Consider the following 228,485-nt stretch of genomic DNA (forward strand, 5'->3'; position numbering starts at 1 on the left):
ATTATCTGTACAAGTAATATTAAGGCTCAAAGACATCAGGACTTGCCCGAGATCATACAGCTAGTACTCAGAAAAGATGAGACTAAAACCCAGGTCTTTTTTCCAGAAATCATAGATACAGAGCTAAAAGGGATCTCAGAGTTCATATAGTCCAACACTCTTATTCTACAGATGAAGAAACTGAGGCTCAAAGAAGTAAAAGTGACTTGCCAAGGATCATACCTCTAGGAAGTGGTTAAGGCAGTTCATTTTACAGCTGCCTCTCTAAATAATCCAAATTCTGAATCAAGCATTTGGTTCATACATCTACACACACACACATACACACACACACACACACACACACACACACACAATATTCTCACTCAGACACCCTAGAGGCTGGGAGATGGGGTTTGAATGAGACGCAATCCCAAGACAAACTTGGACTGGTGTGGCAGGGTTTTTTTTTACAAATTTATTTACTTATTTTTAGATTTTGACATTCATTTCCACAAAATTTTGAGTTCCAATTTTTCTCCCCATCTCTCCTCTCCCCCGACTCCATAATACCTTGCATTCTGATTGCCCCTTCCCTCATTGTACCCTCCCTTCTATCACACCCCACCCTTCCCTTATCCTGATCTTCTGTCTTTTCTTGTAGGGCAAGATAAATTTCTCTACCTCATTACCTGTTTTTCTTATTTCTCAGTTATGTGCAATAATAATTCTCAACATTCATTTCTAATACTTTGAATTCCAACTTCTCTCCCTCCTTCCCTTCCCAGCCATCCCCACTGAGAAGGCAAGCAATTCAATACAGGCTATATATGTGTCATTTTGCAAAAGAATTCCATAATAGCCATGTTGGGTAAGACTAACTATATTGCCCTCCATCCTACGCTGTCCCCCTCTTTATTTCTATTCTCTCATTTGACCTTGTTCCTTCCCAAAAGTGTTTACTTCCCTTCTATCATCCCCCTCACCCCACTTGTCTTCTTCTCCCCTACTTTCCTGTAGTGTAAGATAGATTTTCATACCAAATTTAGTGAGCATGTTATTCCCTCCTTAAGTCATATGTGAAGAGAGTAAGCTTCACTTTTCCCCTCTCACCTCCTCCCTTTTCTCCTCCATTGAACAAGATTTTTCTTATCTCTTTTATGAGTGATAGCCTGCCCCATTCCATTTCTCCCTTTCTCCTCCCAGTATTTTCCTCTCTCATCCCTTAATTTTATTTTTTTATGGATATCATCTCTTCTAATTCAACTCAGCCTGTACTCTCTGTCTATGTGTGTGTGTGTGTGTGTGTGTGTGTGTGTGTGTGCATAATCCCTTCACCTACCCAAATACTGAGAAAAGTCTCAAGAGTTACAAATATTATCTTTACATGTAGGAATGTAAACAGTTCAGCTTTAGAAAATCCTTTATGATTTCTCTTTCCTGTTAACCTTTTCATGCTTCTCTTGATTCTTGTGTTTGAAAGTCAAATTTTTTCTTCAGTTCTGGTCTTTTCATCAAGAATACTTGAAAGCCCTCTATATCATTGAATGACCATTTATTCCCTTGAAGTATTATACTCAGTTTTGCTGGGTAGGTGATTCGTGGTTTTAATCCCAGTTCCTTTGACTTCTGGGATATCCTATTCTAAGCCCTTCAATCCCTTAATGTAGAAGCTGCCATATCCTGTGTTATCCTGATTGTATTTCCACAATTCTGGAATTGTTTCTTTCTAGCTGCTTGCAATATTTTCTCCTTGAACTGGGAACTCTGAAATTTGGCTACAATATTCCTAGGAGTTTCTTTTTTCAGGTCTCTGTTTCAAGAGGTGGTGGTGGATTCTTTCAGTATTTATTTTGCCCTCTGGTTCTAAAATGTCAGGGCAGTTCCCTCTTGCCCAGCTGGGAAAACCCTTCCACACTGACCTTTGGAGCTTTCTTTGTCACTCGTGGGTTGAAGGATCTGGGACCCTCACTGCTGGGAATTCTGCCTTGGAGGTCTGTTCAGGTCCTGTTCCTCCCAGTGCTACACAGCCAAGGTCTGGGCTCCACTCCTCCCAGTGTTCCATGAGAGAGATCTTTCCTGTCAGTCTTCCAGGTTACCTTTGGTTGGAAACCTCTTTCACTCTGTTGTTCTGTGGCTTCTGCTGCTCTAGAATTTGTTGAGAGTCATTTTTCACAGGTATTTTGTGGGCTGTGGGGGAAGCGCTAGAGTGTATGCATCTGCACCTGATGTGGCAGTTTAGCACCCTGTAAATTTTCTCCATTTTGGACTCATAATTTCAGGCCCCATGGGAGCCAATCCTGTGCTTCAGAGGTCAAAGCCTGGGTACCAATCTCTGCAGTTTGGTGCTGATTCATGCATTGGTATTGCATCATAGGGGTCTTCCAGGAGACCCAACTCTTGGTGGTGCCTCATTGGAGGAAAAGCAGATTATATGTAACTATGGAGTTAATTTTTCCTATATCTATGAAGATTCAAAGTGAAATACACAGGGAAATTCTAAGCATTATACATCCTCACAAAGGAAGATACCTTAGAGATGATCTAATACAAAACCCCTTATTTCAGAGAAGAGAAAACTGAAACCAAAAAAGGCCTTGGTCCCACAGACAACAGGTCACAGAGCCAGGACTTGGATCCTGATCCTCTAAAACCCAGTCAGGGCTTTCTAGCAATATCACATTGCTCCCCCCTCCCCAGTAAATTAAGCACCAGATTGTTCAAATTCCAATTTTCACAGACCATCAGGAAATACACACCAGATCAGCATTTCATAAGTAATATGATATAGTGGGAGGAAAGTACTGTATTGGGATTATGAGTTCTGACATTAATTGTATGAATGACTTCAAGCAAGGCACTTTTAACTTTCTAGATCTCAATACTGTCATTCCTAAAAAAAATGAGGGAATTGTGATAGTAAAACCAAAAAATAGACAGAAAAACAAAAAAAGTTGAAGAAAGGGATCCTGGATTCAAAGCCTTTCACATTTTCCCTTAATGCTAGTGCTTTCCCTGTGAGATTATCTCCAATTTATCCTATCTCTACCTATCTATCCATCCATCCATCTATCCATCTATCTATCCATCATACATCTATCTATGCATCATCTATCCATCCATCCATTTATCTATCTGTCCTCTATCTATCTATCTCTGTCATCTATATCTATATCTATCTATCTATCTCTATCTTGTTTATGCATAGATGCTTGTGTGTTGTCTCCCCTACACCATTTCAACTATAAGCTCCTTGAGGACAGGGATTGCTTTTTCCCTTCTTTGTACCCCCTGCTCTTAGCACAGTGTCTAACATATAGTAGATAATTAATAAGTGTTTGTTGATTTGACTTGTCACTTACTACCCAAGTAATCTTTGACAACTCCCTTCACCATTCTGGGCTGGAATTTCCTCATCTGTAAAATAAAGGGCTTTTATAGATGAATTCTGAGAGCCTTTTGTGGCAGAGAGGCTGATGTAGCTCAATGAAACTATGAACTATACCATGTAGAGTACAGGTCATTGTAGAGTTCTGTCAATAGGTGATCCATTGAAGAATGAAATGGCATACCGTTCCAGTATCTTTGCCAAGAAAACCCCATGCACAGTATTAAAATGCATGTATTGACATAACATTAAGTACATCACCACAGTTATGCATCAGAGTAGTACTGTAATGGAGAGTGAAATAGTTGGGATTAATAAATCTGACCCTTTCATTTATGTGAGGTGCCACAGGTGGTAAGATACAACAAGGTCCCTTCATCTCTCTCCCTTATAGAGAAGACCATTATCCCTACCACCACCAACTCCAAACTCAAATTGCCACCAAAAGCCAGGTAAGCCCAAGAACCCTGGAAATTTGGAGTGCTCCTCACCAAAGAAACAACCTTGCTACCAGCAAATGTTACCATTTGCTTTTCCTGTTTCATCCTAAGGACTATTGGGCCTTTCCATATGACTCACAGATAAAGCCTCTTTTAATGTATCATCTCCCTCTCTTAAAATATTGGTTCCTTGTTATCAGAGGCTACTGCGGTTTTTTTTAATTTGTATTCTCAGTGTTTAGTGAATTGTTTGGGATTTAATAAACATTGAATAAAAGATTTTTCATTCATTCAGCCTATCATTCGTTTAGGATGATTCTTCAACCACTGAAAATGCTAGCCCTCAAATGAGTGATTTAGGTGCTACATATAGATAGAGCTCCCATTTCCCTTTTCCATCTCTCTCTCTTGTCTTCTTTCTCTTAACTTCAGTGATGTTTTAGAAGACAAAGATGAGATTTAGGGATATGAAATGATGGACATGTAATTAACTACTTGACCTCTGGTCCCTTCCCCAGTCATATGGGCAGCTCTGCTATTCATTCTTACTTCCCTCCTTTTTTTTCCTTTTGCTAGATTCCATGATACTCCCAAGCTCAATTTATTTTCTCATTCTCTTTCCTCCCCCATATAAAGTGTCAGATCATTTTAATGGTCTTTTAAGAGTAGGATCCAAAGGAGGGAACATATGAAAACCTACCACATCACAATATAGCAAAAATTTATGAGCAACAATTCAGCATTCTGTCTTTCAGTGATCAAATCGGAAACTACAGAAAAAGGTGTAAAAATACCATAAGGTACTTAATTGTGAAATATTATACTTCCTGATGCCAGCTGGTGATCAACTGATGAGTAGGAACAAGAGGCCCAATAATCCTTGTAATCTGATCTGAGCATGTGTTACCATAGACGCACTTCTCACCATATGGCCCATTTTCCTTTGCAATGCTCCCTAAACCTCACCAATGCCCTGGGTCATCATGGGACCAAGGGTTAATTTCATGTTGTTAAAATGATTTCCTGTTATGGAAAGGGCTATGGTGTACCAGTCATCAGCTTCCATCCCATTTATTTTTTTCCTTCCTTTGGTTGTGTTGAAATATAAACAGCAATGTATTTGCCATTTATGGATCTTCCTTCTAAACATACCACAACATATTTTATATCTTTCTTCATATCAGTGGTTCTTTTCCTTTATCTGAATTGCCATGCTTACCTCTTTATCTAATTATTGTCATTGTTCCCTTTCCATTTACAGGTTTTCATACCAGTCCAATGTTCTATCCATTTTTAATGTGCAGATATTTTCACTAATAATCTAACTTTCTCTAACTTTTTAAAAGACAACTTTCCTATATTCTGTGCTGTATTTGAGCCAGTGTAGAAAGGTGCCACCTTCCTAAAACATCAACTGGAAATTCATAAAAAAATACCATAAATGTAACTTAAAGTCATAGATATAGAGCTGGAAAGAAAGGTCATTTAGTCCCAAATTGTCATTTTTACACATTAGTAAGTGATGCACAGAGACATTGGGAATGCCCAGGATCACATAGCTAGTAAGAGACAAAGGCAGGGATTTGAATCCTGGTCACCCTAATTTGAAGTCTACCATTTTATTAACTATGCCATGCTGCTTCTCTCATGTCAATTGGCATCAGTAGCCTAGAAAACTCATTTTGTAGAATGTCTGATTTTCCAACCGAGGGCAGCAACTGAAATCAGGAAGAAGTTGGACCCAAATCTAACTTCTGCCAAGTCTCTTAATCTGAATCTCAGTTTCTTCATTTGTAAAACTGAAATCACTAAGCTAGGTAACTTTGGAAAGTTCTCGTAAGGCTCAAATGAGATACCAAAATTCAGATTTATAATTGGAAGAAATCTTTGAAAACATCAAGAACAACCTCATTGTTGTACAGACAAGGAAAGAGAAGCCCTGAGATGTAAGGTGACTTACAAAGTCACATAGGAAATAAATAGGAGATAAGCTTTAAACCCAAGTCCTCCAACTTCAAATGTAGCACACTACTTCCTAATGTACCTTTCAAAAGATTTTAATTATCCATCCATCATGTTCTGTCTTCTAAAATATCACTGAACTAGGCACATATTAAAGGAAAAGAAAGAAAAAGGAAAGAGATATAGAAAGGGCAGACAGAAGCTTTATCTTAGTCACTGAATCAGCCATTTTGAAGCTGGCATCTTTCAGTGGTCAAGGAATCATCCTTAATGAATAAATGAATATGTCATTTCATATGAGAGAAGGAGTAAACTGAAGTGGGGGGGAAGACTGAGTCATCAGAGTAACATGGAAAACAGCATTGGGGGAGGGTAAAAGGAAAGAAAAAAGAAAGAATATATAAATCACATAAGTCACACTATATAAATCATAATTTTCCACATAAATGACAGTTATTATTAGTAAATACGTAACTATGAACCAGCCTTAGTAACATGCAGTAAATTATCAGGAATTTTGTTAAGGAGTCCTTTGGGAATAGGGAATAGCCCTAGAAGATATACTGCAGCCCAGTGCCTGGACACACCCAACCAGTGGCCCAACTGACACCTATCCTAAGTGGTCAGGGAAGAATCAATCCTAGTAAATAATAAAAAGCACTAATAATCCCCACCCTACTCCCACTAAAGTAGGACATGACCTTCTAAGGCTGTGTGTCATTTGAGGCTAAATTCTAATAGGCTAAGAAGGCTTCAAGTTCAGACCCTGTCTGTCATACTCAGTTAAGTTTGGAGAGGCTAGTCCCTAGAATCTGTGCGACCAGAGAGGGATTTTTTTGACCCCAGCAACCCATGAAATCATCTACTAAGGCAAAAAAATTTTGTGAAATGTGCCAGTGGGAGAAGTCTATAGGGATGAATTCATAGTCTTTTAAGCATGGAGGGAGCACTAAGGACCCTTCATAAACTATACTACTATAAACAATTTCTAAAACACGTGGAGAACTATTCTGGTCCCCAAAGCTAAAGACAAAATTTAAATCTTAAAGGAAGCTAAGAATACTTTCATCTCACTACATATGTCACAGTTTCATTACTGTTAATACAGAAAAGTTGTTTGACCTATGAACCTCAGCTGTAATTGCATAGTGGTACATTTACTAAATATTGTACAATTGTTTTGGACTTTTCAAAGAGTTTCTCAGAGCCTAATGCTTAATGATTGATTGATTGATATACTTGATTTCATTTTATCTTCAAGGTAGGTAGAGTTGGTTTCTCTATTTGAGAGATAAGAAAATTGAGACCCAAAAGGCCTCACCTAAGAGGACATATCTGGCTAATAGTGGCGCCAAGCCTAGGTCTGAGATCTGTTGTTCCTAGTCTTATGTATTTTACCTTATGATGCCTTGCTCCATAGTATTTGAGAATATTGGAATATTTTATCCCTGGCCATGGTAGGGCATAGACCATGAACTACAACCATATGTAATAAGGAATTTTGTCATTCAGATAATAATTTTACTGTTGCTTGAAAGCAAAGAAACAAGTGCAGAAATTGTGAGAAGGGTGATGAATTTGCTATTTGGACTAGCAACATGAAAAGCATGGAAAACAAAGTATAATATGCAGTAGTGGAGAAAAAAATGCATTTTCTGGTCTAACTCTAATCAGCTTCTTATTGTATAAGATCACTTTAACTGTGGGTTGGTTCTTCAAAGCAACTGTATATATTCAAGTGTTGGGGTTTTTCAAATTATTTTTTTCTTTGTTAGTTTTCTTCATCCTTTGCTTTTAAGAGCCACTGGCAAAATGACATACATGTGGTGAACACATGGCTATGTATGAAATGATTTCCTTCAAAAAAGACCCTGGGGAAAGGTTTGAGCACTGGCTATTTGAGGGCTTTGGGGATGTTTATGTCAAAGAATATAGGTTAAAAAATGAGATGATCTCACCATCACTCTAAATGAATCAGACCAGTCAGTCACCACATTCATTGTAAGGCATTAGCAATACAAAGTATGTAGAGACTGACCCATGGATTCTAATTGGGGAGGAACCAAAAGCTAAATATATGTTGTTGGATTTTGTTTTTGTCTCTGTATCAGCATGTTGTGCAATCTGTTTCCAGGGAAAGAGCAGTGCTTGTGCTGGATTTCCCCTCCTTGCAAAACCATAGCCTTATAGGTGAAACTGCATTACTAATTAAGCAGCACCTCCCTTTCTGAAATCTTTCAATAGGACCCAAATTGCCTGGGCTCCAGACTTCTGAATTACTTGCCTAATGCATTTTGAAATTGATAGAGATAATTCTCTAGTTAAACTCTTGCTGAAGAGATGGGGGCAATTGACTGCATTCCTCCCCAGCAGACTGCCATAAATAAAGACATGAGTCTATTGTCTGTTAAATGGGTCCTAGATGATAGTAATCCTGCTGTAACAAAACAAAATGGAATTCATTCACTTTCTTGACCACTCCTAGATTGGTTCCAACCATAAAGTGGAAATATCTGTCCTCCACTGATGTTATCCCTACTGTCTCTGGTCTTAATTGAACTCTCATTGTTGGGTCATAGGGATGAATTATAAAGATAAACCATCTGGTCATTACTTTCAGAGTAATTGTACGTGAGAAATGTTATGCCAACTCTGTGTTATGGTAAGAATAAAGCCAACCATATTTGATATATCAGTGGGTTCCTCCTTCAGTCCTTTCCTCATAACATGATTTGATATCACATACCAAAGTTGTGCATGTTTACAGATATCAAAAGAACTTTGGGATTTATCACTATTGTCAACCCTGAATAAGCCATGAAGTCCCAATGTTTGACATCATCTTTTGGATTGGTGAATACTTGGCTCCTCTACCTAACTTTCTCCTTTCTTCACAAATAGATCTCCTGCAAAATTTTTTGCATCCTTGCATCCTATCAGTTCTATACATTTGTATAGTCCCCATACATGGTTTGAAGTGCTTTCTCATAATGGAGCTTTGATCGCTTCAAATTGTACAAAGACTTTTTGGGATATCCTGTAAATATATCATTGAAAATAATGCCATTTAAGAGCTGGAAGAGGTCCTAAAGATAATCTAGTACAACCTTAACCACTCAGAATTGTGAGGAAAGCATTCGACAAACATTAAATACTCAATATTTCACTTGAGTTGTGTCTTCATGGAAGTGACTATTTCTTCCACCAGTGTAGATCGTTGCCTTCTCCTCCTATTTCATATGTTTCTTCAGATTCTCCATAGAGGATCTAATCGATGCATTAGAGGTCTTTCTTGAATTGCTCATATTTTGTGAATACCAGCATGACTGGGACTGTTTATTATTCCCGATTCTTGATAAATGACTGATCCACTTCTTTTACAACTAAACAGAGGTGAATAATTACTGTTATTTAGAAATGAAGAAACTGAGGCCAGATCTGTGAAGTGACTTGCCCAACCAAGACTTGTAATTAGCAAAACTCCAATGAATACCCTGGTCCTTTAATTCCTAGTATGGTAAGTTTTTTCCCCCACCGCACCAGGAATTAGGGTAAATGCTACTTAAGAAGCAAATCCTCTTTATACATTTGGTTATTTTGAATGATTCTTTTATGCTGGTCCTGTGCATCCTTCACAATAAAACAAAGGGAATGTTATTATGGAAGCAAATTGTCTTTAATGTTGGTTATTTTGTATTATTTGTTTTTTTATTAGCGGTCAAAATTAATGCAACAAAATAGAACAAATGTTTAGTTGGAAGCAAATTGTTTTTAATATTGATTATTTTCTATTATTTTTTTTTACTGGCCAGTCAAAAGTACCCAACAAAACAGAGTGAATGCTTCTATGGAAGAAAATTATCTTTAATATGTTTGACTATTTTCTATGATAGGATTATGAAAATGTAAACCTTCTAATGTGGTCTTCTATAACAACTGTATTTTAATTACTCATAACTCCTCATTTACTTAGTCCTTTAAGATCAGTAATACCATCTGAACATGCAATGTACTGCATTTTATTTTGGTATGGGCAAGGCAAAATATGTCTGCAGGTGTGGCTTGATGAAATAGACCCTTTGGACACATGGCCAGTTTGTCATTAGCATATCTGTGATACCCTTTCAGAGATTAGTTTGACTTTCTACATGTGTAGGAATGTATCTGAAGTTAGTTCCTCCATGCTTTCAAATAGTAACCTCCTTCCCCCAAGTAATTCTACTTTTCTCCTATGATCCTATCCTTCTAATGGCTTTTAAGAACCATATGGTTGATGTTCTCCTAACATCTAAAGGACTCTAGTCAAATGGAAACAACTAAGTGTCAAGAATGAATCCCAATAAACGTTATGATGCCTCTTTTCCGTGATTTGATTTGACACATCGCAAAATACTTGAGGGAGAGCTGAGACTAATAGTTCCTGTAGAGTCAGATCTATCAGATTACAGACCAAACAGGCCTCTTTCAAAAGAAACTAAACATGAATCCACAGTACCCAATGACTCTGCTTCACATAATCTCCTGGGGGAAAGGGGGAGATGGCAAACAATGAAGGAAAATATTTACACTGTGGGCAATGTATGTTCTTCCTTTCCCAGAAATTTCTCTACCTTTTGCCAAAGGTCCATATGTCATGTGCCCAAATTTCAGGCTCAGATCTGTCAATTTAAAGGACATCTATGGCAGTCTAAAATGTCCTGACTATCCAAAAGACACTCCCTGCCAAACTGAGGTCAGCCCAGAACAATGATGAGAGCCCTATATTTGGAGCCAGAGAACACAGGCCCAAAATGTGAACTTGGGAAAGTCACTCTAATTCAGTTCAGCAATTCTACAATATATATTGAGTGCTCACTTTGAGTAAAACCTTGGGAATGCAGACAAAAACCAAAGCCCCCACCCTCAAAGATCTGACATTCTGCTCAGAAGGACCTTGCAAACTGAGATTTTACATAAAGACTATTGATGTGCATGTGTTCTATTTGCCAGCTCATCCTGTCTCTCAGCTGATTCAAATGAACTGGTGGGACCTAGTCCATAAAAATGGTAAATCAATGTAGGAAATGAAGACTATTTTATCTAATATCTAATGATATATACACAAGTAAGTAAAGGAATATTAAGCCCCCTTAACCTTAGTTTTTTTATCTGTAAAATAGTAGGGCTTCCTTAAATCAGGGGTTCTTAATTTGGGCCAAGGTGACCATGGATTTCAGGGCATATATGAACTTGAATGGGGAAAAAAAAATCTTTCTTTTCTTTTTTTTTAATACATTAACACATATTTATGGAATAAACCAGGCATTTTTTTTATTTTAAAGCAGATCTTTATTTTCACTAGCCTTCAGTTTTCTTTGTAATCATGTATGTATGTTATGTAATATATGTGTAAATTGTATATTACATTATATATATAACATAATATATGTTTTAATGCATTAAAAACATTATTTTGAGAAGGGTTCCATAAGCTTCACCAGATTACCAATAGATCCATGACATATAAAAATGGCTAAGAAATCTCTGCTTTAGATGTTATCTAAAGTCTCTTTCATTTCTGAATTCTGTAATCTGCCTTACACTGTCCCTAATGAGCACAACCATATGAAATTTAGTTGCCCATAATGTGACTGTGGCTTCTGCATTCTGAAATTCTCTGAAGCTCCTTTCAGAAAACAGCTATTATTGTGTTAATATAGAAAGATTATTGGATGGGGAGTCAGTACCTGTCATATAGTAGGCCCTTAATAAATGTTTTTAACTGACCAACTGACTGACTAGGGTTCTAGTTGTGAACCTGCTACAACTTAAGTTTTATCCAAATGTGTTTTGGGACATCTTTCACTTGTAGAGTGAACTTCAGTTTCCTCATCTGTAAAATGATGAGACTGAACTCAGTACAGATATAAATAGAATAAATATTTTTTAAGCACTTAAACTGATCTAAGTACTGTACTAGCTAAGAGGGAAGATGTAGCAGTTAGATGAGACATGGTCCCTGCCCATTAAAATTTTGTTTAAAAAGCTTACAGTCTATTAGCAACAAAAGACACAGGAGCATAGATTGAAAACTGGAGGGGACCTCAGAGGTCACTGAGTCCAGCTCCTTCATTATACAGATGAGAGAACCAAGAGCCAGAGAGATTAAGTAACTTGCCCATGATCACACAGCTAAAAAGGGCTCAAGGAGGGATTGAAACACAGGTGTTCTAGACTCCAAGTCCAGATCTTATCTGCTAACTATATCACAATGCCTCTGGACAGCAATCAAAAGAAGAAATGTATTCACATGTGTGTTTGCGCATGCGTAATAGATGATCTCTGAAGTCCCATCAACTCAAAAATTCTGTAATTTAAAAATCAAAATGGTGGATGGGTACTTATCCACTCTTTTGTAGTGTGAGAAATGTTCACAGTCTACCTGTTATTACAGACACCAGGTGAACAGACATCATAACATTTATTTCAGTAATCTGGCTGAATTTCCAAGTAACTATTTTCACAATTTTAGGAAACTCAGAGCCCAAGAAATCTCTAACATAGTAGGCATCTTATATGCTATTACACTTACTTAAATCATTCACAAGGATTCCATGAGGCTTTGCAAACAGAAGTTTTTACATATGGACTATTGATTTTTACATGCTCCATTCAGCAGCTCCATCCCATCTTTCAGACTGATTCAAAGGAATCAATGGGACCTAGATCATAAAAATGCTAGCTCTTGAAGTAGGAAATGAAGACTACTTTATCTAATTGAAGCCAAAGGGCAGTCAGGAGGATGAATTATCCCAGCAGCCCAAGTGGCGGGAATATGAAGCAATGCTTTCTAGAGCCTTGGGTCCTTCACAGCTATTGCAGGGCAGAGATGATATAATTCTTCACTGATACTGCCAGGGTCACAGTGCCCTCTAACAACAGGTATGAGAGTTTTTAGGAGGTGATCCAAAAGAAAGAGCCCCACCTCCTGCATCATTTGGCAGAGCAGCTACAAAGCCGCCAAATTCCAAAGCACACATAGCTAAGCACAGGCCAAGTGGCAGTATTTCTTTTTGTAGTTCCTCACTACAGGAAACACCAAGTATACACAACAGACCATAAAATCTACTTTTAGCAAAAATTACAGTGCTTGACATGCTTAAGGCTTTAAGAAATATTTTCCGATTTCTGTAATGATGAGAATCTATACAACTTGCACCTGTAAATCTGAAGCCTGCAATGGAAATAGGCAACCATCCATCTGCATTCCATTCAAAGTTGTAAAACTGTCCTTTGACATACTGGTGAGAAGCCTGATAGCATTGTAGATTAAAACATCCATCCTAACCTGAGAAAATGTGGCAAGGTTGACTTTTAACCCTTTGAAACCAAAGACTTGCTAAGTGATGCTAACAAATTTCAATTCAATACATAACCTCTTTAACATTAAATTCATTAAATGACAAATAACCTACCTTTGCTCCCACCTTACCTTACCTTACCTAATTTTGAGGATAGGATTCAATGTCCTTTTAAGTTCTTTCATCTCTAAATTCACAATCCTTTGAGCCTAAGTAACTTACTGAACACTTCTTAGAGGGTTAAGTCCCAGGAAGATTCAAATTACCTTTTGTTTCCTTGTGCCTTTAAATGAGAAATAATATTGTGGTATGTTTCAAAAACAATTCCTTAGAGATACTGAAGTTCCTAAGGGACCACTGAAGTAGAGATACATCTTCTTTCTTGTTGAAAAGATCCTAGTTATGGTGCTCTACATTGCTAGTTTAGCATTCTTTTAGTCCAAGCCTCTCACTACATAGCTGAGGAAACTGAAGTGAAAATAATTTTTCCCCAACTTACTGGTTGGGTAGAAGGTGGTGACCAATTAATAAGTAGTAGAGCTCACATTGGAACCCTGGTCTTTTGACTTTAGATCCAGTACGTAGTCCACAACCCTAGCAAAACATTTATAGCAAACTTAGCTAATGGAGAATTTCAACTAGCTATCAGGAATAAGGAACTTAAATTTGGTGCAATAGATGGAACATGGTCTGTAGGAATTATTTTTTAACTTTCAAGGATGCACAAAGCAGGTATGGAGATCAAATCACTTTTTAAAGCTAACACTGTTGTTGTCCAATCATTTCAGTCATGTCCAATTCTTTATAACCCCATTTGGGATTTTCTTGGGAAAGATACTAGAGTGTTTTGACATTTCTCCAGCTCATTTTACAGTTGAGGAAACTGAGATAACCAGGATTAAGTGACTTGCCCAGGGTCACACAGCTTGTCAGTGTCTGAAGCCAAATTTGAACTCGGGAAGAAGAGTCGCCCTGACTCCAGGCTTGAGGAGTTATCCACTGTGCCACCTAGCTACCAAAAAGCTAACACCGCTAAGTGGCAAATATTGAAATCCTTCTTCAAAAGTCAGACCAGGTATTCTCACCTCTGTGAAGCCTTTCTTGTTTCTCACAGTTGAAGTTTTCATTAAATGATAATCAGAAATATTAATAATAATAATAGCTACACTTACATAGGGCTTGTAATGTGCCAAGTACTGTGCTAAATGCTTTACCTTTAATATCTCCTTTGATCCTCACAACAACCTTAGAAGGTAGGTACTATTATAAGGATGAAGAAACAGACACAGAGACTTTTCTAGGATCACCCAGCTAGCTAAGTTCTGAGGTATGATTTGAACTCAGATCTTCTTGGTTCCAGGCTCAGGGCTCCATCCATTGTGAACAGGCAAGTTTTCTAAAAAAGAAATCTAAGCTACCAAAGACCACATGAAAAAATGTTCTAGATCACTAATAATTAGACAAATGCAAAATGAAGCAACTCTGAGGTACCACCTCCATCCATCAGATTGGCAAAATTTACAAAAAAGGAAATGATAAATGTTGGAAAGACTTTGTGGGAAATTGCCCAATTGATGTCCTTTTGGTGGAGCTATGGCTTAGTCCAGCCCTTTGGAAGGCAATTTGAAACCATGCCCCCAAAGCTATTAAATTGTGTATTCCATCTGACTTAGTGCTACTCAGCTTATACTCCAGAGAGAACACAGGGAGAAGAAAAAGACCCATATATACAAAAATATTTATAGCTGTCCTTTTTGTGATGGCAAAGGACTGGAAGCTAAGAAGATGATGGATAATCAAATTGTGGCATAGGAATGTCATAAAAAACTATTCCATTGTGAGAAATGATGAAGGAGATGGTTTCAGAGAAATCTGGGAAGATTTGCATGAACTGGCATAGAACGAGGCGAGTAGATCCTGGAAACAATTTATATAATGACAACATTGTAAAAAAAACAACTTGGAAAGACTTAACTCTGATCAATAAAATAACCAACCATGATGTCTGAGGAACAATAATGAAGAGTGCTCCCCACCCTGACGGAGTGGTGATGGACTCAGGATTCAGACTGAGACGTAAATTTTGAACAAATTCAATATGAGTATTTGTTTTGCTTGACTTCATTTTTATTATAAGATCTTGGTTTTTTTCCCTTCTTTTCCAGTTGGGACAGGGAGAAAATAGATACTTGTACACTGAAAAAAATTAATCATTTTTTTAAAAAAGGAAAGTTATTTGGCCTTGATTGGCAAACAATAGTTAATTCATAACTCAGGTAATCATTGATTGTATTTTAAGTAATACTGTGCTTATTTCTGTATCTGAATTTTCTTCCCAACTGGATCACAAACATCTTAAGTGCAAGAACACATATTCTTTTTCTTTTTTGGTCACTCTTCTATGACTAGAAGTGACTTGTACATAGGGAGCTCTTAATAAAAGTATTTTTTATTCTGATTTAATGAGCAGCATGATATCCCCAATTCCTCCCTGCCCCGTCACCAACTTTTTAAAAAAGTCTGTCCCTAGAAAGTTCCATCTGATCCAGCTTTTGTTCCATGTAAGGATTTTCAAAGGATGAAGCCATTTCCAGTAGAGTGAACCATGGTACCACTGTGGCCAAATTACAAGATGGAGTTCTAGGGCAGGCAGTAGTAATTGCTACCCCTGATAACGTATGCTTGGCATATCTAGTCATTTTAATTAGGGATGGTAAAGAGTTGTGAAAGAATCCAGAACCACTTGAAACAGTTGAAAACATGAAAAAAAAATGCTGGTGTGAGTGCAGTTTCTGCATACTTTAGGGATATGGCATTAAGAAAAGGAAATGGCATCAAGAAAAGTAATTCTTACTAAAAAATAATGATCATTCTAAGTTTAAGGCTCTTCTAAGATACATTTAGATCATGAATATCCACCCAAAAATTCTTGATTGTTCTTTAATACTCTGTTCTATTATGGACAGATAAGAGATCAGTCTCCCATTTAGAAGAATTAACCCATTTTAACTAGCTTGGACAGAATTCAGAATTGCTAAACTGTATCCAAATGCATATGGATAGTAGAGGGAAGGCCATAAAAAGGATATTTTTAGATGTTTTAAAACAGTAGTCTCTGAGATGATAAGTACTTCTGTTTTACCAATATTTGTAATATTGCCATCATCAAAAAAAAAGAGGTCAAGTTTTCAAGGCAAGTCCTAAAAAGACTTCTTCATTTCCCTTGGTACCATGCCTCACTCAGATATTTAAGTATACCCCAGGCAAGGTAGACATCTAAAAAGTTCACAGACAACTGCGACTTGGGGAATGGAGAATTGAAAAAGGCAGAAATATACCATTCATTATACAGACATGGATCAATGGTAAGGAAAGCAGCAAATATGACAATAAAATGTTAGAAATCGAAATGATAAAGGAAGGACAATGGGACATCATGGATTTGAATTATTGTCTTTAAGAGGCAGCCAAGTAAAATAGAAAGGGTAGTGAACTTGGAGTCAAAAGAGTTTGAGGTCTGAATCTCACCTATGAGTCATTGGCTATGACCAAGGGCAAGTCACTTAATCTCTCAGAGTTATCTCATCTCGGTTTTCTCATATATAAAATAGGCATCTAAAATTCTCTATAAAATAGCTTCATTACATGTCTCACAGGGTGGTTGTGAGATATCCTTGAGATAATGCACATAGAGCATTATATAAATATCAGCTATCATTTATTATATATATTAAGGATATGATCAGTAAGCATTTATTGTATTCCTAATATGTGTGGAGCTATCTTTTAAGCATTGAGGACACAAAGCAAAAAATATAGGTAGTGTTTAAATATATTTACAGCTGTGAAATTTTGAAATGCCTATAGGTAGGTGGTACAGAGTCTAGACTGCTGAACTTGAAGACAAGAAAACCTGAGTTCAAATCCTACCTCAGACTCTTAGTAGCTTTGGAGCCCTGGGTAAATCACTTACCTTTCTCTAAGTCACTTTTTTCATTAGTATAACATATACAAAGCACTTTGCAAACCTTAATATTCTGTATATATGCTAGCTATTATTATTTTAACAAGGAAAAATATACAATGGTCATTTTTATTTTTAGTTAAATTTTATTTTATAGTTTATTAAAAATATAAATTTATTTTACTTTCAGAAGATAGACCTTCTCTCCCTCACATCTATGTCCATTAAAAAAACAAGAAAAACAAAACCTCTGTTACAAATGGCCATAGTCAAGAAAAACAATATTGTCCATTTCAAAAAACCCTGAGCCCATCACCTCTCTATCTGGAGTGTAGTATCATTTTTCATTACTTCTGTTTGTTGTTACTATATACATCTTTCCCCTGGCTCTGCTCACTTCAAGAGAACAATTTATACAATGGATTACTTGAAAAAATCAACATCAGTCAATTAATTTTACTTTCTCTGAATGTCTTCCAGCCATTCACACTCACCTCTTTCTTCAGGGAAATGTAGTCAGTCAGTGGCAGGGAGCTGTCCATAGCTGAAGGCAATTAGGTGAGAATGAATGACCAAAAACCAGGGATCCAAAGGACACTGGCGTTGTTATCATTTTGATCACATCAAAATAGAAGTAAGTTCTACATGAGTTCAACCTATTTGAATGCTCTTTGGATCTTATCACTACCATAAAGCTTTACTTCTAAATCTTGAAACCAACTCCTGTTAGATGCCTCAGGTGACCGCATTGCCTCAGTCCAGATAACCACTACCCTCTGAGTTCTTCCAAACCCCGGTCTTTCTCCTGATATATAAACCTCCTCATAAGAGATTAGTCCACAGGAAGGAAATATGTATGGAGAGAGAGACAGAGACAAAGAGACAGAAAGAGAGAGAGAGAGAGAGAGAAAGAGAGAGAGAGAGGAGTATGTCTGTGTGTGTGTGTGTGTGTGCCAGAAGAAATATAAGATCTCTGAGTACCTTTTGGATACTTCTCTAACAACTATTATCAGTTTCTTGCTGTTTGGTTGGTTTTATAACTAACTTTTGTCTTTCTACTTCCTTCATTATCAGCAACAAACTTTTTTCTAGCACTTCTTGGTTGTAGCACAGTACGTTACTAACGATACAAAGAATTGAAACACACCGGCATTGGCCTTCAAGGAACCCTCAATCTAGTTTATTTATCCAAACTTTTTCTCTCCTGTGCACAGCACTTTACTAAGAGTAGGCAGTGAATTTTTTAATTTGCTGATTATTCTTGTTGGGGAAAGAGACAATATGCCTATCAAAAAAAAAAAAAGGCAGCTTATGTGGTATCAAATATGTACTATTCATAAAAAAATAGGATAAAAATTCAAAGTGGTAGAGATCACACTGCAAGCTGGGAATCAGCTAAATTTTAATGTAGAATTTAGCCTTAAGTTGGTTCTGTAAAAATGCATATGAGTTAGACAAGGGAAAAGGAGGGTAGGGATCCCAGGAAGGTAGAATACTATGGTCAAAGGCTAGGAGGTGACAATATATACATTCTGTATTACTAGAATAAGTGAGTTTTCTTGGAACAGAGGACTAGACAAGAACAGAGGTTCACAAATTATGAATCAAGGACCTCTGGAGAACCAAGGAGCTATTATAAGGGATTCAAAATATGCATGCCAAGCATGGTCATTTTATATGCATATGACTTAGTATACTAATTAAGCAAGCAGTATCTACATACACTACATGTATTTCACAGTAGACTTTCCAGAAGTCTACAGATGCTACTGTGACAAATATGATACAGACTCATTTAATAACATTGATACATTCATTATTTTTTCCACTTATTTTTTCAACTAATAGACTGATATAGCAAAAGTACAACACATACTAATGGTACAACCTCTGTCCTATGAGTTATCTACAAAATTGTTTATTTTTAATTGCTATTATTACACTTCAAAATGTCGAAACCACTGATGTAGCAAAATAGTGACTGACAGAGTTGCATGGGTAGGGAGACAAGACTGTGGAGAATTTTAGTGCCAGGTTAGGAAATTTAACTCTCTTTTGGAGACAATGGGGAGCCAGTAAAGGTTTTCGAGAGGGGGTTATGTGTGTAAAGTAAGTTTTTAGAAAGACAAACTTGTCTGTGATTCACAAAATGGATTATAGGAGAGAGGGGCAGAGATCCTAAAAGCAGGGAGACCAAACAGAGAATTATTATAGTAGTTCATAGGTAAGGTTATAAGACCTTAGACTAGAGGTGCAGGGGGGTTAGGGGGAATCAGGGAGGGACAATAGGAATGTACTTCCTCGTTACATCAATAGTGTCACCAAGTTTCTCAAATTTGTCATCTATCTTTTATTCTTCCCTCTCCCCTTTACTTCATGCAGTTGGTGACTTGTCCAGGTTCACACAGCCAGTATGTGTTAGAGATGAGACATGAAGCCAGGTCATACTGATTCTGAGGCAACTCTGTCTCCTATACCATGCTACCCTTCCAGACTGGGATTCCAACTCAATTTCAAACATGTTGATCTTGAAGCAATGGCAGTATATACAAGTGGAGATGCGCAGATGACAAAGATTTAGGATTGTTGTGTTTGTCCTTCATTCTCAAAGAGGACTGTGACATCAAGGAGATGTGTTGTAGTTGACTGATCTGAGTGAGGGAGTTCTGTGCAAAATCACCAGCCTCAATTTTTCCTCCAGAGCCATCTGGGTCCAGTGGCCAGATATTCTTCAGGATGACAGGAGATGACCCAGGGTGCCATGAGAGACCCTGGCCCTTTTAGGTTCAGGTCTTTTCAGGTTCTCACTTTGAGTGAGGTAACATCCATTCAGTGAATAGGCCTCTTTAAGAATTGAGTCCAGGAATGGCCTCTTTAATAAAAAAAACAAACTGGGAGGAGAAGGCACTCAGAGTTGCTACTCAGAAGAGAAAGAGTTCCTATTTACATTCACTCTGAGCCAGGAGTTCCCAAAATATAACTGTTAGGTGGCGCTTGGGCAGGGACCTATTGTTGTCTGATCTCTAGATCTGAGTTGTCTCTTCTCTACCAGAGGCCATCATCAAGATTTATGCATTCCTTTGTCTTAACCTAAAGCCTTATTTTACTCTATTACTTATTATTAGCCTTTTTTCAGCTAACACTTAGATCATTTTTGTTTTCATGGACCTGTGTTTTCATCCTTGTAGGGAGTACCATAGAGGAACTTTCGCTACTGAGGCAAATTTACACCTTCTCTGCAGTTTAGTCTTGGAGAGGTGTGTTGAGGTACTGAGGCATTAAATGACCGGCTCAGGGTCACACAGCCAGGAAGTGGCAGAGGATAAGCCTTGAACTTTGACGCCAGCACTCTATCTACTGCGTCAGGTTGTTGAGTAGTTGTCTCCTTATTAGTTCTTTACAAAGAAGAATGCTCTTTGTTTGTATGCTGAGTATGAAAGCCTCATCTACATTTCAAGTGCTCCAGATTGTGGTAGTTTTGAAAACTGTGCATTGCTTTTAGGTCTCTTTCCTTCTTACCTCTTTGGAAGGAGAAGTGGGAAGTGAAAAGAGCTCTGGACTTGGAATCAAGGTTCAGATCCTATCACTAATACTGAGTTAGCTGTATGTGTATCAGCAAGACACTTAATATCTTTGAACTTCAGTTTCCTTATTTGCAAAAGGGGGATAACAGTACTCATAGTATTTACCTGACAAGGATCACTTGAATATCAAATGAGATGATAGGCAATAAAAGGTGTTTTAATCTTTTCAGTATTATTTGTCAGTCATTGGTCTCTATCAGAGATGCATTTAAAGTAACTGTGGTCCTCTTTGTTTTTTTATTTGCTTCCACAAACATTCATTAAATTATAATCAATTTAATTTAACAAAACATTTATCAGACACTTATTATGTGCAGAACACTATTTTAGGTGCCAGGGGAGATACAAGGTTTAGATGCATAGCAATTGTTCTCATGCACACTAGAACTATAAGTTGTAAGTGGTTGGGAAATATGAAATATATCCAAGTAACTATGATACAAAATAATACACTCTAAGTACATGTGGAAAGGCAAATTGGCATAAGGATAGAGAACTGGTCTCAGATTTAGGAAAACCTGGGTTAAAGTCCCATGGGTGATACATAACGGCTGACTGACTCTAGGCAAGGCATACAATCTCCCATTGCTCCAAGCAACCCTCTGAGACTAAAACTCAGAGAGCAGAGAGGTCATTCTACATTGGGAAAAGGAATTTCATCGTTAGTCGTCTAGTCCAATGCCTTTGGTTTAGGATTTACCTAACCCAGTGACAGAACAAGTGTAGTATGTCATCTGGTTCAGAAATGACTTCATACTGAAATGGGACTTGAAGGATTAAATAAAATTTCAATAGATTGGAGGGAGGGAAAGAAAAGAGCACATCTTAGACATAGGGAAGAATGGAAGGATGCTAGAGGTCTCACAGGTAGACTCTATAAATGATAGGTCTTCAGTTGCTAAGGTAAGGTACTATGGATTCTTTTGTAAATGGTCATAATTAAATTAAGCTAAGCTGATGAAAGATAGTTGAGAAATAAATTCATAAAGTCGCAAAGATTTACCTTACTACTTTGAAAAGATGTGTAGTTCACAGAGCAACCTACTGCACTTCACAGTTTATCTACACTCTGAGATGACTGGGGCCCTATTGTTTATTTTCCCTACCACCCAAGTACCCACAGCTAATAATAACACTATTTATAAAATGTCCAATATCAACAGCATGACATTCTAAAAGCCATGGCAAATTTTATTTAGAACACTGAATACTGTACAGGTTTTCAAGTATAGGGACTGTACATAAAAATCTTACCTTAAGGACAGCATGTTGTTAATGAGAATGACTGCTAAAGTAACAGGGACTTTGTGAATGCATCTGTTATGCAGAGTCTCTGTCCAATAAAATTCAGTATAGAAGCGTTAGTTTGGGCTATTGGCCAGGTCATGGAAATAGGCTCTTTTGATAGAGACTTAGATTCACCTGAAGTTTCCAGATCTGGACACCAGTCATCTTTTAAGTGGGAGTGAAGGAGAGGAAATTTTCTGAAATATCCTTCCTCCAGTGATTGATTCTAACTGAACCTAACACTATACAAATATGGCTAAATCATTGAATCATAAATCTAGAAGAGATATCATTTTATAGATGAGGAAATTGAAGCACCAAGTGATTTGTACAAGTTTACAGCAAGTAGTAACATAAAAGGCAGATCTGAAGCCCAATAGAGCCAATACTAATTCCACATTGCCAGAATGGATCTGAAACACAGGACTTGTGTCTTAATGACTCAAGAATGGCTTAGCAGAGGTTTGGGGGGCATTGCCACACAAGCAGGAGGATAATTCCAAGACATTGTTGGCTAATCCTTATCTCCTCTCAAAAACACAAATATATCAATCAACAAACAGATATTAAATACCAACTATAGGTGAAACACTGGGGATGCCAAGGCAAAAATTAAAGACTCCTTGTTTTCAAGAAATTTATAATGACCATAATAGCAAAAACATTAGATTGATCACTATAAAAAAAGAAGTAGATGAAAGAAGCGGTGGGTATACCTCTCTCCCTCCCCTCTTTACATAGGAAACATTCTTGGCAGGGAAAATTTAGATGAATGAAAAGAAGCAAGCTTTTTCACTAAATTTGCATGCCTTTTAAAAATCTCTTGATCAATAATCTTGTAATGACAGGCAGAAAAAAGTATTCAGTAAATCTTAAATAAATGCAAATTATTTTTGTTGTTGTTGTTATATTGGCACCCTGTTTGTATTGCACGTTTTGTAAGCACAAATATCTATGTACTGAAATAATAATGAGAAATGAATAAAATAAAAATAAAATAAATAGTAATACATAATAATCCAGAAAATGCTCTTTAAAAATAAATATCCCTTCCCTGTACACCAACTGCAGGCTTCCCTGTTGGTTTGCTGTTTTTCAATGCCCTCTTTGCCAGGTTTTCCTAAGTTGTTGGGCAGTCCCTTGGTGCTGCCACTACAATAGTCCCCCTACTCCTTCACCAATTAATTTTAGCTAGAAATTGGGTAGTGGGGGAGAGATCACAAATAAATAAATGAACAAATGAATGAATGAATAAAATGAAAAAAATAATGAAAAAATATTGAAAAAATAAGTACTTACTTATCTATGTACTGAAATTATGTACTAAAAAAATAAAAAGAGGAATATCACTTCTTCAGGGAAATGGAGCCTAGAGTTGTCCATTTCAGTGATGATAGGGGATTAATGTATAACTCTTTGAATTGCATAGTCAGCTAACTCAATTTGTTATCTGCTAAATATGTCTTTTAAAATTTGGCCTTGTCACTTCCCCAATTACAGTGACCTTTTTTTCCTGTTTTTAAAGGGATCATTTTCTTTATAGTTTTATGGATGAAAGACTATGGTTTTGAACTGTTTCCCATTTACCTTGTGAAAATGCTTTTATAGGTTTGAATGTGAACCACAAGGCAAGATCTGAAAAGAGTTATTTAAAAAGTTGCATGAGACAGCCTAATTAGTAGTTCCTCTGTGAGGGTTTCAGAAGACAGGTGTTCTCTAAAATGTATGGTGGTGTCATTTATTGGTGGGATTGTTTCTGTATCTCAATGACAATAATGTACTTTTAAGGCACTATCAAGAAGGTGGCCAGTAATAAAGGTTATTTTGAGGAGGATGTTGGTGATGAAAGCAGTACTAATGGACTATGTTTAAAGAAAAAAAAACCCATACCTGGAGTCAACTTGCCATCCTGAGAATTACATTGAATAGGAAGGAAATTGATAGCAAAATAAGTGGTAGAACACCTTATAAGATAGAACCTTATAATCATACAAGCCAATATTAATTTATGATAAGATGTGATAAATTTGCTTTCATTTTAATGTTTTAAGCTTATTCTAATAATCTTTAGGAGTATAATAGAATATGTCATCATTTTTCCTTTGCTTTCTAACATGATATATTGAGACAAAGGACAAAATCCTAGAACGTTCCTATATTTATATGAAGTTTTTCTAAGTCAAACTTAACAAAAAAAAAGTTAATAGCATACCAAAGGTTATAATGAGGAACCTTTGTAAGTGAGCCCAGCGCCTAAGTGACAGGTATATCTCCTCAGATCCACAAATATAATAAGCAGATGTGCAAATGCAGATACATACATATGCACTGATAACCTCAGACACATCTGGGATCTAGAAGACTCTTCATGTCCACTTTGACTTTGGCTTCTGCAGCTGCTGATTTCCCTGTGTTGTCTTCAGGGCAGTTTCCTGTTGCCATCGCTGATGGCCTGCCCGCGCCTGCCTGGTCTTTTCAACTGTCAACACTCCCAAGTCGGCTGCAGTGGTCAAATGGTTGTTAATGAGATATAGCAGCTGGGTAGGGGTGAACCACTGAGATGGATAAAGGAATGCCGCTGGTGCAGGAAGCGATGCCTTTTGAATCTTTTCAGCCGGGTGAAAGCTTTCGAATCAAAGAGGGTATGTTGTATTCATTAATAAACCCAAGTTCCCATACAGCCATATTCAAGTCAGCAGTTTAACTTTGCATCAGACAGGTGAATTTTCACCAGATTTTACCCTGAAAGACAATGAACAAGAAAACAAGGCCTTAGTTGGGGACAAAACAGCACTTCCTCATCTGGGATTCTGACTGGACTGCTAAACCAGGCAAGGGATGATGTATTTCTTTTTTTTTTAATTTGCTGCTTTGTGTCAATGAGCATGTGTATGTGTGTGCGCTTGTGTGTGTGTATCCATGCTCACAACAGCCCATTCTGGGATCTTTTAACCTTAACTTTTTCTTAGCTCCACCCCCCCAAAAAAGGGGGAAAAAAAACCCTTTGGTTTCAAAAATAAAGAATGAAAAAAGTGAAAAATATGAGCAAACTCCAGGCAAGAACAATTCGCCAATATTGTTTATGTTCAAATAGGTCAGAATCTCTCCCCCACTATCCAATTTCTAGTTAAAATTAATTGGTAAAGAGGGAGGGGGATGATTGTAGTGGCAGCACCAAGGGGCTGCCCAACAACTGAGGAAAACCTGGCAAAGAGGGCATTGAAAAGGAACAAATCAACAGGGAGGCCCACAGTTGGTGCAGAGGGAAGGGATATTTATTTTTATTTATTTGTAAAGTGCATTTTCTGGAACACTGAACACATGGGAAATGAAAATAACCAAAAAAAAGGAACAAAACAAATGGGCCAGTGTTTATCTTGGGGCTTGCTGAAAGCAGCCTGGATAGAAGAAGAAATTTTAGAAGGAGGAAAAAGCAAATTGGACCCAATATCCCTGAGATGTGGAGATATAGGCTTCTTATATTCTCATCTTTCTCCATTTTTCCCATGGTCTTGTGGATTAACTGATCATTTTCAAGTATTTCATGAAATACTTTTTTAACTATATCTTTAACTATATCTTTTTTAACTTATCTCAGGCCATGTTTGTATAGCACAAAGTAAAGGTAAGATTTGCTTACCAGTTGGATCTGACCATAGGGTTACAAGATCATCTGTTTAGATACAGGATGACGTTAGAATGTCGTTGAGTCCAACCCTGTCATTTCATAGATGAGGAAACTGAGGCTTGGAATGGTTGAATGACTTGCCCAGGGACACAAAGCTAGTCAGTTTCTGAGGCATGGTTTGATGGTCAAATTTCAAATATAAAGTCAAAGATGCTGCTTGTCCTTCATTTTTAAAGACAACCAAAGCTGAATATACTGGGTAGCTATGTGACCCTAGACAAGTCACTTGACTTCTGTCTGCCCCAATTTCTTCATCTATATAATGAGGACAGTAATATTACCTCCCTCCCAGGGTAGCTGTCAGGGCACAATGATACAAGAGTTTTAAAGTGCTTTGTAACCCACATGGTACTATATAACTCCTAGTTATTATTATTGTCATATATTCACACACACACACACACACACACACACACACACACACACACACACACACATATATATGTATAATGGTTATCTACAGACTAAAGAAACATAACCCTACAATGGGGCTAATTATTCTTCTCTTTCAATTAAATGTTTAATGCATTCATGGCCAAATTGGATTTAGGCTTATCTTTGGGGGTCCTGGTCTTTGGGGGCCAACCTAAATGCCACAGCTGACTTCTGTTCTAGGAGGCCCAGTGATTTGTTTAAAATTGAACTTCTAATCCGTACAGCTCATGATTTGAAATCCTAAAGCAAAGCATGGAACTAAACAGTCAACAAGATACTAAGATAGCAAAAGAGCAACTTCTCCGCTTCCCTTTTAGGGGAACTCATGTGTGTGTGTGTGCGTGTGTGTGTGAAAGAGGACAGAGATGAGAGACAGAGAGAGAAAAGGAGATATATATATTCTCTCGCTGTCTAGTTTTAGAGGGCATGCTGTTGTGTACCCCCAAAGGCAGAAGGGAGAGCTGGGAAGTCAATTACTATTATCACTGTCATCACCATAAATGAAGGCACTTATTGACACGCTGCACTCCATTTAATAATAAGAGGTGTTAAACCCTTAAGGTTCTGAATGCTCTGACTCTACCATGTCTTATGTACTAGACAAAAATGGGCAAGCAGACAGTGTAAGATCTGAGCCCATGCTTTGCTGGGATACAAGATTTATTTAAAGTACAGAGACAGAGTCATTATACCCTTTAAAAGGCCTTCCCAAGACTATGTCAGCACACCAATCCTTTGTTCTGTCAATATAGTCTAGGCAATAATCACAGTATTTAGAGTTGAACTGGGGATAAGTGGATGAGGAATAGGAGAAAAGTTGTCTGGCAGCTGTGAAGGAGGTCCCTGGTTGGAATCTACAGAAAAGTACCCACTCAGACCACAGAGGTGGTTTTGTTGGGGAGATAGAAGATAACAGTAACAATTCACATTTTGTATAGATTTGAATGTCCACGTGAATGAATGAATAAAATAAAATTAAATTAAATTAAATTAAATTTTATTAAGTACTAACCATACGCCAGATATCGATCCAAGCTCTGGTAATACAAATGCAAAAGTGAGACCATCCTTGCCTCATGTAACTTTTATTCTAATAGTAGTATTTATGTATTTTGCTCTTTAAATAAGCCAGATAGGTAACTTCCAAATCTTGTATCTTTGATGGCATGAATCACTAGGATATACCCACCAGAGAGGGCAACTGGCCATTGGCCTATTGGGGTGTGGAATAAGCTTCATTATATAGAAATAATAAGATGCTACTGACATCTTGGGAATTTGCCTAGCTTGTCTGGCAGTCAGTCCTATCCTGGTGGTGTCTGTAATGACTACTACACTCTCATGAACCTGAAGGACAGAGAATTTAGATCTGTAAAAGGCCTTAGTGATTAATCCCTTCCCCCATTTTTCGGATGAAGCCCTGAGAGTTTAAGTAATTTGCCCAAGGTGTGACAGGAAGTAAATAGCAGGTCCAGAATTCAAGCCCAAGTCTTGTTACTTCAGGCCCCACTACACCAAACTGCCAAGAAAGGGCTCCAATAGTCTCTCTCCCTGATGAACTCACATGAGAGACTTCCTTCACATCTGGGTAGCCATTCCTTCTTAGGCTACTTGCATAAACTGCACTATGGTGGATTTCCTTGAGATTTATGCTTTACTAAGAAATGTAAAACTTCTCTCTCACTTCCATACCAGAACAGTTTCCATATTAAAAACCAGAATTCATTCTTCAGAGCACACATGGGATTTGCATATATTTGGCAGTTGAATTTGACTTTACTTCATTTCCTATCTCCTCACTATTCCTCTCCCCACTAGACTTGTGTGTGTGTGTGTGTGTGTGTGTATGTGTGTGTGTGCATGTGTGTGTGTGTGTTTGGTTGAGGAGGTTTTGACTTAAAACTGAAAATATTCTAAGTGACAAGTAAGTAGCCCCTTCTCAAATAAAACCTGCAATAACATGCCTGGATTACATTAAGGAATGCTGGAGGGGATCCCAAAAACCAGTGTTTGAACAGTCAACCTGACAGATTCCGGAGAGACCATTGAAAGGGCTCCAGTTACCGAGCTGACTTAAAGCTAATCAGTGTAATCCGCATGACAGTACATTGTCTGACTGCAGGAACGCGCTGCACCCTCACTGCAGGAGCAGGAAGCTGGGTAACCTATGCAGGCCGTGCCCCAGCCAGCCGGGGAAGAAAGCAATCTCTCAAAAGCCCTGCCGTTGCTTTTGGACAAAGCAGACCGTGAAGTGCCATACAAGGGCTGAGCCAGCCTAGATTTATGGGAGGGAGGCAAAGGATGTAAAATGGAGAGTGAAATCTAGCAGATCAATTAGCTCACATCCAAGTTCCAGGGAGCAGGGCAGTCATGGGTATGGGTTTCAGGCAGGAGAAGAAGAAGGGTCTAGCAAAACGTTTGAACAAACATCCGAACAAAGCATGGGCTTTTCCAGACGATTCATTTCACTGTTCTCAAGTGTACAACCTGAAAAACTAAAGGAGGAAATGGTTATACCTTTGGGTTGGAGTCCTAAGCCTTCCTTCCTGTGGCTTTTGGGCCTGCCCAATTCTAACAGTTCAGTGTAACCCTTGTTAGGTGGCTAAGCTGAGGCACTAAGGATGATAGGGAAAACATAGGATTTAGAGCTGGAAGAGACTTTCAAGATAATCTAGTTCAGGAATTTTTAACCAGGGGCTTATGGAATTATGTTTTGTTTTGTTATGTTTTTGATAACCAGATTGCAATATAATTTGCTTCCTTTATAAACACACACACATATACGCACACACACCTACATATATATGTATATATACAGATTATTTTATGCATTTAAAAATCTTATTCTGAGAAAAGCTTCAACAGAATGCCCAAAGCGTCCATGTTAAATAAAGGTTAAAGAATGCCTGCTTGACCTTCTTATTTTACTCATGAGAAAACTTGCCCAAGATTCTATGTGCAATAATGACAGAACCAGGATTTAAATCCAATCTTCTGACCCCAAATCCAGTCCTTTTTCCACACTACCAAATGTACCCACTGCTTTGCTAGGCTTTCTCCAGCATGAATCTGACTAGACCTCAGGCTCTTCCCATATTTGTTCTGAACCAAATGCTTAGCTGTTTTCTATATCTTCTCCCTCTTCTTTCTCCTCCTCCTTCATGGAGCTTATAATATCTTCCTTTTCCATTCTTTCTCCTTCCTACTCAGGAACATCTTTCTAATGTTTAAAATCCAGAGTTTTTGTTTTGTTTTCAAACTAAAGTCCATGCTTAGGAATTCTTGATAGAAATTACTTGATCAGAAAAAACAGGTCCATGCATCCACTCTCTGCCTCTGCTTCATTTCAGATCAATCTGACCATCAAAATGGAAGGCAAAGCTGTAGGTCAGATAACACACTATGCGCTATACTTGTATATAGTTGTCTCCCATCGATATAGCCAGAGAGTAACAGAAAAGTGTTTGAATTAAATAGCTAGGGAGAAAAAGTAGAAGAGGAAGAGATTGAGAATGAAAGAGAGAATCTGGGTTTTCTCCTGTTTGCATGATACCAGATGGCAAACAATCTGCATTAGCTTAAGTAGCAAGATGGCCCTGTTGGCTATCAGTCTAGGCCCCATTTAGATTACTCTTCCTTATCTCTTGTTCAAAGCTCTACTTCAAAGGAATACTTTCAGCTATTCAAGTGTGCAGCTGGAGTCCTGTAATGCCATGGAGAAACTCAAGGGGAGAGGAAACATGGGAGCGTTCTTTCTTGTGGTGAAAGTTGAGTTGCTGCAAATTAGAGAGAAGAAAAGAGGAAGCAGTGGTGGCTGGCAGACAGAATAACAGTCTTGGGTGCCATGAAACTAATGAGTAAGGAGGAAATAAGGAAATCCCTGAAGAGTATTGGGGATTTAAATCGAATAAAAATAAGCAAAAAACAAAAATAAGCCAAAGATGGTGTGGTACTCTTAAAGCCAAGAACTTCTATTTAGACAAACTGAACCTATAGCTAACTTTGGCAAAATGACAGCCCTTCCTGTAGTGAAAGTTCATTTGGCCCCAGTAATTCTTAGTGAGCAGTTGATCAATTAACAAGTATTTATTAAGTACCTACTATGTGCCAGACACCACTCCAGGATGTGGAGAAACAAAGAATGAAATAAGCTTTCCATTCTAATGCAATGCATTCTCATTATGATGCAGCCTCTACTGGGATGGTAAGACTATAGGTATGGACACCCATCCTGACCAATTTTGTTTGTGCTACTTATATCCATTTTGTTGGCTGCATGTAGACAATATCTAGAAACTACACAATGCCAAGATGTTGGCATCAAGTTGGATATCAAGAATGCTTTAGGTTTAGACCTGGATCTGTATCCTGGCTCTTATACTGTCTTAAATAAGTCCGAGTCTCTAGACTTTATCCCATCATCTCTAAAATGAGGGGCATTGGAGTAAATGGGCCCCAATGTCCCTTCCAGGTCTAAATCCTATAATACTAACACACATCCTTAACCTTTTTTATGTCATGATTCCCTTTGGCAGCATGGCAAGGCCTATGGGCTCGTTCTGTGAGAATGATGCTTTTAAATGCATAAAACATGATATTGTACAAAGGATTACAAAGGATCAAAATATAGTTATCAAAATTAATGGGAAAAAACATTTCACAGACTCCTGGTTAAAGATCCCAGCATTATAAGAAAAATTAATCTTAATAATGACTTATATTTATAAAATATTTTAAAGCTTACAAGGCATTTGGCATTTGAGCCATGAAACAACCATGCAAGGTAGATACCAGAGGTATACAATTATCTCCTAATAATGGAACTAAGGCACAGAGACTTGCTCATGATTAAAGATTTAGAAAGTGTTAGGGTATAAGATTTGAACTCAGGTTTTCCTAACTCTGTAACTAACATTCACTGTGTGCCAAGCACTGTGCTATCTATTGGGGCTACAAATAGATCAGTGAGACGGTTCGCACTCTCAAGGAATTCACTCTCTAAATAGTAAACACAACGCACAATGGAAAGTGCACATTCAGGGAGAGTGGCAAGGCCTGGCAGTCTTAGAACAGATCCATCTAATGTGCCATGATGCCTCCTTCCTATATACCAGGAAGATGAAAAAACAAAAAAAAACAAACAAAAAAAAACCATAATGAGCTCTCTGGGAACAGGGAAATAACCTCCATAAAGTAGAAAATGAAGCATATTTATCATTATTTATTGGACCTTAATAATATGTTAAGAGGTAACATAGAAGATTAGAGAGTAGTCTTTGGAGTTAGGAAGACATGTATTCAAGTCATATCTCTGACGCAGAACATCTCTAACCCTGGGAAAGACTTCTTGTTTCTCAGGCAACTCTCACACTCTAGATTACAGAGCAGATGCTGGTTTCCTTTGTTGAGTGCATCAATTTCCTCCTTGCAAGTTCCTTATATCTCAGAAATCACAATTGCATCTAAAAAAAATCCACCTTTATGTTCAGCCCTAGTGGGGCAGGCACACAAGGCAGGTAGGTGGTGCAGTAGATAGAGAGCTTCAGGCCTGGAGTCAAGAAAGTTCATATTGTTGAGTTCAAATCTAGCCTCAGACATTTACTAGGTATGTGACCTTGGGCAAGTCACTTCATCCTGTTTGCCTCAGTTTCCTTATCTGTAAAATGATCCAAGAAGGAAATGGCAAAGCACTCCAAAATCGTTGCCAAGAAAACCCCAAATGGTGTCATACAGAGTCAGACAAAACTGAAAAATGACTGAACATCAAAAGGTATATGGGATCCAGCTTGAGCCATACCAGGTAAAGTGAAATAGTAGAAAAGGGATATTCTATTTTTCAATGAAGTATTATAATTTATCCTAATATAAATAAATATGATAAATAAAATGATCAATGGGAAGATCTATGACTTCAAGGCACTACATTTTCTAGTGCTGTGACACCCAGGAAGTTCTCTGTAGAAAAATGCCCATCTGTTGGAAGCAGTTTCTTTAATTCCTCCACCTTAGCCTTGTGTTGTGTTCCTCTCAGACCAGTGTCTTTGACAGTGAAGTGATAGATTGTTTTCCAACACACTGTCTTGATGTATCTGATAACCTTTGCCCAGTAATACACACAGCTTGAGGATGATGTCATCATACAAAATGTTTACTTTGCAGGTCAATTTCTAAGAATCCATTCTTTACTTCCACACCCTTTTTTAAACTTGTCTAATGTTTCTAGCCACAGAAGCCATCGGCTTCTCAACAGGCAGATACCAAAAGAGGGGAGGAGACTTTTCCCAGAGTCAACCATAACAGTTTCCCCAAGTCAGGTAACACTTCAGGGAATTCCAACAAAAACCAACACTTTCTTTCAATTTCTACAATCTGATTGGTAAATCAAGATATAGAATGGTTGGGACATAAGAGCTACTGGATAAAAAATTGTGGGGTGTGAATGAATGAATGAAAAGGCATTTGTCAAACATTTACCACATGGCAATCACTGTTACCCACTAGGGATACACATATAAAAGTAAGACAGTCCCTTCTCTCAAGGACTTCACACACTGAAAGCATGAATAGGAGGGTTCAGCTTAAAGGAGTCTAGAAAAGACTAATGGTCCTCAGGGTGCATTGGCAGATCAGAGGGCAATGCTTAGAGGTCTATTCAATCAAGTGGCAGGGCAAATGATAAAGCTTATGAATGGCAAGATTTTGTTTTCTCCATTTAATTTTTGTACTTCTTTTTCCATTCGACCAATTTTCCCAGTTAGGTTTTGGGTTTCCTTTTCCATCTGATCAATTTTCCCAATTAGGTTTTGGGTTTCCTTTTCCATTTGATTAGCTCTTCCTTTTAGGGAATTATTCTCTCCAGTTAATTTTTGAACTTCCTTTTCCATTTCTTCAATTTTCTTTTTCAGGGTGATGTTCTCATCAGTGAATTCTTTTTTTATAGTTTTAAAATCATTGGCCAGTTTTTCTTTTATATCCTTCTTCAGACGTTCCAGGTAATCTAGTTGTGCTTGCGAGAAGTTCATAGTCCCATCTGAGGTTTCAGATGGAAGTACAGTCTCAGCTCTAACCTCTTTGGTGTTTGTGTTTTGGTCCTTATCCCCATAGAAAGATTCTATGGTTTTTTCACTTTTCGTCTGCTTTTTCCGATTCATGATGTTGGCTGAGTGTTGTGGCTTTTGGTTCTTTCAGTCAGAAGGTACAGATCTTTAAGTTGAGCTGATGTGTGTCTGGGCTAAAAGCAGGCTTTTGTTTTTTGTTTCCCCGATCAACCCTGGGGTTAGCTTGTTAGGTGTGTGGGAGGTGTGGTCTGGTCTCAGGATATCTCCTCAGCTGACTTGAGGCAAAGGCAAGGTCAGGGGATGGTGATCCCAGCTTCCCTATTGTCTTCCCTTTTCCCCTGGAGGGCTGGGGCACGCCTAGAAGCTAACGTGTGTTCCCGCCCCTCCTGGGGCTCGTCTCCCGGCTCTGAGGCTTGCCTGGGTCTCAGTGCGAATTTTCTCTGCCCTGGGTCGTCTGTCCCTCCAGATCGCCTCCACCACAGTAGGAAGAATCCCCCTTTGCCACTTTTCCAGCCTCTGGTGTTATGAGACCACCTGCCCCCTTCTGCTGTTCCTGCTGATCCAGGATTAATCTGGGGAAGAATTTTATGGTTCCCTCACGGTCATCAGGGGGGAGGAGAGAGCACTTACTGATCACTCTGCCATCCCAGTTCCTGGAAGTTCAAGTAGTGACCCACCGAAGTCCGTCTTCAGGCTGAAGATTTCAAGGGCTGCTGCGCTGATGTCTGGCACTCAGCGGCTCTCACCGGCTCGGCCTGGCTTATCTCCTGCTCCGCTGGTCTCGCCCGCCACTCTCGGGCTCCTCTGGTCCCCTCCGCCCTGCCGTGATGACCGCGCTGCGCTGTGCGCCGGGGTCTTACCCCCGTGGAACAGATCCCTCCCGTGGACCCTCCGGTCCAGCCTGGGCTCCGAATCCGTCAAAGTCCGTCACCCACTGGATTCTACACCTCCAAAGTCTGGTCAGACTCTCCCCCCAGAGATATCCAGAGGAGTTTTTCCAGGAGCTTAGGTGAGTCGTTGCTTTCACTCCGCCATCTTGGCTCCTCCAAGATTTTGTTTTCAAACAGTTACCACTCACAGATTGGCCCATCTCTTTATAGTGGGAGGTTTAGGAGTCTTCCATCCCATCACAATTCTTAGCAATCAGTTTTGATGTATTGGATGATACAGAATATTTGACTATCTTTTCTTCCCCTCAGGATGATGTAGTTTTTCATCCTCAGAGTAGGTCAAGAGGCAGAAAATGAAAGGAAGAGTCTGGAGTTATCACAGTTACTTCTCATTGCATAGTCAGACAAACTGGATAAGTTGGGTCAAAATCCACTTAACAGTTGAGTTATCCAAATTAACTTTATTTTTATTAGAGAAAACATATAATTGCCTTGAAATGCTTCTGATTCATTTTTGTGCTCAGTGCATAGAGTTTATTGTGAAAGCAGGTAACCTTTTCCTATATATGACCCTGTAATGGACATTGCTTTTGGGAGGGATACCAGGGTTTAATTGATTCCTCTTCTCATGCACCAAATTCTATTGATTGTTTTTAAGCAAGTAATTAATAAGATTCTAGGACAGGCCAAATCTCACTCAATAATTAGAGATAGATTTGCTGAGGAAAGGTTAGAAAGACATGATAAATGCTAACTAATAGTCGGATGTTGGGGCAAGTATAAGTATGCAAATGAATAAAAAATGTTTTCAATAAGCTAAAGACAGAATTCTTAACAATTCAATTGAATTGAATAAGAATTTATTCTCATTGAACCTGAATGTGTAAGGTACTTTTCTAGGTTTTGGGAATGTAAAACCCAACATGAAAAATAATCTCAAAGAAGGAAGGGTGAAAAATGGACACACATATGTAAATAAACACAGTACAAGATATTGAAAGAAGCCCCTTGAGGGACTGGAGGAGGAGCTGATTGTGAAATTTTCGATGTGATTATTTACACTGTAGAAATCAGTAAACATTACAAATTAGGGCTTGATTTATTGTAATGTTGATTGTCTAGACTTAAGAAAGGGATGGGGAAAATATCATTAATGTAAATTAAACTTTAAAGTATGTCCTTCATCCCATTTTTCCCCAGAGACCCTGTTGTTAAACATTTACCAGCATACTCCTGGAAAAGATGAAGTAGCAGCAAATCAGATGGATAAGGAGGAAGGTGGTGGGGAGCTTACCATGGTGGGGGGCAAAGGAGAAAGGGAATAAGCATTTGCACAGTACCTACTATGGGCCAGGCACTGTGCTGAGCACTTTGGTAAATATTAGTCTCATTTGATTCTCCCTACAATCCTATAATTATTTTAATTTTATAGTTGAGGAAACTGAGCAAACAGGTTAACAGGGTCACACAGTAAATGTACGAGGATGGATTTAAAGTCAGGTCTTCCTGATTCTAGACCCAGAGTCACTGAACCACCAACTCCTTCTATCTGCATAAAACAGTGATCTCTCATCTTTTTTAATCACACACTATTCTCAATGAAAGGTTTGATCACAACTCCTATGTGTGTGTTTTATTTTTAAATTGAACATGCAAAATAGATATTAAAAAGGATGAAATAAAGACAAAATAATATTTGATGGAGTGTTGAGTTTACTGCAGAGGAGAGTGACAGGTTTAGGTTTATCATTTTTATAACACGCTCTGGAAATAGACTGTAATCTGGGCCCAGAGTTGAATAGAAGGAGATCCCATTGGATTGCACTGAGAAATCACAGTGTTTTCCAATGTGCTTTGTACAGTATAGGTGCTTAAAACATTTTTGTTGAATTGCTTCTTACTCCAGGTTCATGTCTTTAGCATAATTATTCTCTCAATGAAGCTATATGGCTAATTATGAAACATTAAGACCCTAGAAGAATCAAGGTGGCAAGCAATTCAAAGGTCAATTGAAAGATACGAGATGGGTTAAGTAAGCTGTAGTATATTACCAATGGTGATGACTTACAGGATCACCATCAGTAATGTGCTATATAATGATATATCATCATGACTAGTAATAGTGGTTATCATGTGGTCATAAAACATTACATCAGTAATACATATATATGTATATATATATATATATATAACTAGAAAAAGCAGTAAACTACTCATATAATGAGGAGAAGTAAGTTGGCATAATTGATAGAGTGATGGGCCTGGAATCAGAAGACTTATCTTCCTGAGTTCAAATCTGGCCTCAAACATTAACTGTATGACCCTTGGTGAGTCACTTAACCCTGTTTGCCTCATTTTCCTCATCTGTAAAATGAGTTAGAGAAGGAAATGGCAAACTACTCCAATATTTTCGCCATGAAAACTTCACATGGGGTCATGAAGTCAGCCACAACTGAAACAAGTGAACAACAGGTCATAAAATGAAAGTGAAGCAGAAAGCCTAAGTAATACACTGATATCTGTTAACTATGTAGGAAGCCAAACCTCCTCTTAGTTTCTCTATCCTTCCTCTCATGAAAGATTTTTGGACAGACATAGAAGAAAATCACACAGGACGAGATGGGAATGGATGGGCTGCCATCTACACTGGTAAAAAGAATGAAAATTTGCATGGATCCACAGAATTGACAAAATATTGTTTTGACAGGATCCAGTTGAGAGAGAGAAGTGTTATTGCACCAAAATATTCTGAATAGGTAGAAGGTAATGAAGAGACAGCATAATAGAGTGGTTCCAGAGTTAGAGCCCCTAGGTTCAAATAATTTCTCCAATGATTACTGGCTCTATGTTCTTAAGCAAGTCCCTAGACTCCCCCTAGACCTCAGTTTCTTAATCTGTAAAATGAAAAGTTTTAACCTAATAGCCTCTGAGGTGCATCCAGTTCTAGATCTATGCTCCTAAGGTGTCATTCAATAACTATACAATTGCTTAAGATAACTAAGCAGGAAGGTTGATAACAGCCTAACAGGTATAATAACCCCATTTCATTTTCTTGTAAAAACACTTTACTAAAACCCTTCTACCATGGCTAGTGTAGCCAGATGTCTTTCCAATAGATAACCATTGACTAAACCTCAACCATCATCAATCATGAAGATGGCCAACAACTCAGAGTGGTCATGTTGGTGGGGAGGGAGGGAGTCCTGTTTAGTTGCCACCAATAGACACACTTATAAAAGTAATATTTCTTTTGGCTTCTCAGACTATATTATATTCACTGAAGAGATTTTCTAGTACAGACATGCTCCATTTTAGGAAAACCAGTATGCAAAAGCTCAAATTTTATAAAATAGATCATTTAAAAGGTGAGCACAAAAAAAAGACTATTTGCTTTACGAAAGAATACATTACAGGGTTCCTTCTGAGCCACATGTTCACTGAAAATACAATTTACTCTGCAAAACACCAATTACAAATAACATATTCAGAGTACAACCACTGTATAAGGCAATAAGCACCTTTAATGCAGGTCCTTCATGAATACTCTGGGTTCACAAATCATTCTGCATAATACTCAGACAGTTAAGGAAGAACAGTCTAGTAGCGTCCAAATATTAGATCTTAAAGACATTGAACCACATCCTCTCTCTCTCTCTCTCTCTCTAGACTTTCACAGCAAATCCACTAACCCCTAAACTCTAAGAAAATCAAGTATCTCTGTTCACTTTATTTTTAATGAATATATAAAACATTGACTCTAACCTGTATACAAATTACTTAACAGTAAAAGTTCAATTGTAGTATCCCATCTTCTTTTTTTTTTTTTTATCTAGAGAGAATTTCATTTTCAAGTATCCAAGAATATTAAAACTATTCCAAGTATTTCAAGAGAACTTTTGGCCCATACCACCCAAGTTCAATAGCTAACTGTTGCTGCCACCTATAGGCTCAATCTGAAGGGGAAGAAGATGTGGGCCTTACACCAAAGCCTTGCTGATCCCAAAGCCTGACTCAAGCAATTAAGGCACGTTTCTTTTCAGAGAAACAGAAATAATTAGTATTCATAGCTGTAGTCATAGAATCAGGATATGACTTAAACATTAGATTAGCTTGATCTGCCATGACCCCATAAATGATATAAACCTTTGCAACCTTTCCATTCCTAAAGCTATCTTAATTAGACCTAGTTAATCAGAATAACCAATCCTTCAGTCACATTCAGTTCTGAAAGTCATAAAAGAATGGTGAATATCAAAATAAGTGACATAAAAATATTATCTCCTGACTCTGTTACTGTATCACAAAGGAAAATGCATATTTCAGAAGGAATTCTTATTCTTTTGAAGTTATTAAATGATCTTCATGTTTAAAAAAAGATAGAAAAGGAAGTAAAATATTGGGTCTTCAAAAAAGTTGTTAAAAAAGCATGAAATTCAATTGTGTCCACAATCAAAGAAAAACTTGGTTTGTAAGAATTGACCTTCTAGTATCAATTGGCTTTGTGACCTTGGACAAGTCTTTGACTCTTCTGAAGCCTTGTAAAGTGAGGAGGTGGATTAGATGATCTCTAAGGTTCCTTTTATTCCTTTTATCTTTTTCTGAGCTATTTGACCTTTCCTACTCTCCTTGATTCTCCACACTTCTAGATTTGCACTAGACATGTTTTGGGGAAGGGAAGGAAAACAGGTCAGTGGTCACCCAGGGTGCTTTCCTAGCACACCCACTCCTCCCCAGGGCACTCTATATGTACCAAGATCATTCATTTCTGATCTGTCCCTATTCTTACAGTCCTGAGCAGCTGTTCCTGCTCTTTCAGTGGTGACCAGATCTATGTGAGATTCTCAAGCAACCTTATGATAGTTTCAAAAAGTTTGGAGCTTAGATAAGCTCTTCTACTCTAGATATTTATACAAGGATCATCTGGAATATACATTCCACCTGATTTCAAAAATGTTCTTTGGATTTTTTTATAAGTGCCCATATATTTTCCCAATTCTCAGTCTCTAACAGGAGTAAAACCTGAAATATTAACAGAAGAAGAAACCTTATATAAGGCTAACTAAACAGGAGACTGTATGGGAAAGAGAATTTGGGGTTGAATTTTTCTACTACTGTTTGCAATACTGAAAAGCTGTGTCTTTCCAAGTGCTTTGCTTTCTATGAGCCTCAATTTCCTCATCTACAAAATAGAGATGATAATATATGACTGTGCCATAGAGTGGTTATCAGGCAAGTACTTTACAAAACTTAAGTACTGTGAAAGGATATATTATCATTATTTCTCTCCTCTCACCCCTTCACCCCAGTTGTCTTTCACTGCCCTCCACCCTTCATTTCCTACTCCAGGAGCTTAGACTGCAGAGACATTGAGGGGGTCCGTAGTTATTCTGAACTTATTATACACTACGCATAACAACGCATCTAACTAACAATGCTAATAACAAGAATCCAACTCATAACTCATAATGAAGACTCTTGAAATCTCACAAGGACACCTCCTCTTTCCTAGTCTTTTGGAAGGATTCCATAGTTTCCCCCTTTTTCCCCTCCTTCCTGTTCCTCTAATTCTCAATCCCAAGGCAGAAACAGTCCAAAAGTCCATGAAAAGGGAAAAATAATGAAAACAAATGTTAACTAAACTTTCATAAACCTTGAAAAATGAGCTGTTCTGGTTCATTTCAAGTTTTTGGCAAAGGCTCAGGATCAAATAAAAACCCAAGCTCACACATCCAGCAAGGAGTCAGGTAGGTTGTAAGCAACGTAAAATGAAATGAAGAACTAGATAATTATCCAGATAATTAAGAGAAAATAGGGCTTTTCTGAGTTAATGAGAAATTAAAGGAAAAGCATTTGCAGGGATAGGTGATTTTCTCCTTGCCCCTAATCTGAGTTACCAAAGTAAATCTAACAAGAGTCTTCAAGCAGACAAATGCTACGGAAGTGAACAGTACAATGATTGGATCTTTTTCCTCTCCCATCGAATCTTCCATCCTACTTTGAGTTGTAGTTGTATAACCTATAATTCAGAAACCCACAAGGACCCTGGGCACTCATGATTTGTTCTCATCCTAGAATTTTGGTCCCAAAGGGTCAGCTTCTCTTGCTTTGGCTCTTTGCCCTTGCCTGGATTAACACAAAAAGATTTCCAAATGAAGCTGGACATAGTTCATACCTAGGGTGTCCCAAACGTGGCTGGCAAGGTTACCTCTAGAAGAGATCCTCAAATGTATAATATGTGTGAGTAGCAGGCATAGGACATAAGTTTATATCCTCTCCCACAAAACTGTATAAAATGCAAAGAATTCATCGGTACTCTTGATCAAAGACAGAAAACAAACTATGCTGAGTACTCTGTCATATTCATTGTATTTCACCCTTAGAAGATAAAGGTTATTTGTGTGACTTCTGAAGAGACACTTCTCAGTCATGTCAAACTGTCACTATTTGACCAACTCTAGGCAGGGAACTGTTATCATTAGTCATTACACTATAGGACGACCATCATAGGTCATCATTATCTTCCCCAGTTAGTATGATGGTAAGGAAATCCTCTTCCTTCTGGCCAGTTGGCACCTGACTGAGAAATTCCTGAATTCGCAAAGTAGCTACCAATACAAGAAATATCCATATCTCAGGATTACTTACAAATGGAAATAAAAAAGCGGCAGAAAGCAGACAGAGACTTGAGGTCCCATTTCAGGCCCCCTGCAACAAACACAAGTCCCCACTCCAGATGCTGGTGTTGCTTCTGAGTCAAGGGCTGCTAAATCCCCTTTTCCTACCCATGTTTGAAGTCCAAGGGAGAAAAATTTGTACAAAGAGAGAAGGCTCCAAAGGACAGATGCAGAGCAATTTCAGAAACTCCCTTTATAAACTACAGGAGGAGGTTCTCCCATGAGAATCTACCTCCCTGACAGTTATTTTTCATCTTCCATACAATCCCCCCAGTTGCAGGGAACCAGTCAGGAACTTTCTGTCATGTCAGCCTGGTCCATGTCCCTCAGAACAATAAGAACCAGGGTGTATATATCCACTTACACTGGAGGTGCCCCAATCCAGCAAACCAGGGGCTTCGCTTGATTGTTCCAGTTGTTCATACATTTATCTAGTTACTTAAAGTTGAAAACTCCATACAGGTAGGAATCACGTATTACCTTTCATTTGAATCCCTTATGGCACTAGCACAGTGACTCTCACACAGTAAATAATACTAGCCAGCACTTATTTAAGTACTCAATAAATACTTGTTACATGAATGAATAGAGCCTTTAGATTGTCTTTTTACCATGACTTAAGGAAAGAAAAATACTTTATCTGTACCAAGAAAAGTGACTGCAGTGTTGAAAAAATAATTCACTAATAATTCTATGTGACCTCTGCCACAAATGAATCTCCCCAGAATAAAATGTGGCACCATTAGTGTTTGATTTTTCTTATTTTGGTTAGAATTGACCAGAGGTATGCATTTGGGGAAATGCGTGGTGTTAGTTAAGTCTTAATTAAGTTAAATCTTCATATATTTAATATGTGTTAGAGGTCAGACTGGAACTCAGGTCCTCCAGCTCCAAGATTAGCCTTCCGCCTATTATGCCAGGCCTACCTCTTACTTGTATTTAGAAAAGAACTTGCTCTGTCAGCAGGAAAAACAAATTACCTTATTTAAGTCTTTTCTATTTCTAGTTCTTAGAATTCTGATATAGCTCCTTTTGCAGACAACAGTGACAGGACACACAGAATTATTTCAGACCTTAAAGGAGGTGAAAACAGCAAATTTTTACTGTTTCTCTCCTTTTGGATGCAACTGAGGTTAAGTGATTTAACTAGGGTCACACAGATAGTAATTATCTGAGGTCAGATTGGAATTCAGGTCCTCCTAACTCCAGGACCAGAGCTCTATCCACTGCACAGCCTAGCTTCCCCCAAACCAGCAAATTTTCAAGAAAAATTAAGGCTTAGGTAAACCATTCCTTTATATATTAGGCATCAAACACGTAACCAAGACAACTAGCTGTCAGAGGCTTAGAATCATAACAGGACAGACCTGAAAGACTTTGTGATCAACCGGGAACAGAAACAAACATTTTGGTAATAAATAGATGACAGTGATATAATTAAACTAGCATAAGACAATCACTAGCTTGTGGTGATCTTTTCATCTTCTTTTGCATCTCCAAAAAACTCTAAAAGTACAAAAGATTTATCTATTCATTGGTTGAACAAATATTTAAGAACTTACTATGCACAATAAGAGAGATACAAAGAGAAATAAGATGTAGTTCTCAATCAAGATCCTTACACTTTAGTAAACAGAGATAACGCTTAGGTACCAATAAATGTAAGAATTATAATAAATGCATTGAGGGAGCACAAAGGGCTATGATCATTGTTTGTCTTTCATTCTCAAGATAAGTCGAGGGAAACATAACTCCCACTTCTCATCTTGCTGCCATTCTCTTTGTCAGGGAGACTAACTTTTGTACTGGAAAGGATAGAATAAAAACGTGTAGTCAGTGCTTGTTATCCAAAGTAAAGAGATAATAAGAGCACCTAACTGCCCTTAAGTTCAAGTCATCTGGCCCAGATGAACTATATCCTTGGGTCCTGAAAGATTAGCTGTCGTGATCACTGAACCAGTGATTTCTGAAAGATTGTCGAGAATGGTAGAGATGCTACAGACCTGGAAAGGGAGACTGTTATCCTGATTTTTAAAACAAAAGGAAAGGGAGGAGGATGGAATCTGCAAACAACAGGTTGATGATCTTCATTTCCATTCTTGGGGAATTCGAAGATGTTTTATTAAAGGTATCATTAGTGAATATTTTAAAAAGGAAATGGTAATGTCAAAGAAACAGCATGGCTTCATCAAGATCAAGTCAGGCGAAACTAACCCGATTTAGTCTGCCAAAGATAGGAGGCATAACTAACACACTGAATGACAAAGTCACGATCCACAAAGATTGTGACAGATTAGAAAATTAGATGGAATTTAGTAGAGACAAATGTAAAAATCTTGCACTTGGGTTTAATACGTTGGTTTCACAAATACAAGGTGGGAGTGATATTCACCCCAGAAAGTAGCTGGTCTGACAAGGAATGGGGGGCATTCTCTGGACCATAAGCTTGATATGAGTCAATAGTGAGATATGGCAGCCCCCAAAAGCTAATGTAATTTGGAGTTGTAATAAGAGAATCATAGCTCCTAGGTATAAGGAGCTAATGATCCTTCTGTACCTTGCTCTGATCAAACCACATCTAGAATATTGTGATCTGTTCCAGGCACCACATTTTAGGAAAAATGTCCAGAGGAGGGTAACCAGAGGAGTGAACTGTTTTAAGACCACGTCATGTGAATATCAGTTGAAAGAACTGCAGGTGTTTAGTCTGGAGAAGAGAGGGTATGCATGACGGCTGTTGTCAAGTACTAGAAAGGTATTTATTTGGATGTGGAAGAGGGTTTAGACTTCTTTCATTTGTCTCCAAAAAGTAGAGGCAGGGGCAATGAGTAGAGGTTACCAAGAGGCAGATTTATTTGTGATGTCAGGAAAACTTCCTAAGAGGAAGTAGGCTCTGGAGGTCTTCTAGAAAGCACTCGATCATAGAACCATAGCTCTAAGTCTGGGAGGGACCAGAGAGGTAACATAATCCAACTCCTTTATTTTATACATGAGGAAACTGAAGTCTTGGGAGACTGAATCATTTGTCCAAAGTCAAAGAGGTGGTAACATCAGGTATTTGAACCCAACACCTCTAACATCAGGAGCTCTGGAGAAAGAATGACAAAAACACATTTGTTGGAAAATCTGGAAAATCCTAAATGCAGTCATCACCCTATAGGAAGGAGGCACCAGCGAATTAATGAGTATCTTAGCCAGAGACTTTTGTTGACATTGAAATGAAGTATTATTTCAGGGAAAATTCTATTACTTTTTTTAACTTGAAAGTGGTCATCCCTGTCTTATCTCCCCTCTCCTACTCTCTGCCTCTCTCATACTCATTCTGCCCCATATTTTATTAGTGTCTATAGTAAAAATAGCCATCATCTCTCTAAGAGTTAGAGCTATGAACTTGAACAGGTACCTCCAATCCCCCTCCCCTGTTCTGTTGGTTGAATGACAATGGGGCTGGAAGGAGGTATCCTAAGTGCTCTTGCAAACTTTCCCTGGTTTCACATTTGGACACCTGCCAGTGCCTATTAGCTGTTCTGAGAGTCCAGATGCTGCCTGAAGTGCTGTCAGCTGTGCCTCAGAAGGTCAGGGCAGGGTGAAGACCCTGGTTAGGCTCTCTGAACTTGCACACAACAGCAGTTGTTTAGGGTGGGGGTGGGAGGGCCTAGAACAGCTGACAGATGCTCAAAGTTAAAACCTAATCTTGGTACATTTCTGGCCACTCTTTCTTCCCTCCACCATCTCATTTCCTAGTCTAGCTTAAAGAGTGTGGCTACTATATCTCATGTGTGATAAATTCCCCCTTTATATCTTTGTGGACTTTATTATTTAACAATTTAATTATATTTCAAATATTCTAGGCACCTCTCTTCATTCTCAATAGAAAAGATAATTTAAATACTGACATTTACCTAAAATTCAGCAGCCAATATTTCTTTAGAATTCCTGAGTCATTGAGATCCAAGTATGACTAATGATCTTGCCTTCCTTGTTTATGGAAGCTTGAAGTAATTGTTGAGGGTCACATTATTTCTGAGTTGGAAGGGACCTAAGCCAACCTAGTCCTAAATAAGAATCTCCATTACAGAATACGTGATTGGGAAGGCTTAAAGCTCAGTGGGACAGCGGTAAACATATGAACTCTGAGTTAGAGCACCTGCGTTCAAACCTCTGATATTTATTACTTCTGTGACTTTGGACAATATATTAAAACCACTGGACTTCAGTTTCCTTGTCCATGAAATGATGGGGTTGACATGATGTCTGAGGTCACTCTTAGCTAAAGATCTGTGGTTCTATGACAACTCCTACATTATCAGGTGCATTAATAGGAGGAATGAATGACAAGAATATGGTATAGTAAAAAGAATGTTGAATTTGGAGTCAGAGGATCTGGGTTTAAATCTTGCTTCTGATGCTTGCTATGCTTCCATTTCCTCACCTCTAAAATGAAGGGATTGAACTAAAAGCCTTTTAACTTCCCTTCTTCCCATAGAACCATTATTCAAAACACTCAAAACAAAGTCAAGTGCACGTCATGTCATCATTTCTCTGATGGCATGGTCTTCAGCAATGAAGGACAAACACAAGAACCATGATAATATGAACTCTCTCAGAGCTGCTGCTGCTGCTGCAGCTCTATACAGAGTCTGTTGTACAGGTGAAAGAAACAAGAAAAGGGGCTTCTTTGTTCAGTTTACTGAAATGGTACTCCACCCCAACTCTCAGAGCAAAAGGCTGAAAACTTGGCCTGTTCCTTCACAGTGATGGTGACTTCCTTCATTCATATGAGATGAGGTAGGAGCAGGGGTAGTTCCAATGCACAAGGGATACTATAGATGTGAATTAGCTCCTTCACTCATCACAGGCTTCTCCTTTCTCCATTCTGATGTTCTTAAGCTGAGACACTGATGTCAGATGACTGGAAAAAGGAATAAAATAGCAATGAAAGCCATCTTGTAAGAGATCCTTCATCTCAAGGTAAGTCCAGCAGGTACCAAGGTGGCTCTTGTCAAAAGAAGCTTTATTATGACAGCGTGCTATGAGCTCAACTTATACAACACTTGTCCTCCACTTGTAATGGGGAACAGGTGCCTATGACATATTTTCCCTTCTCTCTGACCCATCTACAACTCCACCCCAAACATCCCAACATTCTGAGCCACAACATAAATGGCAGTTCTGTGATGGTGTCGCATGAGGGGTGAAAGACTCAACATAGAGACTGTCTATTCAAGTAGCCTACATCATCCCTCATTCCTTGCCTGGGATTCCTTCTGCTTGCCTTTGAACTTGGCCATCTCCCCATAGCTTGCACTCTGACCATTTCTCTTCTAGTTGATTCCTAGAGATAGTCATATTTTCAGATTTAGTGATGGGTAGTCACTCCAGGGTTCATAGTTGGAAAATAATTTGGCACTCAGTAGAGTATCGGCAGCTTTCATGACTTTTAAGAGACTGGTGAAGTTTTGATTCAATACTTATAACTCTCTTTAGTGTAGGCATCAATACAGAAAGATGGGGAATACATTGCCAATGACAGATGCAACTATGGGGCAAAATGTGTCAAAAATAAAAGAAAAATAAAGAACAAGATGGAGTCCCATGGCTGATTTCAATAAAGACCTATTCCTTTTCTTGGTCATATGCAAGAGGGTCAGAAAATCTGGGTCATAGGATCATAGATTGAGAGTTGGAAGTGACATTAAATCCTCTAGTTTTACAGATGATGAAAACGAGGCACAGAAAAGTTGAGTGACTTGCCCAGGATCACACAACCAGTGTGTGAGGTAGGCTCTAAATCCAGGTCTCCTTAACTCTCTATTCACAATGACATGCTGCCTCATGTGTGGGGACAAAGCCATAAAGTTTGGGTTACATTGAATCCTTTTATCCCAAGTGGATAATTTGGAAGGTGCCAATAGCATCTTTCTGGGGTTGTTTCCACCCCCAGCTTGAATTCAACATCCCTCAGAAATCTTCCTTTACCTCAACTCATCACTGGTAGGAGCAGCACAGACTTCTTAGCCAGACCACGCCACATCAGCCTCCTTCTTCTTACTTCCTCGCCCAACTCCACTTATAGTAGGTGACATGCTTTTTCTTCTTCCCACCTACCTACAATTTCTTCCTCTTAATCATCAGTCCAATTCTGCCCCCTCATCACCAACCACTGGTAGCACTGCTTTTTTTTAGTACAGTTGAAAAGGGATGGTATCCCAGAATGCACTTCTTCCTACTCAGATTATACCCCCAGGTGAGCCATATGCATGGCTGCCTCCTAAAACATATACGTATACATATGCATATGCCTGAATATAGATACACACACACACATACACACTGCACTAGTGAGGTGCAGTATTATAGAGAGTCATGTACATGAGGCAGAAGAGTAGTTTCAACTTAGGAAACATTACTTAATGAAGTTAATTCTTTTAAGACCTTATTGGGATGGAAATAATAAGTTCAATGTGGTTTCATCATAAGATTAGGGAAATTATTTCATTAGCAACAAGACCACTCTTTTACCCCACCTCTCCCTCAAAAATGAATAGAAAAAAGTGGAAATCTGCACCATTCTTCAAAATTCAGGAATAAAAGAAATTTTCAAAATCTTACTAGAAAGGAAAAGCCCATTATTGGGGCTATAGGCATGTTAAGAGCTCTATTAAAGAAGCTTTAATAATTACGGAGTCCTTTGGGTGAACACAAAATGGGGGCTCATACCTAAGGGTTGAGAGAAGGAGCAAGCATCCCTGGCACGTCTGACAAATTGGTTGGACTTTTCCGTAAGTTGAGAGACCGCTCTGAGGTTCCTACCTAAGCCCCCACTCATTTCACAGAATTAGGGAGATTAAAATGTGATTGCGCAGGATAAACAAAGATGCAGTTCCGATAGCCATTGGTAGAGGTGTCCAGATGAACCTTGATGACCCAGTGTGGATCTCATCAAGCTATAATCTCTCTCAGTTTCCTCACAAAATGGCAAGGAGACACTTTAGGAGCTAGGGCAAAAGTAGAAGCAACTATGAGCCATCTCCAATTTGGGCATAAGTATTTCGGTACTACAAAATGTGTAGGCCTTCCATTTCTACTCTAACTAATAATAAAAACGCTAGCATAGGTTGATAGATATAGAGATAGAGCATTTTGATGGTTGCAAAGTATTTTACAAATATTTACTTATCTGATCTTTATAACAACCTTGAGATGTAGGTGCTATACTTTTATAGATGGAGAAATTGAGTCTGTGGGATGTAAACAACTTGCCTAGGATCACAGAGCTAAGAAGTGTCAAGGATAGATTTAAGCTTAGATATTCCTGACTCCAAACATCACTCTATCTACAATTCCTGGTACAGTGCTTTGCACATATGTAATGGCAATGTAAATGGGAAGATTTTTCCCATTCATTAACAGGCCCATGTGACCTGCTTAAATCACATGGAAGCCTAAGTCACATATGGTGGAAGGAGTGTGCTGAATGGATGGCATAGGAAGGGGTGAAGTAGGAGCAGAACTGAGAGGAAGTTGGTCAGACTAGTCAGAGCTGGGAAGGACAGAGGAAGCAGGCAGCTAGGATTGTGGGAAGGCCTGATAATATGTATAGACTTCTTGGTTACTATGATGGATTTCATTTTCTGGTGTTGAGATTTGGCTTTCCAGTGTTTGAATTAATGTTTTGGTTCTATCTTCTATGTGTAGAGTGTGTTGTATTTTGCTGTTTAGAATTACACAGACATATTCATAGCTGCCTTAGGCACTGTGAATATCTATCACATTGGTTCTACAACACGGTAAGCCATTTTTAATTGAATGATAGATTGAGAACTTCCAACCTTCCAGTTACAGCAAGGTTGTCACAAAAGCAAGTGAGGAAGGAGAGTTTTTAACTTGTACAAGAGAAATAGGAAAGATAGATGGGTGATTTGAAGGGTTTGAGGGTGGAAAAATAATCTCTCTATGTCTGGTTTGAAAACATGCAGGATGATTGTCTACTGATAATATTAATTCACTCTAAAGTTAATGATGAATCACTTTTATATTTCATACTCTCAAATTACCTGTGTTTCATTAATGTAAGTGTTCACTACTGTGTTGATTTCATTGGTTCAACAAGGAGAAACTACAAGTCAAGTTCCTTTGGATGGAACATACAAGAAAGATTATTTCTTACTTTTATGTATTTACTAGCACTCCATCTCTCTTGCTATTTTGGGTCGACTGTGGGTGCCAAGTTGTCTGATAGAACAGATATTTTTGTTTGAATCTCTAAAAAAAATAAAATAGCCCCTAAAAATAACTTTCCTTACCCCATTCAAATGTAACCTAGTGGTTGAGTTTGAGATCTCTTTGGGGAAAAAACAAAACTAACAGCAGTCAAAAACCTCTCCATGGTCCCTTGCTGGTAGGTCAAGTTGTCATAATAGCAAATTAGCCAGGAAGTGGGTTTATTAGCATCCCTGTCCTAAGTAGCACCTTTGAAGAAGAAGCGGTAGCCCCAGACTAGGTGGAAAAAGCACTGCTCTTTAAGCAAGGAAAGTGCCTTACCTATCTGGAGGAAATCAATCATTTCATCAATCAAAAAACATTTATTAAGGGCCTAATACAATCCCAACACTGAGTCAGGCACTTGATATGCAAAAAAAAAAAAAAATGGATTCCCTACTCCACATTTCATATGGGGGAAACAACATGTATGTAGACCTATGTTTATATAAAATAGGATTATATAAAATAAATATAGGAAAAATACAAGGTAACAGGAGAGAGCAAAGACACTTGGAGCTATAGCATCAAGAGAAGTCTCATATAAATAGAGCCTTTTTGCTTTGGGGCCCACTAGAGCTTTCTTCAAGAAACCTAAAATGATTATTGGTCTCTGTATCTATATCAATAAAAATGAAAGGTTTGGATGAGTTGACCTCTAAGGTCTCTTCCAGCTCAAAATCTATGATGTTCACCCTAAGTGGTAGCCAGCCTTTAGCTTACAGAGGCTGATAATGCCCCAGGTGCCATTCCTGGGGAAATAGCCCAATATGGCCAATGTCATTACCCCTGTTCGCTTTGTAGGGTTCCCTCTTGACTTCACAATGTCTCTAACATCCTCCACCATGTGGTAAGGGCTCTGAAGTTTAGCTGCTTCCGTGATTTATACTGTTTATTGCTGTTTTATTGAGGAAAATATTCGAAACCTCAATCATTAAGAATTGATTAATTTCCATCCATCTCATCTTTATCATGTTTCTGTTCTGTGTAGATAATCAGCATAGAGAGGGAAGTAAACAGCTTGGGTCAAAGTAGAGCACAACTGCAGGCAGAATCATCTGATTTAAGGATAAATAAATCAAGAGATCAATGTAAGGAGAGCACGGTTTTTGTTGCTTGTCAGGGATGTGATACAAAAGTCACCAGGACCAGTGGGTCTCTTCTCAGCCTTTCACCTGAGTTCATTTGCATGCAAATCATGGAGCATGAAAGGATGCTATCAAGATAGGATGGTAGCATATGAAACAAATCTTTTCACCAAAGCCCCAGCTAGAAACTTGGCAGTTTTGCTAAATGGAATCCCTGAAATGATTTGAAAAAAAGGATAAAGATCCAGGGATATGATGTGAATTCGAAGGAATTTTGGTTCCTGATTCAGATTGAGGTACCCAGGAAAAAGAGTTCAAAAGACAAATATTAGAATGTATACAGACTTTTCTGTTAAGCTGATTGGGCAGGAGTGTCTCAGATTTTTTGGTTTTTGTTTTGTTTTGTTTGTTTCTGCATATCACAAAGAGCTTGAGACCATCAAGTTAAAGGGCGAGCAGATAACTGATTCTCTCCCGTGGAAGATGACAGTAATCAAACAAGGGAATGGGAGAAAAAATTCAGCTACAGCAGCAGCAGTGGTGTCCAGCAAAGATCAGTTGCTCTGGAAGTGGACTCATTCAGCAGAGATCAGAAGCGACAGTGAAGATTCCAAAAGCAACAGAAGCTCTCAGCAAAGAGAATGAAAGAGCAGAGAACCCCAGCTCAGCCGGAAAAACCATTCAACCAATGACCTCACTGGAGAACCCTGACCAATCTGCAGTGTTGGAAGTATGAGTAGCCTCTGATAGCATGCCCTGAACACCTGTGTTTGTACCCTATATGTGTCTCCTTCCATCCATGTTCCCTTGTGAGACATGTTCCCTGCATATGTCTCCTCCTCAGTGGTGACTTGTAGAAGAGTGCACCTTTGTATGTATAGGGGAAATCTTTCTTCTCACTTATCTTACTTAACTATTTACTAATAATTTTTGTTTTGAATTAATGTGTCTTCTGTTTGGTAACAACTATACTGCAAGAAAGCACTATGATTTTAAGTGGATGCTGACCAGCCTTCACAATGTACCTCGAACCAGACGTAGAATCCAGAAACACCCATATATGAATTGAGCCTCCTCCTATATGATGGAGGATTCAGAGATTGTGCCTTCTTAAATGCAAAGAATGAAGCACAGAACTTACTGAAGACACATAGTGCTCTTTTACTAAATACTATAAAGAACGGTTCGCCAACTGCAAAGAGAATCTTTGCCCTCTAAGAGCTTAAAAGATGTCTTGTGGAATGCTACTGTGCTATAAGAAATGACGAGCTCAATGATCTTAGAAAAACATGGATAGACTTGCATGAAATAATGAATGAAATGAGAATAACTGAGAACATCATATATGGTAACAGCAATATTGTTTTAAGAAGAACTTTGAATAACTAAGTCATTTTGACTATTACAAATATCCATTTCACATCTGCATCCAGAGAAAGAACTGATAACAAATGGAAGTATGTAAAGAATGATTGTGTGTATGTGCATGTTTAATGGTACCCATCTCTAGAGTAGGCGGAGGGGAGGGGAAAAAAGAAAAAAGTTACATGATAACTTTATTACATATTTAAAAGGAATAGAAAATTGTACAGAATAGATTTGTAGTTTCATGAGCAATCCTCTTTTTTTCTATTCTGCTATGCTATGGAAATGCTTATTTTATTAAGTTCAGAATAAAATAAATAATTTTTAAAAATTTTAAATGTCATCTTATACACATATAAGCATAGATGTACTGATGCACATACAATTTTTACTGAAAATGTGGATAGAAATTTATAATTGAAGATGCTTCCAAATGAACATTGTTATAAAACTTTCTCTCTAGTAAACTGAAATGCAAGCCCAGTATCTGCTATTTTAAATATATGATAATACTTTTCCCAAAGTACACTTTTTTGGTGAAGTTCTCATTCAAATGAAATATTAGCTTAAAGCCACATGGATTGTATTTACTAGGACCAACCCCTCTACCCCCAAATCATAGGTTTGTTTGAAAGGAATCTTCCACATAAAACATCCAATTAAAGAGAATTAATTTAATTCCTGTGCTAATTATAATCATCATAGAAATGCTATTTAGGATTGAACTCTTGACTGAATTTGTTTAAATAAATGTGGACAAATCAAGAGTTGGTAACACTTAAAGAATTCTTGTGATATTCTCATCAGGGATCCTGATCACGTCAGTGAACCTGGCTAAACCAAACCTCTCCTTAAAAGGGAAATACTCATATATGTGAAGGTGGCAACCAACCATTAAAGATTCCAAAGGAGAGACAAAAGATCAGAATACCAAACAAGAAAAATTCTTTAATGTAGCGTGCCAAAGAATGCTCCAGGGGAAAGGGGGAAAGGGGGAAACTAGTAGCAATCATAGCTAGCCTTTACATAGCACTTTAAGATTTGCTAAGTATTTTGCAAATATTATCTCATTTTATCCTTATAACAAGTATTATTATTCCCTTTATTATTGTAGGTGAAGAAACTGACATAGCCAGTGATTAAGTGACTTGCTCAGGATCACAAAGGTAGCAAGTGTCTAAGGCCGGCTCCATGTTTGGTACAATACACTTGGTGCCACCCAATGAAATTACTCAATAAAGGGTTTCAATAAATGCTGGATGAGTGAATGGATTACTGGGTAAACAGATGAAAAGAGTGAAGTTGATACCATGTGATGTTACAACAACCAGACAATTCACCACAGCATACGACCTAGAACTGAAAGTGATATTTGCGCTCATCTAATTCAACCCTCTATTTCTTCAATGTGGAAACTGAGGCAAAGATACTTCCTCAAGTACGTCAAGAGAAGGGAATAATACAAATAATAAGTTGCAAAGCCAGAATATCCAGGGTCTCTAACTCTAGACTGTGTGCTCATTCCATTTCCCTATGCAATTTGGAGCAGAAATGGTAGGGAGATGTGGTCATCAGTCAAATTATTGTTATATAGACAAAATCCACCTCCCAAATAGTTATCAGTGGAGGAGGAAGAGATTAAGGAGAAAGAAAAAGGGGAGGGAGAGAGAGGGAGATTGTGAGAGAAATGAATTATGGCCAAGTGGAAGGAAGAGAGGATTTGGTCATCAGAACAACTTTAGCCAGTACAGGAAACCACATTCTGCAATAACTCATTTTCTTTAATACCAGCTGTTTGCTCCATCAAGACAATGTCACTGGTTTTTGAAAAAAGAATATTTCCTGATCCCATATAAAATATTTTACTAGACACAGAGTTGGGGAAACAGGAAGCAAAGTTTACTGATTTTCCAACTTTGGAAAATCCTTATATTATCAGCAAGCATTTATCTTTGTCATTTGCTAAATTCCATAGTTGAAGAATTCAAATAATTCTTCTGTTCAAAATCCACAAGTATAAAATGCAAATAAAATAATGTCATGAGATTTAAGAAATCACAAAGAAAGTATTTATGAGCTATGAAATATATGGGGTTTTTGTTGTTCAAATAAATTAACTTAAAGATTTGTCCTTAGCTTTGTCTTCAAAGTGATCAAATTGTGCAAAGATATGTTATTTCTTTAAAGCATTAGACACAATTATACATTAGAAATCTGTCTGAGTTCACAAGTTGGTTAGGCATCAATCCAGTTTATACATATTATTGGATGTCAGTAAAAGTGTGATGGATGGACATCTAAATAAAAGGCAGTCATCTAGAAGCTACCATTAACCTAAGACCCCAAAGTGACCTACCTGCATTGTTTCCAAGCTGTTTATATTAAGAAAACTAAGGTAATTTTATTCTTTAATGTCAATTACTAGTTATTTTGCATAGTTTAAACAACCTCCAGGGTGGGGGGAAAGTGTAATTGGTATTTTTTCAGGTCAATTTGATACCTTGATACATTGTCTATGTAAATCAGCTTTCATTAGTTTTTTCACAAAACAATTTCGTGAAACAACCAAATTTGTCTATGTTAGATGGTACAAGATGCTACCTTTATATAAGTGTGCAGTAATATTTATCCTTATTGTAGTCAGATCCTGAAGAAATCATTTAGCTTTTGAGTTCAGTCAGAACTTGAAATGAGCTCTAAAGTTACTGAAATCCTGAAAACATAGTACATTATACCAGAGAAATCCTGGTATTATGTGCTACATTTTATGTACAGACCTAAAATTTCCCCAGGGGTGAGAGGGTACATTTAACTATCTCAACTACAGTTTTTATTATGGTATTAGCCTTTTAAAAGAGATGTCCAAGTTCTAATACTAAACAAAAGGTCAGAAATTTCCTTTCAAAGATTAAAGAGAAACTACCGCCTTGCTACAAATTCATTCTGGTGAGAAATCATTGATTATATTGTCACTATAGAATTTGTGTTCCTCAGGGGCAGAGACTGTCTTTTATGTTTTTATTCCATGTTTTACCCAAAAGTAATTGGTACATTTATTGGGCATTTAAGTGCTTAATGATTGATTTATTTATGTCAAAAGGACAACAGACTTTCCAGATTTCTAATAAAGGGAAGAAAGGAATGGGGGAAAGACCTGCAATTGGTATCAAGAGATATAAATTCAAATCCTTGTTTTAATTACTGAATCCTAAGGAGTCTTCTCAGTTCTCATCCTTCTTGCCATCCCTGTGGCATCTGACTATGTTAACAAGCTCCTACTCCTGGATACACTCTCTTGCCATGGTTTTCCTGATACCAATCTCCCCTGGTTCCCCTCCTACGTTTCTGACAGCTTTTTCTCTGTATCCTTTATGGGATCATCCTATTGCCTCCTATGATGGAAGTGAGCTTGGGGTCCTCTTTTGTCTATGCTCTCTCTTACTTAATGACTTTAATACCAGCTCTCAATAGTCATCCATGCTGAGGATTCTCAAATCCATATATCCATCTCTAACTTCTCTCTTGAATTCCATTCCCATGTTCTCCTTACTCATCTCTACATACTGATTTCCCTCAAGTCCTAGCTAAAAATTCACCTTCCTTAGGAAGAGAGGATTTCTTTCTTTCCCAATCCCTCTTAATCCTAGTGCCTTCCCTCTATTATTTCCCATTGATCTTGTATATAATTTGTTTATACACAGTTAACTGCATATTTAGATTGTGAGCTCCTCAAGGATACTTTTCTTTGAATCTCCATTGCTTAGTACAGTACCTGGCACATAGTAGGTGCTTAATAAATGTTTAGTGACTATTATACATCTCCAAATTAATGTTCCTCAAAGTCATCATGTCAAAAACAGAATTCTTTGTCTTTCCTTCTAAACCTATTCATTCTACTATACTTCCAGTTACCTAGGTCCATAACCTTGGAATCATTTCCTTCTCTCTCCTCCCTCATATGCAAACAGTTGCCAGGCAGACTTCATTGCTTCTACCTCCATATCTCTCCTATATATTCTCTTTTCTCTACTCAGATACCCAGGGTTGTTGTGAAGATCTGACAAGGCAATGTATCTACAATGCTACAGTTTTCAACATTATTACCATCTCATTAAGGAATAATGGGGAAAAACACTCTATTAATTCAACAAACACTACTGAAAACCTACTATGTGTAAAGCTTTAGGAATGTAAATATAAAAATGACAAAGTCCATTCCCTGAAGAGCTTACATTTTGCTTTCTACTTCCATTTCTTAACTGTGTAACCATAACAAACCTCTGAAATTTACTATTTTTTTTAAATGAAAGGATTGGACCAAATTGTCTTCATAAGGTCCCTTCTACTTCTAAACAATTCACCTTAATTATTTAGCACTAAAAAAAAATAGTTCAATGGAAAACCGAGAAAGGGGAGCCCAGTCTTTAGAGTAAATAATGTTCCCTGCCTGGTTTCAATCCAATTTGCAGGCTTTTAGGGAGCCATCTTCCAGTCATGAGAGACTGAGGGGCTAGTAGTATATGGTGATGAATTTTATTGTGGTTTGTCTATGGTGGATGGTACATCAGGGAAATCTAGAAAGTGTAACTACTCCCAGAATAACTCTCCCACTTGCTGACTGGGATCTATAATTCTACCTGAGTAGTATTCATTTGGTGGAATGGAATGTCTTGATAGGCTCCTTGAGGAGGGGAGTGAATTTATTTTCAGGCTTTATATCCCCATCATAATTATGCCTAAAATAGAATAGGTACTCAAAAATGTTTCCAATCACCAACTTTTCTTCCTTTTATGATGGGACTTGGGGTTCTATTCACAAAGGAAACTCCTTCTACCAATGCAAATAAGCTCTCTCTGTGTCTCTCTGTCTCTGTCTCTCTGTTTCTGTCTCTCTGTCTCTGTCTTTCTGTCTGTCTCTTTCTCTTTCTGTCTCTGTCTCTCTGTCTGTCTCTCTCTCTGTCTGTCTCTCTCTCTCTGTCTCTCTCTCTCTCTCTCTGTCTCTCTCTCTCTCTCTCTCTGTCTCTCTCTCTCTCTCCCCCCGCCCCTTTCTCCATCTTTCCCTCACTCAAAATTTTACACAGTTTTCTAGGAGCACTGGGAGGTTGGTTGATTTCCCTAGGATGGTACATCCTTGGCACTTAGCACAATGTCTGGCATATAGTAGGTGCTTAATAAATGATGTCTGACTGCCAGAGTCAGTATATCTCAGGAATAATACTTTAACCTACTTCTTTCTATTTCTAAAGTTAGTTCTCTATCCATTATGCCTCACAATAAACACTTATTTAATTGAACTTGAAGTTTGAGAATTTCTATTTAAATTCTAGCTCTGTCACTGTCCTCTGTAAGTATATCATCATATCATCTGCAAAGAGTGATAACTTAGTTTCTTCTTTGCCTATTCTAATTCCTTCAATTTCTTTTTCTTCTCTTATTGCTAAAGTTAACATTTCTAGTGCTATATTGGGTAACAGTGGTGATAATGGACATTCTTCTTTCATCCCTGATCTTATTGGAAATGCATCTAGCTTATCCCCATTGCATATAATGCTTGTTGATGGTTTTAGGTAGATACTGCTTATTATTATATGGAAAGTTCCATTTATTCCTGTGCTTTCCAGTGTTTTCAATAGGAATGGGTGTTGTATTTTGTCAAAAACTTTTTCTGCATCAATTGAGATAATCATATGGTTTCTGTTAGTTTTGTTATTGATATGACCAATAACGCTGATAGTTTTCCTAGTATTGAACCAGTCCTGCATTCCTGGTATAAAACCTACCTGATCATAATGTATTATTCTCATGATAAATTGTTGCATTCTTTTTGCCAATATCTTATGTAAAATTTTTGCATCTATATTCATTACAGAAATTGGTCTATAATTTTCTTTCTCTGTTTTGTCTCTTCCTGGTTTAGGTATCAGAACCATATTTGTATCACAAAAAGAATTTGGTAGAACTCCTTCTTCACCAATTTTCCTAAATGGTCTATATAGTATTGGAATTAACTGTACTTTAAATGTTTGATAGAATTCACTTGTGAATCCATCCAGCCCTGGGCATTTTTTCCTAGGAAGTTCATTGATGGCTTGTTCAATTTCTTTTTCTGAGATGGGGTTGTTTAAGTATTCAACTTCCTCTTCTGTTAATCTGGGCAATTTGTATTTTTTTAAAATACTCATCCATCTCATTTAGATTGTCAAATTTATAGGCATACAGTTGGGCAAAGTAATTTCTAATTGTTGTTTTCATTTCTTCCTCATTGGAAGTCAGTTCACCCTTTTCATTTTTTATATTGGTAATTTGGTTTTCTTCTTTCTTTTTTTAATCAAATTGACCAAAGGTTTATCAGTTTTATTGGTTTTTTTCATAAAACCAATTCTTAGTTTTATTTATTAGTTCAATAATTTTCTTAGTTTCAATTTCATTAATCTCTCCTTTGGTTTTCAGCATTTCTAATTTGGCATGTACTTGGGGACCTTCAATTTGTTCTTTTTTCTAGCTTTTTCAGCTGCATGCCCAATTCATTGATCTCCTCTTTCTCTATTTATTCATGTAGACATTCAAAGGCATAAAACTTCCCCTAAGAACTGCTTTTGCAGCATCCCATAAGTTTTGGTATGTTGTCTCATTATTGTCATTCTCTTGAATGAAGTTATTGATTGTTTCTATGATTTGTTGTTTAATACACTCATTCTTTAGGATTAGATTATTTAGGTTCCAGTTGATCTACCTTTAATATCTTTCATATTTTACCTTTTATTATATATAATTTTTATTGCATTATGATCTGAGAAGGATGCATTGACTCTCTCTGCCTTTATGCACTGGATTGTGAGATTTTTATGCCCTACTACATGTCAATTTTTGTATATGCATGTACCGCTGAGAAAAAGGTATATTCCTTTCTATCCCCATTCAGTTTTTGCCAGAGATCTCTCATATCTACCTTATCCAGAGTTCTATTCACTTCTTCTTCTTCTTCACTTCTTTCCTTCACTTCTTTCTTGTTTATTTTGAGGTTAGATTTATCAAGTTCAGAGAGGGGGACATTGAGGTCCCCCACTAGTATAGTTTTGCTGTCTATTTCTTCCTGCAACTCCCTGAACTTCTCCTCTAAGAATTTGGATGCTATATCACTTGGTGCATATATGTTTAGTAATGATATTGCTTTCTGTCGCTGTCCTGTCATGTGACCACAAGCAAGGAACAACTTCTGTGCCTGAATTTCCACATCTGAAAAATGAGAGCTTTAAACTGGATGATGCTCAAGCTCCTTTTAATTCTAAATCTATGATCCCATTAGCCCTATTAAATATACATTCCTCTGGGAAGAGAAAGGAGAGGAAGTTTGGTATGAAAGTAAGAACATGAGTTCACATCTGAGTTCTACCACACACTAACTGGTGACTTTGGGCAAGTAACTTGAGAACCATTTTGGTTCTCAGTTTGGCTACCTATGAATGAGAAAAATAATATTTGCACTATATATCTAGCAAGGGTATAATAGGGATAAAAATGTGATGAAGAATTAAAGAAAGTGCTTGGTAACTGTAAAAATGTGATAGAAATATAAGCTATTTTTATTTAGTCTCTATGCTGAGTTTTAGAACCTTTCTTTAGAGCAGGTATTGAAAGGAAAAGGAAGGAAGGCCAGAGGGTACAGAATGCCTGGTGGGAAGAAAGATGTACTTCCCAAGAGATAAAGGGCATCAAAAGAGGAGGGGAGATTATGAGAGACATACTTCCCCTACCTCACAATTTTGCCTGGGGGCTGGTCTCACCTGTAATCATCACCTGAAACAGTTAACAGAGGGTTTCAGGTGACAGCTGGTTTCAGTTGGGAATCTGGGGGTGGAAGAAGAGACAAGGGATGATTTTTTTTGTTTTTCTGCAGTACAGGAAGGTGAATTGGTATGCCCTCTCCTTCTCTGCCTCCCACCTCCCTCCTGAACAGGAAAAAAAAATGAATCAGAGACTCCAACTAGCCTTCAAAACAGATGTCTGCTGTAATCCAAAATCATATAGCCTGGAAGATTGCCCTTAAAATTCCCTAAAAACCAACAAGAATTACTATTCATAGTCTAAGTAAATAAGTACAGAATGTCTTTAAAGTAAGTAAATTATGTAACCCTTCATGTAGTCAGAATGTATTCTGGAAAGATTTGGGCAGGGCCCTTTAAGAGTTCAGAGATGACTTTAAAGGGTGCAGAAGGAAACCAATAATTTAATTTGTAAGTGGTCTAATTTTTATAATACCTATTGTTGTCATACTGCCTTCATTTCTAAATATATTTCCTCCTTTTCCCTGCTGAGGAGCTGTCTTATAATAAAAATTTCAAAAGAAAGAAGAAAAAAGTATTCAATAAAACTAGCCATGACACACAAAGATAGTGGAATGTTACTGCTCCCAAGCGATTTTGACTATGAAGGATATACAGGAACGTGGGAAGACTTCAATGAACTGATGTAAAGGGAAGTAAGCAGAACCTGGAAAACAATACATGCAACCACTCTAACAGCAAGTATTACACTGTGGAACATCAGTAACATTAAATACTGAGTAATTATAATGACGTCTTTGACCCTGAAGAAGAAAAGAAAAAACGCATCTCTCTCTCTTTGCAGAGTTTCAGACTCAGAAAATGTATTAGTTTTGCTAAACTACTTCCCCACCCCCATGTTTCTTTCCCTTGTATTCTATTAGATATATTTGGAAATGGAAGATTAGGTAAATACAAAAGCGATCAATCTGTTTTTTAATCTAACTACCATATCCACCGTATCCATTATAATCTCCATCTTTTTGGAATGAAGGGATGGAAGTTCATTTTCGCATCTTAACTCTTCTCCGGGCCATTTGATAATTATAACTATTCTGTGAAACTCATTAATTTTAGAAACTACACCTGATGCTCTTATTGTACTTTACTTTCTGAGATATTGTATGCATTTCCCATTCATGATTCATTATTCATTGCTGTATTCTTGGAGGGCCAGTAAATCCTTCGGTAAGACATGATAGCTACGATATAGTGATAACATCATATTAAAGAATGTTAAGATTAAAAGAGATTTGAAGAGCACAGGATCCTAAAGTTTAAGCTAGCAGGGACTTTAAAGGCTATCTAGTCTTCATTTTACAAATAAAAATACTGAGACCCAGAGAAGAAAAGTATTTTGCCCAAGTTTCATAGATAGAAAGTGTCACCGTTGGAATATAACCCAGATCCAGTCCTTTATTTTACTAACAAAGATAGGGAGATGAAAGAATTTACTTTTTACTTTTTAAAAATTATATATATATGTATATATATATACTTTTTACATCACCTACATTTCATAATGTATCTCTCCATGCCATTCCTTCCCCTTCCTTTCTTCCTCCTCCTTCCACAGAGACATACTTTATATACTTTATGTCAAAGAACACTAAAAAAAGACAGAGAAAAAATAATATTCATCAAAATGAATAAGCAGGTCCAAAGAAATCTGACATTATATGTAGTGCTCCACATATATTCTCGTCCTGTCTCCATCTCTATCATCTTCAAAAGGTGAGCCTTCTCATATTTCTCCTTCGGTGACCATTATAATTTCACACTATTTAATTTGTATCATTTTATTGTTCTTTCAGTTTACATCATGTATATGTTCAGTACTGCTTTCTTCATTTTGTATCAGTTCATATGAGTCTTCTCCTCCTTCCTTGTATTATTTTTTACAGAATAATAATATTTCATTATGTTTGTGCACCACAATTTCTTTTACAATGGCTTCCCCAAATAGTCATACTACTTTCATCTGAAGATCACCATTGAAGGTAGATTTACTCCCATTCACTTCTAAGACAGCTCCAACAGTTAGAAAGTTTTTTGCTGTAGAACTAATCAATCAATAACAATTTACTAAAATATCTACTATATGCTAAGCATTGTACGAGGTGACAGGAACATGTGAACAAAAATAAAATAACCTGTGCCTCAAGGAATTTACATTCTATTGGGAAAAACGTGCAAGTATGTACAAAGATATATTTCAGGTGAGAGGCACTGACAGATGGAAAGGAGGGTTCATGTACAAAGGCTCTCATATAGGAAGAAGGAAGTGTTTGAGCTAAGTTTTGATGTAAACTTGGGATTCCAAGAGGTAGAGATAAGGAGGGATGAGTTCTGGTCAAGGAGGACAGTCTAGTCAAAGTCATGGACACAATCAACAAGTATTTATGAAATATTTATTATATGTTAAGTGCTGGTGATATAAAGAAAGTCTAAATCAGTCCATGCCCTCAAAGGGCTTATATTCAAATGGAGGAGACACATATGAGAAAAAATAGGTACATAAAAGTTATATACAGAGTAGCTGGACAGTATCTTTGAGGGGATGCTTAAACAGATTAAAGAACGGGGGAAAATTCTGTAGAAGATAGCATTTGAGCTATCTTGAAAAAAGCCAGATATATTAAGAGGTATTGATGAAACAAGAGAACATTCCAGGCATGGAGGAGAGCTAGCACAAAGGCTTGGGGAAGGGGAGGTATGTGAAACAAGGTCTTTGATTATTCTCCCACAGCATCTTGATTTTTCATGCAGCTGTGTCTTCGAGTGGCTGAAAGGGAGTAGTATGTATATAATAAGTCTAGAAAAGCAGTCTAGAGTTAGATTGTGAAAGAATTTAAATGCCAAACAGTATTTTATACTAGAGGAAATAAGGAACCACTAGAGATTCCTGAACAAGAGTCACATAAGACGTCACATTCTTTAACAATAGCATTTTGGCAGTTGTATGGAGAATGGATAGGAATGGGGAGCAACTGGAGGCTAGGAGGTCACTTTAAAGAGTTAATGTTATATCATTATTTTATTATAAGTATTGCAAAATATTATAAGAGATAATAAGGGCCTCAACTAGGGTGAGTGGAGAGGAAGTAGAAATTGAGATGTCATATAGGAAGAATCTGGAAAGTGTGAATGAGAAGGTAGAGTCAAGGAAGACTCCATGGTAGTGAACCTAAGAAGGAGGGTGCTATCCTATACAAAAAGAGAAAGGGGAATGAGTTTGGAGGGTACAAAAAAACTAAGTTCCATTTTAGAGAACATCTGTTTTTCTGTACCTTCCATCCATTTCTCATAGTTCTGCCCAATAACCTAGGCCAAAAAAAAAAAAAAAGCACTTAATTCCTCATATATAATTAGACAACCACTTTATCTGACTACACACACACACACACACACACACACACACATACACACACATTCTCAAGGTTACCAGATGATTAATGGCAAAAGTGGAACTAGAACTCAAGTCTCTTGACTCCTAGGTCCATGTTTTTTCCACTAGAGTTAATGTAAAATAAAACATAGCTGGAAAGTAAAACAATTTCAGGAACCTGAGTCTGATGCTTATTAGCTGGGTGACTTTGGGCAAGTTACTTTATCTCATAAAGTGTCATCTGCAAAGTGATCAGAGTAATATTTGCACTAATACCCTTACAGGGTTGTTGTGAAAAGATGATTTTGTAAACCTTAAAACATTATATTAATGTGAGTTATTTTAATTATGTTACAGCTGCCTCTCTGGCTACCTAGACCTCAATATCATAGAAAACATAGACCCAAAGCTCCTAACTTCCAAGATGGTACACAAAGCTAACCAAGCCAATCTGCCACTTAGGTGTCTCTAGACTAGGCATTTTTTCCTTCCAAGAGAGTTTTTCAAACTGCTACCTCTTTGGCAGCCTCCAAATTTCCCCAAGATAAGGTCCCAGCATTGACTACCTCTCATCTCTCAACTTTTCAGTCCTTTCTATATTATTTGCAGGAAATCAAAAGGTAAGCGATGAGGGCTTAAATCAAAAGAATATGTGATAAGGGGAGAAGGCAGATGTTTATTCTGCTTAAGAGTTTTCATTAACAATGAATACAAGTATAGAATAAGAACAAATGTTATCCCTACTTGCCCAACAGGGTTGAACTATCCTCTAATGTCCTCAATTAAGTTACAAAAAATAAAAATAAAGAAAAGAAAAACCCAGGGTACCCTTTCCCAAGGGTTTCTAGGCATTGAGAGGGAGACTGAGTTTCTCCCAAAAAAGGAGAAGCTCCTTGAATACTCTTCTGTTGCAGTTCCCAATTCAGCTCCTTTGAAATTTAATCCACTCTGTTTTTCAATATCTAACCCATTCAAGGAGCTGTTACCCAGTATTCCCTCTGTTCCTTCTTTTTCACTTAGCAGCTCTACCTCTTCTGGTCTCCTTTGGCCTCTCCTGGGGTCTCATTTGGAATGATGTGGCCTTTTAACTGATTGGCTTCTCAGTTCGGTGTTTCTTGTTGTTTCTTGAAAGGTGAGATCAGAAGGGAGATACTTTTCCTGGACTGGGATGAGACAAGTCCAGAGCTAGGTTACCCGATGGAAAATAGTTTACAAGTTTTGTGGGTAGCATGTCTATGGATTCTAAAGACAGTCTATGAAAATTTTCAAAACAATGAGTCAAGGGCAGAGGAAATTCATTCTTTCCAAAATGTAAGGTGAAGGGCAAAATCTCCTTACCTGTTACCATAAGTCTTCTAGTCAGGCAACTAGATGGCTGAGTGGATAGGGCATTGGGACTACAATCAGGAAATTTGTTGTTCAGTTGTGTGCAACTCTTTGTGACCCCAATTGGGGTTTTCTTGGCAAAGATACTGGAGTGTTTTGCCATTTTCTTCTCTAGCTCATTTTACCGATGAGAAAATTGAGGCAAATAGCGTTAAGTGACTTGCCCAGGGTCATACAGCAAGTGTCGGACACTCAATTTGAACTCAAGAAGATGAGTCTTCCTGATTCTTGATCCAGTACTCTATGTGCCACCTACCCAAGTTCAAATCTGGCCATAGCTACTGTGTGACCCTAGGCAAGTCATTTAGCCCCATATATTTCACCTTCCTCATCTTAAGAATGAGCTGGAGAAGGAAATAGAAACTACTGTAATATCTTTGTCAAGAAAACCCAAAATGTGATCATAAAGAGCCAGACATGACTGAAATGACTGAACAACAAAAAACAGATTCAGTAAACAAGCACTTATTAAATGCTCACTATGTCAGCACTGTCCTAAGTACTGAGGATATTAAGAAAGTTTTTACTTTTCAGATTCCCTGTCTTCAATGGACTAACATTATAATGGGGAGAGAGCATGCAAATAACTACGTACATATAAGATATATTAAGTATAAATGGATGGTATTAAGAATGGGGAGCACCAGGAAAGTCAACTTGTAGGGGAGAGGATTTGAGCTGTCTTGAAGGAACCTAGGGAATCCTGGGGGAATTGGTAAGGAGGAAGAACATTTCAGTTATGGGGAACAGCCAATGCAAACGCAGAGTTCTATATGCAAGGAACTGCCGGATTATAGAATATATGTAAAAAGTAAGAAGAATGGAAAGGTAGAAAGGGGCTAGGTTGTGAAAGGCTCTAAACAAAAATAAAAATTACATCTGATACCTCTGAACACCAGAACAAATATTCAAGCATTTAAAATTAATAGGAAACTTAGTTATTGGTAAATTTTATTTCTTAGAATGATTGAGCCTAAATGTTCTTCAGAGATCACAGGAGTATAAATTTAGAGCTGGAATGAATCTTATAAGTCATAAAGTCCAAACCCTTCATTTAAACCAAGCTCCCACAGGGATAAAGTTATTTGCCCAGGATCACATTTCCAGAAAGTATCTAAGGCGAGATTTAAATCAAGGTCTTCATAATTCAAATTCAGCCCTCTCTCTACTATGTCACCCTGGCCCTCTTCACATAAAGTGCAGAAACACTACAAAAGCTCATGAACACCAACAGCAATGGAAAATAAATTGGACCAACCATACACATTAGCAAAAGAAAGCATATGACAAATGAAGGCTGTCTAAACTATGACAAACAGTTGGATGACCAGTCTATTTAGTTAATCCACCAATATGTTTACCTTGGATAGATGGCATGAATGGATAATGAGATGGACCCCAAATTGCACAAAATGATCAGATTGGGCTCAGTGGCATTTGAGAAACTGTACAATTATATACCAGAGCCAGGAGGTGGGGAGGGGAGATGATTAAAATCCAGTTAAGAGACTATTAGATCACTTAGACTACAAGATGTCACTGGAACACTCTCAGTAGAATAAATGTTTATGTCATATATGCTCATGATTATATGCTAAGCATTCTGTTTGCCAGAAGGGCTCATGTTGACTGCATGCACTTATAGCGTGACTATGTACAAGACTTTTGATCTAAGTTATATGTTCATTTCTGGTGTTTATAATAATGTCATTGATGTGTGTTCAAATGTTTGTGTTTCTCATGTAATTTTTACAAGAATTACATTTTTTTTAATTCAGGGGGAAATGTAGTTGGCTTGGAAAAGATCAGGCTGTTATGTATTACTTGGGAACTGGGACAAAGGTCATCATGCATTTCAATTTTCTCTAGCCAGTCTAGGCATTGCTATTGGGATGAAACAGAAAAGCATAATGGGAAGAAATTTAAAATTTTCTCAACAGTCTATTATTTCTAAGGTCCTTTTCTATTTGAGGAAGGAGAGTCCTGGGAATACTTGGGAGTAGAGGGAAGAGGAGGTGAAGGGAACAATTAAAAAGAATTAAATTTGTTTCTGAATGTGTTAGATGACAGTTGAATTGAGGGACTCTGGAGAAATGCTTAAAAAAATATTTAAAGGAAGGGTTCAGAACACAGTCAAACAAGTTCCAAGAAATATAATGGAATGACCTTGAACATAGCCTTAGTTGTTTTACCTTCTAGAGCAGTCAGGCTAAGGAGAGGAGCTCCCAAATCATTGATGGTGAGCAGAGATATAAGTGTCCTCTTAAAGATGGCTAGATAGATGAACACCAGATGGGACAGAGATGAGATTCAAAGCTGGGAGCTCTCATGATCTCCTGGTTCCTTCTCTGCTGTTAATAGTCATGGTTTTGTCTCCCAGTTCTTAAAGAAGCTTTGCTTGACCCTACCAACCTCTCTAAAATCTCCCTCCTATGTCTGTCCTCCCTTTTATACTCAAACTGTAAAAGCTGTCACTGTAACTCAATATCTCCTCTCCCTTTCCTCTCAAGCACTTGTCAGCCCTTGGCAATCTGTATTCTGATTTCATCATTCCACTGAAACTGGTGCTTCCATGGTACCAGTGATCTAATTTTAAAATCTGATGGCCATTTTAGCAACATCTCCTACTCTGCAGGATTTGACCTTGATGATCATCTATTCCTCCTGAATATTCTTTTTTCTCTGGGTTTTTCTGATGTCACTTTCCTCTGGTTCTCTTCCTATAGATCTGCCTATTCCTTCTCAATCTCTCATACTCAATCAACTTTTTTTTCCATCTCCTATATGAAGGTCTACCCCAAGTTTCTGTCCTAAATCTTCTTTTCTACACTTTCTTTTATTGGTGAGTTCATCAACATCCATGGGTTCAAATATCATCTTTGCACAGATGACTCCCAATTAGAATTATACCAAAGTAAAATGAGTTGCCTCCTGAAACAATATTTCCTCCTTCACTAGGAGTCTTCAAAAGTTGGATGGAAGGAATGCTGTAAAGATTTTTGTTTAGGTATTTTTTTGGACTACATAGCTGCGGAGGACCCTTTCACCTCTGAGCCTAAGGAATAAAGAGCTTTATTTGCTCAGATTATATACATGAACAAATCAGAAAACATCTTTGTGAAATGGATACAGTATTAGACCTGAGACAGAAAGACCCAACTTTGAATCCTGTCTCACGTGATCCTAGACAAATTACTTAACTCCTTTCAACCTCAGTTTCCTTATTTGTAGAATGGGGATAATATTAGTACCTCTCTCCCAGATTGTTTTGAGAATTGAATGAGTTAATATTCAATTTTCTCCATCTACCTTCCTTTCTTCTTATTCCTTACTCATCTATATGAATGACCTCTGTGATCCAGTGACACCAGACTCCTTGCTGTTTCTTGAACACAACATACCATCTTTTGACTCTGATATTTTCTCTAGCTATCTTCCATGTGTGGAACTCTCTCCCTCCTCATCTGTTTCTGAACTTCCCCTAAATCTGAGCCAAAATCCCACCTCTGCAAGAAACACTCCTTCTTAATCTCACTGCCTTCTTTCTGAGATTAACACCAATTTATCCTGTCTATAGCTTGTTTGTACATAGTTGCTTACATATCATCTCCCTAATTAAATTGTTAGCTTTTTGAGAGCAGGGACATTTTTATTTGATTTTTTGTTTTGTTTTATTTGCAAAATTGTTTTTGCCTCTCCTTATATCCCTAATTCTTAGCACAGAGTCTGGCACATCATAGGTATTCAATAAATGTATATGTATGTGTACATATAGATATGTATGTTTGTATGTATGTATAGTGCTTTGCAAAACAAATAGCCACACAATTGCTTTTGTTATTATATTAGGCAGAAACTTTTAAACGTTTCCCTCAGAAAGACTCCAACTGGATAACTAGTAAATCTGCCTTTAAAACAAAAAATCCATTGAATTCTAAGAATAATTTGGGATATTATTTTGGGGGGGAAAGGTGGTAAAGTGCCTACCTGTGTACGTAATTCTCTACTGATATAGATCACAATTGTAGCCAGAGGACACTAAGAATAACTTTCTCAAGGTCATGAAGTTAGTACCCATCACAAACAGGGCTTGAACCCAGGTTTCTTGACTCCTAGGCTGGCCTTCAATGACTCTCTCTGTATGTATAATCTTCCTGAAACGTTCTGAAAGAGTGTGTTGACATGAAGCATATTCACATATTTCCATTGAATAGCCCACATGAGATTCTCTCTTGATTAAAAGAACAGTTACAATAAACACCTTCATCTTGTAGGAAACTTCCTCCAAATGTAGCCTCACACTCTAAAATTGGAGAAAATCCTGTGTTTTGTAAATAGCGTCTCTAAAGTCTCCTCTGAAAGTGCTTTCTTCCTGATTCCTTCAATAAGGTTACTATGTGACTTTAAAAAATTCCACTACTCTAGGAAAACTGCTATTTCCCTTTATGTCCAGATTTAGCAGGTTTTTCAAAGCCCTTCTTATTAAGAAAGTTGTGGCTGGAAACATGGATAAGTAGCTGTGGTGATTCCAGAAAGCTATAAATAATTGTGGGTAGGGTATTTTAAAAATTATCCTCTCCTTTATTGTCTCCCAGGGCCCACCTACAATTGGGTATGGGCCTCCCAAAGTAAAGTGGATGGTCCTAAATGATCATAGGTGGGTTTTAAAAAATAAACACGAAATTAGTTTCACACCTACTTAGACAGCTTAGAATTTTAATGTGTGAAGTCTGCCAGGGCTGTACAGACAAATAAGGCTTTGCATTCAAGCTTCCTACAACCAATCAAAAGAGAGGGCTGAGCACTACCCATTTTACAATCAGCGAGCTGATACACACACCACATTCTAGATTTTACTCAGAAATGAATGAAGCATCACTTGACCTAGTTTTACCATTCACACATCAGAATTTTAAATTTTTTTTAAGAAGGTGTTAAACACAACATGAAGGATCTGATTTATACCCAGCAAATCCAGGAAAAGTCAAAGTTAATCCTCAGAGCTGCTGGTGTCTAGGTTTGTTTTCATAGGATGTCTTCTATATAAAACCATGCTCTGTTCAGGAATCTCTGTGATACCTTACCTCAGAGAAAAGGGTGACTGAATTTTTTAATTTATCTCAGGAAAAAAATATTATATTCCTGTAACTTTTGCATATTTTTATATGTCATTTATGATATTATTCATCTTTAATGGATAGCTCTTAATTCTCAGGGACCTTTTTTAAAAAAGTAAAAAGTAGACAGGACCAGTCTAAAGAGGGGAGCTTTCCCAATAACTCAAGGTCACAATTCATGAGGGGTTCTGAAGCATGAGATTACTTACAAAATGGCCAACTCTTTGCCTATTTGTCAACCTCTTCACCCCTACAGCTTTTTCGCAGAAGGAAAGGTGAAGAAAAGGTTTATAATGAAAATTTCTAAAAATGTGGACTAGGTTAAGATATTAGAATTCTTGTTTCCTATCCATCTTAATGTAATCTCCCTGTCTTATAAATCACAGAATGTCAGAGGTGAAAAGTACCTCCATCCCATACTTGACCAACATTCTCCTCTATAACATTAATGAATGAATTGATGAATGAAAAAATATAAACTATGTGCCATACAACCTGCTAAGTACAGGGAGTATAAATAGAAATGCAAAAAACATTCCCCGTCCTTATGGAGCTGATATTCTAATGGGGGAAACAATCCACATAGGGGAATATTGCCAGGGAGGTAAATTTTGAGCTGGAAAGTTACAGGATAATGGAGCTATAAGGTCCACCATCCAGGAACAATTATAAGGTTGATATGACAACAGATTGTGCATGGTTCAAGAACTAAAAAGGAGAAAGGCAAAGAAAAGGCACTCTCCTGGAGGTTAGGAAGTTGGTGCTGAAATTGTGGAGGAAGTCACTGAAGGTGAGGAAGTACAATGAAGTATATCCGCAATATCTACAAGAGGTCATCCAACTATCTTTGGAAGCCCTTTATTAAGAGGCAAATAGAAAGGTACCTCAATGGAACAGAGCAGACATACAATTTACATCAGCAAATAAATATAATAACTTTATATTTGACAAGTGCAAAGACTTAATATTTTGGGATAAGAATTCATTATTTGGTAAAAATTGTTGGGAAAACTGAAAAACAGAATGGCAAAAACTGGGCATAGACCAGTATCTTACACCATTTACCAAGATAATAAGCTCATCATGACCTAGATAAAAAGAGATAATACAAAAAGCTTAAAAGAACATGGAACATATTATTTATCAGACCTATGGATAGGTGAACAATTTACGAATAAACAAGACATAGAGGACAAAGTTAGGTGTAAAAAAGGATAATTTTGATTACATTAAATGAAAAAGCTTTTGTACAAATAAAACAAATGTAACTAAGATTAGGAGGTTTTTTAAAAATTTTCTGACATTATGGAGAAATCTGACTGATATCTACCCATTGCTTCTAATTCTCCCCCTTGAGGTCAAGGAAAACAAATCAGATCCCTCTGTCAGGTCACAGTCCATTAAAACTTGAAGACAGTTGTTAGATTTCTCCTCTAGACTTCTTTTCTCTAGGCTAAGTATCCCTAGATCCTTTTATCATTTCTCAGGATCTTGGCTACCCTCCTCTCAAGGCTTTCCAAATTCTCAATGTCCATCCTAAAATGTGGCACACAGAAGTCCTGCTCTAGATGTGATCTGACAAGGGCAAAGTACAATCAAATTAGGGCCTTCTTTATTCTAGCAATGTGGCTTTCTCAATGCAGATGAGGAAGTAAAGTTTAGACAGGTTTTCATCTATAACAATGTAATATGGGATAAAGTTATATGGCAAACATTCTACTTATCCTTTGAGGCTCAGTTTAAATACCTCTTCCTCTCTGAAGTCTTCTATGATGAGCCTAGTTTCTCCCCTATCCCCTTCAGCTTCTATAACATGTATTATCTGAGCCTCTTATTTAATATTTAAAATTTACATCTCCATGATATTGCTTATCTTTTTTGTCTGTTTTGGTTTGAAATTTTTATTGAGGTCTTTGTCTCTGTATCATGTTCATTTTTAAATATATTCTTTCCCTTCCCCATCCATCCCTTGAAACAAAAAAAAAGAAAGACAGAAAAAAATGTAGTTCAGACAAACCAATCAACAAATTCACCTAATGAGATTAATATATGTGATGTTTCATATTCATAGTTTCCAATCTCTTCAAAAGAAGACAAGATATTCCTTTCCTTTTCATGTATTGACATAATTGATTGATATATTTCCTCCAAATACCTTCTTGAAGACAAGAACAAACTTTTTTCTTTATATTATGTAATGTCTAGAACTGTGCCTTGCATAGAGTGGGCATTTAATAAATATAAATGAGTTGCATTCCATTTTTACCTAGCCTTTAATTACGGGATGTGCATTGCCTCAGACAAACTGAGACCTGGGAAAGATCTTAGCTTAAAAGGCTAAGATCTCCCACTGCCGTCTGGAGTCATCACAGTCATCTTGACCTGTATCTTGCCACTGAACTCTGATGATTGTGGAGGAGTGAGGCTGATGACTTTGCGCAGCTCTGCCTCACTTAAATCCAATTCACTTGCAAATCAAGACATCACCCACCTGATGTCATTGGTCCTCTGCAAGTACAAAAGACAAATAACATAAACGAGCTGGCAAATAATAGATAGATACATAGATGAGTAAATGAATCAATGGATGGATGGTTGAATACATAAGTAAATAAGGAGTTGATGGGTTGTTTTCAGATCTTCCAATATGTAACCTTAGGAAAGTCATTTAACCATTCTATGGGAACAGGTGTTTATGAAGACCTAGACACTGTACGAAGTACCAGGTACTGTACGAAGCACTTTACAAATATTTCCTCACTTGATTCTCACAAAACCCTGTGAGGCAGGCACCACTGGCATCCCATTTTACAGTTGGAAAGCTGAATAATAACAATAACAGCTAACATCTGTATGACGCTATGTGCCAGCTACTCTACTGAGTGCTTTATGGTTATGATCTCATTTGATCCTCACAACAGTCATGGGATATTGGGGCTCTTGTTACCCCTCTTTTACAACTGAGGAAACTAAATCAAACACAGGTGAAGGGGCAGCTAGTATCTGAACTAGATTTGAACTTAGGCCTTCCTGATTCCTGTGCCCTATCCACTATACCATCTGTGTGTGTGTCCTTCATTGCCTAAGAAGGTCATGCTGTCAGAGAAATAATGACATGACTTGCACTTGACTTTGTTTTGAGTGAGGGAGGGCTGTGCAGGTCACCAGCCTCACTTCTCCTCCAGAGCCATCTCAATCCAGTGACCAGATATTCATCAGGATGACTGGGGATGACCCAGGATGAGGCAATTGGAGTTAAGAGACTTGCCCGAGGTCACACAGCTAGGGAGCGTCAAGTGTCTGAGGAGAGATTTGAACTCAGATCCTCCTGACTCCTGCACTGGTGCTCTATCCACTGAACCACCTATCTGCCTCTTAAAGTCTATAGTCTAGGTAGAGCATATGACACATATTGGAGTACTTTTACATATATATGTATGTATACATATATGTAAGTGTGTGTGTAAAAGGGAGAGACTACCCCTCAAACATTCTAACCACACACAGTTCCTCAGCCTACTCACTTCACCTGACCTGTCCCTGTTAATACCCTTGATCTTACCATCACCCACAAATATACCACCTCCATGTTCAAGAATTCTAAAGTCTTAATCTAACCATAATCTATTAACTTTCCACCTCTCCTTCTGCCTTCCTTTTGTCTGCACCATGACCTCTAATCCTTCAATCCCTCAGTTTTCTCCTAGAACATCATGCCCTGAACTAGTCACTCTCTCCCTTTTTCCCCATCTTTTGGTGATCTTTTGGTGAAGTAGTTCATGCCTACACTGTCTTCTCTTAAGTCCCTGACCCCCTTACCATATCTTACCAGAATGCCTCAGCCTTGGATCACTCCCACCATCCACTGCTTTAGTTCCTACACATGCTAAATTATGCCATGGCTCTGATTGGGTCCACTACAAATTTATTTTACACTAGCTCAGCTGAGCCCTCACTGTTGCTAGGTAAAACCTCTATACCTCCCTGTAATCTTAATATAAGGTTAATGGTGAGTGGGTTGTTGTTGTGTTTGTCTTTCATTGCCAAAGAGGATCATGTCGTCAGAGAAATGATGACATGACTTGCACTTGACTTTGTTTTGAGTGAGGGAGGGCTGTGTGCAAGGTCACCAGCCTCACTTCTCCTCCAGAACCATCTGAGTCCAGTGACCTGATATTCCTCAGGATGACTGGAGATGACCCAGGATACACTGGGAGACCTTGGCCAACGTAGGTACTCACTTAGGGTGGGGTAAGGGAAGAGTTAAAGATCTTTTCTGCGCATTAATAGGCATCAGATACCTTTTGTTAATTTCTAATAAGGCCCTGGGTCACACAGGTAGTGCCCTTAGGTCCTGAAAAGTATATATATCAACATATATATCTACATAGATATAGATAGATAGATATAGATATAGATATAGATATAGATATAGATATAGATATAGATATAGACATAGACATAGATATAGATATAGATATAGATATAGATATAGATATAGATATAGATATAGATATAGATATAGATATAGATATAGATATAGATATAGATATAGATATAGATAGATATAGATATTCTGAGGTGAGGTTTTACTTTGGGACTTAGTTTTTGGAAGACGGTTCATGCGCCAGATGAGACTCTGGGCAGCCATTAAGGAGTCCCCAGCTTTGAAAACCCAGATCTTGGTGCTTCTCTCTCTGGTAATGATGTATGTGTTGCCTATGGTCAGACAGTTGGAAGCCCTGTCTGTTGGTCCTGCTTGTATTTTCTCTGTTGGTATACATGTTTGATTAAAGTGTTGGTTGATCCTCTATAGTTGCTTTCCTTTTAGAAAAGCAGATCTAAGAATCTGTGCAGCAGGCCCTCCTGTGCATGCTGGGGTGCTTTCTGCTATGCTCCCTTGTGAATACACTATCCCATTTTCCACAACAGCTCTTCCAAATTTCTTCCTGCCACCCCTCACACTCTCAACTGAGATTCTTGCCTCATATTTTACAGAAAAAAAATCAAGGCCATTCATCATGATCTCCCTCTTCTACCCTTTCCCCCTCTTTCTATTACTCATATACCTTCTGCCACTATTTCCTTTTTCACTCCTGTCTCACATTAAAAGGCCTTAGTCCTTACCAAGGCAAACCCCTCTCCCTGCACCAACGACCTCATTCTATCCCAAGTGCTTCAACAGATTGTCTCCTGTGTCATCTCCACTCTAACACTTATCTTCAACTTTTCCTTGTCTACTGGCTCCTCTATTACCTACAAACATTTCCCGCATCCTGAAAAAGAGAAATACTCACTTCCCCCTTCCATCCATGTGGCTAAATTTTTTGAAAAGACTATCTACAATAGGTACCTCCACTGTCTCTCTAATCTGGTTCCAACTTTATCATTCCACCAACACTGTTCTCTCCAAAGTTACCAATGGTCTCTTAATTGCCAAGTCCAATGGTCTTTTCTCAGTCCTCATTCTTCTCAACCTCTCTGCAGCCTTGACACTGTTGATCACCTATCTTCTCAGTACTCTCTTCTCTCTAGGTTTTCAGGACACTACTCTCCTGGTTCTCCTATTTATCAAACTTCTCCTTTTCAGTCTTTTTTGCTGAATCTTCATCCAGGTCATTTCCTCTGACCATAGGAGTCCCCCAGGGTTTTGTCCTGTATCCTTTTCTCTTCTCCGTCTATACTACTTCATTTGGCAATCTCATCATCTATGATCTCTATGCTGATTATTCTCAAACCTATCTATCCTGCCCTAAACTCTCTGCTGATATTCAGTCTCACAATTTCATCTGCCTTTCAGACATCTCAAAATAGATGTCAAGTAAACATCTTAAACTCAACCTTTCCAAAAACTGAACTCATTATCTTTAACCCTCAACCCCTCCAAGTTACCCTATTTTGTCAAGGACACCAACATCTCCCCAGTCTCCTGCCATCCCCAACTCCTCATTACCTTTTACTACCAACTCCAATCTTTTGCCATGGCCTGTGGATTTCACCTTTGCAATATCTCTTGAAATGCCCTGTGCTCTCCTCTGATACTGCTGCCACCCTGGTTCAAGGCTTCATGACCTCATGTTTGGATTATTACAATAGCTGGCTGGCAGGTCTCCCTGCCTCAAGTCTCTCCCCACTCCAATCCATCCTCCATTCAGTCACCAGTGATTTGCCTAAAGGACAGGTCAGACCAGGTCACCACTTAACCCCTCTTAATCCTAGAGCTTTTTTCTTCTAATTATTTCCTATTTGTCATCTACATAACTCATTTGTACATATTTCCATACTTATTGTCTCCCCCATTAGACTGGGAGCTCCTGGAGGGCAGGAACCATCCTTTGCCTTTTTCTGTATTCTCAGCAAGTCACACAATGCCTGGCACATGCAGGTGGTTAATAAATGTTTATTGAATGACTCACACATACTACTTGGCAATAGAAAAACTTTCAATTAGCTGTAGATCCAGAACTGAGTGTTCATTCAAAAGGCTTAAAGAGATAAAATCTCTCTTTTCTCCAGAGGCAAATAAGGAAAGAACTGCTATATGCCTCCAGGTCGGGGAACAGATTGCAGCAGTAGAAATAGCAGTGCAGTCCTCCTTTCCCTAGCTCTCTTTATCTCCCTATCCTGGCCAGGGAGTGCATTGTATTTCTATTTTCTTTCTGTTTATTCTTTCCTGAATTTAGGTGGATGAGTATCAGAGATGAAATAGACCAGGTTATGATCTTGTGGATTTAGTGTTTATTTGATTATTCATTTTTATTAATAGTTACCCATTACACACATATGTAACTGTGTGTGCATATGTATACTTATATGTATATGTTTACAGACAAGTCAAGAGAGCCATCAAAGGTCCCCTTAGCAACCAGGACTGGTATTTGAAGTAGCCAAGATGAGTGAAGAAATAACTTTGAGGAACTATTTGATTGACCGAGGCCAGAATTAAATCAACCTCGTTTCTAGATCCTGCAAGGAAGTGTCAACTCAGATATCATCTATGTCAGAAGTAAGTTAGAGAGGGTGAATGCTTCGATTGGCAATTAAATTCAATTGGAGCCCACTCTCCACAGGAATTAAGGTAGTAGAAGAGTGCACTTCCAGAGCAAAAGATTGTTGCGCTCCAGGTAAATGTCCTTTTGAAAAAGCCAGTTGCTGTTAATTGTTTAAATGATACTGAGAAAATATTAACTAGTAATAAATAACTGGGAATACAGTGGATGGGGACTCATAAGTGGCATTATTAGAAAACTATCAAGCCCTTTAGAATTATCCCTAGATCACTGAAGGTAGATGTAGCCAAGCTCTGCCCTGCTATTCTGAGTATAGATTAGGAGAATGAGCACAGAGCCTAAATGCTACATATATAGTATGTATGTATGTAATTTTTTTAATGTATATTTTATTTGCATATATAAAATTATATAATACTCTATATACATATATATAAGAAGACAAGATATTCCTGTACATATACATATATGTATGTATGTATAAGATGGGCAATGGGCAATGAATAGAAAGATAACCTTGAAGCCCAGAAGACATGAGTCCAAATCCCATCTCTGTAACATACTAGCTATGTGACCCTAGGCAAGTCATTTATCCTTTCTATTCTAATCAACTCCCTAAGACTCTAAGTTGCAGACAAAGTGATTATCTGTAATAGCAGAAGACGTTTGCTCACCCAGGAATTTCAAATGTCATTGAAATCTCAGTCTTTATCCACATATATGTATATGTACACATGCATATAGGTATCTGTGTGGGGGTATATACATCTATATATATCTGTGTGTTTATCTAAATATGTTGAGAATATATGACATCTATGTAAGTACATGTTCCCATGGATTATCTAAATATGGCTTATGAAAACATCAATAATTATCTCTAGAATTTTACCTTTCCCTCTCCAAGAGAGACTGATTCCTGACTTGAGGGAAGCAGTAGAAGAGTCATAAATTGGGCACTGTTCTCTAGGCCTTGAAAAAGCACTGGACTATAATCATTACCTCCCTGATTCCCTATATGTCATTGGTCTACGGACATGACTCTTTTTTGTAAAGCCATTTCTTACTAACCCTTAACTCATACTCACTAGTTTGACTCCTCACTAAGTAATAGTTACACAAAAAACCATCACAAAGAGTGAAGAGCAAACAAACTCTTATCCAAGCAATTGTAAACATAAATTGGAGAAGTTATGTAGGACAGAATATATTAGTAAATACACAAAAGTGAATGAACTCTTTGGATGAGAGCATGACAATATTTCAGCTCAACCATGACAAAGACTTCTATTTTCACCCTAAAGTCTCTAGGGAGACAAAGCTAGACAATAGGGACATGTTGAGGAGCTGACTTCTCTCATGTCTGAAGCTTGCAAGGTCTTTCTCACATTCTCCATGTGTCTGGAGTTAATTCCAAAAAGAATCTGGCACCATCTGTGTCCTCTCAAAGAATATCTCTCAAAGTGGTGGCTCAAAGAATCTCTGAAGGTAATTTTGCCCTTTGCCTGGGCACACAGAATCTATCAGAATTCTCTCCTCTTTTTGTACACACAGGTTAAAGCCCAGGTTAAACATATACATATGCATATACATGCATGTATAGGAATACATGTATGTAGACACACACATATATATCTATGACTAAAGACATAGATTCATAAAGAAATATGTAATTAATAACCATTAACAAAATGGATAATCAAATAAACAACAAAAAAGGGATAATAGTTTATGCAAACTCCTAGCTTTTAATTAAGTAGAACCAAGTAAATTAACAAAAGACAAGCAGAAACGCTTTTGTTCTATCTTCCTTTCTTGATTGTCTTTCTATTGTATGTTGCTATAATGCTCTCGAAAATGTCTGATCTTCACCAGGATTATAATGTAGAGTTACTGTTTCCCCCAACAATGTATTTTGTAATTAGGGGACATTTGCACTGTTTTAGTGGATGAATGTAATATCTTAAAGCTGTCTTGATTTCCATTTCTCTGACTAACATCTTTTCATATAGTTCTTAACATTTTATATTTCCTGAGGTTTAGTGAAGAGTCCATCACTAAGTTAACCAGAACACAGTGCAAAATGTCCAGAGGCAAAGAGTATCTGAAATTCAGATATTTTTTCAGGGGAAGATAGACCTCTGGGGTTCACTGAGATGTAGTTATTGGATAGAATACTTGATGGAGACATGGAACCAGTAGTATCAAAAAATTTTGTAATCAGAAGCCTTAGGAGTAAACCCAGGGATGGTTTTAGATTTGATTTGGTCTGGTTGGTTTTTCTGAGACTGAGTCCCCCTATCTCACTCAGTCCAGAAGCACAACAGCCACTCTCATACTCAACTACACTCTCGATTGGCACAGGAATTTTGACCTGCTCCATTTCTATTCACTTCTCCTTAGGCAACCTGGATTCCCTACCCCCACTCCCAGGAGTTCACCATATTTGGTGCCAGATGGAGTAGAAACCCAATCGACTTTTACCCTACTGCAGCTCAGAACTCCTGAGAACAAGCTATATACCATCTTCCATCTCCCAGTAGTAGAGATTGAAGGTTTATACCACCACATCTTGCCCAAAGATAAGTTTTAAATATGTTCAAGAAGATCATGAAAGGAAAACAAAGGGAAAATTCCCTTCATAGTCTGTAGCAATTTGAATCTGTAGCAACCTCATCTGTCAAATGGAGATTAATAATAGCACCTCCCTCCCAGGGTTGTTACAAGGATAAAATGAAATATTTATATGTATTTTGCAAACCTTAGAAGGGCTATATAAATTCTAGCTAGGTTTGGAACTTAATCATATGACATTATCCATTATTCATTAACGTTTAATATTCAGTTCAACAGGTATCATTCTCAGAGTTAAACAAGGCCTTAAAGGTCATCTAATCCAAGTTCTCTCTAAATCATAAACTCTATCTACAACATCCCTGAGAAGTGGCCATCCATACTCTCCTTGAAGACCTTCAATGATTTAGAACTCATTAACTCCCAAGTTAGCCCATTCTATTTCTGAATACTTATCATTAGAAAGTTCTTCCTTATAATAAACTAAAATTTTCCTCCCTAAATCTACTCATTGATCTTAGCTCTGCCATGTGAGACCAAGTCAAATGATTCCTCTTCCCTACAACAACTTTCAAACAGATGAAGACATCAATCATATTCTCCATGTACCTTCTTTTTCTAAACCTTCTCATTTCCTCCAACTGATTCTTATGTGATATGATTTAAAAATCCCATCCTGGTTACCTTTCCCTGGATATTCTCTTGATAGTCAGTGTGTCTGGTACCACATAGGCAGAGACTGGGCCAGTCCTAGAGAACTGGACTATGGGGGGTCTCCAGAACCTCCCCTAATACCATTTATTTACCTCTTCATCCCATCTTACTTTTGAATCTGTCCATCGTAGATCTAAAGGATTTCTGCCATCATCACTTTCCCCTAATTCTAATATATTCCATAGTATCCTAAACACTCCCTTCACCAACATCATGTGAACCTCCTATATGTTTCAAAAGGGCATATAGTAGACTACAAAGTCTACAAAGTCAGGGGCACAGTAAAAGGTAAAAATATGACAATTTCACAAGTTGCAAAAATTCTTTTGGTTTAGTTCTGGTCCTTAGCACCAATTATAAAAATTCTGTTCTTTCTTCTCTTGACTGATGACCTATGTGCTCATCTAAAAATTAAGTTACTTCCAATTCTGCTTCTATGAATTTGATTAGATGCTGTCTCTCAGTCATCTTCAATCTGCCTCTTCAGTCCTCAATTACAGGTATAGAAGCTGGTTCTTTCCTCCTATAGTTCCCCAGATCAAGTCATTTTCATAATAACTTAATATCTACTTCCTCTGCCTCTCCCTTACCCATGACTGTCAGCAAAGATCCCCTTCTTTATCCTTTAAGTTACACACCTGGGCATGTCACTGATCCCTGTTCACCTCAGTTTCCTCATCTGTAAAATGAACTGGAGAAGGAAATGGCAAACCACTCCAGTATCTTTGCCAAGAAAATCCCAAATGGAGTCACAAAGAGTTAGACATGACTGAAAGAGCTAGACGTGACATAACTGAACACACCTGTATTTCAGGTACTTTTTGTTTGGCCAATTTGTGCTCTGGCCTCCTATTCTGGCAAAGATTTCAAAAATGTCACCTCATACCTGCTCTGAACAATTTTCAGTCATGTGTTTCCAAACCTGGGTCATGATACTATGAGAAGTCTTAGCCTACATCTGTCCCCTTCCTAGTTGAGAGCCTGATGCCACCAATGAAGGCACTTGGTTGTTCCTCTCTGTGAGCCTCACCCTTGAGTCAGGCTTGGTAGTATGTGGACTGCCAGGAAATGAGGACATCAATAGAAGGATTACCACAAAGGGGGACTTAGTTATGGGAATATTTTGCCTGGATTCAAGCCTACCTGTACCTTATACCTTATGCTAGCATTTCCAAAATTATAGTTCATAGAACCCTGGTTTCCACACATTGTAGATAAGGGCTCCAAGAGAAAATATTGTTACCTGATATATTTTCCTCAAAAGCATTAACTTAAATATGCATAAAAATGCTAAATTCAACAATTTGGTTGGATGTTGAAAATGGTCTTAATTTTCTCTATTTGGCTCCAAAATTTCCCAATACTCCTTTTATCCAGGGGTTTTAGCAAATCCTTTCCCTATCCCTTCATTTGTGTGTTCTATCAAATGTTCTATAGCAAAATAGATTAGGGAAATGCTTCTTGGTATGTATTGATGCTCTAGCATAGTAGTATGCTTCCAGTGCCCTAGGACTGAAAATATGCTACAGACTTCACCCACAGAGTTCTGGGCAATCATAAAGGATAGGAGATTATAGGATAATAGGATGTGTGGGCATTTGTCTTACAGAAAGACATCAGGGGACCTACAGCAGAATGGGCACCTAAGACTCCATTTGGATCCCTTGAAGCCCAGCTGTAAGCAAGCAAAGTAGCATCACTGTAGAACCCTGGGGAGCCATGACAGGAGGAAGAGGAGAAGCAGTGAGAGAATGCTTCCCTGTAAGGTAGACTTATTAGCCAGATTATTTAAAGTTGAGGTAGAACCAGGAAGACCAGAAAGCTTTGCAAACAGAGCCATAGGAGTAAATCCAAAGACTGTTTTTAAGTTTACAGAATATAATGAAAAGTACTGTTGATCCCTCAGGGATATTTTCAACTCCACACAGAAAGCAACAGAGTCTATTCAGTTACCTCTGGATACGAAAAAAACCAACAAATAAAGAGGAAATTATGTCTTCCTTTCTTTCTCTTTTTTTCCCATTGCAATTATGCAAACTCTTTGTTGTAAGCATAATTTACTTATAACAAACTTCACTTTACTTATTCTGTAAATTCATGGAAAAATTAGAAGTGAGAGGAAAGATATTTTATATGATGTACAAGATGGGAAGCAGACCCCAAGTGAATAGGGACAGCTGAGGAAAACAAGCTGCTTCCTTTCCATCTAGCTCCATTTTTTAAAGCAATAGCCACAACAGATGACTATATAAAAAATTCTCTGGGGTATCACCCTAAATATGAAACCATCACGCAGTACTAGAAGTCAGGGATCCAGTGAGAAACACACTTGGGTGTTTCTCTTGCTATCAGTATGGAGACAGATCGTATCCTGGAGGTGCTGGGTTTGGTCTGCTAGGAAAGAGTTCAGATTGGCACTCAATTACACAAAACAGCTCTGTGACTGTTTGGGAGAAAGCTTTCTGTTCTCATAAGTGTTAGAGAACCAAGAACCCAGCCACATGGAATAGGATGGGGAGGGGTTTGGAAAAGAAAATGTGAAGACAAATGGGGATATTTAAAAGCAGAAGAAAAAAAAGTTCTGTTCCCAGAACAGCATTCTTTAACTTAGTCTGGCTATAAATTTTCTCTCTCATTGATTTCCTGCCTTGGAAAGAATCCACTAATGAAAAAAAGTACAGACTGGAAGTGCAACTGTGATTTTTCATTTAGAAAAATGGTAAATCTGGTACCATTCATATCTGTGAAATGCAAGAGGAGGATGTCAGAGCCTCATTTTGTTTTGTTTTCTAAATGACTTAAACAACCTATTAAAAGGACATGGAAATAAATCCAAAATCTTTGTGAAGGTCAAGGAAATGTTCTTTCCTGCCCTCTTTTCCCCTGCTTGCTCCGGCAATGTAACTTACAGCCTTTCAGGCTTCAGATTTATTTGAACAAAGTGGATTCAGTCTAAAGCCTTCAAGCAGTAACTTTGAAGATGCTGCTGACGGTAGGTATGGCCCATATGCTTGCCCAAATGGTGGGCAAGACAGACACAATGGCCCATTAGGGGCTCCATTAAGCTTCTTACTAGTTCAGTCCTTTTCCAGTCATAGACTACTCTTCATGACTCTATTTGGGGTTTTCTTGGCTGAGATATTGGACTGGTTTGCCATTTACTTTTCAGCTGATTTTACAGATGAGGAAACTGAGGCAAACAGGGATAAGTGATTTGCCAGGACCACACAACTACTAAGTGTCTGAGGCCAGATTTGAATTCAAAGAAGATGAGTTTTCCTGATGCCAGACCTGACCCTCTATGCACTACACCACCTAGCTGCCCTACCAATTGATACAGAAGTTTAAATGATCAATATGGCTGATGTGACATATGTCACTTTTGAAGCTATGCAGAAAAACTAATAAAAAGACTATTTTTACACTGACACAATTTATTTGGGCTGAGCATAGAAGTATTCAAACTGAGAGGCTTAAGAGCAGAATTTCATAGTAGGAAAGAGGAAAAAGTCAGTTGGATTGTCAATATCATTCCAGAAATCATTTCTAAAAAAAGTCAATTCACAAATATCAGGAAGAATTGACTGAAAAAAAAGTCTTGTGTTTGTATTCCTAGCACTTATAGTACTTGGCACATAGTAAACACTTAAATGTTTTTCATTCATTCATTCATTCTTTATTCAGACAGGAAAGATAAAAAGTACATGTTGTTTTCTAACAAATATGTTCCTGAATTGTATATTAAGCCAAATTTTGATAAAAACTAATTTGAGAGTTTCTCTGGTGAAAAAATCTATAGGCAGGAAATTAATTTGAAAAATGAAGAAGACTTTTACAATTAAAGTAATTACCTCTAAAAAAAAATTGTTTTTCACATACAGATTTTAGGGCTTGAGACAGAGTAGCTGAGAGTCACTGAGCTCACGCTGCCAGATGTTTTCAGGAGAAACCAGAGGTTGGGAAGCCGAGTAATTCAGACAAAACCAGTTTGTAGTTTGTAGGAGCCTGAAGTCTGTACTAAACCAAAAATTAGGAAGCTGAGGAGTCCCGTCCAGAGGCCAGAAAGTCTACAGTTACCACACTCACTTGTCAGGAATAAGCCAAGAGGTCAGGGAAACAAAGTTAGTTGAGGTTTGAAGAAGCAAATATAAAAACATGTCTCAGGCATCAGAGCAAGCAGAGAAACCAGAGTCTAGGTGTCAGAGAGGCAGGATGAGTCAAGAGCAACAGTTTAAGAAATGGAACTTCTTAAGGGGCCTAGATCATTCCTAATATTCAATCAGCAGCCATGAAAGGCCGCAGAACACAGCCTTGCTTTGAAAAGTCCCTTATTCCTGTTAGCCTTTGCTGACTCCTGCAAAGCAGAGTAATTGTAGCCAGGGCAGAGGACAGTTTCAGTTCCAGGATCCATAGTAATTACCTCAGTTGCATTGTTGTGCAAACTGGCCAACTTCTATCAAATCCTGAGATTCTGTTCATGGTTTCCTAATTCATATTGTTTTCTACTTGTTCCCTTGAACTCTTGATGCCAAATACCTTGATTTCTTTTCTGTTTTTTTTTTCTTCTTTTAAAAATTAAATTTTTATTTACCTCTTTTATCTTAATATTACCTTGTCTTTTCATTATCAGCATACTGTGCATATACAAAAGTATTTATGACAGAGTATTATTTTTATAGAACTTTAAATAATAGAGAATTTACAATATTTATCCAGAAAAAAATCACCTGGAAAACTGCTTCTACCTGGAGGATATTGTTACATATTTTTTAGTAAAAAGATTGACTATTTATTTGAGGGGGAAAATAAAACTTTTATTTTTGAATATATCTCCCACAGAGCCACCCCTTGTAACAAAGAATTCACAAAGAGGGAGGGGTGAGGTGGGGAAAGTAGTTCACCAAAACTAACCAATACATCAATCTAGTCTGACATTAAATGCCATGACCTATGCCTGTAGTCATCTGTCTCTATCTCTGAAAAGAAAGGGGAGGAGATGCATCTTCTCAGCTCTTCTCTGGGACCAAGCTTGGTCATTATAATTACGCAATGTTGTATTTAATTTTATGTTGTTATTCTGTCCATTTGTGTCATGCTAGTCATTAGAGATCTTGTTTTCCTGGTTCTTTTCATTCTTCATCAGTTAGTCTCTTCCTGTACTTCTCTGAATTTGTTCATTTTCACCACCAAAGTTCTCATTTTCCACTAGAACTGCAATATTTTTTGGCCATTCCTCAGTGGACATCTACTTTCTTTCCATTTCATTTTTACCACAAACAACATTATCACAGAAGAGTTCAGGGTTGAAATATATGAATAATTGCCCCTGTTTTCCAGTTTGTTTCTGTGAAAGTAAGCACAATGTATATGATATGTACATGATGTATTCTAAAAATAAGTTATAAAAATAGAACTTATTCTAAAATTTATAACAAAAAGTATGTAATGTTAGTTATATTAATGAGAGTTAAAGATCTTCCCCATCTATTAATGGGCCTGTCCATTGAGAGAAGCTTGATTAGGGAAGATTTGTTTTGTAGGAAGGCCCACACAATTTCTTAATTTCTAATAAGGCACTGATTCTCAAGGGTTATGATGCCCTCTGGCTCTGAAAAGTGTATAAATACTCTGAGGTGAGGTTTTGTTTTGGGGTGTACTCATTGGAAGTGTTTATTCAGCCAGATGAGACTCTAGGCAGCCGCTAAGGAGCCTCTGGCTTTGAAAACCCAGATGTTGGTGCTTCTGTCTCTGGTAACTATGTATGTATGTATTGGTCAGACAATTGGATCTGTATGTTGATCTGTGATGTATGTATTGCTGACAGTTAGAAGCCCTGCCTGTTGGTCTTTATTTCTCTGTTTGTGTTTTCTCTGAAGCTCAGGCTGTTGACTTTTTCCCCTGAACTAAGTGAATGCTGTATGTGCTTGATTAAAGTAGGTTGTTAACCCCTCAAAAGCTACCTTGCCTTTTAGAAAAACAGATCAAAAAGTACAGCAGACCCTCCTGTGTATGCTGGGGTCTTTACTGTTACAAAGTATTGAATTAACTCAGACCAATCAAGGAAAGTCTAATATGATTGAGAAGAAAGCTTATTTGTAATCTGAAAAGGAGATTCTTTGAAAAGATTCTTCTGTATCCAGAAAGATGCTGGATGTTGTTCTTCCTACGCAAGAGGAGAAGGATTGGTAGAGATTTACTATAAATTTCATGCCTGTAACACCAATTCTCTGAGGGGAAAAACTCAGGAAGCAAAGCTTGTCTGTCTTAAGTAGTGCCATTGAAGAGCTTTATTTCCACTTAGCAATTGCCATTTGCTGGAACTTTTTCTGCCATCATAACTTATGGCAAAAATAGATTCATAGAGCCTACAAGATGATGAGATTCAGAACTCAGCCAAGAAGGCACCTTTTGACTTTGAACAGTCACTGAACTCTCTCCAAAGATCTTTCTGCTTGAAAAATAATGCTAGTAGCAGTAGAAAGAGCTCACACTTACATAGCACTTGAATGCTTACAAACACAGTAAGAGTTATCATTAATAGATGATAATAATAGCTAGCATCTATACAGCACTTTAAGGTTTGCAAAACCCTTTTAGATATTTTGACTCATTTGATCCTCATGACTCATACATAATCTCATTGGATTCTTTGAACATTCCTGACATAATTATTTCCATTTTATGGATGAGGAAGCACTTAGGCTAAGTGACTTGTCCAGGTTCACACTGAGGCAGGATTCAAATCAAAGAACATGAATACATGGTGATCCTCTAATGAGAGCTTCACTAAGCCTCCATGGCATGAGGATGAGGCAGCCGGGTCTACCAGGGGCTGATTGGTCAGCCTCTCAATGTTCAATTCAGAGCATAGGTAGATGAGTTTGGTAAGCCAGTTCAAAAGCCAAAAGGGAATGAGAGCCTAATACTGCTCTGTAGCTTTTCACCTGGTTCTGTAATTTGACATGTCTCCCACCTACCAGCCATTCAGAGGACATCAGGACTTACTCATTTTGTCCTCGACCATTGGGCCTGTCAGTGCATATAAAGAGGCCATGATACAGGAAAGAGGCGATAGCATGAGGTCATGTTGGTATTGTCATCTTCTTATTAAGACTCCCAGGCCCTTTCAGTGACATGACTACATTTTTAACCTAGAACAAAAGCTCTGTGGATGTCAACTGTGTAAGCCAATAGTTTAAAGACCAAGGCAAAGCTAGTTATAAGTATTAGAGAACTTCAACATTTAATGGAAGGAGGAAAGCTTCAGGATAAACAAGAAACTGGAGCAGACAATGCAAGGTGAGAAGAGAAATGAAGACAGTTGCAGGACTGCTTAAGAAAGGTGACCTGGGTATAGATATTTCCAACACTGGTAATTCATGTGCACACAATTGGCCAAGAAATACAATCCATAAAGGTTAATGGAACTCAGAGAAACGGAGAAGAGTTCCCTTATTTTAAAATCTATGGCTCCAGTTTGATTCATGGGACTACCAAGTTGGAAAAAAAACCTAAGAGGTTATCCAATGAAATAATTACCATAGCATCAGTTCTACCTTCTACGTCTCTAACAAAGGGTCATTAAGAACCTTCTTGAAGAGATGCATCCATGGAGAATCATTACTTCATGGGATATGTCTTTTTATTTAACGTAGATAGCTTTAATCATTAAAAAGTTTATTTAGAACTGAACTCTACCTCTCTAATTTCTTCCCATTGCTTCTACCTCTGTCAACTGGGACCTAGTAGCACAAATCTACTTCCTTGTCCACTGGACAACCCTTCAAATACTTGAGAGCAAGTATCGTGTCTTCCTTAAGTCTTTTTCTCTCCATCTAAACATCCCTAGTTCCTTCCACTGATTCTCATATGCATGGTTTCAAGTCCCCTAGTCACACTTATCAACATCTTTCCTCACATGGGATGCCCAGAACCAGTTACAATATTCCAGATTCTGTCTAGCTGGAACAAAGGACAGCAAGATTATCATTTTCTATCTTCCAGATGCAATCTATTAATGTAATTCCTTGCTCCATTTCCTCAGTCAATAAACAATTCAATTTAATTCAACAAACATTTATTAAGTGCCTACTGCCAGGCACTGGAGATATAAAGAAAAAACTGAAATAATCTCTGTGATCAAGGAATTTAAATTCTAATATATACAGATAAGTAAAAACATAACATGTACAAAGTGCCTGGGGGAGGGAGAGAATTTGCAACTAATGGGATCAGGACAATCCTCATGTAGGAAGGAGGTGATTCTTTGTCTGAGACTTGAAAGAAACTAGGCATGTCATAAATTGGAGGTGAGGTTGGAGAACACTTCTGGCATGGGGGACAAAGGCACAGAACTGGGATATTGATCTTTGTGTTCAACCAAGAAGGCCAATTAGATGGAATGCCAACTGTGTGAAAAAGAGTAAAATGAAATAAATCTGGAAAGGTAGGCTGAAATAACATTGTGAAGGACTTTGAATGCCAAACAAAGAAATCTGTAATTTATTCTAGAATCAAAACTTGTGCTTTCTGAGAATAAAAGTAATACTATCAGACCTATACTTAAGAAAAATTTAGAAGCAGCTAAGTGGCATAGTGGATAGATTGCTGGGCCTGAAGGTGAGAAGACTTGAGTTCAAATCCTACTGCAGATACAAACTAGCCCTGTGACCTCATGTAAACCACTTAACCTCTATTTGTCTCCTTTTCCTCAACTGTGAAAAAGAGATAATATAGCACCTGCCTCTCAGGGTTATTGTGAGGATGAAATTGTGGGGATATTTGTAATGGGCTTAGCCCAGTGCCTGACAGATTAAGTACAACATAAACACTAGCTATTGTTGTTATTATTATATGACTTGAAGCTATGTAGATAATGGATTAAGAAAGGAAAGGGTTGAGATAAGGAGAACTGTTAGGATGGTATTGCAGTAGTTCAGATGATTAGGGTCCCAATGAGGATGATGAATGAGTAAGTTGAGAGAAAGGGACAGATGTAAAAGATGCTGTGAAGATGAAAACGGCAAGACCTGACAAGTGCCTGGATATGCAGGCTGAAGGAGAGGAGAGAGTCAAGGATGACTAAGAGGTCATGAATATGGTTGACTGAAGGATGCTGATGGCCTCTATCAAAATAGGGAATTTAGGAAGATGAATGGGTATCAGAGGAAAAAAAATATTTGTTGAAGTACCTATAATGTTCTTAGCTTAGGTATATAAGAGCTGCTTGAGGAATGATCTCTCTTCTTAAGGAGTTTATAATCTGTTTACAAAATTGAATTTAGGAATGAGAAAGCATTTTTAAAGACAGTATAGACAATTTATAAGTAAGTGCTTAATTATGTGACAGATAATAGAAGCACTACAGAAATCCAAAGGAAGAAAAACTCCTTTGGGGTTGGAGTGGTTATGGAATACTTTATGAAAGAGATAAGAGTTAAGCTAGAATTTGAAGAATGATAAGAATTTGGATTTCTTTTTTTTTTAAGAGGAAATTCCGGACAAAGGGAGAAGTATAATAATGATAATCGACTTGTTTTAACTGTCTTAGAGCAATAGTACTAACTTTAAACAGAAACAGACCCCTGTTAGCTATATGTAGACTTAGAAAAGTACAAGTGACGGGAGAGCTAAAAGCACAAACGGTGGGAAAGAGGATGGAGGAAAAACACAGATTGTAATCATAACTGTGAATGTGAATGGGTTGAACTCTCCCAAGCAGAATGGATTAAAAGCCATAATCCAACAATATGTTGTTTACAAGAAACACATTTGAAAGGGGTGGGGGAGAGATACACACAGGATAAAGGTCAAAGGCTGAAGCAGAATATATTATTCTTCAACTGATGTAAGAAAAGCAGGAGTAGTGATCCTAATCTCAGACAAAGCAAAAGCAGAAATAGATCTAATCAAAAGAGATGAGGATGGAAGTTATATCCTACTAAAAGGCATCACAGACAATGGAGCAATATCATTACTAAACATGTATGCTCCAAGTGGTATAGCATCCAAATTCTTAGAGGAGAGGTTGGGGGAGTTGAAGGAAGAAATTGACAGTAAAACTATCCTAGTGGGGGACCTCAACCTCCCCCTCTCTGAACCTGATAAATTTAACCTCAAAATAAATAAGAAAGAGGTTAAGGAGGTAAATAAAACCCTGGATAAGGTAGATATGATAGATCTCTGGAGAAAATTGAATGGGAATAGAAAGGAATATATCTTTTTCTCAGTGGTACATGGCACATTTACAAAAATTGACCATGTAGTGGGACATAAAAACCTCACAATCCAGTGCAGAAAGGCAGAGATAATCAATGCCTCCTTCTCAGATCATAATGCAATAAAAATTATATGTAATAAAAGGCCATGGAAAGATAAACAAAAAATCAAATGGAAACTAAATAATCTAATCCTAAAGAAGGAGTGGGTTAAAGAAGAAATCATAGAAAGGATCAACAACTTCATTCAAGGGAATGACAATAATGAGACAACCTACCAAATCTTATGGGATACTGCAAAAGCAGTTCTTAGGGGAAGTTTTATATCTTTGAATGCCTACATAAATAAAATAGAGAAAGAGGAGATCAATGACTTGGGCATGCAGCTGAAAAAGCTAGAAAAAGAACAAATTGAAAATTCCCAAGTAAATACAAATTAGAAATACTGAAAACCAAAGGAGAGATTAATAAAATTGAAATTAAGAAAACTATTGAACTAATAAATAAAACCAAGAGTTGGTTTTATGAAAAAACTAATAAAACTGATAAACCTTTGGTCAATTTGATTTTAAAAAAAGAAAGAAGAAAATCAAATTACTAATATTAAAAATGAAAGGGGTGAACTCACCTCCAATGAGGAGAAAATTAAAACAATAATTAGAAATTACTTTGTCCAACTTTATGCCCACAAATTCGATAATCTAAATGAGATGGATGAGTATTTTAAAAAATACAAATTGCTCAGATTAACAGAAGAGGAAGTTGAATACTTAAACAACCCCATCTCAGAAAAAGAAATTGAACAAGCCATCAATGAACTCCCTAGGAAAAAATCTCCAGGGCCAGATAGATTTACAAGTGAATTCTATCAAACATTTAAAGAATAGTTAATTCCAATATTATATAGACTATTTTTGAAAATTGGGGAAGTAGGAGGCCTCCCAAATTCTTTCTATGATACAAACATGGTTTTGATACTTAAACCAGGAAGAGACAAAACAGAGAAAGAAAATTATATACCAATTTCTGTAATGAATATAGATGCAAAAATTTTAAATAAGATTTTAGCAAAAAGAATACAGCATCTTATCATGAGAATAATACACTATGATCAGGTAGGATTCATACCAGGAATGCAGGACTGGTTCAATATTAGGAAAACTATTAGCATTATCAATCATATCAACAACAAAACTAAGAAAAACCACATGATTATCTCAATAGATGCAGAAAAAGCTTTCAACAAAATACAACACCCATTCCTATTAAAAACACTGGAGAACATAGGAATAAAGGGAACTTTCCATAAAATAATAAGCAGTATCTATCTAAAACCTTTAGCAAGCATTATATTCAATGGGGATAAGCTAGATGCATTTCCAATAAGATCAGATGTGAAACAAGGATGTCCATTATCACCACTATTGTTCAATGTGGTACTAGAAATGTTAGCTATAATAATTAGACAAGATAAAGAAACTGAAGGAATAAGAATTGGCAAAGAAGAAACTAAGTTATTATTTTTTGCAGATGATATGATGATATACTTAGAGAATCCCAGAGATTCAAGTAAAAAACTACTTGAAATAATAAACAACTTTGGCAAAGTTGCAGGTTACAAAATAAACCCGCACAAACCCTCTGCATTCCTATACATTAGCAACCAAATCCAACAACAAGAGACAGAAAGACAAATCCCATTTGAAGCTAGGATAAACACTATAAAATACTTGGGAGTTTACCTGCCAAAACAAACCCAGGGACTATATGAACACAATTACAAGACACTTTTTGCACAAATAAAGTCAGATTAAAGTAAGTGGAAAAACATCAGTTGCTCATGGGTAGGCTGAGCTAATAAAATAAAAATGACAATTCTACCTAAATTAATTTACTTATTTAGTGTCACACCAATTAAACTATCAGATAATTATTTTCTAGAACTGGATAAAATAATATCAAAATTCATCTGGAAGAAGAAAAGGTCCAGAATATAAAAGGGACTAATGAAAAGAAATGCTAGGGAAGGTGGCCTAGCGTTACCAGATCTCAAATTGTACTATAAAGCAGCAGTTATCAAAACCACTTGGTACAGGCTAAGAAACTGAAGGGTAGACAAGTGGAATAGACTTGGCACTCAAGACAAAGTAGGCAAGGAAAATAGCAACCTCCTCTTTGATAAACCCAAGTACCCCAGCTTCTGGGATAAAAACTCACTGTTCGACAAAAATTGCTGGGAAAACTGAATAACAGTGTGGCAGAAACTAGGAATAGACCCATGCCTGACACCATACACAAGAATAAAATCCAAATGGGTACATGATCTAGGTATAAAGATTGATACTATGGACAAACTGGAGGAGCAAGCAATAGTGTATGTATCAGACTTATGGAGAAGGGAAGAATTTTTGAGTAAAGAAGTGATAGAAAGCATTATGAAATGCAAGCTGGATAACTTTGATTACCTTAAACTGAAAAGTTTTTGCATAACCAAACCCAATGCAACCAAAATTCAGAGGGATGTAGTAAATTGGGAAAGAATTTTTATAGCTAATCTTAGGGATAAAGGCCTCAATTCTGGAATATATAGAGAACTCAGTCAAATGTACAACAATACAAGTCATTCCCCAATTGATAAATGGTCAAAGGATATAAATAGGCAATTTTCAGAGGAAGAAATTAAAAATATCTATAATCATATGAAAAAAATGCTCTAAATCACTTTTGATTAGAGAGATGCAAATCAAAACAACTCTGAGATACCACATCACACCTATAAGATTGGCAAACATGACAGAACAGGAAAATGATAAATGTTGGAGAGGGTGTGGGAGAGTTGAAACTCTAATTCATTGTTGGTGGAGCTGTGAGTTCATCCAACCATTCTGGAGAGCAATTTGGAACTATTCCCAAAGGGCTACAAAAATGTTCATACCCTTTGACCCAGCAATATCACTACTAGGACTGTATCCCCAAGAGATCATAAAAATGGGAAAGGGTCCCACATGTACAAGAATATTTATAGCAGTACTCTTTGTAGATGCCAAAAACTGGAAATCAAGGGGATGCCCATCAATTGGGGAATGGCTGAATAAGCTGTGGTATATGAATGTAATGGAGTACTATTGTGCCATAAGAAATGATGAACAACAAGACTTCAGAGAGGCCTGGAAGGATTTATATGATCTGATGCTGGCTGAAAGGAGCAGAACCAGGAGAAATTTGTGCATAACAATGACCACAGTGTGCGAGAGTTTTTTCTGGTAGACTTGGAACTTCGTAATAACTCAAGAACTTTAAAAAAAAAAATAATTCCCAATGGTTTTCTAAGACAAAATGCCTTCCACACTCAGAGAAAGAACTATGGAATTCATCTGCAGAATGTAGCAGATCATGTTTGTGTGTGTGTGTGTGTGTGTGTGTGTGTGTGTGTGTGTGTGTGTATTATGTTTTGATTTGTTATATGATTTCTTCCATTTATTTTACATTGTCTACATAGCATGACTATAGTGAAAACATATTCAATAAGAAAGTATATGTAGATCCTATATAAAATTGTATGGTGTCAAGGGGAGGGAGACGGGGTGGGGGGTAAAAGTCTAAGTTTTTTGGTACTGATTGTAGAACATTAAAAAATAAATAAATAAATTGAAAAAATTTGAAAAAAAAAAAAAAGAAAGTACAAGTGAACATTATCTGTGTTGTGTTGCATTCTTATTTCCCAATTCCATTTTCATCTAGTTCAAGGCACATTTGGGCCCCAAGTTTGACTCAACTTTTAGAGACTTGTCTGAGGCTAAGAAGTTAAATGACTTGAGATATTCACATAAGTAGTGAACGTCAAAGGGTGTTCTTCTAAGCCTAGCACTTTATCCACTTTGTCATACTACCTCAAGTGATGATAGCTCGCATATGTACAGTATTTTATAAATACATTGTTCATGTAACATGGTTCAACTCTGACCTCACTGTCTCAGGACCAGGCCTCTTACATTTTGGGGAATTCTCTTATTTGCCATAGGCTCAATTCCCTACCAACTGTGTTCCCTCATTTTGGGGGTCCACTATCTAGCACTTCTATGTAACCATTACATTAGATTGGCTTTTTATAAAGGACTATTCAAAGATATAGCAAGAAAAACTTCCATTTTTCTCCAATATTTTATAGCCTAGTTCTCCTAGACCACTTTGGAACTAAGGACTTAGTTCTGTCCCCACGTAGTAGTAGCACCACCAAGTTAAAGTCCAAAGTTGACAATACTTAGCTCCAGGCTAGATCTGTGATCCTCAGGGTATCACTGACAGGCTGGCTGCAATATCTTGCCTGGAATCTTGGACTCCCAGTAACAGGTCCCCAACTTTTTTTTTAACATGGGTCATGTCATGTTAGTGTCTTCAATGTGACAGATTCCAGTTAAACTCACAACTGGGAGCTAAGCAATGTAAGAACCATCCCTTTTTTACAGATGAGGGAACTGAAGGTAAAGAGATCAAGTGACTTGCTCATGATTATCCAGAAATTAAATATCATGACCTATCTTCTGGCTGCAGTTTAGTAGAATGAACACTGCTGTGAAATTAGAAGATTTAAATTTGAATTCTGACTGTTTCTTAGTATCTGTGTAACTAGGTAAATCACTTCTCTGGGCTTTGGGTTTCTTCTCTACAAAATGAGGGAGGAATGACTTAAACTCTAAGGTCCTTTTCCAGCTCTAACTCTTATGACTCTCTCCATCAGTGTTCACTACAACATGTTAGAGAGGTGAAAATGATCAAGAAATGTATGGGGCCCAGTAAGGAGATTAACCTAATAGGAAGAGACAGGTTATACTGAGGAGAAGTAAAGAAAAATGATGGAAAAGCAGGGTGATATCAGATGGGGAAGAGCCTTGAATAGTGGAGAGAAAAGTATAGGACTTATTCATCCTCTTTTACTTCTTATCACCAGTTTCATGGATCCTTTGGCAGAACATCCCCTTTCCAATCCCCACTGTACTCCTCCCCATTCCATTTCACCTTATTACTAATACTTCAAGCACAAAACGTTCAGTGCACCCTGGCACACAAGAAATGCCTGCTGACTTGCAAGATGCCTGAAAAAAAGACCCTTAAAGACCCCAATGAAATGATACATTACAGAAAAATTGCCCTGTTGACAACAGAAGCAATGACCCCCTAGGCCATTTAGTCAGATGAATATTATAATGAGATTTATTTTGAAGTTAGCAATTACTGGGTTTCTATTATCTCAAATCCATAATACTGTAAGTGAGATTCAGGGAGGGAATTTTAGTTGCCTAAAGAAACCATCATTATGCAAGTCATTTTGATAAGCTATTTTGAGAGCTCATCTTCCTTACAAAACACATTAGGTGAATTATAAGCATTCTCATATATATCCTTTTGCTTTGGTAGTGATTTGGAAAGATACCTTGTGGGGTACTTGTGGAGCCCTTATAATCCAGAGGGATAATTAATTATAAAAATACAGTCTTATTAACCACATTGCTGCCACTTTTGTGGTTTTCTATGTTTCAAGGGCTTTAATAATATCTGAGATAATTGGTTAATATCTGGCTAGATGTAAAGTTTTTTTTTTCTTCCTCTGCTACAAGTAGAGTTCAATTGAAGTACACACATGTGCACGCGCACGCACACACACACACACACAATTACCCCTTTACGGAATAACAAGAATGTTCCTGTCTTGTTATAACAAGTGGATGATCTGTCCTAACCTCAGTCAGCTCTGCATATTATGAAAAGAAGACTATTATTCTTAACTTCTTGCACTGTGAGAAAGGCAGAAGACGTCAGACCCTCTACTAAATTTTTCCTTTATCCTTATAAGTCCCCATCATGAATTAATTTCTTTCATCAAATATGTAAGCCCCTTAAATAGCAGGACTGTTCCCGCCTTGAAGCATGCTGGCAAGCAGTTAATCATTAATTTTGCATGGTTCATATCTGCTGTCTGTTGGATTGTATATACTTTGATAGAGTTCCTTCCATTAGGATTAAAGGTCAATGTAGGATCTTTATCTAAACTATTATCAACTGTCCAGACAGAGTATTACAACCTCCTTTTTACAAGCCTGACTGGTAGAGTTCACAAAGGCTTAAAACTTAATAAATACAGTGGTTTTTATGGTAAGTGAACAGCTGCAGGGGCAGACTCTGTCTCACACACCCTGACTGAGTATGCATAGATACTATAAACAGGTGCACCTCAAGACTGAAACTGTTGTGTGTGTTTTTTTTTAAATCATGACACTAATTTCTTTGTCAGGACCTAGTTTTACAATTAAGTATGTGTTAAAAGGACATAAAGGAATTCAGACATATGGTCAACTGAAATGCCAAGGGTGTGAATTTTTTTAACTTTGAATAAAGATAACATTTTAAAATGGATATGACAGTGATGGTCATAGCTGATTAACGGAGTGCCTTTTATAATACTGCTGCTGAGCATATTTCATAAACATCTATGGCTAGCCATCAGCAAAAGAAAAATGATTTTTAGATGGCAGACAAACAGTTATAAAATGAATGCCTCTGTCTTTTTTCCCTTTCTTGGACACAGATTGGGGTTCGGTTTTCTACCAATCTGGGAGAGGTTGAAGCTTGGCTTTGTGGGGGTGGAGGGGAGGCACATTTGAATTTGATCCTGTTCAAATAATCCCTTCCACATCACTCTAGGGTGGGACATGGAGGCTGGAAAGAGTGAGCTAGTGACTCTGAGTCCATCCAGCGGGAGCAACACCTACTGGGTCAGCACTGCCAAGAGGGCTCCTGAAGGGAGTGCCTAATAAATGTCAACTTTGTGTTGATATTTCAATTTTAAAGCAACTTGCAAAAGTTTACTTGAAAATTAAAACCTTATTCATAAAGGAGCCTGGGAGTGGAGGAAGGTATTTTGTTTCCAGAAATCACCCAGACTGAGTTTTAACAAAATCAGAGACATGCTTTAGTAAGTTCCCTCTTTCTCTAACTTGCCAGATTCCCTTTTCCAAGTTAGGAAGTCTCTCAGGCACTGCAAATAACCAATTGCCTTGGTGGGAGATGGCAAAGGAGGATAATAGCCTCTCTTAGGCAATGAGAAAAAAAATTCCTCTCCCCTCCATAAAGGGATGATGCTTGCTATCATGAACTGCTAGGTCCTGAATGTTGCTGGCCTTTGTAGTTTCTCAAGGCAGCTATCCCATGAATGGCTAAACCAGGAAGAGCAATTGAAAGATCCCTAATGACTTGTTTCATAGTCATCAACTGGGCTTGTCTGACTCCCCTACTAGACATTTGGGATTTTGCCTAAGGCACTCCAGGGTGGTACATAATTTCCTTGCTATTCTTAGGGGAAGCAGTGGTAGCCAGCTGTGGAATTAGTTATAGTTTTCCTAATACTACACCCCCTCACCACACACACACACACACACACACACACACACACACACACACACACACACACAAGACATAAAATAGACCTCACCAAAAACTAGTTGTCAGAACTGGAACTTGGAGCTTCCTAGGGCATGCTATCCAACTGGGTGTTCCAAAGACCATTTTTTAAGTATTATGTATCAGATGCTTATTTTATGATAGGCCTTCAACAGGTAGTCACACACAATAGGTCCAATTTTGAAACTTTGTCTGGAAAGCACATTTAAGAGTTTGAGATGCTGTGGGGCCAAGAAGAAAGGAGATATTTGTGATGATCCTTCCTCAAGAAGCTTTCTTCCCTGCCTTCTGAAGTTGGATGGGCAAAACTAATAATAATGATAATGTTTACAATTATAGACTTCCTTTGAAGCCTTAAGGTTTGTAAATGGCTTTAACTATATTATTTCCACATGAGACAGAAATGAAAGGTATTATTTTGATTTTACAGAAAAGGAAACTGAGGTGGAAAGTGAATTGCTCAAGGTCGCAGAACTGTTAAGTATCAGAGATTGAATACGAGTTTAGGTCCAAGGGCGAGCAAGTCATTGCCATTGCACAGGGGACATTTACAAATACCAAAAAGTAGCCAGAGTGCCAGGGCGTGTGCTACTTTATGGACTGGAAAGCCGGTCCAAGGTCTGTGAATGCAGCAGCATGGAAGGAGAAGCTGTGATTACAATGAGAATATGTCCCAGGTATGTATTAATGTAAAAGGAGGGCTGATCAGGAAAGGATGTGGGGGAAAGGGTATTCCAGGTATAGTCTGATAAGAAACAGTAAAAGTGGCTAAGGGCAGTGTTTGAGTCTGAAACTGTACATTGGTACTGGTTCAAAAATAGATCAGTACAGGCAGAACCAAGACAGCAAAGTAGAAAAAGGGACCTGCTCTAGCTCTACCCCCGTAGCCCATAAAATACCTGTAAAAAATGACCCTAAACAAATTTTAAAGCAGCAGAAACCACAAAACGACAGAGTGAAAGAGATTTCCAGCACAAGACAGCTTGGAAGGCCAACAGGAAAGGTCTATCGCACCAGGTTTGGAGAGGAGTGCAGCACAACTTGGGCAGTACAGTGGACAGGACTGGAGTAGGATTCAGGGTGTGAAATCACGGGGAGCAGTGCAGTTCCCAGATTTCTCAACCCACAAATTCCAGACAGTTTCCAAGGTAAGTGAGAAAGCTCTTTCACCTGGTGAAAGGGGAGAGCTGCCTGGCACCAGCAGCCACTGAGGTAGCAGCATTCACTTTTGGAGCCCTTGGCCTAAACACCCTGGGGAAATTGAGCGTCTGATCTGGGTCTCAGTTCTGACTGGCAGTCCTGGGGTGAGGAAGAGCACTGGCTGGTGTAGTGGAGCTGGTGATGACTGTGGAGAGGGAATCCTACTCACAGATCCAGGGCATAAAAGAATGCTTGTGGTTGCTCACAGACTAAAGCACAGGCAAGGAGAGAAGTAAATTCCTCTCTCTTGATTGTGCCACCTTGGAGGAACTGAGAGCTTACAGGTAGCTAGAGTATACCCTCCACTTGATAAAGGACTCAAAAGTTGAGTAACTGACTGGGAAAATGCCCAAAAAAGATTTTAAAATAGAAAAAAGAAAATAGCAAAAAAATAAGACTACAGAAGGTTACTTTCTTGGTGAACAGGTATTTTCTTCCATCCTTTCAGATGAGGAAGAACAAAGCATACCATGAGAGGAAGACATATAAGTCAAGGTTTCTACATCCAAAACCTCCAAAAAAAAATATGCAATGGGCTCAGGCCATGAAAGAGCTCAAAAAGGACTTTGAAAACAAAGAGAAGTAGAAGAAAAATTGGGAAGAGAAATGAGAGGGATGCAAGAAAATCATGAAAAACAAGTCAGCAGCTTGCTAAAAGAGACCCAAAAAAATGCTGAAGAAAATAACACTTTTACAAATAGACTAACCCAAATGGCAAAAGAGGTCCAAAAAGCCAATGAGGAGAATGCTTTAAAAAGCAGAAATTGCTGAATGGAAAAGGAGGTTCAAAAGCTCACTAAGGAAAATAGCTGTTTAAAAATTAGAATGGAGCAGATGGAAGTTAATGATATTATGAGAAACCAAGAAATTACAAAACAAAACCAAAAGAATGAAAAAATAGAAGACAATGTGAAATATCTCATTGAAAAAACAACTGACCTGGAACCAGGAGAGACAATTTGAAGATTATTGGTCTACTTGAAAACCATAACCAAAAAAATAGTCTAGGCATCATTTTCCAAAAAATTATCAAGGAAAACTGCCCTGATATTCTAGAATCAGAGGGTAAAACAGAAATGGAAGGAATTCACTGATCACCTCCTGAAAAAGATCCCAAAAGGAAAACTCTTAGAAACATTGTAGCCAAATTCAAGAGTTTCCAGATCAATGAGAAAATATTACAAGCAGCCAAAAAGAAAGAATTGAAGTATGATGGAAATACAAGCAGTATAACACAGGATTTAGCAGCTTCCATACTGAGGGATCAAAGGGCTTGGAATGCGATATTCCAGAGGTCAAAGGAGCTAGGATTAAAACCAAGAATCACCTACGCAGCAAAACTGAGTGTAATATTTGACAGGAAAAAATTGAATTTCAATGAAATAGAGGACTTTGATGCATTCTTGTTGAAAAAGACCAGAGCCAAATAGAAAATTTGACATTCAAATATAAGAATCAAGAGAAACATGAAAAGGTAAACAGGAAAGAGATGCCTTAAGGAACTCATTAAAGATGAACTGTTTACATTCCTATATGGAAAGATATTATTTGTAACTCATGAGACCTTTTTCAGTATTAGGGTAGTTAGAAGGAATAGATAGATAGATAGATAGATAGATAGATAGATAGATAGATAGATAGATAGATAGATAGATAGACAGATAGATACATATACATATACATATACATATACATATACATATACATATACACATATACACACACATAGACAGAAGGCACAGTGTGAACTCAATATGAAGGGAGAATACCTTAAAAAGTAAAATTTACTGTTGAATGTAATGTACTGGGAATAAGAGAAAGGGAAAGGTAGAATGTAGCAAATCATCTCACATAAAAGAGGGAAGAAAGAGCTTTTACAATGGAGGGGAAGAGAGGGAGATGAAAGGAAATAATTGAGCCTTACTCTCATGGGATTTGACTTAAAGAGGATAACACACACTCAATTGGATATGAAAATCTATTTTACCCTGCAGAAAGGCAAGGGGGAAAGGGATAGGAGAGGGAAGATAATAGAAGGGACAGCAAATTGGGAAAAGGGATAATGAGAAGCAAATACTATTGTGGGAGGACAGGTCAAGGGAGAGAATGGAATAAATGAAGGGCAGAATAGGACAGAGGGAAATGTGGTTAGTCTTTTACAACATAACTATTATGGAAGCATTTTGCATTGTTACATGTGTATGACCTATATGGAATTGCTTGTTTTCTCAATGAGGGTGGGTGGAGAGGGAGGGAGAGAATATGGAACTCAAAGCTTTTAGAATGAATGTCAAAAAATTTTTTAGCATGCAACTGGAAATTCAGCTATACAGCCAATGGAGAATAGATATCTATTTTGCCCTACAGGAAAATAGAGGGGAAGGGGGATGGAAGAAGGGTGGATAATAGAAGGGAGGACAGACTGGGGGAAGGGGTGAATGTTTGCTGGAACCATGAATGGGTATAACCATTGCAGAAATTCATCTGGATTTATGTATAATTTTTTTTCCTAAACAGTGTGTGCCTTTTGACACACCTATGCCACTGCTAGGCCCATACCCAAAAGAGATCAAGGAAGTAGAAAAAGAATCTCTATGTTAAAAAAAAAATATTCACAGTAGATCTTTTCTGTGTTGGCAAAAAAAGAAAATAACTGACAACTAAAGAAATGTTTGTCTACTGAGGAATGGCTAAATAAGTTGTGGCATATGAATGTAATAGAATACTATTGTTCTGTAAAATGTGGGGGAATCGATGCTTTCAAAGAGGTATGGAAAGATTTATATAGACTGATTCAAAGTAAAGTAAGCAGAGCCAGAGATACAATTTATAATATATAGGTGTCATATCAATATTATAAAAATGAATGATTTTGAAGACTGATAATAAATGAATAATTTGGACTGATGATGAATGAAATAAGCAGAACTAGGAGAACAATTTATTCTATAACAACACTATAAAAACAAACAGGTTTGAAAGCTATAAGAACTATGGTTAATGTCATGAGCATCCATGATTCCAAGGGACCAGTGATGAAATATACTATCCAAAGGTATGGATTTAGAGTGCAAAATAAGATAGATCAATATCTATAGATACCTATAATTTGTTTTATTTCACTTTATATCTTTTACAAGGAATTTATTTTTCTTTTTTTCAGTCAAGTAGTAGATGGAAAAGAGAGAAAATAGAGTTTTGTTAATTAAAAATTTTTAAAAATTAAAATCAGTTTTAAAAATAGTGAAGTTGTTGGATACTGCCTGTACAATGCTAAATGTCCTTTCAGATGAGGTAGCTATATTGCTAATTCGGTCAATTATTTTACTTAATGGAAGACTCACAAATTTGAAATGTATTGTAAAAACAAAACTCAATAAAACTTTTTTTTAAATGAAACAGTGTGTTTCAGAAGAATCAATATGAATGAACATAGAGAATGAGGGTTTAAGTTCTGAAAGTACATGTAGGAATGACCAAGCAGGGTGTTCTGGATAGGCCCTAACTCAGAACAGTCTCAAAACATAAACAGTAGTTTACAATGCATGTTGGAACAAAATGAGCCACTCCTAGGTCATTCAACATTTCACTTTAGGGGATTTACTCAGACTTAATAGAAGGATATTCAGCAATGATGTACGTTGAGGTCATCTTGTGGATTCAGATGATTGTAATGCACTAGCCATCAAGTCCCTAGAGCAACTCATAGGTACTCAAGATACTAAGAACTGATGACTACAGCTTGAGCCTAGAGCCAATCAAGTCTTCAGGATGGGTTCAGAACCTATTAAGGAAACTCTAGCCTCATTTGCATGTGGACTGGGGGTAGCATACTAATCCTACCACAGGAGAGTGGGTGAGCATAGAAGGAGTGAGCCATTAATGCCATGGGGCTTGCCATAGAGTCCATGCCCTTCCACTATGTTGTGATATGAGCAGGGACTTGGGACTTGAATTTGTTATCCAGTGGTCCAACCTCAGAGAATAAATGAATACAGAACAAGAAGTGATGAAAATTTGAAAGGTTGGATTTTGTATAACACACTATATCTGAATCAATAGTTCACATCCAGGTGTATATGTTGGGAAAGGGCGAAGGTGACATGAGAAGAGAATCAGGCAAATTAATGTACAAATCCCTCATCTTTACTCTGCTGGTTTTCCAGGTCCTGAAAAACTGTTCCCTTGAAACTGCCCAATGGCCTGATACAATCCAAGGTCATCTAATTCTGATTATTGAGGCTGCCACAGAAATATAAAAGAGTAATAAAATAAATGACCAATCTGATTTGGTTATTATTTTCCTTTATTTTTATTTTATTACTGTTGCTACAGATTTACTCTCTGCCCATTGCTAATTGTGACTGAAGCTCTAGGAATGTGAAAATGAGGCAAGTTCTGAGTATTCTAACCAAAATTTAAAATTTTATTTATTTCATGATCTTGGGGTTTGGGAGCTGGAGCCTCAGTTGCAGCCCAGGCAGTCTCCTGCAGGAGTTTCCAGCTCCCTCCTTCCCCAGGGTCTCCGGGGTCCACGATGCCACTGCCTGGGCCGCGAGTCGTCGTGGGCCTGTTAGCCGCTGTTCTGGGGTAGGCTCCTGCTGGTCACCAACTCGCTGGGCTGCGGGATGCTCATGGTGGCGGGGGACGGCGTGAGCTGGGCCTGGGAACGAAGACTGGCCGAGGATGCCTCAGGGTCCCCGCAACCCATGGACCTGCGCCACACCGCATGGATGTTTGCGATGGACTGTAGCAAGGACCCCTTCCTGCACTACTGGTGCCATTGGCTGGACAAACTCTTCCCTGTCATGGGATTTAAAAGACATTTGAACCATCCTGAAGAAGGTGCTCATTGATCAGCTGGTGGCATCCCCTATCCTGGGATTGTGGTACTTCCTGGGACTGGGCTGCTTAGAGGGTCAGAGCCTCCACACCTCTTGCCAGGAGTTGCAGTACAAGTTCTGGGAGTTCTACAAGGCTGATTGGTGTGTATTGCCAGCAGCCCAGTTGGTGAACTTCCTTTATGTGCCTACCCATTACTGAGTGATGTATGTAAACAGTCTGACATTGGAATGGGATACCTATCTCTCCTATCTAAAACACCAGGACCACCTCCCTGCCTGCATGGGCCTCACCTCCCATACCAGCTAAAACACTAGGAGAGACCAAGCACTTGGCACTGGTATCACAGCAGGCCCACACAGGGGCATCTGGAACCGGGCCTGGAGCAAGGCAGTAGCCACCAGCTCTCTGAACATAACTGGACCCTAGAAACCTAATCAAAGATCACCATTTAGTTTCTTAACTGATTTACTGTATTCAAGAGATAGAGAGGAATATGAGCAGAGTGGACTCAGGCCTCTGACCTGTTCAGCCACACCATTTCAAGTGGGATCTCACTTCTCTGGAGATGAGTAATCGGGGATCTCAAAGTACATTATGAACAAAACAGTAGAGCCCCTAGAAGGACCTGACTGGCTTGAAGGGACCCATTTTGCCCATTATGAAAAGACCAGTGCCTGCTGTGAAAATAGCATGATGAGGCCAGCTCATGTAACACTGGATTCTAGGATATATAGATTAGAGTTCTTAGGATTGAGGGCCAGAGAAAGAGCAGATTTTTGGCCTTATGTTTCCCTGACCCCAGATCAGAAAGTAAAGATCCTGGCAGCCCCCAGTTAGCACTTAACTAGGGCCAAGTCCAGAGGGCTCACTGAGGCATTGGCAGGTGGGCAGGACCAGACCTGGGAGATACTGTCACCATCTTGCCTGGGGAGGCCTGAGCTCCTTGGTCCCTTTATCTTAGCCTCAGTAGTAGACTTGTTCTGGAATGGAAAGTGTCTTGGGCTAATGAAGATGCTAATTCAGATGGAAAAAAAAAATGATCTTGGGCAAGTCATTTTTTTTTGTCTGTGCTTCTGTCATGAATTAGCCCAGATGAGTCCACTGCAGATAGCTTGGGGTGGGGGAATAATAGTGGTCAGAGCCAGAGGAATGAATAAAGCATTCATATTAAGGCATGGCCAGGTATTAAAAAAATGAGAAGAGAAGATGGGTGGAAAATACCATGGAAAGGGAAAAGTAGGCTCTTTTAACAAATCCATGGTCTTTTACCAGGAGTTAGTCCATATAGCAGTGGGGGGAGGGGGGGATGGGGGGAGGAATATTAGTATAAAATGCCAAGAAAGGATCAGACCAGGAACGTCAACCAATTAGCCACATGGGGTCAGGAAATGTGGGCAATTTAGAAGTTTGGAATGAATTCTAAGGAATGTATGAGCAATATAGTAATGTTTTATTTGCTTAAGGACTATTGGGAAGACTCTACTTTTCAATCCTGCCTCACCTCGGAAGGACGGATGAACCCCCACTGGCACTGACAACCTCAGTTTTTAGAGCTATAAAATGAAGTGGATGGTTTTCTACCTGTGATTACCATGAGGAATACTGAATGTAGCTTTTTATAAACAGAAAGAAACTCTATATCCAATGAGAAAAATTTCCAACATTAAAATGCTGGAATAGTTTCTTGAGGCATGTTGCAGAGGCTCTTAACCTGAAATCTTAAATCAAGGATTGAAAAATTACTTGTTAAATATTCTACAAAAATTTTTTCTTTTAAATGCCAATAGCTAAGGTTATTATGACAAGTGAAAATTTATATGGGGAACAAGAAAGAAAAGCCACGGCAAAAGATGTAGAAGAAGGGCAAATGAGATATATTTACCAATTCCAAGTCACAGTCAGTTGGTCAACAAACATTATCAAGTTCCAAACATGTGCCAACTGATTGATCAGCAGAAGATTTTTTTCATAGTAAAGGGAGGAAAGGCAAATGGGTGAGGAGTGTAGAGCAAGGGACAACATGGAATATCCAAGACTCTAAGGAAGCAGGAGCCAGGAAGTACAGGGATTCAGTGGGTTTTGGAAGTCAGAATGAAGCTATCTGCTCACTGTTTGCTAGGAATGATTAGGTTATTTTTCGCTGGCTTTACAGGATGCAGGATGCATCAGCTAATAAGTTTCAGCGGGACATTGACAGATACTACCAAAATGTCACTATTGAACAAAATTGGCAAAAAAATGAGCTCTAATCCTATCGATGCTATGAAATATACAGTGCTTCAGCAAAATGTATTGACTATTTGAATGTTGATAAAAACATACAAACGTGGGTAGAAATGGGATCATTTGTATTTTCATATGATATCATGTTATACAAATAAAAATAAAATCCATCTAGGAACCACCATCCACTGAAGAGGATGAAAAGCTGGAGAAATTTGGTGAAGAACTCTAAAAGGCCCTCCAAATTAAGTCAACAAATATTTTGATTCTCAGTAATTTCCATGCAAAGGCAATGAAAAATATGTTTGAACATGTGACTTAAGACTAGAAGGTGAGAAAAGACAAAGACAAAGACATAGACTACACAGAAGGCTCCTATCTATACATCACAAGCACTTTCTTCCAAAAATGAACTGGAAGGTATTGGACCTGGTGAACAACAAGTAATATTACAAAAAATGAAATTGATAATATTTTAACAAAAAGGAAGTGACTCAGTGATATGTGGGAATCATTCCAGAATCAGCTGTCTTTGTATAATCAGTATAGCAAATTGTTAGAGCAAAGACCAAAATTAGTGGGACCAAAACTCAAAAACATATATAGTATGCAACTTTAAGAATCCCACCTAATCTATTTAAATAAATTACTAATAATGAAAAATGGAAACAGAAGACATAGGCAATGACTATAATAATTTTATATAGAAGTTTAACCAATATAAGCCAATTGTCATAAAAAGCACAACATCATCAAAATCTAGAGTGCTTCAGTCAGCAAACACTTAACTTACTTGCCAGAGAGATATAAGGGACAAAGGCAACACCAATTTAGAATATAAACTTGTGAAGTGCCAACACAATATTCACAGCACCTATGGCAGCCATGAATATCCTGGCACAATTCTGAATCACAAAATACAACAGACTCTGCACATGAAAGACAGAACGAAAACATTTATTCAGACACCAGATAACCATATCCCAACACCAGAAAATCAAATCCATCATAGTAGCAAAGAAATCTATACACAATAACAATGCAGGGGGCAACACCATCCCCAAGCCTTCCCTCTGTTAGGCTTCCCACAAACCAGCTCCCTTAAACAAATCACAAACAGGATCCCTTAAACAAAATGCCCTTCTCTCACTAACAGCCAGCTGTCTGCTTGGCTGCGTCCTTAAGTTCTGACTGCCCTCTGACTAACTTCCTCTGAGTTCTGTTTTAGCTCTGCCAGTTCCTTTTCCACCATTCTTGCTCCATCCCTTCCTGTTCCATGTGACTTGACTCATGTGACTCAGGCTTTTCCATGTGACTTAAGCAGGTCACATGGCTCTATTAATGGATGGGAAAGATCTTTCCATTAAGAAGCAAAATTCCATTAATAATAAGCAAAAATGCATTATCAATACAATTTGTTTGTAAAATCTTATTGAAAATTATAGCAGAAGATTATAAACAGGGGTGGAGCCAAGATGGTGGAGTAGAAAGATGCACATACTCTAGCTCTTCCCACACAGCCCATAAAATACCTGTAAAGAATGACTCTCAACAAATTCTAGAGCAGCAGAAGCCACAGAATGATAGAGTGGAGGAAGATTCCAGACCAGGGTGACCTGGAAGGCTGATGGGAAAGGTCTGTCACACTGGACATGGAGTGGAGTGCATCCCAGCTTTGGCCACAGAGCACTGGGAGAAGCAGGACAGGAGCAAGCCTTGGGGGAGAAATTCCCACCAGCAAGGCAGGTTTTCAGATCCCTCAACTGACAGGTGACAAAGACACGTCAAAGGTCAGTGAGAGGGCTTTTTCAACTGGCCAAGAAGAGAGCAGGGTCTCCTCCCCTAGCCCCAGCCCCAGGCAGTGGGGAGGCAGCAGCAGCAGCAGTGGATGGTAGCTGTGGTACTCGCAGCAGGCAGCAGCCAATGTCCATTGTTGGAGCCCTCAGCTTAAAGCCCCTGGGGGAATTGAGCAGCTACTCTGAGCCTCATTCCTGAGCATGGTCCTGTGGTAAGGAGGAGTGCTGGCGTGGCAGAGCTGGAGGCCATTGAGAAGCAAACTCCTCTCCCTTGATTGTGCCTGCTTGGAGGAACTGAGATCTTACAGGTTCCCAGAGTATACCCTACTCTTGATAAAGGACACAAAAGTCAAATAACTGGTTGGGAAAATGCCCAAAAGAGGGGAGAAAAAATAAGACTATAGAAGGTTACTTTCTTGGTGAAAAAGTATTTTCTCCCATTCTTTCAGATGAGGAAGAACAATGCTTACCATCGGGGAAGACATAAAAGTCAAGGCTTCTGCATCCCAAACATCCAAAATAAATATGCAATGATCTCAGGCCATGGAATGGCTCAAAAAGGATTTTGAAAATCAAGTAAGAGAGGTGGAGGAAAAATTGGAAAGAGAAATTAGAGCAACGCAAGAAAATCATGAAAAACAAGTCAACAGCTTGCCAAAGGAGACCCAAAAAAATGCTGAAGAAAATAACACCTTTAAAAATACACTAACTCAGTTGGAAAAAGAGGTTCAAAAAGCCAACGCTAAGAATGCTTTAAAAAGCAGAATTAGCCAAATGGAAAAGGAGGTCCAAAAGCTCACTGCAGGAAATGGTTCTTTAAAAATTAGAATGGAACAGATGGAGGCTAATAACTTTATGAGAAACCAAGAAATTACGAAACAAAACCAAAAGAATGAAAAAATGGAAGATAATGTGAAATAGCTCATTGAAAAAGCAACTGACCTGGAAAATAGATCCAGGAGAGACAATTTAAAATTATGGGACTACCTGAAAGCCATGATCAAAAAAAGAGCCTAGACATCATCTTTCATGAAATTATTAAGCCAAACTGCCCTGATATTCTGGAACCAGAGGGCAAAATAAATATTGAAAGAATCCACCAATCAACCTCCTGAAAGAGATGCGAAAAGAGAAAATCCTAAGAATATTGTAGCCAAATTCCAGAGTTCCCAGGTCAAGGAGAAAATATTGCAACATCCAGAAAGAAACAATTCGAATATTGTGGAAACACACAAGATCTAGCAGCTTCTACATTATGGGACTGAAGGGCTTGGACTATGAGATCTAGGATTAAAACCAAGAATCATTTACCCAGAAAAACTGAGTATAATACTTCAGGGGGAAAAATGGTTACTCAATGAAATAGAGGACTTTCAAGCATTCTTGATACAAAGATCAGAGCTGAATAGAAAATTTGACTTTCAAACACAAGAATCAAAAAAAAAGCATGAAAAGGTAAACAGGAAAGAGAAATCATAAGGGACTTACTAAAGTTGAATTTTTGTATTACCATATGGAAAGATAATATTTGTAACTCTTGAAACTTTTCTCAGTATTAGGGTAGTTGGAGGGGTTGTATATGTATAGACAGAGGGTACAGGGTGAGTTGAATATGAAGGGATGATATCTAAAAAATAAAATTAAGGGGTGAGAGAGGAATATATTGGGAGGAGAAAGGAGAAATAGTGTGGGGTAAATTATCTCTCACATAAAAGAAGCAAGAAAAAGCTTTTTCAAAGGATTGAGAAAGAAAGAGTGAACTTTACTCTCATTGGATTTGGCTTAAGTGGGAATAACATGCATACTCAATTTGGTATGAAAATCTATCTTACACTACAGGAAAATAGAGGAAAAGAAGATAAGTGGGGTGGCAGAGGGAAATGATGGAAAGAAGGGCAAATGGAAGAAGAGGGAAATTATGGGTAAGCACTTTTCAGAAAGGACAGGATCAAGAGAGAGAGTAGAATAAATGCGGGGTGGGATAGGATGGAGGGAAATATAGTTAGTCATTCACATCATGACAGTTATGGAGGTGTTTTTCATGATTACACATGTATAACCTATATTGAATTGCTTGCCTTCTCAATGGGGATGGGTGGGGAGGGGGGGAAGGGAGAGAAGTTGGAACTCAAGGGTTTAAAGACAAATGTTAAAAATTGTTTATACGCTACTGGGAAATAAGACATATGGACAATGGGGTGTAGAAATCTATCTTGCCCTACAGGAAATGGAGGGGAGGGGGATGAGAGAAGGGAAAGGTGTGATAGCAGTTTGGGAGAAGAGGTAAACAGAATGCAAGATGCCTTGGGGTAGGTGGAAGGGAGAGATGCGGAGAAAGTTTGGAACTCAAAATCTTGTGGAAGTCAATGTTGAAAACTAAAAATAAATTTTTAAAAAAGAAAAATTTAAAAAGAAAATAAAAAAATATATTGAGCAGAAGGAACAGGAGAAATCTTCTCATTTAATCATTCTATTGGTCATCATTGAAAGCATTTGTTAAGATAATCAATACATGACATTGGACCAAGTGTGGTATAGAACAAGACAAACCAAAATAATACTATGTCTCTAGGAGTTTCTAGTCACAAAATCATGGGATATCAGACTTTGGGAGGGCCATATATCAAGAAAAATCCCCTGTAAAATGTAATTAACAAATTGTCATGTCAATTTTGCTCTGATAAGTGGTATCTTACAAATAGTACAAGCCCAGAGCTTGTTGGATGAATACAATAATAAAGCAGTAAACTAAATGGGATATGATATGACACAGCCACGGTGAAATTCTTCATTTGTATAACTAGTCCTGAGTTTAAGATCTTTTTTTTTCTTCTTCTACAGACCTCTGTTCCCACCTCCCAAAGTGATTTGAACTCCTGAGTCCAAAGTGATCCTGTCATAGGGTTTTCATAGAAACTCATCTTTTAACTCTTTTATAATGTTAACTTTTTTCTCAATGCTTTAATTTCTGTATGTTGTTCTCATATACTCATATTCACACTTCACATATCCCCTCAGTTCTTTTACTTTGTAGCATGAAGCATAGTAGGTTTGAAAAAAGTATTAACAGATTACATCAAATTGAAAAGTGTCTGCAAGAACAAAATTAATGCAGCTTGGATAAATAGAGAAGTAAGTAAATAAATATATAGTATAAAATAATATAAATATATACACTATATATAAATATGGACAGCTAGATGATGGATAGAGTGCTGGACCTGGAGTCAGGAAGACATCTTCTGAGTTCAAATCCAGCTTCAGACACTTACTAGTTGAGTGACCCTGGGGAAGTCTTAACATTAACATTAACCCTGTTTGTCTCAGTTTCCTCATCTACAAAATGAGCTGGAGAAGGAAATGGCAAATCATTTCAATATCTTTGCCATGAAAACTTCAAAAGGAGTCACAAAGAGTTGGACACAGCTGAAAATGGCAAAACAATAAAATATGTAAGTATATAGTTATGGGTACATATACATACAGATATATCAATATAAATCAGTTAGAGAAGTATCTTTACATCAAATATTTCTGATTACAATCTGATATTCAAGATACTGTATTGATAATGCATTTTTGTTTACTGTTTATATAATTTTGCTTCTTAATAAGAAGATCTTCCCTGACCATTAATGGGCCTGCCCATTAAGGGGAGTTTAATTAGGGAAGACATGTAGGAAGACCCATACCTTTTGTTAATTTCCCAATGAGGCACTGGTTCTCAAAGATTGTGATGCCCTCTGGCTCTGAAAAATGTATAAGTACTCTGAGATGAGGCTTTATTTGGGGGCTTACTTTTTGGAAGTGTTTGTTTGGCCAGAGGGGACTCTGGGTAGCTGCTAAGGAGCCCCCTAGCTTTGATTGCTGGTTCATCTCTCTCTGGTAACTATGTATGTATGTAATGGTCAGACAGTTGAATCTGTCTGCTGATCTATGATGTATGTATTGTTTATGTCAGACATTTGGAAGCCATGTCTGTTGATTTTGATTTCTCTGTATTTTCCCTGAAGTTCAGGGTTCTGACTTTTTTCCCTGAACTAAGTGAATGATACATGTGCTTGATTAAAGTGATTGTTGACCCCTCAAAAGTCGCTTTCTTATTAAAAAAGCAGACCAAAGAACCTGTGATAGCAGACCCTCCTCTGTAGGTCGGGTTCCTTACTTTTACAGATATATAGAATTAAAGATAAATACATAAGAGCAAGAGGGCAACTAGGCGATGCAACAGATAAAGTGCTGACTTGGAGTCAGGAAGACTCATCTTCCTGAATCCAAATCTGGCCTCAGGCACTTACTAGCTGAGTGACCCTGGGCAAGTCATTTAACCCTGTTTACCTCAGTTCCTTCTTCTGTATAATGAACTGGAGAAGATAATGGCAAACTGCTCCAGTATTACTGCCAAGAAAAGCCTATGTGGGTGACTCTGGGCAAGTCACTTGATCCTGTTTGCCTCACTTTCCGCATTTGTAAAATGAGCTGGAGAAGAAAATGGTGTACCACTCCAGTATCTCTGCCAAGAAAAACACAAATGGGGTTATAAAGCATTGGACATGACTGAAAAATGACTGAACAACAACAACAAAAAAAAAAAAAAAACAGCAAGAGCAATTCCACCAAGGATAAATGGTCAAAGGATATGAACAAACAACTCTCAAGAGAAGAATCACAAACTATTAACAAGCTATCTCCATCATATTGGGAGATCTCTTCAAATTACCAAGAAGAAGAACGCAAATTAAAACAACTGCAAAATGTTACTTCACAATTGTCAGTCAAGTAGCAGTTATTAAGTTCCTACTATGCACCAAGTTGGTAAACATGATAAAAGATGGAAATACCATTAGTAAGCATTGTAAGAACTACAGAAACACAGGCACATTCATATCCCATTGGGAACGGGTGTGATTTGATCCAACCATTCTGAAAAACACTTTGGAATTATGCTGAAAAAGTCATTTTCTTTGACCCAGATATCATCTTATTAGGTCTACAAGCCAAGGAGATACAAAATAGAAAGAAAGGTTTCATGTGTACCAAAAAAAAACTCAGAAAAGCACCTTTGGGGTAGTAAAAAACTAGAAACAAAGCAGATGTCCATCAACTGGGAAATGGCTAAACAATTTTTGATACATATATATATAATGGACTATTCCTGCACCATAAAAAAATAACAAAAAGAATTCCAAGAAGCATGAGAAGAAATATATAAATAGATACAGAGTAAAGTAAGCTCATCAAAAAAATGTACAATGACTTAAAATTAACAACAAACCTTGAATGCTGTGTAATTATGATGACCAATAAAAGCCCCAGAAGACTTGAGAAAATGCATCTCACTCCTATCTTTGCAGATATGCAAATAATGCATATATTGACAGCGTACATTGTTACTTTGGTTAGTTTTGCTGAACTATGTTCTTTTTCATCTTTGCTGCAAGGGAAGGTTCTCTGTATAGGGGAAAGGGAAGAATATATTCAGAAATTAAAATGATATGAACTTAAAATACATCAGTAAGATAGAGTAAAGAGTAAAATCAATAACTTAAAATTATACATTAGCAGGAAGACAAGATCTCTGTTTGGATTTTTGAATGCTACCTGATTATTGTCAGTACCTGTCTTCTCACCAACTTTCCAGTGGATTTGAATAATATGTATATAATTTCTACATAAGAAAATATGCTGAATTTTACAAAATAGTTGATGAATGCTTTTATTTTATGCATCATGGCATAATGGAGATCCTAGCCTTGAAGCCAGGAATGTCTGGGTTCAAGTATCACCTTTGACACATACTGTGTGACCCTGGAAAAAATCATTTGAACTTTCAATGGCAAGATTCTAACATAACAGAGAGGGTGCTGATATGCATTTGTAAAGTTTCCTCACCTGAAAGTTCCCTATAACAATGAAACCATAAGTCCATTCCTTATCCTGATCCCCTCTGTTTCCTTCATCCTTTATTACCATGGTAAATAAATCTGAGAGATTTTTTAAAAATAACTCCAAAAGAACAGTGCTGTCAGAAAATGCAGAAAATAATTCTTAATTATTCACTATGGTTCTCTCAGAGGTCCTTTCTCATTTATATTTTAAATTGCTCCAGTTCAAATTGTACTTGTATAGTACATTTCTTCTCACTCTGGAAACTAATTTAATAAAATAATTACAATATCTTTTCATTATATGCAGTTTAAAAGGAAAAATTCACAAGGTTAACCTCAAAGAAAAATAAATATTAAAATAATTTATAACATATTGTAATTTCAGGGCAGCGAAAACTTTCTGCATGAATCTATGCATTGTGGCCTGTTGGGGATTCTGCTTCTCCTACATAGGACCCACATAAATGCTGCTCCAAATTCATGGTACTCTTTGGTTCACCATCCATTTATAACCACAGCTGATAAGACAACTCTACCAAGTGTTTGTTTTTACTAGTTATCCCAGAGGACAAATTTAGTTCAAAACAAAAATATTTAATCAAGTAGCACATTAAGAAAAAATAATAATGTAATATCCTATTGATATCTGGTATAGATATTCCCACAAATATACACACCATCAGTAATAAGAATGGACTCTCTAGGGATCACATGTTGAGAAGTAGTCATGTAAGGAACACACATGACCAAGGAGTTAGTATGGAAATTAATGCATTTGGACAGAGCTTGTACATGGAGTAGGACATTTATATGGAACGCATGTGAGCAGATCATATACCTGTAGAGGAAAAGATACAGAGGGAACATACGTGACCAAAGCATACTGTATGGAGAAACAATTTATAAGTCTAACCCTCCATGGTCACTAATGGTTTCTGGGTCTGTTCCCTAATGGCTATCACATCTTTGCAGCTCCTCCACCTCTTTCTGCTGCCACCTACTGGACTTCAACTGATTGCTTCACCTGAGGTCTTACTTTCCTTTTAGAGGATGAGTGGTCTCTGTCATCCTTCTCTTAATTTAGGGAATAGAGATTTGGCTTTAGCTCTTTTAGAAAAGCAGTGTGCTCTCTTACAATAGTAAAACAGTTTTTTATTCCTAAAGAGGTCAGCCTCTAGAAACTCAGCCTCTGGGAGTCAAGCTGTTAACAGCTAGTGAGCTAATTAGAACCTGTAAGCATTGAGTCCGAATTTTAAATTACTTCTTTCTGCAGGTAAGATCCATATCTCTATCTTAAATCTCTAACTGTATGAGTCTCTTTTAACTCTAGTCATTTCCCAATGGTTATCCTACATTCCCCCTGAAACTGTTTCACAGTTTCCAACAAACCCTAAAGGGCTGTGTGTTTCTAAAGTACTGTGGCTTCTCTCATCTCCCAAAATCTTGCTGGCCTAACCATTTAAACAAATCTCAGCAAACACACATGCTAAAATAAGGAAGCAAGATCATTGTTCTCCAACCCCCTCCTTCCTGAATTGAATTCCTACTTTTATTATATGGCCAGTAACAAATATTTCTTTTCTTTGAATTGCCCTACCTAACATACTCATCACTGTTTATACATTGATATATGTTGAAGCAAGTTTCTGGGTCATATTACCAACAAGATGGGGGACTAGACTCTTTCTCCAATTCTCATGATCTTTCAAACCTCTCCAAAGTAAGAAATATAGAGAAGAGGTAAATTAATTACAAAACCTTAATGATGAAGAATTAACAGCGTAGAAGCCTAATCCATAATTGTTGATCCATAGCATTCTCACTCAGCACTTCCTTCCACATTATCCTGCACACTGTCTGGGACATGAGACAGTAAGATTCACAGGCTATCCCATTTCTGCCCTTACCCCACCATTCTGTGGTAATAAGGAACAAAATTCAACTTTATACCTCCATACACAGCAAGTGATGAGTCAAAAGTGAAAAAAGTAAGAGCTTCCTCTGCTGAGGGCAGCAGAACATATGCTACTGGAATGCATAGTCAAAGAACTAAGAAACAAAGGGAATTGGACCAAAGCACCAGCTTGTGTGTGAGAGTGGTTCTACCAGGCCTGAAGAAAAGGGGACTGGCATCCAGCTGAGAACAGTTGTGTGCCCCGAGAAGTCACATGAAACAGAGATGAGGCCAGAGAAAAATGAATTCCCTAGAGTGAGAGGAGGCTGAGAAAGGTTTGAGGTCTGGTCTTCAGGGGATTAACCACCAAAGGGGAAAGATTCCAAAAAATGATCTACAGAGGAATATGAGGGGGGTAGGAGGACTGAAATTACCAAAGATCTCAGGAGGAAAAAAAATGTAATTAAAAAACACTTGAGCACAAACAGATACACCAACAGAGAACATACTGATAACAGAAGGGAAGATGGTTTCCAATAATCTATCAAGCTCTAACATCTCTTAATAAATATTACAAGATGAAGGGGAAAAAAGAATATAAATCTGATGAGACAGAGGACTGTGGATTTCCAAGAGAATATGGAACCACAAAAGAATATTCCCAAATGATTCAAGAGAGAGATAAGAATTATGAAAAAGAATTTATGGCCAACATAGCAGAAATAACTGGCAAAATAGAAAAATTTGAATCCACCCCAGCAAGTCCCACCAAAGATTTATTCTGAAGAAATGAAGCTCAGTTTATTTAAACTGCTCATATAAGCTCACCACTCTCGAGGTACTCTTGACAATCTATAACAGGGACATTTAAAAGACCAGAATCAGAGGGGAGGGAGTTAGGAGATGAGTGATAAATATGGGATAAACTGGGTACCCTAGTCATAAGTGATATGGGAAGGAAAGTCATGAAGCTGAAGAATTTCCTTCAGGAGTAAAGGTTGTTATCTCAGTCATGATGGGAAATCAAATACAGGAAGGATGTGAGAGGAGTTGGAATCTATGGCAGCAACTGGAACTTGGAGGAGTAGGAAAGCATGGACACAGGGAGGAGATTGCTAGGCAAAGTTAGAAAAGAAAGATCAATGTGAAAGTGGTGGGTTGCATAATGAGGGATGTTGTAGGAGAGGGTCTTACCATGGGGCAGTGTCCTTTCCGATACTTGTTCTGAAAGTGAGGTACAATAGAAAACTGGAATCCAAGAAGTAAATTACAGGCAGTGGCAGAAACTCCTGTAGGGAAGAACCTACAGTGAAAACCTTGAAAGCATGAAAATAAATAGAGAAACAAGAGAACAGATGATTATAAGGGTCATAAATCAGAGAAGGAGAGTCTAGAGTAAATTAAAAGAAAAGATAAAGGAAGGAAGGAAGAAAGAAAGAAAGAAAGAAAGAAAGAAAGAAAGAAAGAAAGAAAGAAAGAAAGAAAGAAAGAAAGAAAGAAAGAAAGAAAGAAAGAAAGAAGAGAATAAAAGAATTTTTTTGAAAGAGGAGCAAAATTAAGGAACAAAACTGGTTGAAGGAGATGAGAGGAAGGGAGAATCTATTTGACTAACTGAGAGAATAAAACAAGGGAAAGAAATGCATAACCAGATAAAAGCAGGAAAGAAAAATTTTGAAAAACCTTAAGAGAAAAAACCCTAAAGAAAATGAAAAGATGTAATCAGTGAGAGGGAAAGAGAACCATCAGGAACAAGGCTAGCTTAGGGAGGAAAAAAGATTAAATGTAACTGAAGGAACATAACACTGTTTACAGCAAAAGAGAACTTGAAACTGAAAAACTTCTGCACATACAACATTAATGCATCTAAGATAAGAAAAAAAGATCGGTGAATAGGAAAAAACTGTGTGTCATAGGTCTCTGATAAGGGTTTGGTATCTAAGATACAGAAACAATAAATATAAGACCAATAACCATTTCCAATAGATAAATTGTCAAAGGATATGTACAAACAGTTCTCAAAAAATAACTGCAAAGTATTCACAATCCCATGAAAAGAAAATGCTCCAAATCACTTATAATAAAAGAAATACAAACCAAAACAACCCTGAGGTTTCACCTCATACTATACAAATTGGCAAATATTACCCCAAAATTGCAACAGTCAATTTTGGAGGAGTTGTGGAAAGATAGGGAATCTAATACATTATTGGTGGAGCTGTGAAATGATACAATCATTTTAGAAAGCAATTTGGAATCATGCAAATAAAGTAATCAAAATGTCCATATCCTTTACTGAGCTTATACCCCAAGGAAGTTTTTGATCAGAAATAAATTCCTATATATTCTAAAAAGTTTATAGCAACACTTTTTGTGATAACTAAGAATTGGAAACAAAGTAGATGCCCATCATTTGGGGAATGGCTAAACAACTTGTGGTACATGAATGTAATGGAATAGTATGTGTTGTAAGAAATAATGAACATCAGGGCAAAGCCAAGATGGCAGAGTATAAAGATGCACATACTCTAGCTCTTCCCCCACAGCCCATAAAATACATGTAAAAAATGACTCCTAACAAATTCTAGAGCAGCAGAGGCTACAGAATGACAGAGTGAAAGAGATTTCCAGGCAAAGGTAACCTGAAAGGCCAACAGGAAAGGACTATCTCACGGGACGCTGAGCAGAGCAGAGCCCAGCCACATGGCACTGGGAGGGACAGGACCAGAACAGGCCTCTGGGGCAGAATCCTCAGTAGGGAGGGTCTCAGATCCCTCAACCCACAAGTGCCAAAGAAAGCTTCAAAGGTCAGTGAGAGGGCTTTCCCAACTGGGCAAGAGGGGAGCAGGGTCCCCCCCAGCACCGGCCCCAGGCAACAGTGGCAGCAGCAGTGGTGGCAGCAGCTGCAGCATCCATCTGTGAAGCACTCAGCCTAAAGCCCCTAGGGGAATTGAGTAGCTGATCTGAACTTCAGCCCTGAATGGAGGCCCTCCCTCCACCTAAAGCCCCTGAGGGAATTGAGCAGTTGATCTCAGCCCAGAGCATGGTCTTGGGATGAGGAGGAGCACTAGGACCCTCCCCTTGACATAGGATTCAGAAGTCAAGTAACTGGCTGGGAAAATGCCCAAAAAAGGGGGAAAAAAGACCATAGACGGTTACTTTCTTGGTGAACAGGTATTTCCTTCCATCCTTTCAGATGAGGAAGAACAATGCGTACTGTCAGAGGAAGTCAAGGTTTCTTCATCTAGTACCTACAAAATAAATATGCAATGGGCTCAGGCCACAGAAGAGCTTGAAAAGCAAGTCAACAACCTGCTAAAGGAGATCCAAAAAAATGCTGAAGAAAATAACACCTTTAAAAATAGGCTAACTCAATTAGAAAAAGAGGTCCAAAAAGTCAATAAGGAGAAGAAGGCTTTAAAAAGCAGAATTAGCCAAATGGAAAAGGAGGTTCAAAAGCCCACTGAAGAAATAATGAACATGATGAATACAGAGAAGATCTGTATAGAAAGAACTCTATGAAGTGATGAAGAGTAAAGTAACCAGAACCAACTGAAAAATACATATACTAACTACCACAATGTAACTGGAAAGAATAACTATACACCAAAAAAAAAAAGTAAATGTAACAAAATTATAAAGATCATGTGGAACTCGAAGAAATATGAGAATATACCCACAACCTATCCCTTCATGGAGGTGAGAGGTCCACAGATGTTAGACACTGCATTTGTTTTCAGATTTTTTCAATGTATGAATCAGTTACACTGCCTTTTTTTTTTCCAAAAAATATTATTTGTCACATTTGTTCCCTGGAAAGGGTAAGGGGAGGGATACATGGGATGTTATGGTTATGTAAAAAATAGAAAATATCAATTGAGACCTATTTTTAAATATATATGTGTATATTACAAAAAAATCTTTCCACCTAAGAAGGAATTCTTATTTTATAACTTGAGATACTAATGGGGGAACTGCAGTCGGAATGCTAAACAGGCAACTGTTTCATCTGAACCATGGGAGTCACACATAAACAAATGTAACACCCAAATGAAACAACTCCAGGAATCATGATGGGATTCTCACAAACTAGTAATTTTCTAGACACACAACCTCATTTCTTTCCTACGCATGTTAGGAAGGAGCAGCCCCTAACCTCATTCCCATTATCTCTCTTTCCTGATCTCCTTAACTATTAGGGCTCCACTTCCCTTTCAAATTGCTTTATATTTAACTTCTCTTATTTATATGTGTATGTTCTCTTTATATATGTCCATATTTTCTCTCCCAGTAGGATGCAAGTTTTTACCAAGTAGGTGTTGTTCCATTTGTTGTATTTTTATCTCCAGCACTTAGCAAATGGCTTTATATATAGTAAGTTCTTAATGAATGCTTGTTTATTGATTAATTAATCATATTATCACCCATAGAAAAAATTAATCAAGCCATCTTTTCATCTTCTAGTATTTATGAACTTTCTTCACTTTGTTTTTCCAGATGTAACAACTTTGGTTTCAATTTTTTTAAACAAATGGATGGATAATTACAAACATTAGAATGAATGAAACAAAAGAATGAAATATTACAAACCCAGAATTGCACATGAAGGACACAGAGGGCTTATTTGTCAAGAGTAAAGAATAATAGATCATTTTCCTCATGCTCACTTGGTATCAAACAAATTAGAAGAAAACTTTCAGGATGCTGAAAGGACTTTCATTGGAGATTTGATGGAAGAACATGGGCACATGAGTAGGTATTGATGGGTTAGGATCTGCAACATTGTAACAGGTTTACAACATTGTAACAAGCAACATCTACAACACTGTGACATGTAACATGTAACAAATAGATAAGATCACAGGTTCATCAAAATATTGAAGAAATAAATAACGAGTTTTAACTATTTTATAGGTACAAAGCTAAAAGAAATTAGCCAGCAGGTGAGAATAGTATAATCTTTTTCACTTCTAGCCCTCCTCCAACAGTGGAGCAGAAAAAAAGAGTGAGAAGTGGGGGAGGAACAGGAAAGGAAGCTATGCCATGGCATGAGACTCCTAAAAAGGCAAAGGAGAAGTTAATTATTTTTGTCTGGAAGGGAATATAACATCTTCTAAATGAAAAAGATATAATAAGCATGTATATCAAAATAACCAATCAATTCAAAATTAAAATAAAGCTATGTGGGGTTTTTTCAATATGGGATAGGCAATGAAATCAAACTGGTTATTTGACTTTAATATTCCATTTTTCAATGATTGGTACTATGTTGCTTTTTTTTCTAACCTGTCTCAATTTCTTCATTTTATTTTTTTAAATTTTTATGTATTTATTTCATATTTATTTTTTATTTCATTTTATCTAATATGTGTTTATTATATTGTTAGACATATTCAAAGTTGTAACTTATTTCATTAAAATATTTGTTTATTTATTTTTCTGCAAAGACTTTTTCCCTAATTGTTTCTCCTCTATTTTTAAATTTTTTTAACATTTTTATTTAAAGTTTTGAGTTCTAAATTCTATCCCTCCTTCTCTCCTTCCTCTCCCCCCTCCCTGAGATGGTAGACAATCAGATATAGATTGTACATGTGCAATTTATACAAGAAAACTTGAATAAAAGAGAAAAATGAAAGAAAGTGAACAATAGCATGCTTCAGTCTGTATTGAATCAATATCAGTTCTTTTTCTGGAGGCAGATAGTACATTTTATCATAAGTCCTTTGGGATTGTCTTGGACCATTGTATTGCTGAGAATAGCTAAGTCATTCACAGTTCTTCACTGAAACATATTGCTGCTACTATGTGCAATGTTCTCCTGGCTCTGTTTACTTCACTTTGCATCCATTCATGTTAGTCTTTTCAGGTTTTTCTGAAATCATCCTGCTTGTCATTTCTTAGAGCACAATAATATTCCATTACAGCCGTGTATCCCAGATTGTTTAGGCATTTCACAATTGATGGGGATCTTTTTGATTTCCAATTCTTAGCCACCATAAAAAGAGCTGTTATAAATATTTTTGTAGAAATAGGCCATTTTCCCTTTTTTTGATGTCTTTGGGATGTAGACTTAAGAGTGGTATTGCTGGATCAAAGGGTATGCACAGTTTCATAGCCCTTTGGGAAGTTTCAAATTGCTCTCTAGAATGGTTGGATCAGTTCACAATTCTATCAACAATGCATTAGTGTCTCAGTTTTCCAATATCCCCATCCAACATCCAACATTTTCCTTTTGGTCATATTAGCCATTCTGATAAGTGTGAGTTGGTACCTCAGAGTTGTTTTAATTTGCATTTCTCTGATCAATAGTGATTTAGAGTTTTTATTTGACTTTGATTTTTTCATTTGAAAACTGCTTCTTCATAACCTTTGACCATTTATCAAATGGGAAATGACTTGTGTTTTTGTATATTTGATTTGGCTCTCTATATATTTTGGAAATTAGGCCTTTAACAGAGATGCTTGTTGCAAAATTTTTTCCCAGTTTTCTGCTTTCCTTATCATTTTGATTACATTGGTTTTGTTTGACAAAAGCGTTTTAATTTTATATAATCAAAATTATCTGCTTTATATTTTGGAATGCTCTCTATATCTGCTTGGGTCCTAAATTCTTCCTTTCTCCATAAATCTAACAGATAAACTAGTACACGTTGTCTTAATTTGCTTGTAGTATCACCTTTTATGGGTAAATCATGTACCCATTTTGGCCTTATCTTGGCATGAGATTTTGGTCTATATCTAGTTTCTGCCATAATGTTTTCAAGTTTTCCCAGCAGTTTTTGTCAAAGAATGAGTTTTTGTTCCAAAAGCTTAGATCTTTGAATTTATCATCTACTAGATTAATATGGTCATTTATTATAATGTAATTTGTACCTAATCTATTCCACTGATCTAACACTCTGTTTCTTAACCAGTACTAGATTGTTTTGATAATTATTGCTTTATAATAATACATTTTGAAATCTGGGATGACTAGACTACCTTCTTTTGCATTTTTTTCATTGAAGTCACATGTCTAGTTCCTGTATCCTAAATAACCTGACTTTTGAGCATGATGACCCTGGAGCCATTGCCATTACTCTAACTCCTGGTCCAGTGGGGATTGCCTTCCTGAAATCAAGGACAACAACACAGAGCAGAAACAAACAACTGCCAGGCCCACTTCTCAGAATCAGAGTAAAAAGAGAACAAGCAGAGGGCAAGTCATCTCACCAGGTCAGGTCATAGTGTTCTTACTGGACTCAGTAAGTCAGTCTTCTGAAAAGAGAGGGATTCATTCCGTTTTCCCAGTTTAAAAAATGCAGGCAGCTAATTAAAGAAGGCTATCCCTACCCACATGGTAGGGGATGTTATCCACACCAGAAAACTCATCATGCTTAAAAGCCAGGTTATTTAGGATACAGGAACTAAACATGTGACTTCATTAGTGTAAGGAACTTCCAAATGAGAAAACTGCCTCTAGCAATTCAGGCCAACATCTTCTCTGAAATCTGTCTTCTGAGAATTGCTTAGAGCAGTGAGAGATTTAGTGGCTTGCCCAGGCTCCCTCACATGGCCTATACACAGTCAAGGTTGGACTAGAACCTGGGTCATACTCCACTTTTAAACATTAAATTTACTTTAATAGCATCATTTTATTTGGTCCTGTCAATTCACTGAGGAAGGATTTCCTGTTAATGTATGAGAGTTATCCTGAGTTTTGAGGATTTAAGTGACTCACTCAGGACCACACAACTAGTACAGTTATCCCTTTCACATCATGACTTTCCCTATCAAGGTTGCAATATATCACAGGTAAGCATAAAAAATTAAATGGCAAATTGGAGGGAGTCTTGTGGAAGCCACAAACAACAGGCAAAGGCCAGCAGACAATACATAACCTATAACCAAATCCTTAACCCAAATTTTACAATAAGATAATGTAAACACCCCATAAAAGAAAAAGAAAAATAAATCAGATTTCTTCTCTGGTACAAAGGGAGGGCCAAAAAATTTTACTCAAACTTTCCAGATTGGCAGGGTGCCCCTAACACTCCCTACCCCTCTCCCCCCACCCCATCCCCTATGATGTGGAGGGGATAACTATATGTGTCAAAGGGAAGACTAGATAGGAGGTCCTTTCTACTCTAAGGTCACGCCTCTATCAACTATGCAACATTTATAAATTTATGGTTCTTGGCATGTGTATGATACTATGACTTTTCAGGTAAATATTAATTAAGCATATTTCTTAAATTCAACATCACTTAGATTCACTTATATGGTTAATTGTGTTATATGATTTATTGTGAAACATTGTCAGCATTCCTTTTGATGAAGCAAACAGTAACCCATAGCTAAATGAAAAACCACTGGACTAACTAAAGAAATTTTCAGTCTCTAATGAAATTATCAGGAACTTGTACCAATGAGGCAAAGGAATATCCATTTTCAATAGATGTTTATAATTAAAGTGACCCCACTTCCTCAGAGATGAAGATAACTCTCACAACAGCTGAAGCCTCCAAAGTGGCAGCATCTACCATGGTCAACACGGAGGGGAAAAATCCAAATCTTTATGAAAGAGAGGTCATATTTCAGAGTCAGCTTTCATTCACATACATTTATTATTAATTTTCCCAAAACTTTGTGGTAAGACTGTCTGGCTACCACATGAGTAAGAGTAAAGGGGGCTGGGCGGCAGAGGGTGGGGGTAGGGTATAGCTGAATGCATTTCACAGGGAACTATCAGACAATCTCCCATAGAAAAGTTCCCATTAGTATATATCCGACAAGATGAAGAAAGGGGAAAAAAAAGCAGTGAGGGTGAATTTCTAATCCTCATTTGAGGAACCAAGCCAAGAATTACTGAGGGATTTAACTAGGAGCACTAAATGAATACACCAGGAACAGGCACCATTTGAAATGAATTTGAACAGCTGTCTGTGGAGTCTAGACCATAAAAGATACTGTATTTCAATAACAAAATACTAACAGTTAAGTACTTCCAGGGCCCAGGACAGGCTTGCATTGGGAGCTCATTGCTTTGCAAGCTGTTGGATTCCCCTAGAGATTTCAAAACACCTGTTTCAAGGAAATGCTTTCTGGACCTGAACCACAAAAAGTTTCAAAACAAGTCACAGGGGTCACCAATGTCCGGAATTCCCAAATGAATAGGTAGAAGAGGGTAGAATGTTATCTTGGAGTGAAAGAGGCGGAAGTGCTGGCCCATAAAGGACAAATGTTAAAGCAGTCACAAAGAAGATTTTAAATAATAGTAATAACCACAAAACAAATTCCCAGCTTGGTCATGCCCAACAATGAGCATCTCATTCTCCACATTAGGGCATTAGTTTGTATCATCTCTCTACGAAGATGAGGAAATGAGCAGCATTCCAAATCTTTGATCCTCCACAATCATGGTTAATCAGAGTTTTTAAGTATTTCAGAGTCAATCGTGTCTACAGTATTAATCTTGTAGCATATGGTTGTCCTGGTTCTCCTCACTTTGTTGTCACTGTTCAGTTGAGTCCAACTCTTCATGACCACACTATCCATGGGGTTTTGTTGGAAAAGATATTGAAATGGTTTGCCATTTCCTTCTCCGGTGATTTAAGTCAAACAGAAGTTAAGTGACTTGCCCAGGGTCACACAACTATAAGTATCTGAGAATGGATTTGAACTCAGGTCTTTCTGACTGAAAGCCTGGCACTCTATTCATTGAGCCATCCAACTGCCTCAAAGCTGCTCACTTTACTCTGCCCTAACTCTTAAGGTATCCTACAAATTCTACCTTCCATCTCTAAACAGGAGAATTAAACTATTTCCACTTAAGTTACAGTTAACAGAATAAGGAGTCTCAAACTAAAAGCCAAGAATCTCCCATTTAATCATTGTTTGATTCTTTTTTCTCTCAATGTCCCTCATAGTCACATAATAGTTCCACCAGTCAATTCTTTAGAACAGTATTTCTTAAACTGTGAGTCCAGACTCCATATAGAGTCATGAAAACTTTGGCAACAGTAAAAGGTTTTTGAACACACAAAAACCAAAATTTAATTGAAAATCCAACATGTAATTAATTCAAGGTGTTTCTGACAGTGCTTACCTGTGTTGCATCTCAGGACTTCACTGCAGCCTTGCTTCTGAACACAAAGCATGCACACTTTGTACCATGCATGCCCTCAGGCCGTATAACACCAACAAATGCTGTTGAAATGCAAAAAGGGATCATAAATGGAAAACATTCAAGAATCCCAGCTTGAAAATTTTTGTTTGTAATAAGTAAATTCAGCTAAGATAGACCACATGTACCTTACTTTAGAAAACAGAAATAGCACCTTAAAAAATTGCCCACAAAAATCTTTTTGAATCAATCATTTTCACCTTATTCCCCCTTTAGTATTAGAATTAGGTTTCCACAGGGAGGAACATGTGATTCCAGAATACAGGGACAACAGGCAAAACTCAGCAAAGCTTCATAGTAGTTTATTCTAGAAATGTGAATTTACATGATTTTTCAATGTAATCACTACCTCACTCAACACATCTATTCCAGAGACTGGCAAGTTTTATTATCAAATCAGGAAATGTTTTTGGTAAAGAGAGTGGACCATTATGCAATACATTTATTTTATATCTGTATCATTCTTAAACTTGTAACTCTATGATCTTATCTCTAAGTGGTCTAAACATAAGGAGAACAATGATAACTATTTCTGTGACATTCATATCTTCAATGGTTAATTTCACCTGGTTTTCAGGGTGGGGGAACCTGCAGCCTTGAGGCGACATGTGACCTTCTAAGTCTTTGAGAGAGGTCTTTTGACTGAGTCCAAACAAACTCTTCTATTAAGGTGATTTGTTCTGTGAAGTTTGAATTCAGTCAAAGGGCTACATTTGAGAACCTAGAGGGCTACTCCTGTAGGTTCCCCACCCCTGGTTTAGCCCTTCTTGACCGTAAAAACTGAATTATATTTAACTGTTGAACAGCAGAATAAAGTAAGAGATCATTTTTAAAATTATTAGCAACATTACCTTTTTTATATCACTGAAAAACCTGGCATTACATTTGAGACATGCAATTATATTGCATTACGTTGACATGTAATAATGAAAGTACTCAGTAATCAGCAAAAGATGGGTATATAATGTGTCTCAATTTTAATTGTTACATAAAGTAAAAATGACACTTGAGAATGCAGCCAACCTTTCAAAATCACTTAAAGAAAATAACATTCTGATAAGAAGTCTCAATACAATATTGAAACTTAAAATATTACATGGCAAACTGTATTACCTTAGATGCTGAGTCAGTCAGGGAGAGGTACTCACCCTATGCATAGCCTAGACTTTAAAATTCAGTTTGTGATTCTATTTTTTTTCCAAAGTTAATGATTATTAAGATTTTAGCTATTCCATATAAAAGGATTCATCTTGTTTGAGCACTTGTCATCCTTTTTAAGACGGTTATATTATATAAATCTGATATTGGAAACACTCATATATACCTTGAAAATATCTCATTTCTCAAACATCAATATCTGGAACCATCCCATGAGTAACCAACCACCAGTTTCCTTTATAAGCCCTTAGGGTCACAATACTCAAAACACAAAACAGTTTTATTAACAAATTAATGGACTCCCATCCAAGACCCTAGAACAGAGGCATTTAACTTGAGGTCCACGAACATTTTTTTAAAATTTTGAAAACTATTTCAATATAATTGTTTTCTTTTATGGTCCCATGTATTTAAAAACATTATCTGACAAGGGGTCCACGGATTTTTTCAGACTGTCCAAAAGTTCATGACATAAATTAAGGTTAAGCATCCATACAAAAGGTCAAGTGATGCCCTTCTCATCAATGGACAACATTCTTCTGTTTGCGACTTAGAGTACTTCTTTAAAAGGGAAGGAAGGGCAGGATTTACTCTTCCATATTGTCATTTCCCTCTAAGACCTTCTTGTCTATGCTGTATTTTTCCCCTTTCTGGCCCTTTTGTCTACACTGTATTTTTCTTTTCTCAAGTACCTCTTCACAGACTTTACCAATCAATCATTGGTCTCCATTGTTTTCTACTTTCTACCTCCTATATCTCCCCTTCATATCCCAGGTGAATGGCCATACCTTATGGGCCCTCCATACTGTCCTCCATACTCTATCTTCTCTTAGATAAACATCTAGAAGCATAAATACAGAATTCTACAATTTTTATTTCTTGTAGGTGGGTTACACCTGTATATGGTGTACCCATGTTCTTCACGGGCATTGCAATGTGAGAAGAAGAGTACAGTAGGGAAAAAAGGCAGTAGTTAGAGGGTCAGAGTGTCAGGCCTAGAGGCCTAAGGGCTACCCGAGTCTTACCTTACCTATCGCAGGTCTTCAGCTTGCCAAACCGGATAAACGTATGAGAGAAGAGACTTTCCGGAGTCGAACAAGGGTTAGGCTTTATTCAGGGTCTTGGTTACATGTGCAGGGGGAATTCTTCCTTAGGAGAGAGGAATCTCCCAAGGAGGCAAAGATCTTACAGTAAGAGAATGGAAGTGGAAGAGGGAGAGAGGGGAGAGAAAAGAGGGAAGAGGGAAGAGGGAAGAGGGAAGAGGGAAGAGGGAAGAGAGAAGAGAGGAGAGAGGAGAGAGGGAAGAGGGGCCTTCTGTCCTCTAAGGGCCCCTCAGCACTAAGAGCGCCTTCAGGTTTTCCTGACCCTACTTAAGCTCTCCCACCACATAGTTTGCACCTGAATACCGTGCCTGTTAGACAACAATAGGTGTTCTCAGACCCCGGGCCAATCTCGAGGGCAGGGATGCTCTCTCCCAGCACGTTTCTCACGGGAAGAGGCAGAAATGCACGAGATAGCCCGTGTCTCACACCTCAATTCCCAGCTGTTCTCTGGGGGGCCTCATGAGAACTCTAAGGTTTAGAAGTCCTCACCTTTACCTGCCCAAGACTGTCCACATGGAACTGAGCTTACACCCCCAACATCAGAGTTTGAACATGGTCTCTGCTTGTTGCTATATGTGTTCCTAGGAACAGGTATGACTTAGCTTCTCTAAGCCTTATTTCTTCCTCTGCAAAATGAGAAGCTTGGACCAGATGACTGGTAAGAGTTCCTTCTAGCTCAAAATCTGTGATGCTATGATTCTTCTTCTTTCCCCATTGCTATAATAGTCAGAACATGCAACATAGAATCATAAAATAACCAGCCTTAGAAGCATCCTATGGCATCATCTTCTCTGAGCCCTTCATTTTACAGACAAGAAACTAAGGCCCAGAGAGATTACATGACTTGCCTAATGCCGTGATTAAAAGAACAATTGCTACATAACTATTTCTTTTCATCCATGTGATAATAGGTTGGATTTTTTTTTTAGTCATTTGGCATTAAGATCCAGAGTTGGCTGAAAACAAATAGCAATGATATTATCTAACCTCCATAGGACCTGCCACAACTAATACATGTTGCATCATGAGAATCTTCGTCTTTATCACCTATAAACCAACAGCACTGAACTTAGTTCATCCCTCTCTGGCAACAAGGACCTTCATACAACAAGAGAGAAGCCCTCCCTTCTTTGCCCTCTTTAATTTCCCCTCACAGAAATACTATCCTGCTTCACACTGGTGGTGAGGACTCTACATTGAGACGTACAGGGACACAGACAAATGTACCCCAAAGAACACCATATGGACACACTTTCTGCTTCTTCCCTAATAGCCCCAGGTGGAGTCAGAGCTAACTGGAGTGATGGACTTTGACCGTGACCTCCAAAATAAAAGAATGGCAACCAGCATCCCTGAACCTTTCCTTGTGATCTTTCCCTCCCTCCCATGCCTACCCTCTACTACATGGCACAGCCATGTCTCACTTACTGTCTCCAGTATCATGGTGCTGAGGTATCCCTCTCCTAGGCCTGTCTTCCCTTGAAGAGGTAAGGACAAGTACTAGACTCTAAGGGACATGGTACTTTCTCTCCCAGGACAACCATTCTCTTCATTATTGACATCCTCTCCCTTGAATACTGAATACGCTTTGCTCCTCTAAAATGAATTGATCTTCTGTGTCTTCTCCTGACTCTAGACCTTTGTATCTTTATTCCTCTTGTATGTGATTCCCTCAGCCCACAGTCTCAAGAGCATGGCAGTGTAGCCTCACGTCTTAGCATGTGGGAAAATCAGGAGTATATACCACTCAGGTAGAAGACCAAAGCTTAGGGGAATCAGACTTTATTTGCTGATTGTTTTGCCAATATTACATGCCTCCTCATCCCCTTCAGGCTTCCCTGAATCAAAATCTGCCCTTCAACTGAGCTTTCTTGCTTTTTTTTCAGATTCTTAGGTTGTGGAGTTCTGGGATACCTTGTTATGGTTCCTGTTCCTATCCAATCTCTGGTTTATACTAACTTGGATCAGAAGGGTCTTTCCCTTGGCCCTGCACCAGTCTCTCCTACACAAGATGAGACACTTCACTAACATAACTCAATCTGTGTCCCTAACTGTCTATATCCAAACTCACCTCCTCAAGTCAGTTCAATTTAACAAACACTTATTTAGTGACTCCTAGGTGGAGGGAGACTGGGGGAATAGATTGAAAAAACAAAAACAATCCAATTAAATTCACTAAGTATTTATTAAGGCACTACACATCAAGCATTGTACTAGATCAGAAGATACAAAAACAAAAAGTGAAGAGTCCTACTTTCAAGGAGATTACATTCCACTGATAGGATATAACCATATACAGGTAAGTAAATAAATAAAAGATAATTTCAGGAGAGAAAGGGCACTAATCAAGGAAAGTCAGGGAAGGCTTCATGAAAATAGTGATGACTAAACTGAGCCTAAACCAGCCTTCATTTGCTGGTTCCACCTGAATCTGAAAGTTCTATTTTACCTGATCGTCTCCATAAATACTTTTTTGACATTGCCTGGTTTCTCTCTTTGAATATCACCATATTGTCTATTCTACCTCTCTACACCCTTCATTCATTGAGCCAGTGGGTCTTTTGGAAAAAGAACCAAAAGTATTTCTTCAAGGCACTCCCAGAATCTTTTAATGACTGTGATTAGGACAGTTGTTTAACAAATAGATGAAGCCATAAAATTTGTTTGTCCTCCCTGTTTGTCTATTCCAATGAGCCAAGACAGGCATAGGGAGCAAAAAAAAATCTGCAACAATAAGGGAAAACCCAAAGAACTCAGGAGATTAACTAAATTGGACACTGACTTGGAAGACTTTCAGTTAGCTATAAGTTTAAAAAATGAAATCCAGAGTTGCTACCCAGTTTCCCTGAGAAAATAAAAGTTTTGCCAATTCAAGCATAAATCCATGTGGGAGTGATCAATGGAGATGCTGTTTCCAGATTACCATTTAAAAAAAATAGATCAGTGCCAAATTAATGGCATTCATTTTTAAATGATCTACTTCTTTGCTTGAAACTTCAATTCCCTATATGTTTCTTTTTAAAGAAAAGTACTCTGGACTTTTCGAAAGAGAAAGAAAGGAAGAATCCTTTGACACCCAATATTCCCCTGTTCCCAGGCTGCTGATGGGGGTGGGGAGGGGGCAGTAGGGAAAGAGAAGCTGTTTTACAAGAGTAGAACTGCTATGCAGCTGGAACTTGCATCTCCCGTAGCCCAGGTAGCACGTTCCATCCATGCTCAGTGTGGAGTAGGGAGAGGTTATTTGCAATAAAGTTTCAAAGATTCTCAACTGAAACTAACAAATGTGCACTGAGTGACACTTATGTTCAGAGCATGGCAGGGAATTTAGAGAAGCATAACACACAATTCCTGCCCATGTAGAATTAACCATCTTCTTTTTCATATTTCTATGAGTTACTTGCCCTAAAGAGAAGCTCATGACACAAGTTTCTTTTTCAGTCATGCAAAGGGCTGGCTAGAATGAAGTCCTCTTCTTTCCCTCTGTCCCCTAGGTGGCAAATGGTTTGAACCTAAATGGGAAAACAGAATAATCTGCAGACTATGGAGCAGTTACTCTTTTTATAGCAGTTGCAGAGACGAGAAAAGTCACTTTTATATTAATGGATCAAAGATATTGTCCACGGTTCTGTTGAGTACTATAGAATGGGGGTAAGGGTATTTTGTGCAGTCCAAATACCACCAGATTTTTTTTTCCATTCATTAGGGATTATAACAATTTGGTGATCAGAACAAATTATTGTATCTATTCATCCTTTCTTACACGCCTTTCCAATATGCTGTATTTTCATGAACATGCATTTCTTGTTTTCTCCCTGTGATCACTGTCCAGCTTCCAACTTAGCAAAACCCTCTGGAGATGGTTTGCTTTTTCTCTGACCATTACTACTGAATGCATAAAAAAAAACGTTAGTGATAGACATGATAAGTTAATAGTCAGATATTAGCTGCTTCGTGGGAAATAGCTTGCTCATATAAACCAGGACTACTTGGCTAGATTTAGCATTGCATGGTTAAGTAGCTCAAATCAGTTACAGCTGACACATCTTGCCCATGCACATGCTCAGTGGGTGAAACACATATGCATGTTATCAATTCATGATCTCAGTGTTGTAGTCAGTTACCACTTGTGTGCTGGACAGCACCGTGTCTGTCTGTCAGCCACCTCAGAATAGACCATTAATGTCAATAGATCCCAGGCCAATGGGGGAAAGAGCAAAAGCTAGATTATGGTCAAACTCGTTACATAAAATATGGAGCTCAAGAAAAGTGACCTAATAAACAAGTTTAACATTATGCTTCTTTTAAAAATATATGTTAGCTATTTAATTTCAACATTTTAAACAAAGTTAGCCAATCTCAGAATCCAACAGTAAAAAAAAATTGTACAAAACACTATGATTAGGCATCAGTGTAGGAAATTTCCTGTATTTTAGTACATCTCAAAACACATCTTCATGTCCTTTATATATTTTTTTGGAATATTTAAAATGAAACAGAAACTTCACAGAAATACATAGAAGTAGAGATTTCCTTAATATACTTCCTTGTATTTTGAATATGATTTTATAGGCTGGATGAGAAGGTTGCTAGATCTCCCTTCCTCCCATAACATCAGTAAAGATCCCTGACATTAACTGGGATGCAAGAATGGAAAATGAAGCATGCATTTTCCATTGATTCCTTTAATCTCATTTAAACCAGGTCTCCTTTCACCTGGCACTCTGCTCCTTACCTAGATTCTCCTGGTGATACTTTATCTGTGACCTAATATTTAAGACTTCTATTTTAATAAGTTCTAGGAATATAAAAAACAACTCAAAAAAAAAACAAATTCCTCCTTTTTTGTCTCCTCCTCACCCTCCAAGGAATTCAACAAATATCTAGTATCTAGATTAAAGATGGTCAGCAGCATATGGGATGTTTGCATCAAGCTACAACTAGCTTATGGTGGTACTAAGAAACCTGTTGCAAACAGAACTGAACACTAGGTCTGCCAACTCAGCATCAGTCTCAACAGATCACAGAATCATAACTATAGGTCTGAAAAGTACCTCAGAATCTATGTAGTTCCACCAACCCACTCATTTTCAAGGTAAGGAAACTAATGCCCAGAGTGGTTAAATGACTTGCCCAAACTAAAAATAAGGAATTTCAGAGATTTGAACTCACATCATTTAACTCTCTACTCAATGCTCTCTCTATATTACAGGGTTTTCTCATTTATATCCTGTGGACTTCAGGACACTTCCCTTTTGTTCCAGTCAAGCAAGCCTACTTTTCAGTCATCAGTAATGTTCCTTCCTCTCCATGTTATGCTTTTTCTACTCTCTCCTTCAAGCTCATTCCCTCCCCTTCACCATTCTATGGCCCATCAGTGTATTAAAAGTCACTTTCAGGTACCCTCTTATACAGATATTTGCTATTTTCTTTAATCAATCAAGTGTTCCCTGAGCATCTGAGCCCAGCATGATGTAAGGGTTTAATCTAATTAATGTTTATAATTCAACAAACATTTATCGAGCCCTTAATAAGCTTAAGGCACTAGGCCAGACACTGAGGGAGGTATAAAGACAAGATATGTGGCCATTGACATTAAGGAGCTTACAACCTTGTAAGTGATGCAGGACATGCACTCAAATTACTATAATTCAAAATAGAACATAAGTGAAATGAATAGTGCTGAGAGTCCTGGGTTCCGAGTCACATGACCTGGGATTGAATGACAGTTCTACTTCTATTGAGAGACAGCTAAAGTGGGTAAGGTGCTGGACACAGTCAATAAGTCGATAAGATCTAAGTTCAAATCTTGCCTCAGACATTTCTTACCTACATGATCATGAGCTAGTCAGAGGAGGAAGACAGCACATTTAGTTAAAGCCGATTAAAATTCACCAGTCATTAAGATCTCATTGTGACTTTCCTCATGTATACAAAACATCATCATTCAGGTATCCACAAGATGCACTAGAGCATGATGAAGCATAAATTAACCATCCTCTTTTCACAGTACTAAAGTGCAAAGCGACTGAGGGAAAGAGACCAATTTATATTCTTTATGAAGACTCCAGAAAAAATTGCTGGTAAATGTAATGCAATTTTGTGGCTTGCTTTGTTTGTCTTTGTATGTCATGGTCTTTTTCACCCACTTATCCTGTCCTTTCAACTAAGAAGGGTTCAGGAATCCATTGCCCTCATCTAGCCTGGGGAAAAGGATGGAATGGGATCAGAGAAATTATAGCTAGATGCAATCTTAGCAGTTCTCTAACTTCTCATTTTATAGATGAAGAAACTGAGGCTCCAAACACCAAAGGGACTTGTCCAAGGTCATACAGAGACAGTAAGTAGCAATGCCAAAATGTGTACCTCCCATTCTAAAGCACCCTTTAACTGCACCACACTGACAAATTTATGTCTTGTACCATCTCATCTACCTTTTTCAGTTTATATATCCTTTGCCCTTCCCCTCTCCCCAGAAACCCAATGTCCACATGATGCCCGTTAGCATATGACTTAGCACTGACCTATAGTCAGTGACCTGTTTTTTGGAGATGTGTGTGTGTGTGTGTGTGTGTGTGTGTGTGTGCCTTTGTCTGTCTCATCATTTAATGCTCTTCTCTATGTGTTAAAAAGTTTTCTAATTTATATCCTATGGACTTCAGGACACTTAGCTTTCACCAGACCCAGGCAAACCTGTTTTTCAGTCTTAATTAATATTCCTTACTCACTATTTTATGCTTTTCTCAGGCCTCCTTCAAGGTCATTTCCTCCTTTTCACCTTTCTGTGACCCATAAGTGTATTAAAAGTCATTTTCAGGTACCCTCACAGAAATATTTGCTATTCTTTTTAATCTATCAAGTGTCTCATGAGCACCTGAGTCAAGTATAATGTTAAGGGTTTAACATAATTAATGCTAAGCAATTTTCATAACTTTCTCTAAAGTTGAGGATCCCAGTGGAATTTTAGCAAGCTAATTTACACTGAGATATTCATCACTGATAAAGGCTTGGTGTTGTATTCCTATTTAACATTAGTTTTTTTTTTTTTCAAGGAAATTGACTTAACCCAAAGGAATAAGACCCACAGTAAAATTTTAGGCCACCAATAAAGAGGAAAGGTAAATTTTGTGTAAATGAGAGTTTTCCAGGGTCCCTTCAACCAGAACCCTGAAACTATCAACTATTATGCTTACAGGTAAAGTTTTCCTGTTGACTATTAACATTTATATTTTAATATTAAATTAGTAGGGAAATAACCAAGAGAACAAAGTTTAGAAAGGTACAAAGCCATATGGGTGAAGGATAGAAAATTATCTCTTGGAGGAGGAGGAGAGCACAAGTCATAAAACAAAACAAAGCAGTACAGTGCTCTCTTCTGATAAAATCAAAGAATCTAGGAGTTGAAAGGGAGTCTAATTCAATCATTACACAAAGCACAAATCCCTTTGACTTTGTCCCAACAAGGTCATTCAGCTTCTACTTGACCCAACTGCAGTGTGAAACTCATTATCTGTCAAGATAACCCATTCTACTTTTGAACAGACAAAAATATTAAACAGCAAGCTCTTTCTTACAGTAAGCTTAAAGCCTATATGTTATAACTTCCATATGTTTATTGGTCCTAGTACTTTGGGGATTAAGGTGAATAAAACTAACCCCTCTAACACATAATAGTCCTTTCAAATAGTTGAAGACATTGAGAATTACCTTCCTACAAATCTTCCCTTCTTTGGACAAAACATCCCCAAGTCAAGTCTCCAATTTATTTAGTCCTTATTTAAGTCCTTACTGTGGGCCAGGCACAGTTCTAAACTCTGGGCATACAAAGAAAGGCAAAAATATGGTCACTGCTTTTGGATCTCACATTCTAATAAGAGAGACAATAATGAACTAACCACCTAATGAGATAGATAGATAGATAGATAGATAGATAGATAGATGGATGGATGGATGGATGGATGGATGGATGGATGGATGGATGGATGGATGGATGGATGGATGGATGGATGGGTGGATGGGTGGGTGGATGGGTGGGTGGGTGGATGGATGGATGGATGGATGGATGGATGGATGGATGGATGGATGGATGGATAGACGGACAGACAGACAGACAGACAGATAGATAGATAGATAGATAGATAGATAGATAGATAGATAGATAGATAGATATGTATATATGTATAGGATAGATGGAAGGCAACAGAGTGAAGGCATTATAAGGAGAACTAGGAAAGATTCCTTGCAGAAGGTGGGGGTTACTCTGAGATCTGAAGGAATCCTGGGAATTCAGGAGATGGAGAAAAAGAAGGAAAGAATTACAAGCATGGGAGACAGCCAGTTAAAAAGAGAGTCAGGGGATGGAGTGTTCTGTCTGAGGAACTGTAAGAAAGCCAAGGTAGCTCAAATGGAAGAATATGTGGTGGGGAATAAATCACGGGAAAATTAGAAAAGTAGAAAAGGAGCACATGGTGAAGGGGCTGATTCCTCAATCATTTCTCAACCTGCTGTCTTATGAAACTCTGAGAGTTCCTAAATCCAAAAAGTTCCCAGGGTTGTCTATTAGCTCATACCATAGTGGAAGTTAGGGGGATAATCTCTGGATAAATTTATCATCAATAAATCCTTAAAACGAAGTTGACAGCCCCACCCTTGCCATCATCTCCCCGTTCCTTGGGGGTTCTCTCACTCACTGATTTTCCCACCATATTCCTTTCAAAGTTGAAAGCTTTCTATTTTAAAACTTTTCATATCCGTTTAAGGTCCCGTCTTGCCATATGATACAGAGACATGGCAAGATAACTGCTAGAATCGTCATCATTGAAGAACCCATTTTATAAGTAATGTTTCTCCTTTTGCATCAGATAATAGTTTATAGAGCATTTTGCCACAAACATGAGTGTTATTTATTTTCTCTATTCTTTGAAAATGTGCTGCCAAAACTCTGGTAATTGTATGAGGTTCTTTAGTTGCTAACCACAGCATATGGTGCATGTTATCCGTTAACTGGCAAGCACCGTTTTTGCATCCCATCCGTTTGATCATTCTGTCTTCAGGATAGCCTACACAGGATAATAGTAGCTACAATTCAATAGAATATCTAACTGTACTAGTTAATATGGCGCCTTTGTTTTTCTACAAAGGAAATGCTATCTGTTCTCTCTGACTATGGTAAATAAAAAGTGGCATCAGAACTCATGAGATGGGAAGATTATCACAAAATATAGTAAGTATAGAACCAAATTTTTTCAAGACCTTTAACTTTTTCCTTCAGTACTGCAATGGTGGTCATTTGATAAGCACAATCTTTCTAATTATTTCAGTATTCAGTCATATTTTACCCCTACTCAATTTTTAGGTATTCCATTTTATTTCACAATTATAAATATATATTTATATATCCATATGTACACACATGCATATATATACAAATACATATATACACACATATCCACATATAAGTATATGTGTGGATATGTGGGTATATATACGTGTGTGTGTGTGTGTGTGTGTGTGTGTGTGTGTGTGTGTGTAAAATGGGGACAGTCAAACTTGAGACTACTGGCAATTAGCAGCCAACTTTTCATAATGAAGTGAACTGGTTCGGATTCTTATGTAGCCAGGACTAATGAATTAAGCACCAGATATTCCTATTCATTCTATGAATGACTTGTGCATTTTTCAACAAAATTGTTTTTCTTCTTTCTATGGTAGACGTACAAACATCACTGGTTCATACTATAGTTTTAGTGACTGATGCCATGCTGTAGAAAAGACAAGGCTTTTACTTGATTAGTTGTCATGTTTTCCCATGTATCTGTTGCTTCAGTGAGGCAAAATTCCTTGAGGATTATCTATCTCAACCATTCTTTCTTTCCACTAGAGGAGGTTTAAAGAAAAGGCAAAACCTGTACCAGAATCCATGGTGCAATGCTTTCCTTGGATGAGAAAACTCTGAATGTTGCCTTATTTTTTTCTTAACTATCCTCAGTGAGAGAAGTTAAATAGACAAAGTTCTAGCCTTAGAATCAGGAAGACCTGGGTTCATGTGCTTCCTCTCAAATTTAGTGAGTCTCAGGCATCTTTCTAAAACTCATCCACGTGCCTCTGCCCTTGCCATCTAAGTAAATTATTAAAACAAAATTATACCCCATCATATTAGAGGCAGGAATACTGTAATACACCAGTTCACAAACCATCAAAAGAATCCTCATGGCCTTCAAGAGCTTATTTACCATACTGTTTTAAGTGGGTAAATAAATCACATGACCCAGCATATCAGCTGATGTTATTTTTGAAATCTCTATGGAACTATTGTTTTAGCTTCCGAGAGTTTTGTATTCCCAAATATTAGACTTTTTTTTTAAGTTCACCATTCATTTCTGGGCCAAATAGTAAAAACTGAGGGGAAAGGGGAAAGTGAGAGCAGGACAAAGAAAAGAAAGAAGATAAAAGAATAATAGCTGAACAGAAAAATGAAAAACCCCAGAATAAACATCAGTGCCACTGAAATGTGCTCATTGTCACAACGCTGCTTCTACCTACTTATCCCATTGTTTCTTTCTTTGGCAATTAAGTGATTTAGCAGCAACATTGACTTAAGACCTTAATGCAGTGGGATCTTGCCTCAGACGCATCTGGCAGGTAGGTCTTGCATGCGCTGTCATCATCTTTTTACTTAATACCTGACTTATTAATAAGAGAAAGATATGAGTTTCCATGGAGAACAGTGTGCATGTTTATTAACAAATAGACTTCCTACTAAAAACATTTTTGTCCCTACATTTCAGTCCACACGCTGATCTTTGACCCATTGAGAGAAAAAAAGGCTAAGCTCCAAATTTCAAAGAAGAAAATTGGTGAACCATAAGTAGTTGGTATTGACTATTATTATCAGTCATTTTCTTTTCCTATTGGAAAGGAGCCTACATTTCCTCTAAATTCTCATCATTCGCCTTTAGCATCATTGTTATTCACACTCATTTCTGGCTCTTTGGACCCTATTTTGGGTTTTCTTGGCAAAGATACAAGAGAGGTTTGCCATTTCTGTCTCCAGTACATTTTTCAGATGAGGAAACTGAGGCAAACAAGGTAAAGTGACTTGCCTGGGGTTACACAGCTAGTAAATGTCTGAGGCCAGATTTGAAATCATGAAGATGAGTCTTCCTGACTCCAGACCAGCTGTTCTATCCATTGTGCCATCTAGCTGCCCGGTACCCTTTAGTATCACTACCAAATTTAGTAACTGAATCTGAAATGTACCATTTGAACTTTTCCAATCTTAGGAGCAGAAATCTCTAGTAACTTTTTCTAAAGTAAGAGGAAAGAGACTGTCTCACTAAGAAAATTAAATAGTCCCCATTAAAAAAAGAGTAAAATTGGTTATTCAAGCTTACTACTGCTTATCTTTATTAACAGCCTTTTGGTCCCCCAGACTTGAAACTGGAGGCATGTTTGTTGCATCCTCTTTATCCTTCACATCCAACCAGTCATTCAGTGCTGCCTGTCCTTTATTAAGATTTCTTATATTTGTTCCCTCCTTTCCATTCCCACATTTACCACCCTAATACAGACCTTCATTCATCTCAGGCCTGAATTCTCGTCATAAGCACTCAACTACTCTTCTTTATTTTCATCTTACCCTGAACATCTGAACATCAGTCTGAACATCTGAACTGACAGATCACTCAGTCAGCAAAAACACTGCTCTAAACTCTGAAAACTCAAACAAGAACAACACAAAACAAATTTTTTAATCTGCTTCTAGCCTAATGGAGCTCTCATTCTATTGGAGGAGAATATATATAAATAATGTATATAAATATAAATAACTATATTTATAAATAAATAATTTATAATGTATACGAATAACAAGATGTCTACACAGTAGAATATATTCAGCACTAATCTCAGAGTGAATAAATACCATACAAATCTTCCTAAAGCACCATTTTCTTTGCTACAGGCTTCTGATCACCAATTCCTCATCACCTATAAGACGCAGTGCAAACCTTTAGCTGCCTGACCTGTGGTTACTTTATTGGGTCACTGACTGCAGAAGAATTATTTTTACTCTTGGACATTGTTGAAAGAGTACATGGCATGGGAGGAGAGAGGCAATCAAGCACTTTGCCTCATGAATAACTGTTGAAGCCACCCTGAGTGACTACAGAGCCATCCAGAACTGGGGATGTGGATCAATATACTTTAAAGTACCCACAGTCATTCAGAGACTATAAATTGGATATAATGGCACACCTCGCCCTTGCTCTTTGCTCACCTATGAAAGTACCCCTATTTGATTGACTGGGAAAAGTATTTTTAATGGAGGGGAGATCAAATTAAAGCATTTCCCTATATCAATATGCTGTGAACCATACTTGGAGGCAGTTGATAGGACATAGTGAATACCTAGTGATTGGCTGACTATACAAATTACTATTTTGCTCTTGCCCTCAAGCTCATTCATATTCTTGGGCAGAAGGCCTCTTGAGTTCTCATCCTTTACCCTTTCTCTTGAACCTTTTCATCATAGGACATAGATTAGCAAAGTTTAAAACACTCTGTAAGTTTCAGTTATTATTATTTCTAGGGATAGAAACTAGATCTGTGATTTCATCAGTACTACTAAGCCCTTAGTGAGGAAATGCCCTCTGTGAGAGGAAGTCAATAATTTCTCTACAACTTATCATCCTAGAGACTTTTCTAGATCACTAAGAAGCTAAGTGACTCACTTGTGGTCACTAGGCAGATACGTATCAAAGGTAGGACTTGGACCCAAGTCATGCTAATCAGTTACCTCTTGGTATTTCTACTGTTATCATCACTACAGCCAAGTCAATTTTCTCACCTCTAAAATAAATGGGTGGATTAGATGATGTCTAGGTTTCTTTCAAGCAATAAATCCTACAATGTTTATAATTCACTGTCTATGTACAAAGCTACATACTAAGCCTTCTGGGAAGAAATGGCAACCCATCCTTGAAAGACTTACAACACAGACAGAAACACAGAACATGTAAACACATATGACTAAAGAACATTCATGTCATATGTTGTCTTCCCATTAGATTGTGAGCTTTTCTTTGTATCTCCAGTATTTAGCACAATGCCTAGCACATAGTAGGCACTTAGTGAATTCTTGCTGATAGGTGTATAAATGTGTTTAAATTTACAGAATACAAACTAAGTGTCCCTTCCTGTGTGTTCATCCATGGTCATTAAGCCCCTCAGCTCTGAACCACACATAAGTTCTTTTTCCTACACTATGGTTCAGTTCTTTTCCCACATATAAAAAGGGATTTAATGGGAAAAGTACCTCCTGCCCACCCTTTATAAAACAAGAAATGGAAGTATGAATTGGCCTACTGTCCTTTGGAAATAGTATACTCATTAATGGCAATCCAAACTTGGGAGAATTTTCCTTTTGCTCCCAAACTCAAAAATGACTTTTGAAAGTCAGTTGAATTTTTTCCCAGTTTTCAGAGTTCATAGAGCAAGTTAGAGACTCAGAATTTTATAAGTTCCCTCACCTTGTTTTGAAAAGCAGATTTCTTCTACATGTGTCTGAACATGCACTGGCAAAATCTGCTTGATTTAACTGTGCTTTCAAAAAACATTCTTATTGAGTCTGGAAATTTCAAACTCAGGTATTGGAGTATTGCCACCTTAACTCCTAGGTTGACAGTAGAGTGACGGGCTTTGTCTTAGAAACTATTAGAGATGAAAAGAGTCTCCAAGGTCATCTACTGTCACCCACCAGTGAGCAGGAACCCATTTCAAAACACCCATAGCAAGTCATAAGAGAGGCATAGCTTATAAGAATAAATAAGTTACAATTCTATTATACTCTGCCCTGGTCATACTACATCTGCTGTATTAGGTTTAATTCTGTTCCAGGCACCACAGCTTAGGAAGGACATTTATAAACTGGAAAACCTCCTAAAGAAGGCAGCTGGAATGGCTAAGTATTTAAGGTCAAGTTGTGGGAGAATTGATTGAGGGAAATAGGGATATTTAGCTTGGAGAAGGGAAGATTCAATGGATGGGGGAGTCTAAGGACTAGAGAGAGGCGGTAGTGACATGACAGCTGCTTTCAGGTATTTGAAGGATAATCATGTGGACTTACTCTGTTGGGTCTCAGAAAGTAGAATGAAGACCAATTGATAAATACTACAAAGAGGCCAATTTAGACTTGATGCTGAGGAAAGAGGTACAAAAATCAGAGCTATCCAAAAATAAAAATGGAACTGCCTTGGGAGGCAATAGATTCCTCCTCATTGGAGGTCTGGAAGCAAAGGCTAGAATGAATATTTATCAGGTATGTTGTACTAGCAAATTCGATGGGAACAGGGTACGACTGCTAGAGAGCTGAGGTTGCCGGGTGGCACAATGAATCCAGTGTTGCATCTGGAGTCAGGAAGACTCAAGTTCAAAAATCCAGCCTCAGACACTTACTAGCTGTGTGATCCTGAGTAAGTCACATAACTTCTGTTTCCTCAGCTGTAAAACAAGGATAAGAACAGTACCACTTCCCAGAGATGGTGTGAGGATAAAATAAAATAATTGTAAAATGTTTCCCACAATGCCTCAAATGTAGTAGGGGCTATATTTTATTCCCTTTTCCTTCCCCTTGCCGCTCCAGTTCAGGACTTTTCCCATATGAAATTCTGTGATTCTGAGTCTAAAGTCATCTAGGTGGTATAGTACTTAAAGCATTGGGTTTGGAATCAGGATGATCTGAATTTTAATTCTGCCTCAGGTAGTTTACCAGTGGTACGAACCTGAATAAGTCATTTAACTTCTCACAGTTTCTGTTTTCTCATCTTTAAAATGAGGAAGTGCAAATCAATAACCTTCAAGGTCCCTTCCAGATTTATCTATGATCTTATAATTTTGGTCATCCAGACTCAGCTGTTGTTGGTAAATATTTAATAATCAGCTCTACAAAAACTCAGGACACTTTTAAATTCAATATTCATTATTAACATTTTATCCATTAATTTCTTAAGTTCATAAAGAAACAAAACAATTAAATCAAGCCCTGATTTGTAGCATTCATCAATTTCTGAGAAGTGATCACACCAAAAATTTAACAATCAGCTCTCACAAGCCAGTTTGAGCTGGCTCCAGCATATTTCCATACCAAAGTCCAGTTGAAGATCTCTAATGATAAGAAATTCACTACGTACTAAAGCAAATTATTCCATTTTTGTCTAATTGTCAGCTAGTTTTTGATCTTCATATCTAGCTAAAATATGCTTCCTTCAACATCCACCCATTGCTCCAAGTTCTATCTCCTAGGGCCAAGAAAAACAAGTCTAACCTGTTCTCATCTTTCAAATACCTAAAGATAGTATCCTGTCTCCCTACCAAAAACCTCCTCATTCAAGGGAGTGTTGGAGCCAGTTAATACTAGCTTAAGCTGATTGTTAAATTTTAAATGTATGCACATGCACCTTAGAAATTGGCAAATGCTACAAATCAGTGCTTAATTTATTGTTCTGTTGATTATATAGACAAGAAATTAATGGAGAAAACAGTAATGATTGATTAAAATTACAAGTATTTTAAATTATACATTTCTCCCCTTGAAAGTCAGCATACCCCTGTTCCCACTCCTCACTCTAAGTCTTCTTTCCTCCAGGTTAAACATCTCCATTTCATTTAATCAAACTTAAATGGAATGTCTTCAAATTTCCTCATCATTCTGACTAATCTTCCTCTAGATGCAACAGAATTTATTAATATACTTCCTAAAATACAGTACCTAGAACTGCACACAGTATTCTATATGTGGTCTAACCATGGTAGCTCCCTCATTTTCTGTACTAAGCTTCTATTTATTCAGCATAAGATTGAATTTGCATTTTTGACTGCCATTTCACTGTGTTGACTCATATTTAGCTTCCAGTCTGCTAAAAAAAATAAACTACCAGCCTATACTTGAGATTTGCTTTTAAAAAGCAAAATATGGGATTTTACATTTACTTCTATTAAATTTAATTTTACTCAATTCATCCCATGTTTTATGCATATCACATTTTCTAAGATCCCAGTGTTATCATTCAGCATATTAACATGATAATAAGAAATAACTCATATATGTGTACTATTCAAACAGTTTTTCTAGCTTTACAAAACAATTAACCCACAACAACCTTACAAAAATGTGCTGTTATTCCCACTTTACAAATAACTAAATTGAGGCACAGAAAAGTTAAATGACTTGCCCAAGGTCACACCCAGTTAGTGTCAGAGTGGGACCTGAACACAGGACTTCCAACTTCAAGTCTAGAACTCTCCCAGCTACACTGCTTTCTGCCACTATTTGTCAAATTATGATTCAATACGAGTAAAAACAAAAGGCAGCTAGGTGGCACAGTGGATAGAGCACCAGGCTGGCTGGAGTCAGGAAAACCTGAGTTAAAACCCAGCCTCAGTCACTAGCTCTGTGATCCTGGGCAAGTCACTTAACCCTGTTTGTCTGTTTCCTCATCTGTAAAATGAGATGGAGAAGGAAATGGCAGCATCTTTGCCAAGATAACCCCAAGTGGTGTCATGAAGTGTTGGACATAACTGAAATGACTGAACAGTAACAACAAATCCAACGCTCCCACTCCCCAACTGTAAAAAGAAAAAAAAGGATAAATTATGATTAGTGGCACAAGCTTTTCCGTTGCCACATGCACTGTGAGAGCTTTGCTTGTAGAATATTCAGAAACAGAACTACAGGAAGACTTGCCTTCAACCAACCAATGAATTTATCATAAATCAATCGTTTATGAAAGTACATTTATGAAGTCATTTGTTAAAAATGAGATTGGATCAGTGGTAAGAAAGACAGAGATTTGCGGACATGTCTGGAATCACTGTTTAATAGAATACTGGGAATCCAAAAAATATGTCAACATTTCTAAAAGAAACTCTTCTTGTTCACCAGTATGGCTGATAGGTTTGGACATTTAACCTTAGAGTCCCTAATGACCTGCATCAGGAAGCAGAAATGTCTCTAAAGAAAAACAAAACTGGGAAGATCAGGTGGATGTGACTGAGTACACAGTGGAAGTCCAAGCTGGAGGTAACTTAATTTTAAGGCATTGAGGGACTGATTCTCAAAATATCTAAAAAAGATGGAGTCTAAAGAGGCAAGTAAAAGACTTTTCAGTGGAGGGAAAAAGGGAGGAGGTGAGAGAAAAAACATGAAGCTTACTCTCATCACATTCGACTAAAGGAAGGAATAAAATGCACACTCATTTTGGTATGAAAACCCATCTTACAATACAGAAAAGTGGGGGAGAAGGGGGTAAGCAGGGTGGGGGGGGATGATGGAAGGGAGGGCAATGGAAGGAGGGAGCAATTAGAAGTCAACACTCTTGGGGAGGGAGAGGGTCAAAAGAGAGAATAGAAGAAATGGGGGGCAGGATAGGATGGAGGGAAATATAGTTAGTCTTATACAACAATATTATGGAAGTCATTTGCAAAACCACACAGATATGGCCTGTATTGAATTGCTTTCCTCCCCAGTGGGGATGGGTGGGGAGGGAGGGAGGAAGAGAAGTTGGAACTCAAAGTTTTAGGAGCAACTGTTGAGTATTGTTCTTGCATACAGCTAGGAAATAGGAAATACAGGTAATGGGGTATAGAAATTTCTCTGGCTCTACAGGACAAAAGAGAAGATGGGAATAAGGGAAGGGAGGGATGTTAGAAGGGAGGGCAGATTGGTGATAGGGGCAATTAGAATACTTGGTGTTTTGGGGTGGGGAGGGGAGAAATGGGGAGAAAATTTGGAACCCAAAATTTTGTGGAAATGAATGTTAAAAACTTAAATAAATTAATTAAAAAAAAAATAACCCCCCCCCCCAAAAAAAAGATGGAGTCTGTCAAATGTTTGGGAAAAATCATGAACGTTATTATTAGTTTTTTGAGGTTTTCTTTATTTAAGGCAGCTTGGAAAATGTCAATAAAAACCAATCCATATGTCTACATTTCATTGTCCCACAAAATTTTTCTGAGAATCTTTATACAAACATTGGAGGCATTCTTGATAAAGGTATGTATTTGCAAATAATAAAGATAGGTGGTACAGTAGATGATTGCTGAACCTGGAGTCAGGAAAACCTGGATTCAAATCTGGCCTCACACACTTGCTGGCTGTGTGACCTGGGCAAATCATTCAGTCTCTGCCTCAGTTTCATCATCTGTAAAATGGGGATAATAATAACACCTACTTCCCAGGGTTGTTATGAGGACAAAATAAAATATGATTGTAGAGTGTTTTATAAACCTTAAAGCACTATTTAAATAAAATAATCAGTCTATAAAAAAATAAAGTTACCTATTACTATAGCACACAAAATTGAGGGGGAGGAGGGAATCTTTGTGGCAAATTTCTTTGATAAAGGTCTCATTTCTAAGATATACAGGGAACTGAATCAAATTTACACATATAAGAGCCATTCTCTAATTAAATGGCCAAAGAATATAAATGGGCAGGTTTAAGGGAAGAAATCTAAATTATCAATAATCATACGAAAACATTCTCTAAATCATCAATAATTAGAGAAATGCAAATTAAGGCAACTCTGATGTACTACCTTCTACCCATCAGATTGGTTAAGATGACCAAAAAAAGAAAAAAAAAATGACAAATGCTGGAGGGGCTGTGGGAAAACAGGTACATAAATGTACTGTTGGTAGACAACCCTGTGAATTAATCCAATTACTCTGGAAAGAAATTTGGAACTATATTCAAAGAGATCGTAAACTGTGCGTATCCTTTGACCCAATAATGATGCTACTAGGTCTATAATGCCAAAAGGAAAAAGGGAAAGGGAAAAGGACATATGCATGCAAAAATACTTACAGCAGCTTTTTTCATGGTGGCAAAGAACTAGAAATTGAAGAGGTGTCTGTCAACTAGGGAATGACTGGACAAGTTATGGTACATCAATGTGATGGATGGAATACTATTATGTTGCAAGGATAATGGAAGGGATGGTGACCTAGAAGTCTGTGAAAGATTAGACTTGCCATTTAAAATGGTCTAACAGAATCCAAGACATTTCAGAACAAAATATACCATCTCCCACCTTCATGTATTAGCAAAAACTAAAACCATGACTGCAAGGTACTCCTTGTCTCCACCACTCAGAATCCTTGACTTTCTTTAAGTCTCTGCTTAGATATCATCTGGCCCTTCCTTGATCTCCCAAGTTGTTCCTGTGCCCACACTCCTCCAACCACCTTGTGTAATACATGGACATCTGCATTTCCATGTATTATATATGCCAGTATCTCCATTACACCCACCAGGAAAATCAAGGTTTTTGAAAGCAAGGGCCTAGTTCACTCTTGTCACTGTATCATCACATGGTGCTTTGCATATAGTAAACACTTACTAAATGTTTGTTGAATTAACATGAAGTAAAATTGACTCTCAAATACTCATGAAACTAGAGAATATCCTATAGTTTTTGAGTCATAGAATCTTGTGATGGATCAGACCCAAGATAATAGTGCAAAACCCTATCTCTACAGATGAGAAAACTGGGACTAGAAAGGTGAACAAGGCCAAAGTCACACAGTGAGATAAGTACTTGAGTACTGAATCCAAGTCCTCAGACTTCCATTTCAGTACTTTTTTCTATTGTATAACATTGGCTCCTAATTGGAACCAATTGGCTTATGTGGTATGATTTCAAGGGTACCGTAAAGATTGAAGTACTCCCAAAAAAAAAATCCCATTGTCACCCAAACAAGCCTATTCCATTGTATGAACTTCTAGATGTTAGAATTGTATTAGGGAATTGTATCAGAAAAATTTAGTGATTTAAGGTTTACAAAATTATTTCCTTAGGACAACCCAGGGAAATAAGAGATAAAAAAATTATCCCTTTTTACAGAGGAGAAAACTGAGGCTCTTTGAGGATAAGTAGCTTGCCCATGGTCCCACACCTCTGGAAACTAGAACTCCATTCCTGGTTTTCCCCAATCTGATAAGTCTTTTGACTTACCTAGAACGGAACCAGGCTACCATGAACTTTCTGCAGTCTCCTCACCTTTCTCCCCTTCTCTGGCACCCTTTTATGTATAGGCTGGTGCCATTAGAATACAAGCTTCTTGGGGGCAGGAACTGTATTGTTTTTGCTTTTATAAGTCTCTCCAACACAACTCAGTTCTCAACATATTGGAAGTGCTTAATCAATGATCTGTCTGTCTGTCTGTCTAGTAAGTGTCTGCAGTGCATTTCAAGCATAGCTTCCTTTCTATCATATCATTGGCTGAGGGGTGATGTCATCCATTAAATTGTGATAGATACAAGCCATTAACTACGATGTCTATCAATCAACAAGCATTTATTAAGGACTTGCTATTTTCAGGTGCTATGCTATACTCTGCGGACATGACAGCAAACAAACAAACAAAAAACTAGTCCTTGCCCTGAAGGGGCTTACACTCTCTGTTTATCTCAATTAACACAGAATGGCTTAGGAGACAAGCTGTCACTTTATAAAGCAGAGGATAGAGACCTAGGAAGGGAAGATGGACCATTGACCTAGGGAAGGAAGGAACCTGAGAGGCAATCTTTAGAGCATTAGGGTGTGCTTCCTCCCGGGGCCAATCCTGATTGGCACAATGTCAGATCAATAAAATCTTGGAACAGAAAGAAATCTTTGAGATCATCTCTCTGAGGGACTATTTTAGCAAATGTGCTATGAGGGGCTAGGCCTATAAAAACACACCCAGAAAAAAATAAACCTTTGAATCATCTATAGTATCAGCAATGCTATACTATAACATAGAGAACTCCCAGTTATCCATGTGTACACGGCTCCTATGGCAGCTTGTTTGTGCGTATGCTCATTTCCTCCCAGCTGCACCAAGATTTCCTCCCTCTTCTGACTCAGAACAGCCCAAGGCAGTTATTGCCTCCCCAGCATATACTGTAGCACCTTCCTCCCTACAACCATTAAAGCCTAGACTAGCTACCCATCTACTTATTGGTCCCAAGGCAACCTTGCACCTCCTTACTCAGTTGGACTCTAAAGCTTCATTCTTGCTGTAAGAATTAATAAATGAACTTGTCAACAAACTAGACATTGTTTTAAAGGCTCGGATCCCTTGATCCTCCCCATAATCTACTGAAATTGATCTGTTTTCAAAATGTGATTTATTCTGAGTCTCAAAGTCTGCTTCATAGAATATAAATTACATGTGGTCTCTATTATTTCTCTCACCTTATTAAGGAGAGTTAGGCATATTCAAATCAAAGAGATGACACTTGGAATCATATTTTTCCCTACCAGCTTTCCCTCATTTCATACTGTTTTTATTTTAAATAAAAGCAAGATCCCACTTCTCTCTTCTTTCCATACCATAATCCACACCCACACTCTTAACTCTTCATTGCAAGATAAGCTATTTTTTTTTTGGTTTCTCTAGGGAGTTGTTTATAAGGTGTATGAGTTATTAAAAATTTTGTAAGAAGATAAACAAAAGTGAAAACTACTTTTCAGACAGAAATTTTTCAATCAAATCACTTGAATCAAAAAGAAGACCAAGTATGAAAAGTATTATTGGCTCTTTATCAAAAACAACATTTGCTTCCTTCTGCCTCCTCACAGCCAGTTCCTTAAGCCAAGCATGGATCCCAGGAGATTCTTGAAGTTTCCACCTCCCAATTACACACTTTGGAGCATAAGAGAAGGAATCAGCTTTAATTATTTGGTACTAACTTGATAGGTATGGCAAAGGGCCGAATCTTCTCCTTTAGGCCCTTTCCCGCTACCCTGAGGGGATGTTTTAGCCATTATTTTCCATTCTTTTCTCCTACCCTTTCGCTGCTTTGATACAGAAAAAAAAAAAGAGAGTACACTATAATTACTTCCCAAAAAAGATATAGAGATATATGTGTGTGTGTGTGTGTGTATATATATATATATATATATATATATATCTTTCTAATCTTCATGTTTTTGACCAGTAAATTTGACTTACCAAGGTATGTACTGGCACTTGCCCATTAATAGGGCTTCTAGGTTGACATTATATATACGGACCTTCATGGGAAGCACCAAATCAACATGCCTATATTCAATTTGATGACAACAAACATTAAGTGCTCAGTATTGCTTGGCATTGTTTCTAAGAGGACCAATGACCTTATGGCAATGTCTTGACTCAGGTGTGAAATGGATTTGAGACACAACTTTGTGAGCTGCACAAAGTCTCTGTAGAAGCACAAAAGTCAGGACACCTGTAATGGCCCTGGGATATGGTGGATGAGAGTCTTTGATGTGTGACCAAGTTTTAAGCATTCTACAGAGCCTGCTTCAGCCACCTTCATGGACATTGGAACAAATTGTTCTCATCTGGCCATTCTGCCCCAGGAAGTCTTCACATACTTGGGACAGACACACCCCACATGTGTTTTGTTAGCCTATCAGTTTACCTGAGTGTGGCCACTGCACATGCTACTTCTTGGAGCTACAGGTAAGAGTTGAGTGCCAGGGAGACACCAAAAGGCTGCTCAAGTCCTCAGGATTGTGATTCTCAAAGGTTTATGTACCATAGGACACTGGTGCATTTAAAGTTATGCAGAAATATGGAGAGTCCTCCCCAAACCCAGAGATTTCTAGTAGTTCACATCCAGACCCAGTAGTCTGATCACTGGTCTTCCTTCTTAGTGTTGGAAAGGTCATAATAGCATTTCAACACACAGAGATTTAGATAGCTTCCTCTACTGCTGCTGAGAATCATGATGATGTAAAGGAAGAAGATGAGGGAGTGGGATAGGGGAAGGAGAGATGGAAGAATTCTAAGACTTGGAAAGCCTACCTGTCCAAGATCATTTTTTTGTTGTCAACTTAAACACCTAATAATATGCTTCATATCCCCACAGCAAAGAATATGTGCCGTGAGGATATGTGTGTGTATATGTGTGAAAAATCACTGACTTCTGCATTCCGACATTGTGCTATGTGCTAAGGATACCAAAAAAAAAAAAAAATAGACAATCTCTATCTTATGACCCTTGCATTATATTGGGAAGAAGCAGATGGTCACAAAAAAGTAAATATAAAAATACACAAAATAAATACAAAGTAATTTTGAGGTAGAACACTAATTGGGCAGAATAGGGAAAGGACTCTTATAGGAGGTGACACTTGGGCTATTCCTTTAAGGAGAGAGATCTTTATAAGTGGAGAGGAGAACATTTCATGCTATGCAAAGGTTCAGAAGTGGGAGATGATGTGTCCAGGGAATGACAGAAATCCACTTTGTTCATGTAAGCTATGACTTTTCTACCTTTGCCTGGGATTCAAGGTTATCGATTAATCAAATTAACAAGTATTTATGAAGTACTTACTATGTACCAGGTACTTAGGCAACCAGAAAAACCCTTCAAAAGTGTCTGTCTTTTAAATTGCTTGTTTCTACCTCTTTCCCCAGCTTCTGGAATTCAGTTTACTATTTAAATTGGAGGGTGAGAAAATTCCTTTTAGTTCTCAGGGCTAATCCAGTTCTCAGCTCTAATCTTCATACATGCAAATCACTTTGAGACCAAGACTGAGTGACCAGCACCTTTGCACTGGGTTATCCCCATAACTGGAATGCACTTTTCATCTCCACTTCACAGAATTTCTCCATTATTTCAAAATTCATTTACATAGCACTTACAATGTGTAAAGTACTATACAGATATCTCATTTTTATCTTCACAACATCCTTGGGAAATAAGTGGAGTATTATCTCCATTTCACAGTTAAGGAAAATGAGATAAACAGAAGGTTAAGTGACTTACCCAGGGTCACATAGCTTGTAAATGTCTGAGGCCAGATTTGAACTCAAGCTCTTCCTGACCCAAAGCCCAGGGCTTTATCCCTTGCACCATCTAGCTGCCTCTAGTACCAGCTAATATTCCACTTTCTACAGAAAACCTTTCTTGAGCCTTCTAACTGTTAGAGTCTTCCCTCCTAACCACCACATATTTTACCACCTTGTGGTATGTATATACACATACATACATATGCATAACCATATATGTTCACTTGAGATTATAGTATTCTATATAACTCTCTAAACAAGCCTAGATACTAAAGGGCTATATACATGTATGTGTATATACCTTGATTTTATATATACATGTGCATATTTATATACATACATATATGCACAAGCATGTGTATACAGACATGTATAATCACTCCTTTAATACGTAAGGTCCTTGGAACAGAGACTATTTCATTCTCTATATTTGTATCTACAAAATAGTGCCTAGCATACAGTAGGAAATTAATAAATGAGTGCTGATTTTTTGATTGAGCAGTCCCATATTTATCCAATAGGCTCATTAGGCACATGCCAAGAGGTCCTCTTTGCTTGTGGAAGCAAGCTGGTTAGCTTGGGTTCCGTCCCACCCAGACCAAATAATTTTCCTTTCTATAAACCACAGGCCCTAGAGAAGGAAAAAATACAGCCATCCCTGTCTTCTCCAGTGCCTGGGTCTATTGGTCACTGGAGGACAGAGCACCAAAGACAGAATGCCTTTGAGGGAGGGAGGCTTCCCACAGCTACTGGATACCTTCCCCTTCCAGATTACCTTCCACATATTGTACTGTATGTATGCTGTGGTTGTCCAATTATTTACTCACTGTCTTCTTTATTTAAATGTGAGCTCCCTGACTGCAGAGATGATTTTTGGCTAAGTATGCTAAGCGCACAAAGGCAACCCCTCTTCCCCCGGTGCCTAGCACATAGTAAGCACTTAATAAATGCCTGTTGAACCAGGCATGGTTGTGGTGGTGTAAGCCTGTAATCTCTGTGACCGGAGGAGGCTAAGGCGGGGTGGATTACTTGTTACCACAATTTTCTGCTTCAGCTCCTGAGCTCACACCATTTGCCAACCTTTAATGTTCTTCTAACTTGCCTCCGTTACTCATTTCCCCCTCTTCCCTCACATGATCTCTCCCTATCAAAATCTTAAAAAGGCCCATCTCAAGTAATACCTGCTTTATGAAGTCTAGCCCAATTTCCCCAACCTGATGTTCATTCTTCCCCACTCTTCTGACTCCCCAGCCCTTTGTACCTCTTAGAGCATTTATCAGATATTGTCTTTTTTTCAGAGTTTTTTGTAAAATCTAATATATTATATAAGGTCTTTGAGGACAGAGATTATATTCACTTGAAGTACCTAACATAGCACCTTGCATACAGCAAACATTCGATAGATATTTATTCAAATGAGCAGCCTTAAAGCTGAGCCAAGTGCCTCACTACATCTCCAGATGTGAAATTGGAAAGTTTTTTCATCTATTCAGTCCACAACCAAAATCACTTGAACAGGTGAAGCCAAAGAATAAGTAAATTTCAGTAAAGTGGCTCTCCCAAAGTCACATGGCAAGCCACTGGTAGTTTGGGGGTTCTATTATACAAATAAGGCCCAAAGGGTAGAAGAAGTAATTTCTTATATAGGATAAGAAATTAGAATAGATATCTTCCAAGGTCCTTTGTAACTGAGATTATATTTTTCTATGCAACTATCTAAACAAGCTTAGATACTAAAGGGCTAACTGAGTAAAGCTTAATAAAGTATAGTGGCACAATTTCCTCCTGAAATACTGAGGATCCAGGAATTAAATCATGTTCGATACCACATCCTTTTATTTGGCACAGACTACGTGACTGAGACATGAGCCATACAAAACTAACAGGAAGGCTTAAAATACTTACTTACTTAAAATACTATTCCCATATTGAAAAGGAGTTTGAAGTAATGGCATTTTTCTCAAACATTTGTAGGTTTGATTTATGAAAATATTGAGGATTCAAAAGTGAAGGTAAAAAGGCCCCTTTATTTGGTTGACCCTGACCTGGGTAAACTTTACAAACTTCCTTATCTGTTTGTTTGTTTTTTTCTCACCTAACTGCCACCCACCAAATGACAAATAGAAAAGGTAGGAATGTTTACAATCAATAAAAGGGAATAGATCATAATGTCATGGTATCTTAGAGCTGAAGGAACCCACCTTAGAGATCATCTAGTCCAACTCCCTCATTTTACAAATAAAGAAACTGAGACTCTGAGAGATGAAGGGATTTGTATTTGGGCTCAAATTCTCGTTCTGGTGTTTATTAGCAAGCCACTTCAGGTGAGATTCCATTTCCCCAACCGCATGATGTATTGTAGAGAATTGAATTATTCCTACATTCACAAAGTTAGAACTGAAAGTGACCACCTAATCCAGCTTTCCCTTTATGGAAGAGGAATTGAGGCCCAGAGAGGTTAAATGATTTGCCCTTGGTCCTACAGGTGGCAAGTAGCAATGCTGGTCATTGAATTCAGATCTTCTGGTTCCAGGACCAGCCTGCATTCTGCTGTACCCCAAGCTAAGATAAAGCAAGTAGAGTGCTTGCAAATCTTAACGTGTTGCATGAATGCCAATCATTGTTGCAACTGCCCAAAGTTACACATCCCAACCTAAAGTGGGAAAGATTTTAGTGGCTTTTTATCAAACAAGGCAAAGTCTCAGCTCATTCACTCTTGTTGCCTTGACACTGCCTTAAATCTAAACTGAAACAATCTAAAGATAGTGTCTCCCAGTTTTAGTAGCCTTCCCCTTAAAATGATGGAAACTGATACTGAAAATGTTGCTCTCTTAAAAATCTTAAACCTGGCAGCAAATTCTTGGGGGAGAAAAGATAGGGGTTGTTCCGAGATTGCACTGATACAGGGAACTCTCTCTGCCAAAGTTGTGTTATTTAGTAATTACAAAGATTCCCTTGGGAGGTCTACCTAGAGGCTGAAAAGAACCTAAAATCTAAATTTAAGTACCAAAGGGGGAAAAAACCCAAACTCAAAATCTACCTCCTAAAATCTGTCTAGGGTCAGTCTGATCAGTCCTCCAAATATCTAAGCAGAAAATTCACAGTATATTCTAACTTCTACTCCATTCATACTACTCCCTGGAAGGGTAGATCAGAAATATTTTTGTCTTGTTTTTATACCTATTTATAGGTGTGAAAGTTAAAATTAAAAGTCCCTTAGTCACAGAACAAAAGTCAGCATGAGAATCCGGATTGCTGGTAAAAGGTAGGCAAAATGAAGTTTATGATCATCCAGTCCAACATATAGATATTATATATATTATATACATATATATATATTATGTACATATATTATATGTATATAAAGGTCCTACTATAGCTAACATTTACATAGCGCTTACTATGCTCCAGCCACTACGTTAAGCACTTTACAAATTTTATTTCATTTGATCTTCACAACAACACTGGGAGGGAGGTGCTATTATTATCCTCATTTTACAGAAGAGGAAACTGAAATTAAATGACTTGCCCAGCTAGGAAGTTTCTGAAGTTAGATTTGAATTCAGGTCTTCCCAACATCATGCTCAACGCTCTATCCATTGTACCAACTAGCCAATTCTCTAATGAAGTTCTAACCTCTCTCTCAAGTGCCAGTTCCAAATTTTAACTTCCTGATCAGTATTTTCATCCAGATGTCCTTCTATCACCTCCACCTCAAATATGATTAAAGCCAAATTCATCATCTTTCCTCCCAAATCACCCCATCCTTTTAATTTTCTTATTTCCATTAATGGTATTTCTTCCAGTCACAAAGGTTGTAAGCCTTGGGATCATCCCTGATTCCTCCCCATCCATCACTCTTCCACCTAATCAATTGTCAAAGGTTATTGATTCTTTTCTTTCCACGCCTCATGGATCACCCTACTCAGTATTTCCTCACATCATTTCTACTGCTGTAGTTCTTGTTATAATTATGGTTACAATAGTTTCTAAACAGATCTTCCTATCTCCAGTCTGTTATTGCTCCACCTCCATTCTATACACCATCACCACAGGTTACTAAAAACACCATATTAATCGTATCATTTTCCTTCTCAGAAACTAGCATAAGATATGGTCAAGAGTTCTGACCTTGGCTTCAAATCCTCATTTAATACTTATCCTTGGTCAGTCATTTAATCTCCCTGAGCCTCAGTTTCCTCATCTGTAAAATGGGAAAATAATAGCACCTACATCAGTAAGGATGTTATGAAGATCAAATGAGATGATATATGTAAAGGATATTAAAAAACCTAAAGATTTATATGAATGTTAGCTATATTCATTATCATTGCCTACTTAACAAAACCCAGAGCTCTTAGTACAGTATCCAAGACCCTCCACATTTATTTTTTCCAGCTACATCTCTCACTTTTGTTATGCACAAATTCTCTAGTCAATACAAGCTCTGGCCTCTCGTATTTCTTAATCCCACAAGCATATATTCCAAAATATCTTTCATTAGTCAGTTACACATACACAAATAACTAAAATACAAGACAGGCATACTAGATGTAAACTTCTCAAGGGCAGTGACAGATGATAGATAGATAGATAGATAGATAGATAGATAGATAGATAGATAGATAGATAGATAGACAGATAGATAGATAGATAGATAAGATAGATATCTTTGTATTTTACACAGCACTTACTAATGTTCCTTGCACATTGGGGAGGAGAGGTAACAGAGGGGGGAAAGGGAAGGGGTAGATCTGGACTCGTGATTTCATCAATGTAGGAAATTCCTGGTGAGTAAACTTTCTCTACCAAAGTAGATTGACAACTAGTCTACAATTTATAATTTCCAGAGAGTTGCCTGGGGGCACTAAATCAAATGATTTATTCAGCATCATACAGCCAGCATACGTCAGAGAAAGAACTTGAACCTGGGTCTTTTTGATGCAGATAGCAGCCCTCTACACACAACAGCTCACTGTCAGTCATATCAAAATACTGAACATAAATAGGTCTCTTTGTTTTGTCACATATTGGAGAAATTGTGATATTACCACTGAGATAAACAGAAATTAATATTCTCTCAACAAGATAGGGCAAAGAAAGCTTATAATAATTTCTCACACTATAGAACAGTCTTATACTTTTAAAATAATGTTTATTACATAAATAAATATGTGGCTGTGCATTATTTTATTTTAAAGACATGCAATCGTGATACCTTAGATTCCAAGTTGTTACCTCCACAGTACTATAGAAACTTATGAATAACCCAAAGGAAATATTTTTTATAATATTAAAGAAAAGGAAAAGAAAGGAGAGAGACTGGACTAGTTTCTACCACATCTATAAAACATAATACTAGTCATTTCTCCTGGGTTCTCTCTCTGTCTGTGGATAAGAAAAAAAGCCTCTATTAAGAAAGTTATCAATGACTTTTTCATTAACTATAAAACATAAATGTTAAACTGAAACTCCAGCAACATTGATTTGATAGAATTTGCTGATGAATTGAAAGAAAGGAAAAAAAAAGAACCTGCATTCCAGGTCCTCCTATCTACTGAGACTTCATTGAAAAAAAAGATAAGAAACAAGAGAAATTATTGTGAGCTTTCTTTATCCTATATAGTCAGGAGGATGTTTACTTCCACTTACATCAGTGGTTGCATATCAGAAGTTCCTCCATATCTGGCTTAAAGCAAATAGACCTTTTTTTATGATCTTTGTCACCTCATCCCAGATCTGCTTGCAGTCTCCATTTAGTCTGGAGACTAGCCGAATATGAATGGTCCTTAGCCAACAGGTGAGCTCCAGTGCCCAGGGATGAAAGATAGCATGACTCCCTAAACAAACATACTTTTCCCAAGTGACCCCCCACTTCAACCCCACTGACAGCTGGAGAGGAAATGAAGCTTGTCAGAAAATAGCAACTGGCCAAAGTTAAAATAGCTTTAAGAAAGAACATGGGAGAAACTTGAGGAACATTCTCTCTGAGCCTAGACAGGCAACATTACCCATTTGTTCTAAGCAATCAGGAGGGAGGAGACTTAGTAATGTTTAGAGGTCCACTGAGCCGTGGCAAACAATCTGTTGATTGAAGGCCAAAGAAAATGCAAAGTGAGTGTTTTCAAGAACTTTCTTAAATAGTATGAGGGAAATATAATTTATATGTATTTTTTAAAAATAATCAGATCATCCAAATGCATTTTGTCATAACTATTTGATGCCTGAGAGGTGTCAGAAACTTCTGCTTAAACCTACCACCACTCCCACACATCCATTAAAAAAGAAGAGGAAAAAAACTGGAAACAACTGACATTTTGCCAAGTCAGAAGGAACCTTAATTTGTTCTAAATCCAGAGTATATGAAGTTCAGCTGTATTCTGCACAGAACCATATGATTTCCTCATCACAGTTTGATTAGTAGTTATTTTATTAATCTTTAAAAAGGATGATTTAAAAGAAAGAACTTTAGAAGAATGTATCTTTGATATGTTCTAATATAATACTTGGAAGCATTTGCTACTCAAAAATGGGGCCCTCAGAAACTACCTCAGGTTCAAGGTACTATGTAAATCTACGTTCACTAGAAACCAAAGCTTATGAGCCTCCACCAATTCATTCACTTTTGCTAGTCACTCAGGAGATACAATTAGTTCAAAGCAAAGGCGTATAATTAAATAGAAAATTAAGGAAAGTATCAACCAAACATTTTCCCCATACACTTAGGGAACAATAATTAGGAACATGCATGGAGGGGCATATACACTGGGAATACCTGGATAGGACATGCATATGGAGGGTATACATGGAAGGAACACATATATCTAGAGATCATACATGAAGGACATATACAGAGATTACTGCAATAACTTCCCAAGTAGTTTCCCTGCTTTCAGATTATCCCCTTTCCATATGTGGGGTAGCTATGTGGTGCAGTGGATAGAGCACCAGTGCAGGAGTCAGGAGGACGTGAGTTCAAATCCCATCTCAGACACTTGACACTCACTAGCTGTGTAACCTTGAGCAAGTCACTTAACCTCAAATGCCTCTTCCTGGGTCATCTCCAGTCATCCTGATGAATATCTGGTCACTGGATTCAGATGGTTTTGGGGAGAAGTGAGACTGGTGACCTGGACAGCCCTCACTCACTCAAAAAAATAAAGTCAAGTGCAAGTCATGTCATTATTTCTCTGATGGCATGGTCTTCTTCGGCAAAGAAGGACAAACACACAACTTTCCATATGTCTTCCGTTCACTTCCAAAATTGATATTCTTAAGAACAAATCTATGTCACCTCCCTTCTCAAGAAGCTTCAGTAATCCCTTCTTTCCTGTAGAATAAAATATAAACTTCTGTTTGTAGTCCTACGCAATCAAGCGCATACCTGCCTTTCCAGGCTGACTGCACTTCCTTCCATACTCTCTGTTGCAACCGAACTGGCTTGCTTGCTGTTACCAGTTAGCAACATGACATCTCCTGCCCCTCTGCCTTTAGCTCTCCCCCCATGTTTTGGAATGGTTTCTCTTCTGACCTTTGCCCTATTTCCCTTTTGGACTCCGCTTGGGCATCCCCTTCTAGAAGAGGTCTTTCCTAATGCCCCCTCAAATGTTAGTGCTATACACTAGTGGTGTCAAACTCCAACAAATAGATCCCTCCCAGGTCAAATGTCAACTTAGAAAACCACAAATAAACATTATCCATGTTGCTTGTAGCCCTTTTTAGTTAATTAAACATTTCCTAATTACATTTTGATCTGATTCTCACAAACTTGACAGCTCTGCTTGAAAACCACTCCCATTTACTTTGCGTATAGTGTGTGTGTGTATACTTTATTTACATATGTCATTTATTTATTTATCTATTAATTCATTCACTTATTTGTTTGTTTATACTTGCTGTATCCTACTAGTAGAATATAAGTTCAAACAGTCAAAGCCTGTTTCATTTTTGATAGGCTGGTGGTGCAGTGGATAGAGTGGGACCTGGAGTTAGGAAGACCTGAGTTCAAATCCAGATGCAGATATATACTAGATATGTGACCCTGGACAAATTACTTAACCTATGCCTCAGCTTTCTCATCTAAAAATGGGAATAATAGCAATCAAACTCTTTTCTCCCAGAATTGTTGTGAGGATAAAAGGAGAGAATATTTCTGGCATTCTTTGAAAACCTAAAAGTGCTATATCAATACTAGTTGTCAGTGCTAGTATTATTATTGTTGTCTTTGATAGAATTTGCTAAGGAACCAAAAGAAAGAAGGAAAAAAGAGTTTACATTCTACTGACCATTGAAGAAAAAACATAAGGAACAAGAGACATTATTGTGGGCTTTCTTTATTATATAGAGTGAGAATACTTCTCTATCCTGTATTGCTGGAGCCTCACAGAGTGCCTCCCGACACATGGTAGGTAGGTGTTTTACAAAGGTTTTCTGCATTGAGTTGGGAAGCTAATTTTGTTGAATCCAGGTGTGGAGTTTTATTTTAATTCTTATTATATTTCATCCTATTAGATTTCACTAAAGTTCTAGCCTGTCAGGATCTTTTGGGCTCTAACAATCATCTGGTAAGATCATGTTCCCTTTCCAAGTTTTCCATTAATTCTATCAACTTCTTGGCTTGTTCCTCATAGTCTTGACTACAGCCATAATCCAGATCAGATAAGTAGAAAATTGGGGCAGCATTCTTTTCACAGCTCTGTCCTTTGCAAGCTTTGCATGCCATTGCCAACAGCATATCCTCTGCAAATGTGATGAATATATCATCAATGCCATATTTCAGTCATTGATAAAAATGAAAAATAACTCAGAAACAGGCATCCATAGAATACTGGGGGTCTCTACTTTAAGCTGTGATCAAACTATTGATGACTGACTACCAGTCATTCCAAAGGCCCAACCAGTTCTAAACCCATTATCTATACTGTCAGCTAGCTCACATTCCTCCAAATTTTCTAACATCCATCCAGCAAGGATAGTATAAGAAGCCTTTTCAAATTCTTTACTTCAATCCCCTATTGAAGAGAGATGGCAGCATATAATAAAGAATGCTAGACTTAGGATAGAGAGAAACTTGGGTTCAAATCTTCCCTTCTGTACTTTACTAGCTAATGAGGCATGGTAGTCTATGCCTGAAATCCTTATAAGTTGGGGAGGCTGAGGCTGTTAGGAGTTTGCTCGTAATATTTAACAACAATCTTGGGGGCAGGTGTCTAATTACATAAGACACCCTTTTTAATGTAATCTACACTATTAACACTATTAAAAATTTAAACAATTAACAAAGCAGTAATTCAAGCCTGATTAGTGCTTTTGTGATTTCTGAGGCATCAATGTTCCTTCTGAAAGTTTAACACTGAGCTCTTGGGAGCAAGCCCCAGCTCACTCCTGCTGGTCGATCACTGAGCTTCAGAGTTCCAAGGGCCAAAAGGGTCAAAGCAGATGGGGTGTCAAGCACTAAACTGGACACCAATACTATGAGCCCTTGGGAACAGAGGACTGTAAGGCTACCTAAGAGGACACAACAGACCCACACTGGAACTGCAGAAGGTCAAAGCTTCCATGTGGATCAACAGTGATGGTGGACCTGTGCACCCCCAGTTTGGGAAAGCTAGGGAAACACAGTCTTGAAAGAGACCCCAAAACACTTAATAATTATATGATTATATAACTATCGGTAGTACTTATTTCACAGGAATTTAGTGAATATGAAATTACAGCAAATGTCTCTAAAACAACATACCAACTTTTAATTCTATTTAAGTGGCGTCTGTTATGATGGTACAAGTCTTTATGTCAGTGTCTTTCCTTTCCTATTGGGACCCAGTTGTGACTTCATCACTTCTTCCTTCTGAATGGTATTGATCTTATTTATATAAGTCAACAAGTTGAATTAATAAGCACTTATTTTAAAATCTACTATGTATAATGCATGTTTGAAATAATTAGGTCCTCTTTTAGTATTTCCTTGCCTTTTCAAATTTCAGCATCCTCTTACCATGTGTTATTTCCCTGTATATTCCAATCTAAACAATGTTCTCACTAATTTTAATACAATCCAACCAAGCCTAATTAAACATCTGTTCTGTACAGCAGGAACTGTGGTAGGTACCAGGGATACAAAGAGAAACAAATGCAAAACATCCTCTTTCCATTCTACTTGAAGGGATATATGTACACAAATAAGTAAATGGAAGATCATTTGAAAAAAGCAGTTAACAGCTGGAAGAATTAGAAATGTTCAGGCAGCAGGGGTTATTTTAGCTCCACTTTGAAGGAAAGTAAGGATTCCAAGGGGTAGAAGCAAAGAAGGAGGGGATTGTGGGTCAAATATGGCGGACAGCCTTTGAAAGGACATGAAGATCAGAGAGAGAACAAGGAGTTTGGTGGACAGCAATTAGGTCTGAGTGATATGGAGAGAACTAACAGGAAAGGAAGATTGGAGCCAGATCATGAAAGGCTTTACATGACCAGATAAAGGAATTGTATTTTATTCGAGAGGCAACATAAAGGGAGCCATTGAGCCTTCTTGAATGGGAGGATGACATAGCAATATCCATGCTCTAGAAAGATTATTTTGGCACCTGACTGGAATTTGAATTAGAAAAGGAAGACACCGGCAGCAGGTAAACCAATTAGGAATCTATTATAATAGTCTAAGTGAGAGGTAATGAAGGCCTGAAACAGGGTGATAGTCATGTCAGTAAAGAGAAAAAGGCATATATGAAAAGTAATAGAAGTAATAAGACTTGGCAACTGATTTTCATCTGGGAGGAGAGAAAGAATGAGTACTTGAGGATGACGCCCAGGTAATGAACCTGAGTAGCAAGGTAGGAGAGAGTGCCAGGCCGAGAGTCAGGAAGACTCATCTTCCTGAGTTCAGATGTGGCCTCAGATACTCACTAGCTATCTGACTCTGGCAAGTCACTTAACCCTGTTTGCCTCTGTTTCCTTATCTGTATAATGAGGTGGAGAAGGAAATGGCAAACTACTCTAGTAATATTCCAAATGGAATCACAAAGAGCTGGATAGGACGGAAAAACTACTTAATAACAAAAGCTAAAATTATGGCTGTATCTTCAATAGCAACGGAGAATTTTGAAGAAATAGAAGGTTTAGGAAGAAAGACAGAGGTCTGTTTTTGCAAGTTAATTTTTTTCTGAATGGATAGGAGGAGATTCTAGCAAGCAGATGACAATTTGGAACTGTAGTTCTGGAGAAATTTTATATATATACATATACATATACATATATATATATATCTCCAAATCTGGAAATCTTGCATAGAAATAATCCTTGAACCCATAGAAGAGAAGTTATCACTAAGTGAGAATATATAAGGAAAGGGAAGAAGACCTCAGGGCTACTCAACGTAAGGAGGCACGACATGAACAATAAATAATCGAGTTAGAGTTACTGAGAAGGAACAGTCAGAGAGGAAAGAGGAGAATACAAAGATGTTACGAAACCCAAGAGAGGAGAATATCTAGGAGAAGGAAGTGATCAGCAATGTCCAAAAGCCCAGAAAGGTCAATAAGGATGAGCTCTAAGAAAGGGCTGCCTGATTCAGCCGTTAAGAAATCATTGGAGAGAATAGCCTCCTTTGAGTGACATAGTCAGAAGCCAGATTGCAAGGGTTTAAGAAGTGAGTGGGAGGTGAGGAAGTGTAGGCAGCAAATGCAGATGGATTTTTTCCTAGGGGTTTGGCTGTGAGAGGGAAAAGAGGTATAAGATGACAGCTTAAGTAGATGACAGACTCAAGTGAAAGTTTTTTAAGGTTGGAGAAACCTGGATACATTTTCAAAACAAGAAAGGAGGAAGCAGATAAAAGGAAATCAAAGATTAGTTGATGATCCTAGGAGCAAGGGTAGAGAAGATGGGAAGGGAGGGGATCAAAAACAGATCAAAAAACAGATAAAAAAAAACATTTTTTACTAAATAAAGAGCCACTACTTTTGTCAGACTGATTCAGAGAAAAATAAAATGTCACATAATATAGAGGGGCTTTCAGGTGAGTTAAGAATAGGAGCACATGTCAGATGGTCTATTTACTCAGTAAAGTAGGAAGCTGGATCCTTTGCTGAGAAGCAACCATCCTTTACGGGAAGCTAGAGGAAGAGAAAAATAGCTTTAGAACATCCAATCGAGGGAGTGTGACAGAGAGTCAGTAAGGAAAGAAATAATAAAACGAAATAATGCATAACGGGCATGGACCAGTTGAGATTATGTAAAATAAAGAGTTTATGTAAAACAAAGTTGTAGTGAGTTCATTCTACATGGTCGTATGACTTCCTCTGCAACATTCTAGTAGAAGCAGAGAAGGTTATCCAAATTAGGATTTGGCAAAGCATCAATGGTAAAAGGACCCGCAAGCCAAGGGATTCTAGAATAGAAGAAAATGTGTCCATGAGCGGATGTTAATTTTTAATTCAAAGCTGGGGAAAAAAAAAACAACCACAGCAACAATGGTGCCAGAGGAACATAGGTAAACTGGGAGGGCAGGGAAAGGTAGAATGATTGGAGCTAAAGGTGTGGAATATGGAAGGATGGGATGTTGGAAGATAATAGCAAAATAGGGTGTAGGTTCTGCTTTGTTATCTATTAATACTGCCAGTGTCACCAAGAAGTAGACTTACACCTTCCTTTTTTGGACCAGATCAATAGTATCAGGGGTGTAGGGAAGTCCCAGTGAGAACACTCCTGCCAACACATCTCAGTCATTTCTCTGGAACTTCATTCTTAGTACCTAACTGAAAAATTAAGTGACTTGTCCAGAGTCACCCATTGCACATAGACAATTAGTTGTTAAATTTTACCACTTCTATCTTTACATCTTTCTCCTGTGTCCCTTCTTTTCCCCAGTAACAAAGCCACTAATCTAGTTCAAGCCCTTATCACTTCCCTCTTGGACTGTTGAAATATTGAAATGATCTCCTACTTGGTCTCCCTCCTCAAAGTCTCTCTGCACTCCAATCTATACTACACAAAGCTGCCAAGTTTTCCTAAAATTCAAGTCTAAACATGTGACTCTTCTACTCAAATAAATTTCAGAAGCCATATGTTCCCTTTAAGATAGAATATAAATTCCTTTGTCATTTAAAGCTCTTCACAATGTGGCCTCTTCCTACCTTTCCAACCTACTTAGATTTTATTATTTCCCCAGCCACTATAAGGCAGCTAGGTGGCCCAGTAGATAGCCAGTGGGACCTGGAGTCAGAAAACCTGAGTTTAAATGTGGCTTCAGACACTTCCTAGCTGTATAAGCCTCAGCAAGTCACATAATCTTTTTCAATCTCAGTTTCCTCATCTGTAAAATGTTTTCCTTATCTGTAAAATATAGTTTTATCTGTATATTTATGTTATATATATACATATATGTGCATATATAATATATTATATATGTAAATATAATATATATTAATTATATATTTATAGTAAAATATAGTTGTGAAATATTTATAAAGCCTTTTATACCCTTAAATCACTATATAATTGATCAATATTATAATTGTGATCCAACCATACCACCTTACTTACTGTCTCTCACACACGCAATGCTCTACCTCCTATTTCCATGCCTTTAAACTGTCTTTTCCCTATCGCTGGAATGCTCTTCCTTCTCATTTCTGTCTTTTGGAATCCCTGGCTTCTCAGTTCAATTTGCTGCAGGAGACATTCCCTAGTCTACTCAGAAGCTAGTCTCTTCCCATCCAAGGTTATCTTGTGTCTGCTTTGTATTTCCCATGTACACACACCCACACCCACACCCACACACACCTCCACATACACACCCCCACACATACACAAATTGATTTGTTTTTTAATTTGTGTGTGCACATGTTCTCTCCCATGATAAAATTTAAGATACCTGAGGGCAGATTCTATTTTGCTTTTGTCTTTGTATGTACCTTTAGTATAGTACCAGGATCGTAAGTGATTAAGAAAGGCATATTCATTGAGTGATCTAGATACCAGTCTCTCTAGATGCTTGGTGATTTTTTTCTTCTTAAGTGTGGTTATTATTGTGTTCTCAGAATTTAATTCTTGAGAGCCTCCTGTACATCTTGGGTCACCATTCATTGTAGAGGCTCAGGCTATGTAATCCTATCTTCTTTTATCTCAAATCTTGAAAATTTGTTTTTCTAAAATATAGTACATCTAAATTCCTTTCTTTGACTCTAATAAACTTTGAATCTGTCCACCTCCTTTTGATGGGAGGAAGTATTAATGACAACCACATTATTAATAGCATTTTATATGACAGACATTTGAGACAAAGACAAGCTAGAAATGACTGGATGATCAGGTAAATTCATAAAGTTGGCATGTCCTGACAGGTAAATGCACTTACCATGACCACTCTTGCTTCTCAGACTCCTTAAAGAACGATTTGAAAAAAAATTAAATTCCGGTACCCAAAGGTTTATGGGGAAAGATACGTAAATGTAAATAAACACCTGTCATACTACAACGTGGTAGAGTTTAAAAAAGAACTCAAGTTTACTGACTTCCAGTTCAGTTCCATACTTCAAGAGGATGCCAACTTATCAATGGTAAATGGTCTAAATGATTTAGCAAGTCGCCACAGCATAGCTAGACCAGTCCCAGTTGCTGGAAGGCTTTGTGGAGTAGCCTGAGAAATACTTATAAAGAGGAGTCTTGGTTACACAGTGAAAAAACTAAGAAGGCTTTATGAATGAGAGTAAACAGGTGATGTGGTAGCTTTCAAAGTAATTATAGTGTTTCCCTATCCATCTGTACCTGGAAATTGATAATTCTCAGATTTATATATCCAGCCCTAACTTCTTTCCTGAGTTCCATTCTCAAAGCACCACCTACCTCTTAAAGATCTCAAACCGAATGTCACATTGACATCTCAAACTCAACATTTCCAAAAAAACCCATTCATTATCTTTCCTTTTAATCCTTTTATTCCAATCTTCCTTATTTCTATCAAGGGCATGACCATCTTCACACAGGCTTATAATCATATTGTCATTTTTTAACTTCTCACACCCACTCATACCATACACCCAATCTCTTCCTAGTCTTAACATTTCTATCTTCACAATGTCTCTCCTATATGTTATTTCTCTCTACTCACACAAGTCCCACTCTAGTACAGGTCCCCATCACCTCATGACTGGATTATTGCAATGGCTTTCAAAATGGATACTCTGCCTCAAGTCTCTCCTTGAATAAATTCATCCTCCACTCAATTACCAAACTGAACCTCCTACAGCACAATTCTGATCTCCCTATACCATAAGATCTAGTGACTCACTATTACCTTCAGGATCAAATAGAAAATCCTCTGTTGGACTTTTAAAACCTTTCACAACCTTTCCCCTTCCTACCTTTCCAGTCTTTTATATTTTACTCCTCTTCACATACTCCACAATCCAGTGTCTCTGTCCTTTCTTTTCCTTACCCATGACACTATCTCCTAATTCAATGCCTTTTTATTGGTATATGAAAAATGCTCTCCCTTTTGCTCATCAGCACCTCTTGGCTTCCCTGGCCTTCTTCAAGATTTGATTCAAATCTCATTTTCTTCAAGAGGTCTTTCCCCGCCTCCCCAGTCCCAATGCCTTCCCTCTGAGATTATCTTCTATTTATATCATATAGTTCTTCTATGAGCATAGTCATTGGCCTAACGGAAGTCCTAGTTTGGCATTCCTTAACTCCAAAGTACTCCTCACTCTTTTCTTTCTTTCTTTCCTCCAGGGCAGCTAGGTGGTGCGGTGGATAGAGTACCAGTACAGGAGTCAGGAGGATCTGAATTCAAATCTCACCTCAGACACTTGACACTCACTAGCTGTGTGACCTTGGGCAAGTCACTTAACCTCAATTGCCTCATCCTGGGTCATCTCCAGTCATCCTGATGAATATCTGGTCACTGGATTCAGATGGCTCTGGAGAAGTGAGGCTGGTGACCTGCACAGCCCTCACTCACTCAAAGCAAAGTCAAGTGCAAGTCATGTCATTATTTCTCTGAGGGCATGGTCTTCTTCAGCAATGAAGGACGAACACACACACACACACACACACACACACACACACACACACACACACACACACACACGAACCCCTCTACCTTTCCTCCAAACTAGAGAAAATAACTCCACCAATTAATCCCTAGTATAGTATGTACTTTGAGTTGTTTTCAGGAGTAAGGACAAGTTTGTGCTGTTATCCATCTTAATTAGCTCTTCTTGTGGCCAAAACAGTGCATTTTCCAGAGGGTCAGTCTGGATAAGAAAGGTAATCATTGACCACAGAGCTGAGAGCAAAGCTAACTGGCCCACACAGATAAGACCTTTGACCTCACCTTCCTTCTCGTTGACCAAAGCTAACTAGTCACAGTCAAGCAGTGTATAGGGGATATAGAAAGAAATTCAAGGGAAGAGACATACAATTAGAGACCTAGCTCCTATTAAACTCTTTAGGCATGTTTATGGTTGTCTCAGTAGTCTGAAATCAAGGCCTATCAAGCTATTCTTATTTTGGATTCCCTGGATCTGTATTCAGGTTTCCTCTCCTAAATCCAGGTTTCAGCAAAATCAACAAAAGTTGATTTGTTGTCAATGTGCCAATAGCAACAGAAACCTCTCAATATGTCAGTGTTCTAGTGGTCTCAGATGAGCTAGAATAAGCAACCTGCTTAGCCACATAGGAAAGAATAATTCTTCAAAAGTGATGTAGTGTAATAAGAGATGCAGGGTTCACGGTTGGCTTCATGAGGGATATCAATCAATCAACACTAATCTTCTAATTAATTAGGTTAAACTTCCTGGAGAGAGTACAGTTTCAACAATTGCTTAAATAAAAAGAAGAGGGCTTAGCAATGGGACAAGGATGTGGCTTAAAAGAGAACTCAGAGACAAAAGATAATGAAGTGAAGAAGGGAAGTAAATCAGAATATTCTTTGCCTGTGTGCAGGTATCTTCAACCATTTGGGAAGACTTTCATACTTTATCTCTACCCATCAATTGATTGGTCAGTCCAAAATTTCCAAATTTCCCAGGCTTGCTTCTATTTCAGTCAACTCTTAGGGCTTATTTTCCTTAATTAAACAGCCAGACACATGTCACCAAGATCATGGAACATAAACTCTTAGAACTGACAAGTGCACAGGACCATTCAAGAAAACCACTTTGATTTGTGAGGAACCTGATCTTGAATCCAGTAAAGGCTTACAGTGGTGCAGTGGAGTCTGTCAAAGCAAAGTGGGATTTGCTGTCACAAAACCTATGCTTTAGATCCTGTTTCTCTGATCTACTATCACCATGACTTGGGCAAATCACTTCATTTTCTGTGTTACAGTTTCCTCATCTGTAAAATGAATGGATTGGACTAGGTAAACCTCAAGAAACCAGCTCTAAATCCTGTGATCCTTGGTTCTAGCAGTCTACCACTGAAAGTTACCTCTCTACACCCTGCCTCCTCTCATCTGCCCACTCCCCCTTAATAGGCACTATAATTAACTTTTGTATGCAAGATCTCATTCTTCCCCATATCATCTATTTCCAGGTGTATTCTGGGAACAAGGAAAGGGACCTTGGACAAAGGTATCAAAGAGCATTGAGGATTTCCTCTCCTCCCACTACCTCCCAAGGGTCAGAAATAAAATAAAAATCAACATTTTTCAGATGTTTGCACTGAATATCCCCATAGCAATGTTGTTTCTATTTGGCCCCTGCTTTACCCATGGGGAGTAATCCAGTAGGGGATACTGAGATCTCTCAGATTCTTATGCATTGTTGGACTCTTGTAGCTTAGAACCAGGCAATTATCCAACAACTATACCCTCCAAAAATCACTTTGTATTAATTTTGTGTGTATATATACATAAATACACACATATAACACATGTATATATATGTATGTATATATGTATGTATATATTTGCATTAACTTAGCTGTAAACATCATATAACTCCCACCCGCAGCTAAATGTAAGGTTCTTGAAAACAGAGACTTCCATTGTGTCCTCAGTGTTTGGAACGTACAATAGTAGATGCTTAAGAAGTATTTGTCAATTGATTGATCAACTCTATAGGAGCTTAGAAAAGGAGAGATTATTATGGTCAAAGAAAGGAAACAAAAACATATTCTGGGTGGGCAGGAAAGGAAATGCAAATTTAAATGGAAAAAGAGAGAAGCACTAGATTTGGGGTAGACAGATTTGGGTTTGTGTGTGTATGTTCCAACACTTGCTAGCTATATGGTCTTGGGCAAGTCAACTCATCTCTTAGGATTTAAGTTTTCTCTTCTTTAAAATGTGGAGGTTGGACCGGATGCTCTGAATTTTCCTTGCCAGCTCTAATATTCTGTGAAAAGAGAAGAGGACATACGAGAAGAGAAAAATAAGGAGTATAATTGCTTGGGATGGTCTTCCTTATGGCAATTTGAAATTATACGTGTATGGTTTTGTTTAACCTTTTTTGGCACAAAAAGTCTCATAGAATCAGAAATAAGATAGATCTGGTAGAAGAATATCAGATGGCTGAACATATGACTTCCAAGAAAAAGAAGTCTTTGCCAAAGCAAAGTGGGAAGAAAGAAAAGATTGAGAGAGTGAAGAACTATGTGTTTGTAGTTTAGGGAAACATGGAAGCCCAGTTCTGTGGTCCATAACAGGGATAATGTGTGGCTGGAAAAGGACAGAGTGCAAATATTCGTGGGTTCATTCTACATAGACTATTCTGTAGCCCTCAGGAACAGAAGTAGTGTTTAATCTTCAGATTTTTAAGTCACACACTTTCTCACCCTGTGACTCCTGGAGGTGGCTACATACATTTCTCAGTGAAGCAGTTGTCTTTCTGGGTTTTTTTATCTGTATCAATTAAAGTCTTTCAATGCAGTTACATTCCTTTACATATATACCACAATTTGTCTAGCCATTGTTCAATCAATAGGCACCTATTTTATTTCCAGTTTTTTGCTGCCATAAGAAAAGCTGCTATGATAATATTTGGGGGCTATTTTTTTCCTATCTTCTATCACATTTGGTCAAAGTAGTGACAAAAACAGTGCTCCTGCTTCTTGCTCTAGCTTCATTCACTTTTTCTCCTACCATTTAAAATGTATCCTCTTTCCTGAATTCCCCTTTCACTTCATTAAATTCCATCATATTTCTTTTACTTTTTTGATTAGGCCTCATAAGTCCACAAAAGGCATCCCTTTAATTTCTCTTTGCTCAGAGTTCCCACAGCTCATTCTTCTTCTAACACTCAAGTGACATTCCTCTTGGATTTATCCTCAAAATATCTTCATTATTTTAATTCAGTAATAAATGCATTAAATTTAATTTCTCAGGTTTAATATTGGGGAGGTATGACATATCCTTGAGTGACTGTGTGGTTTTCAGTGAAAAAAGCTACCAAAGGAAAAACAGGTCAAAACCTATGTTTTTCACACTAAAAAGAGAAAGATTCAAATCAAAGGATCAAGACCCAGAAATGGCTTTAGAGATCCAAACTTTTTGTTTCACCAATGAGCCAATTAAGGTCAAGAGTGGTGAAGGGACTTGACCAAGGTCTCACAAGTACCAAAAAACAGAGCTGAAGTTCAAATCAAAGTTCCCAGCTACCAAAGCCATAGATCATTTCAACACAACATTCAACTGACATGACCCGTTCTGGTTCTAGAGCAGTCCTCTCTAGTGAGGCCCAAAGGTGCCTGTCTGCTTTACTCCTGCTAAAGGGCCACTGTACCTGCCACCATTTCATTTCTTTTTTTTTTCATGTGCAATCATCTTTAATTTTATTATACCATGTTATGGAAATACTTATTTTATTCCATAAATTAAAAATAAAATTAATAGTAATAATAAAGGTGTCTATTAAATGGTACCCAACTCCATGCAAGACTGGAGCATAAGACAGACACACTTAGCACTTTCCCAGTACATCTGATCCAAAAAGGGCTACCAATTTCTTCCTTAAATAACAAGAGCAATCATATTTATTATTATTAATGTCACCTAGGTGGTACAGAGGATAGAATACTGGGCATGGAATCAGGAGGACTTGAGTTCAAATCTGGCCTCAGACAATAACTAATTGTGTGACCCTCAGCAAACCATTTAACATCTGTCTGACTCCATTTCCTCATCAATAAAGTGAGTGTTATTATATCACCCTCCTCCCAAGGTTGTTGCCAGGAAAAAATGAGTTAATATTTGTAAAGCTCTCTACAAACCTTAAAATGCTATGTAAATGTTAGCTGTTACTATATATGTATACATACATAAACATATATCAATACATATTTTATACATATATAAATATTATATATAGTATTTACCTAGCACCTTAAAGTTTACAAAAAGCTCTGCCTACATTATCTCATTTACTCCTCATGACCACCCTGTGAGGGAGGTGCTCTCACTATCTTCATTTTTTAGGTAGAACCAAGGGGCAGAGAAGTAAAATGATTTGTCCAGGGTTACAGTCATCATGTGTCAGAAGCAGAACTTAAATCCAGATCTTCCTGAATCTAACGCTAGCACCATGCCTGTCCATCCATCATTCTAGAAGCTTCATGACTAGTGACTTATGTCTTAATTTCTTTTTTACCTTTTTGGTAACAAAACAATATATGAGAGTAATTTACCCCCTAAATAATTCCAAAGTTGTGTAAGTTTTTTTCACTCACACTTATGCCCACCCTTTTTCAAAAATTTCTTTTTAAGACTTTAGTGCTTAGCCCACTCAACAGATTTTGGAATCCCCTTGCTAATCTGTAATTGAAGAAAAGTGAAAAAGGAGGGAAGTGTGAGTGAGGGAGCCACAGGTCCTGCACAAACCTTTCCTTTCCATTCAAGTGTGCCAAGTGAGACAAATAGCCAAGCTGTAGGCATACTGTACGCAGCAGGAGCCAAAAGCTAGCTCAGACCGGCAGCTCCAAAAGCCATCAGCATCAAGTCCTTCTGGTAATTGGCAGGTCGGAAATGTCCTTCCACTGATTGTGACCGACATAAAGCAGCTGTGCTTTGATAGGAGACCAGAGGCAAACAGGGCAGCCAGCTGCAGCCTGCAGTCACACTTCTCAATTCACATACACACAAAAAAAGTCATTTAATATTTGCCAAAGGCTCCGGCAATTAATCACAAGGTGTAAGTGGATCTAAAATGTCTGAAATTGCCTGCTGGAGATTAACTGCATCTATCACGTTTCCAGCAGGATGGGCTAAATGGGAAACAAAATCATTTGTTTTTATGAGGGAAAGGGCTTCACTCAAGGCAAGAATAAAGTCTCTAGGCTAGACACTTCGACTTTAATTGGAATTCAGAAAAAAAACACCCACCAGAAGATCCTTATTTGTAAATGAAGCATAGGGAAGATATATTGACAACTGACTAGATTTCTGGGGTGTAGGATCAAAGATTCACAACTCATTCTGAGGCAATTGACCCTATGGTCCTCAGTAGCCATCTAAATATCTTTTTTTTTTTTTTAAATTCCCTTTCTGTTGCTCCTATGAGCAACGTTATTCAACCAGATTCAACACTCTCCAAGCATACACCTCTTTCTGGAAAAGAAAGATCTCTCATCATGAAGCTGAGGTCATGTGGACTACTGCAGGCCATAGCCTGCTAGTGGGAGAAAACGTAGGGTGTTTACTGCCAGCTGTGGGTGCTATGAAGATCTCAGCTATTTGGAAAAACCACTGCCTTCTAAAAAATCACCGTATGCAGGGTGATTTGTTTGTACTCTGATGAAATGTAGACTGGGTATCCAACCCTGGATTCCACATCTATCTTTTCATTTCCAGTAGTATTCTGACAAAAAGTTAAACACTAGCAGAAGAATAGAAAAGTTAACCCACTGAGGAGTGTGTCCCCAAATGCCCAGAAGTTAATTGCCCCTGTAGTGGAAACCTGTTGATAGGAAGGCCTACTCTGCTTTACTCTAGCCCAGCCTAGGCTGTGGATTTCCCAGAAATCTATGTTCTATGTCATCTACTCACTATAACAAATTTCAGATGTGCCGATTTACCACAGACTGAGACAGATTTTGGTTCTCACCTACCAAAATCCTCAAGACGGGCCCAGAAAATTGTGAATTCATCAAGACCAAGGATAACATTTCTTCTATTCTCATTAAGTCCCTCATGGTGTCCTATAGTTTTGAAGTTGGGCATGCCATATTGTTGACTAATTCAAAGTGTACCTTCTTATTTTTAATTTGCAAAGTGAAAATGAAAAATATAGACACTGATACAACTTTAGGATGATTTCCTAAGCCCTGTTTTGTCCATAATGATTTCCTATTTTGTTCATAAACATTTTAAAATATTGGATAAAGATATAACTATCATATCTAACTCCTGAAATGTATGGTAAATGTCAGAAATGAAGCATGCCAGTTAGCATAATTTCATAAGAATCCACTTCATCCTACCCACCAAAATACCTCCATATAACTGACAAAGCAATACTCTTAAAGCATACAGGTCCATTCTTGTTATTCTCCTACTCAAGAAACTCCAATGGCTCCATGTTACCTTTAAGGCAACATGTTAAGGGGGAAGGGAAGTCCCTACAATGTGATTGACACTGCGGAAAGTACATTTATAGATACTATCTCAATTGATAATAAATATAAACTTCTCCGCTTGGCATTTAAAACATATCACAATTTCACTCCTGCATACTTTTTCAGCCTTATCAGTTATTCAACAAGCATTTGTTAAGCTTTACTATGTACAAAGCACCATGCTAAGCACTAGGGATACAAAGAAAGAGAAATAGGCCCTAATCTCAAGAAATTCACACTGTAATGACAGCAATTATATGTATAATACTTGTTACATGTTATTGTCCTCGTACTCTAGCTAGCATCTTGTTTAGTTGACCTTTTTACGATCCCTCCTATACAACACTCCTTTTCCATCTTGTTTCTCAACCATTCATCACAGCCATTCAATTCAATAACATCATCTCATTAGTCACCATGGGGTCCAGATTATTTTAAAAATTGCAGTTTCTGGATTTTAAGCCACGGAAGACTTAAGTCCCTCAGACTTGGAACTCCCAACCTGTGGGACCTTCACTGTGCTGATTGGTGGATGCTCAAGTTAGCTACTCCATCTAGGATCAGATGCTGTCATGCTTCACATTTTTAGAAGCCACCCTACTGTCACATGCTCCCAACATACCCTGCTCCCTTTCTAGTTCTGATTATTTAAAAAAAAATAATACCATTGGTGCTAGAAAGGGCCTGTCAATCTAGTCCACTTTGGTTCCACTAATGACTCTTGTAATTTTCCAAAACTAGACATGTCTCCCTGGCCACACTCACCAATGTGTTGTTTCTCCTATTAGAATGTGAACTTTCTGAGAACAGGTACTGTCATTACTTTTGTATCTCTGTTGCATGGTGTTTGGTATATTTAATAAATACTTTTTCATTCATTCTCCTACAGGTTATACAACTGTTGTAGACTATGACAAGATACTATACTTGGCAGTATGTGTGAGTGCAGCAAATCCAGTAGATGTACCAAAGAGGTAAATACCAGATACCAAAATGAAATTAAGGTATTTATAGAGGCATCATGGGGATGAACACCCATAAAGGAGCTACACAAGGAGAATTCAATCTTTCCAAGAAGACAACAAAAAATAGTAGAGTCAGGGCTATGGCATTAAAGAACATGGGTTCAAGTTTCTTTTCTTGTATATACAACTGGGTTGAGTCATTTAACCTTCCTGGGTCTCAGCTTCTTCATCTGTAAAAATGAAGGTATTGGAATAGATAGCCTATACCTTAGGCTATCTATAATAGCCTAATATTACATATTAGGCTATAATATCCTCTCCAGCTCCAAATCTATGATCTTTGACTATAAAAATAGAATCATGATTAAAGGTAAAAATGTCACCCATTTTATTTTTGCAAATAATTACATTTTGTTGAAGAGTGCTGATCCTGAATTGAAAGGAAAGCTGCAGAAGTTACTGAAAGTAATGAAACTAATTATCTTAGAGATGAGCTTGATTAAAAAAAAAACAAGTGGGTGCAAAATGAATACTAGCTACTTGGAAAGCTTGGAGAATTAAAGAATTTAACTATCCCTGTGGACCTTAGAATAGTTAGATTAGCTCTGAGAGGCCTTGGTTTCCTTACCTGTAAAATGAGGGAACCAGACTAGATGACCTCTAAGGTCATTCTGTGAGCTAATAGAATGTATAACTTCTAGTCTTCACCACCAACAACTGACTAGAATTCTTGCGTGCAGGATCAAAGATTCACAGCTCATTCTGAGGCAATTGACCCTATGATCACAGATAGCCAAGGGAGAAAGAAGACACAAATCCACCTAGATTAGGTTTAGTTGCAACTATACAACACTGAACGAAAAATAGGTGCCTATAAAGATCAAGACATACAAACCATTCAGGATCTCCCCTCCCTGGAAAGGATATCTTCATCTTTACCTCAACATTTTCCTCCCTTTTGACACTGTTGCTACTACAACTCTGCAGTCCAAACTGGCACATCACCAAATACCATCCCTGGGAAGAGCTAAGCCACTCAGCTCTGCCCTCCATGGGGCCATGGGTCCCCATCTTCACTATGGGCATTATCCATCCCAATGTTGTCACATGTATCCTACACCAACTTCCTTCCACATAATTTATGAGAATGGCAATTAAATCAATACTGAACTGCTTCTGAAAAGGACTTACCAATGGACTTCCCTGTCTGATTTTTATGACTTCCCAGACCAAAACTCCTTTCTCTGGCCATGAATCCCCTATATGAATTACCTCTCTCATTTGAATGATGACAGGGGCTATGTAATTTTTAAAATTTGTATTCAAGTACTTAGAATAATTCTTGGCATACAGTGAGGACCTCATAAATGTTATTCCATTCATTCCATAAGGACCACCTACAATTATTGAGGCACCAAAATAATGGTTCTCAATATAATAAAGAGCAGAAACCATTGCTCAATGGAAAATAGTACAGAACTTGGGGTTTTTGTACAAGCAAGAAACTCCACAGAAGGTCAAGGGCGGCAAATGTATTGCAAGTAGTCTATTGTCCAAAGGGTGTTGGGCAGGTCAAGTAATACAGATGTTGGAAAGGCAAGTGTGGACCACTGGATTTGGCATCAGAGAATCTGAGTTTGAATCTCAATGTATCACTTGCTATTTGTGACCTTGAACAGGTCAGATCACTTCTTTGGGAAGAGTTGAACCATATGGTCTCTAATATCCTTTCTGATTCTACTCCACTGGTTTTTTGATCCCAGATGGATGGGTCCCATAGGACCACAAATGACTTGGCCTGAAAACATGACAGATGATAAGTGAGTACTTGGTGAGTATATAATAAAAAAGATCATTTTTCAGATATGGGTTGGACTAGATGGTCACTGAAGTACTTATAACTCTGCAATTCTTTGATTCTGAAATGGGGTGAGCCAGTGATTATCTGGCTATTTAGAGAAACATAAATAGAAGGCATAGGGTTTGGGGGTTGCATGTACAATTCATCTGTACTCAGATCAAAATAATGATGGATTCAAATATGAGTATGAATAATCTTCAAGAACCATGGCTGCTCTAGATAGTCTTACTCAGTATTTAGCAACCTTTACTATAATGATTCTGTTCAATATATCAAACTGACACCTTCCCTATAATCTCAACTTACTTCATAACAACTCTCCTACTTAGAGAATTGATCAGAGACATTCTTCTTATAAATCCTTTATTTAACATTATAATATTCCTTCAGCCATCATTTTTCCAAAGAAGCAGAATATGGAAGATCTATGGAGAAATTTTCCATAAGTATCATTGATATGAAGGTACTTACAAAGTTTCATAATTTTTTTTCTATTATATTTCCCAGCATTTGCAATGATATCTAACCACACCTACTTTAATGAACTTTTTATTTAGACAACGAGCTATTTTCAATCATCAAAACAACTTTTGCAAAACTTCTTACATTTCCTTTCATTAATGATATCAGGAAATGCAGAAACCCTGACGGATCATTGTGGAATTTGAATGAAATTCCTACAGTTGAAGGATGTGACTTTGGAAGAGGAAGGATACAGGAAGGGAGCAGCTACCTATGTAGATGGAATTGAAGAACTGGATTTGGGTTTTTTGTGGTACTAAAACATTGGACTCAGGAAAAGAAATAGTTTTCCTTGTCACACACAAAAAAATAGTGGATTTGATTGATTTCTGAAATATGCTCCTGTTGGTTCAATGAACAAATCCTAAGTCATATTTGATGCTGCATATCATCTCTTATTTTAATTTAATTTGCAACAAATCAATGTCTCAAATCCACATGGATAATTGGCAGGGGCTGTATTATAGTATTTGAAATTTCCTTTATAAAACCCCACCACGGATCTCAAGCCATACAGTGCTTTGGATCTAAGGAAGCTACCCAAAATACTGTTGACAGACTAAAACAGATAGTTAAAATTGCATTTATGGTAAGTTATTGAAAAAAAATGAACTATTCTTATTTTCCATTTAGTATATGCATTCCAATCAATGTAGAGCTGCACTGGTCTCTCATTTCCACTCCACAGCACTGATTGTCCAAAATAATTATCTGGGCACTTATTTAAAAGTTACATTTGAGTAAGCCTGTGCAGAGGCAGATGGAGGCACTGTTGTTAGAGCCCTAGACCTATATGACTTGAGTTCAAATCTGACCCTAGTTTCAGGGATGTTTTTGAAACTTGTCCTGGAATTCTTTAATCAAAGCTTATTGATGTCAATTGGTTGATTGATATCTGGGGGAGTACACTTAATGGGGACTCACAAACAATAGTATTAGAGGTCATATCTCTGTCAGGGTTACCCCCTTGAACTATGAGGAGATCAGCAGTCAACCACCTTCCAGGTATCCAAATGGCAAGTGTAGAGAAGGTTGAGAGTCATCCCAAAGAGAGTGATAGATACACAAGAAAAGAAAAAGCAGCAAAACCCCATGGTTTCAGAGATCTATGCAAAAAATACAGGCATAGATGTCATGGTGATCCAAATTGCATAGGATCTGGAGACAGGAAGGAAGAAAGGGTGCAAATAAGCATATATATCATACCTACTACATGACAGGAACCATGCTAAGCATTTTACAAATATTATCTCGTGATGACCAAACACTGGCCAATGAACCAAATGTACCAAGGATGAATAGGAGGAGAAGAATGGCCTGAACTGTCTTGGATTAAGTAAGTAAGCTTTTCACAGACCCCAAGTTTCCCATGAAACTAAGTCCCATCTTTCCAATTCAACATCCATTTAATATGCTATATGTCTGAGTCATAATCTCTGGATAATTAAAGTTGAACATCACCCAAGGAATAATAGAGAGGTGCATGATGGATACGAACAGGCAATGACATATTACCAAGGAAGAAACATCCAGAAGCAATAACACAAAAGGAGATTAGTATGGAGTTGTATAAGCAGAAAAGAAAGCAAGCTGGTAGTGAAAGTGAGGGTTACCAAAACATCAATTACATAAGAAAGACTTCACTGCTAGGCATCTATGCCAAGGAATTCAATAGCAAAAAGAAAGGCCCCATACTCAACAAAATATTTATATTATATATAATTTTTGTAGTAGCAAAAGACTGGAAATAAAGTAGGTGTCCATCAATCATGGTTCATGAATGTAACGTATATAATTGTGATGTAAGAAACTATGAAAATAATGAATACAGAGAAGCATGGAAAGACCTGCACTGATGAAAAACTGGAAGAGCAATATTTTTTAACCTTTTACCTGTTTACCTCAGTTTCCTCATCTGTAAAAGAGATGGTAATAGTACTTACTTACCTCCCAGGGTTGTTGTGAGGACCCAATGAGACAATTATTGAGAAACTCTTAGTACAGTTCCTAATGCATAGTAGGCGCTGTATAAATGTTAGCTATTATTAGTACTACAGTTCCTGGTACATAGTAAGCACTATATGTTAGCTGTTCTTATTATTAGCTAGTTATTATATAATCTTTAGACTTCTAGAGAGGTATTGCCCTTCTCGGAGGAGCAACTTCCAGAAATAGCTCATCTTTGGTTTGTATTTACTTATAGGTATATATATTTTCACCAACAGAATGTAATCTTCTTGAGAGCAGAAATTGTTTTGTTTTTATCTTTATCCAACACAGAGCCTTGCATATAATGGCCACTTAATAAAGGTTTATTAAATTGGTTAATGGATTCCCAGTCACTCATACAACATGGATAGCTCCCAGAAGTCATTCTCATTGCCTTGGAAATTATCAGCAATTTTCCTCAACTCAAAGTTTTATTTTCTTTTCCTATAAAATTACGTAAAAGGTTTCCCATCCCCCCTTCCTTCCTAAGAGGAAGAATGATTGCAGTGCTGTTAGAACAAAATTTTTAAGACAGCAACAAGGCTGAGCACAACTTGTCGACACTTGCTTAGAAACACAGGTGAGCCACCCTTACTCGCTCCCAAAGAAAGAACCATAACATGGTTCATGATTCGTCTTGTCCTAATTCAGCAAAGCCACCAGTAAATAGCCACCTGTCTATTACACATAGAAGCAGAGTGACAGGATGTCAGCTGCTTCCTGGACTGGGGGAGCACAAACACTTACTTAGAGCATTCTGGCTTGGCCCCAAAGTAATCTTGAAAATGGTAAGGCAGACAAAAGATAAAGGAGACAGGAAAACATAGTGTCAAAAGGCCCATAATCATCAATTGTTCTGATCGTTACAATCATTAAAGACCTTTAATTTTAGGATGAGATTTCATAAATCCAACTGCTCTGCAATTTGGTTCATCCCTCAGTGGCTAGGGTACAAAGTGCTCCAAACTAATTAGCATGCTAAAGGAATTTATCTCACTAATTTAAAAAAAGTTTACTGACCTCCAGTATTTATTATTACCCTATGCCACTGACATCTGGAAAGCATAAAGGGCACATGCCCTGTTCAGGCAAAGGAGTATATTATTAATGTATATAATTACAGTATATTATCTGGACTCAGTGCAATAAAGTGGCTAAAATGAGAATCAGGAAGAGCTAGGATAAAATACTGCCTCTGATACTGACTAGCTATATGACTGGATAAATCATTTTACTTTCCTTAGCTTTTGTTGCCAAATCTGTTGTTGTTGTTCATTATTTCTCAGTTGCGTCTGACTCTTCATGACCTCATTTGGGGTTTTCTTGGCAAAGATACTAGAGTAGTTTGTCATTCATTCTACAGTTTATTTTACAGATGAGGAAACTGAGGCAAATAAGGTTACATGACTTGCCCAAGGTCACACCGCTAGTAAGTGTCTGAGGCTGGATTTGAACCCAGGAAGATGTCTTCTGACTCCATGCCCAATACTTGACCCGCTGAACCACCTCGCTACCCATCCAAATCTGTTAAACAGGGAGAGAAATACCTATACATCTTATTGTACTATCACAGAGGTGTTATGAGGGCCAAATGAGATAATGAATATAATGCACTTTTCAAATGTTAAAAAATTGCCCAGAAAAATTGGCTATTATTTATTGAGTCATAATGTGATGTGTTTATTAAATATTCACCAATAGCATCTTTTAGATACTTGTGCATTTACGTGTTAGTCAACTTTACTATCTAGATCATTTATAGACCCAGAAGATTATTCCCTGACTTCAGTCAATCTCACATACTAGCAGAGGCAATGGGTAGGGTAAAAAGAGCATTAGAATGACATCAGAAGACAAACTTGGGTTCCAGCTCCACCATGAATAGTCACGTGACCTTGGGTAAGTCACTTTGCTTCCATGATTCACAGTTTTCTTTTGTGTTAGATGAGAATGTCTCTCCAGTCAACAGGGTTACTATGAATATATGCAAAAGTGTAAATTTTCTTTGAACTACATGCTACACTCATCATTTCTCTGATGTCATGGTCTTCTTCAAAAACGAAGGACGAACATAGACCAACATGAATGAACTTAAGGAGGCATTATTACAATAGCTTAGTGGAAAAATTCCCTCCTCCTCCCAACAAACATACTTTAGCCTTCTGGTTACTGAATGAAATTCCATAATTAGAGCCTATTTTCATTTGATCCTAGGATTTAGAAAAGTAAGCAACCTTATGGAGCTGTCACTTTATATGTAATTACAAGTTGGATGAATAATAAAGGGGTGTTTTAAGTTGTTATTCTCCACAAAAGTCCTCGTATGACACCACATATTTTGAGTGCCCTTGGCTTCTAGAAGGTGACAGCAGAACAGCTCCATGACTCTGGTGATAGATTCCATCTTCTGTCTGAGGATAAGCCTGGCTAAGAAGATGCTAGACACTGCTATTCGTTAGACACTGTTATTATGAAACAGATGAAAATGCAAAATTTCCATCAATCCAGTGTAGCTACCCTTTCACTTCTACCGTGGTAATGATAGCAGAAGAAAAAGAGGCAGGGTTTATTAGATTCACATGGTTTTTAGACCATCTACAACAACTAATTTAATTCTTCCTACTCAAGTTGTGGATGACTCCCATCATCCACCACCTTCATTCCTAAATGGGTACTGCTGAAAGGAAAGAAAATCACCCAAGGTTCTGACTGAGTCCACTACAAATTTATGTTACACAACCTCAACTGGGCCCTCATTGTTGCTAGGCAATCCTTTTGTACTTTTTTTATCAACTCTGTATCCTACTCTTCTCAACATCTCTTCCAAATCTTTTTATCTCTTCTAACCTCCTATGGTTTCTCCTCCCCCTACACTTTCAGCAGAGAAATTTGCCTTGTCTTTTACAGATTAATTGAAGTCATTCACCATGAACTCCCTTTTCTCCCCTCTTCTTTATCTCATATTACTCATTCCTTCTGCCAAATCTCACAGGAAGAGGTGGCTTTACTCCTCACCAAAGTTCATACCTACACCTGTACAAGTGATACTATTCCATCCTCTCTCCTTCAACAGATTGCCCCCTCTGTCATTCCCACTCTACTATTTGTCTTCGATCTCTCCTTGTCTACTGACTCCTTCCTTACTACCTATAAACATGCCTATGTCTCCCACATCCTCAAAAAAAACCCTCACTTGATCCTTCCCTCCCCACTAAATATCATCCTATCTCTCTTCTGTTTTTGCAGGCAAACTACTTTAAAAGGTCGATAACAAGAGGTGCCTCTACTTTCTCTCCTCTCACTCACTTCTTAACCCTTTACATTCTGGCTTCCAACTTCCTCACTCCCTGAAAACTGCTCTCTCCAAAGTTACAAATAATCTCTTAATTGCCAAATTCAATGTCCTTTTCTAGATCTACATTCTTCTCTGCAGCCTGTTCTTCACCCTCTTCCCATGGATACAACTTTCTCTCTAGGTTTTCAGGACCATGCTGTCTCCTATCTCTCTCCTATCAGACAGCTCCTCAGTATCCTTTGCTGCATCATCATCTGGGTCATTCCTTCTAACCGTAAGTGCCCCCCCAGGATTTAATCCTACTCCCTCTTCTTTGCTTCCATGTACTACTTCACTTGGTGATGTCATCAAATCATTAAATCATCATTAAATCCTTACCATCTCTCTGCTAAGGATTCTCAAATCCACCTGTTCTGTCCTAACCTCTCTGCTAAAATCCAATCTCCTATTTCCAACTGTCTTTCAGATGTCTCATACAGTATAGTTAATAGACATCTGAAGTTCACATGTCCAAAACTGAACTCATCTTTCCCTCTAAATCATGCTCTTTGCCTAAGTTTCCTATTACTATTGAGAGCAACACCATCCTCCTCAGGTTCACAATGTAGGTGTCATCCTTCTCTCCTCACTATCTTCTACCCCATCATATCTAATCTGTTGCCAAGGTGTGTCCATTTCACCTTTGGAATGTATTTCAATGCAATCTATCTTCTCCAATTCTTCAAATTCTTCTCCAATACTGCCACCACCCTGGTACAGGCCTTCATCAATTCATACTTCAGCCACTGCAATAGCCTATTAGTGGTTGTTCCTGTCTGAAATATCTCCCCACTCCTATTCATCTTCTTTTCAGTTGCCAAAATGATTTCCCCAAAGTCCAGGTGCAATCATGTCACCTGTCTACTCATTGCCTTCAGGATCAAATACAAAATTCTCTATTTGGTGTTCAAAGTCCTTTATAACTTAGCCCCCTTTTACCTTCCCAATTTTCTTACACTTTACTTCATACTCTCATTGATCTAATGATACTGGCCTCCTTGCTGTTCCACAAACAGAAACTAATCATCACACATCTCTCTAGCTGCTCCCTCTATGCCTAGAATGCTCTCCCTCTTCTCTGTCTACTGGGTTCCATGACTTCCTTTAAGTTCCAACTCAAATCCTATCTTCTACAAAAGCCTTTCCAAACCCTTCTTAATTCTCATGCTTTCTATTGTACTTATTTCCTGTTTTTCCTGTATACAACTTGTTTGCACCCAGTGAATAAAGTGCAGGCAGACTCATATTCCTGAGTTTAAATCTAGCCTCAGACATTTACTCAGACTATATGTCACTTAACATTGCTTCTCTCGGTTTCCTTACGTGTAAAATTAGCTGGAGAAAAAAATGGGAAACCACTCCATATCTCTGGCAATAAAACCCTAAATGAGATTATAAAGAGTCAGACAAAACTGGGAAATAACTGAAGAACAAAATATTAATTTGCTTGTCTCTCACATTGGATTGTGAGCTCCTTGAAGGCAAAGACTATCTTTGTCTCTTTTTGTAATCCCACCCCTTAATACAGTGTCTGACACATCAGAGTTATAGGATATTTATTGACTAACACTTTTTTTAGTTTTATTTTATTTTTAATTTATGGAATAATCAAGCATTTCCATAACATAGCATAATAAAAAGATGATTGCACATGAAACTGAAAATTATTGTATACAACTTACTATTCCTTTCAAATATATAGTAAAGTTTTCATGTAAATTTTTTTCCTTTCTTTTCCCCTACACTCTATAAGTGGCTACTGTTAGACATAAATACACACACACATAGGTAAAATCATTCCATATATACTTCTTACTTCTACTTATCAGTTCTTTCTCTGGGTGCAGATAACATCTTCCTTCATGTATCTTTTATAGTTAATTTGAGTATTTACAGTAATCAAAATGACTTATTCACTCAAAGTTGTTCTTAAAACAATATTGCTATTTATTGTATACAGCATTCTCTTGGTCCTACTCATTTCAATCTTCATTATTTCAGGCAAGTCTATCCATATTTTTCTAAGATCATCATTTCTTATGGCACAGTACTATTCCATCACAATCATATACCATAAAGTGTTCAATCATTCCCCAGTTGACAGGCATCCCCACAATTTCCACCAGAAAGAGAGCTATTTTAGAGCACATAGGGTCTTTTCTTTTTCCCTAATCATCTCTGGAAATAGGCCTTAATATGAAACTTTTGTTCAACAACCAACAAGTTGAGTTCCACTACCAGAGGAACTAAATAATCTCCACATTGGCATCCTTGCTGTACATGTAGTCCGAAGATTTGAAATAGTGCATTTCAGTGGAAGGACTCCTCAGAAGTTCTGCTCAGAGAGGTTGGGAAAAGAGTTGATGGAGCTGGCTTCATCATGTGTACAAAGTAAACAAGGAACATTTCATGGGTCACTAGGTCTTCTGGTTTTCTAGCACTTAAAGCCTAAACAAACAGACACTAGGAAGATAATTATAGTTCTGTGTGCCAACTTCTATGATAGAGAATGAAGTTGATAAATTTTATGAACTTTACAAAATCCTCTGAAAGAAGTTAACATATGACTTGATACACAATGATTTTAGCTCAAAGGTGGGCATGGAAGATGAAGAAATAAAATATGTTGGGAAAATGATTCAAGATTAAGAAATTAAATAAGCCAAAGGCTCATAAGATTTTTTTTAAAACTTTATGTTTATATATCAAGAATATGTTTTCAAAGAGTCAGAAGGAAATGAAAGTGATGAACAATTCACATCACAAAAAAGAAATGAATTCTATATGACAGAAAGGAAGCAACTAGCTACCAAATGAAAGTCATTTCAGAATCAGTTGTCCTTGTGCAGTCAGCTCATCAACTAGTTAGAACAATGGTCAAAATCAATAAAAGAAAAATAATTATGAAAATAAGACAATGTGTGTAGCCCAACTTATTGAAATAAATCATGTGCTCCAAAATACACAAAATGGATGAAAGTAGTGATATTAATACTGATTGGCACCATTTCTTAGAGAAATTTAACCACCAATTAAATTTCAACCAACAGTTGAAATGACCAAGAAAAGCCAAGAAAAATTAGTCAAAAAATACTTATCTCCTCAACAGAAAAGTGTCAGCCAAGAGCAACACTGATTTACAAATAGTGAATCATTTGTAAAACATCAAGGAGTTAGAACTTATTTTTCTAGAAAACAATTTGGAATTTTAAGATAAAAGTCATTAAATTGTTCATTCCTTCTTGACTAAATGATAATACCACACCCATATCAAACACAGAAAAAATTATGACAAAATATTAATAATGTTAAAAGTTAATAAGTAGCATTTTGTGTTAAAAAAACAAGAAACAAAGTTGGCATCTGTAATTCAGGTAATAGTTAAACAAGTTGTAGAATGTAAATATAACAATCTTATTGTGCCATAAGAAACACAAAAATAAGGAATTCAGAGAAGCATGGGAAGACTTACATGAAGTGATGTAGAATAGATTAAACAAAGGAAAAAAGATATAAATGAAAACAAAATCAGTACAAATGATAGTTAAACCCTAGTGGATCATAATGCCACAATTCTTAAATAAATTCCATAACTGATTAAATGACTCCCAGGATCAATCTAGGTCTCAGAGAATTGATGATATCCTCCCCCACTTAGTAGGGAGGTGGGATGCTACAAATGAAAAATGTGGTATATACTGTCCTAAAAGCTTCTTGTGTTGGATTGGTTTTGCTTAATTGTTTTCTTTGTCACATGAGACAGTTGGGTGGAGGGCTTAATTAAAAATAACTAATGTAAACAATAATTATCAATAATGTATATACATATATATGTATGTATACACATATATATGCATGTGTTTATGTGTGTATATATTTACATATATTCACAGAATGGAAAAGAAAGGAAGGTTATGAGCGGACTCACCTCTCACAAAATAATAGAGGTTGGGAGAATGGGGGGAAAGCCAGAAGAAAACTTTGTATGAGGCTCAGTTTATCCAAAGCTATTACAGATAAAACCACAACAGTGATTACAAACAGGTTTAGAATGAAAGATGCAAGTAGGGTTTCCATAATGATCAGGTCTCATCTTCACTGACAATGGAACCACATCCTATTTGGATTGCGACTACCTCAGTCACCAATGCACTGTGTGCAGAAGTGACAATTTAAAAAGATAAAGAAAGAAATGGGAAGAATAGGTGGGCCTGAATATGTAGAGGAAATCTATATGGCAAGCTACACAGTTTTAGAGATATTCACAATATAACAAAGAGGAAAAGATTCCCAAAAAGCAGAAAAGCTCATGGCTAGTATTGGCTCCCAAAATAGGCAACCAAAATGCAAAGACAGGGATGAGTTGTGACCTTCACTCATGGAAAGAATGGTCATAGCATAAATACACTAACCCATCTGCTTAGACTCTTATTTTTATAAAATTTGTATGAGAATGCTCTATGTATACAATCAGGGGTTGATGAAAATATAAAAATGAGAACATACTTTTGTGGTTGATTTTTTTTTTCTACAACAGATTACTTCATAGTCAGTGAACTGAAAAATATAGAGAATATAAAATATCACTGTGATGATTATTTGTTCATTCAAAAAAAGAGCTTTTGACTTAGTGAATCAAAGGACATTCTTGAAATTTTTTCTCAAATATAACTCCAATGTATATGTTAAGATGATATAAGATCACATAATACATGTGACCATGGAAATGATGACTTTCTAATTACTGACATTAATTGAGACATGAAACAAGGAGACACATGTTGCCCAAAGGTGTTCATTGATGTAATGAAGGATATCATGCATGAAGTCCAAATAGATGAGGGATTCTCCACAATGTTGAAGTTTTCCATACATTCCTGCTTTGCAGATGACATTAAATTAATTGTATTGAGCACTGGATCACTAGAGGAATACTCAAAGAATGCACAGTCAGTCAAAAAAAGAAAGAAAGAAAAAGAAGTCCTAGCCATTCAAATAAGAAAACAAAGTGGATAAAGAATATAGTTGCTTTGATTGAGAAATGAAATTGAATAGTTAACCCAGTGAATTACTTTATTAGCACATGTATCTTGGACAAGTTTTACAGGTGGACAATGACCAATGACCTCAGCCCTGAAATGAACAAGAGATTGAGATGAATTGAATTTGAAAATGTGCTTAACATTTTCATTGATCCCCAAGCTATCACCAAATCTTAATGACAATATTTTCCTTAAATAATGCTTTAAGACTGCAGATTACGGAATGCCATGATCTTCAAAATATCAAAATTGTAAGTGACCCAAAGGGCAACGGAAAGCTATATAAGGGTTGTAAGTATCCTTAAAAACATCATTTTCGGATATTTTTCTAATTTTCAGATATTTTCAGATCATTCCCAGTTATCCATAGAAAAGAAAGTGAGGTAGATATGCAGTAAAAGTATAATGAGTGCATAGTTTGAATATTACACTGGTCATCATAAAATCTTAAAAAGAAAAAAAAAGGCTTCTAGTGTTTTGGGTGGGTCCTCTTTGAAGAGGTTATAGAAAGGCATGGAAAAGAATTGCATAAAATACAGAGATATGAGTTGTGACCTGCCCTGGTGGAGGAAATGTCCACATCAATGATATTATAAATATCATTGAAATGTCTTAATAAGTTTTGGCTGATTATACCTTAGCGTGAATGAACATCCAGTGCTTTTCAGAAAGTGATTTTTTAAAATTATTTATTAGAAAGTGAATTTTTATAAAAGAAAAACTATGAGAAGAAATCCTGAGGTGCTTGTAAAGGTAGAAATATGGGGTAAGGACAGAATAAAGACTCTGGAGTTACCAAAAAATAATAAGTGCCAAAAACAAATCTCCTGTTTCACAATTTGCCCTAGGGCTTGTCTTGTCTAGTGTAAGGACATCTAGTAATTCAAGGTTCAGTTTCTTTCCTTGTCTTTGTAACAGCTATGTGCTGCCAGCTTTCAGATCTCTCATAACCTTAAAACAGTGCCATGGAAGGGCAGCATTTGTTCCAAATGGGTCACACACTTTACTGTCAGTGCTCCAGATGCTCCCTGACACAACCCTTTACAATTTCCCTTTTAGTAGAATGGAATAAAAATCGAATTAGGAAGTTAAGATTGTAGATAATGTATATTTTTTCATTGAATCATATAAAATTTAACATAGCTGAATGCATTATGAAATTCCATGTAGTTTGTATCATTTAAAAGAATTGACACAGGTGAGTTGAATAATGATATGAACTAATTAAGAAGCTTGGGAACCTAAGAATTTGTTTTGAGAAGCCACTATATTCAACAACAGAGTAAAGCAGAGAAAATTCTCATTAAAACACACAATGTACCACCATTTAAAATCTGCCTCATCCTTTTTTTTTTTCTGATGAAAGTAATACAGGCAGAAATTAATCTAGTTTAAATAATTAAACAGAAACTGTAGTTTCTAAATAAGATTAGAGACAATAATGCCCTAGGCTTACTTCAACCCTCCACTGTCACATAATTATGGGACCAATCTGTGCCTAGTTCCCTGGCTCTTTTGCATTCACAATGGAGCTGCTTTCAGGAACGGAAGATTTACTATGGGAATTTAATACACTGGATAAGCCTCTTGCAAATTATAATGATGAATTTCTTCTTCCATTATTGGAAAAGTTCTGAGGGAGCATGGAAATTGTGGATACATATGGATTGACTTGTCTACTTTGTGAAAATAGTGTAATTCATAATAAAATTCAACATTTAAGACTTGAATAACTCCCATTTATATGATTCTTTGCATGTATTAGCTACAAGGTGCTTTACATATATGTTCTGCTTAGTTTGAGCCTCATAATAATTTTGTAAGGTTGGTGATTCATTTATGCTTCACATTCTATGGATAAGGAAACAGACTCAGAGAAATAAAGTGATTTACTATCACGAAGTCACCTAATACATGAAAGAATCAAGTCCTCTTCCAGGCTTTCTGCTTCCAGTTCCAGAGCTCATCAGAATATACCATTCTGTCTGTATAATCTGGCACTATCTTTGCAAGCCTCATTTTCAACATAGTAGACAATATACAAAGATATTTCATAACCAAGTAATTCAAAAGCAGTTAGGACAGTCCTTTGTCATCTTTCACATGAGGAAAGAAGCCTCCTATGCAAGAAAAGTCCATAAAAAGCTAGGTGCTTTGAGGAATGACAGCCATGACGAATGGAAGCCAGCAGTGGCAGAGGGAATGACTTTCAGGTGAATAGTGATGAGTTTCTGAACCAAATGACAATGGTAAAAAAAAAAAAAAAACTGACCATGGAATCATGCTTTGAGGTGATGGTAGTAGTCATTGAATAAAGCCAGAAGAGGCTGGAGCAAGAGAGCACAGACCCTAAAGAGGAGGCAGCTGAGTTGGCCTCAGAACCTGAAAAAGTAGTGAATAAGGCAAGGATTTGATTAACTGGTGCTGTGACTTCCACAAGGCTCTCTCTACTATGTCTTTATAAACCAGGAGCAAATGGCATGATAACTTTTCTGTCCTTTAGGTGTCTTTTTAATAAATGTTTTCTTTGTTTAAATGATTTTATTAGTCTAGAATGCTTGCAGGAAGGTAAGATTGCAGCCCAAAGAGGAAGATATAAGCTAAATGCCAGTGTTCTCAGGGTTTCTCTAGGTAAAGACAAAAATAAAACAGTGACTATTACTTGTAAGATGTGGCCCTAAGATTACACCATCTGATTTGTGGTTCTCAGGTTTTCAGCCATATTATAATAGAAAGAGTATAATGAAGACAGAGCCCCTGTCCATAATAGTCCATACCTATCTAATGATATTGTCCTTAATGATGTAAAATTATTAACCATATTAAGTCAGTGACAGGTTGTTGTTGTATTTGTCCTTCATTCTCGAAGAGGACCATGACATCCATATTGACTTTGATTTGAGTGCAAGAGGGCTGTGCAAGGTCACTAACCTCATTTTCTTCTCCTGAGCCATCTGGATCCAGTGACCTGATTTTTGTCGGGACTGGAGATGGACCAGGATGGACCCGGATGAGACCCTGACCCTTTCAGGCTAAGGTCTTATAGCATTCTCACCTTGGGTGAGATACACACCCATTCAAAGAATGGGCTTCTTTAAGTAGTTGCTCTAGGGATGGCCCCTTGAATCAAAAAAAGAAAAAAAACCAAAAAACAAAACTGGGAGGAGAAGACCCTCAGGGTTCCTGGGTAAAAGAAAACATTACTATTTAGTATTCAAATTCACTCTGTGCTAGGTGGGTGGGGACTTGTAGTCTAGTCTATGAGCTCCAGAGTGAATTGGGTTTGAGGCTTGATCTTTGAGCAAGAGATGTAGCCAGTAAACCCAGAGGAAAAAAGGCAGTTTTGGGGGGTGGAACACTGAAGGAGGAGGAGGAGAGCTACTACTCACTCACAGGTGGTGTTTGTCCTTCATTCTCAAAGAGGACCATGACATCAAGATGATGACATGACAACTACAAGTCAGCGACAATCAATATTCAAAATACAGTAGACCAGTGGTTTCCAGCATTTTTAAGTAAGAGAGCATCTTTTTACTATAAAAGAAATTCCCATAAATTGTAATAGAAATACCTGTTGATTGACAAAATATAAGACAAAAAAACTACAATGACTTAAATAATGTTATACGACAGTATAGAGGCTTTTGAAAACCTTGTCTATATATAAAACATCTCTACAGTATACAAAAAGCATATTTACTTATTTTAGGATATATTTGTGGATTCCTTGAAATTATTCCACTGCTTCCTTAGCATCCGTTGGCCACATGTGGACTAGGAACCAAAATAATGGACCACTCTGCCCTCAGCATGTTGCAGAACTTTGTGTGCAGCCCCCATTAATTTAGCAAGTCATGTAACTGATCTGGATACATTCTTTACATATGTGAAGAAACGACCATAGTTACAAACTTATCTAAAAGGCAGGTGGAGAGAATGCTTGAACTATTGGAATAAGAGAAAAGCTACAAGTACCTGTCAGATTTATTTTAAAAATGAAAATTCAAACATAAAACGTGAGGATAATGATTATATTTTTGAAGGCTACACACATGTCAGAGGTTTCCGGGTTTGTTTGCTTCTGTTTTTTTTTAAGGTTAGTCTCTTTAGCACTGGGGTTCTTACAGTTTTCTGTGTATTACGGACCTGTCTGGCAATCAGGTAATTTCCATGGACTCCTACTCAGAATAATGGTTTTAAATGCACAAAATAAAATACATTGAATTACAAATAAAATCAATTGTATTTAAATAATTTTATAAAAGTACAAAAAAAAAGTTAGTATAGCGCAGGTTAGGAAGACTTATCTTAGTGCATTTGAAAGAGTACTTAATTTGCAAGCATTTGGTTTTATACATACATTTTCAAGAACATATTTGTTTAGTAAAAAACAAACCACTTCTCTACACAGCATCGTTAATATAGCCATTGTGAAAAAATTGCAAAGCATCTTACAAACACTGGTCCATTCCTGCTGCAAGCAGGCTGGAGGAATTGTATAGGGGAGTACTCAAAAAAATCTTTTATGCCTGTAGATTCCAATTCACTTTCACCTTTATTATCTCATTTTGGTCTCACAAAGCTTTGTCAGCAAGGTAAGGCAGATATTATCCCACTTTACTCTAATTTCTAACTTCTATGAAATAAGGGAAGGAGACTTTGACCAAGTACAGTCAGTTAAGTTTGTTCTTGTTAAACACATAAACAAAGAGTGGCAATCCTCATGGGGTAAAATGGTGGATTCCTGAAAAACCTCTAGTCTCTCTAATCCTGAGTGCTTTAGTGCAAGAATAGTGTAATCTTCGTAGTGTATTTGTTTGAAAAATTACTATCAATAATTAAATATTTAAAGCCTGACAGAAATAAAACATTTAAACAACACATAGATATGAATGTTATTCATTTCTTCATGCATAACTTAAAGAGAAAAATTTCTTATAATTAGAAAATGTTCTGGGTTGTTTGTTTGTTTTTTTTTAAACAATGGGTTTTTTTTCTCTCCCTCTTGTTTCCTGGGTACACAATTCCTTGAAGTAAGCAATCCTCATAGGATAATGTGACATAAAAGCTAGGAATGACCTTAGGGACCATCTAGATATTTACAGATAAAGGAAACTTATGGTAAAGAAGATAAAAAGAGATGCCCAAATTAACAAAGCAACTTAGAGGCATAGCCAACAAGAACCCAGGTCTTTTGAATCTTTTCCATTATACCCCAACTGCCCCACCCTCTTCAAATGTCTTCTAGCTCCACTAAAACATAAGTGTCTTTCTTGACTCCTTAATATAGTTCATATCTCCACAGTTTTAATATGAACATGGAGTTTTGACTACTAGCCTAACATCTGACATTTTCTCTTTCATCCCCACACATACCCCTGCTGAGGAACTCAGTGATTTCTCTCATACACATTGTGTTTTCCTCTATTTATCCAAAGACAAATAAAATGAAGAAAGTTTAGCTTCCCCAGGGTGAATTACTATAAAGCAGTAAAATTGTGTTTTTAAGAAACACAACAGCAGATCTTGTAGTGAGAATATGAGATAACAGATGGATAGCACCAGGGGTACAGTGGTGTCCTGAGATGATTAAAAAGAGCAAAGAGAGATGGGCTTCACTTTGGATAGACCTATAGTGTATCTATGAAAAAAATACAGAGAAGAACCACATCACATGTCTTTTCATAGATACCCTGCAAATCTATCCAAAGTGATGCAGAAAGGTTGTAATTTTTATTGGTGAAGGAAATACTTATGTTTATGACATAAGAGATCTACCAAAATAACAAATTATATGAAGGCATATACACAGTGAGTGCTATCTCTTTGCATTAATAATCTCACTATATATTTCCTAATATTGCTCAAAACACTTTTGGAATTCCTCTTTTGAAATTGTCGAGTCAATTTATGTACTGTGAAGATGAAGAATATGGAGCAGCATGGGAAAATTTGTGTGAACTGATGAACAATGAAATACTATGAAGTAGGAACCCATATACACGACCACTACAGCATTGTAAAAACAGCAATAAAAATCAAAACTGAATAATTATAATAATAAAGTTTGGACTCGAAAAAAAGATTTACAGAGACTACATATGTCTATACATGTGTTTGTATGTGTATATACATATATACATACATATACACATATACACATGTATATATACCTAGAGCATACATACATACATACGTGTGTATATATGTTACATATACATATATCTTCCTTGCAGAGGTGGGAGATGATCAGTATAGAACACCAAATCATACTGTCAAATTTGACTGATGTCTTGGTTAGTTTGCTGGCTTTTTAAAAATTACTTTCTTTTTATTATTTTTTTATATAAAGGATATCTCTCTGGGTAAAAGAGGGAAAAGAATACATTGAGTAATGAAGGTGATAAAAATGATAAACATTTAAAATTTTTTAAAGCTAGTTTATGTCATCCAAGAAATCAAGCCTCACTATCTTATAGTCACATGGCATAGGTGGAATTCATCAATGTCTGCATGACAGGTTTTCAGATCTCTGTAAAGACCTTCATATTCCTTCCATCAAGTGGATGAAGCACTGTATTTCTTCTCTTCTGAACTTTCCTTCTTCTACCATCACTCAGCAACCTCTTCTCCTTTGAGATCTATGTTATACAGATGTAAGCTAGTCCAATCCAAATCCTGATAGCCATTATCTATGAGTTTCCCCAGGATATTATTTTTTCCTTCATCAATGAGTTCAATGACTAGCTTACAATCTTTCTTTCCATGTCGATTTCTACTCTCATGCAAGAGAACTTCAACAAACACGCTGACACTCCCTCAAATATTCTACCTTCTCCACAATTCTTTCATCTACTCAACTCCCATAACCTGCTCCTTTCCTTCTCAGGTACTCAGAGCTAGCCATGTCCTTGAGCTAGTAAATTCCCCATTATTGTTCAACATTCTTGTCCACTAAAATTATTTTTTGTGATCACAAGCTTGTATTACTTCATCTTCTCCTTTTCCTTACAATCTCTGTCCTTGTTCATCCGCATTGTGAGTAATCTCTATTCCCTTAATCCATCTGTTTCTTCCCCCCTACACTATTATATTCTGCTCCCTTCTCTTTTTTAACAGGAGAATTATTTTTGTTCTGGTATTATATTTGTAGTTTCTTGGGTAAGAGGAGAGTAAGAGAGAAAAAGGTCAAGGTCAATGAGAGACCTATTTTTATCTTGCTATTTTAGTTATGTTGCTGTTTTTGGTGAGTCATTTCAGGCGTGTCTGACTCTTTAGGACCTCATTTCTCTATCATCATAGTAGCTAGCTATGGTTGGGTTCTTTCTTTTGTTTACTCATTTTTCCCCAGTAACTTATTTCTTGACTGTTATTTTATCGTTGAAGTCAAGCTCTTAACCTGAGTTGTGTGGAATAACATCTCAGACTTCAGGTTTTTTGTGTTGTTGTATTCTGAGCTCTCTCCGGGTGCCTGTCAGATATTCCTCTCAGTCCTTGAGCCACAACCAGGGCCCCCAGCAAATGTTCTTGCTTTCTGCAGTCCCTTCCATAGCTACAAGCTTTAGTTTATCCATCTCCTGTGGAACCAAAACCATTCTCCTTTGAGTGCCCAAAGCCAAAAGGCTCTGCCCCTCTGTAACTAACCACACTCACCAGAATTTGCTGGCTCCTCCTCACCCACAGTCACAGCCCAGAACTGTGTCTGGTCACTGCACCTGGGCCAGTGTCCAGAACCAGAGGAGGGGCCTGCAACCTTCCCCTAATTGGTTTTCTGATCCCACACACGCACACACACACACTGTTCATGAAATTAAAGTTCCTAAAGCTGAGGTTGCTGCCTGACATAGCTGCCCCCAAGGCATGTTATTTGTTGGTATCTGCCTGGAGGTATTCATACTTCAACCAAAACACCACCTTGGGAAGTCAGGTCTTTCCCAAGGGCTTCGCAGATTGCCTGTCTGTAGATAGCTGCTTTACCATGACTTTTAATTATTTCTGCTGCTCAAAGTTCACTTTGAGGCATTATTTTATATTGTTTGCGAGGGAATTTAGGACAGCCAAGTAATTTCCTGTCTTATTCCACCATCTTCCCAGAATCCTTGCTCTCTTCTATATTTTAACCCCTTAGTGCCAACTCTACACTTTCCTCTACTCCTGAATTCCTTGCCCCCCTCATCTTATTACTAATCATTCTTTGCCAAACCCCAATGCAGAACTATTCTCATCATCTTCCTTCTTTGATCCTAATAATGTGCTGTTGAATAGAGATAAAAGAAATCACAAAACTGTGCCAACTGGATCCTCAATCTCTCACTCAGCCCACATATTCAATCCTCTGCCGAATCATGTCATTTTTATCTTCACAGCATAACTCCTTCCATTCCTTTCTCCCCTCTCACATAGCCACCATACTGCTTCAGGCTCTCATCTCCTCTCACCTGGGCTGCTGGCAATGACTTTCTAATTTCTCTCTCTCTCTCTCTCTCTCTCTCTCTCTCTCTCTCTCTCTCTCTCTCTCTCTCTCTCTCTTTCTGTGTGTGTGTGTATGTCTCTCTCTCTCCCATATCTCGCTCTCTCCCATCTCCTCAATGCAGTCTTCTATTCAGAGGACAAAGTGATGTTTCTAAAGCATTAAAGTGACCTTGTGCACACTTCTCAATAAACTCTAGTGACTGCATACTATATCTTCCGTAGTGAATGCTACATCTTCCATAATGCTGTCTTTGCACTGACTATTTCCTATTCCTGGAATGGCAAATTCTTCTTCATCTCTACTTTAATTTCCCCAGATTCCTTCAATATTCAGCTCAAATCTTACCTTCATGAGGTTTTCCCAGTCACCTTCCAAAAATATTTATTGACATTATTGTCTCCACCCCCTAAAATGACCTTTGTAAATATTTTCTATTTATGTGTCTATCTGTAAGCTGATTAAATTCAGTGGGATGTAATCTCAATGAAGCAAATAACTATCTAATTTTTGCTTTTGTATCTCTAGCATCTAGCATAGTGTCTAACATATATTAGGCATTTAATACTTGCTGGATTGAATTGAAAGTTCAAGATAATAAACTATGTCCAAACTTAAGACTTAGACACTTATCCTCAAAGAAGTATGAATGAGTTCAGTCATTTTACAAATGAAGAAACTGAAGTCAGATAAGGGTAAGTGACTCTTCCTGGGTCACACAGCTAGGCAATGCCAGAGATGGAGTTTAAACATGGGTCCTCTCACTCCAGAGACAGTACTCTTTCCAGAACACAACAGTGCCAAGAGGCAAGTCCATAGCCTCCATAAGAATATGCAATCAAAGTCTTCCCCACCCCCACCAAAAGCCTCACAATCCTCTCACTTCAAGTTAATGAGAAAATTCAGCTACCTATCGATATCTTTGGGAGGCAAAGTAGATTAATGGAAAAACCTATATTTGAAGTCAGGGGAGAACTGAATTTCAATACAGCTCCTGACACTGAGCTGTGTGGTAACCTGAAAAACACATTCTCTACATTTCAGTCTCTTTATCTGTAAAACAGAAATGACAATACCTATAACATATATATATATATATATATAAAACTACAGGAGATATATTATTTATTCAATTTACTGTAAATATGTTTGCAAAATCTCCATGATCTTCCAGGTGTTAGGGAATCAAATCTAATTCCCTCACTTTTCATGGGAGATAATTGAGAACTAGAAAACTAAAGAGAGTTGATCAAAATGACATTACTAGTAAATAATGGAGCCAGAATTCCCACTGCAATTTCCTAACTCCAAATTCGTAATTCTTTCCTCCACATCACACTGTCTATGCCTGACTTTCTACTTGAGACAAGCTGGCTATATCACCTTTAGCTGAGGTATAAATACTTCCTAAATAAAAAATATTCCACACAACTGATTGCTTTTCCTTACAGAAACTCTGGTATTTCTCAGCATTATCACCATTTGAACTACTGCAGGAATAAGAACACCTAAAAGCCTTTTTTCCCTAAATCACAGAGCATGTTATAAAATACAGATTTGTCAATTTTCTGATTATTTGTATGTCATCAATGACAAAAAAATGAAAAAAAATAGGTCCATTAATCAAACTAGGGGACTGAATAATTTATTATAGTTGTCTTATCAAATAATCAGATAACTGTTGAATCTCTATTTTACGATGGGCAGAAATAGCTACAAGTGTGAATCAGTAACATACTGTGAACCACAACATAGATTGCCCCCAGTTGAGGTTACTAAACCATGTACCAATCCAACAATTTTCATTTTGTTTCTTTGACTCATTAATTCCTTTCATGGTAGCCATGCTTGTGAGATAAATGACTAAGAGACAACTCCTAAAGAGAGGTAGGATAATAGACATGCAAAGTTAAAGCTAGAAGGGGCTTGTAGAGATCACTTTTCCAACCCCTTTCTTTTACAGGTAGGAAAGCTAAATCCCAAGTTTAAGTAACTTCCCTAAAGTTACATAACTAGTTGTATGTGTATGTGTGTTCATCCTTTGTTGCCGAAAAAGACCATGCCATCAAAGAAATAATGGCATGACTTGCACTTGACTTTGTTTTGAATGAGCGAAGGCTGTGCAGGTCACCAGCCTCACTTCTTCTCCAGAGCCATCTGAATCCAGTGACCAGATATTCATCAGGATGACTGGAGATGACCCAAGATGAGGCAATTGGGGTTAAGTGACTTGCCCAAGGTCACACAGCTGGTGAGTGACAAGTGTCTGAGGTCACATTTGAACTCAGGTCCTCCTGACTCCTGCACTAGTGCTCTATCCACTATACCACCTAGCTGCCCATATAACTAGTTAGAGTCAGAGTCAAGACTAGAACACTTGGATTACATGAACCATCACTCATTTCTCTAGGTCTGAGTGCAAGGATCAATGAGAATGGATGTTATTATTTATTCTGGTCATTCTGTCATGCTCAGGGTTCAAGTTGAGGGCAGGAGAAAAGGAATTTCTAGTTCTGGAGTCCAAGGACCTAAATTCAAATCTTTCCTTTGATGTTTCACATCTCTGTGACCATGGGCAAGTCACTTAAACTCCCTGGGTCTTAGTTTCCTCATCTGTAAAAGGATAATATGGACTAGATGGACTAGATGCTCTCTTATGTCCCCTTCAGCCCTAAATCTACAATTCTGTTGTCCTTCAATCCTCAATAAACCAAATAAACATTTACTCTGAAAAGGAAGGGACAGGACAAAGAAGGGAGTGAGAGGGAAAATGAGGAAAAAAGAAGAAAATGAGGAAAGAAGTATCTTGCAAGAGTTTTCATACCTACTCAGAAGTTGGGGAGAAAATTAAAACCAGCTCCACTCTCCCACCAAAATCTCTGATATCACCATTAAATTATACTGCATCTTGATGAAGCCAAAAGCTCCTGCCCCTGGATTTGAAAGAATCCTCCTTCCCTGTTTGCTCCATCCAGGGCAAGCTTTTAGGCTCATTAAATCCCCTCTTCTGATAGTGACTCAATGACATCAACATTTGTCCACTGGGAATAAGACTGATACCATCGACTTCTTTAACAGAGACTGTGAAACCAATTGCAAACCTGAGGCAGACTGTGGGAAAATGTTGGTTCTCTGGCTAGTCCCGTATCACTGTTCTCTTTGCTGGGCCAGTAAGTCAGAGAGATAAGTCTCTGCATTCACAAGCGTCCAACTCTCTCTGCCTGGGCTGCCACCACACACGCTGCATGGCAGATGGCCGACTGTGGGCTGAATTTCTTTGCTGGTTTCTTTTTTTTCCAAGTGTGGGATGGAACTGCAGCCAAGTTATTATCTTCACTTTTCTTTCTTGATCAAAGAAACTAACCCATGGCACTGGTGACCTCATCCTTAGGCAGTGAAATGCCTTTCTTTTTCCTGGGCAACTGTAAACAACAAACCAGAGAAAATACCAGCATGTTAAGGAATATGGAGCAGTCCAGATTAGCAGTGACTTCTGAGAAATTCCTAGAGGAATGTTTTCTTGGTGAAGCTGTTCTAATCAAAAATTATTGGGAGCAGGTGGAAGATTTTTGGCTTGCTCACTGACAGGCAAGGGAAGAAGACTGAATGCTTATTACTATACTACAGGATCCAGATCCTATCCTAGATTCTCATCCTGTATAATGTAATGGGTGAAATGTTTCTGGGTCCCACACACATTTCCATTCTAGGCTTAGCTTATAGTCTACTCTCAATTAACCATGGTAATAGTTATTCAGTAGAGCTAAATGACACATACAGATCATATCAACATTTCCTTTTAGCTGGGAACTTCAAATCCCAACCTCAGCAAATCTTAAAAGTTGCTAACAAGGGGCAAAATAATTCTTTTCACTATGTCTTACCCTCTGCAGTTTAATATCAACAGACTAGAAAGGATATGGAAGAAGAAAAACAGAGAAAGGTAATTTGTAGAACTAGATAATCCATTCATTTATTTCATTCATTCAACAAAAATGTATCGATCCCTTGATACATACAGGCCATTGCAGTTGGAATGATATCTGTCATTTCCTCTTCATACCTCTCAAAACAAACATTTTCTATTTCTCTAACGCACTTATCATGTAATATTATTGCATTATAATTACCTATATTTATGTCTTACCTTTCCATATGTTCTATATAATATTCTATAACCTTCTATGTTAACTTCCATAAGGATATGGACTATTGTAACTAAAATCTGTAACGCAACACTAAGAAGTATTCTGCATACACTAAGTGCCTAATAAATGTTTGTTGGATGAATGAATGAATATAAGGATGAAGAAGACATACTCCCTATCTTTAAAGGACTTATGATATGTAAGTCATTTTAAAACTTTGGTGATTTTGATACTTTGAAAGATTTATTATTTTATCTGCTAGGGTAACTCCTCTACCAACACAAACCAAAGGATTTCCATGTTGAATTGTCACAGCCAAAAAATTCATCAGATAGTAACCAATATTCTGATGATAATCTGCTCTAAACTCAGCTAAGATGATCCTAACGTAGCAAATACACCGACAACATACCTGAAGATTTTCCAAATACCACCATACCATGAGAAAGTATAAGAAATAGAATTTCAATGAGGTTATATACAAGATAAAAATGATGCGTTTTTGTCAAATGGATATATGAAGAAATCACTTGAAAAATTTTATGGAGGAAGTAATTTTGAGGGTAGGTGTCTGAACTGGGTCTTAGAGCTGGATAAGATTTCAAAAAATAAAGGAAAGAGGTGGGAAGGAGACAGACATTTCTGCTAGAGGGAGTAGAATGTACAAAGATGCAGAGGGGTAATTTGCAAGATAAGTTCAGTAATCCACATTAGTTGGAGCAGTTGAGCAATCATGGATATGTAGTAGAAAATCAGACTGAAAAGAACCTAGATACGATATTTGTTGTTCGGTCATTTCAGTCCTGTCCCACTCTTGTGACCCCTTTTGGGGTTTTCTTGGCAAAGGTCCTGGAGTGGTTTGCCATTTCCTTCTCCAGTTCATTTTATATATGAGGACACTGAGGCAAACAGGGTTAAGTGACTTGCCCAGGGTCACACAGCTAGTAAGCATGTGAGACCAGGTTTAAAGTTAAGAAGATGAGTCTGCCTGGCACAGATTCTGCATGAGCTGTCTGCCTAGGTGTGATATTTTAGAGCATTGAAGAGATTCATGGAGATTCAGTGGAGAAGTAGGCAAAGCACCAGACCTGGAGTCAGCAAGAACTAACATCAGATCAGGCTTTAGACGCTTACCAGCTGCCTAGGAAAGTCACCTAACTTCTGTCTGCCCTCAGTTTCCTCATCTGTAAAATGGACATACCAGTAGTACCTGCTTCCCAGGGTTGTTGAGGGGATCAAATGAGATAATGTCTATAAAAGGCTTAGCAAACCTTAAAGAGCTATATAAATGCTAGCTATTATTATTAAAGTCCAAGATCCACCGGGCTATTTACTATGTGGCCTCATCTCCTCTGAACCTCTGTTTTCCGTACATTAAATTGTAATAGTAGTAGTAGTAGTAGTAGTAGTAGTAGTAGTAGTAGTAGTAGTAGTAGTAGTAATAGCAGCTAGCATTTATATAAAGCTTTAATGTTTGTGAAGTGGTTTACAAATACCATCTTATTTTATTTTCATAACAACCCAGGGAGATAGATACTATTATTATTTCCATTTCACAGATGAAGAAACTGAGGCAGACAGAAGTTAAGTGACTTGCCCAGGTTAACATAGTAAGTGCATAAGACCAGACTGGAACTTAGATCTTCCTGATTCCAAGTCTAACACTCTGTTCCCTGTACCACCTAGCCACTCTCTGACACCTGGCTCTAAAATGGGGGTAGTTATCCATGTACCACCCACTTCAGTTGGGTTGTTATGAGAACCAAGTAAGATAACGTATGTAAAATATTTACAATCCTTAAAACTCAATACCCATGCCAACTTGAGTGACTCAAATAACAGGCTAAAAAATTTGAACCTGATGAAGAAATTCTGGATTTGCTGACCCATAAAATAACATTTTGCAAAGCAGTGTTTTAGAAAAGTTAAGCTGGCAGCAGTAGCGGAATGAATCAAAAAAGGAAAAGAAACTAAAGGCTGAGATAGCTGGTAGGAGGCTATATTGCATTAGTCCAGGCAAGAGGTTATAAGAGGCTGAAAAAAGGATGACTATATAGAGAATAAAAAGGAAGAGATAGATGACTTCCATATTATGGAAGCAGAATCAATGGAAAGCAGTGAATGACTGGACAAAAGAAGAGTTGGAGGTTGGCTTCATGTTTTCAGATATAAATGACTGGGAAAATGGTCGTGCTACTAACAAAAATAGAGAAATCACAAGCAACTGATGTGGGAGAACAGGAAGGAATGAAAAAGGGAGAAAGTTTAAGAAATGTTGGATTTAAGGTGCTACCAAGATATCCAGATGGCAATGTCCAGTGGGTAGTTAGAAAATCAAGACTGTAATTCAGAAGACCAAATAAGCATGGACATATGTTGAAATGGATAGACACAGAGGTGGAAGACCCATAGAGGTGGATGACAGCTGAAGCTGTCACGTAAATCAAATCTGAGTGGGAGAGAAAGTAGAGGACTAAGAACAGAACTTTAGTGAAGACACACATTTAGTGAGTGGGAGGGAAAAGCAGCAGAAAAAGATAGATGAGTGAGTCACTCCCTCACGACTGAGGAAGTAGTCAGAGAGAAAGAACTAGAACTAGGATGCTACAGTGCTGTGGAACCAAGGACAGAGTTTCAATAAGAAGTGAGAGACAATAATCTGAAAAGAGAAAAGGTGGTTAGCAATTAGGACAGCATAATTAGCCATTTAAAGAGAGTGTTAGAAAAGTTAGATTGTAGAGTATAGAGACAACCATGGATGAATGATAAAGCATTTAATAAGCTCTCATTTTGTTCCTACTCTGGTATGTAAAAGAATGAAATTGTCCTGCCCTCGAAGAGCTTATGTTATAAAAAGGGAAAGGTAGAAGTGGGAGGATAGGGCATGGATGGTTTGGAAGTGGAATGGTTTGGAAATGGTGGTGGGAAGATGAGATGAAAGCAGAGGTATTGTGAGGCTCAAATAAGATAATAGATGTAAAGCACTCTGCAAACCATTAAGTGCTCTATAAATAACAGATGGTGGTATTAGGACAAAGAGGAGGAGTGGTATCAGTGGTGGTGGTTATAGTAGTAGTAGTTGTGGGACTGTTGTTAGCCTACAATAACCAGGCCTCCAATCTGGTGATGACTTCATTTCCTGAGCCTTCTACTGCACTCCTCCTAAGCTCAAGCAGTATTTATGGAGCTATATAGGCATTTACCAATACACCAATACAAAACAATCAATCAGACCCTCATTTGCCCATTTCTGACTTGTAAATATCCACACAAATACTTAATCACAAGTTGCTTCAAATTGACTCCAGCATAGTCCTGGATTAACGCTTGATTCCAAGGAAGATAAACTGAAAATTCACCCATCAGAGCCTAGAGTCATTCTAGGGGCAGAATCCAAAGTTCTAAAGGGAGGAGGAAGGGCCATAAGAATGAAGACCAGAATCCAGGTGTCATGGAAGTATGCATGAATTTTGCTTATTGAGAGAGGGAATCAATTGATATTATTTACTGCACATTTAAGTTACCTTTCAGTTGTGAACCTCATTTCTAGTAAATCACTCCTTTTTGAATGGAAACTTGGACCAGACCCCAAAAGAGCTAATATAGTAGAGTGCTAGCACTCTAGACTTAAGGTTAAGAAAATCCAGGTTCATCCAACATTTATAGTACTAGTTGTGTGATCATGGTCAAGTTCTCTGAGTTTCAGTAGCCCATCTGTCCAGCAGTATTACCAATACCTGTGGCAGCTCCCTCATAAGTATGCTAAAAGGCATCCTAGATTCTTCAGTAAAAATACCAGCTCAATAAAGCCATGTGTTGGGTGACATAGGAGTATAACTCTCCCACTTTTACTCCATCAATGATCCAAAAAATGCACCAGATCCAACAAAGACCAAAAAATACAAAGAGAAACCTCCATAAGCTTTTTCATCTACAAGACTACACAAAAGCACTATCAGAAGCTTCAAACGTTGGAATATGGATAAGTGAGTTCCACCAGAGATGCCAGCACAAGTATAAGATGACAGACTGCAAGTCAGATCACTCAGGCCCCTAATAGGGGAAACATGAAGGAGAAAAGGTTGGAAATGGCAATTGGGAAGTCTGAGGAAGACCCAGAGGGCAGAGAAACAACAGAAGATTACGCAGCATCCTGATCAGGAAAGTTTCAAAGGCACAAAAGACTGCCCAGTACCCTGACCAGAGAAGGTCCATGGGAAATAGAAGCAACATTCCAACTCAGGAAGTCCTGGGGGGAACAGGAGAAAAATTCCTACACTGCTTCAGCAAACACAAAGCTGGGATGAAGACAATCCAATGCCCTGATAAAGGAAATCCAAGGCTACCCAGTGCCTTGATCAAGTAAGTAAGAAGATCAGTCAGTAACCAGATTAAAGGAGTCTCAAACAGTATAGAGACTATCAAATGCCTTAAGGAATATTCAAGGGGATCAGATGATCACCCAGTCCCTTGATCAGGAACAGTCAATCACAGATACCTGACTGGGAATTCTGGAGCCTTCTAGCACTCTGAGTGCAGAAACATTACTGGAAGTAGGAGCCATCAATGGGAACCCAGGAAAGCAAAGTTAGAACCAAACAGGCCCTGACTACACTATTCAAGGTTATGGGAGGGAGTAGAACCTGGATAAGTTCCAAACCAATAACTGAGACTACAAAGAGGGTAAAAAACAAACAGAAAAAAACACTGAACACTTTGAAGAGATATTAAGCGTCAAGAATAATCCAAGAGGAAAATTCCAAAGAGAATATCTTACAACAATCACAGGCAAAGTTTCAGTTTAAAAAATAGCTTGGTTTCAGGAATTGCAAGAGTACCTAAAAGAAATAAAGCAAGAGATTACAAATAAAATTAAAATTGAGGAGGAAAGACAAAAGGAGAATTAATAGTCTAGAACAAAAGGTGACAATTTTACATAAAAAATTGACTACCTGAACATCAGAACAGACCAAAGAGAAATCCATGACTCCACAAGGTATCAAAAAATTAGGAGAAATGGAAAAGATTGAAAAAAAAGACAAGAATGTAAGATATTTACTTTGGGGAAAAACAGCTTTTCTGGAAAACATGGCAAGGAAAAATAATCTAGGAATTATTTAACAACCAGGGAACCACGACCCAAAGAAAATCTTGGATACTGTATTTTAAGAAATTGTAATGAAACTGTCCAGATCTATTAGAACCAAAGAACAAAATGAAAATTCAAAGAAATAAATAAATTCCCAAAATGAAAACTCCCAGTAATACTTTAGCCAAAATACTTTAGTTTCTAGATATAAATAAATAAATAAATACTATAATTAGTCAGAATTGAGGTACTAAGGAAATACTTCGAGGATCACACAGCATTTGCCAGCTACCACTACAAAGAAGAAATATTGGAATATAATATTCCAAAAGTAAACAATCAAGCATTACTCTGAAAAATTGGGCATAATTCTGTTGGGGTTAGGGAGGAAGTATGAAGGGGGGCGTGGAGGGAATTCTTTTATGTTGAGAAGATTTTCAAGCATTTCTGAAGAGAAGATCAGAACTGAGTATAAACTGAAATTCAAACACAGGAGTCAAGAGAAACCTAGAAAGGAAAGTATATTTGAGTAAGAACTCAGTGTCTTCAAGGGTCATAGAGCGAGTTAAATAAGAAAAGCACAGGACATGGAGTGGTTCTGTTTTATTGTTTGTAATGGAAGAAAGAAAAGGAGATCTTCTTACTTTTCATAATTAGGTGCACAAGTAGAAGAATTATACAATATAAATGAAGGGAGGGAAAAATTAATACCACATGAATCTTACTCTTATCTGACCAAGGCAAAGTCAAATACACACACACACACGAATTTGGCTTATAAATTTATTAAACTCTACAAAAGAACAGGAACAAGGAGAAGAGGAATGGTAGTACTGGTGAGGGACTAGTCACAAGCAAAATGAATTTCAATTTTAAAGGGCTGATTTCAAAAGAAGAATTGAAATGAAAAAAAGAGAAAGGGCTCTGACCCAGTAATGAAGATCTGGAGAAAGGGGAGTGAATTTGGGGCAATGAAATTGAAGTAGATAGCTCCAATTACAAATAAGTAACACTCCTCTTTCAAAACTGTCTTCCTCTTTGCAAAGTAAGTAATGAAGATTAATGAGAAGAAAAAGCACATGAATATAGAATGCAAGGAAATATACAATAATAGTCATAGCTATGAATATGAATGGGATGGATGCACTTATAAAATGAAATCTGACAGCAGGATGGACTAGAAAGCAGAAAAAAAGAGATTTGTTATTTACAAGAAACACATTTGAAATATAAAAATTCAGACATAGTTAAAGAACTAGAGCAGAATTTATTGTATCTCAGTCAAACTCAAAAATCAGGGGTAATAATCATGATCTCAGACAAAGCAATAAAAAGAATTTTAAATGAAAAATATAGAATTAAAAGAAATAAATAAAGAAACTTAATGTGCTTAAATGTACCATAGAAAATGAAATAGCATCCATATTAGTATGAGTAAACTGAATAACATAGCATATAAGTACTTAAAGGAAAAGCTTCTCAAATGCAGGGGAAAATAAACAATAAAACTATGATAATTAAGGACATTAAGTATCTATTTCAAACCTAGACAAAAGATTACATTTCTAAACACTCTTATCAATGAAAGGGATGTGGATTAGGAAAACACAAAAGTAGAAATTCTAAAAGTCAAAGGAGAAATTTTTTTCTAATTGAAAGCAAAAAATGAATTGATCAAGCTAGGAGGTAGGAGTGGGAGAGTATGAATAAATCACTACCTAGTCTAATAGTCAATAGGGAGTTCATGGGTTCAAGTCCCTCCTCTGAAACGTTTGTTATGTGACTATAGGCAATTCTATTGCTATAAATTACAAGATAGGTGCCAATCTACACTGATAGAGATTTCCTCACTGGAAGTTTCTCCACCAGTGAGATTATAGATTACATGGGGCAGCTAGGTGGTGCAGTGGATAGAGCATCAGTGAAGGAGTCAGGAGGACCTAAGTTAAAATCTCACCTCAGACACTTGACACTCACTAGCTATGTGACCTTGGGCAAGTCAGTTAACCCCAGTTACCTCATCCTGGGCCATCTCCAGTCATCCTGATGAATGTCTGATCACTGGATTCAGATGGCTCTGGAGGAGAAGTAAGGCTGGTGACCTGCACAGCCCTCCCTCACTCAAAACAAAGTCAAGTGCAAGTCATATCATTATTTCTCTGATGGCATGGTCTTCTTCAGCAACGAAGGACGAAGACACACACACCATACAGGTCACACACACACACACACACACACACACACACACACCCCTTACCTCTTATATTCTCCTAACTGATATCCCTGCTTCTTTCCCCCTTTAATTACTTCTGCACAATGCTGCCAGAATAAATAAAGGAACACTTTGGGATATTATGTCATGTCCTGGATTAAGAAAATTCATCACCTTCCCATTGCCAAACAATTTGGGTTCAAAGGTCTTCTATGATTTACCTTTAGCTGGCATTTGTACAGCATTTTAAGGCTTAAATGAGATTATGTAAATTAAGGGCTTTGAAAACTTTGAAATGGAGATACAGAGAATCCCAGATAATTAGTTGACAGGTAGTTTCATATAATGGATAGCCAGTGGGTCACCCTCAAAAAACAAGAAAACCTGGGTTCAGATCTTGTCTCTGACACTTGCTGACTGTGTGACTTTGTACAAGTTACTTAGTCACTTTCAGTTTCTTCAGGGTTATGGAGAGGCAGAATATGCAAAATATTTTGCGAACCTTCCATTTTTTTCCAATTAGGGATTTTCTCTATGCTCCTCTAAATCTATCAGGTTGTAATCATTCCCATTTTTCTTTACCTAACCGAAGGCTTTCTTCCTATTCTTGACTTCAAGGCTAACCTGCTTCACTGTGGAAGCCCCAGGCCTGTGGCTGAAATCTACTTTTCAACCCCACAATGAGTATTCCTAGACTTCAGGCCTCTAAGGTGCTACCAATTATCTCCCTCATCATAAACTCACTGGCCAGGGACACATGGAAGTTCTTTCCTCTGCTATCCCCCCACCAAGACTCCTGAATGGGAAAAATCCTTTTCCAGACTCCAGAGATTTCTCCAGCTGGACTTCAAGCCCCCAGAAGTTTGCAGCTGCCTCTTTTATGTTCCTGGAGATATCTATGTTTTCAATTTCCCATTTTTCTCAATTACTCAGAGAATGTTTGTCCACCAATCAATCAAGAATCTTCCTTTTCCAGACTAAATCATCTAGGAGGAGAATTATGAAAAGGCAACAAAGGCTTTTTGAAAGAAACCCATTTTAAAGTATATCAGTTATGTTAATACATTCAGTGTTAGGAAGGGCATTGGTTGGAGGAGCCTAAAAGGAAGGTTAGCTAGATAGAACATTCATAGGAAGGAACTTCCAAATCCTTTTGCACCTTTCAAATGATGTTTAGTTTTATGTGCTCTAATGAGTCAATGATGTTTAAATTCTGCTTAAACTCTGTAGAATTTAGCACTTTTACTTAAAAAGCAAAAGGAGTGAGATTTGATTCAGTCTAGTCTTTGGAAGATCAAATCATTTAAAAGCAGTTATTCCTGCCTGGAGATTAATGTAATGGTAGTTCTACAGGAGGCTATAGAGTTGAGAGTCTGAGTGGTATTTCCTTGAAATAGCTTCCTAGTAAGGATGGGAAGCTTCCCCTGCATCTTCCATAACCCCTCTCAGAAACAGAAACTCCAGTGAGGATCACAATCAGGCAATTCTTATGTGATATTTTTACATATAGATTTCTTTCCTTTAGATATCTTTTTCTCTTTCTTGTCTTATTTCTTTCTGGGTACCCTTTCAAATCCAGGTATCAATTGCTACTTCAATCAACATGAGCTTCCATTTGTTTTCCATAAAAATCCCCAGTTCCCATTACTCCTTAAAAAAAAATCACACTACTTACAAGTTTTGTTAATAACTCCTGAGATCAGCGCATGTCATAATCAATTATTTTAGAATTATCTTATCGCAATGATGAAGGTTATCCTGATTCCCTACTGCCCTCTCCATTGCCACCCTCCCTCATTTCTACTGTCCTTTCTCTCCTATTACCTTAGATTTATTTTATATCCATTCTGAGAGATGACATGATATCATGGCTAGAGAGTTTAACTCAGAACCTGGAAGGCCTGGACAAACACTTCTACTTCTGACAAATGCTGGCTGTGTGATCCTGACGAAGTCACAATTTCTCGGTGTTCTAGGCAATTCTTTTAATACTACAATTTACAGTCTATATTGGTAGAGAACATTCCTCACTAGAACTCTACACACAAAGGAAACCACAGGTCCAATTCCTATGCTCTTTACTCTGTGTATTTACTTGTATAAAGGTGTATCTCATTCAGACTCATCAAAGCTGAAAGTTAGTACAGACAGAAACCAGAGACATTGAAATATAAAAAGATTCTTTCAGGTATAAACAAAGAATTCCATACCTTAGAAAAGGTCTGACTCTTGAATAGCTAAAGAAATAACTGAGTCTACTGACTGATTGTTAAGGGAAAGCACACTGGTGAGGGTTCCTGATCACCAGCTTAAGAGGCTATCCTCTTATCCTAGGATAACCCTAGATCCCTTAGAGTGGTCACAGCCACCCTCTGGGGACCCAAAGTGTAAGCGGATAGGGGGAGTTGAAAGAGGATCTTACATTAATATATGGATATGCTATTTTCACAAATAGAATGCAATCTCCTTAAGAACAAGAAATATTTCATTCTTGGTATGTCCAAGACATAGCACAGTGCTTGGCATATAGTAGGTGCTTAAAATAGGCTGATTGAATGACCTCTTTGCAGGAAGAAATTTCTGATTTTAGTACATAAGTACAAAATCCCCTATTATCAATGGCAATGGAATTTTGTAAGCAAAAATAGAAATTAAGATGGTAATGCAGTATGTTACCTATGAAGACTACATTCAAGTGTACTTAAGACTTAAGTGATTGTTTAAAATGTCAAGTAAAGGTCAAGGCTTAGAGATATGTGTCAAGACCAAGAATTTGAAGTCTAAGGATCCTTGACAGCACTGGCCATATGAAGACTATAGAAACTTCCAGTTTCTATGTGAAATAGAAAAGTCTTAGACTTAGAAAGTCTATGACAACTGAGGTGACGCATATAAGTAACAGAATCAGGATTCCAACCAAGATCTTCTGAGTTAAAATCCACTACTTCTTTCACTATACCACATATCTGATATGTAGGGTCCGGATACATATATCACCTTCCTCTCCCTATACCCTGCACACTCATGGTCTACCAGGACGTAGGATATATGTTAAATGAGACCAGGGGTAGGAAAAAAACTACTGTTAGGGTATCTCAACATAAAACAGAATCTCAAACATCCAAGATCTCATGAGTTTATGTGCAGAGTTGAAATGTTTGGGGTTTTATGGGTTAATTTTCTAATCTGGCTTGAATTTGTCATCTGTGTTGTGATCATTTAAAAAAAAACATTTACTTATTACTGATGTTTTATTCTTTATTTTAAGAATGAAATTATCCAAGTGTGATGGTACATAGCTGTAGTCCCTAGTATAGGTTAAGAATGATGGATCCTTCGAGTTCTGGAGTTTTAAGCTTCAGTAGGACTAAAACCAATTAGCTCACTAAGTCTCCTGGGAGCAGAGGGTCATCAAGTTACCCAAGGACAGATGAACCGGGCCATGCTGGAAAAAGACAGCATATTAAAACTCCTCTGCTCATCAGTATCAGCACTGGACCCATAACTATAACCAGATCCAAACTAGTTTAAAGATTAATTGCTTTAAAAATATAGTATGAGCTTCAGCTATGAAAAGTAAATGAACAGGATTTTAAACTTAGGTTTTTGTTTGGTTGCTTTTTAGAAAAACCAAGAAGAAAAGCAGGGGAGCATGCATATATTAAGCTACTACTCTGTATGAAGCATTGTGCTAAGTCTTTTTATAAATGTTATCTCCTCATAGCAACTCTATATGGTAGGTGCTATTATTATTATCTCCTTTTACAGCTGAGGAAACTGAGGCAGAAAAGATTAAGTGACTTACCCAGAGTCACACAACTAATACGTTTTTGTGAATAAATTTAAACTCAGATCTTGCTCACTGTAGGTCCAGCACTCTATGCACTGTACCACCTAGCTGCCACTAGAAAGCTGATTTTAATCAATTTTGAGATTCTTCTTATTTACTACATGGAGAAGAATTTTCTGTATGTATGAAAGTTGCAGGGAAGCCAAATTGCACAATGCAGAGAGCACCAGGTCTGGAGTCAGGAAGACCTGAGTTCAAATCCAGCCTCAGACACTTACTAGTTGTGTGACCCTGGGCAAGTCACTTAACCCTGTTTGCCTCAGTTTCCTCATCTGTAAAATGAGTTGGAAAAGGAAATGGCAAATCATTCTAGTATCTTTGCCAAGAAAATCCAAGAGTTGGTCACAACCAAAATGACAACAAAAATTACATGAAAGTTGTGTCCATCGCAGCAGAAGAATTGGTAGAGTGGCTGTTGGCCAAGATATTGGCAATGACATTACCGAAATGTCACTGGATTTGGAGTCAGAGTACCCGAGGTCAAATTCTATTTCTGACCCTTATTATTTATATGACATCACACAAGTTATTTCACTCTTCAAGCCTCGGTTTTCTCTTCTGAGGGTATTGGAATAGATCAAGAGTGGAGAACTCTCAGCTTTGAGGCCACATGTGGCCTTGTAGGTCCTTGGGTGTGACCTTTTGACTGAGTCCAAATTTTACAGAACAAATCCTTTTATTAAAGGGATTTGTTCTATGAAGTTTAGATTCACTCATTAGGACAGAGTCTTTTTCAGTTAAATTTGTGGTTCTATGTCAGACAGGTATTAAAATTTCCCCAGAAAACTCTAAGGGAAAGTATGAGTTTCTCTTTCACCCCAGCCACCACTGGTAGTAAGAGATCACACAAAGCATGTAAAGGATGTGGTAAAAAGAAAGGTAAAGTTCAAGGCCAGATCATTAGTCCACCTGTCCAACCTTACTCATACTTCATTAAGGAGTCAGCCTTTGGTTCTTAGTGACTTTTCCAGAAGACAGAACATTTCTTTCTCTTTAAATTCACAGATGCTGCCCAGGAGCCTCTGGGCTTCCTAGAATTTTTATTAAGCATGATAGATATTCCAGGAGTAATTTTTAGGCCACTTTTACTAGTAGTGATAGCTCCCAGGCATGATTTTTAGCCCTTGAAAATAAATGGCTTTGTGATATGCTGATCAACTTGAAATTGTATGAGCATATCATTTAAATATTTAAAACTATTAGCCATATGCACTTCCAGTTGTTTTAAGACAACCTAAAATCCTCCTTTTCTGTATATCACAACGTAATAGATTTAAACCTCAAAGAGACCCCAGATTTCTTGGCCAGTTCCCTGATTTTAAAGATGAAAAACTGAGGACTAGGGAGGTTCCGTATATAAAGGGGGAAGGCCTTGAATCTCCTCGATTCCAACCCACATGGAGGCTCAGTGAATCTGTTTTAGGACATGTATAATACAGTGGCCCTTCCCTCTGCTGCAAAGCATATGTTGGTATCCTGTTTCCTGTCATCTTACCACAGGATGACAAACAGTCTTTTAAATGACAGCTGAGCCAGAACTGAGAGTACATACAAAAAATGAAAAGGACTACCTCTCCCTCTCTTCCCTGGTTGCTTTTGAGTGAAGACAGAGAACGGCTATGTGACTTCAGATATGACAGGCCTTGCATCCTATCTCCTACCCAGCTTCTCTGTGTCTATCAATGCACAGTGTTTCACGACCAGGAAAGATATTGGTATGCCACACTGAGAAGGGAACTTTGTGGGAACTCTGCCAAAAGAGAAAAGGCCTCCCAGAACCAGAAACTAACTACCTCTTTATAGGAGAGGGGAATTTTTTAAACTAGCCACTTTAAGCTTGAGCCCACTCTCCTTAGGGACCAAATGCAGAGAGCACAACATGTCCCCCTGTTTGAAAGATGTTTTTGTGCTTCTGCTTTTGCTATACTTCCTTAATAAATATCTCCTTATAAAAACTTGTTGGTATCAACAGTCTTATTGATATTGGGGAAATACTGACTGGTTAATTGATATTAGAGTGTGTTCCAGTTAGACACTCATAGGCAATCATTCTAGAGAAACCTCTAATTCATCAAATTTACCCCGAGTATTCTGCAGGGAGCAATGGTCACCAACCCTCTGGGGACCCAACTTGTTAGTGTAAGTGGGAATTGGGTGAAAGGATGCAGAGAGTTAGAACTGCCCAAAATTACACTTACAGGAAATATTAAAACAGAATATGAAAGCAAGTCTTCTGATTCCAGAAGCCAGTATTCTCTCCTTACCCTACCTTCCTTCTCCTAGAGCACTTCTACTGGTCTGTCCCATAACATGAGATAGTTCCAAAAATCACTGATTTCAAAGTTTTGGGGTCCCCCAAGTTGAAAGCTTTGTCAGTGAACACAAAGGCCCATGGGAATAGGAATGTCCAATAGAAGTTCCCTTTACTTTTTCACTTAATGTCAGTCTCAGAACATTTCTGTCATTCTAGGTTCAGGGCTCCCACCAGCACCCCAGAAATATGAAGAATCAAGGAAATTACTTGAACTATTAAAGTTTTGGTTTTTTGAATGAGATTTTCCTCATTTTTTGACAAGGTTTTTTCCTGAAAATTTTGGCAGGTTTTCTTCCTGCAAAAACGTCGTCAGTTCGGTCCTTGTCTATTATTAGAGTCTATAATTCTTATGTGTATTATCATTCTTACATATAATAATTTGCTTGTGATCACATGACCTAATCCTGGAGATTCACTTTGTACTTTTCCTTAAAAAAGATGTACAAAAGAGTGAGTTGTTTCCTTATTATAAGCCTCCCACACAGCCATCACTGTTGCTGCACTTTCCTATATAACGCAACGTGTATGAATGTGAGTATATATGTATATGCATATATTTTTATTACATCATGCTATCACTTCATTCTTTGAATTTCCCAAGGGAAATAAATGCCTATGTTTCAAAGATATTATTGCCTTCTCTGACTATTAGTAGGAGGTGAGTCAAGAAAAAGCAAATCCATGCCTCATGATGTGCAATTCATGGATTTGGGGTTTGTGATTATTTTTAAAAATTTTTATCAACAAGCTACATGTAATGAATTATTTACTTCTAAAATTTTTAACCAACAACCTATATGTAGTGAATGCCCAGTTGAAAAGAGCCCACAGAAAAGCAGACCCATTGACAGTGGCTGAATTATCAATGCGGTTGATCTTAACTGTTATGGGGGAAACCACCTTTACTCTACGTAGTTTAGATATTATTCATATTCTAAGAACATAGGTATATAAATAGCATTGACAGAAAACAATTTATGGTTTTATTTTTTGTTTTTTCCATTCGGTTTAAACAAGGTGGTTTTGCATTTCCTTGAAGTGGAAAAAATAACTTCTGTAGAGTGTAGTGTAAAAAAAAACTGACTGATGGGGAAATTATTCCTGACCTATTTTAATTCAAATTCTATTACAACAAAAAACTCTTAATATCCATATTTATTGAGCAAGGTTTTATCTCCTGGTGCCACATCTACTACAAAACTCTAGTACAAGATAATTCAGATTTTCCCTTGTTATAATCTCTATTTTTCAAAATTGTTTTCATTTTATTGATGGTATGATTTACAATAAAAGGTACTGCCATTAGTGACTACCAATGGAGAGTACTTCCTCTACAACATAAAAGAAATTGAGATCACCATCTCTACCATAATTTTTCAATAGATCCATGATTTCATTAGTATGAGTACTCTATCCTCCAGTACAGACCAAAACCCAACCATACCTTTTCATCTCATGCGATTCTGTTCCATATCTTTCTATAACTCTAATGAAATTGCCATAAATGAGGTCTGCCCAACATACTGGAGTCCTTTTTGTAGAGATTGTAAATTCGGCTCCCTACAGATGAGGATATTTGAGTCCCTGAGAGGTGTATGGAGATGTTTTCTCCTGGTGATTTATTCTACTTTTTAATTCTAGAGGGACATTTTACACTAAAAGACTCATCTTGGGAATCTACCTAAATGGCATGGAAGAGAACTAGCCTTTGTTTCATGAAATTTTGATGATAAATCAATTTTATTTATAAGTATTTGCTTAATGTGATCTAGCTCTTTGTAAGTGTTCATTTATTTTCTCTTTTGATACCCAAACATGTGTTGATCATATTCACTTATTCAGTACATGATAAAGTTCTTTGAAGGTAGAAGAAAATAATGTATGTAAATTCATTATAATACCCCAAATAATAAACAAATGACATTTGACATTTTCTGAAATTTAAAACTACCTCAGACAGAAATGTCCTAATATGAATTAAAATGACAAAGCAAACAGGAAGTATGCCATTGGACACGTTTTTTCTTCTACAAAATTGGGAAAGAAAACCATTATGACTTCACTGACTTTGAAGCAAGCAAGAAAGAGAAACATACGCAAAAATCATCAAGCTTTGAATTGTGTTTCATGGAGTCCAAAGAGGAGAAAATTGTTCTTATCCCAGATGTGTTTTTCTCATGGATGGCTTGGGCCCATTTTTATCCCTTGGAGAATTAGCGAATGTGGGAATACAGGCTCCAAGGCAAACCAGTTGGCCTGTTTTCAGTTTCTAACACATACTCCAGAGTTCATATTCTGGTCATCAGAGGGAAACTACAAAAAATAAAGCTAGACATGACAGCAGATCATCCATTAGCTTAACCTTGTCAGGTGGGGATGAAACCGGAAGTTCTTTGTGACCCTGACAGGATTATTCTCCCATGAAGAAAATATACTGCAGAAGAGATAGTGAGAAAGTTAATGAAGTCTGTACTCTACCATGGTCAAGATCAGAGAGAAGTGATATGCTCATTATATATTTCAGCAGACTGATCTATTTCAGGAAGCTTTTTTTTTTTAACTTTCTTTAAAACAGTTTACAGAGAATTGATTGAGGTCAATGTGAGTCACCTAGAAAGATAGCATTTTTAATTGTACAAATGGCATTCTTGCTGTCTTAATCCAAAGGTTAACGCAGAGTAAAGAACTACCTTGATGATCCACAAAAGAATGATGACTTCAGAATGTCTCAAATACACAGTCCTCTGTAGCCTTTTTTCTACCTTTATATTTAATTTTATATTTATATAAAATTTTTATATTTGAATAGGCCTAGGAATTTCTGGGTTTTGTAAACAACACTCTTACGCTGAATAAGATCCAAAAGCATGTAAAAAGAATCACATATCACAGAAATATGCTATGTCTTTTTTTAAACTGAAACTTAAATTCATTTGAAAGGAGGACAGAGTCTCCAAATTCCCTTCACTGTGCTCAGTAAATGTTTATTTAATTAAAGCTACAGTGGTAACATTTAAAACACACACACATACACAGTCATACGCTGACTGACACATAACAGGTGTTTGATAAGTATTTGCTGGTTGGTCTTGTCTGGCACAGTTACCCATAAAAATTGAGAAGATGACATGCCACAGGAGACGGTCGATTAGTTGATTAACAGGTCATCTTGAAAGGAGCCAAATATTTTAATCACCAAGTTGCCTGAATATGGGAAGGAGCTCTGATTTTTTAGGCCTAGGGAGTTTGGAGTGTGGGAACTGCTTCATCTTTGACTTAGGAGATAAATCCTAGGGAGTTCCCTCCTGTACCTAAAGCTTAAGTGCTTGCCCAGACTCACACAGCTAGTAAGTTTCAGAGGCAGAACTTTCACCCAGGTCCTTCTGAGACAGACTGCCTCTTTAATCAGAAAGTTAAACCAAACTATTTCCATAGGAAAAAAGTTGCAGTTTGTCTGATGCTAAAGAAAATCACTCAAGGAAAGGCTTCACTTAAGTGTTGTTTATACTGACCTTCGAAAAAAACTAAGGATTCTAAGAGACCAGGGTGAATTCCAGGAGAGGATCTTCTAGGGGTGGCAAACAGCCTTTGTGGAGGAAAATAGAAATGGGGCACGAAATGTTATGGGTGAGAATCAGTTTGACTGGACCGTAGGATGTGTGAAGAGAAGCCTGGAAAAGTAAATTGGAGCCAGGTTGTAAAGTGCTTTAAATGCCAAAGAGAAGAATCTGTGTTTGATTTTAGAAGTAACAGCCAAGGGGAATTTTATTGATTAATGTACGAAGTTGTGAAAACTGTGCTTTAGGAATATCACCATGGCAGCCTTGTGAGGATGCATTGGAGAGGGAGAAAGCTGAGGCAGGGAAACCAGTTAGAAAGAATACGGTAAAAGACCAAGTAAGAGGTGGTAAAGGCTAGAACCAGGGTTGTGGCCATGCATGTTTGTGGAGAAAAAGAGACAAGGAGTTGTGAAGGTGGAATCACTGAATATACTCTGCCAGTTTGAATCTTAGAAAACCCAGAACCAAAAAGTTCTTAACAGAGGAACACACACACACACACACACACACACACACACACACACACATCACTGTGTCATCTTTTTAAAAGTCTTGTGGACTTTGCAACCTATCAGGACCCTGACAACTGTCTTTCACAATATGTAAAGCTTTCTAGCTTTCAATTCCATCCCTAAGGCACCTAGCAGAAAATTAAAGGGAAAATTTACCATTAGCATGGTTCTTCATACATAGTAGATGCTTAATAAATGTGGATTGATTATTTAAAAAGTCAACAGATGCCTTTAGCCCTTGAGGGACTTGGCCCAAACTAGATAACTCATTTTTTACTGGATATCTACACTCTAGTCAATTAGACTACTTTGGTGTCCCCTGAACAGACCAGGTCCTTTCTTCCCTGTTTGCCTTTACTCATGCTATAACAGGTCCCTATGACTTTTGTGTCAGGGTTCCCAGTATTAAGTATGAAGAAAGATACCCAGGAGTACTGACTAGAGGTCTTTCCTCCACAAATTGCCCATTTTAGCATAGATTGAACCAATGACCCTCTCACAGTCTACTAAATAGATGGGTGTGTGATGTAAATGTGGTTTCCAAGCCACCTCACATTGTTTGCTGGTGTTATTTTAATTGTTAAGAAACTTAAGGTCTGATTTTAGGTTTTCCTTTTGCAAATTAAAAACAGGAAATGCCTAATGCACAACATTGCAGAACATCTATTTTACAGTAGCAGAATCAAAATATCAATAACATTACATGAAGGAACATGAACATCCTCTGATTTAATTAAGTCTTCTGACATTTTTAGATAGCAATGATAAGTTATGTCGTACATAGTGAGATTTTCAAGGCTATATATGAAGAAAAGGACTTTTGGGGAGAAAAAAATATATTAAAGTCACAAAATGATTTGACATAGTAGGATCTTAGAAAATCTAGCAGCACTTGTGCAAATTTCTGGACTTCTTTTTCTCCAAAAAATGCAATGCTTTCTCTGGATCCTGAATTTTTTGGAGGGAAGGAAATCTAAAAAAATAGTACTTAGTCTGGCAACATTCATTCAGGTTGACCTCTCATACCTTTGCAGTCTAACAGTGAGTCAAAGTTCTATGCCAGTAAAACTCTGAATACTCATTTCCCTTCTCTGACAGCCACTGGTTCCTAATGGATGGTGACTTGTGCCCCCTTGACCTACTATGATTTTTCAAGCTAAAGAACAGGAATCATATTTCTTGAGTTTTCCATACTTAATCATGTTGTCCCTTCCACTCACAATCTTTTGTACCTCAGTCCTCACAGTCGGGGAGGTGACTCTGGGCTGTTTAAGGCCATGCCAATGGAGCACAAGCCCTGGTTAGTCCAATCAAATTGGAAAGGTTTCAATTACAAATTCGGTGACAGACCAAATGCCTGCTACTCAAATGCCAGCCTAGCTGGGTTCAGAAAGACTCATCCTTTGGTTGGTTTTGCATTTTTCAGCCCCAGTTACTCTTATACACTAGGAATAACCACACTAAAGAAATCATGAATCCTTGGAGTATTATTTTTCTAATATTTATTTATATATTTCCAAAATATGAGACTTTAAAAACTATTTTTTGTTTAGACAAGTATTTGTTATCTCTCCTTGCTCCACCTAAACAATAAAAAAAAAAACTCATTAAGAAAAATGCAGAGCCCAGCAAGAAAAATTCCTACATTGGCCATGTCCAAAAATGTTTTTCTCATTCTGCATTTTAATTCCATCACCTCTCTGGCAGGAAGTGGGTACCATGATTCATCTTCAGTCCTCTGGACGTGGGGTTTATCATTGTAACAATCAGTGTTGTTTTTCTTTATTATGTTGTGATTGTATAAATTGTTCTCCTGGTTCTGCTCATGTTACTCTGCATCAGTTCACAGAGATCTTCCCAGCTTCCTCTGAAACTACTTATTTCATCATTTCTTATGGCATAGCAATATTCCACTACATTTATATGCCACAACTGGTTTAGCCATTCCTCAACAGGTAGGCACTTCGTTAATTTCCAATTTGATCCTATTACAAAAAGGAATGTTATAATTATTTTTGTACATATGGGTCTTTTTCTCTTTTTCTTTGACCTCTCTAGGATATGGTTCTTGTAGTCATATACCTAGTTCAAGAGATAAGTGTAGTCTAGTGACTTTGGGGACATAGTTCCAAATTGTTTTCCAGCATGGCTAGAAATTCACAGCTCCATCAACACTGCATTAATATGCTTTTTTTCCCATAGCCTCTTGAACATTTGTCATGGAACCCCTTTTATCTGACTATAGTAGTTTCCTAAATTTTCACTTTACCTAGTTTCCAGTCACTATCATAAATTCACTCTCTTTACTAACATAACCAGCTTGCTCCTCACTCTTACATCCTAGGAACATATTCTAATATCAAGAGCAAATAACCACTTTGGCTATTTATTAGGTATCTATTATGTTCCAGGTGCTATCCTAGGTACAAAGATAAAAAGTGGGGTATATTTGGAATTCTCTGTACTTGAAATTAGCCATTTCAACACAGTTCATAATTTAGAGGTAGCATGGAGTACAGGATAGAGGATGGCTCAAAGCCAGCTCTCTGACAACCCTACATGATTCTGAGCAACCACTTAACCTCAGTGCCCTCAGTGACTACATGTTGCAGAAAAGGTGCTAACGTGCAATAGTACAGGGAGTTTCCATACCTATATCAATATATGATATAATATAATATGTCCCTATGCCAATGTAATCACAGGTTGAGTTTCTAGCCCCATCCTACATGAGTAATATGAAAATAAACCAAACATCACTCCAACTTTATAATATGTAGCAGTCTCACAAACAGAGAACATAGGCACAAAAGAAGAGATTTGTGTAAGACAGACTGAAGTCTATTCAATGTCTAAATCCATGGTCAACTGAGACCATCAGGGAAAGTTTTGTGAATGAGGTGGGAACTCATTTTAATGTTAAATGATGGCTGGGACTTCGACATGGGAAAAGACGAACAATAACCAACAACTCATTACAGCATGAGCAAAGGCAAGCAAGAAAGAAAGGACATCTGTTCAGGGGACACCAAGTAGCCTGACTGGTTAGAGTGTAGATATCCAGTGAAAAATGATTTGTCTCATTTGGTCCAAGTCCCTCTTTGCAGCATTTTGCTAGAGTAGTATTGTTAAGGTTAAGTTTTCTACTTCCCTGTTCATTTTCCTTCTCTGCTCTTTATTAGTCCCTCTTTACTAGAAAATATTTTTTATTTAGAAAATATTTTCATTTTAATTGTCCAATAAAATAACAGGGTGATCTTCCATTGGTATCATACTGACTCCTACTCTCAAATAATGCATAAAGTTGAGATCTGGGGGGTCTCAGTGTCTTCAAATGAAGCATGGGTACTCCCACCCATTGGGTGCTACCTACCGAAGGCATGGAGGTGACACAAGACTGTCCCTGCTATGTTCCTTCTTTGCCTTGTGTGGGATGGTATTTTTCATCTTCCTCCACTGCATTATGGTAGAGCATGTCAAAAAGAATGTTATGAAACAAGACTAAAATGGTTTGGCAATATTAAATTGCGGAGGCAAACCCTTAAATGCCAAGCGAGGGCCTTAAGCTGTCATTAATCAAAAAGGAGGAGCCATTTAATGTTTTATACAAGAAAGTAACATGACCCAGTCTGTGATTAAGGGAAATGTCTAACAGTTCTGCTAATTCAGGATAAGAGCAGAGAAAGGGGGAGGCAGAAAGTCCTGTGAAGAGGTTTTTCTCATTGTCTAGGCAGCTGGAAAGAAGGGTTCACTATAAAGTAGTGATTTGGGGAATTGAGATTAAATAACGGTTTATGAGAGTTATTATGAAGGCAAAATCATGGGACTTAGTAATGATGGGTGTTAAAGATGAAGAAGGGTATGTGAAAAGTATCACCAGAGTTAGATGATTCCAAAGAGAAGGGATAAAAAAATTATCCTAAAGTCTAACAATGTAGTCATGTTCTATTATGGATATAGTATATATGTCAGATAATTCTTGAAATAATGAAAAGTATTGGGTTCTTGGGGGTAAAAGCCTTTCCTTCAGGTTTGTCCAACTTGGTTTTGGATCTTTCAAAGTCACAGATTTTGTAATATGAAGAATCCAATAAATATAATCAGATAAATCTGCTTTATATTTAGGCTTATGTTCTTTTTGAAAATTGTGTTGCCTTAATTTTCAGATAATTATACTCCTTTGTTCCATACCAAGTAGCACTTCACCTTCCTTAGTGTTTACATCTTCAGATAATTGCAGATGATTATCATGGCCCACCTTACTTGTCATGCAGCCAAAGTCTAGCTATTGAAGTCTTTTAATCTACCCTCATAGATCAGTCCCCTCAACCCCTCCATCATCTTCCTGCCTTCTTGTCTGTACTCTTTCCAACTTAATGTCTAAATCTTTGCTGTGCTGTTATTGCCAGAACAAATGTGGTATCCCAGATGCCAGTTCACCAGAGTCAATTGCATGCTTCAGGGTAAATCCTTAGTGCCAGCATCCTCCAAATTCCATTGGATCTATTCCTCTCCTCTTCCTTTTCTTTCACTTCCTACCCCCATATTAAGGGTGGATCCTAATGATTTTATTTACTAGGGCCATTCCCTCTTCTATTGCATCTATTGGGGTCATTATAATGAGATTTCTTTCTCTTTACTCTCCTCTAAATAATATGCAACAAATAGTAAGATTGAAAAGAAGGAACAGGAATAAAAGAATGGGGGGGGGAGGAATACTAAAGCAACAAAATTATTTGGAATTGGATGATAAGAAGAAAAGCTCAAAAGGACCTTAGAAATCATCTCATCCACTCTCCACACCCTTCTATAGATGAGAAAATTGCTCAAAGTCACGTGGGCAGTAAAAGGTAGATTCAAGATCTGAACAATTCTTCTGACTCCAAGTCCAATATTCTTTTTGTTAAACAATATAAACATAACATTGTAAAGAACTGCTAGAAATTATCTAGATGTATTTTTTTTCTCCTCCAGAAGTTTCAAAACTAGATGTTGAGCCCGAGTATATTTACTGTATTTTTTTAAATATACCTCACTAAAAACAACCAAGATATGTCCAAGAAAAGAAGAATAATTCAAGCATTAACTAATTGGAGACTTCTTCACATTATATTGTTAACTTTAATTAGCTGTTTGTTTGAACCAGTTCCTTTTCCTTCACTGGCATCATCAGTATCTAACAAGAAACAATCATATCTTTAAAGTTCATTTTTTTATTTCACTTATTGAATTTTAAATGCAGACATTTTCATATGTAAATAGTTAGATTAAAGTATGAAATATAACTTAAAGAAACATTTAGTCTTTGGAATTGAGATAAAAGTAAAAAAGTCTAGAGCAATCTGTCACTGTTTGCTTACTTTTTTTGTTGTAGATATTCTGCATTATGTGGGTCTTTAACATACACCTTTGGAGAAATGTGCCTTAATAGGAAATTTTGTAGATGAAATTTGAAGGGGAACAAAGGACATAAATGTGAAGTGGAACAAACCTACAACAATCTATTATTGTTACTAACTGTAGAGGAACAATGACTTTTGGAACTCTCAGAACTTTTTACCTGATGTGTGATGAAATAAAATGAAAATGGCTCGCAAAAAAAATGAAATTAGGAAGGTATCCAGAAATTGATTTTCATTTATTTGTCTATTTGAGACTAGCTATCTCAACCAGACTGGAAAAGCAGCAATATCACCAGCCCAGTCCCAATCCTGATCAGCCCTGAAGGTTTAATCTGTTTTGTTTTTTCAATCTGAGGCAGTTCACCCATCCTGATGCAGGTTAGTGGCCAGCCCTCTATCCTCTTTCATCCCCTTAGTTTGGCCCCCTAATCAGCTTTAGCCTGACTAAAGCTCAGAACTCCTAAATTCAAGGTACCCACCAGCCTCAGCATCCTCAGTAACAGGGATTATAGATATTTATCATTACACTTGTCCCCACAGATTGATTTTGAAAGATATCACAAAGATGGGAATATGTCAAAAAGAATTCAAGCAATCATGGATGACAGAATTACCGGAGAAAGGTAAACAAGAAAACAGTACTAATTACTGACCCATCTGCTTATAAAAATCTTTACATGTATATTCCAAGAATGTATTTCAGGATATATTTGATGAAAATATGAAAATAAAAAAGGAGTTTTTGCAGACAATTCTTTGCAATAGATGATATCTTCACATTCACACAACTGGACAAGAATACCTGTTTTGTTTTGTTTTGTCTTTTTTTCATTTATTTTTATATATTTGTGTTGTTTTCTTTTTTTAATTTATTTATTTATTTTAAGCTTTCAACATTCATTTCCACAAAATTTTTGAGTTCCAAATTTTCTCCCCATCTCCCCCCTTCCCCCACCCCAAAACGCCGAGCATTCTAATTGCCCCTACCACCAATCTGCCCTCCCTTCTAACATCCCTCCCTTCCTTTTTCTCCATCTTCTCTTTTGTCCTATAGGGCAAGATAAATTTCTTTACCCCATTACCTGTATTTCTTATTTCCCAGTTGTATGAAAGAACAATACTCAGCAGTTGTTCCTAAAACTTTGAGATCCAATGTCTCTTCTTTCCACCCTCCCCACCCATCCCCACTGAGAAGGCATGCAATTCAATATAGGCTATATATGTGTAGTTTTGCAAATGACTTCCATAATAGTTATGTTATGTAACACTAACTGTATTTCCCTCCATCCTATCTTGCCCCCCATTTCTTCTATTCTCTCTTTTGACCTTGACCCTCCCCAACAGTGTTGACTTCTAATTGCTCCCTCTTCTCATTGCCCTCCCTTCCATCATCCTCCACACCATGCTTATCCCCTTCTTCCCCACTTTCCTATATTATACGATAGGTTTTCATACCAAAATGAGTGTGCATTTCATTCCTTCCTTGAGTCAAATGTGATGAGAGCAAGCTTTACATTTTCCCTCTCACCTCCCCTCTTTTTCCTTCAATTAAAAAGTCTTTTTCTTGCCTCTTTTATAAGAGATAATTTGCCCCATTCCATTTCTCCCTTTCTCCTCCCAATATATTCCTCTCTCACCCCTTAATTTTAATTTTTTAGACATGATCCTTTCCTATTCAACTCACCCTGTGCTCTGTCTCTCTCTATATATATGTGTGCATGTGTGTGTGTGTGTGTGTGTGTGTGTGTGTGTGTGTGTAATCCCACCAACTACCCAGATACTGAAAAAAGTTTCAAGAATTACAAATATTGTCTTTCCATGTAGGAATGTAAACAGTTCAACTTTAGTAAGTCCCTTATGAGTTTTCTTTCCTGTTTACCTTTTCATGTTTCTCTTGATTCTTGTGTTTGAAAGTCAAATTTTCTTTTCAGCTCTGGTCTATTCATCAAGAATGCTTGAAAGTCCTCTATTTCACTGAAAGACCATTTTTTCCCCTGAAGTATTATACTCAGTTTTGCTAGGTGGGTGATTCTTGGTTTTAGTCCTAGTTCTTTTGACTTTTGGAATATCATGTTCCAAGCTCTGAAGTCCCTTAATGTAGAAGCTGCTAGATCTTGTGTTATCCTGATTGTATTTCCACAATACTCAAACTGTTTCTTTGTAGCTGCTTGCAATATTTTCTCTTTGACCTGGGAACTCTGGAATTTGGCTACAATGTTCCTAAGAGTTTCTCTTTTTGGATCTCTTTCCAGAGGTGATTGGTGGATTCTTTCAAAATTTATCTTGCCCTCCAGTTCCAGAATCTCAGGGCAGTTTTCCTTGATAATTTTATGAAAGATGATGTCTAGGCTCTTTTTTGGTTATGGCTTTCAGGCAGTCCTATAATTTTTAAATTGTCTCTCCTGGATCTATTTTCCAGGTCAGTTGTTTTTCCAATGAGACATTTCACATTATCTTCTATTTTTTCATTCTTTTGGTTTTGTTTTGTGATTTCTTGATTTCTCATAAAGTCATTAGCCTCCATCTGTTCCATTCTAATTTTTAAAGAACTATTTTCTTCAGTGAGCTTTTGAACCTCCTTTTCTATTTGGCTAATTCTGCTTTTTAAAGCATTCTTCTCATTGGCTTTTTGGACCTCTTTTTTCGACTGAGCTAGTGTATTTTTAAAGGTGTTATTTTCTTCAGCATTTTTTGGGGTCTCCTTTGGCAAGCTGTCGACTTGCTTTTCATGATTTTCTTGCATCACTCCCATTTCTCTTCCCAATTTTTCCTCCATCTCTCTTACTTGATTTTCAAAATCTCTTTTGAGCTCTTCCATGGCCTGAGCCCATTGAATATTTATTTTGGATGTTTGGGATACAGAAGCCTTGACTTTTATGTCTTTCCCTGATGTTAAGCATTGTTCCTCCTTATTGGAAAGGATGAGAGAAGATACCTGTTCACCAAGAAAGTAACCTTCTATAGTATTATTTTTTTTCCCTTTTTTGGCCATTTTCCCAACCAATTACTTGACTTTTGGGTCCTTTGTCAAGAGTAGGGTATACTTTGGGGATCTGTAAGATCTCAGTTCCTCCAAGGTGGCACAATCAAGCATGTACAACTACCTGGCCTCCAGTTCCACCAAGCCAGCACTGGGGGCTGAGATTCAGATAAGCTGCTCAACTCCCCCAAGAGCATTAGGTGGGGGCAGGACCACCACCCAGGGCTGAGGTAGGGATCAACTGCTCAGTTCCCCCAGGGTTTTTTTGATCCAACAATGGATGTGGGCTGCTGAGGGAGCTGCTGCAGCCAGATAGGGCCTCTGCCACTGCTGCCTGAGGCCAGAGCTATGGGAAGACCCTGCTCCCTTCTCAGCCAGCTGAAAAAACCCTCTCACTGACCTTTGGTGCCTGTGGGTTGAGGGATTTGCAAACTGCAGCTACTGCCTTTGGGGATTCCACCCGCGAGGCCTGCTCGTGTCCTTCTCTTGGCACCTTGGAGCTCTGCTCTGCGTCTGGTGCAATAGACCTTTCCCATCAGCCTTTCAGGTCACCCTGGGCTGGAAATCTCCTCCACTCAGTTGTTCTGTGGCTTCTGCTGCTCTAGAATTTGTTGAGAGCCTTTCTTTACAGGTATTTTATGGACTGTGGGGGAAGAGCTAGTATATGTGTATCTTTCTACTCTGCCATCTTGGCTCCACCCCTTTGTTTTGTCTTTATTTAAAAAAATAAAAGAGGCATTTGACTCAATAGTCCAGAGCTTAGGCTTAAAGGCTGTCCTCAAATGAATATACTTTATTCATGTGTTAGATCATAGAACATTCCATGATATATTCAAGCAAAGAGAGTGTTATCCCATCAATTAAAAACAGAAAGTAAGACATAAGCAAAAAGATCTATGATGACCAAACATATTAGCTACAACAATGGAGAAAAAAGGAGCAAAATCTAAATGGAAGAGGGGTTCCCAATCCACAATGATCACTTCCACATGGTTCAATTTATGGATAATATGCTGATTTTATCAAGCCCCATAACATACAGGACCTTCTCAATAAGATGTACAATAACTCAAATTAGATCAGCCTAGTTATCTACATGGTAAAAAACCAAGTCAATGAAGAATGAACATTGACCAGACTATGACATGCAGTTGGACAGATAGTCCATTGAGTTACTCCATCATCAGCATATGTGTGTCTTTGTGTGTGTAGTGAACATCACAAACATACATACACTCACACGCACATCACATACAGTGTGGATGGTAAATGAACTGTGCCCGGAACTGAATAAGAGAAGAACATTTATCACATTTAGGAAATTCAGTAATATTTACAATAACCCTAAGCTGTTTCCTGCCTTTTTAACACCAGTATTCTATATGTAGTTATGCTATCTATAGATAGATAGATAGATAGATAGATAGATAGATAGATAGATAGATAGATACAAAAAGTATATATATATATATATATATATATATATATATATATATATATATATATATATATATATATATATACACACACATATATATAATATGTATAAATAGAGAGAGTAATGCTATATGGCTATTTTTCTTGTTGTTGTTTGTCCTTTGTTTCTGAAGAGGACTGATGATGTCATGGGATGATATCTTGATGAGTGTGTAACTCTAAGTGAGGCAGAGTAGCACAAAATCACCAGCCTCACTCTTTCTTCCAGAGTCATCAAAGTCCAGTGGCCAAGCAAAAATCAAGATGCGTGGCGATGGCCCAGGATGCAGTGGATGACCTTGGCATCTTCAACATCTGACACTGCCTACTTCATTCATCTTCATGGCTATTGGAACAAGTTGTTTTCATCCACCCATTCCATTGCTGGGAGAAGTCTTCACATGCCTGGGGTACACATCTCTCTGATTCATCAACAGATTTGAAGCCTGTCAATTACCCTCAACCTTGTTTAGTCCATCTTCCAGGAGAGTTTTACTGAAGTGTGGCTGCTGCACATGCTATAGCTTCTTGAAGCCATAGGTGAGAGTTCAGGAAAGGTGGACACCAAAGGTGGTTAGCAGCCCTGAAAAGGGCTCAGCAAGCCCTAACATCAGAAGTACTAGCCCTCCCTGAACACCCCATGCATCCCATTATATGACTATGAATTATGTAATACTGGCCTCAGAAGAATAAAAATGTAAGGTGATCCAAAAAAAAATTGCTTGGTGGTATAAGTAGGCTGTAGCATATTACCAACAATAACTTATGTGCAAGAAGTATATACACATGCATACATACTATGCATCAAGACATCCTAAGGGAGAGAAGAATAAGGGAAAGACAGAAAACAGCAGATACCAGTCAACTCAAACCACCATATCATAACCATCTTCAATCAGACCATGACAGATATAGCCCAGGACCCTGAATCTAAGAGTCTGGGGAATAGTGATGTTTTCATCCCAGTACTTTCAGTCCTTTTTTTAGGAAGCAATTCCAGTACAGATGCAGCTTCATAACTGCTCCTTTAGGTGATA

At 37.6% G+C, this 228,485-nt stretch overlaps 1 long non-coding RNA gene and 1 pseudogene across 3 annotated transcripts; one reads left to right on the top strand and one right to left on the bottom strand.

Annotated features, from left to right (window-relative positions):
• Positions 1-20,788: 20,788 nt before the first annotated feature.
• Positions 20,789-223,917, bottom strand: LOC140512810 (uncharacterized). Of its 3 annotated transcripts, XR_011969925.1 has the most exons (6): positions 198,730-223,917; positions 125,019-125,119; positions 112,428-112,603; positions 111,491-111,665; positions 60,742-60,836; positions 20,789-24,686 (listed from the first exon to the last, which is right to left on the bottom strand). It is a non-coding gene; the product is annotated as an uncharacterized lncRNA (long non-coding RNA). The 3 variants fall into 3 exon arrangements; XR_011969927.1 differs by lacking the exon at positions 60,742-60,836 and having other exon boundaries at positions 198,730-223,912; XR_011969926.1 differs by lacking the exons at positions 20,789-24,686; positions 60,742-60,836 and adding an exon at positions 81,950-84,760 and having other exon boundaries at positions 198,730-223,911.
• Positions 102,811-103,586, top strand: LOC140512808 (mpv17-like protein 2 pseudogene; annotated as a pseudogene).
• Positions 223,918-228,485: the final 4,568 nt, after the last annotated feature.

The sequence above is a fragment of the Notamacropus eugenii genome, chromosome 6 (assembly GCF_028372415.1).
Source record: "Notamacropus eugenii isolate mMacEug1 chromosome 6, mMacEug1.pri_v2, whole genome shotgun sequence".
In the NCBI taxonomy this organism is placed as follows: Eukaryota; Metazoa; Chordata; class Mammalia; order Diprotodontia; family Macropodidae; genus Notamacropus; species Notamacropus eugenii.